Below are 265,814 nucleotides of genomic sequence, written 5' to 3' on the forward strand. Positions count from 1 at the left end.
GCCGGCACATGCTGACATTTGGAACCTCTTTGACACATTTTCAAAATCCTGCTGTCGACTGAAAATCTAAAAACTTCAGTGATTTAAAAAGACTTGTTACTCTAAAAGTACTATGTGTTCCTTTGTCAGACTTATGCTAGTCTCTCCCATCATTGCGTCACTTTTTCATTGGTGCAACAAAGGCAAATATGCCTGTTAACTCCAGGAGGCACGTAGGATTCACTTCCAACTTGGAGCAGATCAAAATCACAGAGGGTGGCATTCTACACATACTCTGTAATACTCGTGCAATCAATCATCTTTCTTTACCTCTCCTTCTCTGTGTCTCTCTTACATGCCCATCATTTGCAACCCAGCTCTGGCTTTGCAGGAACTTCTTCCATGAAAAAGTATGAAAGGGTATTGTTTGAGCTAAGCACGATGAATGAGAGATTGAATGCACCGCGGGGAGCTTTTGCTTACAGTACATGGACTAGAATAGCATCCAGGGCTCAGTAAGGCAGCACTAAACCGTATGTGTGCGGCACAAAGAGGGGAGTGGGAGATTCAAAGTGAGAGGTAATGATTTTTCCTCCTAGTGAGACACTGCCCCATACAGTGCTGACTAATAGAGAAGAGGAGATAAGAGAAGAATAAAAGGAGGGAAAGGGGGGAAATCTTTTTCTCTTCTAATCAGTCCAACTTTTAACCAGTCTTAAAACGTCTTTTGACTGATACAGATTAGTGAATTAGTTTACTTAATTAGTTCAGCGGCTTCATACTGTGCAGCATTCAGTTTCATGATTCTTCAAATAGCTTTAAAAGCTATAAGAAGACGAATAAGTTTCCCATGTGAATGCACTGGGCAAACATCATTTTAAATGTTTTGAAGGGTCATATTTTAACCTTCTGTTTTCCTAAACTAAACTAAGCAGTTAGTAAAGACTTGACTTTTTCTACCAACAACTTCCCAGCTGCCTAAAGAGAGCTTTACCACACGTTAAAAGAATCACTCAACTTCTAATATCATAAGCAAAGATGCCAAAAGCCGTTATTTGCATTTCTCAGTAATGGCAGCAGGATATTTGAATCCAGGTTATCAACAGTTATTATCCATACTTTTACAAATAGGATGCAGGTTTATAACCAAACTAGCATATTACCAGTGGCTCCAGGACTCCTACTCTTACCTTTCAAAACAATATATTGTAGCTGCCAATTGAAAGGGAACTATGATCTTTGCATAATCTCACACATTCAAAAAGAAACTTGAGTTTAAAAAAAAGCATTCATCAGAAGAAATTTCAGAATCTATCTTATGAGCTACAAATTAATTAAAAAAGACTAAGGAATGAAGGCATTCATGCTTTTCTGTGGTAACACATTTCAAGACCAGAATGTTAAAATTTCTGCAATTTGTATGAAACTAAGCAGTCTACATACTGAGGGGTCTGACACACTGACACTGTTGAATTTAAAATGTCTTTTGTAAAGAAGGCACAGGCTTTAATCAAGCTGTGTCATTCTGGAGGGTTTGTATGTTTACCCAGTATCTACCTGGAAGTCCTCTGTGTGCTGTTCCCAATATTGTCAGGTCAGGTTCTTCAGAAACTCAAAATTCTCGTAGGTGAGATGGAATATAAATGGATTATTAGAAAGCCTCAGTAATCAAAGACTTCTGCTTTTACCTTTCATAAATCTCAATGATGTGGTTTAAAAGTCTAATTTCCCTCCAATTGGGGGAACAGCACATAACTGTTTTTTTCTTATTTTCTCTTGCACAATTTTATGTCATCTTGTCAGGTGCCACCCGCTGCAGATATGTATATGATGTCCTCTTCACCCCCATAGATAACTGCCCCATTTTGAAACCTACAAAGTCAACATTAGGAGTTTGGAGTGGTGGCAGAGGGGCATTTATCCATTTCACTTTTTTTCTATTTGCTGATTTGTTTTGGTTTCATTCACACATGAGTTTTACTCACTGGTTAGGTTTCTGTACTGAAAACTATTTGGTTAGGTTTAAAAACAATGTGCAAAGAAACATTCATAATATTAACTCTGCACATTATAAAAGACTGACTTAGGGGTGACAGAGCATTCTCATCTATGATGTAACCATCAAAAATACAGCTTTTGTACAAATGAGCCACTGCGACAAAACAGCAAAGTTACACACTTGTAAAAGAAGCTGTGCTCTTTTATTGAGCTCTCAAAGCATACTGACAACAACACCAATATCACTGGAGAAAGGAGCCTCTTTTAGTAAGCAAATAGCATCTGATAGGACAAAAGTATTGAAATTTGATCTCAGGTGGTAAACTGCATGAAGGAAGCTCAAAACTATGTCTTTACTACCCAAAACTTGTATGACTTTATATTAACCTCCAAGGTGAGGAATGCTTTGGGCTTAGGCAGGATTCACCTCCCAGATGAATGTGCAAGGCCCTGTCTGCCTCAACCAGCCGTGCACATTCGAGATCTCTGAGCTCGAAATCAATCCCACTTTAAATAGTGAGAGCAGCAGCTTGTATGTAGATTGTCTTTGTTGCGATTCATGGACTGCTTAAATTCCAGCACAGCCCCCTTTAACGCAACAATCTGACAACAATACAAAACATCAGTGCCAACATCCCAGCAACCCGTTTCTCAGTGTCACGCTCTGTTTAAACTTGATTTGCAGCAACATCTTCCTCTTGATGTTCACATTTGATGCTGCAATCCAGGGTTATTTCTCCCTAACTATAATCTATAGTCAAACTTTAATGCAACAAATGCACTCACTAAGCACCTGTGGTTGCTCCTCTCTGCTGGCTCTTCTCCATAGTGAAGCGTCAGCTAGTAGAACAAACTTTCCAGTATTAGAACCCACTCTGGCAGCATTAATGACGTCTCAGTTCCTTTAAATAATACTTTCTACAACAGTGGATGTGCATTCCATACAACTGAAATATTCGATGGCAGAGTGGAAAATCCACTGACTTCCCCAATAAGGTCTGAAACTTACACTGTCTTAAGATGAAAACCCACAAACAGAGACTACTACTAGTACTTACTCTCACCACTCTGCTCTTATACAACACCAAACAGAAAAACGTTCCCTCTAAGGAAGAAGAGAAAGAAAAAGGAGCACACACATAAAATCTCTTAAAACATTTTGTTATCTCAGTTGTCCCTTCACCAAATCACTGAAGAACTACGGGAAAGAATATTGGAATCTTATGTTGCAGGTTTGTCAGAGAAAATCAAGCAAGACATTCCCAGTGCACTTCAGACCCAGCAACACCCTTTGACAAAATCTAGTTCATCACAGGGGCAAAACTCCCAAACACAACCCTAACAACACAGTGAATGCTGTGCAGTGAGATGTTTCTACATGGGAGAAACAAAACAGCAACTCCAGAAACTCATGGCATGAGATGTGATGGCTAACCCAAGTGGGTCGCAGATTGGATGTCCATTGTAAGCCCATGGTCACTTGGAACCCCCATAGCCCAAATAAAACCCATTTGGGGGACCACATACACGTGTTTGCTGGGTGAAAACCTACACATTCGTCTGGCACTAATAACCATTATTTGCATCATGCTCTCAGTAGGAGATAAAGTCAGCTTTATACTCATAACAAACACGTCAAAGTTAAACGTGTGAAACAGAAATACGTTTGAATGCTTTCAATGCCGTTGCTTTCTTTTGTTTGTATTTTTATACAGCATGCCAGTGGGGGTTACAGGGAGACTGAAAAGGCTGTAACCTTGGGGAGCCAGAAGTGGCAATGACAAAAGCTCAAAGAAAAACAAAAAAGAATGGCTCCAGTAAAAGAGTGACTGAGGCAGCTCGGGGAACTGGGAGATTTAGAAGCTCTTTGATCACTCATAAAGGTGTAGCTATCTAAGTAACTCAGCAAGACAGCTTTTAAAAAATCTGTGACTTTGACAGACATTTCAAGTGATGTGAACAAAGGCTGTATCTATTTCCATACCGCAAAATAACTCCCTGAATTACACGGTAAACACACCAGACAATAATCCGCACATTGCTTTGGGAGTTCCTTTACACTTGTTCAAAGCTGTTATTATTATTTTTGACCAGTGAGGCTGGCTGCCACTTTCTAAAGTTGCGGCTGCATAATTTTAAATGCATTAAAGGAGAGTTGTGTCAATCGGGAAAAATGTGAAAGTCATTAATATTTAGTCTTAATAAAAAATAGTAAAATAAACTTGTTATACTAAACTTTGGTCCAGAGTGGACCCAGGGACAGATCATATAATAATAGTGGATTGCATTTATATAGCACTTTTCTAGACCCTCAAAGCGCTTTACAATTCCACTATTCATTCACTCACTGGTGGAGGCAGCTACAGTTGTAGCCACAGCTGCCCTGGGGCAGACTGACAGAAGCGAGGCTGCCATTTCACGCCATCGGCCCCTCTGGCCAACACCAGTAGGCGGTAGGTGAAGTGTCTTGCCCAAGGACACAACGACCAAGACTGTCCGAGCCGGGGCTCAAACTGCCAACCTTCTGATTACAAGACAAACTGCCAACTCTTGAGCCACGATCTGCATGAATCCTACTTGACTCCTCTTTTTTATACTGTAAGGCCACAAATTTAGGCTTTTTTGTAGCTGAAATCTGATTTGTAAAATATTGTAAATAACATACTGCACACTCAAGATTATTTTTTTTTGTTCACATGAAAATCCATCATTAGACATTAAAGATGGAAATTGCAGTTCATGTTCTGTGGGCATGACATGTAGAAATAGGGAGTGATTAGTACACACCCAATGGGTGGTTGAAGCAGTAGGTAGTTAGCAGTGTTGGGACTAACGCGTTATTAAGTAACGCGTTACAGTAACTACGTTATTATTGTGGTAACGAGCACGGTAACTAGTTATTATGCCAAAATCAGGAACGCGTTAGTCGTTACTGGGATTTAGATAGGGTCGTTACTCGTTACTTCGTGTGGTGGCTATCGCGGAGCTTCCACAGATTCAGTAACATTAGCAAGTGGTGGAGGCCAGCAGGTGGATGAAGGAAAAGGGACGCAGAAGGAAAAGAGACCCGAGGCGGCCGCCGGTCCAAGTGTGAACTGAACTTCAGGTAAGAAGTTATGACCTGCAGTCTCTCTGGGTCAGATATGAACCAAGCTTAGGTGGAGTTTATTTTCGTTATTCTGACTTTTTCCGTACTGCGTGCTAGCTAGCATGACGGAGTTTCTATACAGCTGGGTGGTGCTATGAAGTTAATGATGTTGAACTTTATTTTGTTCATAAGTTATTAGAGTTGCCAACCGTCCCGTCTGGTATTCAGAGAAAATATTAGGCGTTTCTTATTGAGGTGAAAAGGAACAGTTTGTCCCGTAATTCAGCAACAATGAAAAAGGCACAAAGCTGGAGTTATTCTGTGTTTACGCTGCACAGCTGCCTCTTCTTCTCTCATCCTCTCCCCCTCCCTCTCCCGTTTCTACTTCAATCATGAAAACTGATCAATGATCAGCTGATCGGCTCTCTTGTTTGTTTATCGCTCACTTTGCGCCGAAAGAGGAAACCAGCCGATGTAGCGCTAAACAACAGCAGCACGTTTAAGCTTGATCAGCTATTGTTAGAATTGATTTAATATTAATTTCTAGTATCAGCTGATGTTTGCTGGAGCCACAGCTGTAAAGCTGCTGGTCATGATATCGGTTTGGTTATCTGGTGAGAGGGAAACATGAAGATGAAACCAGGAGATGTCCTTACTGAATCATCAGAGCTGAGCAGGTGATGGAGAAACAGGTTTACCTTTTAGGTGACATGAATGAGTTGAAGGGAAGTTACGAACTGTTTCTGAGAGACAAATAACACCAGGATCCTTTTTTAGGTAGCTGACAGCTGGTAACTGTGCAGGGGCGGGTCTAGCAAAGTGTTGCCAGGGGGGCATGTAGGGCATTAACAGGGAGAGGGGGGCACAAAGAAATACTTTTCTTTCTTATTCTCATTTAAAATATCTAGCTTTTAAAAAATAATTATCTGAATCTTACAACAAACGATTGATAGATTGATGCATATATACTGTGGAGCAGGGAAATTATTTTACTGCTATTGTTAAATAATTATCATCAGTACCATTGCATTAAGAATATAATCTGCAGCATGGATATTGCATTCAGAGGTTTAAACAGTGTCTCTTTCAGAAAGACTGAGTTGCAGGCTGACAGGAAGTTGTATGCAGAAGTGGAAGTTATTTTGAGCCGCAGGCTAAGACGAGGCTTTAACAATGTAACAGATAGCTTTAAGAAGGCCTTAAGCAGTTATGACTATTTCATACACAATGCATATCTGTGCTTATTAAAGAGTTGGAGCTCGGTCAATTAATTGGGGGTCGGAAGCTTTGTTCGGCGCGATGTTCGGACAATCTATTGTGCAAGTGACTTGGAGCCATAGAAGGAATCGCAATACATGCTTACAAAACACTTATATCAGGTCATTTTATATTAAGGTTTAAGTAGAGGTTCTTGATTAAAACATTTATTTAGTAGAAGACATACACATAGTCTCAGTGAGCCTCTGGTCTGGTAAAAGGTCAGAAGTGCAACAGGTGAATTGAGAAAGAGCATTTGAGGACGAGACACAGACAGTAGGTGAAGAGGTGACACAAAGAGCATGTGAGGTCAACACATACACACACATTAGTTAAATTTATTTAGAGGAACCGTCCTTGTTGTCTAGACAAGAAAGAGGAACAATTCACTTTAAGATAAGAACGGAAAGTACCACGCCATGAAAATAGAAGATGATTTTCTAGGTGAAAAGTCATGATGATGTTGATCTGATCTATGTATAAAATGTACCGGTGACGCATGAAGGGGCGTCAGTAAATCAAACCCTGATGCTATAAAATATCTGTTTATGCTTTGATTAAGTCGAGGACTACTGGCTGTCTGCGTACAGAGTGTCTTCCCACACGTGTGTTCATTAAAATCATCGTTTGACTTCACCCGGCCGGATCGGTGTGGTTATTCTTCGATCACCTCTTGTACCCTTCCTCAATATTGAACCTTAACAATACCATCAGAACAGTGTACATCACTGTCACAACAGCGTTTGTTTGCATTCAAAGACTTTATGATTTTTCTTATAATGGCGGCCGGTCTCTAGTCAAAATGCCCGGGCCGATTTTTTGTCCCAGTCCAGCCCTGTATGCAGCTCATCTGCAGTCTGGTGTTACCTACATCTTCCTATTCAGAAGGCAGAATTTTAGAGTTCTGAGTACAATCAAAAGCACCACGACTGCAGTTTTTGTGTTGGATGTAAAAGGCGCACATGACACTGTGACGTAGGCTAGAACCATGGCAGCAGTCAATGACGGTCCAGACGTGGGATTTCTCTTGTGGAAATGTGCACATTATCTTTTCCTTTCTATTGGTAGGTGGCACAGTGCACTTGTGGCAAGTAAGCAAGCTAGAAGACTGGCAAAGTTATGGAAGAAACACATTAACAAGAGAATTCTGAGTAAAACCAAAGTTACTTTCCCTAGTAACTAGTTACTTTGAAAGTAACGAGTAACTTGAAGTAACTGAGTTACTTTTGAGAGAAGTAACTAGTAATGTAACTAAGTTACTATTTTAAAGTAACTTACCCAACACTGGTAGTTAGTAGTAGGACTGACATTTCAGAGGCAGGAGTGGGAAGTTTTGGCAGTGTAAAAGTCTCGGCCAGTCGTCTCGCCTCTGTATTTTGTCCTTGTACTTGTCGTAAAGTCTTCGTTTCTGTTGCATGATTCCCAGTTTGACTTTGTCCTGTTGTATTTTTTGGTCCTCTGTCTCTTGTGCCTTGTCTTACTTCCTTTGTTAATGTCTTGATAAGTTTCAGCTTTGCCCTGTTAACCTGGTGTTTCTGGTCTCTCTGATTAGCTCCTATGTCTATTAAAAGTTTCAGTTTGCATCGGTTCTTTGTTGAGTCATGCTGTGTTCCTGTTGTCCTCCCTACTGTGGCCGATTACTGTCTAGTTTATTTTCTGTTTAAAGAGTTGATCTCTGAAGTCTGGATTTGCAAATCTGCTACCTGCAAGTCATAAAGACAGCAGACAACACCTTTGCAGGTGTTTGTAACACTGATAATCTTTAAACTGTTTTCAATAGTAGAAGTGTTCAAAGCCAGCATTACAAATAAGAATTTACTTGAACTGTTATATAATGTGGAAACAATCTGGATTAACAAGGCTAGAAAGAAAAATGACAAAACTGCATTGAATGTATTGCACTCTTTGTCCCGGGCATAACATGTATGTTATGCTACTCATGATTGGAGGAAAAGATAAGGCAAGGCCTTCAGTCATCCCCTTTCTTTAAAAAATAAAGTCACAATAGAGCCTTTTCTCAAAAGACAAACCTGAACTGTAAATAAGGAAATAAAGATAACAGCATGCATTGGTAGCTACTGACCCATCATTCACACAGCTGTGATAGTCAAAAGATTCTGGACTTTTTTAATGAATCCGCTTTGCAAACACATCAATTTGATATTCAAAATGAAATAACTTAATAAGACTAAAAAAGAATGTGTATTATGAAATGGCCACCCATTAAACCTCCAGGATATTATTATTATTATTATTATTATTAACAACAACAACAACAGCTAGAAAAACTTCTTTGACAAATCAGTCTCCACAACGCTGAGTAAAGTAAGAAAATGTACTGAACAAGAATGTGTCACGTTTTGGTTAACGGACTCAGGCGCAGACCGGGAATCTTTACAGAGTTAACAATCAGTTTATTCACACAACGACACCAGGTGATGCTATTTACAACGTGCTGGAGGGAGGGGAGGGGGGTCCAGGGTTCCGGGGTATGTGAGGGGAAAGACGGGAATCAGACGCACTCCAAAGGCTCTCTCTCTTCACTCCCCACACTGGGGAAACACAAATCCACTCACTCGTCCACGGGATGACAGGCAGGCAGGGAAAGGTCCGGGAAAGATCTGTACACAGAAACTTTAGTTAGAGGCGAACAGACGGAAAGAACTCACAGATTCTGATTCTCAAACTACTGAGCGACTGACGCTGATAGGTCAACGATCCAGCGACAAGTGACACAGTGCTGCTGTCTTAAATCGGCCTTGTGATCATCCCGATAGGCAGCAGGTGCGTGGGCCAGGGGCGGGAGCCCATAATGAGCACCGCCCCGGCAGGTGAGAGAGAGAGAGAAAGAGAGAAAAAACATGTTGCCTAATACAGGATCAGCTGGTGAGGCACAGGGACCATGACAGAATGGGTTTAATGAGTCTCCACATGTCCTGGTACTATATGGGCTGAAGCTGGAAACATGTTGGAACTGATGGCCTTATAAAATAATTGCAAATGTAAGTTTATAAAATATAACACAACAGCACATCTGGATAATTTGAACAGATGTCTGGTGCATGAGAAGAAAAATGACCCGGAAACATTTTCAGTTCTATTCTTCCTGCCCTCCGTCTCCTTCAGTCTCTCTCATTATGTATTTTATATGTGAACTATTATTTGTTTTATTTAATTCCTATTTTATTTTGAAGGTCGGGTTCCTCAGCTGTCTTGTGTTGTTACTTCCTACATTTGTTTATTGTCCCTCGTTACTCCCCACTCTCTTTGGTTCCACCTATCCCCAGTTTATTTTCTGTGTATTTAAAGTCCTGTTTGTTGTTCTTCTTCTTGTCAGTCAGTCTGTGTGTCACCATGTGGTCTCTGTAGTTGTCATTCGTGTTTTCTTCTGCTTTGCTTCTACTGTTTTATTTCTAGGTAAGTATTAGCTTTCATTAAAACTGAGATCTGTATTTAGATCCTCAATATGATCAAATATCAAATGACAGTGGAAAAGACAATTACAGCATGTTTTTGTTCTCAAAGTGTCATTTTGGTGTTTTGTCTATGCCTCTAGCATCTCAGCAATTTGCATACGGTGGCCTTGATACAACAGTCGTGGCAATATGAGACACCAAGAGCACAAAGGCTGTGTCAGAAGGAATAGCTGTGGCATAAACTAGGATGTGGGCTGTGTAGGAGGGTTTCTGTTGTTGTTTTTTGGTGTTTGGTGAGTTTTAGGCACCAAAGCTTCTTCCCTCAGTTTTAGAAAAGGTCATACTTCACTGCATCAGTACTGTTGTCTGGCCATTTGGCTGCAGCAGACACAGATTTTGAACAAACGACTGATGTGAACTTGTTTGGAGACTGAAAAGATTCGGCATGAGCCCCCGCATCCTCAGGACCTTCTATCGCTGTGCCATTGAGAGCATCCTCACTGGATGCATCACCACCTGGTATGGCAACAGCACCGCCTACAACTGCAAAGCTCTCCAGCGAGTAGTGCGGTGCTCTGAACGGATAATTGGAGGTGAGCTTCCCTCCCTCCAAGACATCTACAGGAAGCGGTGCCTGAGGAAAGCGGGGAGGATCATCAAGGACTCCAGTCACCCCAGCCATAAACTGTTCAGACTGCTTCCATCAGGAAGGAGGTTCTGCAGCATCCGGTCCCGTACCAGCAGACTGAGAGACAGCTTTTTCCATCAGGCCATCAGACTGCTGAACACGTCATAGACACCTCAGCTTCACTACTGGAACTTCAACATTATGCACTCCACACTGTATATAAATGCCACTTGTTTTGCACATATTCAACTCTGTATATTTTATATATTTTATTATTATTATTATTATTATTATTTTATTTTATTTTTTTACTATTTAATTTGTAAAAATGTGTATACACACACACACACACACACACACACACACACACACACACACACACACACACACGTAGGAAAATATTTAGTATACACATCCAGAAATGCATACACTATTATATATTGTACATATATTTATTAGTTTCAGGTTGGCCATTCTTGTATTTTGCTCGTTTGTGTTGTTGTGTTTGCACATCTCTGTTGCTTGTGGGGCTCGCACACAAGAATTTCACTCGCATGTGCTGTGCCAGTGTGCCTGCACATGTGATGTGACAATAAAAAGTGATTTGATTTGTGATTTGTGATTTGTTTATCATTTCTAGTGGCATTTCCATCCAGTAAATCCAAATCATACAGTGACTTCTTTTTTGTCTTTGTCATTTGGTGTTACTATGCGCTTTTCTCTTGATTTGTATATATTCCTCCTGTCTGTAATTTATTCCTGCTGTCTTAATATTTATATTTTATTCCCGCACAGTTGGTGAGGAGCACCCGCAATTTTATTATACAAAACTATAAAGTGGTATTCTGTTGTATTCTATTTTATTAAGAACAGATTGTTCCAATGTTTTAATTTTTCTGAGAATTCAGCTGAAACCAGTGAGAGATAAGCTAGTAAGCTGTTGATCAGATGAGTAAATGGTGAGTGAACGACCCCTTTCACAGTATTTTTCCCACCATTCTCTGGTTTTCCTGGGGGCATCAGTTAATTCCTTTTTGTGAAAGCTGGTGTGGGTACAAGGTGCTTTTAGTTCTGCAGTTTGATGCAACGGGCTATGACATCAGTGAGGCAGGTCTGTCACACTCTACTTTATTTCCACCTTGTGAAGAAGAAGTGTATTTGATCCCGAACGTCAGTCTTTTCCTAGCCAAGAAGTTTTTAGTGCCTAGACCTACAGTGGTTAAATAATAGACCTGTTTTGGCATTAAGGCACAAATACCAAAGGGCAAATGGGGAGGTGGAGATGGACAACATCCAACAAAACAATAAATAATGCTGTGGCATGAACTTTAACATTATTTAATAATTCACTTTTTAAAGTTTAGTTAAAAGTTTACGGTTTATGCTACAGTTCGGATACACAATCCACCTTAGTTTTCCGATCACAAGGAGACCATCTGTGGACCTAAGATCCCGGCTTGGAGAGTAGGGGTGGTGTACTTCAACAATATAGTTGGGATCAATGCCTCATGAAGCCAGATTGATGGGAGGGAAGTTTGGATGGATTTTCAGGCAACTAACAGACACTATACACAGACATGAAAACATTTTGCCAACACAAAGCAAACGACACTAAACATCCACTAGAGCTTCAACTACACTGGAAACTTTGCAGTGATTTAGCAACGATAAAAAGTGGAGCAAATTCACCAACTTCAAGGGACAACGGGTGAGATCATCACTATCGATGTGAAGTGGGTAGGACCCAAAATAAACTGTTCTCCATTTCTTCTCCACCGGCAAGCAATTGAAGCAACTACCATGAAGATACTATTGACTGACATATGACCTTTTAGTAAATACATAAGAGTGTTACCCAGGCAACCAGGGCCTGGAATGTCTTCAAGAAACCAGCCGCCAGTTTTGAAGCAATGCATGATGGGAAAATTGCTTCCAATATGGAGACAGCTTTATCCACTCTTATGCTCTTTGCTCAGTGAGTATGACTGATCAGCTGAGCGGTGATACCATGACCATGTGATTCTTTGGCTTGTAAGTGTAATAAAAATCCAAAATGATTTGGACTGAGCCACAAACTTCAGATGACCATCTTTGTGTTATCGGCAGGTAGAGTCTTCACAGCCTTCCTGTTAATCATCCTCTGAAACTGCAAATGGGAACCTCGTCAGACATGGAGGCACATCAACTGCCCTTTTTGTTCTGTCTCCGCTAACCAAGGAGACCTGGGCATCAAAGTTGGTCTCTCTGCAAAGTTCACATTTGCATTTTGTATGGCAGGGGCCACTTTCCTTTCCCAATTCCCACTGCTCTTCTGAGAGTCGGAGGGGAAAAGTGTGCACCAAATAAATGAGCTGTTTGGTAAGAACATTAAATTAAAACACATTATGTTTCACTTACATATGCTTCTCTGCAACAACAAAATGTGACTGAGCTCATTGTTAACATGATGAAGAATGTTGGAAACGAAATAGATCTTCCCTGAAACCCCTGATCACCTTTTAAATTTCAGAGCAAGGACAGAGTCATCAAGAATGGAAATTCATTCATCCTTGTATTTTTCCACCATTAGGGATACAATTCTAGCACACGGGTGAATATAATAATGACATATTATTGAAAAACATAGCAGGCTTCAACTTCACTGCTCCCAGAGAGTGTCTGGAGATTAGAAAAATGGGGCACAGACAATTTGCTCAAAAACAAAAAGAGATAAAACTGTGCAGTTTGCAGGTTAAGCAAGTGAGCCAAGAATCTGCCGCTCCTTTTTGTTCTCTCATACCACACTGAGGATTTTATTCCCATCGCTCTGGCAGATGAAATACTGGGTGAAATATTGCAGGACTCCGGTAAGACAGGTGGCTCATTATCCACATCATCAACAAAGAGGGAGAGAGGAAAAACGACCACCGAGGTTTTAGCAACACCTCTTCCTCCTCAGAGGTTTCTTAATGTATGTAATTAGAAGCAAGGACAGAATAAGGAAATGCTAATGAGGCATCTCTTTTGGTTTTTTGATGTCTTTATGCTTATAGCAATGCTTTTTGCATTGTACAGTTAAAGGTTTGAAAGGTAAGGAAAAGGTCATCCTCGAAGATTTCTGGATACTATAAGCTCAGTTTTTCAAAATGTCAACGTGCTGAACACTCCCTGCTGGTGGACGCCTAGTTTCTTTATTAAGTGGGAGAAAACAAGTGAGGATGAATTGCTTTGGAGAGATATGAAACTGTTGGGAATATTTGTGATGAATGAGCAATGATCCCTATGTAAATGGCAAGGACATTAATAAGGCGAGTGGGGTTTGGTAAAGGAAATGTGGGTTTTCATCTTGGTGATTTGAGTTAACCCAGTTACAGCCTGGTGCTTGAGGAATGATGTAGTTAGTGTTGCCACCGGAAAGTGTTTGATAATGAGGAAACTGCAGAACAGAGACTCATGTAAAAGAAAGGAAAGTAAGGCTCCTCTGACGCGAGGTTAATCAACTACAACTGCCCTCACATTATGAACTCTAAATCACACCCAGCTGTTAAACAGTGTTTAGCAATATACATAAAGTTGTACATTTTGCTGCATAATAGAAATAACCAAACATGTCTCAGACTGTTTTTAAATAACCGAGCCTGTATGTGAGCACTTATGGACACCCCGGTGCTATTACACTGTAGATGACTATAATCCTCCCAGACGTTTCTGGCTGAATTAAAATACTTATGCATGCAGAATCAGCTCTGTCCTAGAATGCTTTGGCTTTTTTCAAAATAGGCTTATTCACTTTCTTGAACAGAGTTAGCTTATCGGCTCAGCCTTTTAAAAATGAAGCTACAGCCAGCAGATGATTAATTTGTTTTAACTTAAAGGCTTCAAACAGAGGAAACAGCTAGCATAGCATCTCTAAAGTTGGAATGTTAGAATGTCATATTTTTCTGATGCTGATGACTTTCCTAAATATTAAAATTTCCTTATATGGTATGTCCTTTGGATTAAAGAGCATATTTTGTTAAACTTGGCATAATTCATCCAACCGGATCCACAATCCTCCTTCTCTTTGTCCGGCTGCTCGTTTAGGAGTCGCCACAATGGATCATCTACCTCAGCGGTCCCCAACCCCATGGCCACGGACCGGGTCGTTTGGTGTGACAGTTGCTCGGATGTGAAATTTATGGTTTTCCGGGTTTTTTATCGTTAACTCGGTTTCCCTGGGTCTTTTCCCGTGCTGTAGCTGTGTGTCTTATTTTGAAAGAAATATTTACGCGTTACCATAGCGACCAGAGAGCATTAAGGGGCAGAGAGGAGGATGTTACTCCCAATGTTGTTGGTGCATTTCAGGAGGACGCTGCTAATAAAGTCACACAATTACACAGTGTTTTGGCGTTTATTATTATATTTACAAAATACCACAGTTTTTGTCAAAGTCATAACATTTTTATTTTGTTGTATTTATCTGTGACACCTTAAAGGCCGGTCCGTGAAGATATTGTCTGACATTAAACGAGACTGTGGTGCAAAAAAGGTTGGGGACCGCTGATCTACAGTGGGGCAAAAAAGTATTTAGTCAGCCACCGATTGTGCAAGTTCCCCCACCTAAAATGATGACAGAGGTCAGTAATTTGCACCAGAGGTACACTTCAACTGTGAGAGACAGAATGTGAAAAAAAAATCCATGAATCCACATGGTAGGATTTGTAAAGAATTTATTCGTAAATCAGGGTGGAAAATAAGTATTTGGTCAATAACAAAAATACAACTCAATACTTTGTAACATAACCTTTGTTGGCAATAACAGAGGTCAAACGTTTACTATAGGTCTTTACCAGGTTTGCACACACAGTAGCTGGTATTTTGGCCCATTCCTCCATGCAGATCTTCTCGAGAGCAGTGATGTTTTGGGGCTGTCGCCGAGCAACACGGACTTTCAACTCCCGCCACAGATTTTCTATGGGGTTGAGGTCTGGAGACTGGCTAGGCCACTCCAGGACTTTCAAATGCTTCTTACGGAGCCACTCCTTTGTTGCCCGGGCGGTGTGTTTTGGATCATTGTCACGTTGGAAGACCCAGCCTCGTTTCATCTTCAAAGTTCTCACTGATGGAAGGAGGTTTTGGCTCAAAATCTCACGATACATGGCCCCATTCATTCTGTCCTTAACACGGATCAGTCGTCCTGTCCCCTTGGCAGAAAAACAGCCCCATAGCATGATGTTTCCACCCCCATGCTTCACAGTAGGTATGGTGTTCTTGGGATGCAACTCAGTATTCTTCTTCCTCCAAACACGACGAGTTGAGTTTATACCAAAAAGTTCTACTTTGGTTTCATCTGACCACATGACATTCTCCCAATCCTCTGCTGTATCATCCATGTGCTCTCTGGCAAACTTCAGACGGGCCTGGACATGCACTGGCTTCAGCAGCGGAACACGTCTGGCACTGCGGGATTTGATTTCCTGCCGTTGTAGTGTGTTACTGATGGTGACCTTTGTTACTTTGGTCCCAGCTCTCTGCAGGTCATTCACCAGGTCCCCCCGTGTGGTTCTGGGATCTTTGCTCACCGTTCTCATGATCATTTTGACCCCACGGGATGAGATCTTGCGTGGAGCCCCAGATCGAGGGAGATTATCAGTGGTCTTGTATGTCTTCCACAGTTGATTTTTTCACACCAAGCTGCTTGCCTATTGTAGATTCACTCTTCCCAGTCTGGTGCAGGTCTACAATACTTTTCCTGCTGTCCTTCGAAAGCTCTTTGGTCTTGGCCATGGCGGAGTTTGGAGTCTGACTGTTTGAGGCTGTGGACAGGTGTCTTTTATACAGATGATGAGTTCAAACAGGTGCCATTCATACAGGTAACGAGTGGGGGACAGAAAAGCTTCTTACAGAAGACGTTACAGGTCTGTGAGAGCCAGAGATTTTCCTTGTTTGAGGTGACCAAATACTTATTTTCCACCCTAATTTACGAATAAATTCTTTACAAATCCTACCATGTGGATTCATGGATTTTTTTTTCACATTCTGTCTCTCACAGTTGAAGTGTACCTTTGGTGCAAATTACTGACCTCTCTCATCATTTTAAGTGGGGGAACTTGCACAATCGGTGGCTGACTAAATACTTTTTTGCCCCACTGTACCTCCATCTCAGTTTGTCACTGATCTCTTCTTCTTCTCCCATCACACCAACCCTCTGCATCTCTTACTCACCTTCTTTCCAATCATCCTCTTTATCTTCTGCCTAGCAGCTAAATCTTCAACATCTCCAAACGAACTCAGCTTTGCCTTTTCTGACTTTGTGCCCAAACCACTCAACCCGAGGCTTCCTTCCAATATACTAATTTCTAATCCAGTCTGTTCTGGTCTGCCTGACCTCATTGGTCCACCTGTCCATTAATTCTTCAAGCAAGAAGTAGCTCACAGCCCCAATGTAATCTCAACCTCACATTAAACCCATCTGTAACTTCTACCACAAACCTAACTATTACCTCACTGTTTTCATGCAGGTCCTTCACCACCCCCACATACTTCTCTGCCACTCCAGACTTCCTCTCTTGGCAGCCAAATGACCTGTTTTATATATCCACAAAGAGACTGCAGCTTCTTCTGACTTTCTCTATACTTCTCCATCAAAACTCTCAAAGCAAACATCACATTTATAGAGCTCTTTCTCAGCATGAAGCCATACTGCTGCTCACTGATAATAATGTAATCGGAAGGTTGCCGGTTCGAGCACCGGCTTGGACAGTCTTGGTTGTTGTGTCCTTGGGCAAGACACTTCACCCGTTGCCTACTGGTGGTGGTCAGAGGGCCCGGTGGCGCCAGTATCCGGCAGCCTCGCCTCTGTCAGTGCGCCCCAGGGCAGCTGTGGCTACAATGTAGCTTGCCATCACCAGTGTGTGAATGTCTGTGTGAATGGGTGGATGACTGGACGTGTAAAGCGCTTTGGGGTCCTTAGGGACTAGTAAAAGCGCTATACAAATACAGGCCATAATCTCCCTTTTCTTGCTTGATTTAGCAACTCTCTCCTATATCCTCATGGTCAGGCTCACCAGCTTTATCTCTCTCTAGTCACTACAGTTCTGCACATCACCCTTACTCTTGAAAATCTGTACCAGCACAATTCTTCAACATTCCTCAAGCATCTTCTTACACTCCAGGATTGTGGTAACCAATCTAGTTAAAGTCTGCTGCCCTCTCTTCTAGATCTCCAAACATCCACAGGTATGTCATCTAGACCAACTTGCTTTTCTGCTGTTTTCACTTCTTCCTTATGAATCCTCTGAACTTCCTGATTCACTAATTTTCCTCATCTGTCCTTCCCTCTATTTCTTCATTCAGTACTCCTTCCATCATCTAAACACACTCTCTTCACTTTTAGTAAATTTATTTTCTTAATCGCTCTAACCGGCTGCAAATTTTTTTCAGCTCAGTCTCTCTGTCTACTGAATTGATACAAGTCCTTCGCTCCTTCCTTAGTGTCCAGCCTCACATTACACCCACTACAACCATTTTCCATTGCCTTCATCACCTTTCTCTTTGCTGTACACCTAGCTTCCCAGTAGCCCATCTACTTTCTTCATCACCCTATCTCTCGTTTTCTTTGCTAACCTCTTCCTTTGAACACTTTACTGTACTTCCTGATTCCACCACCCAGTCTGATGTTCCTTTGTTTTCCATCCAGAAGGTACATCCAACACCTCTTAGCAGTTTCTCTCACCTCTTCAGCTATATCCACAAAGCTAGTGTTGTTAGTAGTATTAGTAGTATTAAATTAGCTAGTACTCTCAGCTATACTGAAAAAAAAATTAGCTTATGGGTTTATAATTCTTCTGGTCTTCTATTCCATACAGTACTAAAAAAGATCCTCATAAGTAGTGCAGTACAGTGCAGTGGTGTTAAATAATATTTTTATTAATCCACTTGTTTGCCCTTTTTAATTAAACCTATCGTGTCTCTGTCATATTTTATATGTCTTGACTGTAGCATAAATACATTTTCAACACATAGGAGAACTGCTTGTTCCTCCGCCGGTGTCAAAAGTGATGTTGATATCATGTACAGTGCAGACAAGGGCAGACTGAGTTGCTGTTCTTGCTCCACTGCTAAATTTATCATTACACGGACAGGCAGACATCTCCAGCAGCACTGATTAAGGATGAGTTGAGCTGGAGGACACTGCCGGCCAATTTCCCTCATTACACAAAATCCTCCAGTACTCTCAGAGAGATGATGTCCATTTTAATAACAAGTCGTGAGACAATTTTTAAAAGACTTTAAAGCACAACATATAATGAATGATGGTGTAGCCCGACTTTCTGAAGGCTTGCAAGTACTGCAAGGACTGAGTATAAACAGGGACAGATGAAAGCATGATTTTAGCAAAACAAACCAAAGAAACGCTGAAGATAATAGAAATATGCAAACGTGTCTTATTTAACCTCATTTTTACCAACTTGTCTTTTGCTGTTGTTGTTGTTGTTATTGTTATTGTTGTTGTTTTAATAAAGTGACACGATACATATGTGCCTGCTAACTACTCTGCTAGTTGAGATGTATTTAAATCTGAATGTATAGCATAGGGAATTGTACAACAGTAAAAGTACACCAGAGTCTGTTCTGCAGATGATGAAACGATGCTGAGATACAGACCACACTGGTCTGCCGACTTCACTTAACAATCCCTAGCTATCTCATTATTTTCTTTGGTTGCAGCTTCTTTTTTCCTTCTTCTTCTTCATTCTCATTAGGTGTTCCTCTGTTTTCCTGCAGTGCCGTATGCGTGTCACCGCTCACTGTGAAACTGTGTCAAAACATGTCTTCCACTAATTTGCAGTGCACTGTACATTACAGCTGAAGCCATCCACCCATTTACTTTTACTTATATGCAAAATGGAATTTTTTCTTCCTAAGATCAAAACAATTAAACTGAACAATTTTATAATGCTGGGTGTTCATATTCAGTTCTTGTTTCAGCTTACATTTGTTTCATTTTGAATTCATTTTACAAGATATTACAATTACAATTTTCTTCTTTTCTTCTTTTCTAAGCTTTAAAATACAATTTTTGTTGCTATTCTACAATCAGTTTTTCCAAAAAAGATGGCATGCTGTGTAATATGTAAGTAATAGGATGTAACAGCCTGCACACAATGTGCTGTACACGCTGACAGACTCTCAAATATCAGATGCTGAAACTAAGAAATTTTACAGTTTTTTGAAAATATAAATGTTCATTTTGAATTTGATGCCTGGAGCATGTTTCATTAAAGCTGTGACAGTGACATGTTTACTACTGTGTTGCATCATGATAAGCTTCCAAACAGTGGTTGGAGACCACAGCACAGCCAAAATGATTGCAACCGCGTGCAATGAACTTGCAGTCTTGTTGCCTTTGAAATTATTGCTTCAGAGTCACAGAAACTTCAGACATCAAGCAAAAAACAACAATAAGGTCAATTTGGTGCCATTTTCTGAATGAAAGTCTATATATCTATCTTTTTATGATGACACAGCAATAAACTGCAATGAAATTGGGAAAATCATGAATCTATCAGTTCACATTAACTGCTTACAGTGAGAGTGCAGCCAGAACCTCACAGAATTTAAAGGCAAAATAAGAAATTCCTCCATACATGGCAATGTAGTTGCTGCAGGACAGCAATTTAGCTGCAAAATGACAAAACTGCTCAGTAACCTCACTTTCATATAAGAATTTAACCAGAATACAAACAGCTGATAGCCACTTGAGATCCATCACAGACAAGTTGCAGTCATTGGCGCAGACTGGCTCAGACTCACTGGAATGTGTTGGCAATTTGTCTGTGTTAAGTCTAATTGTTGAATGTTGCCATTGTGTTTCTTAAATTTGTACAGTCTTAGTTCAAGCAGTAGGACCAAAGCCATTCCTTTGATCCTGACCACCTCTCCAACCACTCTGTGCTGGGGGAGGTAGATACATCCTATCTGAAAGATCTGTTTCTTTTGATGTAAACTTCCTGGGTTTACGACCCTTTGGTCAGCAGGAGGTCTGACACACACAAACACACACACACACACACACACACACACACACACACACACTCTTACAGAAGTTCACACATATACATAAAATGCTTTGTCTTAGAACCAAGGGGGCGTGGCTTTGTTCTGACGTGTTTTGTGTGAACTGTCTCTCAATAAAAGGTAGCAGGAGGAGGTCAGATCTGGGGGTCATTTTCGTGGTGGACACAGACGAGGCCTCCCTTGCGCAAATAATCGATCGATCGACTGTCTTGTTTTCTTCATGATGAATAAGTCTCTAGAATTAGCGGGGCTTGTGGAAACACAGACCCAACAGTCTGTTTTATAAATTAGAAATTATTTTCACGCCTTCACCAGCCTGTCTAAGAGTGATTGCAATCACTCCCTGTCATACCTGTAACGGTCGGAGGCAGGTGACCTGTCCAAACTGTCTTAGGATCAAAACAATCGCACCCAGCTCGTTTTTGTAATCAGCCTCCAACTGCAAAAAAAGATTCAGTGCAGTGAACCAGATTTTTCCCAGTCACAAAGAAGATGCTGTCATATTTTTTTCTCTAAGGTGACTGAGCCATTAGGGGGCCCTGCAAGTCTTTGAGAATGGAGGAGACCACTTGACGTAGTGTTTTCTGGCTTCATGTAAAATTTCAGCTTCTCAACACTTTGGACAATTCTCTGTTATATGCGTTGTTTCAAAATGCTCTGAACGTTTTCAATGGTGCCACCTAAGCAACTGGTCCCTTTTTAACAAGCTGTAATGTTGGTGTCATCTTGCTGAAATAAGCAAGACCTTCACTAGAAACTGCATTGTCTTACCATTACTCTAAAACAGCGGCCCCCAACCTTTTTTGCGCCATGGACCGGTTTACAGTGGGGCAAAAAAGTATTTAGTCAGCCACCGATTGTGCAAGTTCCCCCACTTAAAATGATGAGAGAGGTCAGTAATTTGCACCAAAGGTACACTTCAACTGTGAGAGACAGAATGTGAAAAAAAAATCCATGAATCCACATGGTAGGATTTGTAAAGAATTTATTCGTAAATTAGGGTGGAAAATAAGTATTTGGTCACCTCAAACAAGGAAAATCTCTGGCTCTCACAGACCTGTAACGTCTTCTGTAAGAAGCTTTTCTGTCCCCCACTCGTTACCTGTATGAATGGCACCTGTTTGAACTCATCATCTGTATAAAAGACACCTGTCCACAGCCTCAAACAGTCAGACTCCAAACTCCGCCATGGCCAAGACCAAAGAGCTTTCGAAGGACAGCAGGAAAAGTATTGTAGACCTGCACCAGACTGGGAAGAGTGAATCTACAATAGGCAAGCAGCTTGGTGTGAAAAAATCAACTGTGGAAGCAATCATCAGAAAATGGAAGACATACAAGACCACTGATAATCTCCCTCGATCTGGGGCTCCACGCAAGATCTCATCCCGTGGGGTCAAAATGATCATGAGAACGGTGAGCAAAGATCCCAGAACCACACGGGGGGACCTGGTGAATGACCTGCAGAGAGCTGGGACCAAAGTAACAAAGGTCACCATCAGTAACACACTACAACGGCAGGGAATCAAATCCCGCAGTGCCAGACGTGTTCCGCTGCTGAAGCCAGTGCATGTCCAGGCCCGTCTGAAGTTTGCCAGAGAGCACATGGATGATACAGCAGAGGATTGGGAGAATGTCATGTGGTCAGATGAAACCAAAGTAGAACTTTTTGGTATAAACTCAACTCGTCGTGTTTGGAGGAAGAAGAATACTGAGTTGCATCCCAAGAACACCATACCTACTGTGAAGCATGGGGGTGGAAACATCATGCTATGGGGCTGTTTTTCTGCCAAGGGGACAGGACGACTGATCCGTGTTAAGGACAGAATGAATGGGGCCATGTATCGTGAGATTTTGAGCCAAAACCTCCTTCCATCAGTGAGAACTTTGAAGATGAAACGAGGCTGGGTCTTCCAACGTGACAATGATCCAAAACACACCGCCCGGGCAACAAAGGAGTGGCTCCGTAAGAAGCATTTGAAAGTCCTGGAGTGGCCTAGCCAGTCTCCAGACCTCAACCCCATAGAAAATCTGTGGCGGGAGTTGAAAGTCCGTGTTGCTCGGCGACAGCCCCAAAACATCACTGCTCTCGAGAAGATCTGCATGGAGGAATGGGCCAAAATACCAGCTACTGTGTGTGCAAACCTGGTAAAGACCTATAGTAAACGTTTGACCTCTGTTATTGCCAACAAAGGTTATGTTACAAAGTATTGAGTTGTATTTTTGTTATTGACCAAATACTTATTTTCCACCCTGATTTACGAATAAATTCTTTACAAATCCTACCATGTGGATTCATGGATTATTTTTTCACATTCTGTCTCTCACAGTTGAAGTGTACCTCTGGTGCAAATTACTGACCTCTGTCATCATTTTAGGTGGGGGAACTTGCACAATCGGTGGCTGACTAAATACTTTTTTGCCCCACTGTATGTCCGACAATATTTCCGCGGCCTTTAAGGTGTCGCGGATAAATACAACAAAATAAAACCAGTAGTAGTACCAAAAAAAGAAGATTTATTCATAACACACGGGAAAAGACCCAGGAAACCGAGTTAATGATAAAAACTATTAAAAAAAATAACACTAAAAACCAATAAAAACCCTGAAAACCAAAAGACTCCTGGGGTTTGGGGACCGCTGCTCTAAAACATGTATGAATTATATACAGATGTACGAGTTTCATAAGTTGCCCTTTGAATTCAGCATTGACAAAAAGCCGGATGGTCTGTCAACAGTTTCTACATTTCTAGAACTTGTGGGGGGGGTTTTCTTTGTACGGAAAAGTTATAATAGCATTTGTTAATTTACTGAAAAACTGGTTTACTTCTGTGGATTTAAGAAGTGTTTCTGAGGCCATGCAATGATGATTTGGGCTCAGGTGTTATGTACCTTCTGTGCTAAAATGAAACAGGTGCTGTTTTTAAATTATTCTAATGTTGTATCAAGCCAGTGCACTTTTATTTCTGTCTTTTGTTACCTCTGTCCCAACCTTTTTTTTTTCTTTTAGTGTGTTGCTGGCATGTAATTAAAAATGTAATGGGTTGTTTTGTGCTATTTAATTAAATATAGGCTTTATTGATTTGCCAATCATTGCATTATTTTTTTAATGTACATGTTATACAGCATCACAACTTTTTTGATTACAGGCTTTTAATAAAAGAAAGGAAAATGAACTGCCATAAAGAGACTCGTTTTAAGTTAAAGCACCATTATAAAAAATTACACTCCAATGACTAATGAATATAAATTATGTCTGAAGCTGAAAAACAAGAATGACTGGAGTAGTTTTAATTATTGCAGCAGAAGAGAATCAGAGTAGTGAGTGCATGCACTCAGTGAGATCCTCTATTTACTCCAAACCCAGCTCATTTCTACTTTATTCTCCTAACACAGGAACAAGTCCCAGAGCTGTAGGTAGTAATGCCCTGTCTGTTTTTCCTAGCGGACTTACATTTCAGACAATATTGCGAAATAAAAATTATTTTCAGTCGCTGCATATACATATTCTTTGTGCAACTAAAAACAAATGAATCAATTTGTTTCAATAAAGTCCAAAAAAATCAAACTTAAAAAAAATGCAGTGTGTTTTGTAGTGATGAGTAAACACAGTAAGCAATGTGCGTTCATCTGATGTAAAGAAACACATTTGAAAATCAGCTGACTGCTGTCTTCTGCACTGCTGTCACAGAAATAACAGCTATATTTAATACCGCTGCGTAATAACATTTGTTTTCCTGACATCCCAGTCATTACAGCAAGCTGGGGACCACTCTTTGCTAGCCAGTAACGATCAGGATGCATCTTCAAATGACATTACAGTCATATTGATGTCAGCCATTACCCGCTAATCCAGGCTTTGCTTGTGTGCACTTGTTGTGGCCTCTGAAGAGTAGAGAGGGAAGGCAATAAAGACCACTCGCAAAGATGTATGCTCACAATTTCAATTATTTTATATTCGTCCATTCTAAGTGCTCGAGGCTAAAACTTAATTTTTCTGAAAAGATACTTTAAACAAATTTCCCTTGAGCCCCCAAATTAGTCTGGGAGGTACTTCTGACAGTAAGTGCTGCCATTATTGATTATTCTTGTCTAGATTGAAGTATAAAGGCTGGTAGTTTTTAAAAAAATCTCTTCCTCTGATCTGACTAAAACTAAACCAGAGGTTATGTAATCCCAAAGTTTTAAATGTAGGTTCTACCAGGTACAGATATTTGCTTTATGTTGTCACTAAGACAAATGCCAGAATCTTTGCAATATAAACTTTTTCTTAGGGAAAACTGTGATTGTGTTTGTAAAAGTCATTAGGAAACACTTGCAGAGCTGCTTCTTAGTCAGTAATACAAATACAGCCCAACAAACTCAACAACAAACTTGTTCTAATCAGGAAGTTAGTAAGTGTTGTTTCAAAGTGCGTCTCATAGTCTGAATTGTTTAGTCAACAACAGGTTATGGTGAAATTTGTCACCTTGCTGAGAACGTGTTGGTACTCAGCCCTTTAGCTAAGCTCTTATTCAGGCTGTTGTACTTAACTATGTTGCTAAAATTGTTCTACTGTCAAAAAGAATCCAAAGAGATTTCTAAACCTGCATTATAGGCACATTTTTTGAGATATCAGTGATCAGTGCTATCTGTAGAGCTCATAGACTGTATACAAAACACTTAAGCTGCCATAACTTCCCATTACTTTCTGAAGCCCTGTTATGCAGCCCCATTTTTATAGTGGCCGTGTTGCTTCATTAAACTAGAACTGACCATGTTTGCATTGGAGGCTCAAGCCCTAATTTATTGGGTAATGCTAGGAAGCTGGATTAGCACACTAGCTTCATAAGACTGTCTGGGTACTTAGCACGGACACAGATACTTCCTACTAAAAGCCAATTAACATACAAATAAAAAACAATCTAATTTTACTAACCAAAACTGGTGTTTATTAGATTAATTGTTAGTACAGGCATACCATGTTATTTGCTAGACAACAGCATTAAAAGCATTTCAAAAAGACAACAACACCACAAATGCCTGAAACTGTTCAGTGGCCCAAGCAGAGAAGCCAGCTTAGTACATAGAGACGGGGTGGCAATCATGTGGAAACCACTAGTTGGAAGGTAAATGTGTGCAGTTCATGGGCAATTGCCAGTAGTTGCAGACAAGCTCTGTTAATTTGATTTGCACAGCCTTCCTTAACCTCTGATCCAATAACATTGGGTTCATAGAGAAATGTGTTTTAATCATGCAGTATGGACTAAAAACTGATACGTTCAAAGTGCTAAAGCAGCTTTGAGTATAGGAATAATTATTGTAATGGAGGACTAAATGCTGAACAAAATCAGATTACATCTTTGACTGAAATTAATTATAGTTTTGAAGATGGTGGATAACCATCAGGTAATGATTTGCTTTGTAATAATATCACAAAATTTTTTAATAAAAAGCACAGTGGCTAGTATCTACTAGTTGTGAATCATATATCACATTCTTTTTTCTTCCCTACATCTACGTCCCTGTTATTTTTAATCAAGCATATATTGTTAGAGCCAGAGCCAGACAATTGCATATATTTCATTTATTTACATTCAGCTTTGCGTTTTCATTATCTTTGTCCCTCTCCTGCTGAATCCTATTACTGCTGCTTCTGCAGTGATCTAAATCCCCACAGGGCTTAAATTAGGTTTCATCTTATCTGTCATTTCACACTTCATCACATTCGTTAAACCCATGTGTCACCTCTACAGAGCAATGCTGCAATTTGCAACAAGTAAAGACTACAGCTGGACTTTTTGGCTCCTCTAAAAAGGAGTCTGTTTGCTTCATATGTTCTGAAATAAGGATTGTTTTTATGGGTTATTATGTTAAGGCTTTCCATAGATGATATGCATTAATTGTGAGTCAATCCAAGGGCACAAATATGCCCACCCAAAAATCTACTAGTTCAGATAGAACAATGAGCTTTGACTCCATCTGGATTCATGATTAATCACTATGGCAACCCTATTAATGGTCATATTATTGCTGTCGCCACCTGGGAGGCATCAACACGTAAAGCTGCAAGAGGATGGAGAGAGGGTTTCTGAGGATTGAGGTTGAAGAAAATTAAGTCTCTAGACAGTTGTCTGCAATGCATTATGGGGGCCCCAGCCACACATGGCGAGACAAGGCATTAATCAAAGGCATGCCAGAGACCAGGAGAGCTCTGTTTGTTGCCACATATGCCTACTTTCCCTTCTAGTGATTGATTGGTGTTCATTATCCATTGATTTGTGCTTTTTCTCCATAATCTTTCATCTCCAGTTCCATCATGTCCTCAAAGGAGATCATTGCTGTAAGCCAGTGAGAGGAATGCTAAGAGTATAGTATGACAACCTCAGGAGAGAGTGAATGTGACAAGGATGGAGCTCTCACCAATCAGTTACCTCCTACAGTTAGGTCCATAAGGTTTTGGACAATGACAGAATTGTTGTAGTTTTGCCTCTGTACGCCACAGGCAGGATTTTAAAATGCACAATCGAGATATGATTAAAGTGCCAACTTTCAGCTTCAGTTCAAGGGCTTTAGCAAAGGATTGTATTACATTTTTAGGAATTACTGTCATCGTATGTAGTCCCATATACTCAGAGAATCAAAAATAACAGGACATTTGACTGTTAAGTGTTGGAACTTCCATTTGACATCTTTTCACTTGAACTCAACATGAAGTCCAAAGAGATGTCGATTCCAGTGAAGAAGGCAATTATTAGTCTGAAACCCAAATTAAACCCACGCAGAGATCAGAGACATCATTAAAGCACTGTACACAACATGTTTACACTGCTCTGATATTTAACGTCTTAACATCTACCAGGTCTCTGGTGACCTATGATGGCTGCAGTTACAGCCATACAGTGTAGAGGCTTATACATAGCACTGCATTCACATTTGTCTTTAAATAAGGAATTAATTCACAGGACACTAAAAAACTGGTTTTGGTTTAGAATTAATTCACATAGCCTACTCACCTGACACTGTATTCTAAAATAAGTGCGCACATTTTAGTTTACACTGTTATGTATGATTTAATCTCTTTGTTTTCGGAGTTACCGTAGTTACAGCTGCTCCAGTCCTTTGATTGAGGAGCCAAGAGGTGGAAAAGGGGCGGAGCAAGCTGCAAATTGACACATTCCATAACTTGGGATCATGGGGAGGAGTTGGAGTTTGTTATGTTAGTTTCAGTTAAGTTTTGTGTGTTTTACCCCTTTTTGTGTTTTTTGGGCTGATCAGCCACTATTTAAGTTTCCCCTTTGTCTTGTTTAGTTAGGTCAGTTTGTTTGAGTTACCATAATTGTTTGTTGTTAACTTTGAGTAGAGTTCTGTTATTTTCTTTTATGGGCCCACGCTTTAGATTTTTTTTTTTTTTTTTTTTTTTGTCTGATTTAACCAACTATGTTTTGGGGTTAAATTAAAAAAAAGAAAAGAAAAAAAACTTTGCGGGGGACTTTAACTTGTGCCCGACTTTCTTTCACTGCTCGGTCCATCACATGACCCTTCGAGGAATAGTAACAAAAGGATGCAGACGGAATTTTTCATATAAACACTATCATATGTACGTATCATATACGATGCTACCATCACAATATTTGACAGCATACAACTTTAGCTCTACTGAAAATTTGCAGACTATGCTTATCTTATCTTTCTGTACCAAAAAGCTAACTATCTTTAAGGAACTACAAATTCTGCTAAGGAGAGTGAATATTCCAACAGAATTTTGCCAGAAGCTTGTTGATGGCTACTAAAGGAGGTCAAGATGCAACGTGCTAACAGAAAATTAGTCAAATATTACTGTGAGTGCTTAAAGTAATTAAACATGTGTGCTGTACAGTCATTCAATCTTGGAAAAAGAACAGTTTAAAGAAATCAACATGACATTTATGTTAATGATGAGTGTATGTAAACTACTGACCAAACTATATGTATTTGTAAATGTTTTCACAATTTATATGTGCTACTTATGTAGCAGACTAATGCTTACCAGCTAGGTAAGGACTGATTTGGAACAATGCGTGTTCACATTTAATATACATGATCCTGAGCTGTTCCTGCATCATCTGTTTGTTTTAATACAGTCATTTACATTCATTTAGACGACATCTGAGTCTGGGTGTCTCAAATCTCTAATTGCATGTAAGGAAATTATCCATCTGATACTCTGAAGATTAATTTAATTTTAGGTGGAGCATTACCCGAAAGGTAAGGAGAATCTGTGTGAAGAAAACCAATTAATGTAGGCAGAGGAGTTTCCTCTCTACTCCTGCTTGATCGGGATATTCGGGCACTTTGGGTTTTATATTAGCTTCACATCTGTCAATGTTTTGGTTCCAGTTATGGAAAAATCTTCCTCTAAAAAAACTTTTCTTCAGACACTTCTAGATAAATAAAAATGGTTAGAAATTAGTAGTGCACTTACGCTGTGATTGTGGTTTGAAAAAAGAGGAAATTATGCCTGCTTTTAATTTTGCATTTCCATTAAGCAGAGAAAAATATTGTCTTTTTGTAGCTGTGTTTTGTGAATGAGTTCAGAGGAAGTGTGTGGTGGTGGTGGTGGTGGTGGGGTGGGGGTGGAGAGGTGGCGGTGGGGGGGTGAAAGCTCTGTTTTGTCTTCCAAAATCAATTTAAATCCCTCTTCTGTAAAAAACCAGCACATTCTTACTAATGCACTAAAATCACTCAGGGACTAATAGTTAAATTAAAAAACAAACAATTGTGATTTTTACTTGTCAGACTAAAATGCTTTCAGAAACATTAAAAAATTACCTTTTGATTCTAGGTCTCCTCCTTGTTAGTGCAGACCACTTGCACCAGCCTGTTTTCATTCTATCCATCAGTCTATTTCTCTGCTGCTTATCCAGGTCCACATCACAGGTGGGGAGTCTTGTCCTTGCAACATTGGAATTTCATAAATGCACGAATGGCTTGGCGCGCCAAAGAATAACGTCACAACAATGTGAATGGTCACTTGCAATGTTGATCCTGGAACAACATTTACTATGTTGTCCCAGGAACAACACCAACATGACGATATCAGATCATCCAGTCTAAAAAGTGGCCTCAGCACAAATCGAGGCAGGGTTCTCAAGCCAAGAAACATGATCTCATCAGTGCGTCTTTGGTCTGCCTGGGGCCTGCGCCCTGTGGAACATGCCTGAAGCAGATCATGTCGGATGCATCCCGGAGGCCTCCTAATCTGATGCCCAAACCACCTCTGCTCCGAGCGCCTCCAGAATGACTCACCGAATCTCTAGCCGAGAGCCCAGACACCCTTTGGAGGAACCTATCTTCCATTCCTTAATGTACAGCACAGAGATGTATTTTTAACCTATATGTGTTGTGTGGGTGGTGTTAGCCTGTACATAGCTGAGACATGTGTTTGGTTATTGAGAAGAAGTCTTTTCTACATTGCTTTGCCTACATTCTAACACTCTCTGTGCAATCCACACACCTTAAGGGGTTTGGTACAGTTAATGTAGCTTTCTCTTTGGCAAGATGTCGAGGCATTGTCTGATTTTTCCAAAACAATAGCGTTGCCACTACACTATCCAGCTACACTACATCAAGGTAGCTACTCTATGCTTCCTGGGCAGAGTCGCACAGAAAAAGAAAAAGCATCAGTGAAGAGGTAAGCAAGGTCAACCCCAAAGCTACATTAACACTACCGAATCCCTCTCTGTCAGGGTTCCACAGAGAGCAGTGAAAGTAGGCAAAGCAGCGCTAAGTGACATAGAAACAACTACTTCTCAAAGAGCAAACACACATCTCCGCTACGTAGGGACTACCACCACCCACACAGACCATATAGCCCACGTCAGCGATATGTTGCTGCGCTGTGCTGAATTTAGCACAGATTTACTGTATACATTCCTCTGTAATGCCGACGTCACCACGAGGAAGTTGCCGTTTGGCTTTTATCCCCAGTCTCATTCTTTCAGTCACTACTGCTCACAGATCGTGGCAATAGATTATGACGGGAATGTAGGTCACTTTTGTACTCAGCTCTCTTTTCACTACGATAAACTGGTACAACAGTGTCTGCTCCTTTCCAGTATCTTGACCTACACCTTCCTATGCAGACTGAGGAGTGTGATCCCCTTAATTTAGAGCACACCCCTTATTTGTAAAGTACCTTTATCAAGCAACCAAAGGAGACCACTATTCCACTTTGTAATATTGGGTGAAAGTCAGAGGATTGCTAGGCAGAGCTTCTCCTTCATAGGGTATCAACTAGCTCTGTCTTTTCCTTGTAAGGTAAAGACCCTTAAATAATACAGAGAACATTCCAATAATCTGATGACCCCTATAACAAACACTTGTGACAGTGGGAAGGAAAAACTCCCTTATAACAGGAAGAAACCTCTGACCCAGGACCAGGTCTGGCTGCTGCAACCGGTTGAGGGTGAGGAGAGGAAGATGGGACAAAAAAAAGGCCAGACTTGAATAATAACTCAATGCAGAGTTGTGTATAAAAATGTGTCAGATTTAAACACAAGGTGTCTTTTGGAGTCAGGGCATCACATACTGGGCACTAGTGACATGAGTTTGTCACTTCCAACTCTATAAACTCTGTTTTTAAATCTGCTGTCCAAATAAAACGATAAGTGATTAAACCGGCTATTGAATGGTCAAGTGCTTGACAAGAACGCAACAGTGTTTCTGTGACTTGTGCCACTAACCATCTATTGTATTTGTTGGTCCTTCACACAGAACTGTGTGGCTAATATTGCCACAGCCAGTCTGTCAAGGTCAGTGACAAAACACAACTTGTTCTTAACAGATCTGTTAATCTATTAACTACACATGATATGAAAAAATACATATCATGTATTAAAGTGCTGTAGTGGCTTTGGTTTAATAATGGTTTATATTTATCCAGGTAAAAGTCTCAGGACACTTTTAAGAGTCACCTGGTCAAGACAGCTGCAACGATGCTGAACGTAAGAACACAAATTTGCCCATCACACACTGCAAACAAGTGAACACTAATAAAAGATCATGACAACAATTACAATGACCAAGTGTTTTATGTCTTCTTTTAAAATAACTGTAGAAACAGCTTAAATTCCCCCATAGTATCCATCTGTGGCAGTTTCAGGTTGTCCTGCAAATTATTCCAGGAAATGGGGACAACAAAAAAGCTGCTTTTTTTAACCCAATTCTGTTTTATCTGTGGAGAAAAACATTTGTAAAATATATTGAGATCCATACTGGATTCATTTTTACACATGTATGTATACAGATAACATGAACTAGCCAAAGAAGAAATTTATTTTAAAAACCCAACAAATGGGAAAGTCTCAGAAAGACAGATACGGCCACCCAGCAGCAACACATACATAGAAAACAGTGGTGTGTGTGATTCTGCTGCTTGATAACGATGGCGACTAACAGATCTAACAGATTACGATGACAAAGAAAGGCTACTAGCACTGCCCAGACCTGCTGTGATTACAAGAAAGCATGGCCAGGCCTGATACGAGATTTTAAGGTTTTAACCAAATAGGTTTTTCTCTTTCCAATTTTATAACATCCTTTCATTTAAGATAAGAGCACAACTTCGGGAAAGCTCCACTCTCGAGACTGCTGTTTGGCACTTGACTCATCCCAGCAGCCTTATAGATATTTGCTCAAAGTGGGCTCTGTTTGTCAGTTGATTATCATTTTTATTGCCACAGAACCCCCCCTCCAACTCCATTAGAGTGACAGTGAGTGTCACAGTCTTACCTGGAATGGGGACACACATGGGCATGAATTAAACATTACAGCTGCACACAGAGTTAGCTATGAGATGGCGCCTGCTAAAAACCATGTATTTTCAGTGCATAACTGAATGGATTTCAAGGAGTGCATTGCTATTGTTTTTAAAATGATGGTGAAATGACTGTACACTTAACTCACCTGATACTTCGGGCTTCATGAAAAATGTACAGAGACTTTGTCTTGTTTTTACATACAAACTCTGACTCTGGCAGAAGGTGAATAAGCACATTCTCAGTAGTTATCTAAAATTTAATGTCGATATTCTGGATTATTTGAGTTTACAAATAATCTTTCTGCTACTTTTCAAAACTATTTTCTGTTTGGAAATTATCAAATGGGACATTCTGCACACTCATTTTCTTTTTAATCCACTGCTACATAATCTGTTTACCTTATATACCTCAGATTTTCTGCAACGGACGCTGGAGCAGTTGGAGTACAAGGAACTGGTGAGGAACTTTATGGTGGTGGTGTAAGACAAAAGAGATGGTGGTTGACTTCCAGATGAAAAAGACTGTGACTATGCCCACCAACATCATGGGTCAGGAGGTGGGAACAGGTGACAAATACAGGTACTCGGGGGTTCATCTTAATGACTGACTGGACTTGAGGACCAACAGTGATGCTATGTACAAGAAGAGGATGAGTAGACTGTACTTTCTAAGAGAGCTCAGATCCTTTGATGTGTGCAGTAAGATGTTGGAGATCTTCTACCAGTCTGTGGCAGTGAGAGCATATATTTTGCTGTTGACTTCTGGGGGGTCAGCATCAGTGCCACAGATGCCAGCAGGATCAACAAACTAGTAAGGTTGGAAGGATCACTGGTCAGAAAAGGCCAGTGAAGGCATTTGAGTCTACGAGGAGGTCAATGAACAAACTGCTCTGCATCATGAACAACCCATCACATCCACTCCACACCACACTTCTGAGGCAGCAGAGCTCCTTCTCTCTCAGACTGATTCAACCTCGCTGTCGTTAAAAATGCTTCAGGAAATCATTCTTGCTGTTCTCTATGAAGCTGTATAATACGTCTTCATGCTGTTTCTCATTGGTTTAATGAAGAGGTTTTGGAGCCTTTTTCTTTAGACTTTTGTTATTGCCGTAAACACACTGTGAAACAGATCAGCACTTTCCATAGTGTTAGGAGGGTGTGTCAGAGTTCGTTGTGTTGCAGGATTTCTTCAGGGAAAATTTCAGATTTAATGATCTGCTTCCAGTTTCCTGAAGAAAAGTTTTCTTGTCCACATATTTCACTGCTTACAAAAGTTCAGAAATACCAAACTGGAAGACACCTTTCTTTTAATTATGTATATCTCCATCTCTGGTTTCAGACTGATGTCTGTGCTAAATCACCACCTCAGAGCCAGTTGTTATTATGAATAGTTGCTCTGAATCGCAGTGTGCAATAAAAGCATTCCATGTTGTTAGTCTGGTCTAATCTGTTTCCCTTGTAATTTCATACTTTCATAGATGGCAAACGATGAAATATAGCCAAGACAGGAAGGCAAAGTGCGTTACACAGGCCCTGGGTGGCGATTTGTTGCCTAATGAAGCCATTAACCTCACACTACTAAATTTGATACAGGCAAAATAATGGCTTCATTAGAGGAAAAAATTGCAGCCCTGAAAGGAAGAATTTCAACGCGCATGTGTCGGCAATGCAAATTATCTCACAACCCAAGAGAAGGAAGCTCACAGTAACAAACACAAATCTTCGTTTCTGTTAATAACAAAACATAAATGAGCAAGTAACCGAAAACAGCGTTAAACAGAAGCTGTTTCAAGTCATAATCCATATTCTGTTCAGCGATTCATTTGGAATGATACATCCTTTTGTTGTGCATAGAAGTCATAATCATAATTATTGGGTATTATTAAGTTTATCTGCAGAGACAATTGTGTCAGGGTATTTACTCACATTGCTCATTACACATGCAGCTGTGTGACTGTTGTGTGCTGCGGTTCAAAGAGCAACGATTGACAACTTCAACCGTTATCCATCTTCATCTCTCCTCCTTCTAATATGCACGGCCCATCACTCAGTTCATTATAATTAAGAGGTGTTAATTAGCATGAGACAGATTTGACCTTTGCATTCCTGTGACAGCACTTAAAAGAAATCACACATTAACACCCAACCAAGTCCCTGCTCTGTTGAACCAGCAGTGGCAATGTGTGCAGTGCATCACCTCCTTCCTACCTTGCTTTGCTCACATGGGTCAAGAGTTTCTCAAGTAAATTACAGGCTGTGACTTGTTTGTATCTCCCAGCTCATTCCTTCAGTTCTCCAAGGTTCCCAACTCAGTTTAATGCATCATTCATTAAATTATGGAAAGCCATTAGTGTCAAGATTGGAAACTTGCAAATTCTTTGTGGCGTCTTGCTTAGCATATAAAGCAGAGTGTGCCGGCTTTTATGCCCAACTAAATATCGATGACGGTTCTTGTTACAGTTGATGGATGAGCTTCATAATTAGATGGTGCCACTGCTTGCGACTATTAATGAGGGTTGTGAATCAAGCCCTCCCCCTCTGCACTGCCCTTATTCCAGGCATCTCGTATTTGCCCGTCAGAGCCGACCTGCACACAACAGTCCCTCTGGAGGAGGCATGAATAACCATCAATGTGGTCGACGTAGCTGAAAAGAAAAGCTCCAAAGTCACTGTTGCACATTATTTCTGTTGTTTTTCCTGGCAATCAAAGTAATAAAGACCATTTAACAAACTGACTTGTATAAATAACCTTTTCCACTTAAGACTGAGGAGTTAATGATAAAATTATCCATAATTGTAAAAACACATTAGGTAACTGTACATTGACAGAGGCAGGTGATGAATGATGTTAAATCCAAAATTAAACTTTCAAACTCAAACCCAAAGTAAACAAATGGCACTAAAAATCAATACAAAAATCTCAACCTTAATGTTCGCTCAGAGCTGAAACAGTTCTGTAGTTAACAATAATAAATTAAATAATGCAAAGTACAAATAAGAGCAAACATAAGGCTAACTATAGAAAAAATCAAATAAAAACAACAGAAAGCATGCTTTAACTTTGCATTGCACTACAGCTTAAACAGGGCCAGTTTGTACTTGTTTAGCAGGCAGGTCATTGTAATGCTAGAACCCTGTGTAACAGATTCAATCAACAAGAGTACTCAGAGAGCACATCCAGTGCCCTGCTTTGCATATTTAAAGAAAGTGATACATATTCCACATATCTAGCTTGTCGCATAATCTTGCTGATTGTCCTTGTGGACAGAAATAAGGGCATTTGTTGAGAGCGGTCCACTGCCACTGTCAATGAGCTGGCTTTTTTTTTCCTTTAAATGAATGGCCCTGACAGGTCAAACACACTTGCAACTTAAGAAAAAAACAGCAAATAGAAAAAGCTGCAAAAGCACACAAAACACAACAGAAGTGTTTTTTGGCGAGTGGTTCAGGATGTGCTCCACCTCTTGCCCTGTAACAGTTGAGAGAATCCGGCATTTGATGAAGTCAAAGCACAGATGTCTCAGTCTTTGCTTTGGAGCTTGTTGTGTTCAGTTTAGGCTCATCATCTTTAGGTTAAACTAAAAGCCCTTTTTTTTTATAGATTTTCCTATTCGTTGCTAGAGTTCAGAACACTGTGTACAATTTATTTAGAGCCCCACATTCTAACTCGAGGTTCCCACTTTGGAAACCACTTTGGTTAGCGACCAAAATCAGTTTCTTTAAACATACAGTTGCTCCTGCACTCCTACAAAGCTTGTACACTGATCAAACGTGAAACCCCTCAATCTCTTCCTACAGCTTGGTTTGGCTTCCCGGCTCTGGATCCAGAGAAAGGACACCAGAATAAAATAGGTTTATGTTTATGTGACTTCAGTGCATCTTTGTCTCCTCTTCCTCTCTGTCTCTCTCATCCTGCTTCCTCTATTTTATATGCGGTGGTTGTGGTCTTATTGTTACATTATAAAAGCTAAGAACATTTCGTTCTCGTTTTCACTCTCATTCAGTGGGCTTAGAGTGCTATCTTTTTCTCCTGTTTATATTTAGAAAAAAAAAGCAAAGGACAGATCCAACAGTCAATGCCTGCTAATAGTCTGCCCCATGCTTCAATAATAACAAGACTTCACCCACTTACTTAAACTGATTCAAAATATTCAAAGCTGCTCTCCTTTCATCATTTTCTGATTTGAAGAAGCTGTTTGTGTGTCGTGGGACATGTTTTGTCCTCTGCCCTGCACATGAAACATGTCTCAGTCCCCGCACAGAGATGTGACAACTGGCGCTCGTCCTCTTTCGTTTTTAATCATATTTGAAGCCAGCATTGTCTTTTTGACAGATGAGTGGTAGTTGCATAGCAACATAATTTATTATTCCTACAGCACAGACTCGGCTTGAGTCTGCTCAGCAGTCTCTCTCATATTTGTTGTTATTTCTCGTCATTCATTTCCTCATCATAATTGCCCTTCAGAATCTCAATAATGCAGCTTTAAATCTATCAATCAGTGGCAGTACTTGCAAAGTATATCAATCAGTTCATATTAAACTTCATCATACTGGCATATTTTACAAACATAATGATTTTCTGTCCCTTAACAAGAAAAATTCCCAAACTCTATTACTTTCTATCACAGGCTCTGACAGACAGATGTTACAGTGAACAGGTGCCATGCCTGTCAGAAAACTCTGACTCATGTTGGTTTTACAACCATCAAAGAGGACACGAAGGCACACTGGAACTACAAGAAACTGTGTGGGGGAGCAAAATGCAAATCCTCAGAGTAAAATGTCTAAAGGGAATTTGTTAAAAAATCAACAAAGCTACAATCTAAACAGATTTATCCAACAGGGCTAATTGTTGACCCTCAATTTAACTATGTTCCCCTTTTTTTGAAAGCTCAGTAGATCCAAGCAGTGAAATATACACATTGGAACTGTTTTGTTTTTTTTCTGAATTTAAGTTTCAGTATCAGGAGAAACAAATAAAGAGAAATTAGTCAAATATACCTCTCAGAGGTGGCTCAGCTGCTTCTCCTGCCTGTCAAAAGGAGCCAGTAGACGTAGTTTGGGCATCTGGTTAGGATGCTTCCTGGGCATGCCAAACTGGAAGGAGACCCAGGAGTAGACCTAGAACCCTTCGTATCTCGTCTGGCCTGGGAACATTTTGGGATTCTCAGGGAGGAACTGGAAAGAGTCCCTAGGGGAAAGGACATCGGGAATATCCCGCTTACCCTGCTTTTACTTTTTACTTAAAGTAAAAAAAAAAAACATTGAACTTTAATGGGTGGCTGTAGCCTTTATGTGTGGATTTTGTAGATACTTGCTTCATGTGTCTGTGTGAGGTCTCTCAGGGTACTCCAGCTTTCTCCCACAGTCCAAAAACATGCTTGTTAGGTTAATTAATGATGCCACAACTGCCTTAGTTATGAATGGGATTCTAAATATTTGATTGTAATGTTTGATTCTAAACTGCTCATAGTCACAGTTGTGATATAAATAAGGTCTGAGTGGGCAGTAAGAGTAGAAAAGCACTAACCGCCTATTTCCAAGTCTATCAACGATTAAAAATGGTCCTGGATTCTTTACATTTTTACATTAAAGTACAAAATTCTTGCTAAAAGTTTAAGACTGGCTGCTATAAAACTGAAAGTACAATAAGGTACTTTATTTTCTTGACAAATCTGATGTTAACTGATAGGTTTGTAGCTTGAACCTATTCGCTGGAACGTTAAGACAATATAATTACACTGCAAGCAAGACGCAAGTAGGCAAACTTCTTCATGGTACTCGTGCACGGGAGAGAACCGGACAGGCACCGTTCCTTCGCTTGACCCCAGTAGCTCTCTCCGTTCTCCCGTATCACTGTCCTTTTATTGAGGTTACATGAATATGCATAAGTTCATTAACATATGACGTCTACATACACAAAGAGTACCTTGTGTGTGTGTGTGTGTGTGTGTGTGTGTGTGTGTGTGTGTGTGTGTGTGTGTGTGTGTGTGTGTGTGTGTGTGGGGACTGCTGATCAAAGGGTCAAACATCCTTGGTCAGGAAGAGGGTAGCCTCCCCCTCACCCTAGATGGTTCATCCTAGATAACACGGTGAGGAAGTCCTGCAGTTCATCTAAACAAAGAGCACTTAGACTAGAACAGACGCAACTACGTTAATCCTACCATAAAATAATAAGACACGGTATGACCTCTCATGCTCCCAAAGTGCTGTCTAATACACACAAAGTTTGCAGACTATCAAGGATCAAAACCTCTACCAATCTACAACTAATTACAAAACTCTAAGCATATATAAGTAAATATTTCTAAGCATAAATGACAATCAACAATACAAATCTAACATTAACACTGGGGAAATAAGAAAGGAATCGGTGTGGCTATAAAAGTCCAAAAGACTCAAGCAGATCAAAATTCATTGCATCCACTGAAAATTTCTGTATTGTTCAGAAACCATCCCCCTTTTATGGAAACCTCAACACCTGCTGCCAAGTTCAATGAAGCAATTACAAATCACTCTCCTTTTGAGCCTTTATAACTCATATTAAAGAGTCAGACCTATTAATGTCTGCTGCAGTCAAAATCTTCCTCTAACCCTCAAACTATTAAAGTTGGAACCATTTTCAATCTAGTGGGAACAATTTCATTTATTTGCATGATATTTTTGAATTGCCACTAGTCTATTGTAGGAGTCCAAATTTTAGGTCACAGCATAGGACTGGAGGGATGAAATATTCAACCTACTTGTTCTTGCTTTACTCTGTGTCCCATTACTTATTCATGACTTACAATATAATATGCACAGAGGAAAGTTACCTCCCAATGGGCCAAAACATATTGTGGGTTAGAGAAGGCTTCTCTTTCTGCCTTGCTCTATTCACCAGAGACCCACTGGAGCTATTCTTTGCCAAACTACATTTATACATAATAAATAGAGAATATCTCTGTGAGAAATTTGCATTTATCAAGCTGGAGCCACTTGTTTCATGTTCTGCCACATAAATGAGGGAAGTGGGATGATTATGGAACCTACAGTATATGCACTGGATAACGTAGTTAAAAACTTAATCAATTAGTCATAAGTCACTGAAAAAGTGGTGCAGAACTTCAAGTATCAATTGGCAGAAGAAGTCAGAAGAAGAAGACTTTTCAGAACTTCTCCACCCACAATCCTATTTTATTTTTAGCCATGCTAGGTCCTGGGGTTGAGTCCACTGGCTGGCTGAGGCCTTTCTGTGTGGAGCTAGCATGTTGGCTATATGGGTTCTCTCTGAGCACTCATAGTTCAAAGACACATGTTAGGTTATTCTAAATTAACTGTAGATGTAAATGTGAGCATTTTTCCTCTTTCTCTCAGTTAACCCTGTGATAAATTGGGACCCTGTCCAGGATACCCCACCTCTTCCCACATGTCAGCTGGGACAGGTTCCAGCCCAACTGTAATCCTGGATGGATTGATGGATGGAAGGATGGATGGATTAAAACCCCAAAACAAATGAAACTCCCATCGGTCTCAGTTGTATTTTGCTCCATGCACCGTTAACAAATGTCAGTCAATTAAATGATAAACATTATAGCTATTCTAAAGGGGGTTATATATAGTTTTTACATTTTGAGCTAATCCCAAACGAGAGTTAAAAAAGGAAAACACAGCAACATAAAACAAAAAGATTAAGACATTTATACCTGTTGACCCCTCTGTAGTTCCCAGATATAAGGAATGAATAAAAACCTCAGATGTGTCGATAAATATTTGGCAGATATGATTGCTACAAGTATTTTGCAGCAACACAGGCTTTAACATTAAGGATTCTTTGTATTCTTGATACGCATCCCCCACACATTTTGTCCAAAAATATATTTGTAAATGCAAATTACTTGCATATGACTGTTATTTTTTATCCACAACATTCAATGCCAAAATTCTCTTGGCAGATGAAAATGAAAAAAATAAAAAAACAAAAAGCAATGCAGCTGTTGCACTCTCAGTAAGCAGATTGCCACACTAATTATCTAACGTTAGGTTGGATGGCTTTATAGCTTTTTTTTTTTGTTCTTAACTGCGGTCTGGCTTTATTTCCAACATTACCTTCCTGCTAACAGAAAGTATACACAGTGATAGGTGCTTGTTTGCATCCATCACTTTTTACACAGTCAAGAGTTGCTTTTGATCAAATGTTCACAGGAACAGGTGTGTGTTTCATGCATAGAAGAAGAAATCCAAGACAGACAGACAGCAAGAGCACTAAAAAAAAAATTGTAAATTCAGGCATGCATGAGCTCAGTTTTATTGCTTGAATAAATGCCTTGTGCTGTATGAGCTCTATTCTTTTCTTAATCATTCAGAACTACTTCCAAGAAGGTCACAGAGAACTGTTTCCCATTAAACAATAGCACAATAATTCTGTAACAGTTGTTCTTTTATGGTAGGACCATTGACATGCTTATGGCTGTCACATCTGCACTGGAGGTGTCAAAATTTCACTTTCTAGCTGGAAAAAGTTCTCTGCATTCTCCTGCCAGAGTGTTCAGATAGTAATAAGAGAGATACAGACAGCCGTACAGAGACCCAGACGATCTTAAATATGAGATCCAGACATTTATTGTACTCTCCAAGATAAAAGTAACAAATTACAAAACACATTCCTCATAAATAGACATCTGACCCAGGGACACCTTCATAATAAAATCCTTCACATCATCATCTCCTCCCTTTTCTTGCAAAGCAGCTCTACAGAACGATCAAACAGGTTGCATAACACACTTGGCCATGTCTGCAGAAGATAAAGCAGAGAGATCACGAAGAAACCAGTGGGCACACCAAGCACAAATAAAACGTGTCAGCTACTTTCCTTTATATTGAATGTTTAAATGGCAAGTTGTATTGATGAAGTATAATTGGCCAAGAAATAGCAAGTGTGTGTGTGTGTGTGTGTGTGTGTGTGTGTGTGTGTGTGTGTGTGTGTGTGTGTGTGTGTGTGTGTGTGTGTGTGTGTGTGTGTGTGTGTGTGTGTGTCTGGCAGCTTGACTGCATGCTCGTCTGTACAATATCAGGCGACTGCAGATACTGTACAGCTTAAGCTTAATAGCAAAGCTGCCTGAATTATATAAGAGGTGTACAATAACTGGTAATAATGTTAGAAATTGACTACTTTTATGTGGCATTTTAATCCACATTGTTTGTTTTTCTTCTCCTTTTTATATCAGTAATAGAAAACAGATCTTTAACAATTTAAAGCTATGCTGAATACACATTATAAAATCCTCATTAAGTCCTTTACAACATTAAACTTGTCTTCTAGTAGCAGTAAGAGTCGAAGCATTGTAGGGACACCTTTGATATGTTTTTCTTTTCCAGACTTTAATCCTCATTTTATGCAGAACTGCCAAACACAGAGATACCTTTTCCAGTAATGCACTGCCAGTACACAGTTTAGAATCATTTTCACACATACCAGCCAAAAAAAGGCTGGTGCTGTTTCAAAAATCAGGCATCAGAGTGGCACAATAATATTGAAACCACTGATATTATCACCAAAATTACAACAACCTCTGACAGCAACACTATGAAGTAATCATTAGTCTATTCCACATGCATTTTTCCATCCTGCTACTTTAATTTATTATAGAAGAGGGCCATCCAAGCTGTGAGCAAAGTGGCAGAGAAAGCCACAAGGTGGCTGTGGATTAAGAGGGCTGATCCGTGGGTAGCTACTGGTACACAAGTCGGGGTCTGATCACCCCCGGTTGGGTCGCCTGGGGGAAGGTGTATGATGTTGCGAGAACGGAAACCTGTATCCTGATGACCCCAGGATACATCTCTGAGGATGTGTGCCAGTGCATCCAGGAGATGTTTCTTGCATAGTTCCTACATGCAACCAAGTAATTTTAAGACACTGAACCTGAACAGTGAGTGAAACCAAAAGTAAAAAACAACCGACCACTTAAAGACACATTTACTAACAAAGATGTACAGCACTTTATTCTATGCAAATTAAGCACCTGATTTACCTTGCATCCCCACCTACAGACATTTTAGAATCACCTACTGACTTAACGAGCTTAAGGATCCAGAGTAAATTCTGGGTGTGTCTCAGTAAATATGCAAACAAAAGGCCTCCTGTCTAATAGACCTGTTACTTTGCTGAGTTTTGCTGTTGCTGCATTGATGGACCTGCTGCAGTAGGGTACTATGGCTCTGTTTTATAAACCTACAGTGTGGTATTTGATGTCTCTGGATGAGAATGTGTTGACTGTGTGTTTGCAACATTCTGTTATTACTTGGCTCTGTATAGCTTAGTGTTATATGACGCAAGACGCTCCAGGAAAAGTCACTTTATACTGTACAAGTAACTCATGTATAAGTACTTCTTTTCTTCACTCCCTTTTTCAATTATTTCTGGCACAATCTAGAGTTGGCCGGTCACTCAGTAATTGCATGAGATTCACTTGACCTTTAGAGGAAATAACTCCAAGTTATCTGCCTTCACTTTGTGTTTTAAACTTTTATTAATGAACTCAAACAGAGAGCCCTTTGCCTCCTATCTAAATGTCATCGGACATCATGAAACACTAGGGAAACTATTCCACGCTTGATGACTTTTAAAACAAGTTTTTGTTTTCTTTTTCCTTTTTTTTGGTCTTCCCTAGTGATGAGGCAGACTTTTCTTTGGAGGATACAGTGGCACAGTCTGCCTCAGGCATACGCCAACTAAGCTCCTGCTAGGGGCTAGCATGCAAATTACAATGTGAACTCTCTTTGGCTTGTTCTGCTCATTTTGGATCGAGTTTCTGAAGCAGGGATTAGGCCTTGTGGTAAAAAAAAAAATAAAAAAAAAAGTGCCCTTGAAAGCCAGATTATTAAAAATTTGAATCATTTTAAATTAGTACAGAGTTTAGTGAAATATTGCATAAACTTTACTGGTTTCTTGAATGAGATTAGAACACCAATCAGGACAAAAATGAAGATTTAATCAAAGGGAAATTTGGTGAAAAGATTGAAATGAATGCCATCAAGGTTTAGATGAATACTGTCTGTAGATGTAAATAAACGGTTTATTTGCTCCATAAAGACCAGTGAGTTTCTGTGCCGAGACAAGTGCTCACTAACAAAATCAGGCAGCTCAGCCGTTTTAATTGAAACAGTTTTTAAAAGGAAAATTCAGCCAAGGTCTTTTTTTCTCTGCTGCTGTCTAGACTCTGGGAAAAAAAGTTTGGATTTGCTACTGGCAAATGTTTTTTTCAGAATTAAGTCATTATCATAGATAGACTAATTTACTGGCTGACAACACGATGTCACTTGTCTTAGTTTGGAATCTGATTCAATCTGTGTTTTTTCTCTTTTTTTTATATTTCCTGACGTTTCCATGCAGTTACTGTAAGTCCCTTTTCATCCCATATTCCATTCTTTACCCTATTCTTTTACGTGTTAGAATAGAATGTTGTGTCTCATGAAGTGACCTGTGACACTGAGAAAAGTATTGCCATTTACTTGATCACATAGCTCCAGATAAAAGAGAAAGACACATTCCTCTTGCACTTTTCTTGCGGTTTCCTTAAGACGTGAAGAATTAAGCATGGTCGTCTTATTGAATAACAGCATTGACGCTCGTGGCTAAGCACGCTTGTGATCTTTCAAATTAAACTGATGGATTGTGACAGCACATTGGAAAACGGATTTGGGATGTCAGGGTAGAGGCACGGCACAGCCATCAGAAGAACAGTTTCCATAACAAATGTGACGGAAAACTCGTAAAATTATGGTAATGATTGGGTAGTGTAATAAAATCTGTATATATCAAATCACCTTTTGAATTGCTTTGCAGTGCTTTGGGCTATCTGTAACTATAAAACACTGCAAAAATTGGGCATTAGTAGCAAACTTCTTTTTTTTTTTTAAGAACAAAAGATAAAAAATTCCCATGCAAATGAAATCTAAATGTCAGCCATTTTTTTTATTATGGTATATAAGCTGTGATTAATCCTCCTTGAGATGCCTGGCATACCTGGTAAATATGAAAAGCTGTCTTACTTAAAGCAAACATTTTTACTGAGTTATTTGTGTGTTACTGGTGGCAACATTATTATTATTAAAGTGTTATTTGCGGTGATTATAAGTGGATTTTTGTCTTCTTTTTTGGTCTGTAGACAAGTTGCCGAAGACAGAAAAGGAAAATGACGCAATCAAAGAAGAAGGAATAAAAGACAGATGTGTGGGAATTACACCCAGAATAAATGTTTCATGGGAGTGACAGGTCTCATAAGTTTGTTTTTGTGTTCTCCTAAGAATCCGGGTTTTCACAGGTGTCAAAATGTAGGAGCTGGAGATGAAAAGGGTGAAGTGATTGTGCTGGACTTTAAATAAAAATGTGCCAGGGGTTTAACTAATTAAAACTGAAGACATGTACAAGCACAATGTAGTAATATTACATGTTTCACTGTAGTTGCATGGATTGCAGTGTATCACACCCGTGCCCTTATTAAAATGATTTCCCTTGAAGCTGTAAATATCATGCAAGCAATAAATGTCAAAGAAGATATATTAATTGAATCAAGCAAAGAAATCCTCAGAATGCCTCATGTTGCTGCTCATGCAAAGACCAGGTAATTGCAGTTACTGGTCTGTTTCTTTTATTACATACAATAATTTTCTTGATGTCACATTGGTGCAGTGGTTACCGTTGTTGCCTCCCAGCAAGGCTGCCTCCCATAGACTGACAAGCTGTCCACAGTGTACCCTAACTCCTTCCTTCTGACACCACACAACCGCAGTCTGCAAATTATTGGAATACGTTTTGCCTCTCCAAAGTTCCAGTAAGCTGCAGTAACAGCAGAGGAAGATATTTTATTTCCAATCAACATGAAAATAATCACATGAAAGCGTTTAAATAGACATTATTAACACATTTACACGTATATACATATTAGCCGCCTAATTGTTTCTGGCAATTAAGGACCGTAAATTGTACTTCATAGGTTTTTTGCTTGCTCCTGACTTTGTGGCTTTAATAATATAACGCGCCCCCCGGTAATGCAGGGGGAGAGAACATTTTGGAGAGGCAAAGCATGAGGCAAAGTGTGAAATGGACACGTGGACGTTTTGCCGTGATACTGGGTTGGTGGGTGGTACGTGTTAGAGTAGCATCCCAAATGTCAGGATAAATGATCACCAGTACATAATTCACCTTTTAAAGGTTTTAGTGTTTCGGCTGGTCGGCGTGTTTGAGATTTGGAGCCACCTGGCATCTGGCTGACTCATTTAATTCTAGTACGTAAACAGATTATCTGAGCAGTTCCCTGTCATTTACCACTGCTTGTCAAAACCTCATAAGGTTGGCAATTTCATCAGCTCTAATTTAGATTTACCTCTTGGCTAATAAATGATGCTAGAATGGAGTGAGAAGATGAGTGTGGGGTAAAAATAAAAACATTAGGAGCACTGCAATTAATGACTACACTGCAGCAGACCATCAGAACGTTCCACTTACTTATTACATCATTTTAACAACCATGTAATGTGTGCATTCTACAGAAGTACAAGTACGAATGGCATAAGCAGAGCTCTCTCTTTGCAGATGGCACCGTGTTGTCAGATACTTCCCTTTATCTTTGTCGTGTCATTAAGAGAATTTTTTTTAAAATGAAAAATAAAAATGTTCTTGGATTGGTTCTGGTATGTAGACATGAGATTTTAAATGCCTGTAAAATGATGTTTCTCTGCAGGGAGCCTTTGAACATGCCCAATCCTTCCCTTTAAGATCTCAAGAAGATGAAATATCACAACAGCTGTTATTGACAGGAGGCGCTGCGGCTGAATTTGAGAAAATGTCAGGGCTGTCAGGAATCAAACGCAAGCCTCTGTGCAGGGGAAAAGATGAAACTGACTTGAAAGAATTGTGTTGTGTCACTGTGAACACTTGATCTTGCACAGAAATCAGCTCTTGCAAAGGAGCCTAGAATAACACTTCACGTACAGTATTTTACCCCTGTGGGAACTTGAACACCTGTGTCTCCCGTGTTGTCTTTGCCATAAAAGAAACAGATCTATGTACGTAGAAGTTTCCCTTATTGGAAATGAATGTTAAAGCAGGCACCACTTTAATTCTTAACCAACAAAAGCAACAATTTTTCTCACAAATGAAACCTGCAAGTCATGGCGAACACAAAGACAACAAAATGTAACTTTACAAAGCCTTCATACCACGATCAACAATGAACTACTGTCTCATACTAAGCAAAAAAAGAAACTATGTTGACTATGTTGACCCAGTTTTATACTTTTGTAGCTTAAATCACTACCATTGTTTTTTATGTTCTCATCAGCTCTAATCAAGCTAATAACTCATAACTAATTTCTAACAACTACACATCCCTCAGGAGCTGACACAGACAAAATCAAAGGTATAAACAGTTACAGATATTTGTTACATGAGTGTTAATGTGATTATAATGTGAACCGCAGAAATATAAAAACAAACAAAAAAAAGGATCCATGTTAAACTTTGTGGAGAATGTGGAGAAAAAAATTACAAAATTAAAAACTTACACTAGAAAATCCAAACACATGGGTACCTTTTTCATGAGCCCCTACCTCCACTGAGTACCTGTGTGACTTCTATGTCAGAATTTCTATTGTGACCTGTTAAGATGATGACCAAATCAAGATGTCCGCACCCTTGAAGAGATTCTGAAGCCTTCACCTGCAGCTGTTACTTGCAGAAAAGATGCAATGTTAGGAATCTTGCATTATTCATTAGACAGTATTCTCATTGGCTGAAGGTGTGGCCCCAGGGTCCTCTCAAGCCCACAGGAAGAGTAGGTGGTCATGAATCATGGAAATTTTATGTAAATAGTTCTGAAACAACCTGCTGGAGGACAGTGGGAAAACATGCTTGCAAGGAATGATGGATGTAACACATACAGTATGCTTTAAAATAGATACTCATTTATAAAAATGAGCAAAAACTGGCTGTGGCACCACATCTTTATGAAAACAACATGCATTTTGAGCCATTTCACCTAAAGCAAAAGGTCTCCATCCACCAATTTAGTTGGATCAGAAAACTGTACGCAGCAAATAGACCATGACAAGCAAGCAGACTGATTCCAAGAAGAGATTAAGATGTAAAGCTGAACAAAAAGAAAAGAAACCTGCTGAAAACAATGGCCTCGAGTCTTATTTGAAACTCTCTGCACCTGAAAAAGATTATTTAAATAATAGGCTGGGCTGTTCTGACCCATTTAAAAATGACTTCAAAGGATCTCCTAAAGTGATGTATAAGTCATTCGCAGTGTGAGACATACAGTATGCTGTATGTCTCATTTTTAATTTGTTTCTTTAAAGAGTCTGACTGTGGTTCTTTTAACAATTTTACTGCATCAGATAACAAGAAGAACTGTTCAGCTTGAAGTCACTGGATTGAATGTAACCAAGAATGTCATTCACTTGCTCAAATACCCACGCAAGTCAATATGTCGATAAAAGGAGGTGTGTGTGGGGACTGTGTGTAGTTGTGGGATTCATTTGTCTTCTTACCTGACAAAGAAAGAAGTTTGATCAAAAGATTAAATGAGTAGTCGCCATGATCTTAGAAATAAATAAGTCATTTACAATTGCAATTTACCTTGTTACTGGGCATGTGAACACCTTTGGACCTTTAAGATCAGCTGGTTTAAAAAAAAAATGCTAAAATTGTATTTTCCAAAGAACACACTGGGTGTCTTTGATGGATCCCAATCATGAGACAGGTCTCTGAAGACTAGTACGGTCAAGAAGTCAATCTGCTTCATCAGTGGATATTCATATGGACCAAATGCAGCCTAATGGAGCTTGTTGGACGCTCTTCCCCTGCTCGCATCGATCGACAGCGTGTGAGCTTGTTGGGTGGGGAGCTGTTCGTTGGCTATTGCAGTGGTATGTGTGTGCATTATAGCTTTGGCAAGTACAATAAACCCGAGGGGAAAACAAGCAAGCGCTCTCACCTTTCTTCAACCTCCACCCGATTAAAGGGAATGAAAAATCCATGAGTGCTCATTAGATAGGTTTACAGGTTGCTAATGAACTGATATTTAAAACTTGTCACTTGTCGTGTCTCTCCCTTTCGCTCCAGTTTTCTCTCTTTTTTTTCCTGTCTTTGGCTGCCCTCCAGGACAGAGCTCCAGCAGGTCTGCAGGGGTGCCAGTATTGCTCTGTATCAGCAAAATGTCAGCCAGGAACATGCACACACACACTGGATCCAGGCTACATATCCCCAGTGCCTATTTCCATCAAATGGAAGGACACATTCAAGATGTACGACCTTAATTTGACTCTGGTAATATAGGTTTATAATAGGGTATGCTGTATAACTGGAATGAACTATTTCACTTGTGTCTGTAACTGTGCATAGTAGCTGTTCAACCTCTTATGGCCTCAGTTTGGTGTGAAACGTTATAGTAGTTGTCCTCATTAAAAATCACCTCACCTTTTTAACCACTGTGTGATAAAAAGGGCAATTTCACCACAAGTCAATGCCTCGTCTTTCATACCGGTTGCACCTCTGTGGGCAAAAGCTGCGTCAGGTAGATTGCCTGCAGACCATAACCGCTCTAGTTGCAGTCCAGGAAATATTACCTCAGTAATCTGCAGCAGGAGGCATTTCAGCAGGAAATGGCTCCCTGTGCTGGGTTGTATATATGTTCGGGGCTGAGTTGAGCTCATAATTCAATGCAGTCATTGGCACTTTTCATCCTCTGTCTGCTGGGGCAGGGTACTGGCTAAATGACAGTGAAAGCCACAGTGGCACTTCTGCCATTGCTTTACGACTGGCAGAGACCCCGGGGCACCATGACTGGAGTGCTAAGCGAGAACATGGCTGCCAATCACTTGATATTAATCTCCCTATGATCACGAGAGACAGCCGACATGCGGTGGGAGGGGAGGAGGCAAACCTGGGGTGGGGAGGAGCGGGACGTGGACCCAGCTGGTGTGTGGCCAACAGAAATTAGCTGTGTGCTCCCATCAGAGCGTTCAAATGCCTCACGCTCACCTGCACACGCACACAAACTCAGAGCCACCTACACAAAGGCAGTGAAGGTCAGCTGTGCTCAGCCTCTTCTGTACCGTACCACATAATACGACCAGACAGGAAAGCTCAGTGCATTTCACCTTGATGGATTCCTTGGAGTGCTATGTTTTAAATCTCATTGCCTCAATATACTGTATAAAAAGTCCAGAGTAAATACATCAGCGGCCAAACTGAGAGGTCAGAGGTGAAACTAGCACAAAGCCTCTAAGGTAGTTAGTGTTCATGCCATAAATATACTATTTTTACCCCTAATTTTGTCATACAGTTGTTTTAATAAGACAAATTTAAGATTACATGACAAAAAATAACGATTATTCTAATAACTCACTTTAATGGGCTTTTTCAACAACTTAGTATGTTATAACTGGATCACGCTCAAGGGAGCGTTTACAGACAATTACACTATATTCCCAAAAGGATTCACTCAAGCATCCAAATCATTCAGTTCAGGTGTTCCAATCTGTGCAGTCTTACTCTACAAAATCATAAAATCAAGCACCTAGGCATGCAGGCTGCTCAATCAATTCCAGTGTGCTGCCTTGATAGGATGCCACCTCTGCGCATAAAATCCAGCTGTAAAAATACCTCATAGTCAATGTTAGTGGTCTTATAACAAAGTAGAATCGACTGGAAATGACAGGAAGTCACTTACAAAGTGGTAGACCATGTAAAATCGCAGAGCAGGCTGTGGTTACCGACTTTCTGCATTGTCAGTCGTTACAGACCTCCAAACTTCCTCAAACTTTGTCTTCCGAGAAGAGCTAAAGCTTTTACAACTGCAAAGAGTGAACCAACATTAAGCCGTATGGATTAAGAATGGGATGTCACTCAAGTACATATATATTTGAGTAGGCAGACGAGCAAATACCTTTGGCTTTATAGTTTAACTCCAATGGTTTGAGTAACTTTATTTTTGGGATCATTTTTTACTGCATCACTAAGCTTTCTGCTGAGCTACAGCTGGCAGGCAGCCACACTGAAAGTATTCTGCAAGATATCTTGGTGAAGATGGAAATTAACGACTCCCTCAGTGATTGCTGTTTGTCCAGACCCAGAAGTAGTTCTGTTTTTTTAGATAAATGCTGCTGCGTGATATCCAAGGTCAAGATCCTCTTTTGGCTAAATCAGCTGAGCTTAGTCTTGAAGGTAAGTCTTCAAAGATCTCTTTCTCCTTTTTTGAGGCGCACATCAGGAGACACATTTTCTAATGTAATATAAATATAAACCCTTGTCTAGGTGATTAAAATCCCTGATTCCCAGAGACAGTGCTGAGGACATGACTTCTGTGCCTTCAGCGGTAGCTATGATCCTCTGATGGTCATGTGGCTTCATGTCCCAGTGGTAATCCACACACAGACTTTTGATTAAAAAAAAAAAACCCTGCTCAAGTTGTTTATTGTAAGACAAAAATTGTTTAGTTATGTTCTTAGCAAGCTTCACTCTCGTTTTTGTGTTGTTATTGTTATTATTATTGTATGCTTCCTGTACTTTTATAATACTCTGTTGCTGGAGTACAAGCTGTGTCTTTGTTTAAAGTGAATAAAGAACCTGCACATTAAAAAAAGGAAGATTCAGCTTATTTAAGCTGCTTATTCAGCCTCTGTACATTCCCTGTCTGATGGAGTGCAGAGCTGCTCCCACTTTGTCACGTTTAGTTCAGACTGATGGTTATTTTGTGTGATATATAAAATGAGATTTCTAATAGACCCCCTTGTTTGTGCTTCTGTGTGACTGCTTTGAATGTTTGGTGTGGGCCACTGAGATGTTTGTGTAGCAAGTGAAGACTAAAGTAAAATGGACAGAATGTTAAGACGTAGTTTTCACTTCATAGAAAAGGATGACTGACACAAAACTAGAAACTCCAGTTGAACACTTTGTCATACACTGTTAACGCCCTGTAATCATGGCATGTTTGTTGTCAGAGCAAAGGTGTTGACCTTAATGTGACACAGCCAGTGATCGCGAGTAATGAGGATGTGAGTTAAAATTAGAGGGTGTATTCATCTGATGAAGGCTTTGTTCACTTTCTCAGGTTGTTGCTGGCTGTACAGTTCTCTCAGTTCCCATCTCTTCTTCTGAAACCTCTTATAAAAGGAATTAACTTTTTCGGTTATAGATCTATTAAAAACAATATACATACTGCTCAATTATGTTTTTTTTTTAAATTATATTCACCAAGACACTTTCACTTTGCTAATTATCTGTTGTAGCCTATATAAGTATATATAAGTTATTAAGGAATGTAAAGTATTCTTTTTCAAAATGAGTAAAAAATAATCAAGAAGATTATTCTAGAGTCATGTGGCAGCCCAGACACAGTTTGGCAGAAAGAAACAGCCAATGCAAAGTTCATCTAAATGTCAGAGAAGAAGATGAACTGCCAGACACACATATTTCATGACTTTCAAACAAAGGCCAAACTGTTTCATTATATTCTTACACAAATAAGTAACAGAAACATTGCGATATGCAGTTTATTTAAGACTTGTATTTGTAAATTTAAGTCGTATTGTTGCTTATTGTAACTTATAAACAAATAAATTATTAAGTATGAAATTGCCATTGGTTTCTCCTAATTGCGAATTATAATTCCTTTATGGTTTTCTTGTTTAAAAACAGCCTGGAAAAGAAGAAGAAGAAGAAGAAGAAGAAGAAGAAGAAGAAGAAGAAGAAGAAGAAGAAGAAGAAGGAGCATGATCTCTCTCAGACAGTCATATGACAGTCCAGTCACCCAGTCACAATTTGGTGGTTCCTTTAATGGTCACTTTGGCTCTATTGGTGATTGAAAGTCATTTGACTAGACCAAGAAAATATAACAAAGAGGGTGAAATGCTCCACAAACTTGTTTTCAACTGAAGATGCCATTGCTACAATGCTCCACACCACCATCTCTCACCTGGAAGTGCAGGGCCGTTACACCAGGCTGCTCTTTGTTGACTTTAGCTCTGCTTTCAATACGATACTCCCGGACAGACTAATAGATAAACTGCTGGAAATTGGACTTCCTTCCACCACCTGCCGCTGGATCAGAGACTTCCTCTCAGACCGTGTACAGAGAGTTAGAGTGGGGCCTCATCTTTCCTCAGCCCTCAGCCTCAACACCGGCTCTCCACAAGGCTGTGTACTGAGTCCCCTACTGTACACTCTGTACACACATGACTGTGTTAGTTCCCACCCAGACAACACAGTCATCAAGTTTGCAGATGATACCACTGTGGTGGGGCTCATCTCAGGGGGAGATGAGACTGCATACAGAGCTGAAGTTCAGAGGCTGTCAGATTGGTGTGCAGACAACAACCTGGACCTCAATACCACCAAAACAAAAGAACTGGTAGTTGACTTCAGAAGGAGGAAGTCCGAGCTGCAGCCTGTCAGCATCAACGGGGAGTGCGTGGAAAGGGTCTCCAGTTTCAAGTTTCTGGGTGTGCACATAGACACAGACCTCCAATGGAGCTCTAACACCTCTGCAGTCTTAAAGAAGGCCCAACAGCGTCTCCACTTTCTGAGAATCCTCAGAAAAATGGACCTGAAGAAGGAGCTGCTGACCGTCTTCTACCGCTGCTCCATTGAAAGTGTGCTGACATATTGCATCGGTGTGTGGTTCTCCAGCTGCACCACAGCACACAGAAAGGCACTCCAGAGGGTCATCAACATGGCCCAAAAAATCATTGGACATCCTCTTCCCTCCCTGAAGGACCTGTACAGCACTCGCTGTCTCAAGAGGGCACGCAGCATCCTACGGGACTGCACACACCCAGGACACCGGGTGTTTAAGCTGCTGCCGTCTGGCAGGAGGTTTAGGCTGCTGAGGTCCCGAACAAATAGACTCAAGGACAGCTTTTACAACAGGGCAATAGCCCTGATCAATGTAAATAGCTGACCTGACTGGATACCTCCCTGGACTTTTTAGGGGGAGGTAACAATGTTTAAAACGATAACAATAATATTTATATTTATAACAAGGTGCAATAATAATTAATGTGCAATAATAACAGTGTGCAATACACATACACTTATTCTTCTTTTTTATACTAAGTTAATATACTGTGTTGTGTTGTTTGTTACGTTGTGATGTGTCATATCGTGTCGTGTTGTGTTATATGTAGTGCCGACGTAGGACAGTTTTTCCAATTTCATTGTACTACTGTACTATGTATGACTGTGCAATGACAATAAAGAGTTATCTTATCTTATCTTATCTTTATAAAGTTAGAGCAGAGGTAAAATCAATGAACTGATTATAACCATATAATTTTGACTTGACTTTATTTAAGATACAGTGGTTTAATTTAACTTGATTGCTTTTAAACTCTTTTTGCTATTTAATATTTATTATTATTATTGAAATTGTGCTGTTACTTACTGCGCATATATTTCTTATGAAGTAAGATAATAATAACTATTTATAATTTGCGCCTCGTCTCCCTTAAGTGTAACGTTAATAATTGTAATATGTAATTATTTGCCGTGTTCTTGTTTACAAACAGCTTGAGGGAAAAAAGAACGTGAACTCCTCAGACAGTCATATGACAGACCAGACACCATTTGGCGGAAAGAAACGTCAGCGCTTTCATTGGTGTACTGCGCACTTTACGTAGACTTAAGGACCACCCCCACGAACTCCACGTAAAGTTCTCAGCAGGCGTTGGTGAATGAGCTGGTCTCTCGTACGTTCACGTAAAGCTGGACGACTTTTTTTTTTTTTTTTTTTTTGGTAACGAGCGGAGAGGAGATGCACACGGCACTCGAGTGAGGTAACTATATAAAAAAACCCATTTGTTATCATTCACTCCCACAACATGGACCCGGGCAGCGTTATCCACGGCTCGTGGATTTTGTTCGCCGCTGTTGCGAACATTTGTAACGAAACATAACACCGTTCTTTATATCGTTGGTCTTTCTAGACTGTGAGCTAATTTCCTGTGAGTCGTCTGCTAGCTTATGTTAGCTGGTTGGATTGTTGTCTTCCTTTCCAGGCTAGCGTTAGCCTTCCGAGAACGGGCTGACTGTGAAGTGAGGGGCTTTGAAATAGTACCTCTGTGAGGTATTCCGGTGTTTTGAACATAAGCGACTACTTCAAGTGTTCATTTTTGTGCCTTTTAACGCTGTCGTGTTGAAATCACGTCTCAAGGACGCGGAAGTGTAGCACGCTTAGTCTGATATTCGAACCACGTGCGGATTTCAGCCCTCCCTCTGATCAGTTTATTGATGAGTGATTGGCGATTTTACTGCGATTCCTCAACAGCAGACGGTTCTCCCTAGTCTAACTTGTGTGACTGGTCTGTTTCTGATTTTTATTGAACTTGTAGACATTACACGGCTTTCACCCACCTTGCTGAACACTGCATGCGTGGGGAGCTGCCATTGTGGAGCGACTGCATTTGGTGATATGCAAATATGGCATTCAAACAGTACCCTCCCTCTCTATAAATATTCACTCTATTGTACTAAATTTCTGAGCATCACCACAAAGTCTTTTTATAAGCTCTTAATTGAAATCAGCATCGTCAAAGTGATCCGGGTGAAATGTCCGCGCATTTGTTCATTTTCTCATCGTCTGTCTCGTTGAATCAGTGATCCCCTTTTCAGCGTCCAACATTTATTTTCTTCCTGTTGCCAGCAGAGTTTACTGACCCGCGTAAAACTAATTTAAGTTAATCTGTACTACTATAACGATTGGATATTTGTTTTAAAAAACTAAATGTTCAAAGTAACTAATAGCTAAAGCTTAAAATGGATGCAGTGGAGTAAACGCCCCCCCCCCCCCCTTTACTTTTCTTGCAGTGCTGATTTTATTGCAATTGCAACTGCCATGTTTGACCGTCTTGATTAACAGCCAGCTTGAGTAAAATATTGCGTGCGTGTGTTTCCTCTACATTCGGTCCAGCGGCAGTGCTGTAACCTAGTTCATTCAATATTAAGTTGCAGTTTTAAAGTGTACTAAGTTGGTATAATAATACTTTGGCATTTCATTTCTGCCTATAAGGAATCCTGAAAGGGGAAAAATGTTCATTACTGGGAATCAATTAATTATTTAATTAATTCATTTATTTATTTATTTTTAACACAGCGAGTTCTACCTGGCAAGGATCCGAGTGTGTGGCTGGTGGTGTTTGGAAGGTTGTAATACCTAATCTGAAATCCCTAAATCTTGCACTTGACAAATGCCATCTATGATATAGTAATTAAATAAAATAATTGAAACTAACCTTTATAGAAAATTAAAAAAATTAAGGGGGAAGAAAAACGAATAAACGTAATAAGTTTGAGGCAGACAAATTCAACAAATTTATTAGATTTTCACCTTGGTCATGGTCCTTGTGGCAAAATAGCTTCTAGTCTAACACTTCTAAAAATATTATGTAATGTTGTAATGTAGGCACTATGAAAGTGATGTCATGAAGTTTAATGCAACTCTGAGTTTCACATCTATATGTAACCAGAAAGGCTAAAAATACTTCCTAGCACAGTGCCTTATTTGGTGTATGTAACACAATGAGTCACATTGAAGTATGTAGTTATGTACTGAATCATATTTACTCTCTGCTTAAAATATATGTGTAACATTTGGGTGGAAAATTGATGAAACAGCTACTGCAGGATATACACTCATTTATTTAGGTGTGCTTTGGTCTGACTTAAGGCCGTTGGCTGAATTGCTAAAGCTGGAAAGGTTGGCTTATTACATCCCCACCCCAATGTGGTTCCACTGCATTACATGCCATATCCAAACCAACCACAATTAAGGGAGTAGGTTAAAGATCTCACAAGTGCAGCACCTGTTAGCATCTAGATGTCCACACTTCTGTACATATGCGTTCTGCTTCGTTAGGTAATTAAATTAAATAACTCTTTTTAGTGTGGTTCCTTGTTCAGATATACTCTTTGAGTGAGGAGGACTAGAAGGATCAGAATAAAGAAAGGCTCCTGGGATATACTGACTTTTAATCCCTAAAGTCAGGTACATACTAGATGAGTCTTGGGCAGTCCCAAATGTTGTGGCACCACATTGGTGGCCCTTTATAATCCCAGAAATTATATACGTAGTTATTTTAGCCAATACTGATCATTATTCATAGACTAAATAGTGGAATCATGTCTGTTTATCTACATTTCATTGGACTCTTGATTATGCTCCATTGCCTACAAAGACATCCAGGAAATTTGGATAATGCGTGACCGGTCTGCTAGTAACCAACAGGAAACTGTATGAAATGAAATAAAAAATGTGAAAAAGGAAAACTGATTCTGACGAAGAAGAAACGTGTGTATAATTTGTTCTCCAACTAAAGAGGATGTAGAAAATAGAAAAGAAATAACAGCCGTGGTTCTTGGCCCTGATTCAATAACGGGCGCTATCATCATACAGTGTACTTGCATCAAAGTTGATGTCCATGTTTATTAGATTCGTGTTGCTCAGTGTAACTTGTGATGAACTTATAAGATTGCTGAAATCAGAGTGTGTAGACACCTTAATAAGAGTAGCTTATGTTGGATCCTGTAATTCCCATAATGCAATTGTTTCTTATGTTAGACTTTCTCTAGTTTGCAAATACCACTGATTTTCAAACTTAAGGGCTTGAGTTTATAATACAAGGGTTGTTGTAAACCAGCAGTCTTAAACCAAGGCTGAGATTACTCTACAATACAGGTCTGTTTATCCTGTAATTGTTAAGCTTAGGTACTAAACCTTTTTTTGCCACATGCAGTCATGTGAATACAGTGTGGCCTTTGATTTTAAGGTTTTTACAGCAAAACAAAAAGTCTCGTTAGATAAGAAACCTCATGTGAATAAAACAACATTTTATACTATGCCATTATTTATTTAACAAAATAAGCCGAGGTTTAGAAGCTGTATGTGGGAAAACTAAGTAGAAATTCTTTTGTGGGGGTTAAGAGGGTAAGTAGCAGGCAGGTGCCACCAAGCAAATACAAATGTGATTCTTTGTTAAAAGAAGTTTTGGCAGTTTTGTGGTCTGGATCGTTCAGGTGTGTTAACACGCTGCTGAGGAGGAAAGACATCAGTTTTGAGCTTAGAGAAGCAGTTGATGCTGCCCTTCAATGCGAAAAGGGTTTTAAGGTCATTTCCAAACAATTTGAAGTCTACCATTCCACATGGAAAAAAGTTATTCACAACTGGAAAACATTCAAGTTGTCCATCTTCCCAGAAGTCAACATATCAGCCAATTCACCCCAAGGTCAGTGGTCAGAAAAACTAGGGGAAAAAACAAGCAAGCAACATGCATTTTAGCTTCTATAAGCCCCACTTAGCATGTTGAACATTAAAGTTCATGACATTACAATGAGAAAAAACAAGTATGACTTGTTGGAAAGAGGCTCTCAGGAGAAGGCCTCTTCTTTTTGAATAAGCAGACAGCAATGCAAAGGTTTGGAAAATTGCATCTGAACAAGCCACAAAACGTCTTTTGGTCATATGACAAAGTCAAAGACCCTGGGCTGTTCACTTGCGTGCTCTAGAGTCAAATGTCAGACGATCAGCTGACAATCAAAGTTTGTCTGATACTGAGATAAGAAACAGAAGAATCATTGTACATTTTAAATGCTCAATGGGCTGAATGAAAAAGTGCTGCTTTGTAATGCACTAAAGAACCACTAAAAGTTCTGAAGAATTTTAAGAGGCAGATGTATGATTGAAACAGTTTTTTTTTGTTGTTTATAACTATTTTTTTTCTGTAAGGCTTGTCCTGCAGTGTAATTACTAAAATGGCATTTGGCCATAATGTTCTCTTGTTTCACCATAAGCCACTGATTTAAATCTAACGTTGTCACTTGATTTTTTTTTTTCTACTTTGACCACAAAATTAGTCTTACTAATTACTTACATTACTTCCCTGTTAACTGTAATTAAATCAGGAAATTATGCAGAACATGGTGCGGTGCAATAGAGTGGCTAAGTGTATGTTTCAGTGCAGTTGGTTTGTAAGTGCAAAATTCTGCTTTAGTTTTTTTTCTTCCTTATCCATTTACGTTTTTTTTTTAAACACCTGATTTCAGTTTCTAGTTTAGCTTCAGGTAACAATACCCTTGGAATCTGATTTGGGTGATAAAGTCTTTCCAGTGGCTTTAACTTTCACTGTCTGGAGTTGAACTACCTTTAGTTAAACAACACCTGTGCTGAGGGCAAAGTTTAGATACTTTATTGTGGTAAAGTCAGTACTGCAAAGGCTTCCGCACAGAGTATCACTGCTGCCATGTTGTAACTGAAGAGCGTCCACACAGAGGTCCTGGTATTTGTTCGTTTCACCATCAGCCCAGTGACGAGGATTAGTGTGTTCTTGAGTATCACAAGGTAGTATGTTCAAAAAATTAAGCTAAGTGTCTTTTGTGGTTAGCTGACTAGGTGACTTAAAACTAGCAGTTGTTAAGAAAGTATTTGAACCTTCTGCTTTATTGCAGACTCAGTAAGATTTTAAGTGTCCAAGAAAATTGTGCTGAGAAAAACACAGTGCTGTGGGTCCTGTGTGCTTTGGAAGGTGATAGGTGTGTTACATGTGCGTTGTTGTGCTAAAGTAAAGTTACTGTTTTGGAGCCTGTTGTTGTTGAATGTTTCTAATGTCTTCCAGTTGCCCCAGATACAAAGATGTGTGAAATGATAATAAATATAACTAATCTAATCTCAGTCTTGTGTAAGAAAAACTTGAGTAGACATGACTTGGGTCAGTGGTGCAGACATCAGGAGGTACAGGAGTTTAAATTCTTTTATTTGTTTTTTTTAATTTTTCATGAACAGATATGAGACAACACTGTTAGGGGGCATTTGGTTCATTTCAGGTTTGCAAGTAACTAATTTACATCAAAAGTCAAATGATAAAATGGGCAGAATGTCCTGGTATTACACATCTATGCACACATTCACACATCTATGACCAAGTAGTTGGTCAGGTGGTTGATCCCTGACTGCTCAGACACGCAGACACGCACATTCCCCCTCTGTGCCTCCCCGCCTCTCTGCACAAATTAGTTAAATCACTGGACTCAAAAGCCTCAAAACAGTCAACCTGTTACTTATGTTAGTGCTGCGGTCCACATTCTGCATTTGTCCGGCGTGAATTTGTGCCTTTGTTCAAATGTTTTGGGCATACTTTTAAATCAGAGGTAAGGATCACTCTATATTTCTTTTATTTTGTTGTCTTTTTTGCATTGTGTATTCCTTTGCTGATAGTTGAGTTCACTTGTATGTACACTATCCAGCACTGCAGTCTGAATCTGTTTTTGCACTGTGATGAGCACGCTTCCAGGCCACAGAGCATCAGCCATGCACCTGCGTCTCACCACAGCAACCTCGTGTCATTTAGCTGCTTCTTGAATTTTCCTGCAGAATCCATGGCTGTAAACAGCAAATTCAGCATCAGTGTACGCGTGAGTCAGTGGCATCGTGCAGAAAAGATGTTTATGCTTGTACAGCATTGTCACGCTCTCTGACTGCAAGGAGTTTAAGGGGAGTTGCGGTCTGTTTACATGTGAACCTGAAGGTGTCACAGAAGCCGACAACCTATTTTCAAATCCCAGTGGGATACTGGGGTTTAACCATATGGCATGTGCCAACCTTGTTTTCTCAGATTTGTTTTACATGGACATTTAAGGGCTTTTGGAAGGATTTCTTGGTCATTCATTTACCATGTTTTTCAGTTGCTGACAAAGTACCTTGGGATCAGTTTGTAGTAGTCTTCACCTACCACCTGTGCTGAGTCTGCTGCAATGAAACCTGCACTGCAGCTCATGGTGAGATGGTTCTTATGATGCATATACAGAATAGCTACTTCTGATAAGAGGATTGCTGGTTTCACCTGTTGAGATGACTACCTTTATCATTGTTGTTACCAATAACATTGGTAAATGCTTGTACACGGTTTGACGAAAGTAGTCCCTCTGTAACCGCAAAGTGTAGGCTTGCTTGTGCTTTATGAGGCAGTTAAGCTAGGCTGTAACAGTTTGCTGTTGTGTGTCAGTGCTGTAATGTCTCACCACTGTTGAATGACTGCTTAGGACAGCAGTTATGTGTGAGATAAAAAACAATTCACAACCTATTATGTTCCCTGCTGTTTTTGGTGATTGTCTGCAGAGATGCATGACCTAAACTCAGGTGTGTCATATGTTTCCTCTCCTGCCACGCCAGACTGTGACTGTGGTCCTTCATTTTTTCCTCAGACCATCTGCTGGCAGTTTTGTCCATGTGGCAGCTGACATCTGCCCTCTTATGTGGGCCTGAGGCCTTACTAAGAAAACCCTCTTCTCTGACATGTTGTTTTTTTCCTGTCTCAAGAAAAAAGTTGTTCCCATTCCCCACTTGGCTCAAGGTTTTAGTTATGTAGCTTCCCGGCTTATTGGTGTGGATCAAAAAGTGGAGGCTTAATCCGCTCTGATGTAACCATCACAGGTCTGTAAAACTGCCTGACTTTTGGGGGGATTTATCACATTTCAAGGGCTCAAAATATTGCAATACTTGAGAAACCATGTGTACATTTATTGCTTTTTAAGTAGAATTACATTTCTAAGGAGTTGTAGTCAAATACGCAGTGTGACAAAGTACCCATGTGCATATATCTCCCAGCCTCACAAATCTCTTATTAAATTTTTTCTTTTATTGGTCTTGTTGGCACAAACCAATATACTTGTTTTGTAACAGTGAGCACAAGAGGTTTCACTTACATGTCTTTGGTACCAGAATTTATGTTTTGCTTCATTCCTGTTTCCCTGCAGACACCGACCTCATGCCGAGATGAGAGGTATGTGTATGGTCGTGTGAGAATCATATGAATCAGCTTACGGGTCAAAGTTGGTTTTTCTTTTTTTTTTTCCTGCAGAGAAATAACAGCATTCCTTTAGTTATCAGCAACTTTGAGGAGAAACGAGGACATGTTTTTAAAGATTAATTTATAAGTATTATAATGCTAGCTTTTTCAGCTGTACGGCTTAGTCATTTGGCAATGAGATAACACATTCCTACTCATATGGTAGCTCCAGTTTGCAGAATGAATCAGGAGTCAGTCAGATAAACTATTATTAGACCTTATAGATGTTCTCTAATTTTGTGTGTTGTAGAACAATAGTAGTTATGCTCAGAGTGTCTCTTTTTTAATATAATATAGCACCATTGTCGTTTGGAGTCTCACCTAAACTAATATTACACACAGCTGACTTCTGAACCGAAGTGTGCTTAAGTAAAACCCTTCAGGGTTTGAGTGCTGTTGGTGGACCAGAATAAGAGGTTTGCTCCTCTTATGAAACAAACATGCGTAAGAACCTAACAGTGAATTCAGCTGTGGTGTTTTTGTTTTTTTTTTTAGTTTTCTTCATCTGTTCATCTCTTTGAGAGATTTCTAGATACACTTTAAAGTCAGGGTGAGACTTTAAAGCTGCCAGTGGTCAAAAGCTTTTAAAATGGGGATGGGAGCATCTGGTTTATGTTGCAGATGCACAGTTGGGTTGTAGCTTTCCCCTCCTTGGGGGCGCATAAATGGCACAATTCAGTGTTCCTGAAGTCCTCAGGGAAGGAAGAACAGCCTTAATATTCAACAGTTTTCATTTGGTGTATTGCCTTATACTGGTCATGTAAGCACATTGGGCATTTACCACTTTTATCTCAGAAGGTGCTAAAGAAAAGCCACCCAGCCTGGTGATTAAGCTACAAATATCCAGATGCAGCTAGGGCTGTTCGATATAACGATATGTATCGGCTAACGATATAAAATCGTCTATAGTTTCATTTTACGCTATCGTTTGTTTCGTGGTGTTGTAAAATAAACTGTTTAGGGCAATATTTTTTTCATGGTTTTGATGGTCACTGTAGTGGCTATATTAATTTCCTAAAGTTCTCTCTTTGTCTTATTTTTAATATAACCACACTACAGATGGACAAGCGCCTGTTTTTATGCATTGTCGTTAGCAACAACGACGGCAAAACCATCGCGTGTCCGCTGGTTTAGTTTCCACATTAACCTTTCACAATAAAGTTCAAGATCCTGTTGAGACTTTTCAAAATAAACTGAATCACATGAAAGGGTATGCAGAGCGTTTACGGATGAGAAGCAAAAAAGAGCCGTCAGGTGCTAAAAAATAAACCTTAGATTCAAACGTTAGAACAGGCTTTTCCCCGCAGCACATTGTGTAATAAATACTCACAAAGAAAACGGCGGGCGTTACAACTTACGTCTAAAAATGTATCGTTTCATGCATCGGTTAAAACACTCGACTCCAGGTACGCCGCCCAGCTGGAAACACTTCACTAAGTCGAGCTGCCCGAGAGTCACAGAATTTACAGAAAATATTACATTCTTGTGATTTATATCGTTATCGGGACGATAGATGTCTTAATATCGGGATATGAGATTTTTTTTCATATCGCACAGCCCTAGATGCAGCCATGTTTTTTTGTTTGTTTTTTTAAAGGTCAGGGCACATGGTGGTGTTCTTGGCATGTTCTGATGTCAGATTTATTAACATTTATAGAAAAACAAAAATACATTTCCACCATATAAACGGAGTCAGATTTCAGACCATTTTCTTGGTCAGGTCAAGCCTAATATTGTACAGTGTAGTCAAAATGGGTAATTAATACAGGTGGTGCTAATATGTGCAGTTAGCCACTGAAAGCCATTTAGTGTTTACTAAGTTTTAATTGGTGATTATGGGTACTATAAATTACTGCGCTGATGCGTAATGATTTAATTTTCTTCCCTTGGCTAAGCTAAATTTCTGTCACCTTAGAGTTGATAGCCTTTCCCTTTCGGTCGTTTTGCTTCTGTTTGTGATCCCAGAGCTGAGAACATAAAAAACCCATTTCCTTTTCGCCGCTTCTCTGGTAAATGTCTCAGATTCACATTCGGTGAAACTACACTTCTTTCTTATTCTTTTTATTGCTGTGTCTGGCAATCACAAGAAGGTGCAAACAGCAATGTTAACTAAAAACTATTAAATAAAAGAAGTTAACAGTGCATCCACTCTTTCTTGCACCATGCACGCACACACCATCTGAGAACAAGAATGCAAATGCACATTTCTGTCTTTGTGTGTGCTGTTTTAGTTGTGAGATTTATCCATTTGTCCTCAGGTGTAAAGATTAAATTTGGTCACCATCGTCCTCGGGGAATATGTATCACTCAAGATCTAATTCTGTTGCCTCGATGTGGCCTTGCTCTATTTTTGGACTTATTGTCTCACTATAATGGTTGTAGTTCCTTGGGCAAATTGGCCAGAGGTTGTGCTGGTTATCCACTAGAGGTTTACATTGACAAGGTAATTTCTTTCCCAAATTCTTAATATCTAAAGTATAAATATCTAAAGAAACAAGATCAAGTACAGATTATGCAGTAGTACAACGGTCTGGGTCACCTGCAGAAGGTACTGAGATGTTGCAGGTTACATTAGACTGTATATAAAAGATGGCCATCACTGTGATGTTATCCATTGGTTTGTAAAAGCTGAGTGTTTTTGCCATTGTCATGTTTTCTTTCTGAAACCAGATGTTATGAGCACTGAAACTGTGAGACTACAGGCTCACACTGCAGGCTGGCTTTGTGTCTCCTTCTGAAGACCAAAGTCTACAAAATGAATTTGTCTATGAATATCACTGAAATTTGAAAGCTCCCCCCCATCGAGTCCATGAGCTGTTCTTTTGAAGCTTATATATAACTAATCTCCAGTTACCTTATTCTATGATCTCAGTAAACACATTTCTAGTACGTCGTTTGGCAAGGAAAGTCACTCCCTGCAGGTATTTGGGTTTAAGCCATTTTCAGCTGGGCTTTTGTAACCAGTATGTAACAAAATATATAAACAATGGGCAAATCAGAAGATTTCAGGAACGACAGGAGCCCAGAGGATGGGTAACCACAATGAAAACACAACTGCAAATGATGAAGCAATAGTTCAACTGTATTTGAAATTTGTGCACTGTATTGCATTTACAATAACAACCAAAATTGTGTGTGCGCGCACAGATACCCAAAATAAAAAAGAAAAGAACGTTAGACCCGGGTCTTTTAAAGTGTCAATAGGATCCAGATCAGGCCTGTTTGGTGATCTGGTGAGTTATTGGTGTGAGTTCAGTCCACGATCGATGTATGGTTTGCACTGTTTTGTCCTACCACAGTTCAGGCAACCAGACTTCAAGATTCAATTCCAAATGGGCTGTGGCTCGCCATCCATTGCAATGGAAAATTATTCCTCTTCTGCGGATTTCCACAAAGTCTGTAATCCAAAGTTCTCCGGGGAGTCTCGGCTCCTTTCTCCAACTCAAAAAACCTGACCTAAGAGTGAGGTCAGAATTACTTCAAATGAACATTGTTCACACTTAACTAACAACACTTCTGTTTTAAAGTATAAAGCATGAACAAAATGTGTTTCAATTTCTAATGTTGTACAACTAATCAAATTCTAAACGTTTTCATTATATGGCAATGTAGCTATCGCCAATCATTAAAGCAATTCACACTGCTCATTAAAAGCAGCAAACTCAATATACTCTGCTCACGGTCAAGTAACAACAGTGATGAATAAAAAGTAACACAAAACATTTCAATACAACAGATAGACATACTGTTTTTTCCTTAACCTAACAACAGCTAATAAGTTCTCAACTAACGCTGAACAACGGGAGTGAGCGTTTAGCACACTCGCTAGCTACTAGCACACTTGCTAGCTACTTGCATAGTACCGTCACCATTAGCGTTTGTTTTTTGAAGCGAACAACATTAACATTTCAGGATGCCGATCAGCGGCTATAACAGTTTCGTTACTCACCAGTGCAAAGCACTTCGTATTCATAAAACTAGCTTCGGCTATCCAAATCTGGCGGCTAATCAAGCAGACACCAACAGCTTCGCTGTTTCAACAGCTACCACGTTTTCCCCACAGGTACAGCTATGGCGCGTGTGGTCTAAACAGCCTTAGCAGCGCAACCAAACATGAAAAACAAGGCGGGACAAACAATCCCATTGGTTGGACTGCATTTGTATCCAGGTCAACAAATAACCTTTGAGAAACAAAAATAAACAAATAATGCAATTCCATACAAAATAATTTGGATTTTTTCTTTAGAGTCTCTCTCCAATCATGAGTGTTTTTAACTGAACAGAATAAAACACCTTTAATAATAATTACAATAAACAGTCTCTAATTCCATCTGTTTGCCACTGGGCTACACTTTCCTTTTCAGACCCAGAAGATACGTCCATGAAGTCTGATTTTTCCACCCATCCTTCCATTGTTTACCACTTATCTGAATGATAGAGGCAATTTGCAACAGCAGTCCAAGCAGAGAAGCCTAGACTTCCCTCATCCTGGCCACCTCTTCTTGCCCATCTGCCTAGATGGTGGGCCGTCTGGAAGAGGTGGACAAACTCCACTGGCTCCTTTTCAGGTGGAGGATCAGCAGATCTAGCAACCCTGACCAGCAAACCTTAGAAGGAAACTAATTCTGCAGCTTGTATCTGGAACCTCATTCTCCCAGAGTTCATGATCATGGGTGAGGGTACAAACCCAGATTTACCGGTAAATCAAAAGGTTTTACACTCAGCTTTTTCTCCACCGCAACATATCAATATAGCTGCACCTATTAGTCTGTCACTCTCACACTCCATTCTGTCTTACTCATGAACTAGACCCTGAGATACTTGGGGCATTGACTTGTCCCAGACTATGATTGGACACTCCACTCTTTTCCACCTAAGAAACATAGTAGAGATATGGTCGTGCTGATTTTCATTACCGCTGCTTCACACTGGGCCATGAACCATTTCAGTGCAAGCTGAAGGTCAACAGCTGATGAAGCCAGCAGGACCAGGAAATCCTTAGGTCATCAAAGTGGAGACCCTCCACCATGTAGCTACGCCTAGATGTTGTTGAGCTTGTTACTGCCATAATGCTTCATCACCTTTTCTTTATGCGAAAGACTGATTCTCACTTCTCTGCCTCCCTTTTTTTTTTTTTTTTTTTTTTTTTTTTTTTTCAGGGTGCAAGTTTCAGAAGAGTTGTTACACCCCCATTTAATTACACCAAGACTGGGGGCCAAGCAGGCAAAGAAGTGTTTGGTGAGTGAAAAACTTACTGCAGTGTGCTGTGTAATCAGATTTCCCACAGATTCAGGTTCTGTGTGTGACTGTGTTGGGGATGTGGGGAAATGTGTCAGGGTTTTTCTTGGCTCAAAATTGCCTTGTGAACACGTAGTCTACATTTAGTTTAAGGCAAAGAGTGACTTACCTGTGCTGAAAGGCAGAGATCTGTTTGGTGGGTAACAAGTCTGTTTTTATTTTCCCCTCTGCAAATCATTCATACAACATACTTTCTGTGTTTGAGCTTAAACTGGTGTCGGTTGCTTCAGATTCTGTTAGTGGATCTAGCTCATAGTGGATCTACCGACCAGCTGCAGTACAAGACAGTGTTGGAGTTCATCCCAGCGTGGGACAATGTCCTCTCTGGGAAAGCAGCTGAATGATATCAAGGATTCCCACAACAGTAGCTTGGCTAGCAAGACAGCCTGTAGGGACAACATGACAGCTGGGGCTTTAAACACAAATTTAGAGGATTGTCTGATTGGTTCTGTTCTCTCAGACAGGAATAGATAGATTTCTAATATGAGTTGCCAAACAAGGTACATAGGCACCTGTTTATACACCTCAGCAGCCCACCGAAGTAAAGTGTGTGTGTGGGAAACACTGGTGATAATAGGATTATTTTCTTAACATGTACTGAAACAACTGCGATTAAACAGTTCTCTGACCGCTCAGTGAAATCAATTTTATATTAAACTCATGTATATGTGAACATAAAAATTCCAGAGAGGAAAAAATATCCCTTAAAATTGATTTGTCTTGCTTACGTTTTACATTAGCTTTTGTAACACACAATTAAACTGTAGCACTCGATAGAGATTCTGTTGTTTCCAATAAAGGCCAAGCACAACAAAGACTCCAGTCAGGAGACATTGCAGGCTCTGTTGCTGCTGAGAGGGTGTGCTCTTAAAAATAGGTCTTGCTTTGCCCCAACCTATCTGCTGTTAGGTTCATAGGTCACTGCTGTCTCATGTTTATAAACACCGTCTTGCCGGCAGTGGCGAAGTATGCTTCTAACCACACTTAACTACTGCAACCTTGAGTCAGAACGCCCTCATTCAAATTTCACACACCATTCATTCAAGAGCACACTGTGGTAAGTTGGCTTGATTTTAGTTTCAGAGTGAAGCTGGGATTAAGTAACTGAATTTTTTTTGTGGTTTTGAAATGTTTAACCACCTTTTGAAGGTGTTTGCTTGAATGCGGTTTAAATGTGTTTGTAGAGGTTTGGGTGTGTTTACTGTAATTGGTGCAGAGAGCAACAATTATGGTGTTCATTTAAAACAAAAAATGGCATTATATTGCAAAAGTCTGTAACACACTGATTCTAAACTCCATTATGAGCTAATAGTCTTTGGCTGATAAGCTACTGATGCTGTCTGGACAGTGATCAAGGCACTGATGAATGAATAGGGCTTTGATTTTATGTTGATTGGCTTCTTCTAGAATTTTCCTTTTGTTATAAATTTGAGTGGAAATATATTTGTATCAGAAGGCGTCACTGGTTGGGTGCATAGATTTAAAAGGCTTTTTTTGTTGTGGGTATGACTCCTGTGTTACGCATGTAAGGAGATATTTTTATCTTATAGGAAGGAAAACTATGCATCATCCTAAGATAAAATATTGTCATTGGATAGATTCTCCTTATACTCTTAACCAAGGAAAGTTTTTGTGCACAGATCTGTTTCCTTTCCTTTGAGTTTCTATTTTGATATTTCTTGCTGTTTTGTGGATATCCAGAAAGAAATCAATGCGGTTAAATTGTGATGTTCTTTGTTTGTGGTTCTCACACATGCCTACGGTGTGCAGTCTGTTGTTAGTAGCCTTGACAGCTGTGAGAAGGATCTATCATCTTCTTTGTCTACAACAGTATTTGTGGTCTGCACAACACAGATCTATTCCCTCATGATGTGCATGCTGTAAATCCTCTATAAACTTTACTAACAAGCTGAAGTGTGTGGAGGAGCGATTACACACATTTGTCTGGTCTCTTCTGTGTGCCATCGCACCATTATCCAGCAGTATTCCTCATATGACCTCTCTTTATTTCTCTCCACCCCTCCTCTCTCGCATCACCCACCCACGGGCTTCACGAGAGACCTTATGAGGATCATTTGACTGGAATGATACTGCTGCTTCAGGCATTTTAAAGTAGGGGGAAAACAAGCAATTTGTTACACAAATTTATGCTCCAGAAGGCTTTATGATTTAGTCATTAGATCTGTTATTCTAAGCTGGAGGTAGCAGCTTTGAATCGTCTTTTTATCTGTGGTGTGCCAGCTTTTTAGCTCGCATCTTTTTGTGTGTGTCTAACATTGTATGTGAACTTTTAAACTGGAGGATGTCAGTGTGTTATTGTGTTAGTAGGCCTGATATCGATCACAGATTTTAATGATCTCAGGATTGTGTAATCTGATACTAGTGGCTCGTGTTTGTATTATTTATTTACTTATTTTATATGGTGTTCCCGTATGTAACATAGACCAATAACATTTGGTTGTTTGCTTTTATTCTGGAAGATTTTATTATTCCTTGTTGCATTGCCACATTTTGAAAAAGATTGCAAGAAAGTATAGTTTCATTGTGAAACTGTAACTGTGTCCGTTTTTATTTGTTCTTACCTAAGGACAGACCATAATTAATGTGTGTTGTTTGTTGACTGTAACCAGTCTCATTGAGGTGATTTAATCATCGTTGACTGTTTAATCAAAGCTGCTATCCAAAGAAACAAATCAAGGGAAACAGTAACAGGAAACTAACTAAATAAGTTTTGTTTGCATATAAATACATATTTTGTAAAAGATGAATAAATCAAGATTCGGATCCTCACTGTGATTTGGTGACAATGAGGAAATATATCCTCACTGCAAAAAATAATATTCCAAATGAATAAGTATGATTTTTTTTTTTTTTTTTTTTTTAACTTATGATCAAACATGTTGTGTAACCACATAAATTAATACAAATTAAAACTCATTAGACTCAAAATTATATCAAGTATATTAAAATGGGTTTCAAGAAGTGAAATAACAACATTATTTTTAAAATGATTTTTACTGCACTACAAACTTATCATACGTTTCAAAGAACAAAGGAAAACAAACAGATGCAAAATACATTACACTTTTACAAGCTAAATAAAAGGCCTTTATTTGTTCTCGTAGATTGATTTGCTGATGCACTAATCAGCATAGTCTCAATGGTGCTGATTATCTTAAAAGAAAAGATTAATTGTGAAGTTTTACTTGGGACTAAAAAGGCTAGATTACACTTCCCCTTGTGTCCATGAGTTGATGTCCACATGTCTGCTTAGTTTGTGAGACCACGCAGACCCATCTATGGAGAATTTACATTACAGTGTACCATAGAAGTATGCATTAGCTCCATGGGAGCCTGACGCTGTAACAGGCAAGTACAACAGGAATCCAGGCTTTAGATCAGTTCAGTGCTTTTGTCACGGTCTTATTCTTTTACTTATTTATCCATTTATTTATTTATTTATTGCAGGTGACGAGAATTGAGGGGACAATGAGAGTCCACATGCACACAAAGTTCTGTTTCCTGTGTGTGCTCACGTTCCTCTTTCATCAGTGCAGCCACTGCCATGAAGGAGGACACCACCATCAGCACGATGGGCATCACCACAATGATCATGACAGCGCTCACAGCGACCTGCAGATTTCTGAGGCTCCATACGTGAGAGGGGTCACAGAGTCCCCAGGGTCCAAGAGTGGGCACGCTGGGGATGCTCTTGAGGAGGAACAGCGCTTCTACATCCAGCAGCTTTTCAGGCGCTATGGCCAGGAAGACCGGCTAGATTTCAAGGGCTTTCAGAGTCTGTTGTTTAGCTTGGGATTGGGAGAAGTGAAGGTTGTAGGTTTGGATCATGAGGATCTGGGCCATGACCATGTAGCCCACCTCGAGGTGTTGGATATGCTGCACGGACATTCATCCACTAACGCTGGCCACAGCCACGGCCAGGGCCACCGGCACAGTCACACCACACAGATGCGTCCACACCAAAAACAAGACTCTCAGCATCCACACACAGAAGGAGCTCCCACTCGGTGCAGCCAAACCACTGCTGGACCGACAGATCACGAACATGATCACGAACATGACCATGAACAAGATCACAATCACACTAAGGTAGAGGAGAATGACCATCAACATGACACACACGACTTTGGCGACCACAACAATCACACACATGATGAAGAGCACAAACCCCAGCAGGTCAACCACAGGGACCTGTCTTCTCAGCCTCACCCTGATCACGACCACAGCAACCACAGTGATCATGAACATGACTACAATCATATTCATGAAGTGCACACAGACATAGGCGGCACTCACCTCGACCAGGAAAAGCTGGAGCCATCTCAGGTGCCCCAGAGGCTGCAGCCCACCCCGACAGAAAACCGACCCAAGAAACCCTGGAAACCGGGAAGAGTCAGAGGACAGCGAGGGCGAGACAAAACCACATCTTCTCACACACCTGCATCTGATGACCACGACCATGACAACACTCATGACCATAACCACACACATGGTCACAGCCACTCTCATAAAGATAAGAGAGAGGCACCGGGGGCACTTCCCGTGCCCACTCTGCCAGTCTCCATGCCAGCTGGTCATCCAGGTGGATTAACCCATCAGCATGAGGAGGTAAGATTATTTTTTATTTGTTTTTTTCTTTTTTTATTAAATGCACCTGTTGTGGTTTCCAATTTGCTTTTTTAACTTTTGTGATAGTTTTGTGTCATTCTGAGCTCCTCCGCTGTGTCAAACAAGTAGTTGAAGCTTCCTTTCCCCCATCTTTAACCCACTATTTTCTGATTGGTAGCCTGTGCCATTTTTTTTATTTTTTTATTTTATTGATCTGTTACTCCTGCAAACTCTAAAAATAACATCAAAGTCATACATTAATTGAGCCCATGGATCCAGCAGGATATTTGAATCTGGACTAGATTTTGATCTTCTTGGGAACATCAAAACAATTAACTGGTCAAATTTACATGTGACACTGTCCATAAAGTTTTAAGCAATCCTGTTAAAAAAAACAGACTGACAAACTAAAACTATTACATAAACCCCCTGATGAAGTTAAATATAGTGTTGGGAAATCTGAAAGCCTTGAAAACAGTCCACTTGTTTGTAATAAATGTGTATTTTTTCACAAAAGGACAAAAAACAAGAAGGATTAAATAAACAGACACAAGAAACCAGATTTTTATTTAAATGCTATTGTTCTAATAAGTTATCAGTGCTTATTCGAGTGTTTGTTGTTGCACTACTGCTTAAGTTATTATATCGTGTTGGTTTTCTGTGTGTGGAATCTCTCTCAGCATTTTTAAATGAATGGTTGGCTTTCCTCGTGGATGTTTGGATCAGTCAGTACTGCCAAAGTGAAATTCCCTTAACATAAAATCTGTCTTTTGCTGCAGCTCACATTGTGTTTGAGTGAAATTTGACTTTACAAGAAGTGATTCTGTTATTTGTAATGTTTTTCAGTGGTTCCCTGCGTTTATTTATATTTTCATGTTCTCACCTTCTCACTCCAGTGTTTGAACCTCACTCAGCTCCTCACCTACTACGGCCTCAATCCCGACTCGCTCATCTCCCCCCGCCAGTTTGCGTATCTGTGTCCCGCCTTGCTCTACCAAATAGACAGGCGGGTCTGCATCCTCCATTACGAGCAGATGGATGTGGAGCAGGAAGCCTTTGAGCCTGCCAGTTCTGGTAAGAGCAAACTCATTGATCTGCTCGGAAAAAAAAACCACATAGCAAGGAGAAATATTAATTTCAATGAGTGTCAGCTGCTTAGTTCAGTCCACGGTGCTCATTTTATTTTCATTTCATTCTTTTGGATGACAAAATGCAGCTGAAGCCAGTGTTTTATCCTTGTTTTGGATACTTGGTGTGAGACCAGCAAGCTAAGCAGTCACGGAAGGTGGACTAAAAAGCATCTACTATTATGAAATTGTTGAGACACTGAATATGATGGTAAGAAATTGGAATGGAGGAAAAAGTCACAGTGAAACATTAAAAAATGTGGTTAACAAAGCACACTGTAAGTCAGGGTTTTTGTCTGATGCCATCGGCCATAGGAAACTGCTTTCTTCATAAGTGTAAAACCACAGGGACTCCCATCATAAAACATTAATGTAATGCTGTCTTTACGTAACCTGGAGCTCCTCTCTTAGGGAAGAGTGGAAGATCTGCAAAATATATAATGTTTCTTTAAAATGGTTAAGCCGTATTTTATATTGAGACTTCTATTTCCTGGTACTGCCGCTATCTTTTACTGATTTTATTTTATTTTAATTTTCAGAGCCTGATAGCAAGGGGACAGGGCAATGTGTGCCAAACTGGACCCAAAACAGAGAGTTATAAATAAAAATGTTAAAAAAAATATAAGAAACATTAAATATAAATGTTAAAATATTTAGTATAATATATAAAATACTTTAAAAAAGGAAAAGAACGTTTTTACTTCTAGCTAAACTGCTTTGAGCTGATTTGAATGCAACAGCAATACAAACAACCACTTGTTGCAATGCAGAAGAGTGTCTCTGCTCTGGTTTGACTCACAACACGGCAAACTGTGAAGCAGAAAGGTGACAGCAGCGGCAGAAGACCGTATGAGATGCCACTCCTGTCACATTGACAAGGTGGGACAAATGAAGCAGCCGGTGGGTGTATATAGCGTTTTTCTTAATCAATATTAAGACTAATCTGGAGTAGAGTTGATCACATTTAATTTATAATATACTTAACATTAAACTGGTGACGTCTTGCCTTCTTTACAGTCATTCATTTCATTTTGGCAACTTTGACAATTTGAAAAGTTTTAATTCAAATAAATAAATAAAACAGTTTTGTGTTTGTGCGCTCAAACGTGACTCCAAGATCGAGGTTTTGGAAATGAAAATGTGATTTTTGTGTAACCATACCTCTGCGGCATCCTTCTGCTGTGCAGAGCTGCAGAGGAGACACAGGAGAGCAGTTTGAGCAGCGACATTAACAAAAAAGAAGAACTGAGTATTGGAAGCCAGAGCAGTCGTTGAAGAGTGCTTCTTATGCTCAAATTGCTTCATGTATTTACACAACATGAGTTTTATTTACAGCTGAAGGAAGGCGTAACATCAGTTCTCGCTAATAATGTAGACTTGGAGAAATTTGAGACTCGAGTCACTTAAAGCAGTGAGCGATGTCGTCATTGTCCAGGAGGCTTTTTCCTGCTTACTGCTAAACATGTACTTTGTTCTTTATATCAAACCTGCTGCAAGGTTGTCTCACACTAACCTTTGTTCAAGACGGAAATGTTCCTCTAAAACCACTCAAGACGTTTTTTATGGCGTCTGCTGCTGTAGGCATGACCCTGACCTCATGAGCTTCTGCTCAGTGTGTAGTTTGTGGAACCACTGTGAATCTCATCTGTGGTTCAGGGCTTTTTTTATATAGTTAACTAAAGAAAAAGCAAAAAGTTTGGGAAATGTTTGAGTTAACTGAACTATAGATCAAGCATAGACTCCATGTAAACATGTATCTGTGGACGTCTTTAGTTTAAGTCTTCAACACACAGAGGGTGGCAGCTTTGGTGTGTTTACTGAGACTAGGAAATCTGTGACTTTGAGCGCTAAAAACTGAAATTGTAAACAAAGTGAAACTAAACTGACTTAAAAGTAGTGATTTTGTTTTAAACAGAAAAAAGAAAAATATGTGAAACACAAAACTTTATAAGCAAGTTTACAGTTTTGTCTATATGAAAAGGCTACCATAATTCACCGTGAGCATCAGGAGCTGATTAGGATGGAGGTCATAGTGGAATCACCCCATTAATGTGCTACAGTTGGCCTTCTTGCAGTCATCTTAATACAGGACATTTCTGGGCTATTCACACACCTAACTGCAGCACTCAGTCTGTGTTTGGAGCTTTCCATCTGTCTCTTCTCCTTATTAAATTATTTCAGTTGCCATGGCAGTGAACAAGTGGTCCTTTTTTGTCTTTTCTAAATGGAGCAAAGAAGGACCGTTTGTGTCCCTTTGAGTGCCCAACTACTTCTTTCTTTCAGTGAGCTTTCTTCTCTCAGTTTGTATTCTGATCACATCCTCCAATCAATAATATTCAAAAAAAGAAAATCTGAAAACCGAAAGAGGACAAAAGCGGAGCTATAAAGTCAGAAGGTCAGTATTAAGTCCTGCTCTGAGACCTTACAATGTTTCCAGGTTTATGGGAATGCAAATTATAAAAATATAAAAGTTAATGAGTTACAGGTCGTGAAATAAAACTCGAAGCTATAAAACCTTTCTTACAAATCAAAGGAGGAGCAGTAATCTCAGCTACTGCAAACCAAAAATACAAGACAGACTGCACATCTTTGGGTTTCTTTGAATTTACGCTTTACGGTACATTAATGTGTTTATATTGGTGGGCTCAGCATGTAAATCTCAGAATAGATTGCACAAAGCCATCTGGAATTACAGTATTTTGTAAACTTGTGTAATAATCAGTCTAATCACGTTGTGGCAGTTAAAGGGGACCTTATGCTCGTTTCCAGCTCTGTATTTGTTTTCTTGGTTTCTGCTAGAGTAGCTTTGCATGATTCATGTTTAAAAATAATCTTTCTTTAACTTATAATGGGCCTCGGTGTAGCTCATCCTCTGTAAGTTCAGTGTGAGTTCATCTCCAGCCTCCCTTTAAGTTATTTCAGAGTGTCTGTCCTGTGCAAAGAGAAGGTGTGAAGGGGGATAATAATGAGAAAAAAATCTCTAGATTAAAACACTAAATTTACAAGAAAAACATAAGGAAAAAAAATGTAGGTATTCGATTTAGTCAAGGACTGATATCACGCCACTTTTCAAGGTTAGGCTGGAAAAAAATTCAGAACTTTAACCTCCAAGGATCAGAAACTCCTGAGAAACATCAGCAGCAGCAGCATCTCTTTGTAGTTGTGGTATTAAGTCAAACTATGAACTACAAGCTCAGTCTTAATAAAACTAGTTGTCCTCAGACTTTGGCTAACAACAGGAACACTGTGTGCAGCTAGCTGTGAGTCAAACCAGGGGACAATGAGACTTTTTCCCATGAATTTTCACAGCAAAGCTCAGCGTTTCTATAGAAATCACACCCACCTTCTTCCTTTACAGCGGCGTCCTGAAAGCTCAGACTTACTTGCTGTTTAGTGCAACTCCAGAATTACCATTGGTGAACCTGTGGAAGGATTATTAACTCTGTCTGTCTCCGTGTTGGTCTCTTAAGACATGGTGTTCATCTCGGTCAAGTGTAGCTACTGCTGCATGGTGTTAAATTAAACAGTTGAAGATAGTTATTATTTGTGGAAAATAACTAGTTATGATTTCTGCTGTAATTGAGCAGCCGGAGTCTTTTGGCTTGGTGGGATTAGTCTATAGACTGACCTCATTATGTGAAACTTTGGCCAAGTCTAATATGAACATCCAGCATTATAATGGTTTGTGTATGACAGAAAATTAGGGAAAAGCATAATGAGTTCTGTCTCAGTTTGAGTTCTCATGTTTTGTGTGACCCCCCCCCCCCCCTGCTGTGTAAGTGTGTTTGTTTTTGTGTACATGCTGCAAATTAGACATCACAGTGACTTTGGGTCATAAGATTTACTTTTAATTAGAGGAGTGGCTTTTGTGACTGAAGACAGATTTACACTTGATAGGTTTACAGCGGGGACAGAATTAGACAAAAGGGACTGAAGTTCAGCTGTGAGGTTGGAGAAATTCCCAAAGTGCCTTAATTGTTAAGCACACACTTCCTCCTGGAGAAACCTGTGCCATACGGGCTTCAGGCCAAAGTGTGCCGCCCCTGAAAACATTAATAATAATAATAATTTTTTAAAACCGTAACGATGACGAGGAGGACTGCACAAACAAGTCAAAAGGACAGCAACGGCTCCTCATTAGTGCAAAACTAGAGGCGCTAGATTTTCAGAAATGGTGCACCAAGATTCAACCATAGACGTCACCACAAGCTGCAGAGCTGCCTCTCATTTACCTCCTGCCGGCATCCGCGGGGGAGCTCGGAAAATTTGCAGTTCACTTCTTTCTGGTCCCCACTCCCCTCTTTTTTTTGCGCCGTGCCAATTAGGAGAGCCTAAGCGACACCGGGGGCCATTTTTCTGAGCCGTGGCTCACAGGAGATGCGTAATTGGAGAGAAGTTGGTCTCTTTCGTTCTCTCCTCTGTTCCCTTATCACCGCCTTTAAATTGCCCTGCTGCAACCCCCTGCCCACCTCCATGTCTACGCCTAAGCACACACACATACATACACCTGCCCACACAACCACAGCTGCATAAAGGTAATGAGATAGAGAGGGAGATGAGCTGCGTGAGTGTGAAGGACCTGCGGTGATGTGGCGATGGACTGTCTGGCTGATGTACAGTTGCCTCTCAGGGTTACACGTTGTTCCGCATGATAGCAACAAATAGAAAAGCATTCATCTGTAAAACTTCACTTATATAATGTACATTGAAAATGGTGGTTATAATAAAAACAATAAGGTGAGTGTTAGTGAAGAGATTTGAATACAGATTGACTGTTTTGTCTCACGATGAGCCGCTCTTTGTAATGTGTGGAATCAGTAAAGCGGCTCTGAAGAGACTAATAGCTGTAGTCTGCTGCTTCAAGAGGTAGAGCGCTCTTATAAACATGTTGTCTGAGCTGTGAATAACTCTTATAATTCTACTGTCACGCTTCTAAAACTGCTGGCAACAAACAATCAGGGTTTGGCCATCAATCTCACCGTTGTGATTATAAAGGCAAGGCAAGTTTATTTGTATAGCACAATTCAACAACAAGGTGATTCAAAGTGCTTTACAGAGACTAATAGAGGGTTTCTTGTTTGTAACAATTATACAGTTACTAATACCTAAAATGCCCCAAAATACCAGGATGATGCACAGACTGATTCTTAAATCCCAAAGGTCCATTTTTGGCTAGCATCGTGATGCTAGCATCGTGACTGTTACCACATTGTGGTAACAGTGACATTTCTGCAGATTTTTTTTTATTTTTTTTATTTATTTTTTTTTTTTATCCTTTATTTATCCAGGTAAAAAAATCTCATTTCCAAGAGAGACCTGGCATCATAGCAACAAAAGTCACATACCACATAGGTATATAACATTTACGTAAAAAAAATAAATAAAGTAAAACAGCATTTCAGGGGTTGAAAATACAAGCTGATGTTTGAAGCATCCTCGGGGCAGGAATGAGATGAATTTATATTTTAAAGAAAATTATTTTAATTATTTTATTTAGTGGGCTTCTGCAAAGCTGTGCCCATTTTTAAATAGAAGCATTCTTTCTTTTCACTCCTACGTATGGCTTGGCACAGGTGCAGATGGCACGATCGTCCTGTGATATTAAGAGAGAAGGAAGGAGGGGACGACGAGCTCGACTCGATTCTGTTTGTGACTGCCTTCATCAAACTAAAGTCCACTTCAGCAGGGAAAAGTCCTCCACCTTCAGAAAACTCCAGAGGGTTCGGAGGTGTCTTGATATTCAGCGTCGCTCTCTGGTTTTCTGTCAAATCGCTGAGCAGCTTCTGCCTCAAGGGGCTTTCACGCAGGACGTGGCTTGTGCTGCGCTCGCTGCCGGGTTCAGCATACTGTTTGAGTGAGCTGCAGACGACAGAGCAAAGAGTGCTGACTTTTCAAAGGTTCTCGTGGGAGTAGAGTGCGTAAAATGTTCTGCAGAAACGCAGCGCATCCTTTTCTCTTTAACTGAACGAAGAAGCTCTAATAGATCCATGAAGACGCTGGAAGGGATACACAACAAATATGAGCTGTGCTGACACAACACCGACCTACAACAAGTCACGTGACTCTTAAAACTTGTTTGTATGATTACCTGAAATTAGCGTTTCCTTCCTGTTTTACTAAGCCCGCTGCTGGCTTGATGCTTCACTGCTTCTTTGCAGCAGCGATCTGCACAGGACTGAGGTTGAAGTTTAACATACGAAGGAGAAATAACTTCTTTGTTGTACTCTAATCACTGATAGTTGCTTAAAAACAGGCTTTCCCATCATTCTTACCATAAAGTAGGATTAAAAATACATATGTAGTGACTCATACTAGGACGCAAACACTTTGCTTTGGTCCAAGAGAACCTTTAAAGCTATGAACTAAACATTTTTGACTTTGCTTCCTCCCCAAAAGAAAATATCCTTGAACAACAAAGTAGAAAAGAATGGTAGAAAACATAATTATTTTTTTTTATATATTCATATGCATATATACATGTTATGATTCATGAATAAACCACTGAGGCCTTGGTGAATCTCGGCAGTGCAGATCAGTCAGATGCTCCCTGGCTGGTATCCTTTGGGTGCGCCAGATGCATTTTGTGGTATTTTTGTGCGCTGACTCACGGCCTGCAGTGTGAGGAAACATGGCGAGCCCAGGAGCGATCATATGTTATAAGTGGGCGTGTTAGAAGCCTTCGTCATTCACGCCCTTTTGCCAGTTTGAGAGGAAATATTTTGATGTCAGGATTATTTCGAATTAAAGGCAAGATTTAGTTATTTCTGTTCACTTTTCTGAACACGTTGGAGTCAAAGTTTTTAAAGGGGACCTTTAGTAGCTTGAGTAGCTTTACATGATCACCATCCACAAACAAAATCATCTTTATTTATCTTAAACTGGGTCTTTGTTCAGCTCTTTAGTTTAGTCTGTATCTCAAACAAGGCTTTTTTTTCTTTCTCTCTCTTTTTTTTAAGCCAGCTTTCATCCAATTGGCTGCCTTGTACAAACAGAAGATTTAAATGGAAGGTGGGCGGGCTTTCAGTTCACACCCAGAGCCTTGTGGCCAAGATGAATATATCTGTGAAGACTTTAATAAAATGTCAAAACGAAGCATTTTCCAGTAGTCTGAAGTCCTGCGGGCACGAGTTAATTGAACAAACTAAAAGATGATGCTGCGTGGTGTTACACAAAGTACTGTATGGGAACACAGTGAACAGGGAGAGCCGAGGGAAGGAGCCAGCGAGAGGAGAACCTTTTAATTGATGTTGGTGAACTGTATCCAACATGCCCGTCATTACGGGGTATAAACTGCAGAGAGTAATGTTGGGAGGTTTATGAGGATTTTAGCCCAAGTCGGTCTAATTAATGAGGGAATAAAAAAACATCAGCACAATGTCGTGCACGTTACAGCCTGAATCCAAATGGCTCAAAGAGTCTCAGTGCTCAGCTTCGGCCTGTGCTCTGAATTCACTCCACTGTCAAAGGGGCGTCAGCAAGTAAATCCATCGCACACAGATCCTCAGTCAAATACTGACTTTTTTCATGGCTTCAGAGGAAAAGAGTAGCTTCCCAAAAGCTAATTACAAGCATCAGACACACCACTTGTACACAATACTTTCCCCAGGAGGATCTCCAGCCTCCTGTTTCTGAGTAGTGAGCCTGGCGCTTGGGGAGAGATGTCTTTGGTAGTGTTTTTTTTTTTTTTTTTTTTTTTTTTTTTTTTTTAAATCCCACAGCTGTGTAATGGTACAGTAACAGCTTGATTCAGCCTCTTTAAAGACCACTCCGTCAGGTGTAAGACATGTTTCAGATCATGTCTTCAAAAGCTCCGCCAACTGGGGCCGAATAGAAGAGGAGAGAAGGTCTGCCTGTCGGGTTTTCCTGCTGGCTCTGTGTCACCTGTGATACGGCTGTATGCATGACTGAAGCTCCACCAAAACCTAGAGTTTGTCATATGGAAAACTTGTTTGGCCTCACAAACAGCTGCTACATCGAACTATAGTTAACAAAAAAGTCTCTGAAATGTGTTGGTGAGTGTTGTTTGTGTTTCGTGTCATGGTTCTCAAATAGCCTCCCTGAAGTCAATTGTCTGTAATATGTGCATTACATGCACTAAGTGTTTCAGTCAATAGATGTCCTTTAGGTGAATGTCAGCAGTGAAGGACCAGCATCGCTTTAGAGAGCACGGACCAGCTTTGGTGCGACATGGAATTTCATACCACATTAAACACTTTGTCGTGTTTGACGACAAAACTTTTTCTCGCTTCTGAGACCGTCCTGGGCTGACGGCTCGACTGACAGTTTAAATGATAGTGTACCTTTCTCACTTTTTCTCTGGCGCTTCACGTCTCTTGACTCTGGCCTTGAATGAAAAATGAGGCGAGAAGAATTCTGCTGAAATGTCACCTCGTGTTTTTTGCTTTAGGCATCGTGTGTCATCACAAGGACACATGGATTTAAAACCTCTGGAGGATGCTTTCCTTCATGTGTGAACAATGTGGGGGAAAACACCTGCAGCCATGAGCCATGTGATGATAAAGCTGCAGCTGATGGTGTCGTCTCTCGTTGTTTGACTGGAAATGAAAAAAGCGTTTATTTTGTACCTTTTCTAAAACAAAAAGTCCTTACCAAACAAATGGGGGAAAAAAATAAGCTGTCCGATAAATAATACTCATATTTTATCATTTAATTTATTGTGTTTATTTTTCCTCCTCCAGTGTGGGTCTGGATTTGGGGATTTGTGTCCATCACCATCATCAGCCTGCTGTCTCTGCTGGGGGTCGTACTCGTGCCCATCCTCAAGCAATCGTGCTTCAAGTTCCTGCTCACCTTTCTGGTAGCGTTGGCAGTGGGCACGCTCAGTGGTGACGCTCTCCTTCACCTGCTGCCTCACGTAAGTACAAAAGACAGACGGCAGCTTCTAAACACAGGAATAATGTCTTTGTGGTGCCTTAGCGGCGACTTCATTAAGTCCCCTGTGCAATCGATGGAAGTGGGTAAAGTGGTAACAGAAATGACCTTTTTGTGACAAAGAGCCTAAAACTACAAGCACAACTTGCTCCGTCAGTGGAAATGAATCGAACCAGAACGTGTGGATTCTGTGGGTTAATCAGAAGAACAGTGGCTTCATGTTTCTTCGTTTTTAAATACTGAACCACAAACGACTTCCATTCACATCCATTGTGATATTTGATACCTGAGTTTTTGTGAGTTGTGACACCTCCAGATCATCAGTGTGTTTTTGTTTTGTTTTTTTGGTCCCCCAAAAAACTAAATTGCTTGCTCCATATAAAAAATACTGATATAGTTTGTTCATGGTTCGGGCTTCGTTGAGTTAATTTTAACACGTTGATGTTATCGCTGTGAAATGGTAACAGACATTTAATGAAGTCAAAGAAAAGAGAAATTCTTTATATTAAACGTTATTAGAATAGAATTAAAAACCCTTTGAGTAAAATCAAAATTATCTTGAGAATTTATTGCAAATGTTATGTCACCTCTGACCTGACGCGAGACTTGACAGCCTTAACATCTATGTAGAAAAGGAAATCAGCAACTGTTAACTCTGTGTTAAATGTGTAACTTGTATACTGTGGAGAATTATAGCATCTGTTTTTGTACAACAGTGTCACATTTGTGTTTATTTGTTTATGTTGATGACATGAAAACGTCAGTTCCACTGAACAGTTTTGTAACTGTTTCCTCTTAGTGAGTCCAGGTTACGCTGCTCTGATGAATGTGTGAATGTCATGTGTCGCTCAGTCAACTGTTGCTCCTCTTCCTGTCTTCAGTCTCAAGGGCAGCACGATCACAGCAAACATGGTGCCGACCAGGAAGAAGATATGGTAACAGCTTTTGATGGAGTGTGGAAGGGGCTTACAGCCTTGGCCGGCATCTACCTCCTCTTCATCATTGAACACTGTATTGGCATGTTTAAGCACTACAAAGACCAGAGGGTGAGTTACCTTGATCCAGCTGCAGGTGATGGAGTGGGCCGTTATCAGACGCTAAACCTCTGTTTCTGCCTTAGGTTTTGTCTTTTGTTCAAACTCTTTTGAAGCAACACAGTGTAAGAAATGTGTATAAATATATATATATAATGAGCATTGTTGCTCACAGGGCATGAAGAAGGTGAATGAGGAGGGCAAGATTGGCAGGAAGTTGTCAGATCATAAGTTAAATCGGCGCTCGGATGCAGAGTGGCTCCACCTTAAGCCGCTCAATGAAGGTTAGTGTTTGTTCGTGAATCTTTACAGCAGGTTACGAGCTTTAGCTCCTTTGGTCCTCCCGTTAACATTTCCTCCCTCTGCCAGACCCTGACAGCACAGCTGTCTCCTGCGACAACAGCCACAACGACACGCAGCTCACCGAGCTCCAGACGCCCGACTCTCCCACCAACAAGACGCCGCTGGCACCCGCAAACCTCAGTCAGTCCCCCACCAAGGAGAATGGACGTAAAACCAAGAAGCACTCGCACGGACACGGTCACTCTCATGGAGGAAACTGCCACTCGGATCAGGAGATGAAGGACGCTGGGATAGCCAGCATTGCCTGGATGGTCATCATGGGAGACGGCATGCACAATTTCAGCGATGGCCTCGCCATAGGTACCACGATTTTGTAACTCACCAGTATACAGGATTTAAATCCAGTGGCACTGAAAGCAGAGACTGAAATACCAGCAGTTTTCCAAATGATGCCCATTAGATGAGGAAAGCAGTGAGGACTATGCTGGAATGCAGTCCGGTTGGGCATGACATCACTCCCAGCTCCCATATCTGTCTCTCGAGCTTTTAGTTTTAGAGTTTATAAAAGCTTGAGCTTTTAGATCTGAGATCACTTTTAAATAGATGAAATTCTTCACTTTAGTCATTTAATATTAACATCCAGTCATGTAACGGCACATGTCTGACAGAAAATAAGGCCTAATGGGTCTATGTTAAGTCTGAAGTCTGGAAACACGGTGCTGTTGGTCTCCCGCAAAACAGTTTTTGGTTTTGTTTTTTTTTTTATATACCAAGCTTGAAGCTTGAACCAGCAGTCTTTTGGCAGAAGATTAATATTTAACTGGTAGATGCCCAGCAGTCTGTAGTTTCCTCTAATGGTCTGTTTCTTCCTCTTTTCTCTGACACTTTGAACTCTACAGGCGCTGCGTTCAGTGCAAACCTGACAGGTGGCATCAGCACATCAGTGGCTGTTTTCTGCCACGAATTACCTCATGAACTCGGTACGTGCACTAAGACACTGTGAAGGGGGGATAAAATAAATAAAACTGTCAAAAGCAACTCATTTACTCATTACACACAAGACACTGCACGCTTCATTTATTCAACAAGTGGAACAAAGCTGTTTTGTGGAGGCTTTGGTTCCCGTAATGATAATCAGCGTCTAAATCACCGCCTCGTGCTTTCACACGACGGCACTGAGATGATTCGCCAATATCTGTCAGAGCAGATGATATACTGAGCCTGGCACACGCTGTTCAATACAGCTGCCGGTGCTCTCGTTTGCATTCAGCTATCCTCCTCTGAGGAGCCGTGTGATTCAGCAGCAGTGAACAGCTTTGTTCAGGCATGCTTGTTTTTTTTGTAAATAACGCCGCAGTGCTCTCCTCTGCCGGTTTGTTTATAGAGAGAGGAAGAGGATGGGGCAAAGAAGACAGACAATGGGCCCGTCCACAGCAGATCAGTACTGATGATGTGTCTCATTGTGCTGCAGCGTCATTGCCTCGTTTGTGTTCTTGATGAATAGACTAGTGTCAATTACCGCTGCGTGTGAACTGGTGAATAATAACCTAGGTTTGTCTGGCTGCCCCCTCCCCTTGTGTTGATCAAGAGCACCCTGTTCTCTTATTGTTGTGTTTTAGAGGGGAAATGAGTAAAGGAGAAGAAACAGGCTTTTGAGTCTGTAATATTAAAGCGCTTAGCAGAAAGTACCAGTTAATGACCGTCTGCAAAAATAAAAAAATCAGCATATATATCTATCTCTATATCTAGAGAGATAGATCTATCTATATCTCTATATAGATGTCTAGATAGATCTAGATAGATAGATAGATAGATAGATTAAAAAAAATAAAGAACACATAGAGAAAGGATTTTTAAAAATCCTTTCTCTATTTTAAGTTTCCAGATGGCTAACTGCTGCAGCACCGTCTCGAGCGGTATGTGGAGATATGCGAGCTCGGTCCCTTTGTCCCCGCGTAATTTCACATTTCCTGTTGATTCGGTGCCCGTTTCTTCAGCAGCGCTCGCTGTCGTGCCTTCACCCCCGTCGGGCAGCTTGTCAGACAAACGCAGCAGTTTGACAAGTGCACCTCTCAGCTCCTCCTCAACACAAAGACTGTCCCCCGACTGGCAGCTGGATGGAAAAGATGATGATTATAAGGGTTCTTTAACCACCCAGAGTGAAACTAATTGGCAGTGATGGGTGTGTTAATTGCGGTAGATGAGGTGGCAGCAGGCGTGTCTGAGTGTCTGACGGTTTGGAACAGGAGGGGGAAGTAGGAAAAGTTGAAGAGGGGGGCTGACAAAAAAAATGCCAGTGAAGCGAGGTGTGCGTGGACCGTCTGTTAAGTTCTCTCCTCTTTTCTCCGGGGTTGATTGATGGATGAGAGCAGAGTGGTAATATATTCATTGTGGTAATTAGCGAGGAAAAGAGGCCGCTTGTTACACGGCGCAGGAAATGTAGGCCACCCCCCTTCTCAGTATTCATCTCTCTCTCCAAATCCAGGGCGTTTCCGCTGAGACTCGGGCCTCTTCTCGCATTTGGCCCCGGCGATGATTGAAGAGGGTAGAGAGGCTACTGCATGCATATGTAATCATAAGTATATGAAGTGCGGCTCTGGGTTTTTTTTCCTCCACCTATGTGAAGACAGAAAGTGGTGGTGGTTGGATGCGTGTGGGAAGGTTTGTTTAGAACAAGCTCACCTCATCACTGAAGGCAAAGTGAGTCATGGAATAAACCGGAAAAATAAATAAAACTACATGAAGTGAGCCTCGCTGCTCACCGAGGAGTTCGTACTCCACAAAGAGCATGTCACTCTTCAGACGGTAAACAGAAGTCAGACATACAGCTGTCATTCTGCTTTTACCTCACACACTGTGTGTGTGTGTGTGTGTGTGTGTGTTGGTTGTTTAAACAAGTGTGTCTTCTGGCCAACAGGTGACTTTGCGGTGCTGCTGAAAGCCGGGATGTCGGTGAAGCAGGCTATTGTCTACAATCTGCTGTCCGCCCTCATGGCCTACGTTGGCATGCTGATTGGCACCGCGGTGGGCCAGTACACGCACAGTGTCACCAACTGGATCTTCGCCATCACAGCTGGCATGTTCCTTTATGTGGCTCTGGTGGATATGGTGAGTTGGCTGAGCGCGCTCCACAGCCCCAGAGTGATAATTGTCCCCCGACTCCGTCTCCTCTCCCACACACGGGCAGTCGCTCGTATTCTCGTTGCCTCCTGATCTGCAATGCTAATCCCAGAAAGTCTGAGTCTTATCCCAACTGGTTACTTTGTCTCTTTTATAGCTGCCAGAAATGCTTCACGGGGACAGTGAGGACCACAAGCGGTGCCAGCTGGGACACTTTATCCTGCAGAACCTGGGCATGCTGACTGGGTTCGGCATCATGCTGCTCATCGCCATCTTCGAAGACCGCATTGTTTTCGATTTTGGCTTCTAGTGGAGGACAGAGGAAGCAGAAGGAGGGGAGAGCTGGATGTATCAGTGTTGTTCTTGGCCTTCACTTGCTCTGTTTGCAATGTAACGGCCCGGTCTTGCATGCAACGTGTCTCGTTCATGGCCTGTGCCTCCATTCCAAACATGCTGCGGTAGCTTATGCATATCTCATGACTCTGGTAGTGGTGTTTATACTCTGCTCCTCCATCACTTCTCCTCCGTCAGTTCCAATCTGTCTGCTCCCCGTGAAACATAAAGAGGCAGAGTGACGGAGGAGCAAAGCTATGCCCCAACCAGGATACACCTCCTCTGTTCTGAACGTTTAAAAGAATAAAATAATGTAGATAGTGAGGTGGTGCAGGGCGTGTGTTCATACAGAGAGGCAGCTGTCACGGCTCAGCAGCTCGCCGCCTATCCATCATCACCTGTTGTTAGTGTGTTGTCGTCGTACACCTCCCCGTGTCCTCGTCTCTCATCCCCTCTGTGCTGTGTCCTGTCAGCTGTGCTGCGTACATCTGTGGTGTGTGTTTCACCTGCCATCCATCGTCGCTGTCTTATGTGATCACGTCGTGTATCAAACGCCGTCGTGCCAAGCCCCGGCCACTGGAGCAGCTCCACAGCTGCATCGCACAGTGCCCTAAAAGCGACGCCCGGCCCGGCCCCACCTGTGGAATAAACTATTTTAGCTGGTGTTGCTTCACCTGCAAAACACGCTGGCAGTTTTAAGCTGCAGTATCAAAACAGAAAAGAATTCAGCTGTTTGTGTGTAGGAGATTGTCTTAATTACTCAGTTTTTATTTTATTTTTGCTGCCATTAACTTTAGTTTTGCCCTTAGAATTATGTTTTACCGCCTAATTTTTTTTAAGACTACTAAACCTTTGTAGTTTGTAGTAGCCCTTTTCAGACATGGGATAGGTAACAAGTGAGAGTATTCTGTAATTCAAACATAGGTTTCTTCTTCTTCAGTGCTTTGAATAGTTATGTTATAATTGAGACAAAAACTGTTTTTAGAGATTTTTAATGTTTTTACTGCTGCTGGTGGGATGTAACATGACGCCACCGTCACAACGTGGCCGTTTCCCACCAGCAAGCATCAGACCGCCAACCCAAATGTTTCTTAGTGGGAGTAGATGCAAATACACGCAAAGCCAATGTGACTAAAGTCATCAAAGGAGTGCATCTAAAAACTAAATTGGGAACATTCAGATCCTGTAAATGAAAGTTGTTGTTTTTTTTTTTTTTTAAAGCGTGTCTGAAAAGGGTTACTGACAGCTGCTGCTAACAGCTGCCAAAGCCTTTACACACTAGCATTTACAGTAATCAGTGTTTTCTTTTTGTCTACTTTGGGAACCAAATGCTGCAAACGTCCAGCCAACTTTGTGCTGTAAGGGTCTAACTATCTCCAGCTAAATGAGAACGTTTCTTACTTAGGCCTCTTTGAGAGTCACCGACTTCAAAATGTGAATTAAACTTATTTTTATCTTCATAACAAGTGTTGTAGTTTACTCGATTTTTATTTAGGGTGCCTCTTTGAGTTCATGAAAGGTGCTTTGTCCCATTGGACCAAACTGGTCTGTAGTTATGGTAGGAGGTTCAGTTGTCTCATCTTCACTGATGAGACATACATCTGTAAATACATGAGGTCTGTCTAGCGTCACTTGTTGTGCAGCTAAAAGTTGAAGCTAAAAATTCTTCCTGCTAAAAGTGTTGTTTGAAGAATGAATTCCTGACAATCTGTGACAGATGACGCAAAGAGCAGTACACTCCAGTGCTTCTAAACATCCCAGCACTTCTAGTAATCGATTAACCAGGTTATCGATCCACAGCACAAAGGTTATTTAATGGGAGTATTTTTCCAACCATGTGTAGTCACTGTGCTGGCTGTGCCCAAACCTGCCACAGTGTGGATTTTCAGCGGCTGGTGCTTGATGCCACCAATCATCCCGCCCACCCCGACATTCCATTGGCTGCTCTGTGGCTCACATGCTAAAGCTACCAATCCTGGCTTCAGCTGCTGGAGCACGCAGACTTCAGTTATCCTGTCACTGTGTGACATCCATCGTCTGTCTTAACTGGCTGTAAATCGTCATGAGTCTCACCGATCTGACTGAATCATGAGTGAAGCGGTACAGACGTGTTGGGTGTTTTTATTCTTTGTACTGCAAGAGTAAAAACGGTGAAAACTTTTGTTCCTTTTTAAATGAACTGTGTGAAGATCATGGGAGGTTGTCCAGGGTGTATTGTGACGGTGTTACAAGCCTTTTTTTTTTATTATTTTGAAGCAGATTATGTCGTGACCACAGTCGTCTTATTATCTGCACGGTTATTCTTTGTACAAGTGTTTTATTATTTCATCTTATGTTCACATGGAATTTTAGTGCAATGGGACCTGAATGTATTTTAATTCAGAATCAAATGAAGCTTATTATTTCCCCCTTTTTAAAATATAAGTTTACATCTATTTGATTGTTTTCCTCCAATAGAGACTGTTTTCTTTTTTTAAATAATTTAAACATTTACCTCCCTGTCGAGTGCTCAGTAAGACTTTGTGACACATCGCCCAAAGTTTCCTCACTGTTTCTCAGGCAGAAAGACCATGATCATATTTGCTTTGCTCTGTGTATATTTGTTTAGTGACCTGGATATAAAATGCAAAATGTGATATCCTTGCTTTTTGCCTGTCTGTACATTCTCCCCTACAGAAGGAAAATAAACTCTGGAAACTTCGTGGACTCCTGATCTTTGATGGTTCTGCCATAATCTTGCCCCTCGGTGCCTGTCTCTTATATTTACCACAACAAATTCACCGGTGATTGGCAGATGTAGTCCACAGACCTTCTGTCCACCACAGTTTCCTTCTTACATATATCACCTGAACATCTGCTCGAGCTAATGCGTAATAATTGCTTGTTAAACCCGTCAAACTGCGCTCTGGCTCTCACATTTATCCACACCGGCACAAATTGGCGGAAGAGAGCTGAGAAACCCTGTTGGCAGCACTCCTGCCAATCCTCCCCTCACTTTATCTGCTGAAGCTGGTTTGTAAATGAGTGACCCAGAAGATGGATCTGTGAAGAAACCAAACAGACTGTGCAGCTGAGTCAATGCCCTGTTCATTAGAAAAGCTGTGATTTTATTCCAGGGTTCGCATGTATCTGTCCGATGCTGCTATTGCACAGTGTCAGGTATCTGGATCAGGACTATTGGGGCTAAGAATCCTATAAGGAGTTGAGATCAGGAGGTTTGAGGGGTGACAGTGAAGTAAATTAAGGTTAAACAAGTATGAGTGCAGCTTTTGTCTCTATGGTGGATTTGCTGGTTTTCACTGGTCAAGTTTCGGTGTTAAGAAACGACTTTTTGACGTTCAGTGTTATTACAGTTTTCAATTTTCAATTCAATTTTAGTTACACAGCGGCAAATCACAACGGTCGCCTCAAGACACTTCATATTGTAAAGTAAACCCTAGAATAATACTTGCAGAGAAAACCCAACAGTATCACTCATTATGAGCAAGAACTTTGGCGACTGTGGGAAGAACTTCCTTTTAACAGTAAGAAACCTCCGGCAGAACCATGCTGAGTTTAGTTTTTATTCTGTTAGATCACTGTCAGACTTTGTAATGATTATGATATTGTGTGGAGGGCATATGTCTTCTTGGTCTTGTAGACACTCAAAGCCTGAAGAAATGTGTCCATCAGCCCCTCATCAGCAAGTTTTAATGTTTTAACTGGTACTAAAACCAAATGTATTACCTCCATATTTTAAGTCATTTTAGTTTTCCAAATTCACAACAGTTAACTAATGTTTATTTTTGATATCTGGTTGTAGTTTTATTTAACTATAATAAGCTTGGTTACGTTTAGGAGAAGATTGTGGTTTGTGTTATTATCCAGTGCAGCGTGAAGAGGTCCTTTACAGGAGCTCGACCAGCCTCACTGATGTCGTCCAGCTGATGCATCGTGGCACTGACATTGTGTACGACACGTGCTCTTGTGTGTTTTGTGGATGATTATTGGTGTCATTTTTTGGCGTTGCAGGTTTGTAACATTCTGAAAAAAAGCCCAGAGAGCCTGCGTCGGTTTCTGTTCCCGATTTTTTTTAATTACACGTCAGAGTGTAAAACAAATCCAGACGTAAGCCAAAGCTGAGACTACGAGCTGAGCTGGCAGAGTAGAGCGACCCCTCTTCTGATCCAGTGCTCCGCAGGAACGTTGGAGTTGAGTGTCATGGCGATGACATAATTGGTGGAGTGTCCAGTGGTGGACAGGGTGCCACGTCGCTCGCTCGTCTTGTAGACGGGCGCCAGATAACACATCCTCTCAGGAATGTCGCCTCGCTTCATGGGCTTCAACCACATCTGACAGAGAGAAGCACAGAGTGTTACAGAGGGGACGGGATGGGGTGGTCGCACCTCAGAGTGTTGGGGTGTGATCTGTTTAGAGTTTGGAAAGCAGCCGTGGTTGTGTAGAGGTTGTTTTCCTTTCATAAGATTTGACTGGTGGAATAATTCAGCTGGCTTTGGGGGTTTGCTTCGCCTCCGCTGATGACACACAAAAGGAAACAGCCCTGATTGCAGGATAAATGCACTGTGATGGGCGTGGGTGTCTTCAAAGGGGTTCAGAGGTCAGGATGGAGCGATAAGCATTCGCTGCAGTGGAAACTAACCTGGCTCTCGATTTGTTATCCAAACATTAACTTACAAATTGGAACTTTGGGGACAAACTTATAAAACAATAGCATTAACGAGCAAGAGCTCCCTTGGGCTATTAAGAAGTCTTGGTTATGCAAAAGGGATAAACTGGGCCACTCCAAAAAACATCTTTAAAAACCCAAAAAACAAAAACTGTTTGTAGACTTGCAGCCTGAAAAACTGCTCATCTGGTTCCATAACGGGCGCCTCAGCGAAGATTTGCATTTCAAAGGCAGGCGCGGCAGCCTCTGTTGTGCTGCTTTTTTCTCTCCCCACAAATAATAAACACATTTTTAATTAAGTTCCGCTCTTGTCAAGAACTGATTCTGTTAATAACTTGCCCTGAACTGTCTGAATATTAAAAAAAAGTCAGTCTCGTGCATAATTCATAGGCGCTGACTGCATTGTGAAGAAGAGAGAATGGAAAAGATTCAAACCGTAAGGAAAACCTGATCAGTGGCTGCTCTGAGCCACCGGCTCTTACTTCCATCACTCTGCTTTCATATGCCACAGCATGCCCTGCTAATTAATAAAAGGATGGGAAGGAGACAAGTGTCCTGCAGGCAGAATGTAAAATAGTGCTGAGGCTGCAGCCGAGTCCAGAGAACATCCTCCTGGGTGAAGCAGCAGCTACACCCGCAGCGGCTGCTGCTCGCTTCCTTTGCAGTATTTGTCCCTTCTTAAGTAAGAGCTGTCGCACTGGGGTTTACGAGCAACACAACAATTAAAAACTTTTTCTTTCTGATGGCCAGAGGGATTCACACAAGCACAATCAATAAACCTCCTCCCTGCAAACTTTATGTAAGAATTTGTTATGCAACACGGCTTTTTGGGGCCTTTTTGGACCAGGTGCCTGCAGTGTTTTGCTATCAGCTCCACAAATTCATTTAACAGTGCCCACAATGAGCTTTCAAATCCACAAGCTGTAATATAAAGTATAAACCAACACGCTTCTCTCTACGTGTTTCTGCATGGGGCCTCACCAGGAAGGCATTCATAAGCCAGTTTCACACACGCGCTGCAGCGTTTACCTTCCAACCGAGGCCTTTCAAATCCAGTCATTTCAAAGTTTTGTGGGGGTTTTTTCTACTGAATTATCAGCTGGTTACAAATAATGCCTTTTTCCTCTTATTCTGCCATACACATCATGATTTTTTGCCTTGACACTGGTGCTTAAATCTGGAATAGAAAATAGTGCTGAGTGAAAACTAAATGATGCCTTTAGGCTGTGACATCAGAAAACAGTTTTTAAACAGAGCTTAATCTGTTTATCAGCCCTGAAAAACTCCATAAGGATGCGCTTTATTTGTGAGGGCTCACAACAGCTGCAAAAAATTCAATAAAAAGCACAAAATTATTAGAAATAAAAGGTGAGGACCAACATGAACGCAATGCCGATTGCTCACCACAGGCATGGAGTCGTGCAGCACTTTGGGATAGGACTCAGCAAGACGTTTGGTCTTTCTGTCCCAGCGCGCCCCATCAAGGAACAGACCTCTGATGTACACACCTGACACAAACACACACAATTCATTCTTACTGTGATATTAAAACCTTACCTTCTACAAACTGCAGATTTGGACAAACACATTTCTACATGAATTAAGCTGAACTGACCTCTGCTTGTTTGCAGAGTGCAGCAGGCTCTTCCTCTAATAGGCTGGAAAAGGGGGCATGACTTAGAGATAACTAGATGTTGGCACCCCTACAGTATGACACACCCAAATGCACAAACACACTGTCAGATTTGTAGCTTGGCAGTATAGCTTGTGTTAGCTTGGTGGGGGCCCAGCAGGGAGCTGATTGAGGATGAGACTTTATGTGAGACTTTGACTGAGAATCTCACAGCGGAGCTGGAGGCACAGCGAGGGGCTGATGCAGGCCCGCATGTAAGAGAGAGGCAGGGATGCTTTACTTTAACTTACTTTTTCACTTTATACTTTGCTTCTCTCGTATTCAGTCAGCCTTGTGTCACTTTCATCTGTTTGTTTCTTCTCCTACACCCACCACTTGTGTTCCTCTCATTTCGCTCTCTGCTTTGAAACCTCATTTTGAATTTCCCTCTTTCATCTCTCAGATTCCTTCCTACTAAAAGTGCTCTCCATCTTCCCCGTATCTTTTATTTACCCTCATTTAATGAGAGGGGCCTTTAGAAAACCTGTCCTAATACCCTGCTTACACTATTAACCCAAGGCCACGCTCCCTCATCCTATCTGCTGTTTTCTTTCTCCTAGCAGCATCCTACCATCCGCTGGAGGCTGATTGTACTGTCTGTCATCCAGGACCTCGAAGTCAAAGCCCAGCAAATCGATAGGGATGGTGTGCTTCCTGGCGTAGTTCTGCTGGCTGCCTGTGAGAAAGGCTTGGGTGAAGAAGAATCCTGATATCCAAAATACAGCAGGCACGCCCTTGTCGTACCATTCCTGAACACACACAGAGGAAAAGAAGACATTTAGAGTCAAAACAGTCAGTGAGGAAAAGCAAGTCAAAAAATAAATGCACAGAAGAACAAGAAAGTCCATGTCAACATTACACACTGCAGGTAACTAAAGTACAATATGTTTAATATTATGTTGAGCTGCTAATTTAACCTGTGATAATTCCTGATTTATACAAACAAAAGGAATTACAGCACATATGTTATTTAAATGACAGATTGTAATGTTAAAACTGAATTCTTCACTTGATCCCTGAGATGTTTCAGTCTGGACCACAAATCAAGTGACACACACTGAGGCACAGCACTAGCATGCACTAGCATGCCACATGCTAGTGCTGTGGCATTACAATAAATGTAACCTGCCAATTCAGGAAATCACTACAGGAATAAGAAAACACTTGTAGCCTTCGACCCCCAGCCCCGAAACAAAAGTGATCACAATTTCATCCAATCACAGACCCCTCACGTCCGTCGGGATGGGGGCATTGTCCTCCTGGAAAAGATGATAAATATGATCTTTAGAGCAACTTTGTACTGGTTTGCAGGTGGACCCAACCCACACCAGCAAAATCCTCTCACAGAACAACAAAGCACCAAATCCCTGCACTGTAGGGTCAAAAGTTAAATTTTTCCTCCTTTTTTTTACTGATTTCTGTATTCATAAATGTTAACAGGGATTATTATTTTTACCAACATCTCCTAAACAAACATGCAGTCACAGTTAAGAAACACAGCACTTTCCAGCTCACTTTTAGGGAGTTGCGAGTGGATGCACACACACACAGTATTCTTTTCATTTGAGTGGGTACTAACAGGAGGAGGATATTTCTGCCGTGGGAACTGACAGCACTGTTCGATGAAGCGCTTCACTTTGCAGACTCACATGGTAGGTCATGTGGCTGCAAGTGTTTCCAGTGCCAACTCTGCTCATGATTAAAATGCATAATACAGCAGATCTCCCTGCCTCCTCCGTGTTGATAAGCCACTGTGGAATAAAGCACTCTTGTGTAAGTGTGCCAAGTGTGGCACAGCTTAAGGCAGATCGTTATACAGCAAAAGTATGCAATGACTTAAGTTTTTCATCCATAACACTTATGTGTAAAAAATGCGGTTAATACCTTATTAAAACATTTTTATGTTGTTATTTAATTTTTAATCAGCTTTACAATTTTTATTTTGTGCTGTGATAATACCTGACTTAGGCACGACTTTAGCTCATGTTCTCCACTAATTGGAAGGCTGGTGGTTCAATCCCTGTCTGCTCCAGTCATGCCAAATATCCTTGGGCAAGATACTAACCCCAAGATGCTCTCCGAAAGTTTTAGACCTTCATCCATTAAAACTGTAGGCATAGATTTTTTCCAGTTTAACCTGGTGAGTGATCGACATTAGGGCTGAACAACACGGTCTGCGAGGCCTCGCTCCTGTAACTTGAAGAGCTGATCTGAACCTGTTGGTGATGTTTATCGCCTTGTGCTGCATGTAGGAAAATTTTAATGCATTGATCTGGTAAGTTCATGAGCTTAATTCACAGTAAAGGACTTAGATGGGCTGGAAGTAAAATGTTACTTTCTCTGTTACACCTGTGCACTTTTCAAATGCAGCTTCCTAAACAAACTCACTAGCCACCATCTCATCCAAGTATGCTCACTTTTGGCTCAAAAAAAAAAGCAAAATGGTCAGATCCTTATAACTAAACTCCAGTCAACAGACCAGAATCCAATTTATTTGATGCAGTTCTCTTGTTTTAGTCACCTGCAAGAACGTCAGTCGCTCTAGGAAGTCGTTGACGTAGCTTCCTAATGATTTGAGGCTGGGGTAGGACTTCTTCATCCACATGGCTGGGATGCGACCCTTCAGGATGCTGCTGACCACCTCCTCCAGCTCTGCAGACATCACCACGAGACCCTGCACACAAACACACCCACACATCACACACATGTGATTAACTTTCTTTGAAGCTAGCAGGAGACAGACAGGTGCATAATGGGGAACTCTTACTGTTCTGTGGGGGGCCTTTGATACCACAATGAACTATGATGTGCTTTGTTCTGAAGTCATTGTGTTTGGGCTTCCTAAAGATCCCAACTTCTCTCTTGACTTTTTGGGACCCCTAACCTCCGATTGCACTTCTTCCATTAAGAGTCTTGGTGTTATTTTTGACAATGCTTTTAAACTTGATAAACAAATCAGCTCTGTAGTTAAGGGATCTTTTTATCATCTGCGGATTTTAGCCAAAGTCAAGTCTTACCTTTGCAGGAACGATCTAGAAAGAGTGGTCCATGCTTTTATTACTTCACGGCTAGACTACTGCAATTCCCTCTATGCTGGCCTAGATCGTTCCTGTCTACATCGCCTTCAACTGGTGCAGAACGCTGCCGCTCGCCTGTTGACCGGTTCAAAAAAAAGAGACCACATCACTCCGGTTCTCTGCTCTCTCCACTGGCTCCCAGTTGCCTTTAGGATTGATTTTAAAATCTTACTGCTGGCTTTTAAGGTTTTAAATGGCACTGCACCTTCTTACCTGTCAGAACTCCTTAGTACTTATCGCCCCAGGAGATCTTTGAGGTCAGCCGACCTGATGCTTTTAGATGTTCCCAGGTATAAATTAAAGACAAAGGGAGAGAGGGCGTTTGCTGTGGCTGCACCCAGACTGTGGAACAGTTTACCTCCTCACGTCAGACTCTCCAAAAGCCTAGAAACTTTTAAAACCGCTCTTAAAACTCACCTCTTTTCATTGGCTTTTAGAAAGGTTTAATTTATTTGTTTTATATATTTTTATTTTATTTTTATCAGCGAGGTGTTATTACGAAATTGTGTTCTATTGTATTTTTATCTGTATTTACTGTACAGCACTTTGGTCAGCCTTGGTTGTTTTTAAATGTGCTCTATAAATAAACTTGACTTGACTTGACTTGACTTGTTCCCCTTGTGAGTCTTGGGCTTTCTCTTCAGTCTGGTGACGATGGAACATCTCAGAAAGAGATGTGTTCATTAAACTTACAAAGACAAGCACGCAAGTGTCTAGGCTTATTTTTCTAACCTTTGAACAACAGGACTGCAGTTATATGCAGAGGAACTTTGCTTTATTAATTTCATTTAGTCTAATTACAGTCAATCATCGAATGCTGTTTCCAAGTTTCCAAGTGTGTTTGTCGCAATTTAAGAAAAGAATAAAATAACTAATCAAAATTATATGAAGGTGTTAGAATCTATTTGGGAGTGCAACTGCTCAGACTCCTGTAATACTTGTATAATTTACAGTGGGGCAAAAAAGTATTTAGTCAGCCACCGATTGTGCAAGTTCCCCCACTTAAAATGATGACAGAGGTCAGTAATTTGCACCAGAGGTACACTTCAACTGTGAGAGACAGAATGTGGAAAAAAAATCCATGAATCCACATGGTAGGATTTGTAAAGAATTTATTCGTAAATCAGGGTGGAAAATAAGTATTTGGTCAATAACAAAAATACAACAATACTTTGTAACATAACCTTTGTTGGCAATAACAGAGGTCAAACGTTTACTATAGGTCTTTACCAGGTTTGCACACACAGTAGCTGGTATTTTGGCCCATTCCTCCATGCAGATCTTCTCGAGAGCAGTGATGTTTTGGGGCTGTCGCCGAGCAACACGGACTTTCAACTCCCGCCACAGATTTTCTATGGGGTTGAGGTCTGGAGACTGGCTAGGCCACCCCAGGACTTTCAAATGCTTCTTACGGAGCCACTCCTTTGTTGCCCGGGCGGTGTGTTTTGGATCATTGTCATGTTGGAAGACCCAGCCTCGTTTCATCTTCAAAGTTCTCACTGATGGAAGGAGGTTTTGGCTCAAAATCTCACGATACATGGCCCCATTCATTCTGTCCTTAACACGGATCAGTCGTCCTGTCCCCTTGGCAGAAAAACAGCCCCATAGCATGATGTTTCCACCCCCATGCTTCACAGTAGGTATGGTGTTCTTGGGATGCAACTCAGTATTCTTCTTTCAGACTGTGGCACCACGGTTGTGGAATTCTCTCCCACTGTCTCTTCGCTGCACGGACTCCATTGATTGTTTTAAGAAACAGCTGAAGACATTTTTATTTAGAAAAGCATTTGATTAATTTCTTCTTATGCTGTTTTTATAGTTTTATTGTTTTACATTGTTTTATTTACTGTTATATTGTTTTATATTCCCATTTTCTGTGTTGTAAAGCACTTTGTGATTTTTATCTGTGAAAAGCGCTATATAAATAAATTTTACTTACTTACTTACTTACTTACTTCTTCCTCCAAACACGACGAGTTGAGTTTATACCAAAAAGTTCTACTTTGGTTTCATCTGACCACATGACATTCTCCCAATCCTCTGCTGTATCATCCATGTGCTCTCTGGCAAACTTCAGACGGGCCTGGACATGCACTGGCTTCAGCAGCGGAACACGTCTGGCACTGCGGGATTTGATTCCCTGCCGTTGTAGTGTGTTACTGATGGTGACCTTTGTTACTTTGGTCCCAGCTCTCTGCAGGTCATTCACCAGGTCCCCCCGTGTGGTTCTGGGATCTTTGCTCACCGTTCTCATGATCATTTTGACCCCACGGGATGAGATCTTGCGTGGAGCCCCAGATCGAGGGAGATTATCAGTGGTCTTGTATGTCTTCCATTTTCTGATGATTGCTCCCACAGTTGATTTTTTCACACCAAGCTGCTTGCCTATTGTAGATTCACTCTTCCCAGTCTGGTGCAGGTCTACAATACTTTTCCTGGTGTCCTTCGAAAGCTCTTTGGTCTTGGCCATGGCGGAGTTTGGAGTCTGACTGTTTGAGGCTGTGGACAGGTGTCTTTTATACAGATGATGAGTTCAAACAGGTGCCATTCATACAGGTAACGAGTGGGGGACAGAAAAGCTTCTTACAGAAGACGTTACAGGTCTGTGAGAGCCAGAGATTTTCCTTGTTTGAGGTGACCAAATACTTATTTTCCACCCTAATTTACGAATAAATTCTTTACAAATCCTACCATGTGAATTCATGGATTTTTTTTTCACATTCTGTCTCTCACAGTTGAAGTGTACCTCTGGTGCAAATTACTGACCTCTGTCATCATTTTAAGTGGGGGAACTTGCACAATCGGTGGCTGACTAAATACTTTTTTGCCCCACTGTAGCAACACTGCTTGTATGAATAACAGTAACACAGAGACTTTTACGTAGACAAAAATTATATGCAGGATAATGTCAACACTTTCCCTGGTTTAACAAAGAGAGGATGTATATTAGGTTGTTGCACCCAACTGTATTCTGCTGAATGTTTATAGTATCTGATTTCTGAGGATGCATTACCAGTGTTTCCTCTATAATCATTCAGCAGAGATGTGCGTCCACACATGAATTATTACTTTCACTGAACAGAAATGTAAAATCAATGATGATTCATCATTTGGCGTAACTGTTTTTCTTAAACAAATTTACTGCAATTACACAGCGTTTGGCATTTGGACAATATCCAGACAACAATGATTCCTGAGACCTGGACCAGACTTAAACACTTAATGCTTACTCCCCTCTCTGGTAGGTCAGGTATTACCCAGAGGCGGTATAAAGGAGAGGCGTGGCACTCTCAAAACGATCAATAGAAAGTGATGGGAAAACTCCTGAATGCCAAGTGTCTCACCTGTCTCCCAGAGAGCCACCACAGAGCCCAACTGGGAAACATATGATCCAGTCATCTTGTACATTTGCAAGTACACAGTTGAAGTTCATGACAGTTTCAAGTGTGCGGCTGCTGATATATCTGTTATCATGCTAAAGTTCTAGCCAGGAGTACTTTTTCTCATCTTACAGTCTCCTTAATGTAAACCAGCACATTTTCTGTGCGCTCTGGTGGGGTGAGCCACACACTTTGATCGTGTTGCTTTTTTGAAGTGAGTTATAAGTAATTCATAATAGTGTTTTTATATCCCATGACCACTGAAATAAGACTTATGGTTCTCCTTTCAGTTATTTAGTTAGAGGCTTTTGCTCAGATGGCTGCTAAGTGACAACACTTAATTCTTGATATTTTCATATTTCTCTTGTGAAAAGTGATTAAAAAAAAAAGACACTCTTCAAATTTGCTGGAGATACATTCCAGCCCTTTCTCCACGTACCTTTATGGCCTTCTGAATGTTGATGCAAGAGTCTCGGATCGTGCCGAGCAGGTTGTTGAAGCGACCCATCTCCTGCACCAGCACTGTGTTCATGCTCTGGTTGTAGCTGGTAGGAAAGCGGCTCATTGCTGCCTCCAAGTCAAAGTCTTCAGGCAGCTTACTGAGGATGTCAGCTGTCACTTCAAAGACCATGTCATCTGAGGATTTGGCATCTGCGCCTGAAGAGCGGGACTGATCAGAGACATAGAGCACAACAGAGCGACAGAGGGCTGATGAGAAGGGAAGGCAGGATGTGGGGTTCTCAATCGATTGACAGTTCATATTTTTTAGGGAAAATTACCATTTGCTGTCTTTGACTTGTCAAATTATGTATTCTCTTTTAAAGACTCATTTGCACTAGTGCTATTCTGATCCTGAAAAGACCCTGATGCTAAGAGGGCCTGACTTCTGACTCGACTTTGCTTATATTTCATCATCTTTGTGCCTGAGTGATTCACATTTTATGCATCTAAAAGAACACGGAATGACACAGAATATCAACGTTTTTATATTTTATTTTACCTTCTCTTTCTTAATTTGTACACATTTCTCAGGTTATAGCTGCAACACTGTCCACAGAGGAATCACTGCAAGTATAATCTCAGGATTTCATCATACAGCGCGAGATGAAAGGCTTCACTGCATTTTACCCCCGATTTCTCCCACGCAGTAATTTGACACACTCTTATCAACAATTATAATGATCATTCATGGTGATAATTATTCACTCTAATCTGTGATTCTTACGCTTTTCTTCTTAGTGCAACTTGCACCATTTACCTATATGATGCTTAGTCACTAGCCAGCGGTAATGGATAATCATTGGCTGATGGCAACAGGGTTACAGTAGGAGAATGATAAATAGCTGCTTCATTCCATTTGAAGTGTCTCCCTGTTTATCGGTCATTGAGACTGATGAGATCGTATTAGATGCTAATGAAGTCCACACATGACTGGAGCCATTATTAATCTTGTTGAATGGAATTTATACGAATAAATGCCAGACTGCACGGAGCTCTAATTTTAACTTGAGATCTAGAAGTCACGATGCATGTGGAGATAATTCTGTCTTTATAGCAACGCAGGTCTGATGCTATAAAAATACACTTTCACTATATATGCTGAGCTGAATGTGGAATTCTTCTCTAGTGTTGTGTGTCGATCCACTTTAAAACTTCTAGCATAGAGAAATATTTTTTCAGAAGTCAAAGACACTGTGGTGGTTCTTTAAATAAATGGATACACAGATAAATAAAAACCCCTTTCCACTTTGCAGTAGAAGCCACACTTCTTTTATGTTCGAGTAGGCCTTGATGCAAAATCCCTCACATTTGATTTCCATCAAACATCGACTGGAGCGGGGAAGCGGTAAGATATATAATCCTGAACAAGCTAACCTCGTCTAACAAAGCTGAGCTATAATGATGCTGGATCACACAGCTCCACCAAAGCCACTGTGACTGTGTCTCTGCAGCCTCAAAGCACAATGTTGCTCTTTGAGAAGTCTCTCTAAAAGCAACTGCAATATTTATTTCGATTTTCTTTTGTTTTTAATTAATGCTGCACGGTGCATTTTAATGCAGGCCGATAAAATATTTAGAACAGATCCACAGGAGGCATACCGATGCTGTGTGTGTTTATGGGAGAAATAACTTTGGTGCCTAGGTAAATGTGTTCCCATGCATGTATTCCGGTCTGTTTATTTTGTGTTTGTTTGTGTGTTATGTATTTGCGGGGTCAGAGTGGGTGGGGTCATTCCAGCTGAGCATCTGGGATGTTGGCCAAGAGGGGGCGCTTTGGCCTGGGAAGCAACCAAAGACTGCTGGCTCTTTCTTTTTTTAAATTTGTGCCGAGGTCTGGCCTCAGTGCTGTTTTTTTCCATTTCTGTGGTAGTAAAAAAAGGTCTCTACAAAGTACTCCTGGATATGCCCGTTTATTTTTCCTAAAAGATTACTCATGTGTGTCTGAACTTCCTGTGACAGCTGATCAATACAATACAGACTTATCAAGGGTCAAGGTAGCGTTACCTGTGTAAGCAAGATGCTGTCAAACAGAAGTTGAGTCTCAGCCTGGTCCTTGGTGATATCTGCGTTAGCGTTCATGCCAAAAATTTCTGGTGACGGATTGAGTGGCAGCGACTTGGTATATTCGATGTAGTTGTCGTACTGCGACAGAGATGCAGAAAACAGAGGGAGAGGGGACGAGTGAAGTAAGAGGACGATTTTTTAACGCAACATCAGGAAACATCTCGAGTAATAACACTCGCTGAAAAACAAGTCGGCTCCTTAGATTGCTGACATTTATTTTAATGACTATGTAAATGTGTCTTCATGAATAAAAGATGTGGTTGGAGGGGGGTGCAGTGCTGGAGAACTAAATGCCAAATAAAATGGTGTGCACCATAGATTGTACTAGTGTTAACAAATATATCAGCCCTCACTGATGGTGGCTTCCTGCTGTGCCTTGTTACACACATTTTATCTGTTAATGACTTTTTAAAGGTAGCTCAACAACAATGCAAAGGAGTCCTGCAATATGCTTCCTTGAAAAACTGCCAGGTTTACTTTTATTGAATTTTAAGGCAATGATACTGCAAGCAGCTTTGTGTAACTGATATTTGAATATGAATGAAAACACGAGTGAATAACATACCTATGCTGTACTATATATCAAAAATTCAACAGCATGAACAAACTCAGCATCTGCTAGTTTAGCAGACTGCACTTAAACCTGGTTGACATATTGTGACATCAAGGCAAATACTGAGGAGTAGAACATGTGAAGAGGTTAAAGCTGAAGGAACACTTACAGGTACAGATACACTTACAGTTCTTCTTACAATACAGAAGAACTGTATTATTTCGTCAAAGGTTTGGACAAACCTTTTCATTGCATGGTTTTTCTTTATTTTCATGACTATTTACATTGTTGCTTCAGTGAGAATCTGCAAAACTATGAATGAACACATATGGAATTATGTAGTGAACACAAAAAGTGTGAAATAGCTCAAAACACATTTTATATTTTTCTATAATTACTGCTTTGCACACACTCTTGGCATTTTCTCATTGAGCTTTATGAGGCAGTCATCTGAAATGGTTTTCCAACAATCTTGAAGGAGCTCCCAGATGCTGAGCACTTGTTGGCCATTTTTGCCTTCACTCTGTGGTCCATCTCACCCTAGGTGGGATAGGTCAGGTGAGTGTGGAGGCCAGGCCATCTGGCACAGCACTCCATCACTCTCCTTCTTGGTTACATAGCCCTTACACAGCCTGGAGCTGAGTTTGGGGTCAGTGACCTGTTGAAAAATAAATGACAGTCCAACCAAACACAAACCAGATAGGATGGCACGTCACTGCAGGATGCTGTGGTAGCCATGTTGGTTCAGTGTGCCTTCAAATTTGACTAAATCCCCAACAGTGTCGCCAGCAAAGCAGCAAGAAATTCCACAAATGAACCCTGACACAGCACACCTGTGAAGTGAAACCATTTTAGGAGACCACATCATGAAGCTATCTTCAGTATGAATCTACAATATAAAAAGTAAAAAAAAAGAAAGAATAAAACATTAAATGAGAAGGTGTGTCCAAACTTTTGACCGGTAGTGCATCTACCATAAGTCTGAACTGAGCATATGATCATGAGGTTTGCAGTCAGTTATTGTCCCTGGAAATGGAGTGTGCCTGATAAAAAACATATTATATTTGGGCCATAAACAGGAGTTAGATGGAGTTTTTGTTGTGGCACCAAACACACATTTTGAAGATAATAAAAGTAACGAGAAGTTACTAAATGTGACTAAAGGAGAGAGTTACAACTCAGATCAGTGAGACTGCATCATGAATACTGCAAAAACATTTCCCTGGTATTGACATATTACCATAAATCCTGTGCTTATTTTGTTGCCTACAGCCAGACTTTAACCAAAGAGGTGATTCGTTTAAAAAAAAAATCTTATCTGAGACTCTGTATATCTTACATCTCCCTCAGCTGGTGCATAGTACAGCCCACTGGGGTCAAATGTGTAGCCAGGGTCCTGGATGATCTTTGGGGTGTAAAAGATCGAGAGGATCGTGCGCAGGGTTCGTCTGTCCCAGTCGTCAGTCACTCGCCCGCCGTAGTTACACTCACCGGTCATGTAACAGAGGGCATCAAACGGCACTTCCTGTACAACACAATAAATCATTCATTTCATAAGAGAACATAACAGCAGGTAAGTGAGAGGTAGTTGATTTTCAATGTACACAGATCTGCCAGCTCTGACAGGTGAAGTGATCGTTTTTTTTCGTTGCAAAATGAAACAAAACGATGGGAAACTTATGGCATTCATGCAGACATTACTTTGACTTCTACCTCATGGTAGAAGCTTCTTCAGCAGAGCAATGTGCTCTGTCACAATGCAAAAATTCCTTAACAGCTGTAAAACAAGCCGGATGAACAAAGACCCCACCCCACAATCCACAGAACCCGAGGATCCAACTACAGCCCACTGCCAGAAACCATAAAACATCCAAACTATCCCATTCAAAACCACAACAGGTTAGAAGTATTTCGAAGCACTGAGGGGACATACACAGTATTTGTCAGGGGGTTATAATGCTGTGACCTGACACACCTGTCACTTTAGAATCAGCATTCGCACACAAAAAAGCGTGTGAGGATGCAGAAGGGTGAAGTTGTGGCCAGTTTGGCATTTTCTTGAGGAGGACTTCACTTAAAAATGCACTGAGCAACACTCAGCCACAAGCTGAAAATGTCACTGCGTTCCAAAAAGATCCTCAGTAGTTTATGCCTACTGCTTTTTCCACAGGAAGAGGGGATGGTGGAGGATTGGAGTGCTATCTGTATGTGGAAAAATGTCAAGAGGGGTTTTGAATATGGCTTATGAAAAGGAATACTTGAGCAAAGCAGACGGTAGTTGTAAAAGCCAGAATTTTTAATATGAGCTTAGATGCTGACAGCTATATAGGAGTACATCGTGGATGTGGGTCTGCATGTGAGATAAACTCACTTCATACAGCTCTATGTAAAGTTTATATGAAAGCACTACATCCCAGACCGCATGGAATTTGTAACTGGTTAAACGCTTGCGTTCACTCGATGAAATACAATGTTTTTTGGAGAGAAAAACACAGTAAGCAAAAAAATTGCCCGTGAATGGAAACAATTCAAGAACATCTACCTGGTACTGTTCCAGGAACATGTGTAGTTGCTGTACAGAGATCCGGAGGTCAGTCTCATTGAACTCGTATGGAATGTTCCAGCCTAAAGGTCCAAACTTTCTCCTCTCTTGGGTCAGGGCGTGGAAGAAACACAAGCCATACAATAGCTTCTTGAACACAGCCTGGGAGGTGGAACAGATGAAAGATGTGATCTAAGATAAATAGTGGTGCTCGTATCCCACTGCTAAAACACACACACCCTGAAATCCACCCGCTGATGGAGCCATGGTAGACATGCACAGCAAGCCACCAAGACATGTTTGCATACTGACCGGCTTGCTGCAGCTGCCAAAAAACTCTGGGTCAGAGATGGGATCCATTAAGAAGGAACGTGCAATGTTGGAGCGGAGACCTTTTGGAGCCTCGTTGGTCATCTTAACACCATTCTGGAGCACCGCCACAGGGAATGTGGGAGATGGGTAGCTAGTAAGCCACAGCCTGAAGTCTGGGTGGGTGGTATCTGGGTTCAGCCCCTGCTCACAGAGGCAAAAAGCAAGTAAATACATGCATATATTGGAACAATATAACTTGCTGTGTACTGAAAAAACGCATGTCCTCACCTCACAAACTCTCTCCAGTGTTGACATCCATGAAGTGGCCAAGTGGCAGTTTTGCAGAACCACCCAGGTGCCTTCGTTAATGCCTGTCTGAATCATGCGCATAGCAATAGGACCTTGGCCTTGGCCCAAAGAGAGGGACGTCAGCTTGTTACCAGTAAAGCCCTGAGAGATAAGAAGAGTGGTGCACTTCATTTTTTAGCTGCTTTTTGACTGAGGTCTCTCTCTCTCTCTCTCTCTCTCTCTCTCTCTCTCTCTTTTTTTTTTTAGACCCAGTAAATATTGAGATTGAATTTCTTTCATTGTTAGAGGCAATTTTGATTTCATTTACAGTTTGATGCACACAGCAGGATGACAGCTATAGTTGTAATGTCTCTGTACCTTTTCATCTCCAAACTTGAGCAAAGCCGCCATGGGGTCGGAGCCAGGGGAAAGGATGAAGATAAGGGGGGCACAACAGTGGCTATCTGTAAAGGTGTTACTTAAGTTAAAGGGTGGTGCTTCAATGAAGTGATGGCCCAACTTGTCTGAAACAAACTCCTGAACCACGGGAACAATCTGAGGACAAGTTAAAGGAATGTTTTAGAGGTTTTATGTGAAAAAAAGGTTATAAAAAGAGATCATTCCCCATGTGGACTGACTTTGTCTGGCCTGAGACAGCGAATCACCAGCATCTTCTGAAACTGGCTCAGCTTCTCCTGCCACTCATTAGGAAACTGAGTCTGATGGGGCTCCTGCAAATAGACAAAGCAGAGTCAGTTTTGATTCAGACTAAGTATGCATGGGAAGTACTTTTAGTTTCACACTGCATAACTTTCCAAATATTAATCCTGTCATATGTCATAAATATATATTTTAAGCTGTAGAAAAGCACTAGATATTTTAAATCTGTTGATCAAAATGATCCTAATCAAATACCAGCTGAGGAATAATTATGTCAAGTTTTCGGTGACAGGCAAGGTTAATCAGTGCAATCGTGCAAAAAAATAGAGAAATATTGTACATAACTAGACATGCAAATGAAAAGCATGAAGAAAGGCAACAAATGGAAGCAGACAGAAATGGGGAAGAGAAGAAAAAAAAATGGGAAATGGGTTTTAGGTCACAGCAATATGTTTGATTAATTAGTGGAACAAGTGCACCGGAGGAAGTGAGCAATGGTAGAGGAAACTTTTGGAATTATTTCCCCTAGGCTGTTTGTCGAGAGACTTCTGGCTATGTGTGTTGGCAGGTGCTTTGAGATGGATACACCTATTTAGGATCTCCTGGGGATTCACTGTGTGAACAGGGCGTGTTAGCGTGTGTGAGTGCCCGTGTGCTTGATTGAACAGCTGTTCTTACATCAAAATTGAATAAATGTGAATTCTACAACTGGAACAAACTCGATTTAATTAGACAGAAGTGTTGTGGCTGATTTTGTTGATTATAAATCAAAGATGGTTTGTGTGTACGTATGTGCGACGGCAAAGACACAAGCCTGTACGCCGCACGCATGTTTGAATGCGCCACACATTGATTAAGCAGCTGTTCTTGCATTTAGATTGCATAGATATGAGGAGCACAACAGGAGCTGAATAGATTTGATTAGATTAGATGAAACCTCAGTTTGTGATTCTCTGTGTTTCAAAGATGGACAGTGTCTCTGTGTGCATCATAATCTGACAGGAAAATGTTTCCCTCTTCAACCTCCTTTGTTCTGTATGCCCTTTATATTCACTACATGTATAATAACTGAAAAAAAGACTCTTAAAACAAAGTACAAAGTTAAAGCTTCAATGTGTCAGATAAATCAGATCAACCAGTGGCTTTAAAAATTAATAAAAAAGCTAATTTGAACAGGGCCAATATTTTTGAATCAGACATTTTCTTGTACTATAGGAGGGTACAGTATGAGAAAACAACTAATCCTATGATTTGTTTGGCATATCTATCATTAATTTAAAAAAATACAATATTTGAAGTGATGTTGTATTGACAAAACTAAAAAGAAAAAAGATAACAATGTAACGAATCAAATTATGGCATGTGTGTGGAATCAAAGTGAGAACACATGTTATGATTAATAAAGAAATCTAGCCGAGACAAAAGGTGGTAAAATAGTCAAAGCATACATGCTACACTGAATATATAAACTGAAGTACTCTGCATCCACATTGTTCCCAGGCAGGGAAGGGGGGAGCGCCGCTGCACCCCAGTTGTGAGATTCCACAGAGCCACCCTGCTAAGCTTAAAGTTGGGCGAAGCTGGCCTTGTGTTTAATGCTGCTATTTTATCTCATTCACTGTTTTCCCAAGGTTTGATTGTTTTGCATCTGCACAGCCAATCAAACACTTTTACTCATATTAAGAAGAAATTAAGACTCTGTTTCTTGTTGTGCTTTCACCAGCAAAGCAGCAACTTTTACTCTAGTCTGTGTCTACAAGACAAGCACTTCCAAAACACTCATTGCATCCATCAATCTTCTTCCACTTACACATCCAATTCTGGGGCTGGAGTCTATCCCAGCTGCCACAGGGAAAGAGTCAGGGTGCACACTGGACAGGCTCACAAGCTTGTAACAAGGTGACACAGAGACACAACCATTCATACCTACAGACAATTTAGAATCACCGGTTAACATGCATGTCTTTGGACTGTGGGAGGAAGCCAGAATACTCATAGAGACCCCGCTGAGAACATGCAACCTCCACACAGAAAGGCCTCAAACAGCTGGTGGTCGTTTAAACCAGGAAACCACCACCATGCCACCCGCAGGACACAGATAACACCCACACCGAAAAATAATTATAATATTTTGTCCGCTGTACGTCAAGTAATTAATCTATAAGGTTTGGGTAAGAGGGCGAGATGAAAAACATAGAAACAAACAAAAAATAATAATTGTTAAATCTTTTGATGTACATATTAATTTTCCAAAGTAAACTTTGGGTCAGTGGATCCACTCTGATCTATCAAACCAACAGACTGCAGACAGATGTTTTAATTTCAATACTCTGTTGACACCAAAAGAGGACCAGTTTGATGTAAACTGTAACCAAACTCACTTCCACCTAGAAGTTAACACACTTCCTAAAATATGACACAAGTCACAGAAGCTAAATTAATGTTTAATATTGATTAACTTTACATTTTAGGATGATTTACTGCCCCTATGATAGCAGCTGATCTGTATTTTTGGGTTGGATCTTTCTCATCTTCCTCTTGACAATACCCCATATAGTCTCTTTCAGCTAGCTGGCCAATAAAGGACACTAACAACATGGTCAAAACACCATTTGGTAGCAGTTTTGGGATTGTGGGCAGAAGCAAACTTCTGGTGGAGAAAAGAAAATCGGCATCCACATAAAGCGTTCTGTAGATGGAAACATGAAGTGCTCTGGTAGATGGCTGACTCGATAAAACACAGTGGGCCAACCACCACCAACATAAGCAGATAACATAGCACCCAACACTGGCCAACTTCACTGGATTTGAAACACCTTTTGATTCTCTCCACTCTTCCTCCAGACGGTAGGATGCTTTGATTTCCGAATAAAAAGCAAAATGTACTTTCATCTGAAAAGAAGACTTTGAACCACTGAGCAAAAGTCCAGGTAAAATATTCTGATGTGGTCTCTGGCTCAGACAGTGTAGCTCCATTCCTGTGCATGGAGGCAGATTCTACTTCTTGAATCAGCAGTCTTCCCTATAATTGTTAATATTGCCAATGCAATGGTACCAATAGCACACTGAAATTCTGATTTTCATATGCTATAAACCATAATCATCAAATTTAAAACATAAACCGACTTGAATATTTCATTTCAAGTGACTTAATACAGACTACATCAAAGTTTATTTTTCTGAGTTTAAACTAGAAAAATAAATGAAAAATGTCATCATACTTTTTTACTATATTCAACAAACCCAGCGAGAGGCGACTTACTGGGCTGTCATAGACCTGTTTCCACTCATTTCTGCAGCCTGTCAGGTCCTGACGCAGGCCTTTGAAATGTTCCATCGCATCCAAGCGGCATATCTCATCCCAAGACTTTTTAGGCAGCCAGGTGCAGGGATTGGAGTAGGGGTTGTCCAGGCCCACACCGCCCGTTAGAAGGAAGCGCCACTCCCCCTCTTCCACCTAAAACATTAATTAGTGACATGTCCTGTTAACACAGCAGCAGAATGACCAGAATTTGTAATTAAGTGGATTAATGCTTGACAATTTGGGGGATTATCTTTGGATAAGTAGTTTATGCAAATTGGAAATAGAAGAAACAGATAATCTAAAACAATCCTCGAGAAGACCAGAGCTGAAAACTGACACTAAGGAGCTTGTTTGATTATCTAATCACTTATTTAAAAAAAACAAAACCCAAACAATATGTGTGTGTTCTCCATTATCAAATGTGTGTCTGTGCGTGTGTAAATTCCTACCAGCTTGCTATGCATAAGCAGGCTGACAGTGAGGCAGAGGGAAAAAAGTAGCTTATCCTTCTCAAACAGAGAGCGACACACATTCACATACAGTGTATAGGTAAAGTGGTCTCTCAGGATCTGCAGTCTGAAAAAGAGACGCATGCCATCATTTAATAATCTTTAATCACATTAATGCACCATCACCAGCATTGCATTTAATTTTTTAACAGAGACCTTTAAAACACTGTTTTGGTGACCAGCAGGAACTAGTATTTTGCTAGTACATTAGTCAGGCCTGCCTACCTCTGCTCCAAGTCATCACTCTTGTCTGAGCTCTCAATGGAGCTGATGAAGAGGTTAATAAACCAGGTGAGGGAGTATTGGTACATGGGTTCAATGTTAGCCAGGTCAGCAATAGAGAAGAACAAGATTGCCGAATGCACGGCAATAGGTGTGTAACCCATGCGGGTCTCATCAATCTTCTTCTCTGTCACCTCGGCCACGGCCTGCTTCTCTGAGATTTCGTTGGCAAGCACCTTGGAAGCAGAGAGGATCTCGACGGCAGTCTCATCCTCCAGGATGTTGCCCTGAGAGGAGGACAGGACCTCTAAGATTTTGTCCTCGATCTCCTTCAGTTGTCTGAAAAAAAAAAAAAAAAAAAAAGGGAAGAAACTCTGAATTAATAGTCTACAGTATTTTTCACTCGGGGAAGTAGAGATTTTATTGAATTAGTTGAATGGATTTGACCTTGGTCTAACATATGCCTCTGTACCTTTTGTTCTCTGCTCCCTGCAGAATGAGAGCCTGTTTCTCTTCTTCCAGGTCAGGCCTCTCCCGGGCTACCACAATGCCCAGTAGCTGGTCTTGAATGCCCTCTGGAGTGATCATGAAGTTTAGCAGTGTCACCTACATCACACAGAATATCCACTTCACGTACAACTATGGAGACATAATTGTTGAAGAATAAGTGATGTACGTGTGTATGTTTCAGAGGAAGGTGTCCGCCCTTTTTCTCAGCCATTAAAGTGAAGTGTTGATCGTCTCGGCTTTAGAGCTGTTCTCCTGGCCAAACCTCCTACCCAATAAATTCCAGTAACTGCTTCAGCCTTGGCAAAGTACAGGTAGGATGCATTTACTTTTTTCTCCTTTTCTGTGGAAAGGTGTTGCAGGAGTTGAAGGAGTGTCTTTTACCACAGGCGTAGTCATCCTGCGCTGCACTTACCCGGAGGTTAAAAGCCTATATATGCTATCTACTCTCTGCCCTAATAAACGAGTGCACTTCTTCGGGGCTTAATTCCATTTCTATTGATGCCGTGAGACCCACTCAGCTGGTGGTAAAGACTCAGAGCCTGTATAAATCTCCAGTTTGTCCTTTTCACACATACACCCTCCTTCTTTGCCTCGCCTCGTCCCTTGCGCTCCTAAGGGCTTTTTTTCTAGATGCTTACCCTCTTGTATTTGGAGCTATTGCGTTTCAAATAGGGTTTAATGGGAATAATGGAAACTCATAGTGTACTGTAGAGAAGACAAAAAAAAAAGATTTAAGCAAAATGAGGGGAAAAAAAAGGGAAGAATTGAGCCAGCTGTGAAAAATGAGTTGAATCAATCTAATGGCTGCCCATAAAGAGGAGAGCCCCTGCAAATAGATGCTTGAAATGTGATCTTCTGTAATGCTTTCCAACCCCTTGCCTCTCAGTAATGCAATTTTCCTTTAATGCTCCTTTTCTTGGAATCCTTTTTTCAGAGTGGATGGGGGCTGTGTTCCATTGGGAAGGTGATATAGGTGATATCACTGAACAATGATTCACTGTGTTATTGAGGTAAAAATGTCATTTGGGTGGTATCAATAACTAAGAGCCAAAGAAGAAAAGTAGATCTCATCTGATATCAAATGAAAACTTTAAATAAAAAAACAAAATGAAAATCAAACCTCAGTTCTAAATGATGCTATTTATCACTATTATTATTGATATTTTAGGGCAGAAGCCTGCAGATGACTCTGTTGGTTTATGTGTGTGCTTGTGTTTTATTATTCCCTTCTTTGTTGGCTCTGTTGTGGTAGATACATCTATCCTTAGCTGTGACACAATTAAAGGGTTGTAGCTCCATCTGTGTGAAGAGGTTAGTACAGAATGCATGGAGGACTGCATACGGCTCGTTACAGCAACACTGAAACTTGCTGTAAACAGCACTGTTATGTGTGGTGACTATGAATGCTATCCTCTGCTTTAACTAAAGGTGGTATCAGATTTACGTCTCAGTGATGGAATATGTTGAATAGAAGGTTTCTCTGCGTGTCTCCACAACGTAGAATTAAAACATTAAAACTAATCACCGGGAATTTTATCCATTCAAGTTCTTTCTGGATGCTCAGATACTTGATCCAACAAGCTGGCCAGTGAAACTCCCAGCAAGCCATTATAATGAAACTGCTGCAAACCTGCACTACCAGTCCTGCATCCTACTGCACCTTCCAAATGGACTTCAGTACATGAAAAAAGGTTTCATAGTTATAATTACTGCACATTATCCTATAGTAGGGAGAAGAAAAACAGAACAGTGGTGACAGCAGTATCCCTACAGTACCTTGACAGAAGTCTCAGGCAGGTAGTGAGGGTTGCGTAGCTTGGTAGTGATGTAGAAGCGAAAGTCAGGAACATATTCAATGGTAGAGTCTCCCAGACGGATGCACATTGCACCGCCCTGTTTAAAGGTCTGTCGAAGCAGCAGAGGCTCCAGTATGGGATCCAGCTCCTCACCGACATTCTCCAGCAGCACTGACAGAAAATGTTCAAATCAATGTTTTTTCTAATCAGGAGAGAGACGTCTTTATAAATATAAAAAGCTGTCAAACTGTTGAATCAGAATCAGAATCAGAATCAGAATACTTTATTGATCCCTGGGGGAAATTATTTTTTGTTACAGTGCTCCATTTTAAACCAACATTAAGACAAGACAGACAATACGCTAACTAAGAATAGTACAATATATACATATATATATACATACATACATACATAAGTCACTTATAAATAAATAGTTGGAAAAGAAACATGTGTAGCTGTAGCAGCAAACAGTGTGTTAAGTGGATGCGTTGTACTACTGCCTCAACAGCTGAGCTGCTTCAAAGCTTCAAATATTTCCAAACTCTTCAGCCAAGACAAAGCATTTTACCTACAACACCTTTACCAGTATTTTATAGATCACCAGTTAGCCATTTTGGCAGAACTGGGAGAAACGCGCATTCAAACCCTGCATACGGTCGCCTGCTCTACCTGTGAAAAAGAGACTCTTCATGCCAAATGTTTCACTTTCTGGTTAAAAATACACTATAAATGGTCTTTAATCTGGTCTTTTCCTTTTGATATTTAATTCTTTACCCAATTTAACTATCTAATACAACTTTTTTTCACCATTATCATTTCACTGTTGTCATGTTTCATTTTACATCTCTCTCTAATATTAGTTTTATTCAGTTGTTTTGATTTAAATGCGCTGTACTGCATTGTGTCACAGCTTGTCATTTTACTTATTTCATGGTGCATTTATTTCATGCAGGACTCTCACTTCATGTCATTGTGGCCATGTTCCTGCCTCTGGAAAGTACTCTGCATCTTGCTTGAAAATGTTCTTTCAATTTAAAAATCTTTAAAATCATATTAAGGAGCAGTGGGAGACCCTTCCCAACAACGAAAGTTTATACTCCATACAGAGACTTGTAATAGTTGTGCTGATGCATTCCTGGCTCGCATAAACTATATTTTATAAGTTGTGTGATGAATTAAAGTTAAACTCAAACTGTCTTTCAGCTTTCTGTGATTAGTACTCAACCGTGAACTTCCACTGCAGTTGCATACATGAGTAATATCAAGAAATCAGTGAAGCACATGAAAATGCAATCGCCTTACTCCCATGACATCATTATTAATACGATTTCACATTAAGTATGATAATGCTCTTCTCATGTTACCAACATCAGCCCATCTATAATTGACATTTTGCCTTTAGGTGGTAACTAACTTTTTCTTCAGTTTTCAGATGGAGTGATAGCTGATGAACTTTCTCTTACAAGTTAGTTACCAAAGCAGGTCAACCCTTTATAGGCATAAATATTTAATATATGTTACCAGATTAAAAAGCATGTTTTTAAATTTAATAAACACATGCATATCCTAGGAGATTTGCCATGAAAGCACCAGCCCAACCGTGCTAAAAAAAAGAATAGTAGTGCATCATCAGGATTATAAGTGGTAATACAAACAGCAAGAAACTGTAAAACTGTGAAATAAGAAAACAGGCTGTGAAGGATGAAACTGTACCCTTAGGGGACTCTTTTGCGCCGTAAAAGGACAAGTTACTCTCTGAGCTGTTAGCCTTGCAGTAAGCAAAGACCTAGCGGCTGGTTGGGTCAGCTCATTATTTAGATGTATCTGTAATGGTGGTGCAGCTTTCTGTGTTTCTGAGTCTTAATTCCTTCTTGAAGTTGCCCCCCGTGGCCCCTTCAAAATAATATGAGAAGCAATTATCTACAATATTATACCACAACTTTTAAAAAAACGTTGTATACTTTTCTATGAGACATGGTGGGCTCTTTTCTGAAACCAGTTTGAGGACCAAAAGGTCACATCTACACAGCAGCACTGGGGATTGAATGCTTTTCCACTTCGGGGCTACAGAGATTAATAAAATCAGACACATGGCTGCCTCAACCACACTTGGACACATAAAATCGGTCCAAAAACATCGTCACATCTGCCTACACATCGCAGCTTGAGCCTAACACCGGGCAGGAGAAAAAAATAAATGCAGAACATATAATTGATTTCTCCTGAGCTTTGTGGAGCAGGGAAATTATTTTACTGCTATTGTTAAATAATTGTCATTATTACCATTGCATTAATAATATAATCTGGAGTTTATATTGCATTCAGGGGTTGAACAGTGTGTGTCTTTCAGAAAGACTAAGTTGCAGGCTGACAGGAAGTTGCAGGTTTGCAGAGTGTGCCTTTTGCAGAACTGAAACCGAAAGCAGAGTCTAAGTGCAGGTTATTTTGAGGAGCATTTGAGGACGAGACACAGACAGTAGGTGAAGAGGTGACACAAAGAGCATGTGAGGTCAACACATACACACACATTAGTTAAATTTATTTAGAGGAACCGTCCTTGTTGTCTCGGCAAGAAAGAGGAACAATTCATTTTAAGATAAGAACGGAAAGTACCAAGCCATGAAAATAGAAGATGATTTTCTGGGTGAAAAGTCATGATGATGTTGATCTGATCTATGTATAAAATGTACCGGTGACGCATGAAGGGGCGTCAGTAAACAAACCCTGATGCTATAAAATATCTGTTCATGCTTTGATTAAGTCGAGGACTACTGGCTGTCTGCGTACAGAGTGTCTTCCCACACGTGTGTTCATTAAAATCATTGTTTGACCAAAGACCTTCTGGACCATGGGTGGTGTGTACTCTCCTTCCTCAACTTTGAACCTTAACATTTGGGGGCTTCGTCCGGTGGTTGAGGAGGGAGGATTGGAGGTTTAGATGGAGAAATTTGGTGGTCTCTGAGGTGGTCTGACGGGCAGACATGAATTCCAGTGGTCGAAGTGAGTGGGCATAAGCCGGCTTATCCAAAAGGTAAGGCACTACCTGTTGAATTATTTCCAAAGTGTGCCAAATTGGACATGATAAAATTTAAGTCTACTCACTAAAGTTACTGGTGGATGTCTGTTTTGATTTTGATGAAAATTTCATGAGTTGATGCAGTTAGAGTTCTGCTAAGAAGAAATGAAAGTAGTTAAGAGTCTGATAAGAAAAGTTTAAATACTGGGTTGAAGTCCCAAAGAAATTGAGTTCGAGTCTCAAGTAGTTTGGTAGGGAATTGGTTATTGTGTTGGTTAGAGTCCAAATTTGGTCATAAGAGTGGACCTGAGCGGTCATTTTGTGAGTTGGAGTCTCCATTGACCACTAGGTTGCACCTGCCTCAGTTATACACTTGTTTCGGGTGTTGATTGTTGTTTCAAAGTATTATAAATTATTTTAGAACGGAACCGTGGGGGTTCTAGGAAGCGCAGAGCCCGGAGGTTACGCTCCCTCCTTGTCGTGGACGCGCGACATTGACCTGTCGGCGAACAGGGTTAGTTCAGTTTGGCTTAACTGTGGGGTACAGGGCATCCTGGAATTAAGCTAGGAGTTAGAGTCTCCTTACCGTTTGGAACGGTACCTGCGCTTTTTTGGTCAGAAGAAGTTGGACTTCGGGCGTGTAACTTTAACCTAAAACTTCAAAGTTTGGGTTGGTTGACGCTTTTAAATTGAGTTAGGGATTTTAGAAATGAGGCCAGAAACAGTTAAAGTCTTGATACTGGTTAATTGGTCGCAAAAAACTCAGGGAGTTTATCCGCTGGGCGGTTATTTTAAATTTGTCTAAAATTGTGTAGGCGCTAAAGCTGACAGATCTGACAGTGGTTGTAAATATAAGACGTCGTTGTAATATAGAATAAGAAAATTTGGTGTGAGAGATCTCTGTGTGTCGAGTCAGTAATGCACTGACTGCCTGCTGCCATTTTTAGATGGAGAGTGTGTGTGCATGCAAATGAGGCAGCTGATGCAGAGCGCATGAGAGGACTATGCTTTCGGTTTTGTGTGATTATTCAGCCCTATAACTATTGTTTGCAAATGTGGATAAATGTCTGCGATTAGAATGCTGGCTTAGTAAATAATAACATTGTAAATATATGAATGGTGACAGCGTTTCAAAATAGAATATAAGAATTGTCTGTGTTTAAAACCAACGTTTAGGTAAGAAGATTTAAGGTGGATTTGAAGGCATAAACAAAAAATAAAAGGGTTACAGTCTGCAAGTGTTGTTAATTCATGAGCTGACTGGATGCAGAGTAAGTGGAGTGGTCATCCTGAGAGGATTGAATGATGCTCTAACTCTGTGGTCAAGTCAGACATAGGTTTTAAGTAACCATGAGCCACTAATAAGCGTGACAGATTAATGAGTATGTGTAAATTGAACTTGTTAAATAGCCTTAATAGAAGTAACTCAATGAACACGCAATGAAGTGGACTTTTTAGGGGTAGTTTACCATTGATACCATAAAAAGCAACTTAATTAGTAGTTCAATAACAAATTTTAAAGATAACCTTTGTTATTTGATAAGAGAGAGAAAAATTCAGGTTACATATAGTAAATAAATAAGGGAATGTTAATCTCTGCGTCATTCCACACTGAAATTTCAATTGTAGGGGATCATTTGGAGGTGAATTGTGTAGGACACGGGGAGACAGAAGAATCTCCCCATGAGTTTTCGGTGTGCATAGAAATTGAGGAGGCTGAACTGGAAGCCTGCCTGGGTCGTTGTTTTTGTTTATTTGAGGGTCTGCTGGAAATTTGTGAGAACGACCACCTTGATATGTGGGAGCCTTCTCGGGCAGCGATTTTTTTGTTAAACATGTGGCAGGCTGTGCAAAATGGAGAAAGCTTTGACATGATGAATAAAGGTGTGAGAGGTATTTCTTTGGTGATGTAAAGTAGGAGGTTTTAAAGTTTGAAAGTGTTTTTAATTTGAGAGAGGCATGAGTGATGTTATAAGAGTTTGAGTTTCTTTTTCTTTCAGTTTAAAACACATAAGTACATACACTTGGTACACCTGTTTACTCTTTGACTTTATTAAAACAGACGGTGTATTTGAGTTTGAATTTCAGTAATTGTATGTTGATATGGTAATTTAGTTTTATGTTAGGTGAAGGAGATGTCCATCTCTGCGTCTTGCAGGATTGAAAGTGAAAGTTGAAGGTTGTGATGTGAATGCTGTGAGTACTCGATTTGAATGATTCTGTGTGAGGTGTACAAAATACTAAATAATAATAACACTATGAAAATTGATAGTAGAGTGAGTGCAAGGTGGTGTGTGAACAGAGGAAGTCTGAGAGAGAAGTGTGTGCGTAGGCAAAATGCAGAGTGTGTGCGTGAAATAAGGGAGTATTGTTTTTACGTCAAGGTTTAGTAGAACTAAAGTAGAACGTCACAAACAAACAAAAGAAGGTAAAATGAAGAGAGAAAATAACTGACAATTACATTAATGAATAGAAAACACACATACACAAAGTGCCATATGTGAAATTATTCTAGGAAGGAATCAGAAGTGAGATAGTTTAATATAAGATGCAATGAAGGAAGCAGCTTACACTCCTCTAATTTCCAGAGCCAGTGTGTTCCCTCCCCTGCCCACTTGGGCCCCGTATCAGGCGAGTATGGAAGGCTGGATAGCCCATGACGGGTAAGATCCCACCTCGAAACCCTGGGACAACCTAAGGCAGGCACAGTCACGATTACTCGGCTTCAGTAAGAAGACGGGACCTGACGGGTAAAGCCGCTGGGCTGAGGCAGAGGGGGTAAGTGGCAAGTGGAGCCCTACCTTCTGGCTGAGGACAAGGAATGCTGCTATTTAAGGTAGGAAATCAGAATTTGGGTTAGTAAATTTGGGGAGGAGAAAATTGACTGTTTAAAGGCAAAATTATGAAGGAGTCTGACACACTGCAAAAGCAAGATATGCAAATTGACATACACAAACAGAAAATGCATTAACCTTATAAAGACAAGACAAGCTCATGGAGTTTAATGCATAGACACTGATTAAACCTGGCTAAGAACACAAACATATGCAATGAAGAACAGCTTGCTATTTTGTATGAATGATACAATGGTGTGAATGTTTAATAAAATGCATTTGAGTTTGTAATTGAGGAATATAAGAAGCCATATGACGAAGGAACTTCCTGTGTGTGTGTGTGTGACTGAGGAAGTGACTTTCAGACGAGGAAGCATGGCAGACAAGAGGAGTATAGATTTGGGTAGGAAATAGTTTATAGTTTAGTGATTATACGTTGTCGCAAGGGGGTTTTATGCTGAATTTAAGTATGTTAAAGGGGGTGATTTTTGTTTGCAAATTGTGTGGTTTTAATGAGACTTTCGGTGTATTGAGGAGGTGAAATTATGTGATTGGTGTTTTTGTTTTTAATAGAGGGAGTTTTAGGAAACATGGACATGTCTGGGAGGGGCCCATTATTTTGTAACAGTGCACTTTAAGAAAACCTGTCAGGTGATTTTGTTTTGTTTTTATGAGCTAACAATCAGCTCTATTTTTTCATTTCTGTTTTAAGCAGGCCTGCAACAGTGAATAACAGCGCTGAAAATTATCGGGAAGAGCAAATATAAGGTGGGCTTTCCAGATTATAATTGGCTGAGGAGAAAGCTACCTGGGGACTGATCAAGGTCGTAAGTCCCTGTAAAAAGGATTTTATGCGAGTCAATCCAGTCCAAAAGCATAAAGAAATATTTTCCTATGGAAAATAAAAAATGACTGAGCTCATTTTGCTGAGGGTGGAGTATCTGATCGTGCGGGAAGCTCCACTATCAGCAAATACATGGTGTGACTGCATGGGAGTGAATGTGTGAGTGAATGTGAGGGTGAATAAATGTGGACAAACAATTTGCCTTTACCAGAGAAAATTTCTGTTTTGTTTTGTTGACTGGGGTTAGATTATGGGATTATAGTATATTGTTGGGAGAATGCCAAATGCTAAAGGGGAAATATTTTTGATGAAACTCAGTTACCATTAATTGAAGAAACACATGACTGATAACTGTTCTGTTTTAAGTTTATTTTTATGACATAGATTGGATCATGAGTGGGGAAAACTGAGCATTTTAAGTTTTGTATAGTATCTTGACACATGAAATGTATCAAGATAAAGGGGGGTTTAGGGTTTATTAATTTAATTGTTTAATAATTTAGGATCATTTTAGGACTTTTGGGGTTTTTGATCATTTGGGTATGGTAAAACTGAAACTGTTATTTTTAAGTTAAGGTTAAAGGATTAAAAGTGAACTTGTCACGGTTTGCGAGGCAAGCCGTGTGGAGTTGTAGAAAAGGACCCAAAAGGCGGCAGCTCTGGTGCAGGTGAATATTTATTTACAACGGTGGGCACAAAACAGCACTGGTGGAAAAACAAGAAACCGGAAACCTAAACTGGGTAAGCTAATAACACAAACCAGAAACGAGGATGCAGGGAGGTCCGGGGAAATACACAAGGGACGCAGGGAGACCGAGGGGAAACAACACAGACGAACCAGCAACTACCATAACAGAAGACACAACTTAAATACACCCAGAGAACACAGGGAGATTACACACAGGTGGGGAACACAGGGGATACTGATAAACATAACGAGACAGGGCAGGAGTGAACACAACATTACGCATACTGACGAGAGACTGTCAAAGTAAAACAGGAAGTACACAGAGGTTCAGACAGGAGGAGAGAAAGCACGGGGAGAACACAGACATAACAGGCTGGGGGAAACATGGAATAAACACAAAGAGAGACGAGAGCTCATAAATACACAGAGGGGCACAAGGGGGTAAGAGTCACAAAGGGAAAAAAAACTTAGGGAACACCACAACAGGACACCTCAGAAAACCTGGCCTAAATAAGGAGCGAAAATACAAGGAACCAAGAATACTGGGCCAACATGGCCCAGGACCATGACAGAACTGAATCCTGTTTAGAAGATACAATGCCGGTTTTTCAAAGCTGTGAATAATTCTTAGAGGGAAAATTAGTGAGGGTTGAAGGAGTAGAACAGCTTTGAGTTCTTTTTGATTTCTAGAAGTAGTGGTTATAATGTAGGCTTACACATACAGATATTACATAGGAGGTATTTTTAGGATAAAGGGGGAGCTTCTACGTAGAAATGATTTGTATACATATTGCATTTTGTGCTTTTAAAGGAGTTGTGGCTCAAATTTGTCTCTGGAGGGTCACGAGCCTTTGGCTAGCGCTATGATTAGCCAATCTACTGTGAGGATAATATGAGTTCATGAAGGATTGCACACGCTTACAGACACAGAGTTAAGAAACACACATGACAGTATTGATTCCAGGCAACAGGCCTCAAATTCATTTAGCTTTTAACTGAACTTAAAAGAAGGACCAAAGAGGAAGGAAAGCATATATTTTGGTTAAGTCTGATAAATTAGAATTAGAAGGTATTGTTACATTAAAGGGAGCAAATGAAATAAAAAGGCTATACCAAAATGGGTTATAACATAGGAAATGTGAGGTTAAAATGAAGTTAACACATAGGAATTGTTTCAAGGCAGCATTTAGCTATGATGAAATGTATACAGGAGTAATTGCTTATATGCTTAAACTTAATTGATTAGAATGGGTGTTTTCTTTTGGATCTTTTGGAGTAGAGGAACTTGCAGCAGCGACAATTTGTGCACGGGATGTTGATGATCAGATAAGGGAAAAATAGAGCGAGCAACCGGACGTGAAAGCAGGGCTTAAAGAGTTTAAAGGGATGAGTAACGTTGAAGAATATATATACATATAAGTCAATAAGTTAAGAAGATAATTAGGATCAGGCTTTTGATTAAAGAGTCCCAGATAGGATAGGTTAGGGAGGTGCAGGAAAAGGTGTTTTGTTTCCTTTGCAGAAGATCTCGGCGACCACAGGAGGGACGAGGATCCTGGAGATCTCGAGGTCCGAGACCACCAGAGAGGGTCTGAGCGAGGACACAATGTATTGCGACCTCTGGTGTTCCAGAGGTCGAGAGAGGGAGTGTGGAGCAGGGAAATTATTTTACTGCTATTGTTAAATAATTGTCATTATTACCATTGCATTAATAATATAATCTGGAGTTTATATTGCATTCAGGGGTTGAACAGTGTGTGTCTTTCAGAAAGACTAAGTTGCAGGCTGACAGGAAGTTGCAGGTTTGCAGAGTGTGCCTTTTGCAGAACTGAAACCGAAAGCAGAGTCTAAGTGCAGGTTATTTTGAGGAGCATTTGAGGACGAGACACAGACAGTAGGTGAAGAGGTGACACAAAGAGCATGTGAGGTCAACACATACACACACATTAGTTAAATTTATTTAGAGGAACCGTCCTTGTTGTCTCGGCAAGAAAGAGGAACAATTCATTTTAAGATAAGAACGGAAAGTACCAAGCCATGAAAATAGAAGATGATTTTCTGGGTGAAAAGTCATGATGATGTTGATCTGATCTATGTATAAAATGTACCGGTGACGCATGAAGGGGCGTCAGTAAACAAACCCTGATGCTATAAAATATCTGTTCATGCTTTGATTAAGTCGAGGACTACTGGCTGTCTGCGTACAGAGTGTCTTCCCACACGTGTGTTCATTAAAATCATTGTTTGACCAAAGACCTTCTGGACCATGGGTGGTGTGTACTCTCCTTCCTCAACTTTGAACCTTAACAGCTTTTATGTGATCTATAGTAGTCTGACATATAAACAGTACATTAGGCCGAATAAAGGCTCACTCAGAAATGTCTCACTCAGAAACATCGCTAATTTCAATTTTGCCACTACAGAACAACAGAGAACAAAAGAGAGCTGCAGTCTTGGGGCAGCAGTAATTAGTTTCTGTGGTAAAGAGAGACCTCAGCAGGCAGTAACAGGGAGTGCAACAGTGTGGTTGAGGCAGCCATGGCAGTCGCATTGAACTAGAAGAATTATTATACTTACCTGGTGTGCCAAACTGGATACAATTCTCCAGAGTGCGTACAAAGTCAGCATCGCTCAGTTTAATAACATGCAGGTTATTGGCCTTCTCCATATTTTTCACCCACTTGTTGGCCTGGCCTTGAGGATCGATCATCAATGGCCACCGCCTGGCATTACTACACACACACACACACACACACACACACACACACACACACACACACACACACACACACACACACACAGCAGTGTGTGATCAAATGAGGCCACCTTGTCAGTGAGAAAGATCTTTTTAACTGTGAGACATACGGGGTTGGGGGGAATGCTGAAGAACAACAACTGCGATGCAGAGAGCAGCTGAGAGGTGAAAACGCAGTTAGACAGCTCACAGCTGGATAGAACCCCAGTGGCAATAGTACTGTGACTACAGCACAATTTTGTTCTTCGTTTACACCAGGGGTCGGCAACCCTGGGCATGCATGCCACAGCTGGCACACAAGGGGTTAACTGATGGCACCACCATAGCTGGACTGGCCATGCGCGGTATGCCCAATAGTGATTTTTCATTTTTATGTTGTTGTTTTTTTACGGTATAAACAATGAAAGATGGTGGATTGGCCAGATGCTGGCAGATGTGTAAAAATAACTCAGTTGTTTGGTGGTGGCAATGGAGGAGCTTCCAATGAGGCCAGCAGGTGGATGAGGGAAAGGGGAGGCAGGAGGAGGAGAGACCCGAGGCGGCCACCGGTCTGACTGTCAATGAACTGAACTTCAGGTAAGAAGTTATGACCTGCAGTCTATCTGGGTCAGATATAAACCAAATAGTAGTTTATTTTCGTTGTGCTGACTTTTTACAGTCAGTTACAATAACTCGTACTGCGTACTAGCTAGCATGACGGAGTTTCTATACAGCTGGGTGGGTGCTTTGATGTTGCTGATAGTAAACTTTATTTTATTCATAAGATTACTTAGTAGAGTTGCCAACCATCCCGTAAAAAACTGAATCGTCTCGCATTCAGAGAAAATATTACGCGTTTCGCATTGAGCTGAAAAGGAACACAGTTTGTCCCGGACTTCAGCTAGAATGGAAAAGACACAAAGCTGGAGTTATTCTGTCGTTATGCTGTCAGCTGCCTCTTCTTCTCTCATTCTCTCCCACTCCCTCTCTTTTTGCTATTTCAATGATCAGCTGATCGGCTTTTCTCTCTTGTTTGTTTAGAACCAGAACCTCTCGCCACAAGAACAGTTTCTTCCCCTCTGCTGTTGGACACATGAACAATAACCACATGACTGTCCCCGCCACTAACACATGACCCTACGCTGTGTCACTGCATCATTTCATGTCTGGCACTGATCACCACCTGCACTCATGTATATATCTTTCTACGTAGCACTCTTAATTCTTATTCTCATGTATATATCTCATGTATATCTCATGCACATATCTTTCTTTCTACATAGCACTTTAATTCTTATTGTTTGCACTGAAGCACCGCAGCAAATTCCTAATGTTGTAAACCTCAACATCTGGCAATAAACCCATTCTGATTCTGATTCTGATTCTGATTTATCGCCCACTTTGCACCAGAAAGAGGAAACCAGCGGATGTCGCGTTAAACAACAGCAGCACGTTTAAGCTTGATCAGCTGTTGTTAGAATTTATTTAATATTAATTTCTAGTATCAGCTGATGTTTGCTGGAGCCACAGCTGTAAAGCTGCTGGTCATGATGTCAGTTTGGTTATCTGGTGAGAGGGAAACATGAAGATGAAACCAGGAGATGTCCTTACTAAAGATGGCACGATACCACTTTTTTATGTCCGATACCGATACCGATATCATAAATTTGGATATCTGCCGATACCGATATGAATCCGATATAGTGTTTTTTAACCAACAAAACTGTTTTTAAATATCTTGCTGCATTTTGCAAGTCTGCAAGTTCATACTCAAGTTTAAAACAACAACTACACTAGAGCTATTCTGCTATACCTGTATACAAAAAAAATATTTCATAGTTCAGCAATACTGATCAATCTAATAAACTTAAACCTACACCATCCTCCCTATTCTGGTATTTTAAAGAGTACTTAGTGTAAATATTAAGCAACCTAACTAATAGGGTTCCAACTCCCAGCAACAACAAAAATAAATAAATAAAAAATAGGGAACCACCCCTCACGCTCCACCTCATGATGCTTAATCGACGTAATCAACCTTAATTTGATGCAGTGCGAAAAAAAATGCACAGAAATCAATTATTTTTCAAGAAATATTAAATAGATTCAACATCTTTCTTCAACAAAATTGCAGACTGCACAGATGGTACCTTCCCAAAGTAAAGAGTACTATAGCTTACTAGGGTATATATATTAGACTTAATAGTCACTATATACAGTAATTGACTTCTATTCATTTTACATCAAATTAAAACTTTGGGTGTAAGATTCGGATAATTATTTATTAAAAGCTAGACATTTTAAATGAGAATAAGAAAGAAAAGTATGTCTTTGTGCCCCCTTTTCCCTGTTCATGCCCTATCGGCCCCCCTGGCTAAACTTTGCAAGATCCGCCCCTGCACAGTTACCAGCCGTCAGCTACGTAGAAAAGATCCTCGAGTAGAAAGTAAGATTAAATAAATTCTAACAACAGCTTATCAAGCTTAAACGTTCTGCTGTTGTTCAGCCGCTGGTTTCCTCTTTCTGGTGCAAAGTGGGCCAAAAACAAACAAGAGAGACGGACTCCCGACAGAAAAGCCGATCAGCCGATCATTAAGCAGTTTCATGATTGAAGTAGCAGCCGGAGAGCGAGAGGCAGTCGCTCGTTAAGCTTAACGCAGGAATGCTTTACAAACATTCAGAGATGGACTTACACACTTGCTTTACTTCTCTCGGGGATAACTTTGTCGGAGATGAAATGCCGAGTTGCTAGCGAAGCTCCACATGCTATCCAGACCACCGACAGGTCCCGCATGCCACAGCCGCTCTATCACGTGATGCATACTGCTCCGACGTGCTAACGTTCTGAGGTGAGTTACGGCGTGTTGCAAGTTTTGTGAGGTGCTTTCGTGATATTTAATGGATCGGATTACATTTTTTATTTTTCTCCGATATCCGATCCAGTAATTTAGGTCAGTATCGGACCGATACCGATACGTAATATCGGATTGGTCCATCTCTAGTCCTTACTGAATCATCAGAGCTGAACTGGTGATGGAGAAACAGGTTTACCTTTTAGGTGACATGAATGAGTTGATGGGAAGTCATGAACTGTTTCTGAGAGACAACTAACAGCTGGTAACGGTGCAGGGGCGGGTCTAGCAAAGTTTTGTCAGGGGGCCAGGCAGGGCATTAACAGGGAAAGGGGGGCACAAAGAAATACTTTTCTTTCTTATTCTCATTTAAAATGTCTTGCTTTTAATAAACAATTATCTGAATCTTACAACTAAAGTTTTTATCTGATGTAAAATGTATAGAAATCATACATAAACCAACAAGACAGTGTATATCACTGTCACAACCAGAGATGGGCAGTAACGCGTTACAAGTAACGCGTTACTGTAATCTGATTACTTTTTTCAAGTAACGAGTAAAGTAAGGGATTACTATTGCAAAATCGGTAATTAGATTACCGTTACTTTCCCGTAGGAACGCTGCGTTACTGCGTTACTAAAACCGTGATTTTTTTTGCGAGAATGTCTCATGACAGTGACGTAAGCAAGTGCGACGTTGGTGACAGCAGCTGTGTGCAGATCAACAATGGATAATATATCGAGTGCGGGAGAGAGTATGAGCGTGCAGCGTTTAAAGTGTGGAAGTACTGACCTTACTTTGAGTTTGATTCCATAAAAAGTGACAAAAACATTAGCGTCCATCGTGCGTGGGAAGAAAACTTCTTTTTACAGCGAAAAAAACCCCTAAACTTCCGAGCAAGCACCGAGTAGCTACGACGTGATGGGAAACTCACAGAGACACTCGCGCGGATTCTTCAACTGACCGCAGCACACCTACACCAGGGTAACCCTCCGCCTACCCTGCTCCTGCTTTACAGGTGAAAATAGAGCAAAAGGACCGCTGAGTCTTTGACTTTATTTATTTTCTGCTGTGTTTTACTTGCATCTGTTTGAAAGAGTGAGTGAAAACACAAAAAATATTTTATTTTATGTGCTGGAATGTGTAGAAAATAGGTTTAAATGTTAAACTAATTTATTCAAGTCAGAGAATGTTGCATATAATTAAATGTTTTGCTTGATGCATAAAGTTAAAAGATTAAAACTGATAAAACAAGTTAAAAAAAGAGACTTTTCCATTTGATTACATTTTGTATGATGGATTATGTAGAAAAAGTAGAATTGGGCTGAAAGATCTATCGCTTTATCACCTCTTCAGGTTGTAAATCGTGTTTTTAAAAAGTAACTAAGTAACTAAGTAACTAAGTAATTAATTACTTTGAAAATAAGTAATCAGTAAAGTAACGGGATTACTTTTTGGGGGGAGTAATCAGTAATTAGTTACTGATTACTTTTTTCAAGTAACTTGACCAACACTGGTCACAACAATGTTCATTTTTATTCAAAGGCTTTATGGCTTTAATACCTGGTGGGCCGGTCTCTAGTCAAAATGCCCGGGCCGGTTTTTTGTCCCAGTCCAGCCCTGGGCACGACAGTGACTTAATCTGAGAAGGTGCATTAAAAAAATAAATGGCCGGGCCCGCGGTGCACATCGCAAATTAGCTCGCATAGACACATTAGTTGTGCCGCTTCTTAATGACGGTATCTTAGCTAACACCCCCAACTACCAGATTCAACTTGTAATTGGCTAAATTCCGACACTTCAAATGCTTCAGGAGCTGTCCACTCAGTGCAGCATCAGCCCCACGGAAATACACGGATATATCCGTAGACTCGAGATAGAATTCACTATGTGTTTTCAGGACTTTCAGGTGTATGGACCAATGTTTTCTTTTCTGATCAAACCAGAAAGGTTTAATGAGCAGCTGGGTTTGTCTCGCATTAACTGGCTGGACACAGAGGACATCGAAATGCAGCTGATTGAACTGAAAAGCTTGACTATGTGGGGGTCAAAGTTTGCAGAACTACGAAGGCAGCTGGAATCCATAGCTGTGTGTGTTCATGGAGCTTGCATTTTCAGCTGCTGGACATCACTACCTGTCAAGTTTAACTGTCTTCAGAATATTGCAGAGGCATCATTGACAATATTTGGCTCTACATATCTGTGTGAGCAGATTTTCTCTCAGGTAGCCGTCTGAACGCTGGACACTCGGAGACCTGTGTCTCTGAGTGGGAGACCAGAGATCAGATTAACATGTGTATCCCTGTATTAACAAACATGCCATATCGCTCAGTTTATTTTTCTTATCATTGTTGTGAGGAGGCCATAAATAGCATTTGCATTTTCTGTTGTACAGTTCATTTGCTGTTATGGATCAAAAGTGTCTTTTTTTGTTTCAAAATAGCTGATAACTATTCGCTGATAGCTGCCAACATCTGGGAATAAATATAATTCTATAAAGTTGTTCTATATAGTGTGTAACTGTTAATATAGAGCATTATTACATTTATTGCTAATGCAATTATATGGCACATTGACTAGCACACATCATCAGAAAGGTTGCCTACCCCTGGTTTACACAAACAGTGTTATTTTTTTACCATTCATTTTAGACAAACTGACCTATTTTATCCTGGTTCTTTGTTAATCCACATGTACAGTGACCTCAAACACAGCATCTAAACACATTCCTGCAGAGTAATAAAATACCCTTGTCTCTATTACAGCAACAATCCAAAGGTGCAGTGCACCTCTAAAGTGCTTTGGTGAAAAGTCTATTTCAAGTTCTCTTTTCTCCTTCTATTTTTGCCTTTGAGAGATTCTCAAAATCCTGTCTTTCTCCTTTCAATTTAATTCAGTTTTCTGTAAAGAATTCACATACAAGATCATTTAAGTCAAGTCCATTTAAGTCACAGTGAATACAATGTTAAACATTACGGTAATATTTGGGCCTTTGAAAGTTGGACTTCAGTACTTACGAGATTATGATTGCGTTATCTATGGAGAAGCTGTCCGATGGCAAGCCAGCGATGGTCCACGTGCGAATTTTTACTGCATCACCCAGCGATTTCATTAGAGACATGTTGTGGGAGCATGGGATCTCTCTGCTCTTACAAAGATTCATCCACTCCTGTGTCTGATCCTGGAAAGCAGCAGATTACTAGTAACGACTTTCTTCATTTTCCTAGATGCAGACAAACACACTAACCTGCTACCAAATACATCACCTGCCCATTTTACCTGAAGACACTGGTGTACCCAGTGTTCTTTTTAAATTTCTGATAGCTTAGTTTAGCTAGTGTGTTAGCACTGCTGAAATTCATCTTTTGGGTTAAAATGCTAATTTGCATTTCACTTTCAATAGCAAACAATAAAAATACTGGTGACTGCCAGTGCTTCAGTCTCCAGGCAGATACACCTATAGTATCAATTTCAAAATCCTACATCGTCTTGTTCTTAAGTTATCACATTCACAGGCTTTTCAGAAAACTTACTCTACCCAGAGAAGTGGAAATCACTGAGATTTGAACTCATCTGAGATTTTTAGTAGATGCACTTATGGTACAAAGTTTCTGTTTTATTTATATAGCACCAAATCACAACAAAAGTGGCCTCAAGGCACTTTACATTCTGAGGTATAGACCCTACAATAATACAGAGTGTTCACCGCGTTTTCAAGTTATCACATTCATAAGATTTTCAGAAAACTTGAAACATTTTCGTTCACAAATGTAGGTGTTCTCGCCACCTTCCAGCTACAGTGACAACAACATCAGCTTTTTATGGCAGAGCCATAAAAAAAAGTCATTAAGCTATTTTCAATACAATCTATGGTCTGTACCTGTCTGTAGCTTGACGTGAATGCTCCCAGGTAAGCTACTATGCCTGCTGAGATGAGGATGTCCCCAATCAGGTTATTGTAGAGGTTTCCAAGTTGTAAGGCCATTTCACTCCAGCGAGTCTTCTCCCCACCCAAACCTCCAATGAGCTGCTCTGCTCGCTCCAGCTTCTTACTGCAAAGATCGACCTGGAAGATATCATTACAAAAGGAAACTGAACAACAGTTCAAAAACAGTGTACTTGATTCCTGTCTGTGTCATATTCTTTTCTTTGTTGTTTTTTTGGTGTTGATGAATAACTGCATACATTTGTTTACATTCAGTGGAGAAACTGCTGACTGTTATAACATTAACATTAACATTTACAGAACACGTAATAGATATGATCATTTCCAGTGATCAGATCTGTTTAAAATTTCAAATATGGCAATTATTAAAATCAATTGGATTCTCCATCAGAGATAGCAAACCTGACTCTCTAGGTCAGCTTTCTTGTTTTTATTGGCATCCAAAGTCTTCTGAAGCTTTGCAAGTTTATCTTGGACTTCTTTTAGAGCAGCCTGCTTTTTCCTCAAGCCCTCCATGGCCACCTTTAGCTTCCCTTCAGCCTGTGCCAGCTTCTCTTTCTTTGGAGCCACCACCTTAGCAACTCTGAAAAACATATAATCTTATCTTCATAAATCTAAATGTGCAATACATAAGAGTAATTTACTAGATATGTGTGAAGTACAGGTGAAACAAACCATTATGAGTTAGTTTATTTTTACAAAATTACTCATCTACACTGCATAAATATAAATTAACAGATATCAAAGTTCTGCAACTTCTTGACTGCTTTCAGAACATAAAAGATGAAATACTTCATACTACGTGGCAGCATGAAAATATGAATGAAATAATATCTCATCTTATTGTTTTTAAATTAAGGCTTTTACTGTGTATGGAAAGTGTCACCCGATGCCATCCTTATAATGAAACTGGATACTGTTGTTGAGAAATATTAAGAACTTCACTGCAGACAGGAAAATTTAATTTTATGACAAACTTTGCATCAATAAATAAAAGTAGCATTTAAAAATGTCACAACAATAATGATGCTAACATTTCCTTTTCAATGAGTCATATCTTGGAATTGGCCTTGCAGATGAATCACTTGGGACCTGGCATATTCATGGTATACAGCCAGAAACTTTGAAGCTAACTAAGCCTCATGTTAATCACTAAGACGGATGAAAAGCTTTCCCAGGCTTGGTGCATATACATTAGTTTTCAGAACTAAGAACAGAAGATGAGAATATTACTTACTTGTCATACTTGTCCATGGCACAAACCCACTTACACATACCCTCAGCTGCAGTGGATGCAGTTCTAATCTTTTCTGGCACAAAGTCTGGGTTGGTAATGTACTTGGTGCGGATGATGGCCATAAGATTTGGAGGAATGTTATCTTTGTCATACTCATGGAGGCTCTGGAGAAACCTTAGGTCTCCCAGAAGCTTTTTGGCTGGGCCCCAAAAGTCTTCCACTTTTTTACCAGAGCCTGAGGGGTCCGGCACACGATCTGGTTTGATGCCTTTAAGAATGCAAATTGCCTCCATAACCAGCTTGACTGCTGTGGGTGGGCTTTTCATGGACTTCACCACTGTGATATCCTGTTGCCAGAATCATTAATCACTATTTGCTGTACACTACATTTAGCCTTTGAACCATATTAAAATATTCAGCTTTTACCTGAGGGGTCAGAGTATTCAACGCAGCCAGGGCCGACTCCAGGATGGGCATAGCTTCAGCCAGGTCAGCATCACATTCATCCTTGATAGCTTTGGCAGCCATGGCTTGTTCGTTGGCCACTGCTTCATCTATTTTCACCACCTTCTCTGTCTCAGCCACCTCCACAGATTCATGTTCAATCACCACCATCATCTCATCAACCTCTTTGCTAGCTACAAGCAGCTGTGGCTGTAGAGCCTCTAGCTCAACTTGCATGGTAGCCACTTGTTCTGCAGCTGATTCCAGCTTTTCCAGACCGACCTCATAGCGACTTTTCATCTTCATCACCTCACTGAGCAAAGGACAGAGGGATTAAAGGGAAACGCTTACACCTGCAAACTAGATTTTTGTGCCGCTTGATTCACATCAACTGATGAAGTCAATTTAAACTAAAACCTAAAAGCAGCACTTGAATGAAAAACGTTACAAAGGAATAGAGATACATAAAATATATCTTGATCTTACGCTCTTCTTGTCTTCAGCAAAGCTTTGAAGGTGGAAATGAGCTCCAGATATGAGGTTGGAGTGACATAATTGTGACGCTGCAACTCAGTCAAAAAGCGGTGAGACAAATTAACGGTTGAGGTGTGGAAGCTCTTGCACATAGTGATGCAGCCTTCTCGGGCCTCTTCCGTCATCTCAACATCCTCCAGGAAGCGGCAGGCCACTGCCTGCAGGGCATCTTCAGGCCAAGTCTAACAAGGAAGGAAATAGGTTGTTTTCCTGTTTTTAACAGGTGTGCTTCCAGACATTTCTATTTACCCTCTGCTATGTGGTACTGGTAATGTTATCAGTTACTAATGAAGCATGGAGCATGAAATACACTACATGCTCTGTGTTTACTGGTCAACTATTAGTGCAAACCTCTGATGGGACAAAAAGCACAGCAAAACATGTATGTAACATACATACACTCACCTGAAACCAGTCAATAGTACAGCAGTTAATGAGTGCGGGGAAACGTCTCAAACGGTCCCTGAAAGCATCTCCAATGGGACTCATGGCCAGCACCACATGCAGCTGTGTGCGACAGCGCTCTAAGAACATGTTGAAAAGCGACAAGGGGCTGCCATCTGTTTGTTTTTCTCTATCACGCTGCCTGTCCAGCACACGCATTCGCTCACAAATTTCCTGCTTCTCATCCACCGCAAACAGGTTAGGCACCTGGAAATAAGAAAATATTTACAATTTCGCACCTTTTCTCCATGTGTTACCATCTGTTCACCTGAATGAAGTAGTCAGTCTCTCTCTTCCATCCACTTTACCTCACCAGTGTTGAGCAAGTTGCCAATGTCCTCCAAGAATGACTCCATTTTGATCTGAGCGTCTGTAAACAGGAAAACTCCATGAGCCTCTCCTTCCGTAGCCTTCCTCAGGATTTGTTTCAGGTCATCGTGCCATTCAGTGGTTCCATAGGTCTTGGATATTTCCACCTGGAAAAGCTCTGCCTCTGCCATGTAGGCAGCCAGACGGGTGAGAGACTGACGCCCACTCCCACCAACCCCTACCAGCAGGGCATGGCCACTGGGTTGCTTGAGGATGCGGGAAATCCGGCACACATGCTCGATGGCAAAACGGAAGAGCACCAGATTCATTGGTGCTTTGCTGGTGTTGTTGAACTCCTCCAAGTGTGATTCCACAACCTGTCGTAGCCGATCTAAGTCATGAACTTCGCGGTAGCTGCGGTCCTCACCTTTGGGGTCATGGAAGTCACAAAACATGAGGCTGCGCAGGTCATCTTCAGTCACCTTTCCATCTTGGTCCTGGTCCAGATGCTGGAAAAGCTGATGGAAGTTCTCCTTCATGTGAGTCTGACACACAACCTGTAGATGACTTACAAGCCAGGATCGATCGGTGTCGTGGACCAGTCGATCGTAGTACACCCTCAGGACCTGTGGATTAACAAGAAAAGGAAAGAAACAGACATGTGCAGAGACAGATATGGACAGATCTCAACACCAAATCTTGTTGGCTTGACTGAAGCTATTATATAATGGATTTCCACTTTCCACAGAAATACGTTAGGTTACTTTAGTAATGCTGCTTTCATGTACCTCATACTGTTTGTAATGTACGATATTACCTCATGGACCCAGAGCCGTTTGATGACAGACTGTTCCTCTGCAGTCTCTGGCCGTGACAGGCAGATGCCCTGGATAACCCGGGAGACATCACGTAAATTGAACAAGTAATGGGACTTTGTGGGGGTTGGTAGCAGGTTCTTGGTGGCCTCTTGGTAAACTGACAAAGTGCTATGGACGATCTGAGAGGTCAGAGTAGCAAATGCCTTGGGGAATAAAAAGCTGCAAATCAAATGAATTCATTGGTGAGATCCTGTTCCTGGAGTTTAGTCAGAAAAATTAATCTGTAATTGTTGTTTTAACTAAACACTGAACTCATAAATATATGGTATTATCAAGAATCTATCTTCAAACAAATATAACTGTTTTCAAAATGCAAAAACATCTTTAAAACATATATATTTTTAAAATGCAGCTGCCATATGTGCCTGGATGAGTGCTAGTGGAGATCTGAAATCTGTCCAAAAGATCTGATTGCTTTTGGTCTTATAGTCTCTGAAGTAAACAATGTGGCAGAGCAAAAAGGGGGGAGCAAAAGTACCACCTTTAATCCTCAAATGACTGACACAGACACTGATGTACAGAATAATTGGATCCTAGCTGGTATTTACTATATTTTGCTCAAAAAGATCTTCTGCAGTATTGAGTAACTGATTATCCTGTATATGCAAGGCATGGTTATTTACACAGGTACATTTGGTAAATTTGAATAAAATTACTGTCTCAACATCCTAATTGTTAGTGTTACCATATGGTAAAATGCCAATTTGTGATCCTGGAGAAGATTGTATACATGGTCTTCTCATCAAAGTCATTAATGGTGATCATGTTGAAGTGACGCAGGAACCGAGGAGTGACAGGGTTACGCCCCCCACCTAAAAAAAAGCAGACAACAAAATACAAACTGGAATTACTAACTCACAGTTTGAAGCCTGATAAAGCAAGTATTTTACATCCTTGTCTGTAAAATACTTACACAGTATAGTATATGTAGTAAAAATTTAAGGAATTTGTTCAAAGGTTTTGAGCGCATTTTGTTGCAAAATGCAAGTTATTAATATATTGACATTTTATCAATATAATGAAGGGCATGATTCCAGTGAGAAACATACTGGCTTCCCTTTGAGACAGTTTTTACGGTTGAGTACAGAAGATCAATAGAAGCCACGATCACATGGTGTTACTGCGATCACCTGAAGCTCAGCAAAACCAGTGTGGTTTTGGCAGACTACCAAGCAGCTTCCAGAGGAACAAGAGGCCTGCTGTCATAGTTTAATGCAGGGAAACAAAGTGTAGAAGGTGGGCACCTAGCAGTCAAATCAATGAAAAACTCAACTGAGGCCACAGTACCTCTCCTCTCTCCTTTACCTGAGATTGACAATCCCTCCAACCTTCTTCGATTGGGACAAACAATGGCAAGAAAAAATCTAAACTTAACATAAAAATTATACATTAATAAAATCTATTGGTTTAATTAAACATGTGAAATTTTTTTTTTTTTATTTGAATTCTTGAGATGAGTCATCTTGACCAGCTATCACCGTGGCAGCTGGTAAACACTTGGGACAGCATTTAGTTTCTGTGGCTGCCAGATACGCAGACCTCAGAAAAACTAAAAAACTGTCAGCTCACGCATCACCAAAACTGTGGCCACCTGAGAGTGGCTCCCATCCCCTTCCTTTTGCAGCTGTCACTGCCAGCTGCTTCAGTGGAGGAGGCTGCCTTCATGTTTACACTGGTTGTTGTATTGGAGACAGATGTGGTAAGCATTTTTTCCATTTGTAAAAACCTTAAGGCAATGAGAAGCTCACAAAACGGCAGGAAATGGTTTGTGACACTGACTCAACAGTCGCTCGAGCAACAGAAAAACAAGAATACTCACTCTACAAACATTTTAATCAAGCACTGACATTTCTGTCATTGGCTGACGGCATTTCTAATTAACCTTTAAGTATCAGTGCGGCTACTTACCAGGTGGTCCCATCGCACATATGATCAGGATATCCGTCAGATTAATCATGGCGCAGTCCTTCAAGTCATACCAGTTCCAGTGATCAAGCCACTGGCGAAGCAGCTCCACAGGAGGTTGTGCACCATAAACCTCTCTCGCTGGCATGTTTACATCATCCACAAATACCACCTAATAGAATGTAACATTAGTATTCTTAAACTTAAACTGCATATACTAGAGAAAAACAAATTATCTGGTGTATTTAAAACTGTACGCTGCCACACTGTTTAATGCTCAATCGATCGAGTGCACACCAGCAAAGAAACAAGATGTTCAAAAATAATAAAATGTAGGTGATAAAGAGGCGCTACCATTTTTTTCCCCACTGGAGGGCCAAACACTCCTTTGCGCCGCTTATCTAGCTTGGAAATAATAATGTTTTGTGTCTGGGCAGCTGTAGTCTGGGCTGAGAAGTTGATAAACAATGGGGTGTACACATCCTTCTGTATCTTATTCAACAGGAAGTCCTAGGCAAGAGATTTGAAATATGAACACAAGTTATCATCAGATCTCAAGGTATGGGAGCATACGGTAAACAGTATATTACATTTCTTTCTTTGTTCATTATTTATTATTTGTTTATTTACCAGGAGTAATGCATCTTAATGGACATCAGTGTATCAAAAATATAAACTGTAAACATGGCAGATTACAGCAAACCTGCTAGTTTACATCTGTAGTTTCAGGGCAGGTCACATAATACTTTGTAATAAAAAAGATACACAGATATAAAGCAAGAACAAACACTAATAACACATCACACAGAAATGTGTTACTGATCAGAGATCTGGTGTTCCGTTAGTAGAAAGGGTGATGGTCACACCAACGTATTCCAGCTATTCAGTTTATTTACTTCACCTTCCTCTCCTTTCCTGCTGATCTTCTCTATGTTATAACCAGGTATATATCACAGCCTTAACTGAAACCTTCTGTTAACCTAAAAAGTCGATATCAGAGGCACTAAGTAAAAGTTCCTCTGGATATTTACATCAAATTGGCTTAATATTTTTGACCTCGACAACAAGGTATCACACTCCAAGACATGAGACAAACAGAAATCTTGCTCTTGCACTCAGTGGAGGGTTTATACTCATAAAGGCTTTCTTTCTGGTTTATTCAAATCCTACAAGTGATTTATAAAGAACTAGGTATGTCAGTAGTAGTAATACTTCTAGAAAATTAATAACCTTGTTGATTGCCGCACACAGAAAAAACAAACAAACAAACAAACAAAAAACACTGTGCTCATTTTCACCCCATTTTAAATTAACACACCAAAAGTACCTGTTACAAATACACCTTAAAAGGATCATTTTCAATTTTATCTGGACAAATGATTATGATAAGCTTTTTAATCTAATTAAAATTAAAAGTGGCTGTCAGTATGTATTTCATTAGAAAAAATTCTCAGTTAATCCCTGAAAATGACTCCAAAATAAATTGTGAAAAGAGGTGTCTCCCTGAGGAGAAGCTCTAAAGTAATGGTGCACAGGCTAAAACGGTAAAATCAGTGACTTTTTCAAACTGCATGAGTTTACAGAAAGGACATTTTACTAAAAGCTCAAAATAACGGGCACCCCCTGAACAAATCTCCTTCTGTGTTTATATGAACAGGGAACATAGCATACATAGAGAGCTGATGCATTTTATTAGGATTTTATCTTTAGGTTCAGAGCACATCCTTAGCTTGCTTTCTGCATAAGCATATATTAAGCGGTCATATGGAGGTTGTCAAACTATTTGAATAATGAGCTGCTTAATCAAAGGGAGCATGTGATGTGAATGATCACAAGATGCAGACAAAGTGCATCACCCTCTTCCCTAAATTATAAACCAGCAGCACCACTCGTCTGAGTCTCACCCCAGATTAGTGTGGTGCAGGTGAATTTGCTTTAAGTAGTCGGTCGAGGATACAAGTGCGGGCACGGTGCCATACATATTCACATAGTCTGAGCGTTTATCACTTGTGCCAGATTTGGGATTCTGCCACGGTCTGCTGGTTATGACATGGGACAGAGCCACTTCAGCAGGCAGGCAGACAGACAGACAGTGGAGTACAAGGCAGACTCCCCAGTGAGATGATCTCCACTCACCCCAGAGTCTGAAGTTTGAACTTGCTAATGGATGAACTAATGAAGCAAAGGAACGGAGGACGGATTAGTCCTTGATATAAATAGTCAAAGCACTGCTGAGAGATACTCTGTATTCTTCCAAGGTGGTCATTTCACACCTGGCTTCTGTAGCTGCCTCCAAATGATTGGTGTGCTCGCAGCACTTACTCTAGCCTGGGACTGCAAGTCCTACACATAAGTTTAATCATCTGAGTCAGTGATGCTATCAGTGGCACAGGCAATGTTTGTCTGTATCTGATAACAATTTATGTAAATAAAAAACAGCTTTAAAGTGGACAAGATAATAATAGCAGAACAGGGCAATGTCCCAGTTTTGTCTCAAAGTGAAAAATGTCCTAACAGACCACATCAGAGTGAGCTGATTTTCAGTGAATTTAATCAAAATTTGAATAATCTTTACCTTTTTACAATGCAATTTTTAAAAGTTACAGGCCATCAAAATACATACATATTGCCATTTTGCCAAAGCAATATGTATTACTTGTAGATGACTTATTTAACTGTTTGTACTATGTAAGATGTGGTTCTGACTGGATATTATCATCATTGTTTGTGGACATGTGACCTACTGCATCACTAAGTTAATGTCTTCTGAGCATTCATAGCTTCTTAAGTACAAGAAATAGAAAAATGCAACATTAGAGTTCTGAAAGAAATATTTAAGCTATGTAAAAAAATGCAACCAAATTAATTTTATTTACACTCCAAATGTCACAACTAACCACCTTCAATTGCAAATTAAATAGCTTTTCACAGAACTGTAGTAAAGTAGGAAACACTATTATTGCAATCCTGGATCTTTGATTGGTTTTCTGATCATTCACAAAAGAAAACTAGACAATTTTAAATCAGCTGCCCTAAAGTATATCAGGAAAGACTACTGGACCATCAGGTTGCCAGCTGTCTGTATCAGTGTTTGCAATAAAGTATAATCAAGGCATTCATTTTAAAAATTAGAGTTCAGGATGACATGTAAGAGCAAGGACATGTATGTATTTGCAGGTGAGGAGAAGAACTTGAACAGAGCCAGGTCTTAGTGTGGGTAAGAGACTGGCAGCTACAGTAAGTTCTGAATATACTGTCCAAGGGCTTTGTTAGGCAAACAGTACACTGTTGCAGTAGTCTAGGAGGGAGGTGATGAAGATATGAGTGTGGGTTTCAGTCTGAGAATGAAGGCCATTGTCTGGAGAAGTTCTTTGGGTGGTAAAGGGCAGATTTAAAGATGGATTTGACATGTGATGGAAACAAGAGAGCAGAGTCCAGGTTGACACCCAGTTCGCAGACTTCTAGAAATGTGTGTGAAATGGAACATCCACCCACATTAAGATGAAGATGAGCCACTTTTGCGGGCAAAGTTTTGAAAGCCACAACCAATAGTTCATTTTTATTGTACTTTATTTTGAAAAAGCTGGTTGAAATTCTGATGTCATTCAACCAACCGACAAAACCAGAGGAGGGAGCTAATTGGACAACTTGTAGTTGAGATACAATAGAGCATCAGTGGAAGGTCGCCATATGGTGACACAGTTGTTTTTGTTGTTGTTTGTTTTTTAGAGAAAGAGGCAAAAAGCAGCTGTTACCATATGAGTTCTACAGAGTTGCTGATCACGTCAACCATGATGGGAGACAGGGTAGGTAGGCACGACTTAACAAAGGTTGTATTAAATGACAGCTATTATAATAATGTGGACTATTAACATCTTAGATCAATTTCACATTCAAAAGTGGTTTTATTCTAAATGTAACTACAAATTAGGCACTAAGTAATGATTACATCCTTCTATTGCAGCAATGTAAAAAGACTGTTCTTGTCTGACATCATTTGAACTAACAGCTTTGAGCTTCATAGAGTTTGCTATACTGTGTATATTACCTCAAATCAGTTTGCGTTAACACAAAATACTGTAGTGCTTTCGAAAGGTTCGATCTGTAAAGTAGATTTATTGCATGACTCACTGTAATGTAGACACTCTTGCCAGTGCCAGTGGGACCGATGAAAATAGTGGGTTTCTGGTGAGTGACGAGTAGCTCCATCAGTGCCATGTAGCGTACTGTGTTCTCAGTGGGAACAATGATCTCATTGAACTGCATGTCTTTGCCTATGGGGGGAGCAGCCTTTAACTTATCTGTCCAAAGCTCCCACCTGCCCGGGCCCTGACATGGAAATAATGAAAAGACGAAACTTTCATTTACGATATAAAGCTCAGTGAGTGCTGGACACATACAGTACCAGACTACTAATCACAGATAATACTATTTGATGAAATGGCCACCGGGCTTGTCAACAGTTAAACTGCTGCTTAAAGCAGGAAGGAATTGCTCTCCTCAGATCACAAGCACGAGGAATAAGAGGGTACAAGGATCACAACCTGTGTGTGTGTGTGTGTGTGTGTGTGTGTGTGTGTGTGTGTGTGTGTGTGTGTGTGTGTGTGTGTGTGTGTGTCATCATCTGGTATGTTATCTCTCATGTACATATGTCCTTTTCAAAGCAGATATTAAGAATATCTCAAATGTCCGTGTTGAAAAGGGAACTAACCTTTTTCTAAGAAAACAATCCTTGAATGAAAAATAAAAAATTACTAAAATTTACAGCACATTAAAGCCAGATGGCGGGATGTGAAAGAGACTGCAGTATGCAACCATAAAGGTCACAGACAGACAATAAATTACTGTCCCTTTTCCCCAACAATCTCAGGGGAGGAAAGATTTATTGGTATGTCACTCCATCTAGATAACAAAACTCAGAGTTAAGTTCTTTTTTGTACATATTGTGATTATGGCAAAAACAAAACCACTGCTATCTTCAGTTTTCTTGTTTTTATTCTATTTTATTCAGGGTTAGGATTTATTCTAATCCTAAAACACTTGAAATTTATATACCAGCATCTTATAAATATCATGCACAAAAGTATCTTACCTCTTGCACTCTTACCTCTTTAACGAAGCAGTACTCGTAGAGGGTTCCCTTAGTGGGTAAGGGGAGTGTCAGCTGATTCGGTGGAGCCTCCACAGTGACCAGAATGCCATGGCGGGCTGCTGTCTCCTTACTTAAGGGGCCATTCATCACCTCTCTTACCAGAGCATCAAACTTTACTCGGCCCAAATCGTCACAGCTAGCACCCACTGACCAGATCAGGCAGAACGTAAACATGCCCTTTGTAAAAGAAAAGGAACATCATTACTGGTTTTGACTGCTCAAGCATATCAGTATGTGTAGGGTAATTGCCAATAAACCAAGTCCTGGTTTCCAAAAGAAATGCTTCCAGTTGCATTATCATTTGAAGACTGTTTATTTATCACAAACTGAAGATGTAACAATGAACTCCTTCCTAAATAAGCATGAAAGTTTAAAAAAAAAAAAAGGTTATCCAGAACTACCTGTGCACACGGTCAGAAAACCGTGAGACTCCTAACCGCTCTGTCCATGCTCCTCCCCTTCCCCCTCACACAGGGTTTCATGCTACTATTGCACTTACATACTTAAAGTAAGAGGTACCCCCTTTTAGATTCCAATCCCAAACATTACTTTATGTAAACACAACATATATTTTCATATTTATTAATCCTGAAAAGATGACTTATGTAATGAATCTATGAATTATAAAACAAATACGAACTCAAATGTAAATAAAATTCTAAAGCAGACATCTGGCGCCTACAGTATGGATATATGTTGTGGATATGATTGATGAAATCAATGGCGAAAGCTCAAAGTTAAAAAAATAATAATTACTCCTCTACTCAGGAAACTGGGGTTGTTTATGAGCTAATCACATCCCACTCACCACAAACAACATTAAAATACATTGAAAAGACAACTTTCCAAGACATTTAAAAATGTCTGATGAGAAAAACTGTGCGGAGCCACTGAGTAGTATTAATTCCTTAATCCTCGAGGAATCATCTCACTACCTGAGGCCAGGAGAAGCCCAGGACCCCTCTGCAACAGCATCTGACGATGGGTCCAAGGATTTCATTCAAATACCATGGATATGCCTCCGCAGACTGTCACTGACCCACTACCAAACTGGTCAAACTGAACATGCCTTCTCCAGATCCTGCCTGTCACATGTGCTCATGATGAATCTGCTCTAATCTGTGAAAAGCACAGGATTCCAGTGGTGGACCTGCCACTTCTATGGCAAATGCCAATTGAGCTCCATGCAGTGAGCACAGGGCCCACTAGAGGATGTCAGGCTCTGAGGCCACCTTCATGAAGTGTGTTTTTGATGGTTGGTTAGGTGAAATTCACACCAATCGCCTGCTGGAGGACATGTTTTAGGGCCCGCCTGTCTCCTGGAATGTCCTGGTGAAAGACTTCTACACCGTAGTATATTTACCCAATGAGCAGTCTTAGACGACTAAATAGACTACATATTCTGGTGGGCGTGAGAAGGTAAACTGATACCACCAGTCTAGCATAAAAATAAAAATCCCATGGACATATAGGATCTGTTCTAAAACATTTTACTAAAGAGTCATAGGTTGTGTTTATTATACTAATTTAAAGCATTCAGGCACACCAGCCCAGCTCCAAGTACTGTCCAGGTTATTAAATGAGACAAAAAACAAAATCCAAAAAGAGAGGACCTTTGTTAGAACAAAAACCCAGCAGGGGATACTGTAGGAATTGGAAATGAAGCTTAGCAGCCTCATGATAGCTCCTGCTGTTAAAAAGCTGATTAATTCAACACTTTGATAATGACTAGCTGAGAAACATAGGAGCGAGGGTTGAAAGGCATTCATCAGTGCAGTATGCCACAGGGGGATAATAGCAGTGCTTTCAAAAGACATGATTCAGAGGCAAAAAATCAATTGGAACGGGGGGGGATGAAAGGGCTCATCTGCTAAAATTTTTCCGTTTTTTGTCGGGGCAGACCCTATTAATGCAGTAAATTTAGAAAGACAAAAGGAATATTTTCTTTTCTGTGTTATATCTGTATTGTTAACACTGAGCTACAGATTACAGAAAATAAATGCTTCCACACTTTAATACTTTAAACTACAGTATTAATTTGTATTACTCAAGTATGATTTTAGAAACAAACTGGGGTTTTTTTTTTGTATCAAAGTAACAGCAGTATTTTTTTTTCTCATTTACGTTCATGTAAGCATTTCCTTACACTTCCAAGAGCAACATCCCAAAGAAAAAAAAAAAAAAAAAAAAAAAAAAAAAAAAGAGCAACATCCCAGACTTACAGCGTCAACACAAAACAGAACCTGACAGTGCCAATTTTTTATGAGACATATTCTCAATTTGTATTCTGTGCATATAACAGGACTCAGATTTGCAGTACACCGCATATTTTTTAATGTGATCAAATGAGAACGGACACAATGGGGAGTCTTGGATGTTGGTTCAGTAATTCTAAGCTCTTGCGAGTTTGACTTTTTCTGTTTGTACTGTGTCATATCAACTAATTAGCCAAAATGCTGTATGCCGAATTATGCATATCAAAGAGGTACAGAGCTGCAATGACTGTAGGAAGTGAAAACTGTATATTGTGGACTGCTCTGTAAAGCCATCTTTTAGGGTTGGGCTAAAATGCTAAAAAGGTATAAAGACCTTTACTTATTTCATATGTTACTATGTTTTATATTACTTCAATAGAAAGTAGCAGCATTAGCAGCAGTAGTGTGGAAACAAACCTCCAGCCAGGAGCAAATATTTTTTTCATCCACATTCTTAATCTTTGCTTCATCCTGAAATTCATCCATCATACAGTCCATCAGATTCATGAGGGACTTCACTAGGTTGGTGTCAGACGTTGAAGACAGCTCCTAAAATCAAATTTGGAATAAGAATGATGTTTAAAAAAAAGTCAACCAGCCTCAGAAAAAATTAATTTGTTAGTATAGAAGGCAACTATAAACATCTGAAAGTAACAGAAGCATAAAACTAAAATTACACAAAATTCATTTGCAAAAGAAATCATGCAAATGCCCCAGGCAGTTTCTGTTCAATTCCTGGCTGACTGGACCACTTGCTGCTCTAAAATCGAAGTACTGGCAACTTGAAAGTGTTTTTAAAAAAGTTTCTAAGCACCTTGGTGGCCTTTCGAATGAGCTGTAGGCAGGCTGGCAGTAGGCGGTCAAAGAGGGCAGTGATGAGGTCTTTGTGCGTAGCACTGACTGTAGGAGGCAGGGTACTGAGCCAGGACAGCATGAGAGGCCGCCAGCCAAGCATATGTGGCTCCATGTAGATCATACCACAGCGAGACACCTGCCACAATCATTTATATCACATTAGAAAATAAACATGTAAACAGTTATCCTTCATCACTCACAAGAATATTGTTCGTAAATAACATTAACTATAAACCGTCAGGCAGAATTATGATAGACTCCTTATCAGAAGACAAAGCTATACAATGCTGAAAGTAGATGTGATATAAAAATGGCAGTGGAGCAAAAAACATATACTGATAGTGCAAATTAATGCACAGTGCATTCATCACATCATTTGTAATTATTATCTAATGAAAGAGTTGCTGCCTTAAGACAGAAGTTCTCTGTAACATCCCATTAATAGCTTGGCAAAGAAGTACTAATAAAGCTAGAAGATATTATCAAAAACAGTAAATAAGTTAAGGTTTTAATAAACATACTCTTAAACAGAGAAATAAAAACTGAGGGATCAATAGTGCACAAAAGTGTTGGAAATGCACAAATTGGGAAGAGTTCACTGTGATCACAAAATGTTTGATGCCTCTTCATTCAGCGTAATGAAAGGAACAGATGCCAGGCTACAGAGAATCAAAAATAGAAGTCTGTTTAATAAAAAAAGCAGAGGCAGAAGCTATTCTCTCAAGACATCTATGCATTTGAAGCACATCCTTTGTTTATGCCTCACAACAAATAACCAAAGAATATATACTGCAAGAAAACTACAGGTACACAAGGACTGCAGGTTATTTCAAATGGAAGAGAGAGGTGTGTCACCCCTGTGATCTCTTGTTTTGACGATTGACAGATTACGCACCCTATAGCACACATTTCCTTTAGCACCTTTGAAATTACACAGTGGAGGGTGGAAACGGTGAGGAGGAGGTTGGGGAGGATGCTATCTCAAGTGTTATGCCCTCCTGATAAATGTCACTGTGGCTTCGTAAAGAAATGTGGCTTATGTTAGCGCATGGCTGTCTAGAGTCTCCCAAAGCCAATAGCAGAGGTGGCCGTATAAATAACAACAGTGCAAACAGAAAAGTAGCATTCGAAGACTGAATACCTCTGCAAAGGCTCAAAATACCACAGCATGCATGAACCGAGAGCCTGAACCTCGTTTAGAGTGTGTTTGTCTATCTTGAAAATTACGTCTGAGAACCGTTTTTATTTGTATAAATGTATTCACCAGGACATGGAATGGGTGAATACATATATCTGTTCAGATTTTCAGTAATTCTGCAAACAGAGAAGATCAACCAGTCAAATAACCCCCACTGATGTTGTTAATATGACATTTCAAAATGGCAGAAAAAGGCAGAAAAGGGGGCTGAATTCCCAAGAATAAAATTCTTCACAGTCCCACAACAAAACAGAAACATCTGTCATTCTAATTATTGAAACATTAAAAAAAAGAGAATTTCAATAGAACAAAAAAAAAAATTCCCAATAAACAAACCCAGAGACCGCAGAGGTCGAGTCCTCTAAAACAGGCTTTTGACCAGAGTATTCATGAATGACTGAACTTCAAGGTGGCCTCACTATTTATAGTTCTGTCGTTATTTATCTTGTGCTTGGCTTTGGTTCAGGACCTCGGTTCATCTTCTGCCTGAAATAAGCTGTTTTAGCTTAAGACCACCTTACCGTCAAGGCTTTCTTCAGATTGAAGGCACAGCTGTGTGCCATGATAGAGGTATCTGCACTCATTGACATCATACAGAGCCACAAGTAGAACCTGCCTGATAGCCAGATTAAATTAAAGGAATCTCTCACCGTGGCTGGAGATGCCACCTCCAGGTCCATGGGTTCAAAGATGAGGCTCATTTGTGGTGACATTTGAATGATCTCACCGCTCATCAGACACAACTTCTTGTTGTCATCAAGTACTGTGTTCATGTTCTCGATCCACACAGCATCCACTGGACCATCAAAGATGAGCCATTTTCTGTCAGGGCTCTGAGACACACAAGGAATATGAAATTCATACCATAAGAAATCATTTCAACACAACTGAAGCTAAATTGTTAAGCTGTGAGGTCAAAACATAAAGTAAGGTTACGATTATTAACCACAATCATGAGCTGCTTGCTTGCCAGCAGTATGTTGATATATTCATCAGAAGACCATTTATGAGTGCAGTGACTCTGTATAACACTGAAGTTATGCAGTGTTGTACAGTGAAATATAAAGCCTTTAAAAATGACTGTTTAGTACAACCAACAGAAGTTTAGTGATGTGTAAAATCATTCTGGTGACTCTGTAAGTTTTATATTTTTGTAGTATCTTCATTTTTGCAGTTTATAGATGATCCCTGCACACTCATCTCACAGCCAGCTACAGTCAGAGATCAGTATGAAATGTCCAGCTCATTTTGAAAGTAGCTGTTACTCACTCTGTTGCTGGAAAAAAAAAAAGTCAACAGCTCTCAGCATCCAAAGAGTCGCAGATGTACTCAACCTGCAGTTATTTATTTTAGTCTGTGAGAAGAGTTGAAGTATCAAAATAACAGCTAAGATAGCAAGGTAATTCGGTCTGTCCTGCCTGTGCACAGATTAGCAAGCACATATACACCTTCAGTCCGAATGCATGTTGCCCAGTTGCACCAACAGGTTGTGTGGGCTTTACCTGTATGTCGTGTATGCCGTGCATGAAGCATGGCGATCTGGAAACTTTGGTAATCAACAAATTTAACAACAAAACAAATATTCAAAATAAAGTTTGAGGATCATGCACATTAAGGAATTTTCCCAGAAGAAAATGCAAAGAAGGTGGGCGTGGTCTGAAAATATCAGAGAAACCAGGAAAAACACGAGTGTTGATAATTATGATGTTCAGGGTTAGAAAAAATGTGTTTAAAGGTTTGTGAAAAGAGTGCATGTCTTACAACTTTATGTGCCAGTATTGCCCACATACTGCACACTGAAATCATTGTGCATACGTCCAAGGTCACAACTGAACTCCTGTGAATTACAATGTAAGTGAAGAATGTCTGCTAAATAAATGAAATTAACACCCACATTGTCATAATGGGGGCTGACAACAAGTGTCAATTCTCCAGTTAAATGGGCTGGCAAGAGCTGTACTTTAAATTGATTTGTTATAATATAAACAAATGGAGATGCCTGGGCCTGGGCCATCTGGTGCTTGTGAGGGAAGTGAACATGCAGTAATTTAATGATCTGGGGGGAAAAAAAAAAAAAAAGCATTTTGTATGCAGAAATTTAATACACTACAACGCAGTTTACTCCAGATTAGTGCACATGAAATGAGTTTAGTAAAATGTGTTGCAGGAAAAGAGAGCAAAAACAACGGAAGACCACTGTCTGCAGAAGAAAATGACTTTAAAAAAGCTAGATTTGTTTTCTGTTTTGTTTGCATCAGTATATAATGTTACTCCTTACAATTTGTAATATGACAGCTTTATATACTAACACTTTTTTTAAATGACAACTTAATTTGGAAACACTGAGAATAAAGGGAAGAAATGATTTTCCATTAGGACATGCCTCTAGTGCAGCCTGTAAATTGTCTGCCTGTGTGTGTCTAGTGTGTGTGTGTGTGTGTGTGTGTCACAATGAAAGAGAGTTATTAAAGACCTAATTTTAACAAGACAGCCGAATGTTTCTCTTGTTTACCTGCCACTGAAGCCTTTCTTTCTACTAGCTTGCAATTAATTGGAATGTCATGCCTATTGTATAAAGATCCGTCAAAACTCATTAACTGAGGGTGAGCAGACAATAATGTATCTCGATCTCATCTTATTCCTGCACAGCTACCAACAGTAGGTGGATGCACATAGGACATTTGGTCCAACTGTACCACAATTACCATGTGCTTTAAAGTTTTACCTTGCAGGGGGAGTGCAACAGCAGTTTCCTGCTTTCCTGATTCAGTTCTGAATTACTCATTACGAACAAAGCATATGCTGTATTGCCGCCTGCCTCGCAATAAAGTCAGAATAATCTACACTGGCAAACATTCCCATTCAAAATTTTTATTTATCTGCACGAAGACAAACAAATAATAAATAATTTTTTTATTTTTTTTTTTTACTTTTAACTGATACAAAGTTGTTCCAAAAACATTTTTATGAGCTGACAGATAAGTGCAATAATGTTACAGAAATGCTAAAATTATGCGGCAATAAAGTATAGTCAATTTCTACTCCACAAAGAAAACATCCTTGCAGGATGATGTTGCTTGGATCCAGGGACGAGAAAGAGACAGCTAGTCCAGTAGTTCATGAATTTCAAAAAGCTTACTCGACCTTTAACAGTTTAATCACAGTTCTGCACTATCTGCAGAATATATTTAAACTGCAAGCACTAAAATCACATGCATAAAACTGCTAATTATATTCTCAACAGAAAAGCATTTTGTCCAAAAAGAAAAGCAACAGAAAAAAAGGATTTAGTGTACACTTGTTCTGCCCAGTTCCATTTTCATACTTTTATAGTTGGACCCTGATATAATAGCTGTGCATGACTAACTGTTAAAAATAATTCTTATTTATCTCATATCTGAAACAAGCATCCACCACTGGGAGAGGAAAAATATGATGCAAAATAGAAAAAAGGATTCACTATAACCCTGTTTAGAGCACAGTTAGCATAGCAAACGGTCAGCTGATTTTGATGTTTTGGTGCTCAGATACCTGTAGTAATAGCAGTAGTAGTAAGTACTAGTAGAGTTGCTTTAACTTTTTGACTCATTGACTGTTTCTGACCTGAAATTTCTGATGATCTCCTGCTAGTACTCTGCAGGCTTTTGCAAATCATTCATAGGCAGCAGTCTTACCTGGGAGGCAGCGAAGGATCTGTAGCTGACAGCAAGGATGCCATCAGACCACTCGTGAGAGACAGGGTCAAACTGGCCGTACAGCTGGCCCATGGTAATGGATTTGGGATTGATTACTGTGATCTGTACCTGGTTCTCATCCATCAGACCCTGATATAACAACACAAAAAAGCCATGTGTGCAAAGAGATATTCTTACTGGGAAAAACAAAAGGTGTCCAGACAAATACAAATCAGACAAACGTGAGCCACATGATTATACATAAGATGACTGCACTCCGTAGTTGAGGCAAAAACAGACTAAATGTGTTTCTATGACACTCATTTGACCAACCTGTCTTTGCCTTGACACATAAATTGCTTACAAAATTACTGCCAGTATGACAGGATTCGTGCTAACTGAAGAAGAGAAGCAAAACCTGCTTCAAATGGCACTTCAGATAGGATGTCAGTTTGAGTTAAAAACTGCTGGAGGAAAAAAACAAAAAACAAAAATGGAGCGTGAGGGGAGGGAGGCTGGACATGATCAGTGGATGTGCAGCGACAAGGATGACGATGATAAATGTGGCATTCCCAGGCGCTCCATCAGCAGGCCTTCATCTGTCTCCTTGGTGGGATGCCTCTCAGCCCTCTCAGCCATGTAAATACAACAAGCCAGTTCTGGTCCTTTCTGGGAGATCGATAACTACTAAACAAAGACTACAGCTCTGAAAAAGTGGATGGATGTGTTTACTTGGGACAATCATGTAGCTCAGATAAGCCTTGAATATTGCATGTAAGACATATTTTTACTTGACACAAAGGGCTAGGTTTTGTTTTTTTCTTTCACAGATTAAATTTATGTATTAAGGACTCAGGTAGCACTATTAAAAACTACTAACTCTGCTTTGTCAGCCACTTAAAAATAAGCTTTGTTTTCCGTTTCTTTCAGAACATGATATGTGAACATATTAAATGCCATTCAACCTAAGGCCAAGTGCCACTTTTAACCACTTATGCTGTTGTTGCCATTATCATGACTCTTATTCAACCACTCAAACCACCCCGTTAAGTCCAAGTGTCAATAGAGTGCAAATAGAGCTGGGACTTTCTATTTTACAATCCACTGGTTAGATTTTTAGATTTAAAACAACATCTCACCTTCTTAAAAACGTCATGAAGGGCAGCTGCCAGCACACGGTAAGCACTGGTCTTTCCACCAAACGGTTCACCCACTAACATGAAGCCATGTCTCACTATCATCATCTCAAAGATTTGCAGGATTTTCTCAGCAAAGAATTCTGTGACTTGAAGGTTCATTTGCCGGCAGTTATCCTCAATGGCCTCCAGTAGAACATTGTAGTCACGTTTTGGGAGTTTGACTCCCGGAAAGAGGTCAGAGGTGATACCCTGATATGAAAAATGAGAATTGGTTAGTGATGGGACGTTCTGTATCGAGGCTTCGGAGCGTGTGTCGAGTAATGAGGGGGCGTTTCCGCGAAGCGCGTATCGAGGCTTGCTTCATTTATGGGAGGAGCTGAAAATGATGACGTCCGAAGCCTCGCTGCCCGGCTGTACCACGTGACTGGTTCATGAAGCGGTTCGAATTTTTTCCGCGAGCTATGAGAGCGATATAAACCCCTCAGACTTCATTCAAAATGTGGGTGTTTGATGAAGAGTTGCGGTTAGTGAGAGTTTGGAGACAGTTTGGAGGTTTATGAGAGTGAGGAGAGAAAGTCAGGAGAGAATGGAGCCAGCTAAGAAGAGGAGGATGTCCTCCCCTGTGTGGGAACATTTTGATCTTATTCCTCCCAACAAGGTATGTGAATTTCCACAGAAGATGGATTTTCATAATACTGATGGTGCAATAAAACCTATGTTAGGCTGTCTGTACTTTTGTACAAGGTGAGGTGTTTGCTATGTGCCAGGGAGCTGGGATATAACAACAACACCTCATCCATGCTTAGGCACTACAGAGCTATGCATGAGAATAAGGGGAACACCGATTGTGGAGCAAGACCAGGTGAGCCATCAAATGCCATGATACTATAGCATGCTGTAATGTTACTAAATGATATAACAATATCATACAATGCAATAAGTGACGTGTGTGATATTTAAATTTGTGCTTTGTTTTTATTGTCTTTCCATACTGCCAGCATAAATATACACAGTATACTGCATCACTACAATATAGATGTTTTACACACTCCTTTTGTTGTTGACATTTACAGGCTGTGTGCAAAATGCCACACTCTTCAAATTCATACCAGCTATTATTTTTACGTCCAGTAGGTGTCCTGCTAGAGCAAATGAAGCTTCATGAAGCTTCGCGTTGGGGTGAACCAATTGGATGAAAAGCTTCAGTGCTTCATGGGGCTTCATCTGCCCATCACTAGAATTGGTAGAGAATACTGGAGTGGAATGATGGAACACACTGTATATACAGGGAGTGCAGAATTATTAGGCAAATGAGTATTTTGTCCACATCATCCTCTTCATGCATGTTGTCTTACTCCAAGCTGTATAGGCTCGAAAGCCTACTACCAATTAAGCATATTAGGTGATGTGCATCTCTGTAATGAGAAGGGGTGTGGTCTAATGACATCAACACCCTATAGCAGGTGTGCATAATTATTAGGCAACTTCCTTTCCTTTGGCAAAATGGGTCAAAAGAAGGACTTGACAGGCTCAGAAAAGTCAAAAATAGTGAGATATCTTGCAGAGGGATGCAGCAGTCTCAAAATTGCAAAGCTTCTGAAGCGTGATCATCGACCAATCAAGCGTTTCATTCAAAATAGTCAACAGGGTCGCAAGAAGCGTGTGGAAAAACCAAGGCGCAAAATAACTGCCCATGAACTGAGAAAAGTCAAGCGTGCAGCTGCCAAGATGCCACTTGCCACCAGTTTGGCCATATTTCAGAGCTGCAACATCACTGGAGTGCCCAAAAGCACAAGGTGTGCAATACTCAGAGACATGGCCAAGGTAAGAAAGGCTGAAAGACGACCACCACTGAACAAGACACACAAGCTGAAACGTCAAGACTGGGCCAAGAAATATCTCAAGACTGGTTTTTCTAAGGTTTTATGGACTGATGAAATGAGAGTGAGTCTTGATGGGCCAGATGGATGGGCCCGTGGCTGGATTGGTAAAGGGCAGAGAGCTCCAGTCCGACTCAGACGCCAGCAAGGTGGAGGTGGAGTACTGGTTTGGGCTGGTATCATCAAAGATGAGCTTGTGGGGCCTTTTCGGGTTGAGGATGGAGTCAAGCTCAACTCCCAGTCCTACTGCCAGTTTCTGGAAGACACCTTCTTCAAGCAGTGGTACAGGAAGAAGTCTGCATCCTTCAAGAAAAACATGATTTTCATGCAGGACAAAGCTCCATCACACGCGTCCAAGTACTCCACAGCGTGGCTGGCAAGAAAGGGTATAAAAGAAGAAAAACTAATGACATGGCCTCCTTGTTCACCTGATCTGAACCCCATTGAGAACCTCTGGTCCATCATCAAATGTGAGATTTATAAGGAGGGAAAACAGTACAACTCTCTGAACAGTGTCTGGGAGGCTGTGGTTGCTGCTGCACGCAATGTTGATGGTGAACAGATCAAAACACGGACAGAATCCATGGATGGCAGGCTTTTGAGTGTCCTTGCAAAGAAAGGTGGCTATATTGGTCGCTGATTTGTTTTTGTTTTGTTTTTGAATGTCAGAAATGTATATTTGTGAATGTGGAGATGTTACTGGTAAAAATAAATAATTGAAATGGGTATATATTTGTTTTTTGTTAAGTTGCCTAATAATTATGCACAGTAATAGTCAGCTGCACACACAGATATCCCCCTAAAATAGCTAAAACTAAAAACAAACTAAAAACTACTTCCAAAAACATTCAGCTTTGATATTAATGAGTTTTTTGGGTTCATTGAGAACATGGTTGTTGTTCAATAATAAAATTATTCCTCAAAAATACAATTTGCCTAATAATTCTGCACTCCCTGTACAGATCCTTACATACTAACCACAACATACAACGGCAACACACATTGACTTTGATGTTTGGACTGAGGACAAATGATAGACACATAAATATTCGTTCACTCATGCAAACACACGTATAACCCAGTCAGATGTTCTGACTGGTGCTTAAATTGTCCTTGTGCATCATGGGTTCAAATGAACTGACTGGAATTAACTTGAGCTGACATCAGTTGATGTGAACGACTCCATTTATCAAGTCGAGCAGAGCTCCACACACCTCAAATAGCTGCAGATCGTGGTCCAGGAATTTGGGCAGATTGACATCAATAATGGATCTCAGCAACAGGGTGTCTTCATTCTCCTCTGGAAAGGTGAGCTGTGGTAAAACAAACAACTCTGAGGTGAAGAGAAGAGAATCAGACAAGGCACCATTCTGAGCATAAATGTAAAGAGCTAAACACCACAACAGTGGAAAAGGATGAAGATATGTAATGCATAGAAAAACAATATTTGCCATATTTGCCAAAAATAGAAATCAGCAGCTGTTGCTAGGGAACTCACAAAACACATTTCCATATGAAAAAACAAAACAAAAAAACCTAAATTTTAAAAGACAGGCTTAATTTTTCTGCTATGCTTGTACAGAACCCGATGATAAAATTCTCAGTATGCATAAGGTCACTATGACTCACATCCCTCTCTTTCACAAATTACAGTACTCTGCAAAACAGTTTGTCATGTTGTTTTTCTGAAATGCACCGATATGAGCCAGTCCTCAGACTCTTGTGTTTAAAAGATTGCTCCTGGGGAAAAATAGATTAAAAAATAATACCCCAGAAACACCAACTTATAACCCAACCTGACTTAAAACTTACTTCTGGTGCATTAAAAATGTAAGTAAATCTCTTTTAGGGTGAAGCAATTCCTTACACTCAGCTATGTGAGTGGTTGCCTTTTAAGTTGCTCAGCACCACTTTTATCAGGAAAGACTGAGCAAGAGCTGAGAAATGTTGCACACCCCAATTATGCTTTCCTTACTTTTGGGTCCTTTAGTTCAACCACTGCAGTCTAGCAGTTTAACAGCTGACAGTGAAATCTGGTTATTTTTTGGAGCTCAATTAACAGATTTCCCCTAAACACTGTTGCCTTGAGAATAGGGCAGTTTTGAGGATACACACACTGAACATGTGTGCTGCTCCTAATAAAAAGCACACAGAAGTGAGCTTGAGGAACAGAGCTAACGTTGCCTGCTTACATTCAAACCATTTTGCTCTCTGCTGCTCGAAGCTCGTCCCGGATCGGTGATCCCTCCCCTGCCCCTCTAATTAAGAACACAGTCTCCCTTCATATGAGCGTGAATCTGTTTTCACGTACCTTAAGGTTTCCAGCAGCAGTTAGCACAGACTTGACAGCTCTCATACCATAGTCATAGTGGTGCTGTGAGGAGAGCTGCTCAGAGCAGAGTCGATAAGTAGCCACTATTTTCACTGACAAGGGTCGCGCACTAACAAAACCACATGAGTAGAGGACAATCTCTGCAATCATTGCGTAGTCTGGTACCATCATGGCGACAGTCCTGAACAGAGCCTGGTATGAAACCAAAAAAATTAGTTAAAGATGTACTAAATGAAAACATGATTTAAGGCTCAAAAGATTCTGAGCTGAAGTAGTAGAAGAGAGAAACATAAAACAATCGAATCTAATTTGAGCTAATTTTAGAAGACAGCACCATTTCCTAAATTACCAGAAAAAAAAGAATCAGATTTTGAACAATTAAAACAGGAACAGTGACAAGAACTGATACTGTACCTTAAGGTTGTCTGGTAGCTCAGACCGTCCAGCATAGCCAGGATTCATAGTGATGAACACAGCGCAAGAGGGATCCAGTTTAAGCTCAGTCCCTTCAAACATCAACATCTCGGTGTGGGCAGCAATTCCTGGGGGCACGAGTGCAGTTAGAAACAATATAGTCAGCTACAAATGGATTTTTGATTCAATCCAACTGCTGATTTAGGGAATTTCCTAACAGGACATTTCCATAAGTGGCACATATAAACATGAATTGATATACCGGTACTAACATTTGCGGCAGCAGGCTAAGAAACTCAATAATCTGTCAACTTAGCACGATTCCAGTAATAAAAGTTAACAATACTGACTTCGACTGGCACTAAGGTGCCAGTGGGGGCGACGGGGGAGGACAACTTGGAAACAGATAGGGATAGCAGTATGCTATAACAGTAGCTTTTAGGCACGAACAGAACAGCACAGCTCTGTTGGCCTTAGTTGCATCTCTGCACGTACAGTAGTTGACAAAAAAGAGAGAGAAACCAGTTTATTTAGATAGACTATGCTGTATACTCTAATGTGTAATAAATAAATGGTAAAAGGTAAAACAGGTAAAAGTTATAATTTGGTTCTTTAGAATTTTAGGTTTGTTTAGCTGGTTTTATGTGTGTGAAATGGTTAATGGCAACAGCAGGCTAATAACATTACAGATTATCCAACTTAAAGTTATAGCATCTGTGTAAAAAAAATAAAAAAATAAAAAATACTACCATGGTTTAAAACAAATCCTGCGTAGGCCAGACAAGTTCAAGGGAATTTTATTTGGTCCAAAATCTGACATAATAGGAAACAACGAAAAGCTCTATGTTTATGTACGACTGTTAAAATAAGCATCTTAACATCTGTTAATTAACCAAAACCTACTAACATTTAATTTTTTTCTGGGAGAAATTCTGGGCATCGCCAGTGTTAGTGTGCTTTGTAGAAAAGCCTGCTTTTTCACTGCTGAGATTATGTCAAATTTGTTTCAGGTGTGCTACCAACTTTCTTAAAGATCAAAGGGAGAGAAAGGCACAAACACAAACCTCTCTGTATTGTGAGAATCTGTTGCGCCACCACAGAGAGCACCTCCAAGTCAATGCGGTTAAACTCATCAAAGCAGGCCCAAGCTCCACAGGACAAGAGGCCCTGATCGCGCGCGCGCACACACACACACACACACACACACACACACACACACACACACACACACACACACACACACACACACACACACACACACACACACACACACACACACACACACACACACACACACTTAAATAAATAAGCATTACTTCTTATCCAAACTATTTTTTGGATCAGCGTGGAAAAAAATGTGTGTAAGGAGTTATATTATTCTGATCATTTCTAATTACATGACACTGATCCGCCGCAGAGGCGCTGTGGGTCACTGAGGCGGCCTTGCTGGCCTATTAGTGTGGTGCTATTGTTATAAGGATAAATATTCACAATATTTACATCAGAAAATTATGGCGGGCGCAGTCTTCATATATTTGTATACCACAAACAAATGCACCACTGTGCCACATTTTATTTTTCAGAACAGGCTGTGAAGAGGCTGACATTTAAAGGGCTGTGTGCCATGTGGGGAAGGGGAAACACTGTAAGAATGAAACCTTACCCCTGTGTCTTCTTCTATTATCTACATCTTTGAAGTGCTAATAGTTACACCAGTGGGACATTCCAAGGTAGATGTGTGTGTTCTGCCGCACTTCCATCCAAAGAAGACGGAAACAGCATGTATGAATATGTTCCTTTGATGAGCTATGTGAAGTAAAACATCTTTTCGAGTGCCACGTTTCACTTACGTCTAAAACTCTGTAGCCTATGTCTGCTGGGACTGACTCACATTAACACAATTTACTCACTTTGAAGAATTTGCCCAAAGCAATGTAGTCCAGACCATCAGAGCAGTTGAAGACCACACATTGCTTGGCCACAGCTTTGGCCAAGTCTTTGGTTGTCTCTGTTTTTCCTGTGCCAGCTGGGCCTTCAGGAGCACCTCCCAGATGAAGGTGGAGTGCTCCAAACAGCGTGCTGAAAAAGGAAAAATGACCAGTAAGTAAAATGAATTTATTGTTCTCAGGTAAATGAAAATATAACTTTGAATGTTTGATGGCTTACAAGCTTTTTAATCTGAAATCTAGAGATTAAAGTTTCAGTGAGGTACATCACACTTTCTATATGTGTATGTATATTTATTTTCCAAAATCATTGATTGATCACCATTTATGTTTTGAAGGAGTGTGCACAGCTTTTATGGTATTTTAACATTACTGCAACAATATGAACTCTTTTTCCAACTGTTTTGGACACTGCCACAGACGACAGCAACAAGCTTTCTGAAAAACTTTGCTTCACCTGTGGACTTACAGCACAGAACCTTTAACATTAATGTCAAATACTCTTTAACGTTCTTCCTGTCAGGGAGAATAAGGCTGTAATAATTTGCAAGAAACTTCACTACAAAAAAATTAAACTGCAGCAACTTCTTGGTCCTCTTGGACCCTTTCCTGTTTAAAGTACTTTTTCTTTTACTAGTAAGCATTGAGCTATGTGTAGCGTATCCTAGACAGACAACTCGCTCTTGGCTTTCCAGATGCAAATGTTTACACTATGTAGCCTCTACACTGAATTTCCCTCACCCTTCTCTGCATAGCTGAAGGGTAACAAAAACTGAAAGTGAAAGTGAAAGCCTTGTTTGGTTCTTGTTATACCTGTAACATTATATCACCTTAAGATGATAGGAAAAGTCTAAAAAATGTATCTTTGTGTTAAAAGTAATAAGACAGGAGACTAACTAACAGTGTAGTTAACTGTTGAGTATGTTACTGCAGTAGCTTTACCGGTAGCAGCGGTCTGTGAGTGGTGTAATGACCAGACGTGGAGTGTTGCCCAGGTATTCGTAGCCATATGGCAAACCAGCATTGATCATCTTGGTTTGGAGATGGTTTTCCTGCAAAGCGTGTGATGCAGAGTCTGAAGTAAATGACTGCAATGGTATTATGAGTTGCCATGAATGCCCAGTATCCCCAATCACTCCTTTCACATACCACCCAGTAATAGCGCAGTTGGCTAAGCCACTCAAAGTCGTTCTCATCACTTATCCCCTTTTGCACCAGTGTGGCTAACACATCCCTGGCGTGGACATCCAGCACGACAAGGGCTCCGAGGGTGACCCGGTTCTGCTTGGACAGTTTTCCACGCACAAGACCCACAATGTCATCAATCTGTTTGTTGTTTTGCTCCAGGTAAGCATCAAGAGCCTAAGGGAGAAACGTCATTAAACAGAAAGAAGAGGAAGACAGAGTTCATCACGACAGAAAGATAACAGCATCAAGTTCAATCTTTGAAATTACTAATAAAAAAAAAAAAAGTCCACAATCAAGAGATTGCATTTTTCTTAGTGCTCTAATTGGCTGGCTATGTCCTTAATCCTGTGAAATAAATTGTAAAGAATTTCTGACGGATATTAAAAAAAAAATTTATTCTGTGAGATGTTTCCATCCAGCAGCTGGTTACAACAGCAATCTGGTGATATTGTTAACAATCAACTTTTTAGCCCATATTCAGGATATACTGTATATGACATATATATATAAAAATAGATATATATTGAGCTGATTACCTTCTGTCCTGTTTTGATAGCTTTGTGGATATGCTTCGTCCAGTAGACTTGTGAAACACACAATACAGTCTGGCCTGGCCAAGCACGCACCCAGTTTATCCTCAGCTCATTGGGGTATGCCTTGATAGCCTCCCCTATTACCTGCAATTGACCACAATAGCAGCAAATCACTCAAACAACTGTGTATCATGATGGTTTGGCTGCACCCTTAGGCTTTGGTGCAACCTGGAACATACGCAGTCAACTGTGGCTGGAAACAGAAATAACACATAAGAGCAAATTCTCAATCCTACTACTTTTATAAAGCAATCTAAAAACAGCATCTGAGGTATGAAATATGTTGTTTTCAAACGTTTCTCTATGCTATAAATGAATTAATCTTTAAAAATAGTTCAATAAAAATCCACACAACACCTTATGCAGGGAGGCAGTCATGCCACTCTCCAGTTCTAAAAGCCATTTCTCCACCTGTCCCCTGGCTTTGGAGGTGGAAATAACATCCAGGAGCTGCACCATTTCACCCTCACTGCTCTTCATGTGGGTGATATCCAGCACATCAGTGAACAACACACTAGCAATGCCTTCAAAGCACTTCTTCAGATGGGGCTGCACCCTTGTGGAAAGGAATGCAAGAAAAGCGAATCACTCAAAGTTACAGTTCAAGTTCCACAGGCCTGTAAATCTGATCAAATGGCCAAAATATATGCAAACTTACACTGTCCCTCACTTTAACACACAGTATCAAGCTTGCACACAGCCATATATACAATTGTCTGTTAGCTTTGTGAAGCTTAATTTGGATTGAAATGAATCCACTTTAGACAAAACTACAGCTTTGTCTGCGAGCTGCTGATGCCCCTCTTTTACTGCACTGTCAGTGAGACAAGCAGTAAATTGTCTGTGTGTCTGGATCAATATCACCCAGACAATTTCAATATCGTTATGTGCGAAATTCCCCATGTGGAGAGTTTGAAAACTTCTGATTTTGCTGTATTCAAAAAGACATACGTAATAAATCTTCTCTCCCGCTTTCATCGGAGGAAATTGAGCAAACTGATTCAAAGCAACAAAAAAATAGATTATTATTTGAACAGTGTAATTTTCTACTAATAGAAACTTTTGCAAACAGAATCATTTCAAAGAATATTGAAACAAAATTGTACAAAGGGGGTTTTATTTGATGCTTATGTCCCCAGCAATGAGGGTGATTTATTGGTCTGCATTTATACTGGCTGAGCTCTCATTTGTTGTACTGAATAATAAAACTTGGATTTGTCAATTACAGAAGAGTTTAAAAACGGAAATTCTTAAAAAGAAAAAGAGAGCACACATGAAAAAAGATAAATGCACTCAAGTCTCAATACTTTCAGTGTTCTTCAGTTTGCCACAAGACACCAGCTGCTACATGATTTTCTATCCATAGGTAGGCAAAAAAGCATTTTTTTTTAGGTCTTAATAGTATCAGGTTACTTTCCAAAGGTACACAAGTGTATGATTATGACTTCTTTGAGTATTAAATCACTGAATTTAGTTAGTTGGAGAATTTTCATACACTTGGACCTATAAAACCTCAAAGAGATAACTCTCAGTCAAGCATCCTAATTTAACGCTTCATGTCCTGTGGTTTGCTATGTTGTAAATGCCACATTTGTCTGTGGTATTTGCTAAACAGTCCCTGAATTTAAAGTATGCATTTTTCTCAGGACATTACATTCAGTGACAAGTAATGCAAATTTCCCCCAACATTAATTACCCCTCTGTGGCCTACACAAACCCACCATCCACATCAGTGCTGCAGAAATCCCTTCTTTACAGAAGAGCTGATGACTGTGTATTTGTACAGATGTACTGTTAAGTCCCAGCAGTCAGAGAGCGAATTGAGGGAGAGCAGAATGAAAATGAAATGAGAAAAAGAAATAACAGGAGGAGAGTAAGAGGCTTGAACATCTTGCCTCAAATCACATTTATTATTAACTGAACGCCCAGGGTGAAATGAGACAAGTGTTGGTTATCAGTGAGGATTTCTGGGTAACCACTATGGAGGTAAAGTAGCAGCTGTAAGCACAAGAAAACAAAGGGCTGTTATGATTAATTTATAACTAGCCCCCAATCATAGTCTTCCATTTCCTTTTCTGCATTTCTTCTTTCACTTCATAAATCTCAGTTTCAAATCTTTTTACTGGAAAATGTTCTGAGACCTTTTTATATACTATACATTGTAGTACAAAGTAGAGATGGACCGATCCGATATTACGTATAGGTATCGGTCCGATACGGACCTAAATTACTGGATCGGATATCGGTGAGAAATAAAAAATGTAATCGATCCATTAAATATCAAAAAAGCACCTCACAAAACTTGCGACATGGCGTAACTCTGCTTATAACCGAGCAGTATGTACCACGTGATAGAGCGGCTGTGTGTATTTGTAGGCTCCCAGCATTTCATCTTCGAGGAAGTTATCCCAGAGAGAAGTAAAGCAAGTGTGTAAGTTCATCTCTGAATGTTTGTAAAAAATTCCCATGTTAAGCTTAACAACCGATATATGGAGCGACTGCCTCTTCTCTCTCCCTCCCTCTCCTGCTGCTACTTCAATCGTGAAACTGCTTAATGATCCGCTGATCGGCTTTTCTGTCGCGAGTCCGTCTCTCTTCTTTGTTTTTGGCCCACTTTGCACCAGAAAGAGGAAACCAGCGGCTGAACAACAGCAGCACGTTTAAGCTTGATAAGCTGTTGTTAGAATTTATTTAATATTACTTTCTACTCGAGGATCTTTTTCTACGCAGCTGATGGCTGGTAACTGTGCAGGGGCGGATCTAGCAAAGTTTAGCCAGGGGGACCGATAGGGCATGAACAGGGAAAAGGGGGCACAAAGACATACTTTTCTTTCTTATTCTCATTTAAAATATCTAGCTTTTAATTATTTAATAATTATCTGAATCTTACACCCAAAGTTTTAAAATGTATAGAAGTCCATTACTGTATATAGTAACTATTAAGTCTAATATACCCTAGTAAGCTATAGTACTTTTTCCTTTGGGAAGGTACCATCTGTGCAGTCTGCAATTCTGTTGAAGAAAGATGTTGAATCTATTTAATTATTCTTGAAAAATAATTTATTTCTGTGCATTTTTTTTTCACCCTGCATTAAATTAAAGTTGATTACATCGATTAAGCATCATGACGTGGAGGGTGGGGGGTGGTTCCCTATTTTCTTTTGCTGGGAGTTTGCAACCCTATTAGTTAGGTTGCTTAATATTTCTCCTAAGTACTCTTTAAAATACCAGAATAGGGAGGATGGTGCAGGTTTAAGTTTATTAGATTGATCAGTGTTGCTGAACTATGAAATATTTTGGGTGCAGTTGTGTTTTTTTACATACAGGTATAACAGAATAGCTTTAGTGTTGTTGTTTATTTAAACTTGAGTATGAACTTATACAAAATGCAGCAAGATATTTAAAAAACTGTTTTATTGATTAAAAAACACTATATATCAGATTCATATCGGTATCGGCAGATATCCAAATTTATGATATCGGTATCGGACATAAAAAAGTGGTATCGTGCCATCTCTAGTACAAAGCTAGTTTTGATGGGGGGTTTTCTCTTTAAGGGTTGTCGATAACATCCATAGCTAATTGATTAAAATTATTATTACTGTTGTTATGATAAAAAATAAATCTAACTGTGTGCACACTTATAGTTCTTTACCTTGTAGGATCTTTGGTCTCAGAGAGGATTTCCAGCAGCTCCTCGTTTGAGAGGAAGAAGAACCGTGGAAAGTAGAGACGTTTCTTCTCCAAGTAGTTATTAAGACCTTTGAGGATCATTTCCAGAAACTCATTGGACATTTGCAGTCTTTCCAGGATCTTGTCGATGGCTATCACAGCCAACACGTGCTTGTTCTGCATTGAAGAGAATCACCTTTAATGCTTTGTCCACTGTCAATGCGGGAAATTTGATCTTCATTGTCAACTCACTTCAGCACATTTAAAAAACTAGTTAGTACAAAACGTTTGAAATGGATTATTCTAAGTTCTAAGTTTATGTGCTTTTGGGTGGTAAACAGGCAACTACACACTTCAGTTTCACAGGTGTGTTACCAAAATGTTTTTTTTTATGTTGGCTTATTTGTAACATAAAGCTTTCCACTGGGTTAGCTATTAATACTAGAATACAAACATTATATCACATTAGCTTCCCAGATAGTCACAATCTTGTACAGCACCATGACTTAGTTCAATGAGAAGTAGCACTAGTCTTAGTCATAGTCAGATAAATGTCTGATAAAGCTCTAGTTAAAAGGAAATACCATACAGAGTCCTGTGATAATACTAGTCCTGGATGAATCAGCACTTGTTTCTTTTTCACATCTTTCCTGCATCCAAGTTGGTGAGGCTGCACTGACAATTATACATAAGAGTTTGAAAACATCCTGGATGCAAATTCAGGACTCAGCTCATATCAATACACAGCACTGAGACCCACTGACAGAGAGAGCAAATTCAAATCCATCAGAAGAGCAAAATTCTGAGGGATAATGAGACAAATAACATGCACGGCAGCATTTGGTGAGGAACAATGTGCTATTTTACAACTGGCTCAACAGTGTGGCAGCCTGGAAACAGAAATGTTGAGTATACAGCTATTAACCAAAAATGTCAGAAAATTAGTGTAAAACACAGCCTGAAGTCTAGCCCAGTTGGCTTTGAGTGGCAGGCTGTGCACCCTGGACAGCTTAAAGCACAACATAAATACCAGAATTACAAATGAATGAAGTTACCATGTTGGAAAAGTGAGAAAAATGCAAAAGTGACCACTCCGATGACTAAATAATAGTGATCGGAGTGAGTTGATTTATTTATAAAACATTAACATTCAGGAGAAATTCACATTCCTTTTAGGTTTCTGCTTTGCATAAGTGTTGTCAATGCTGCTCTGAAGGTGACACTAAAACACTGCAATTTCTTCCTTTAACAAAATCCACTTTATGCTCCACACTGAGGTCCACCTGTCACACAGAGTCTAGAGAAAAATCTATGGTGGGAGAGAGCAATAGAGATTTCACCTGAGGCATGTCTAGCACCTTTGAAATATTTCAGCTCTCGTATCATCTCATCTGTACACTAATTCAATATCCTCTGGAGCTGTCACCCCCAGGAAGCGTCTAAATAAAAAGTCTGTCTAATTTCCAAGGTTGGACAGTGAACCTCTAACCCGCTCACATGAAGATTTTGGCAGTTCTGAAATGAAGTCTGATATCATCTTCTAGGAATGAAATAACAGACAGGAAGGAGCAGAGCCAGTGTGGAGTCAACATGAAAAAACATGGATGAACATTTGGTCTAATGGTTACAACACATAATCACAATGCCCGCGGTCTGATTCCTGGTCAGATGACCCGTGTTTGTGTCTCCTTAGATTGTGAATTTTTCAAAATTGTGCAAAATTTCATAAACATGGAGTAAGAGAAGAACAAGGCATTTCTCCCGATTGCTGGTCATGTACAAGAAGAAACAGGCACCAAAAGAAAACAAATCTGGTAAGGGGCTCCATACAGTAATGCACATGAAAAATCTATCAGGTAAAACAAGGAAGCATCAAGGCTATCTAGTATATATACTGGCTGGATAACTTGATCAAAGGTTTGACACAGAGACGTCTGGAAGCCAAACAAATGTTGGATGTAGAAGAAAGAAAAAGCCAAAACGATTACTGATTATACCTTGAAGGTAAAAATGGTGCAGACACGGTATCACCTTATGCTGATTTGCAATGATTTAGTCATCCTTAACACGTGGTTGCTCTTGACTTTGTAAAATGTGCTAAGTATAGGCAGTTTTCCCAAGGTTTTGTTTCCTACAAATATAGTGAAAGTAACATTTAAACAATGAGAGGTTTAAACTGTTCTAGATCGTGTTTTTTCCTTTCTTAAATCAGGCCAAAAGATACAATTTTAAAATACAGTAACCGAGAAATGAAAGCCTAAATCAGACGTTCAAGCTCAATTGCAAAGACAAGGCACATTTGATTGCATTTCTGTCAGCATGTAATTATTCTGACAAAGTGTTCCTGATTGATGAACTATGAATCTTCACATTTGTGATTTTGGTCCATTCTTTAGGAGTACATTGTAATAACAGGTCTATTTTTATATTTTATGTTGACATGCTAATATTGCTTTATGGAGGTACTGTGAGGTAATGTAGATTCCTATGCACCCACAAAGGGTGGGAAGTGTTCCCAGCTGATATAGCAGGTCTTAAAAAAAATAACACACATCCAGGACAAAAATTGTGTTGTCCTTTATTACACAATATGAGTGTGAACTAGTCTTTGGCTAGTTTACTAGCTCATTCTCAGGTTTATTAGAGGTATATCTATATATGTGGTTATATTAATAAACACTATGCCAGTCGTCTTCTCTTTGTGCTCATAGGTAAGCTGTTTCTCTCCTTCTTCACTCACTCAAAGGAACTTGGGTGTGGTGCGCTGCATAGTTAAAAGGAAGCAGGTTCATAGAAATAAATCTTTTAAATTGATTTACCCTGTTTGTACTTTCAACTGAGCATGCAATAGTAAAGTAAGTGACACACTAATACATGCAGCAAATAAAAAAAATAAAAAAAGACCAGGAAAATTAAGTGAAGATGGTGATGCTGTAAGGTGCTAGAAGATGAGTGGATCTTGAGCAACTCCCAGTGGCTGATGTGATGACAACAACCTGGGCAAAGACGTCCTGATGTGGACAGAGGATCTGACTTTGCTCACACTCGTGTCATAGCATGAAGTTGAGATGATTCTAATTTCATGCATCACTGATCAGTCTTATTGACAAAGAGAAGGGATGTACTGTTTGTCAGATTTTGATGCAGTACAAGATCATGCCAAGGAGGTATTTTTCTGTAACTGGCCCTCGTGTGGTGGTGAATTAAAATGAGCTTTAAGCAATGAACAAAATTTGAGAACAAAAAGCAGAAAAACATAATTTTTATGGCCATAATTACAATTTTGTCGGGGAACTCTCTTGTTTGAAATGATTTATGACCCCAGTTACAATGAAGTTGGGACACTGTTAAATTATAAACGAGAACGCAATGACTCGAAATAAATACGTATTTTATACACAAGAGGAGACAGAAACATATCAAATGTTTAGACTGACAAAATTTGTTATGTTTTCAGTCTTGCACTGTGAAAAAAAACGTGTGTTTATGAGATTTGCATTGAATCATTGCATTTTTTTTTTTTATTTACATTACACACAGCATCGCAGCTTGCCTGGATTTGGGGTTGTATTACAGCAGCAGAGGACAGTTACAGATTTTGAGCTCATCACTCATCACTTTTTCCCCTTGTCATTACTGGTAGCGCTATACATTCACATTTATAAAAAGTTAGAGGAATTCCCTATCAAAACCCTATCAAAATTTTTTTTTTAAAAAAATAATTTAATTTTAGGGATCTGTTTAAGATCATTTTCTGGTGCCACGCTGAACTACTTTCTCTTTGGTTCAATGCACTAATATATATACAATATCCCCCATGCAAAATATTATAATACTATGCCATACCAATTTTTTTCCCCAACCTCATACTCTATATATTGGCGATACATCTCTTCCACTGCTTCCAAATAGTTTGATTTTTGTTTGACAAACTTACAATGAACCAAATCTGGCAAGAAGTCAAGTTGTTGAGCGCAGATTGTTTTACTGTGGTGTATGTGTGGCATGATACAACGCAACGATGAACGCTCTCCTTCCAACATAACGCTTCAGGACACTGCAGAAAGGTCAATTTAGAGCATAGGTTTACTTTGGAGTATGATTTCGCGGTGCAGAACTGAATCTGATACACCGCACTCAGGCTCGGTAACTGAAAGCTGTTGAAAACTGCTCGGTGGAAGCTGGAGGCCCAGCTCTAATGATCCTTTAAATAAAATCTGGCTAAATTTGAAACTGAAGTTGATGGCTGCTCTCTGGACGAATTTAAGGTCTACAGCCAAATTCCAGACGCACAGTCCAAGTGGTCAGAACAGGATTTCTAAATATATCTAAAAATATCCACCACACTGAAAGCAATCTGGATGGTCTTGAAAACATGACCTTGAATAGAAAAACACTGAAATCTATTGAGGTAAAATTTCTGATTTTTAATGAACCAATCCCCAAACTTTTTGATCACGCCTTCATAATCTATCCTTTTCTCTCACTCCAACAAATCTTTCTATTTACAGAATTTTCTATTAAATTTTTAATCCTTATATTGATACAACATTTTGGCCATATGTTACTTTAATAAAAGAAAAAAGTACATATAGCCTTTAGAAACTGAGCTCCATTATACAGGAAAAAAATTAAGTTTAAACTGTACTGCTTTAGTATTTATGCTGGCATGCTCAATAACACAGTGTAACATATCAAAGCAGCTTAGAGTGTACACATGAGCGTCTTTGTGTGCAGGCTGCCCATCCCTCGGTGACCTCATTTTCTTTGTGGTTCCATACACCCCTGCCCCTTCCAGACAAAATCCATAATTTCTATTTGATGGTGCAGTCAGGCTGGGCTTTCGGAGGACACTGCCTGAAATTGATGTGTCTCATTTCAGGTCTACTGAGGACGCCAATTACCCTTTGGAAACTCTTTGAGGATGCTCTTGCAACACTCACTTTCTATCCCCGCTCAGTTGTTTTTGCCTCGTTCTCCATCCGCTTCGGACTGATTCACTCTTATCGCATTCCCTCTGTCTGAATGCTCCCTTCTGCTTTGGCTGTATCGGTGTATTTGGCTGACATTGTTCTTTTCCTACATATTCTCACAATCTCTCAGTGTGCGTTTATGTTTATGTGTCTGCACGCTGACCCACCTGCTCAGGTTAATGCGCTGAATTTAATCTGATTACAGTAGAACACTTGAAATTTTAAGGTGTATGCTGTCTAGTAATAAATACATGTCCTGAGTTGGATGCGCTATAGCTATATTTGCATTTCAAACCACAGAACAAGTACAAATACACAGGTCTTTTTTTTTTTTTGCTTTTCAAAGGCAATAGTGTTAGATCAAAAACACTCACCAGTGAAACCTGTTTCATGATGTCTCTCCATGTTTTATCAACAGTTGTGAATCGGCGTCCCTCTTCAGGCATCTGAACCATGATGTCTGGGGAGCTGAATATGGGCTCCAGGTACAGCCAAGTAGACTGCACCTTTAACCACTCGTCCAGAACTTCTTGGAGAAGCAGCAACTTGCCCTCCCATTCCCTAATGATAAAAATTATAATAACATTACTTACTGATGTGTAGTCATTTTGCAGTTAAAATGTTGCAATCAGATGCAGAGGGTCAGATTCAAGCTTTGGAAAAGACAAACTGATTCCTTTACATGCTATTATTCTTTTTTGTTTTGTTTTGCAATCTTTGCTATATAATATTTCATTGTTCACAAAAATAAAAAAGGTTGGTGCATTTAAAAAAAAAATCCCAACTGATTTTTAAAGTTTTTGTTTTCAATGATTACATATAATATTTGTCATCTTCATCCTGATCACAGTTATTTAAAAAAGAAAAAAAAAACCCGACCAGGCCTAAACTAAGACCACACATGTGTGCTTTCCATGTCTTTGATGAAAACTCACACAACATCCATAAGACATTTTCTATAGCTGCTTATTATACTTGTACAATGACATGCAATGTTTCCCTATAAAACTGTTTCAGTTCATCATTTCAGACCTTTTACCTCTCTGTAGAGGTTAAAAAAATGATTCAAGCTCTTCTGATCTCAGCAGGGATTGTTGTGGGTACTTTAATCCACATGTGGCATCTGTTTAAATGTGAAGTCCTTCTGGAGAGAACTCATTAGCTCACTATCACCACAGCATCTATGAATAAGCCGTACATCTCTGGGCTTCTTTGTTGGTGTTTTGGGCAGCACAGATGCTCACAGAAACAGTCAATTTTGGCAGCTAAATTATGCAACAAGTTCACATTAGCAGTAAGGGCGGTGGGGCACAGATGTCTGTTTGCCACACAATCTCAGCCGAGCCCTGCAGCAATCAATACATAGACTGCCAACAGATTGCAGCTAAATAGTGAGTGTATGGAATTTTCCCCTTAATAACATTACACCAAACTTATTTTCCAAGCAAGCAAAGTAAAATTACTCAAAAGCAATTCCTCTTGACTCTCACCGTATTTCCACTTCAAAAGGTTTAATGAAGGGTGAGCCTTTCATGGTTTGTGTCTTCACAATGTGATCATCTAACAGCATCTGCACTTCTTCCACCGATGACAGGATTGAGGTGCCCGTCTCTCGGTAGCTAAGGAGATTAAACTCCATGTGATCCCACTCACTGGCCATTTTCTCCATGGCCTTCTCCAGTGAGTACTCCTTGCTGGCTGCTTCACTGATGCCTTCGAAGCTGCTCAAGTGCTGTTCCAGGTGCATTGATAGGAAGTTAGACACAGACACCTGATCATCAGCTGGCTCCAGGTAGATGCCAGCCAAGTCCGACATGGCATCCCAGTGACGTTTACGCAGGCCGGGATTACACAGTACCTATGAAAAAGTACATCCAGTCCAAATTACTTCCAAAATTTCAAATGATATTGTATTAAAGTCAAATACCAAATCTTACTCTTGATTTCTCACCTGCACCATAGGAATGTGCTCCTTGAAGTCTTCCACCTTAGCCTTTATAGTGTTTGCTATATTAAGGGCATTGGGTACTTCACTTAAGGATTTCTCCAGCTTGTATAGAGCGCGCCAATAGTTGCCAACATCACCTTCTACCTATTTTGGGAATGGGGGTATTTTTTTACATAACAACAGGACATAAATAGAATTTATAAAAATTTCACATCAAGTAATTCAATAAAAATATTTATTATGTCATATTTTTGTACCACCAAATGTTTATTCATCAGAGCTATAATAACTTCTAGCAAAAGTTAAAATAACTTTTGGCAAAAATTTAAATAACTTTTTCTACTTAAGTTACGTCATAATGACTCATTAAACTGAATAATAAAGTTGTCTTCTCATCCTCGCTCCAAAGGTCAATTTCTTTAGACTCCCTTGTTAAAATGCCCAAATTTATAATAGAAATATGCATATGTGTACCACCTAGTCCAAAAAAAAAAAAGGTTTGAGTTTCCTCCATTACTACAGTTACAGGGTGTTTAAAAAATAGACGCCCTCTTTAAAATCATATTATAGTTTAAAATTATGAATGACTGAAGCTGTGGTCAGCTGACTGACCATCTTGGAGGCCTGAACTGCAGTTTTGGATTTTGCTATCTGTGTGTGGACCTTAGGAATCATGTTTGCTAGCATTACATCATAACTTAGCTCTCCACTCTACAGCAGGATTTATAATAACACAAAAAGAAAATTTATTTTTTAATTTTTTTATAAATCAAAGAACACAGACATTAAACAAACGGACATAAAGGCAGAAAGCTAAAGGTTATTCCAAGATTTGTACTGTTGTTGTTGCCAAGATGTATAGAAATTTCTTTTACTTATGTACTAATCACATCATTTCATTGTATGATACCTTGGTGCCACTGGATTCTAACATGTCTCACACTCATACAGTAAGACAAATGGTGGGGGTCTAGTAAGGAAGTTGGGGGAAGCAGACAACTCCACAGGAAGAGTCTTTTGTCTCTTCGAGGACTCTGGGAGGTAGCAAGGGAGTGTGAACCTTAAAGTGTGAAACAGCTGTGTACTGCTTTTTGTTCCTGGAGAAGGTATTTAACTGAGAGCCATGCTAGACTCAGAAGAGACTCTGCTGACCGTCTGCCCCGCAATCATGCAGGCTCTCCACAAGCTTGGGTTTTCTGTTCTTTTGTGTTTTGATTAAAGAATGTTAGCTACTGCTCACCGCTCATCTGCAGGCTTTATTTAATGGAAAACTTCCACAACACAAGATGAAAAGGTAGATGGTTGCTATGAGTATTTAGGGTGTTTGCTTGCAAGTATTAAATGCTAGATTTAACAATGTGTTTTTAATAGTACAATTATTGATTGTAGTAGAGGCAGCAGCAGTGTTAGCAATGCTTACAGAGGTACTTATAGTAATAATAGCTGAGAATGTAGTTAATGAAAGAAGTACTTAAATAAGCATTAAAAGGAAAAAAGGAAAGGAGTTTAAGCAGAAAACGTTGTTTCATGTGGAGCTCTGCTCTGTGGAGCTCAACATCAGTGAAGTGAAAAATGCTGAGTGCTTTGCTGCTTTCATATATATATATATATATATATATAGTATGTGGAAGAATGGCTGTAATATAAAAGGGAAATGGCAGTGCAAATAATACTAATACCATCAGAGTATAATAAAAAGTACCACATGCAGTGATGTCATTATGTAAATAAGAAGGCACAAACAGATAAAAATGCAGTCAAAAAAATCCATCAGCTCCTTCAAGGGCTTTAGTTATACAAAGAAAGTTGACTAAGTTCATTTGATTTTTTTTTTTTTTACATTATATTCATGATTTAATCTTATTGCTTTCTTACTCGGTCTACTCTTACTCTGACCAACCACTTTCTTATTGAACTACCCAAGTTAGCTGTTTTGAATGTTCACAATACTACAAAATAAGCTCTGTGTTATTTATGCATTTATATTTGTTCAGTTTTTTTTTTGTTTTTTTTTCCCAGGGACTTGATAAAATGCACCATTCAACAAAAAAATAGAAATCTGAATCTTTATGACGGTCTGGATGCCCTTATTATACTACTGTTGGACCACTGAGGCTGTAAATAAGACAGAGAATGTCGTTGTTATATGAATGAAAATCAGAAAATTAGAACTGAGCTCAATCTGTCACCTAAACTCCCCAGTCACTCCTGCATTGAATACAAAGTAATTTTTCTACTGCTTTTACCTTGTCTGGGTTCACACTGGTGAGAGGTCCATGCAGCCACTTCTCACGCTGTTTTATGAAATCAGTAGCTGTCTCATAGAGGCGCAGGAATAGTGTCAACTTTTCCTGCGCCTTCTTCCGCTCTGGATATTGGGAAACAGACCAGCCGAAAGCCTCCTCGTCTAGATTTAAATCATTAATCTTTCCACAGAGGTAAGGATCAAAAGGTAAGAGTAGAAGTAAAATACAGAAATAAACAAAGACATGGAAAGAAAAGATAAAATAATGAGTAGATGCATAGTTGATTTATAAATAAGACATCAACACATAATACAGCCTGAGATAATGCCTGTGAACTAATGTACAGATATATATCTCTAGGCTTACAGGTAACAAGTTGTGATATACCTTTTCAGCAGCTAACTCCAGTTTGGTATTGAGGGCCTGAGCTTTTGTCAGGTACTTGCTGAGATTGGCTGTCTCACGAAAGGCCTTAAACTCCTCCACTTGTTTACTGTAGCTGTCCAGTTCTTGCAACAAGTGCTCACGGTACAACTGGAATGAGGGTAAGGAAAGATGTCCTTGTATTTTAGCCACCAGTATGTTTTCTCTACATTAAAATACACTGAAACAGAAAAACACAGACCTTAAGCCCACTCTGATATTGTTCCGTCATTTTGCTAACTATCTGCTGGTGTTCCTCAAAGATGGATGGCATACGTTTAAACCACTGGATTGTCTTTGTATTGAGCTTCATATCCAGTGTTGACAGGGTGGCAAACTCCACCAGGAAACACAACTGCGTGGCAGAGTCTGCTAGTCTTTGTTGCAAAAGAGGCATCTCTGTGGTCTCCACCTTTTTAATATAAGCCTGGATAAGAAAAAAAATTGTCATTTATATCTTAAAAAAAATGTACAGCAACCATACTAAGGTAGTTCATAAGTGTGAAGGAATGCAAGACCTTCCAGGCTTTCTGTAGCCTCAGCTGAGGGCCTACTACCAAAAACACTCAAAACCACAAGAAAAGAAATAAAAGACAAAGCTTACTGACTGGTGTTAAGTGCACACCATAACTGTTTTGTGAACAATCTGTAAAGGACAATTGTGCATGGCATAATGCAACAAGCCTGGTATGTGTGATTTTTTGGTGCAGTCACCTTAAGTTCCATCAGCTTTTGAGTATCTGGCGGTGTGCTCAGTGCCTTCTCTGAAATCTGCTCAAATTCATGACAGAGCCTGTGAGAGGAAGAATGGCATTAATTCAGTGCTGTATACGGAGGATTTCACAGATTTACAATCTTATTATGGCACCGCTTGGCAATAGAGAACACCACAGAGCAGCTAACATGGGGCCGAAAATCACAAAGAGCACTAAACGACATCCCTTATGACTTTCACACAGTGTATTCTTTTAGAGTGACCCGCTCTTAAGCTTCCCTATGCATATTTCAGTAGTATCTGCCAAACAGAAGCTGCTTAATCCCTCTCAGCTTTTTTTTAATGATAACTTCCTTCAGATGTATTGGTGAACTATGCTGATGTAGAGAGAAAACACTCTTGCTGAGTATAAAAAAAGAAAACCAACTAACTTCTTGTTGGCTTTCTGGTGGTCATCTAGCATCCGTGTAACCAGTTTCTGCTGTATGTCCCGTGCACGCTTGACAAGAGACTGGATGAGCTTATAGGACTGGACCTCAAACATGCCAAGTCGTACCACCTAAAATCCATGGTATAAATAAGTGACACAGTTAACACAATTTAAGAAATGACCAGTGATAAATGATGCAAGAGCTTTTAAATAAGCCCAGTCAAAGAAACACAGATTTAAGAATTAGATTATTAGATTATTAGTTTTAAGCTTTCCCACTGTTTAGCTTTTTTGATTTGACACTATTTCAGCAAAATATATATCAGTATAACTGGAAGGAAACATGAAATGTTACAGAGTAAGTTATGGGACCTTGGTTTAAGGATTTTTTTTAATGCATTTACCTTGGAAGGCATATACCGGATCTCATCGATAAGCTTCTGGTAGTATAGCACCTGCACCATAAATTCCTGGAAAGAGTGCTGGTCACGGAGGACCTGCTCCACATCTTTTTCCGCCTGCCTCGATACCAGTGTGGCATATTTATCATACTTGTGGATGTACTCCTTGGGCCTGACACACTCAGCCCAGAATACCCTGCCTACCTCCTCCTGGTGGGCATGAAGGACCTCTGGAAGGATGATGGGCTTCAGGGTACTTCCAAACTGTGAGCTTGGCTGGAGAAAAGCAAAGTAAGGTATAAAAATCAGGGGGAAGCGTGCTATTAAACAGGGCTATATATAGAGTTGTCTCCTTACCCAGTCAGAGTACAGTTTGGTTTCCACACGAGGTATCACACTGACAGATCTGAGCATGAACTCGTACACATTTAGGAAGGCCTCCTCATATATTTTGAGGTTGGGCTCAAACTTGATCTCCCTGTCCTCCAAGATCAGATGCAGAACAAAGCCTGAGTGCTCACTGGCTCGTTCTGAACGCTAGGTGTCCAAATTAAAATGATACCAAAAAAAAAAAAAAAAAAAAAAAAAAGTGTTCACCCTCTCATAAAATATAAGCAAAATATATTTAAATCCCTTTAGCTTACTCAGTTTCTTCTTACCGGATCTTGTGAAATTAAGTGTGTATAGTCGATGATTGAATCTGTTAGAAGATTCTGCAGTTGGGAAGTCATCAGCGCAGCCACACAGTTGAAAAAAGATTCTAGTTTGGTCATGTTGCTTTTGAAAGGCACCAGTTCACGCTTGCACCCTTGGTGGTAAATGTTCTGTACTTCAAGGAGCCAACTAGGGCAAAAAGAAACACAACATCAGCTTCAAGATTACATTACGTTAATGAGAACCACACATGTCAATACCCGACAGTCTAACTGACCACTCAAAGCACTTTAACTACAAGCCACATTGATACAGCACTTTATTCTATTCACTTTAAGCATTTTATCTACCCTGGCCTATTTAGAATGAACTGTTAATCTAACATGTATGTCTTCTGACTGTGAGACGAAGGTGAAGACCCCTACAGGCCATAGGGGGAACATGAAAATTCCACACAGACGGGCCTCAGTCAAGCTTTGAACAGGGAAACCTTTTCCTGTGACCATGCCAACGACTCCACCACCATACCTAAATGCATAGGCAAAGGACTTTTGGGATAGTCTGCTGTGGCCTTTGTGAGTGGAACCTTCTAGCCATTGGTTCAACTGTGACTTATAAAGTCTGCAAAAAATGACTCAAAAATAAGTAATGGAGGGTTTTAAAATACTGAGTCAGCTCAGATTTAAATCCTAATGAAATGAGGTGGGTGGATTTGAAACAGGCAGTACATGAAATAAGTCATTAAACATCTTACAACCAAATGCGTTTCAAACCGAAAACAGTGGAATTTCAAAGCAGACTTACTCTTGGAGGAGGACTCCTCTGGCACTGTCAACATGTCGAGCGACAATCTGCTGAAACTCAGAAAGCTCTATGGACTCGTTTCTGCAGTGGAACTCCTCTACATCTATCAGCCGGAGATTTCTGTAACCAGATAGCCAAGCAGGGCAAACAAGACTCTTCTACATTGATCATTTGTTTTTTGATCATTTGTGACATGGTGCAATGTTTCAATGCCACAAATTTTCAAAAAGCAGAGAGAGATCTATATTTTACACCATCAATTATTACATAACAGCTTCCAAATACCAGTAACAACAGTCTATTTTCAGCATACTGGACTTGTGACTAAATTAAATATTCATTTGTAATTTAAAAGTTTTTAAATTAGAAAATATTTCATTTTAACCAAATTAATTTGAAGCTATCATGTTTCCAACCATACTCACTTGAAGGAGAAATGCCAAAGGTAGAGTATTTTCAGCACAGTGGGGTTGACAGAGTAAAGCTTTTCACCAATCCTCTTGCGTGCATGGACAAAAGACTTGTTCCATGGTTTTGGCACCTTTTCCACTCTGACAGTAAACAATAAAGGGCCAGTAAGGAAAAAAACTATTTTCCACAAGCCTTTACACAATTAGAACATTTTGTTTAGTCTTGTAGTTACTGCTTATGAATATTAGCAGAGGTTTTTAATGCAATAAATATCCTGCAGACTTACTCTAGTCTGTGAGGGGGCAGATGTTTTTCTTTCTCTTTGTCACTTTCCTTTGATTCTCTGAATGTATATTTCACTGCAATTACACACACACACACACACACACACACACACACACACACACACACACACACACACACACACACACACACACAGAAACCACTTTATTCTTATTATTACTAAACTCTTCAGGTTTTGTGTTAACCCAACATATTAACCCAATAAAAAAAGACTATAAATTAGTTTTGGATTTCATAAACAATTCTCAGAATGATTTGCGGATTAAAAGTATATATATATATTAAGTATATATGAATAAATACAGATTGCTGTCTTGATGCTGTGCAAATAGTCTTCCTTGATCTCATCAACCAGCAGTTCCAGTGATGCGCTGTGGCGCCTCAGGTTTGGGGAGACCCTTTTCATAATGCTCTCCACCCAAGATTCCTCCAGAGGTGACACATGGTCCAGGTCTATACCATTCTCAATGTAGTAGTTATATCTCTGACAGGACAAAAAAAAAGCCAAAAAATAGTTGATAAAATTATCCATCTATATCCAGTGAATCACTCTGCACCTATATGCAACTCAAAGATATGATTCAACATGTGAATATCCCATTTTTACTGGGCACGCACATTTTTCTTTGTGCGTGCTTTCTGAATGACCTGCAATATATTCTTAGTATATTACTTGTTTTCATTTATTTAAGGTGCACCACTATGGAAGTTCAAATTAATGTGTTTTTACTTCTTGCATTTACTATACTACCAAATCAAAATGCATGCTTAAGTAAAGGAAATCATTCACAGTAAATAAAAAATCCTGCAGTTACCAACTGCAAGCACTTAACTGAGAAAACATGATTACTATATTATATAAAGATTTTCAAAAAGAACTGCTCAAAACTACAACCGAGATGATATCGAAGTAAACAAGAAAAACTGAAGAAAAAAGTCATCTTTACAAATTCCCTGTAGGATTTGGTTTACCATTTTGTTTCCAGTAAACTTGTTACATAAATGATCTCTAAACCTGAATCCTTTATCTGTGCATTAAAATCTATGCATGGGTGTCAGTGTAGGGGAAGCTGGGACTACATCACCATATTGCAAACATTTGGATGGGGATTTTTGTTTCTGTTACAGAATTTTTACACTTCAGGTCCAACATCTTGTTAATGAGGATATACACAATAAAAAAAAGTGACCGACCATGAAGCACACAGTTCAATTTTACCATTTCACAGTCTCTACTTTCTGGTGTTTTGCCATCCTCCTCCTCCTCCTCCTCCTCTTCCTCTTCCTGCCGGCTAAGTCAGAAAATGCAAATAAGAGTAAAAACAGATGCCACTTTATCATATTAAACAGTATTTCCATATATTAAACACATTAAAGCCGCAATACTTTAATCTCAGTTATGGTTTGTAGTAAAAAATTGCCTTTGAAAAAGTTTTCTGATTATACTTTATAGTAAGAACATAAAATGTATATTCAATATTAATGCAAAAACCATCCATAAATGTGTGGTGAAGTGGTTAGTCACATCCCTTCCATGCTGCCAAAGCATACAGCACATGTCAAACTCAAAGCCCGGTGTCAGCATGCAGAGCATTTTTTCCATGCTGGACAACCAAACCAGTAATATGTTTTTTTTTCAGGCCCACAAAAAAGCAACTTTAATTACTTTACATACTGCTAGAAGCTTAGCATAATTTAGATATCATATTTCAATTAGAAACAAAGCATCTAAGGTTTTAAAATAATGCAGTGGAGTAAAAGCTGTGCTTTCACTTGCAGGCTACCCTCACTGCTGCTAGAAAGAGACAGACTGGCTGCTCTCAGGCTTCTGCAAAAGTTAGAAGAAATCTGACATAAAGATCCGTCCATTTAGCAGTTTATTTAATGTTTATTTTAGCTGCTTTTTAGTTTGAATTAGTGTATTACTGTGAAAGAAATCACCATTCACTGGGAGGAGATAAACATGCTTTACTTTATATTTTAAACAGATTGATATCTGTACTATAACAGACAAATAAGTACTTATAAAGGACCAGAAATAAACAGTGAACTCACCATATAAATTTAACCAGGTTTTTTCTGAGATTCAGGTTTTTTCGATTGATGCTTTTGCGGATTCTGCTGCGACGCTTGGAGGTCCAACGGCTCTGCATCCACATTCTGTCCTCAAACTGACTCTGAGGTCTGCCATGGCTTTGAAAGGCCCTGCTGCCTGCCTCATCATTTAACTCATCTCCTACAGCACAGAAACAGTTCAGGAAGGTAAACTGTAAAGCTACAAAAAACAAAAAAACAAAACTGCTGGCATAAAACCATCCAAAAAAAGAGGCAACAACTCAAAACCTAGAGGAATGAACCCACGTTTTGAAGCTGTTTCAGTCCCATCAGGTTTCTGTGTGATTAGAGGAAACAGCGAAAATGACGGTCTTGCTTCCATCCAGGGCTGCTTTCTGAGGACCTGGGCAGTGGAGAGAGGTTATTGGAGTTATCAAAAACTAAAATAAATTAGAAATTGAGATAATTGCTGAGTTAACAGAAATACAAGACTTCAGAAAAATAAAAACAAACTCTAAAAAAATTAAATACACAGCCATATGAAATAAAGTCTCCTCAGGACTCGAAGCAGTCCCTTTAAAAAAAAAAGCACACCCCAGAAGCACATTTAACAGCAATAATGTGAAGTAACAGTAAGGGTTTTCTGCATGGCTTTCAGTCTCTCACATCATTGTGGAGTAATTATGGTCCACTCAGCTTTTCACAGTTGGTTCTGCTTAGCAAGGTCTGAGACCAGTCATTTATGCACACCTCTTTTTAAAGATCCAACAAAAGCACTTCAGTGGGTTGAGGTTTGAATTTTGAGTGGGCCATTGCAGAGCCTGGATTCTTTTTTTTTCAGCCGCTCTGTTAGAGGTTTACTGGTGTGCATCAGATCACTGTCCTGTTGTAAGACCCAATACCAGCCAAGCTTTAACTGTTAATAATAATAATAATAATAATAATAATAATAATAATAATGACCTCTGACATTTGACTCCAGAATACTGGAATCTATTATGGTACAACAGAGAGGAGTTCAAGGTAAGTCCCCCTCCGCCCTCCCCTGAAAACAAATAAGACTAAGCTAACCTAAATGAAAGCAGGCATACACATACACCTGAAAATAAGTAAGTGAATAAATAAAACAATTAACTTTAATAATTTGCTATAACAACCAGGGTTAAGCTTTCATTTGTCTTCTTTACACACATAGGCTGGACTTCACGTCCGCAGTGCGCTAACACCGGCTTCCTAACTTTTTTGTTGCGGTCAGTTAGCAGCACAGAAACACAGACGATATTCGAGTTCAGGTATTCTGAACTTACCTGTGCTGGACTCAGTGGCAAAAGTGAGCGACTACCTGTGATAGTTCTTCTTTTCTTCGCTGAACTCATATTCGTGCCAAAGCAACCATAAAACCACCGCTAAACTCTTTACCGAAGCTCTGTGCCGTTGCTAGGGCAGTTGCCAAGTGATTAACGGTGACCTCGCGTAAACACCTGTGGACAACAGGAAGACCCGCGCGCATGGACGTTTGGGTAGAACAGCAACAAAAATCTAAAGCTTCATATTTAAAATAATTGACGTTTTATTTGCTTTTCTCTGGAGTTTTTGTGTCTGTCGTGAACACTGTTTCTGTGTTTCGCGTTGTGTCGTGAAAGTCCTCGCGGGTCTGTTAGACTTTAATCTCCCCTGGCAACATCAATGTTTAGGTGAGCGAGTCCTTTCATTGTGTGGCACGTGGTGGTACTGCCCCCTTTCTGATACAGCGCTGAGAAGTGGAAAACAGAGAAACTAAGAGCAATAAGAAAAGCAATAAAAACAAAACCGTGTTTAATAAAGATGCACTTCATATGTTCTATATAATACTGTATACTTTCCCATAAACTTTTTTTTTAGCTTACGCTCCTTGTAATTATACTTCATAGGTTTCATTTCAGCATTCTTTGAGATATTTCTATCTTATAATAACTGAATATAGAAAAAAAAAACATTCCTGCACAGTCACTGTGCCTGCATATACCTATTCTTATTTCCTCAATACATTCAAAGAATGAATGATGTTGTATAAAATAAAGATACACAAAGATAGATCAAGATGAAGAAATCTGTTATGATCATACACTTATTGAAATTATTTCAAATACACCATGTGTTTACTGGACGATGTTTATTTGCCATAAATATTAGTAAAAATAAAAGTCACTTTAAACATCAACTCAAAAACAACAACCTGAAACTGGTTCTGTGCTCAATAATTAATACAAAACATTAAACTTTTAGTCAAGACAACGTCTTTACCATCCCACCATCAATGTTTGACAGTCTAATAATAGAGTCACTCTGATATTCTGATGCCTGTTGAAACCAATTTACCAAATACCAACTGAGCTATGAACTATTCAACTGACAACTGAAGCTATTCATAAAGGCTATGAGTGAGTTTTTAAAATAGATTAATGTAGCTGGTCTGAGGTCTTTAGGTTTAAAATGCATACTGTACTTCTCCCTATATCGGTAACTGACATGTAAAATATTTTAAGTATGAGTTTGTGCATTTCAGTGTTTATCAAAGTGTGTAAACATTTTTTGCCCTGTATTGACTCATCTACACATTTCTTTTATTCCCCTCAGTATATTGCATAAAAACTGTAAAAACTATTTACACAAAATTACAAAGGTAGCTTTGGCTCGGATAAAACATTAAAAATACAGACACTGCCTTGTTTCTGTAGAGAAACGAATATTTTCTAATGCCTAGAAATTATATTATTAACAACCACTGGTTTTTATCCAGAAAACATGTGGAAACAAGAGAATCAGAATGCTCTCAGGTTTATTCTATTCCGAGTAAGATCTTCAGTAGGACTGTCTGGAAACCAGACTGACTTCTTATATCAGATCACAGCACACAGAAGTATTTCTCTGTTCCACTTCCTACATGGAGTTCCTCAGCCCAGGCAGAGTGAGATCATACCTTCAGAGAAAAGAAGCATGAAATGTTCATAAGATCATTAAGCATCAAATAAGCATGCATACTCTGCTTTTTTAGGGTCCATGCCCTACAACCAGATTTGGTCAACCAGTTCTTTACAAAACGTGTATTTGTTGCTGCAAGTTAAATGAGTTTTCCTGTTACTGGGTGGCTCTATTGCACAAAGTAATAAGAATTCATTTCCACTGAGATGTCAAGGAGGCTCGCAGAGTCACAGTCATGAAAAATTGATCTTGTTTCACTGGAATCAGACTTGTGAAATTTGAAAATGGACAAAATGGAGAAGTGCAGATAAAATAACAAATATGCAACTTCACCAGGAGTTCAGGTTGGAACCATTATTACGTAAGAACCATAGCATAACTGTTTCCAAATCATGTTTAACACTCGTCTTTTAAAAGCACACAAACATTTGCCATTTGAAGAGATCATCCTGTTTTAACAGGTGTAGTTTATTATTGTTTTGCTGAAATATGCAAGGCCTTTCCTTGAAAAAGGCATCACCTGGACGAGAGCATAAGTTCCTCTAAAGCAGTGACAGTGACTTTCCAGATGTGTAAGCCCTTAGATTGCAAGTCTTTACTTGTTTTTTTTTTTATATATTTCAATATTTTAATAACCTGTTGCCAAAAAAAATTGTTTCTTTTCAGTTTCACTTACTTTTCTATCCCTTTGTTGCCCTCTCCCAACTTTTCTGGACCATGTTACAGCTATGAAATTTGAAATAAGGTAATACTTTCTTGAAGGTTTCTCAGTTTAAACATTTCATATGTTTAAATTCTATATTCTATTATGGGTTTATATATATTTGCAAATCATTTTGAATTTTTATTTATGTTTTACACAGTTTCCTAACATTTTTGGAATTGTGATTGTTCTCTGTAATCTGACCACAAGTTTATCTGTACTTCAGCTAAATGAACTAAAACACAGAAACACAGAAACATTTGTCTTCTTATGCCTCACAATTGTGTAATTGGTACAAAAACAATGTGAGACTTCCATAAAAGCAGCAAGGAAGTTCCAGGAAGTTATATAGAAAAAAGGAAACCAGTTAAAAAGTGCCCAGCAACAAAGGTGCAGGCAGATTTTATTACTGCTGGACAAAGCCGCTGTAGCTGTTTCCATTATTTGTGCTAAGTCAATGAGCTGCAGGCTTGAGCTTCATTTACCACCAGATAAGACAGAGGAATAGAGAACCATCAATCTTATCTAACTCTCAGCAAGAAAGTCAATATGTGAATTTTCCTCAAACTGTTCCTTTAATTAAGCTGGTCAGGGAGGATTTTCTTTACAAACTGATGACCGCAAGACAATAAAAGAAGGAAGTATTGATACTTAAAGTCAGCACATTCACATTCAGTGTCACATAAATCTAATTGTAATAAGAGAAAACTGGCCCCCTTACCACGCTGTGACGCCTTTGACTAGATCGATTTCTGATAAATCTATTATTACCTGCAGAAAGAAGCAGAACTGCCATCAGTTGTCTGGAACAAGCTGCAAAAGTGTGATAGTGAAAGCAGCTAGGATTTCAATTTATGCCACATATGAAGAAAATAAAATAAATATTTATTTTTTTTTTTTTTTTTTTATTAATATTTTTGGATGGACAGAAACATTAATAAATAAATATACAACTGCAATAATCATACTGTCAGTTCTCTGTCCATTTCTAAACAAACAAACAAACTAAGACAAGCAAACAAACAACACACTAACAAAAAAAAAAAAAAAAAAAAAAAAAAAAAAAAAAAAAAAAAAAAAAAAAATTACATAAATAAATAAATAAATAAAATAAATAAAACCCAGGAGAAACAAAATAATACACCGCCTCCTGGAAAACATCAGCAAAAACAAAAACGAATAAGGGTAAAACCCCCTGGTGCAAAAAAAAAAAAAAAAAAATTACATAAATAAATAAATAAATAAAATAAATAAAACCCAGGAGAAACAAAATAATACACCGCCTCCTGGAAAACATCAGCAAAAACAAAAACGAATAAGGGTAAAACCCCCTGGTGCAAAAAAAAAAAAAAAAAAAAAAAAAAAAAAAAAAAAAGGGCAACAACCAAAATACCAATGACACATGAAATATCCCTCTAAGAGACCATTTATCATAATGTCTAAGAGACATTGTCAATGTACCGCAAAAAGGGACCCCAGACCTGCTCAAAAATATCTTCTCTTCCCTTCATTCTATACATAACCCGTTCATATGATGCCATCCTAGACATTTGTTCGGTCCATTCCTTGAAAGAACAGGGGCTGGATGACTTCCAATGCCTAAGAATTACCCTGCAACCAGTTATAAAAGCCAGACGCATCCACAATCTCTGTTTTTTTGAGAGAATGTTATCGTCAGGTAGTAGGCCCAGGACGCATATAGCTGGAGATTTAGAAAGATTAAGTTTAAAAATATCATTCACCAAGTTGATGATCCCATCCCACAAATAATCATTTTTCCGACATGTATACAACATATGAACTAGAGTCCCGACTTCCTGCTGACATTTCCAACAAATGTCCTTATCTGCGAGCTTCAACCTGACTAATTTACTGGGTGTCCAATAGTTTCTGTGAAGCAACTTGTACTGGATAAGTTGAGACTGTGTTTCAGGTGAGCAAACATACCATGATGAAATCAGCATCTTCCAACTGTCCTCTGAGATCTGGATACCCAGATCTTTCTCCCAACACCGCCTCAGTCCCCCCAAACTGGGAGCATGTGCCTCTCTGAAGCTCCCATAAAATTTAGATGCCCTGATTCTGTTATTGTCAGGGGTTGCAAACATCTTCTGAACACTAGATGGAGGGTCTAGATTATTTTTCAAAATGGCTTTAATACAATGTCTTATTTGAAAAAACCTCCAAATTTCCCTTGGATCCAAATTGAATTCTCGTCTGATTTCTGCAAACGATTTCATGCCAGTCTGCCCAAATAGGTCCCCCATCTGATTAATACCTGTCCTAGCCCAGGCCTCCCACCAGACCGGTTTCTTCCCTATTAATACTTTCTTATTATACCAAATAGAGGCTCTAGCGGTGAGATAAGGGCTGCTGTTGGTATATTGGTGAGCTCTAAGCCAGGTCTCTTGCATGAAAGACAGTACTGGATCTTTAAACGGTACTGGCCTACCCTTCTGAGTAAGGAAGGCCTCTAAAGACGAAGGGGCCACAAGACTTTCCTCAATCCCAACCCATGATGGCTTATCAGTAGAGGAATTATGTATCTTAACTAACTGAGAGAGGGAGAAAGCGTAATGATACCAGACCATCTTAGACAATGCCAACCCACCACTCTCTTTAGCAGCATATAATTTAGACCGATTGAACAATGGCTTTTTACCTGCCCACACAAAACCCTCTACACATGTATTATAAAGCTTTAGCAAATTATGTGGGACTGCTATCGGTAACATGTGAAGAAAGTACTGAAGTTTAGGGGCAATAATCATCTTCACCAAATTAATTCTGCCCAAAAGGGACAGATTTATTTTAACCCAATTCTGCAACAGCGAACGGATGTTTTGAATCACTGGGGAAATATTTACTTTCATTATGTTGTCTAAACCAGGGGTCAATTTAATCCCCAAATAAGTCAGACCCTCGGGCTTCCACTTGAAATGCCATGAACTCCTCATAACAGGCGGACACATTTTAGAAATAGGCATAGCTTCAGACTTAGACCAATTTATAGTGTATCCAGAGATTACAGAGAAAGAATCAATAATTGAGGAAATTGCAGGAACGGCCTGTTCTGGGTTAGTTGAAATCAGTAAAATATCATCTGCATACAAAAAAGTTTTATGTTCTTCTTGACCCAAATCCACCCCTCTAATTTTCTTACATTCACGTAAAGCTATGGCTAAAGGCTCCAAAAACAGAGCAAAAATGAGAGGTGATAAGGGTGAACCTTGTCTAGTACCCTGACTTAACAAAAATGAGGGTGACATTATCCCATTGGTAATAACTGTAGCCATTGGATCTGTGTATACCACCTGAATCCACTGCCTAAAAAAGGGACCGAAACCAAATCTCTTCAAGGTATGAAACAGAAAAGGATACTCAACTTTATCAAAAGCTTTCTCTGCGTCCAAAGAGAAGGCAACGACAGGGTCTAGCTTAGTCCTGCTCTTCCAGAGTATATGCAATAACCTACGTAGATTATCCGCAGAGCTTCTATTTTTCACAAAACCGACCTGATCCCTATGCACCAAATACGGAAGAACTTTTTCAAGCCTAAAAGCTAATATCTTAGAAATAATTTTTTCATCCACATTAATTAATGAAATTGGGCGATAATTCCCACAATGCTGTGGGTCTTTCCCTTTTTTATGTAATAACGTGATCACTGCCGATCGCATACTAAACGGTAGTCTCCCTCTTTGAAACGCATCTTGATATACCGACAGTAGTCTTGGAGCTAGTTCGTCCACAAACACCTTATAAAAATCTGATGGAAATCCATCATTACCTGGAGATTTACCCACTCTAAGGCTGCCGATTGCCTGCTTAACTTCAATTAATGTAATCTTACCTTCTAATATACTTCTTTGATCTTCCGACAGGCTGGGAATTTTAATAGAAGAGAAGAAATCTGACAGCCTCTGTTCCTCCACCAGTCCATTAGAAGTGTACAGCTCCTGATAATATTTAGTAAAAATATCATTTATTTCTTTTTTACTAGTAGTCAACTTATTATTATTACTAGGATCAAAAATAGATGGTATAAGGTTACTAGATTTTATCTGCTTAACCCTGTGTGCCAACATTTTACCTGTTCTCTCCCCTTGTTCAAAGTACTTCTGATTTAGACAAAACATTGCATATTCCACTTTTTTCTCCAATATGCTATTCATCTCAAATTTAAATTTAATTAATTTGTTCCATAAGTCCCTCTCTGGGAGCAACATATGTTGTTTTTCAAGCTCCTTGATATCCTGTTCCAACTTCATCAGCTTATCCCTCTCAGCTTTTTTAATCAAGGAGCAATATTGAATAAGGCGCCCCCTTAAATAGGCCTTAAAAGCATCCCAGGTCATTCCAACGTCGTCAATAGAGCCCTCATTGTACAACCAAAACTCCTTTATCATTTCCCTTATACATTCGCAATGACCCTTATTCTTCAATATTGAGTTATTCAAGCGCCACCTAGGTGACGGTTTAATATTATCAGTGTCAGTAAGAACAAGGTCAATGGGAGCATGATCCGATATAGCAATGTTACCAATAGAGGACCCAATAGTTTGACTTGCCAAAGAACGGGACACCAAAAAGTAATCTATCCTGGAGTAGGTTGAGTGAGGATGCGAAAAAAAGGTATAGTCTCTTTCTTGAGGATGAAGAAGTCTCCATATATCTACTAGACTCAGTTCCTCTGACATCACGTCCACCGCAGCATTTGTTGGGTCCTTGCTTAGTCCAGTACAAGAAGATTTATCCAATAAGACATCCCTGACCCGGTTAAAATCTCCCCCAATTACAATGTGTGTGTTACCTATAGTCCGCACCATGTTACAGACTTCATGAAAAAATTGTGGCTGAGGAGAATTAGGAGCATATATATTGACCAATGTCATTTTCCGCCCCTGTAAACATGCATCCAAAACCACCCATCTACCCTCCTGATCTGTATAATGCTTAAAGACCTGAAAATCCAAGTTTCTTCTAATCAATATGACCACCCCTCTTTTTCTAGCCGAAAATGCACTAAAATAAACTTGCGCCACCCAGTCTCTTTTAAGCTTTAATGATTCGGCCTCATCAAGATGGGTCTCCTGAATCAGGGCTATATCAGTCTTTTTCTGTTTCAGATATGTGAGGATTTTCTTCCTTTTAATAACATTATGACAACCCGCTATATTCCACGACACAATTTTACATAACTCCATCACACCATGTGAGCCGAATTATTATACAAATTTATCCAGAGGAATATCCCATTTACCCATATAACAACTCTTAGAGCCAGTAACATGAGACAACTCAATGATCCAAAAATTAGGTCTATACGGGACAGTTGGTACCATACCATCAAAACCAACAACAAAACCAAACACGAGAAAAGAAAAAAAAAAAAAAAAAAAAAAAAAAAAAAAAAAAACAAACAAAAAAACAGAAGAACATGAAAACATAAAAAAAATCGCAGGTCCGTGGCACTCAAAAAAAAATCCCAGATGGTGTCCCTCCTTACGTCTCCCCCCCCCTCAGAAGTAAACCAACCCATAGCTTATCAAATCCTCTTAATCTACATCACCCGGAATGTTAACCAAATCCAGGCCGCTTAGAAATTGCTTAGCCTCAGCTGGGTTGGAAAACTGATGATACTGGTTATCCACTGAAAAAGTCATAACAGCCGGAAAACGAAGAGAATAGCCAATCTTGTACTGTTGCAACAAGCGGCGCACCTCATCAAACTTCCTGCGTTTTTCTTGTACCTCCTGAGCGTAATCCTGGAAAAAAAGAACTCTCATGCCTTTCCAAACGATCTGCCCCTTTTTTCTGGCAGCCGCCAGCACGGACATCTTGGCTTTATCCCGTAGGAAGCAACAATAATGTGTCTCGGTCTGGAGTCCGCCGTGGGCTTCGGAAAAGCTGGCCCCACTCGATGGATTCTATCTATTTCGTAGTAATCTCCCATCTCAATGTCCAGAGCCTCAGACAGCAAATTCTTCACGTAATCCTCAATATTACTGCCTTCGGATCCTTCTCTAATACCCGATATTCTAATATTCTGGCGCCGTGAGGAACCCTCAAGCGCCGTTACTTTTTCCTGCAGCCGCTGGTTCTGTATCTTCAAGATCTTACATATTGAGCTGGCTTTAGCCTCTTCGTCCTCCAATCGAGAAATTCTTGTCTCTGTTTCATCCACTCTCACACCCAAACTGTTCACAGCTTCCTTGAGAGACTCGATACCACCTTTCACCGCCGTCATGTCTTGTGCTACCTGCTCAAGCAGAGATCTTATAGAAGTCAGCTCGGCCGCCACACCATCTTGGGAAGGACACCTGGCATCGACTCCATCAGGTGTCTCCGCCATAGTAGTTAGTGAAGTAGCCTGAGTGTTGTGTGTTTTTCCTCGCGGCATAATCGAATCGTTGCGTAAAACGTAATGATTCTTCTGACTCCTTCCACTGAATTTACCAGGGCAGATCCCAAATAAGACAAATAACCGGCTCTGACCTATTTTTAACGAGGTTTCGGGGGAAGAGGAGTGCGCGTCTCCAACTTAAGCTGCCATCTTGGGCGGGCGTACCACGTGCATAAAATAAATATTTAAACCACAATGAAGAAAAGTAGGAAAATGAGAGGTCGCATATTTGTCTGAAGAATGAGTAAACACATAAAGCAGTTTAGCTGAGTTAGAGAGATTTAAGCTTTTAAGGCTTTGAAGCTTGTGACAGGAAGAAAAATGCAGAATTTACCAGGAGCAGCATGAGTGTTATTAGCACAAAAAATATTGCTTATTTTTGTTACAATTGTTATGATAGCAGTACTTGTTATTTAAAAATATTTTAAAAATAGTTTTTCAAGTTATATTTTCATAAACCATGCAATATATGTTTAGGATTTTTTTAATAAAAAGCAAATCTCAGCATAAATATGTATAAGAAAAAAAATGTACATGTATAAATATTGTTCCATATATAGTTTTATATTTTTTTTATATATTTTAAGACATCAATACCAAATGAGTAGTTCAGCTTCAAAATGAGCTTAACATACCGAACCTATGTCCTTTCTCTCTTGAGAGACCAAAATGCTGTTGTTTTTCACAGACACATCCAACTTCCTAGCTTGTGCCTCTTGAAGTAACACATCAAACTCAAACCTGTGATGAAAGCAGGTAAAGAAAGTGACACCATCTCAGTGTCTGCTTTAAAGACACACAAACTACAAAGTATAAAAATATAAATTATTCCTTTACAACAAACAAATGGTGAATGAGCGTATTAGACTTACTTTTCATTGAAGACGGGATTGATCATCCTCTTCTTGACATGCGTCTTCTTACGATGCTTCCAGGTTTGGTCGGGGAGGAGATACAGGCGGACATAAGAGTCTGTGCCGTGCTCACTGCAGGGCAACAAGTTCCTGTGTGGGAGAGGCCACGGTATTTAGGAGAACTGTTTCTGTATATTTTAATCTAAGCCTTTTAATAACTTAAATGGTAATGAGGACAGATTTTTGTGACATACCTGCATCTGATTATAAAGACTATAAGCTTATGTTTCAGGGTTGCATAGCGTACATTTAGCTCAATCTCTCCAAATGAACCCTGATGATTCCTAATGGCTCTAAAGAGAAAAAATTGCAAAGGTCAGTTTCATTTTTATACTTTTTTGAAAATGCAGCATCCAGCTCAGTTCAGGATATCTTTGGAAAGGTTAGAAGTTGACATTAAAGGACACGCAGAGAACAAAGTCTCACTCTGGAAATAAGAATTCATCCGAGGGGTCAAAACTGGATGAAGTGATGGAGTTCTGCGACAGCAGGCTGTGAGAGGTCAGCCGGCGCACAATCGCAGATGATTTCCTTTTCTTAGATGCCTGGAAGGAGCCACGGCCTTGAGCTAAATAACCTTGATTTGGTGAAGCTGTCTCTTGGTTCGGAGTTGAGGGACCAGGGGTATTGTTGGAGGAAACTGTGTGAGAGGAAGATGGAGCATCGGAGGGACTGGAGACTGAGGTATTCCCTGCTTTTCTGGCCTGTTGCTGTTTGACTTCTGAAGAAGGATTGATGAAAGTCTTGGGTGGAGGCTCTTCCAAATTAAGAATCTGTGTGAGATAGAAGACATGAGCAATGCTACTTATGACAGAGGTGAATAAGACAATGAGAAAACCAACAGAGAACATTTGCTTTGTACAGGAAGACAGATGGATGTGTGTGTGTGTGCATGCCCACCCTGAGCGTGGCCTTGAGTTTGATCTGGCTGTTTGCTCCAGAGTGCTCTAGCAGGAAGTACTGGTCTAGAGTCAGGTCTGAGGTGTTGAGGAGGCGACTAAGGGGCAGGTTGAGAACACCGAGGTGATTCTTCTTCTCAGGCTCTTTGACCTGAACCACATGAACAAAAAAAATATTTAAAAAAAACACAAATTACATTAACCTCATGAAGAGATCAGATAGACTGAAAGAGGTCTGGGTTCAGAATATGCTTCAGAATCATTTGTGTCAATTGTAGTAAAAGTTTCATTCTGAGTCAAAATTGGACAATTAAATGGGAACATGATAAATATAGCACTATATTTTTTTTTATTAGCAGCAGTGATTATAGTCAAGTTTTTAAAAACAATACTTTCCAAATGGTTGTTTTTGACAGCAATTTGTTCTGGATTAAAAAACAAACCTGAACAAAGAGCTGCTGCGTGTTGACGTCACGCACAAAGAAGGTGAAGCCCTCCTCCCACACCGGGTCTTTGGAAGCATACACAACCTGGAGAAACAGTGCATCAGTAGTAATTCAAGTTATTCACTGCAAAAAGATGACACAGTTACTGTGCTTTGCGTTTGTAACTGCAGTATTTTTTTCGACGGACTTTATAATAGTTTCACTGATCTAGAGTCAAAATGCTTCCAGATAAAATGCAGTCAAAATGTATTTATTTTGGATCACTAAACCTAAAAATGTTGCTTAAAACTGTTGGTAGGTAAGTGACACACATTCTTATTTGAAACCAGAAATGACAAAAATTGAATTTAAGACTTGAATTTTGCCAAAAATGCAGGTAGGTGCTCATTTTCAGATGGGTTCTCATCCCAAACTATTCTTCAGTTTTATTGAATTTAGGCTTTTATCAAATTTCAAATGAATTGATATCTCCATTTGATTTGTAGACCTCTACTCTAACCTCAGTTTTGATCTTCCTGGTAGCAGAAATGGTCTAAAATCTGTAAATATCATAAAAGTGATCTTTTTCATTCATAACAAATTGTAACTTAATGAAAAAAGGTGAAGCACTACCATTTAAAGCAAGTGCCCATACAGCTATAATAACAGCTTTAATGATCATATTTGATATCATAGGGGAAAGTTATGTGTTTTTATGGTAAAGTGAGAGCAATACCTTGCTTTTCTGAACATTGCTGTCAATGGAAAATTCAACAAAGCTGTTGGGAAAGGCTGCTCTCTTTGTGATCTGAAAACAAAGCAAAACAATGACCTGGTCAGAACATCCGTAGAGCTCTATTCCAATTCCAATACGGTCAAGTGGATCTGTTTCTTTCAGTCAGTGTCAATATAAAAAAACATATAACCTGCCTTGTAATTGTAAACCTCTGCAAACCAGGTTAGGTAGCAGTTTACATCTGATCCATATTTTTTTCCTGTTTTTTGTGTGAATTTTGTCATAATTATGTGATGAATTCTGTGTGCTTTGTGAGATCTCCGTGACCTTTTTCCTATAACCGGGTGAATATTTTGGATTTTTATATTGACTTTAAATGTGTTTTGAAGAACTAGTTTATCTGGTTGTTTATACTCATATTTTAAATGTAGTTGATTCTGCAGGAAATCGACGTTCAAATTTTTGGTAAGACCAAGACCAAGTCCCATGTAATTAAATGGAATTTCACAGAATTTTATTTGAAATTACTGTGTAATTATATTTACCCACAAATCCTTAAAGGTAGGCACAAAAGGGAGGTAACAAGTCAGCTTTTTTACAGGAAACAAAGAATAATTATAGTAAATGTGATTGCTGCATAACCAATTGTAAGCAGTGTTTAATTAATACAGTGACCGAGGAATCCTGCGAACACTCAGGATGAAGTCCTCATTAGGAGAATGGTTCACGGTGTCTCTATGGATTTGTAAATGTCATTTATCAAATGTATGTATGAGTTTGAGTGGGATTATATAAACATATAATTGCAACTACTTTACTATTTCATTTTTCACCTGGATTCTCTGGTAGCATTCTTATGACACTCCTTTCATAAAAATATTATTTGGCTTGTACAAAACCAAAATTGGGAGTCTTCCAACAATAAACTGCAACGTTCTTTATTCAACTCTGTAATAAACCACACCACCAACTAAGACGAGGAAGAAGAAAAACATTTATCCTGACAATCATTACTGAAGCAGAAAAAAATACTAATGGCCAACCTGCATCTTTACACTTCCAAATAATGATGCATAAAGATAAGAAATTAAGTTTTCAGTTTATTTTTATCCTGCATTTTCACATTATAACCAGCAGAGGACAGTACTAATGAAATTAGGAAACCTTGAATTGAGAAAAGAGTAAAAGAGTTTTGTTATTTAAAAAAAAAAAATCCTCAATAATTCTACCAGTTGGTTTATAATTATCTAAAATACCAAATGAATGGAATTCATATCAATTATGAAATCTGTGAAAGTAGAACCTTAATTTTTTTTCCCTTTTGTTTCCTCCATGTTCTAAGTTTCCTTCCTGCATGTTTCTTAAGGCTGGGAAATTTAATCTGAACATGTCTTGGTTCAAGGAGTTAGATGAAGAGCAGCTGGCAATAACAGGCATATACAATTACAGGCATGCGCCAGACAAACTGGAAAGACCACCTCTGAACACGCACAGGCACATCTAGAACAGCTACAGAAAGCAGATGACCTGACTGATATGGTGTTTTGGCATCAATACACAAAAGCACTATCAGCTGCAGGACATTGAAATGAATTAAATAAAAGTAAAACAAAGCTTTTGTTTCAATATGCTCATCTATTATTGTAAAAGAAAACATACTCTCACTGGCAAACTCAATAAGCTTTGGGCTCCCAATAACCCCCAAAATCACGGATATTTTTATAAACATGTTTAGGACAGAAAGACATAAGGGTCCTCAATGTGATCAAAACAAGTGATAGTGAAGGACTTGCTTTGCTGTCTCTATTATTAGAGCTAATATTGCACATTTGATCCAAATATCTGTATAAATTTGGCATTAAAACAAATTGCAACAAGAAAAACAAGGACACAGCCTGATGCATTAATGCTAGAAAAGCTGTCGTCTTACCTGCGCTTCTTTTGAGTTCTTCCTGAGCCTCTGGTGGTCTGAGGTCTGAGCAGGACAAAAATACAGCTGAGAACATTTGCATGACAACAACAAGAACAATACTACTTATCAACAGAAGGTGCTTACAGGTAGATCTGTGGCATTGTCCAGATACACCGCAAGTATGGCACAGGCAAAGTTGTCATTGGACTGGGAGAAAATGTTGTGAGAGGAAAGAAATGTGATTTCCACAGCAGTTGGACACTGACACACATACAGCTGCTGCTTTTAGTTCAAAGTGAAATATACAAATTCGAATGTTATGTTGAAGAAATAGTGGGCTGCTGTACCTCCTGCAGTAGGCTGGTGTCAGTCTGAAGGGAAAACCACTGGAGCTTAAGATGAACTTCACCGTGTGGCACATCCTCCAAAGGAAACCACTGCAAGAGTAAGAGGATGTTTGAATGGCTTTAGTGCAAATAGAAAACCAGGAAAAATGGTAGCACATGCATTTTATATGAAACAGTGCACTGTGGTACAGAAATGTTGTGTTATGAAGATTAATCTATTGAATATTGATTTATTGATTAGCATTCAAATATCTCAGTGAATGCAGAAAAAAGATCTACCACAAAGTAAGAAAGCACGAGACAAGGCTAATCAAAAGGTATTGGCTGAAGCATTTGCTTATTACGCCAACCCTTTTAACAGAAGATCTTTTAGCATGCAGCTCATGTACATACGGCTCGAAGCAAAGAGTAAAACAAAACAAAGAAAACAAGAGTTTCAGTATTATTATTATTGCTCTTTTCACTCTTGATTTATATATTTTTCTAATACTCTATTTTTAAACATGTCTTTAAACAAGGAAAATGAACTCCACCGTTTTAAATCACTGTGATAACTATTCCACAGGTTAACTCCTCTAACAGAAGCACATCTCTGCTTTATGTTCGTCCTTATCTTGTTTTTTTTAAGAAATCTGTTCCCCTTAAGTCATATTGACTCTCTCTGACTTTAAGCAGCTTCTGGGTACTGTGGCAAAGCAAGTTGTTTTGTGCTTTATCTGTGCCATTTTATATTCAACTAAATTATAAAATTTCAGGGTATTCAGATTAATAAACAAAATGTTAGTTAGTTCTATATAGTTCGATTGATTTATAATTCTTATAGCTCTTTTTTGTAACTCGGAAATAGGAAGAGTATTTGTTTATATGCATTACCCCATGTCTCAAGACAATAAGTCATATGGAAGCAACAGAGAACAATAAAGTGTGTATAATGATTTCTTGTTCAGGACATGCTTTGTTTTGTAGAGAATAGCAATGGTTTTTGAAATGTTTGCTTTCACGTGGTTTATATGAGACTTCCAGCTAAGCTTATCATCAGTTATCACTCCAAGAAATTTATTTTCGTACACTCTTTCAGTTTCAATTCCATTAACCCTGATTTTAGATACATTTTTCATTTGTCAGCTCTTCAGGGTAAAAGATCTCACCTGATCCATTTGTTTCTCTCTCTTCACTTCTCCCAAATCGAGCTTATAGCTAAAGCAGACAGCCAATGTAAAATACAAATCACATTGTTAATGTCAATATTAGTTAGATTTTTTATAAGCTCTTCATAGGTAAGAATCCACTGATGCCAGGAACTTTGAGAAGGGCTTTTCTTAGAATTTTACTGAGGCATAACTGAGATAAGGAAAAGCCAAGAAAAACATCATCATAACTCAAAACTGTACGACATACCTTCCAAGGAAATCATCTTTATCTACATCTTCATCATACAGCTCCACTTCTAGCTCTTGGCCAGGAGCCTCGTGGACAACAAACTGCACAGATAAAAAAAGCGAGGAAGTTTTTAAAAGCACTAAGACGACAAGGTTACATGCAGAAAATGGAATATTAGATACTGATGCTGTACAACAATACAATGAAACAAGTAAAACCGAAGATGAGTGACACACCCAGCATTACAGGGTATGAAATACAGTCATGTGTTTGAATTTTGTGTGGGGGAGTTCGTGTTAGCCTACCTCATACACTTCATTCCATCTTGGATGTAGATTCTTTTTCACAGTCTTGCTTTTGAAGTGTATGTTGCCCACTCTGAGTGTGGCATAGGGGTCTGATTTGCCTTTCACTAAACCCATCACGTATGTGTCCATAGCCAGCAGGTCCCTGGCTTCCAGCAAGTGGACCCTCACCACCCCCTATGAGATAAAAACACAAGATTCATATGAATGATAGTTTCTTTGTATAAGTAACAAGGTAAAAATAGGTTTAAAGAGCAAATAGTTAACATATTTTTTTAATCTTAAAATTCACTGTGCTTATAAAAAAATCCAAGTAGCTGCTGGTTATAAGGCGAAGCTAAATGTGTGAATTGGAAATGTGATGGTACATACACGAGGAAGTGGAAACCTCATTTGGTCCATTTTGACCTGGTCTATGAGGGGAATACACATGCGGTTGGGCAACACTATAAAAGAAGCAATGATGTTCATGATGGTCTCCTCTGACAGTGAACTGTAAAGTGAAAGATGGAGTGAGACAAGCAAACATCAAAAATTCTGGATGAATCGGTAATAATAGGATTATTTTTTAAAGATTCTCTGACCTAAAGGCGGGGCTGCTCAAAAGGTTTGTCATGCCAGTCCAGTTTATTTTTAATGTCTGAAAAAAAGAGCGCTTTCGATAATATTAAACACACAACTACACTTCTCACAACTCCACACTGAGAAAATCTGTGGCCACTTACAGGGCGGCGAATGAAGAAAAAAGTGACTCCTCCCACCAGCGGTGTTTGACCAATAAGAGGCTCTAAAATAACTCTCATCATCCCCTGGAGCTGGAAGATTCAGTGAAAGTTTTACAAGAATAGTAAACATATGATACAGATGATGGAGAGAAAACAGGAAAATGAGATGCTCACTTTAACGCCTTTCACACCAGCTGTCATTGCTGAGTTCATGTCAGCACGAATGTCCACATCACCGTCATAACTGCAGAGTAAACTGAGCTGGTCAGACATAAATGATGGCAAGAGAAAACATCCTGCACACGACTTAGAATTTAAAGTAAAAAAAAAAATGTATTTGACCGACCTTATGTTCATGTCCAGAATCACTTCCCTATGTTCCACTTCATGTGTGTAGGCTCTTATTCCAGTGATCTTGAGAGGCTGAAAATAAAGAAGCATTTAAAGAAAACCATTCAGCCACAACACATCACCTCCAACGCATTTCCAATGAATAAATGTCACTGGATATTAGGGTGGATTTCCAGGAGAACAAATACAAACTCGATTTAAAATGTAAATAAAAGCAAAATGCAAAATTTGCAAATCCCACAGACCTATAATTTATTCACAGTAGAACTGAGAAAATGGACCATTTTAAGAAAAAAAATACTCATAGTTCATTTTGAACTCCATGTCTTAAAAAGGTTTGGAGCATCTTAGAAAGAGAGAGTTTCTAAGAAGTAATGATGGACTGCAAAAACATGGATTGCCTGCAGTAGAAGAACTTTCACCAACTAAAAACATCAGAAGCAGAAAGAAGAGTGGTAAACGTGACTGCATCCCAACTTTTCTGAGACGTGTTGCTGCTATCACATTCAAAATGAGCTAACATTTTTCTTTAAATTATGTATTTTCTCACTTGAAATATTTGACATATTTTGTGTTCTGTTGTGAATGAAATACAGATTTATGAGATTTGCATTGCGTTCTGTTTTTATTTCCATTACAGTCACCCTGTAATGTGTAGGGAGATGAAGACCCGAGTGCAGACTGAACACGAGTCATTGATTAGATCGTTGACAGATTTCAGAAAAGAAGCAAAGAATAAGGTACCACAGTATAACTGAAAAGTTGCTGAAAAACAACAAACTTGGAAACATACTAGGGCTATGGAACACTGAGAAAGGTGAACAGAAGTGCTGACAAGGGGAGACAGAAACTATATATATATATATATATATATATATATATATATATATACATACACACACACACAGTGGAACGAAGCGCGCAGCAAGCAACCAACTCCCAAAATGAAGCAGGAAAAGCAAACCTTAACAGGGAAAACACACAAATGAAAATGAAGGAGACTCAACGCAACAGGAAGTGACATTGAGGGAAGAACTAAACTCTAAAGCAACTGAGAACTAGGAACAAAAGAAAACACACAGAACACAGAATGAATGAAGTAAATGTAAACACTAAATAAGCCAGGAATTAAATAAATAATTAAACTAAACAAAACTTCAAAGTGCAAAAAGCTCAAAATGCTGGGTAGCAGCCACAGGACCATGACAGACCCAGTTCGTTTTCAGAACTGCACAAATCAAAGACACTCACAATGCGCCCAAAGTGGATTTTGGTAAAAGTAAAAGTTTTCAGTGAAGGACTGGAGAACCTGATGGACTGCTGGATGTTTTCTCTAAGTAGCTTCTCCATGTACGTCCCAAAAAAAGGCCACGCCTGCTTCAACACCTGACAACACATGACCAAAAAAACATGTGAACACTTGATTCAGAATAGCAAACTGAAATGTACTCACAACATTAACTGAGATTAACACTAAAAGGCTTAATGTATCAAATGCTTTGTTTAGCTTTCTAAAATTACAACTTAGTTGTAAAATGTTTTTGTTAGTAATTATTTAATATAGTTTGCACTTCCTGCAGTCTCCGTGTTGCTTTCAGCTAATATATCTCTGACTTTGACCTTCTGTCCTCATGCTTTGCATCAAGGTGTAGGTTTTGTGTACTCTAGATCAGCAGGGCCTTAACCAGTTCGTGTTATAGAGGAATAACCGAATATCTTCTGGATTGTGTTTATTTTCAGCAGAATAGAAATCACAGTAATAGCTACAAAAGGTATATAAAGGCATAAAAGTTATCTGGCAGCACGGTGGCAGGGTGGATACCACTGTTGCCGCACAGCAAGAAGGTCCTGAGTTCAGTTCCTCCATCAGGCTGGGGTCATTCTGTGTGGAGTTGGCATGTTCTCCCCATGTTTGCGTGGGTTCCCTCCGGGTACTCTGGCTTCTTCCCATCGTCCAAAGACATGCAGTTTGTGGGGATAGGTTAATTGATTAATCTATATTGCCCATAGGTGTGAATGCAAATGGTTGTCTCTCTCTGTGTGTTAGTCCTGCGACAGACTGACGACCTGTCCAGGGGCGTACCGCGCCTCCCGCCCTATGACAGCTGGGATAGGCTCCAGTGCTGCCTGCAACCCTGAAAAGGATAAGCGGAAGCGAATGGCTGGACTATAAAAGGTATTATTAATGTCCTGTTGTGTGTATTGCCCAGCTGAATGTCTGACTGTGAGTGACTTTCCTTTGTTACGCTGGAGTTGATTTGCTAGGAATTTGCTTGATTTATTATTTTCTTTGAAATTGTTATTTCTAGGTTGTGTTCTTACATAAAATATTCTGTAATTCTCCCCATGGTTGTTGGCTTGGGTTTGTTATGTGTCTGTCTGTTAGTTTTTTTTAACTTTTCCTTCAATAGCACATTCCAATTTTTGTCCTGTTTTTTCTTCTATAAGGAGCTTGCTTTTTCTGTTTAACAAAGTAAAAAAGGAGTTGTACAAAGAAAATCATTTGTTTCTATGAACTCTTTCTTTTTGTGTCAATTATGTCCATGAATAGGGACCTGGGTACAATTAAAATCTATAACATTTCCTGTATGAGGAGAACTTTTGTTTTGTTTCTGCCTGAAAACAAATACCACATACATTCCAAAAAACAAGTTGCTGCTTGTCTGTGTCACTGCATTCAGAATGCTGTGTTGGGTTGAGCACAGGTAGCTGACTTGGCCATTGAAGAATATCCATTATTGCCCTGCGAAACTCTTACACTATACTTTGGGTAATTGTCCATTTGATTTTTTGCTCTGTGAATGATAGATCTACCTCTTTAAGAGTGTTCTTGGCCTGGTTAGATGCAGTGAAGTTTTTCTTAACCATGGAAACAATTGTGTTATAATGCACTTTAGTTGTCTTCTGTGGTCTTTCTTTGCTTTTGGTGTTGCTGAGCTGGCTAGGGCATTGAATCTTTGTAAGAATATACCAGATTGTTAATTTGGCTGCAGGTTTTTGCTCTTTCTGTCTCTCTCTTTCTCTGAAAGGTTTTTGTTTTGTTTTGTTTTAGTCTCATAAAGTCCTTATTCACATGCATCAGCATGTTTTAGGAACTCCCATAAGTTCATTAGGTGATCATAAACTCTGATCAGTAATCTGGTAGGAATGATTCCTGGGAATTGTGGATGGAAGGACAGATGACAGACACCTCATCACTGCACAAACTCATCTGCAAGGTGAGCTGAAAATACTATACTTTAAAGTAAAGCTGGAAGTCAGCACTTCTATCATATATTGACTGTTTGATTTCAAATCCACTGTTGCGAAATACAGACGAAAAATTATTTTTTAAAAAAGAAGAGAAGAGAAACCTTTATTAGTCCCATACGTAGGAAATTTGTTGTGTCACAGCAGAAAGTGGAGAGTGCAAGTTACAGTAGTAAAACTTATCATTGTCCAAGATTTAATGGACCTAAGTGTAGCTGATTCAATATTTACAGACTAACTGATGTATTGGATACCAGATTTTATGATATTTGATGTGGGCTTATTTGGACATACTTTCAGTGCCAATTAAATCACCAATTAACTGAACATGCATGGAACAGGGTGAGCATGTAAACGCCACATAGAACGACAAAAGGTTCAAACCAGGAGTCATGGTGCTACCACTTCACACCCCCCAAATATGGGACAAGTAAGGTAGTTCTGACTCTCATTACATGCAGCACAGTACATTTTAAAAATAAGTGGTGCCAAGTTCTGGTTAGGTCTAACTAGACTGTTGAATAAACTAATCAACAATGACTCCATTTTTTTTCTTTTTGACTGATTTTTAACATGCCATAATTTTGCATTTATATGAAACTAACAGATTTTTCTTTAAATCTGTTAAAAATCATTATTTGGTGCATGTTGTTAGGTTCCATATGGCATAAGCAGCAGATCCACTGTTGGAATGGCTGCAGTGTGCCTACATGTTCTCTCTCCCACATTTTCCATCTTTCTTCCAATGTTTGTGTCAAAATAAAGATGACAATTGTCATAAATTAGCCTAAAAATGCATCAAAAGAACAAAACATTACAAATATGGGCGGGATTCTACTTGATCTTAATGAGGTCACCTAAAGGTATCCAGTACAGCCCGATCCGGCAGGGAGGTGTGGGACGCCAGATCAGGCGCCCCCTGTTTTTGTCTTACTTCTCTCTATCGCCTTTTCTATCCCTTTCAAGAAGTTAGGCTCCATAAATGCTAAAGAGATAAGTATTATTTCTCAGTTGCAGTGAATAGATAGAAAATAAACTGTGGGAAACTAAACAGAAGAAAGAAGAAGAGAAATAACAAGTTAACATAAACCAGTGACACACTCCAGGGCCTGATCAACCCTGGCAGGGCCTCCTTGGATGAGGGTGTCTAGTGATGATGGCCGAAATACCCGATGAATCCAATTTGTCCTAAATTTTAAAATCATAAGCTAGATCAGATCTCTAATCCTTAAACCTAACCAAGAAAGGAAAATGTCAGATTAGCCTGGGTAAAAGTCACACAACGATGCGTGCTGCTGACAAAGTTTCTGGGCTGCCTTTCCTCATAACAGCCATCCCTCAAGAGTCTCTCCATCTAAAGCAGTGCATTATCAGGGATTGTAGCATCTAGTCCTTCTTACTGAATCACCCTACAGTCCATATTCAAACCTTTTATGGTTGTAAAGCTGAAACAGTTGATTGTTATAGATACTTGAGACTCTGGCTGGATGATAAAGAGACTTTTCTACAAAAAAAAAAAGAAAAAAGATGAAGATCTGGTTTTTATATAGTTTTTTTTTTTAAAATCTCATTCATAAGCTGCAAGATCATTGCACAACCCACAATTTTGTCTTCACTTGATTATGGTGCTATTGTTTTATGAGTGCATCTATATCCACCTTAAGGTCTCTAATGGGAGTTTTTCCTTCACACTGTTTCCAAAGTGCTTGCTCAGTGAGTCATATGTTGTCTGTATGCATTATTGTAGGGTCTAATTAACAATATAAAGCACCTTGAGGTGACTGTTGTTGTGATATGACGCTGTATAAATAAAATTGAATTGAATTAATTTGAATTAAATTCTGTGTATCACAGTGCATAATGTGAAAATTTTAAATTGTTGTATTTGTGCATCTGCAACTACTCTTGCACCTGTTTTTAGTCTTGGTATCTTTCTTGAAAAAGAGATTTCAATCTCACCGAGAGAACCTGTTTTAAAAAAAAGGACTTAATAGATAATATCACTCTTAACATGTGAAAAATGTTTGAATACTGTACCTTGTTAAGCCAGTGAACCTTCTCTACATCAGAGAATTGCACCTTTGGGGGAAAAGCATTAAAGTTAAAATCTTGATGCATGCTCAATCATCCAGGTAAGTCAATCTCCAAAAGTTGATTCTGTTCATCTGGACGAAGCGTTTTGTGGGAGAAACGTTTCGTCACTCATCCAAGTGAAACGTTTCTCCCACAAAACGCTTCGTCCAGATGAACAGAATCAACTTTTGGACATTAAAGTTAAAAGTTGATGTGTCACAGTGTCATGCATGACGGCGTTGGTGGAAGACGAAGAGGTGTGGTGATTAAAAACCTCCCTCAGAAGTTTAGGCTGTAACAGAAAAACAGAACATACCCAGGATGCCATCGGTAAGGCACTTCTCAGCTCGGTTTTGATCGCGCGTTTTTCATTGTCCACTAAGTCGATGGCTGATGTGATCCGGGCGACTTTCCATTGGCGATTTTTCTTCCAGTAGGTGAGCATAAACACGCACAGCAATACCCAGCTGATGTTGATGCCCAGATAGCCTAACAGATACACAGGGTAGCAGATGAACACCGCTCCCCCGCAGTACATCACGAACTCTATTATTACGTGGTTAACAGTCGAGGAGCTCAGCCTGTCCGTGCACTGCATGCTTTCGGACGGTTTCTGTGCCATCGGGTCAGACACGGTCTGAGGACCTGGTTCAGAAAACGCACTTATTGTATGATCAGAGGGCGAACAACTTTCTGTGTATTTCATTTCATTTTCATTTGAAAAGTAGACAAACCAGTCCTCCGCACTTACCTCGCGCTCATAGTAGTCCTAAACCTTCTCCGTGTTTTTTTTTTTAAACAAAAATAAATATGCAGGATAAAATGACGGAAATAAATCCAGACCTGGAACTTAGATTTCCACGCTGTATGCCTATTCTGCACCGGGAGGTGCTGTGTAAGTCAGTGCCAAAACACCCCGAACCATATTGTCGATGTTGTAACTACACAGTAACGTCATCAGGGCACGAGCGCACATTCACACGCACGTTGTTGCACTTTTGATTCCTTACTGGCACCTACTGTGTCAGTAGTGCGCTTCAAGTCAGGACTTTCCACGCACACGGAGATGTGCTTATAAGGTCTCGGTTCTCTTTGGATCTTAAAATTCCTCAGTGATGAAGTTTAACAAATACAGATACAGATCCTCTCTTACTGAACCCGACTTTATTGCGCTCGTTTAAGTCCCAAACAGACCGCATTTCTCTCCATGGACAAGAAAAAAGGAACGGAGAAATAGCAGATGACGTAATTAACAAAAAGGAAACTTATATATTTTTTGTTACCAATTCTCATCTTTCTTTTATCATTATTTCAATTCATGTTTTCATTAATATCTTTATTTAGCTTCATTTGATTTTTTTGTTGTTGTCTTTTTCTTAGTATTATCATTACCATCAGTAGTGGTACAAATAGTACTGGCGGTGGTATTATTACTTATATTGTTATTATTACCAATATTTTTAATATTATTACTGATATTATTATTATTTAATGATGACTCATCTAACCACATAATGTAGATCCCCATATCCACGCATTGGGTTCAACCACATGAAACTCACACCCAGTTTTAATTGAATGCAAACTCTACAAATATGTACAAATGTTTGTTTGTTTGTTTGTTTGTGTTCTACTCTTTTTCAATGTATTCTTTGTCTCTTGTTTGTGTCAGTGCACATTTTCTTCATAGTTGTTTTTGGCAATGCTGATTAATTCTGGCATTTTCACTATGCATGTTTCACATTTTTATTACCCACTTGTAAACATCTACTCTTACCAGTAGCAGTTTATAAGAGAAAATATATTGAGCAGAATCAAATTGCGTGTGGTTTGTGTGGCCCCCCCCCACAACGGTCCCAGTTTCACTTAAGCTAGACATCAAGATTGAGCTGGAAAGGATGTGCAGCAGGTTATGGTGTAAGGGCAGAGATGGTAATGTACTAATATGCGTGCGAGTGTGTTGATAAGATGAAAGGAACTTTAAGGAACAAAAGGAGAGAGAGGGGATGACAGTTAGTGAATCAGGAAATGCAGAGGATTGGTAAGGAGGAAGTGAGGGCAGCTGTGAAGAGGATGGAGAATGGAAAGACAGCTGGTCTGGATGCCGTTATGGGAATGACTGGGAGTGAGGGTTTTCACCCAGCCAGTTGTACAGCATCTCGTTAACATTTCATTACCTTTCTTCAGTAGTAAGGAACTGAGCTTTGTTTGATTAAATAATGTTTATTAATACACCTGTTTTCACAGACAAATAGGCACAAAGTTCTGTGCATTCAAATAAATGAAAATGAGGAAGAATTACAATAAAAATAAATCAGAAGATTAAAAAAACACTGTTAACAATAATACAAAAGCAAGTTCAAAGAGAAAATAAAAGTCGCAATAAATCAGTTAACATAAATAGCAATACCCCCCCCCCCCCCAGTCGCTAACAAGGAACAGTTATTAAATTCAGAGTCTGTGATCGAAGGCTCGAAGGAGTAAAAACAAGCTTAGATAAATAGTCTAGACCTTGTTCACTTAGTGATCTCTGTGCAAGAATGTGAATTTCACACATAAAACACGTAAAACACATCAGCAGTCTGACTGCACCGTTTTGTAAATCTTGGATGTGAAAAATAGATGATTTAACTAAGTCAGTAAAAAAGGAGTTTACGGTTTGCATGAATCAGCCGAGGAGACTATACACCTAAATGAAAGAAACAGAAATGTCAAATAGATTTTATATAAAAGTTAAAGCCTAAAGAAGAAACAAATACTATACCAAAATTATGAATGCTGGACGAGCAAAAGGAAGCAATCACTTGACTGGTTTTTCAGTGTAGTTCAGGAGGAGCTACAATCATGGCCTCAGTCTTGTTGAAATTCAAAACAAATCAATTGCTGGGATAGACATTGAACTAGGTGGATAGCCTCTCGAGCCGGTAAGGCTTAAAAGACAAAAACAGCTGAATGTCAGCATAAATAAATAAGAAATGGAAAGGTTGAACGATGGCAGCTAAAGGAAGGATGTAGCGATATAGTAGTAAGAGACCGGGGACTGAACCTTGTGGAACCTCACAGGTTAGAGAAGAAATGTTGTTTACCCTAAACAGAGAAAGTCCTGTCTGAAAAATCAGAGGAAAACAAGTCTAACACCAAGCCAGAGATACCAGCCGAAACCTCAAGCCTATTAAGTAACATACCATAGTCAATGGTATGAAGGGCTCTATTGAGATCAACTAAAATGAGTACAGAACAATTTCCTGAATCAAATACCATTAGAATCGTATTATAGACTCTCAATCTCAAGGAAGTGCTGCTTTGGAAAATCAAACTGGAACAGGTCAGAAATCTGTTTTTTGTATAAAAAGGATCTCAATTGACTCCCCACAACTGTTTCTAATAATCTCCTGATAGAGTAAATGGCAGTTTTGAAACAGATGGATAATTCCCAACAGAACTGGCATCAAGATTACATTTTTTAAAGTAACAAAACTGGCTCGGAATGCTTAAAACGGGGAATGCCACAACCTTACTTCAAACAGTTGTTAACGGTAGTTAGAAATGAAGAACCATACTTGTAAAAGTCCCAAACAGGAAAGAGGTAAAATCTCAAATAAGTATGAAGAGGGTTTTATCGAGTCCATTACTGTAACTAAGCCATTAACAATAACTGGAAAGAATGACGTAAAGGACTCAGCTCACTAAGAGCCATCTTCACATGCTGAGGAACATAAGGAGAACTTGGATCTTATGGTAACTCGGTCACCTTATTTACAAAATGATTGAGAAATACATTACAGTCATCCTGGGATTATTCTTGTCACAATTAGATTGAGATGGCTGAAATAAAAAGATCCAGTCCCTTTCACTGCTTCATTATAATAGTGGAGAGGATCTTTCAAATAAAGAAGAGGATCAAACGTTCATCTCTGAAATAACAGTCATCAATTGAATGTCAGATCCTAATACAAACACGTTGTTAATACTTAGTTAAAATGAACATTAAAAGAGTGACTTATGGTCACCAAAAGCAACTTCATTTACTGCCAACTTAACACCATAAGCTATGTCCAAGTTGCATTTTTGCGAGGATAGTGGGACCAGATACATGTTGAACAAAGAGCACATGACACTCATTAACTTAGTGGTACTGTCTGATCAACCATCAGCATTAATGGTCAAGTCCTCAACTTACTGCAGTTTGATGGAAACTGTGAAAATATTATTTAGCATTGAAAAACAAGCTGATTTTTGCTTGTATATCTCATCAGTTATAGTTCTGACAAATTGTCTTTTCTTGCATACAAAAAGTGACACAAACTTGTTTTAATCTTACGTTTAAGTGTGTCAGTTTCAAGTAAGACCTCCAGTGTTACTAGATTGGAAGATGAATTTTGTGCCTGGGATCAGAGTGTTCCTTATTTACACGATCAAAGATAGTTTTTCTGCTACTTTCGGAAAAAAAAATCCATAAAGGAGTATGAAACTCTTCAAGCATCATGTCGGCAGTTTCCCCTGCAGTGGCTGATGAGGTGATTTTTAAGTTGCAAAGCTTTTCTCAGATCCACTTGCTAGATGGATTTCTTCAGCCCAAGCAGAGTGAGCTCATACCTTTAGAGAAACAGGTGTGAAATATTCACATGACTATATCTAAAAACAAATAATCACCCACACACGGTTTTACATTAGAGTCCATGACTTGCAATCAACAAAGAAACAAAGAAACCAGCACCAGTTTGTATTTGGTGCTGAAAGTGGTTATTTTAGTGAAAACCCAGAAACAAGTATTGCCCCTTATAAGATGCTTCATACTGACACTCATATGTATGTATAGATAGATAGAAAACAAATAGATTAAACTGCTTTTTAAAGCTTGTATCAGAAAAAATGAGTTGTTTATATTAGATAGTAATTATATTTGTTTCAATTTTAATGACACCAATACTGATTATTTCTTAATATGTTTTTAAAAATTAAGATTATTTTTATCAGAAGCATATATCACTCTAATTACTATAAAAATGTTTATTTACAAATAGGAATATTCCTCAGTGTATAGTTTTATTATTTTTAAGGTATCAATGCCGTTTACCCTGACGTAGCATAACATACCAAGCCAATGCCCTTTTTCTCTCTGGAGACCAACATCTTGTTACTTTTCACAGACACATACAACTTCCTAGTTTGTGCTTCCCTGAGTGTCACATCGAACTGAAACCTGTGACAAAAGATGATTGTCAGAAAAGTAAAAGAAAGTAACACTGTGCACAAACTTTAAAACTCCCAGCTCTTCGTTTTTTAAAAAACAAACGGGATATGTAGAATTAGTTTATTACGCTCACTTTTCTTTGAAAATGGGATTGATCGCCCTCTTCTTGACACCGGTCCTCTTGCGATGCTTCAAGCTTTGGACAGGAAGGAGATACAGGCGGACGTAAGAGTCTGTGCCGTTCTCACTGCAGGGGAATAAATTCCTGCGTGACAGAGGATTTTAAAAGAAAACTGTATATTATATGTGCAATTTACAATCTCTAACTGTTGCCTTTTTCTCATCTGATGTGTTGAGTTCAGATAATTTAAAACAAAAATAATGAATATCTTAATATTCTTAAATTAAGCCTGTTTATGACTTATACCAGCTACTGCAAACATATTATATGACATATTTTCAATATCCTGGACCTAGGTGTATATATATATTATTTCAACATATGGTGCTTATTAGAAAAAGAGTTTAATGTCATCACACTAAAAATGCAAATCATAACTGGTGCTGCTTGATCGCTGTGACATACCTGCAATTGTTAACAAAGACCATGAGTTTGTTCCTCATGGCTGCATATTGTACAGACAACGCAATCTCTCCAAATGAACCCAGATGATTCCTAATGGCCCTTTAGAGGTAAAAATAAATATATGAATGTCACCTTTTCTTTCTTTCAGTTCTTTTGAGAATGCAGCATCTCGCTTAGTTCATTATATCTGTAAAAATATTAAAAGTCAGCATTAGAGGACAGAAATGGACACACAGAGAACAATTCTCACTCTGGATAGGAGGCTCCATCTGACAGGTCGAATCGCGATGAATTGATGACGTTCTCTAACAGCAGGCTGTGGGAGTCGAACCGACGCAAGTTTATTGATGAAGATGATTGCTTCCTGTTTTCAGGCGCCTGGGAGGAGCCACAGCCTTGAGCCAAATAGCCTTTGCTTGGTGATGCTCCCTCCAGGTTCGGAGTAGAGGCAGCAGGGATATTGTTGGAGGAAGCTGTGTGAGAGGAGGGTGGAGCATTGGAGGGATTGGAGACTGAGCTGTACCCTGATTTTCTGGCCTGTTGTTGTTTGCCTTGTGGAGGAGGACTGAAGATAGTCTGGGATGGAGGCTCTTCCAAATTAAGAATCTGTGTGAGATTTACATCAGAGCTGATGAGGAATTGTATTGGCAGTACTAGTGAATAACACAATGGGGGCGGGGGGGAACAAAAACAACAACTAAAATAAATAAAACAGGGAAACCTAAGAGATCTTTAGCCTTGCATGCCCACCCTGAGAGTGGCCCTCAGTTTGATCTGGCTGTTTGCTCCAGAGCGCTCCAGCATGAAGCGCTGGTCTAGAGTCAGGTTGGAGGTTCTGAGCAGGTGACTGAGGGGCAAGCTGAGAACACCGACTAGATTCTTCTTCTCAGGCTCTTTGACCTGAACCACATGAACAAAGAAAATATGAAAAAACAAAGATTAGATTAAACTTATGAAGAGATCAGATGGAATATGGTGTTGCAACATTGGCAACACACTGGAGAAATCAAGGTTTGAATGATTGGTTTACAGGCATACAAAACAAAAACTGTATGAAGAACATATCTGATTAAAAACTGGAAAAAATGTGAGAACATGCTATTACTTTTCTAATTAGGTTATTAAATTAAAGGTTTTAAACTATTTATTTTACATTATTTTACAAACAGTACGGAGTAAATGACAAACCTGAACAATGAGCTCCTGTGCACTGACATTATGCACAAAGAAGGTGAAACCCTTTTCCCAAACTGGATCTTTAGATGCATACGCAACCTGTGGAAAGAGAGCAAGACGGTCACTGTGATGTGTGGATGTAACTGCAATCTCTGAAGCAGATGAACTGACCAGTGTTTTAAATTTTTACAGAAGAAAAATAATCGAAAAAAGGACATATGCACTTAAAGGTGGAAATGGCGTATTAGCAATACCTACCTCGCTTTTCTTAACGTCGTCGTCAATGGACATTTCCACAAAGGAGTTGGGACAGGTGGTTCTCTTTGTGAGCTGAAATAAAAGCAAACCAGTGAGGCAGTGAGAACATCTGTTCTAGTTTACAACTACTGTTAGCTGAGTCTGTGTTTCTGTGAGCCACTGTCAACATTTAAACCAGAAATAAACCCTTGCACATACAGGGAGTGCAGAATTGTTAGGCAAATGAGTATTTTGTCCACATCATCCTCTTCATGCATGTTGCCTTACTCCAAGCTGTATAGGCTCGAAAGCCTACTACCAATTAAGCATATTAGGCGATGTGCATCTCTGTAATGAGAAGGGGTGTGGTCTAATGACATCAACACCCTATATCAGGTGTGCATAATTATTAGGCAACTTCCTTTCCTTTGGCAAAATGGGTCAAAAGAAGGACTTGACAGGCTCAGAAAAGTCAAAAATAGTGAGATATCTTGCAGAGGGATGCAGCAGTCTCAAAATTGCAAAGCTTCTGAAGCGTGATCATCGAACAATCAAGCGTTTCATTCAAAATAGTCAACAGGGTCGCAAGAAGCGTGTGGAAAAACCAAGGCGCAAAATAACTGCCCATGAACTGAGAAAAGTCAAGCGTGCAGCTGCCAAGATGCCACTTGCCACCAGTTTGGCCATATTTCAGAGCTGCAACATCACTGGAGTGCCCAAAAGCACAAGGTGTGCAATACTCAGAGACATGGCCAAGGTAAGAAAGGCTGAAAGACGACCACCACTGAACAAGACACACAAGCTGAAACGTCAAGACTGGGCCAAGAAATATCTCAAGACTGGTTTTTCTAAGGTTTTATGGACTGATGAAATGAGAGTGAGTCTTGATGGGCCAGATGGATGGGCCCGTGGCTGGATTGGTAAAGGGCAGAGAGCTCCAGTCCGACTCAGACGCCAGCAAGGTGGAGGTGGAGTACTGGTTTGGGCTGGTATCATCAAAGATGAGCTTGTGGGGCCTTTTTGGGTTGAGGATGGAGTCAAGCTCAACTCCCAGTCCTACTGCCAGTTTCTGGAAGACACCTTCTTCAAGCAGTGGTACAGGAAGAAGTCTGCATCCTTCAAGAAAAACATGATTTTCATGCAGAACAATGCTCCATCACACTTCACTGTGTTATTGCGTTGTCACACTATGGCCACCAGAGGGCAGTCAGAGGCAATGCTTCTGAAGGCAACAGAACTGAGAAATGCTTAGCTGGTCTCTGTGAAAACATGCTCCTTGCCTGCCAGTGCCTAAATAACAAGATGAATGGATTCACACATAATACCATGTAACTATAAAAAGATCTGTGAGTATAGCAACCTTGGTAATGTGTCAGTGTGTGTCTGATTTAAAAAAAGATTTAATAGTTCTAATTTCCTCAAAAGTTCCCGACTATGTTCACTTTCTGCATTCTTCTTTATGCTAGCAAACGTAACCTGAACATTGCTCAGGAGGAAGACCAGCTGTCAGTAACACAGCTACGTAAAATCAGAGGCATTTGCCAGACAAAAAGGCCAGCTTTCACAGACACAAGAGCACTTGGAGTGATAACACAAAGCTCCTGATCAAACTGAGACATCAACATTCAAAAGCATCATCAACTCTAGGACACAAAAATGAAAGAAAAGCTAAGTACCAATGAAAGATAAGGACTGCCCTTTGTTATGAGCCACAAACTCGAAAGCAAAGTTGAAATATTGTTCAAGAGAGTTACATTTTTGGACAATTTTATAGTAGAAAGAAAATAAATTTAACACCCCCCCCAATATCTAAATTTTTCATTAACGACAAATTTATGTGATTTATTTTTCTTTTTTAGTGCAGCAGAAATTAAATTACAAAATGCATTCTCAGAACTGACGCCAGTTTTATCTGATATCAGATGAAAAAATATCTCCATCATGACCAGTGGGCTGGTTTTAACAACAATATGTGCAATCACACAGAAAGTTAGATGTTTATGTGCTCGCTGCCGAGAAGTAAAATATATCACTCTCTGTTATTTTTAATGAGTAAAACAAAGCTTGAATTTTTTATATACCTATGTCAAATTTTAATTTCAAATAAACACACTTTTACTGTTTTTCAGTGGCGCAACACTCAGTTAAATATAAAGCGCTCTAATACTGTACTTTGGTGCCAAATATTCTTATAAAATTAGAAGATAATAAAGTGAAACTACTTTTCTCGAGACTCACGGCCATCTTTTTGTAGAGCAGTACAAAAATACAGCTGAGCACATTTGCATCACTGACTTACGTCAGTATTTTCTAATACTCCCTATTAGAAGATACTTGCTGGTAGATCTGCGGCACTGTGCAGGTACACTGCAAGCACAGCACAGGCAAAATTGTCCGTGGACTGGAAGGAAGAGTTGGGAGAGAGAATGAACGTGAGTTACATAGCAGCTGGACACTGAGCTACCTACAGCGGCAGTTAAAAGATGAATAATAAAATCCTGATGTTAGTGACATCAAAGAAACACTAAGCTGCTGTACCTCCTTCAGCAGGCTGGTGTCAGTCTGAAGGGAAAACCACTGGAGCTTAAGATGAACTTCACCATGCAGTGCCCTGTCCACAGGAAACCACTGCATGAGTAAAAGGATGTTCAAAAGGATTAAATACAAATCTAGAACTAGAGGAAATTATAACAGAAGCTTGAACACTACATAAATCCTGCAATGTCCTCTAGCACAGAAATACTGCTATTAGTTGTTTATTAGCGTTAAAAAAGCTCACCTGATCCATTTGTTTCTCCCTCTTCACTTCTCCAAAATCAAGGTTATATCTAAATTAGACAAGAAATGTAGAATAACATCAGAACTCAGACAGATCATTATTTTAATCAGTTTCGTGGCTCAGAAATGCATACCAAAGCAATAATCATATCACTACATTTAAAAAGAAAGTAAAACTACACACACTGACATGAGACACGGACTTTCAAATTAACACAGGAAACACGGCAGGCACAGACAAGACACTGAACTAAACCTACCCTAACATGAAGATTACAATAATAATAATAATAATCAGCACAACTAAGGAATCAGAACCTAAATCATAATACAGAATAATACAAAAACACCAGAAACAGAAAATGCTGGGTCAAACGACCCAGAAGCGTGAAAGCTTTGATTGGTCATGTATGGCCAGTAAAACCAGAAAAGTGCTATACAAATACAAGTAAATGACATATTATGGACAAAAATTAAATATGTTGAATATTGAGTGATAAAACTGTCTTTAAGTTGGATCTGTTGACATCAGTGACTACAGGAGGCACTACAACGAGAAATCTACTGATGACTGATTGGCAGATGCTGCCTAAAGATGGGGCAATCGTGGCTCAAAGAGTTGGCAGTTTGTCTTGTAACCGGAAGGTTGCCAGTTCGAGCCCCGGCCGTTGTGTCCTTGGGCAAGACACTTCACCTACCGCCTACTGGTGTTGGCCAGAGGGGCCGATGGCGCGATATGGCAGCCTGGCTTCTGTCAGTCTGCCCCAGGGCAGCTGTGGCTACAACTGTAGCTGCCTCCACCAGTGTGTGAATGTGAGAGTGAATGAATAGTGGTATTGTAAAGCGCTTTGAGGGCCCCGAAAAGCGCTATATAAATGCAATCCATCATTATTATTATCATTAAAGAATTTGGCCAAAATCCATTTAATATTCGATTTACCTTCCAAGACAATCATCTTTGTCTGCGCCCTCATTGCACAGCTCTAATTCTAGCTCCTGCCCCGGGGCCTCATGGACAATAAACTGCACACACAAAAACAACAACAACAATGTTTTAATTGTCTTTCAAGTATTTTGATTAAATTTCACTGAATGGGATTTCAGTGGGTTACATTAAGAAAAAGTGGATATAAGATACTGAGCAAAAATGCAAACAAACTCCACGTAATTGTGTTTTCAAGTTTGTCCATGAGAATTAAGTGACACATTTTTTTGTTAAGGGAAAAAAGAGTGTCAGAATCAAACAGTAATCGATTACTGAATCAAAGTGTGGATAAGTGCAGTGTGTTTGTGTACCTCATACACTTCATTCCATTTTGGGAACAAATTCTCTTTGACAGTCTTGCTTTTGAAATGCGTGCTGCCCACTCTCAGTGTGGCATATCGGTCTGATTTCGCTTTCATTAAATTCATCACGTGTGTGTTCTTAGCCACCAGATCTCTGGCCTCCAACAAGTGGACCCTCACCACCCCCTGAGATGAAAAAGCACAAGTATTCACATTAACAGTCAGGTAAACTGAAAGAGCAAAAAACTAGCAATAGTCAAAACAACATTCAAAATTTTTATACTTTTTTATTTTGATAGGATTCTGTTTTTTAATGTGAACTGCTGCTTACTGTAGCTGCAAGTTATAAGATGAAAATAACTCCAAAAATATTTAACATGAGGAAGTGGGAACCTCATCTGGTCCCCTTTGACCTTGTCTATGAGGGGAATGCACATGCGGTTGGGCAACACCATGATGGAAGCTATAGCATCCAAGATCGTCTCCTCAGACAGTGAACTGTGAGGTGAAAGATGTGATGAGAGAGGACAGCAACCAAACAAGTAAACACCGAGTAATAAAATCATTCATTTCAAATATTTAAAATATTATTTGAGACCTTAAAGAAGGGATGCTCAAAAGGTTTGGCGTACCAGTCCAGTTTATGTGCAGAGTTTTAAACATTACTAACTACAAGGCTCCACTCGTCATAATAAGGCTGTGAGAAAGTCTCTGGCCACTTACAGGGCGGCGAAGGAAGAAAAAAGTCACTCCTCCCACCAGCGGTGCTTGACCAATAAGAGGCTCTAAAATGACCCTCAGCATCCCCTGAAGCTGGAAGATTCAGAGCGAGTTTTACATGAACAGTAAGCATGTGATATAGACGATGGAGAGAACACAGAAAAATGAGATGCTCACTTTAAGTCCTTTCACACGAGTTGTGATTGCCAGGCTCACATCAGTGCTCATGTCCACATCACCATCATAACTGGAGAGTAAACTGAGCTGGTCAGACATAAATGATGACAAGAGAAAACATCACACTACCGTGTGGCTCAGGGGGTTGGGAATCGCATCTGTAACCGGAAGGTCACCGGTTCGATCCCTGGGCTCTCTGTCCTGGTCGTTGTGTCCCTGGGCAAGACACTTTACCCTACTTGCCTACTGGTGTTGGCCAGAGGGGCCGATGGCGCGATATGGCAGCCTCGCTTCTGTCAGTCTGCCCCAGGGCAGCTGTGGCTACAACTGTAGCTGCCTCCACCAGTGTGTGAATGTGAGAGTGAATGAATAGTGGTATTGTAAAGCGCTTTGTGTGCCTTGAAAAGCGCTATATAAATCCAATCCATTATTATTATTATTACTACTTTGTAAACTAAGGTGAAAAAATGTGTTTGACCAACCTTATATTCATGTCTAGAATCACTTCCCTATGTTCCACTTCATGTGTGTACGCTCTTATTCCAGTGATCTTGAGAGGCTGAAAAAAAAAAAATAAAAAAAAAATCACTCGGCCACAATACATCACCTATGATGCACTTCCAATGATGAATGTTACTGAATTTTTGAAGCAGAACAAATAAAAATGGTGCATAAATCAAAACCACACACTTTGTATCCAAAATGAATCTTGGTAAATGTGAACACTTTGAGTGCAGGATTGGAGGACCTGATGGATGGCTGGATCTTTTCTCTAAGTAGCTTCTCCATGTACATCCCAATGAATGGCCACGCCTGCTCCAACACCTGAACACATAAAAAAACACCACACCACTTTAGCACAACTTGATTCAGCACCTATGAGATCACATGGTACATAGAATTTTATTTGCTCTCTTATATGAGGTGAAAACAAAAAGGCTTAATGTATCAAATGGCTTATTTAACTTTTTAAAATGACAACTTATTTTAATATTTTTGTAGCCTAAGCCTGCTTTAAATTTCTCGAGAATCTGTGGCAAGATCTGAAAACTGCTGTTCACAAACGCTGTCCATCTAATCTGACTGAGCTGGAGCTGTTTTGCAAAGAAGAATGGGCAAGGATTTCAGTCTCTAGATGTGCAAAGCTGGTAGAGACAGACCCTAAAAGACTGGCAGCTGTAATTGCAGCAAAAGGTGGTTCTACAAAGTATTGACTCAGGGGGCTGAATAATTACGCACACCCCACTTTGCAGTTATTTATTTGTAAAAAATGTTTGGAATCATGTATGATTTTCGTTCCATTTCTCACGTGTACACCACTTTGTATTGGTCTTTCACGTGGAATTCCAATAAAATTGATTCATGTTTGTGGCTGAAATGTGACAAAATGTGGGGCCGAATACTTTTGCAAGCCACTGTATGCTAAGTGAGCCTACCGCAGACATGAGCGAGACAGATAAATATGAAGGGATGCCGGATCGGATGTCACCCAGATCAACAAGGTCCGCGTCAGGTGTTGAGGAACCAGGGCACCCTGATGAAAAGTGGGCCAGTTTTCAGCCACCTCCTGTACATTGATGACATCAAGCTGTATGCCAAGAGTGAATGAAACATCGATTCCACCAGGATATACAGCAATGAAATCGGAATGTCAGTCGGACTGGAGAAACGTAGTCGGATGATAACAACAACAACAACAAAGAGAGGGAAAGTAGTCAGAACTGAGGGGATCGAACTACCAGAAGGAAACATTGCATACACTGGGGACAGTTACAAGTACTTGGGGATCCCACAGGCAAATGGGAACCATGAAGAGGCCGTTAGGAAAGCTGCAACCACCAAGTACCTGCAGAGGGTCAGGCAATTCCTGAGGAGCCAGCTGAATGGTAAGAACACCTACGCCCTGCCCGTGATCAGGTATCCTGCTGGGATAATAAGCTGGCCAAAGGAGCAGATAGAAGCCACTGACATAAAGACAAGGAAGAAACATTGAAAAAGAAACACTGGCTGCCCTCTCCCCACACTGGAAGTTCTACACAATGCCCACTGTTTTAAAAAGGCCCAAAACATCATAAAAGACACCTCACATCCTGGCCACTCCCTGTTCGAACTGTTGCCCTCAGGCAGACGGTACAGGGCAATCAGAGCAAGGACTAATAGACTCAAACACAGCTGTTATCCAACTGCAATAACACATCTGAATACTACAAAAAAAATGTCCATCACGCCACTCTTGTGTTAATCTATGCACGGCCTGAAGCATGTGTGTGGGAATGTATGTGAATGTTTTACTGTTACATCTTATTAGTATTTTAAGTATTCTATCTATTTTATTTATTGAATTTTATTGTTTTATTTATATTTTGATATTGCTAGGGATGATGCAATGATCGGGGACCATTCTTCATTTCGTTGTTCTCGTGACAATGACAATAAAGTTTCTGATTCTGATTCTGATTGTGGGTCTGCATACAAGGACAATTATAAAATATAATAAATAAATAAGGGTGGAGGTGCTGTGGTCATTTAGGGTGGAGATGGTAATTCTACTGAGACCAAAGTACTGCACAAGACCGGAAAATATTGCACATACCAAAGATACTGCACATGAGCCCAAAAAATATTGCACAGAACATGGAAAGATTGAGATATTGCACATGGATGATCAATAGCAGTGTCAGAGTGGATGTGTTGGACAAGTCTTTACTCACTCTTAGTTTGCATTAAGAGTTCTGACGGCCATCGGGAAGAAGGTGTTCTTTAGTCTGTTGTTTTTGCACCTGATGGATCTGAACCTTTTTCCAGAGGGCGGGATGTTGAAGAGGTGGTGTTAGGATGGAGGTGGTCCTGTATACTTGCCCTGGCTCTGGAGAGACATCTTGAGCTGGCAATTAAGTCCAGGGAGGGGAGTGGACCGCTGATCAACTTCTCTGCATACAAACCTTAATGTCCTTTCAAATAATTTTTCAAGCACTTATATATCAAAGCTTGCATATCATGAATAATATGAAAGAGCTGTGTACAATACTGTTGGAGGGATTGTTTTTAAAGGCACTTCAGTTTCCCTCAGTTTTGGCCTGCTGAGTCATTGTTCAGGTAGTGTTCAACATAAATTGATATGTGAATTGACAGCGATGATGCTGTATCAGAAGACACAGACAGCTGTTGTATTTTGAACGTACCTGTGTTAACCCTGGTTTAACACTTACTTACATGTGTTAAACTATCTGTAAAGGTTCATAGTTATCATAAACTCTTTAGAGAAACTCAGCGCCGTTGCTAGGTAACCAATTAACTCGCCCTAAAGCCTGTGAACAAGAGGACCCACGCGCATGTACGCTTCAACTGCTTTTCCTCTTCGGTGTTATGTTATGTTTAACTAAACAGGATCACAAATCACCTAAACAGGAACGCCTGTTTAGATTAGCAAGCCGACTCTGTATATGTGGTGGTACTGCCCCCTAGCGACTCTTTCCCAGAGTACAGTCAGCCTTGAAAAGTAGTACTGCACTCTATCACTCATATAAGAGCATGTGGAAATTGCAAACAGTGCGAGGAATATAATAAGCAATAAAATAGCAATACAGTGGTCCCTCGCTATAACGCGGTTCACAATTTTGCACGTTTTTTTTTCTTTACTGGAAAAACTAACTACAAAACACTGTATGATACTTGGAACCGGGAAACATGGAGGGACACAATCAGACAAACCAACAACAGATAAAGGAAGACAGAGGGCAAAATACACAAGAGGGTAACGAGGGAAACAGGAACAGGGAACACAGCTGGGACTAATCACACACATGAGACAGGGAGAAAGTGAAACAGAATAGACGAACGCAGGACTGTCAAAGTAAAACAAGAAATTCACGAACATGGAAACTAGGGCGACCAGGCATAACACAAGGAATTCAGGGAGGCACAGTAACAAAATCTAAAGCCTAGAAATGACAAAATACAAAAGCTAACTTAGGGAGCTACAAATACAAAAGACTACGCCACGAGAGCCACAAAATAGAGAATATTCACCAGACCCAAGATCATGACACTTACAATCTTTATTTTTGGATATGCATATTATCTACCATCACACAAAATTTGAAAAGGATATCTTGGAAAGCTGTGGACGCTAAACAGACTAACAAACGTGACTGATTACATACTCCCTGCGTTCAGTGGGGAGAATAGGGACTCTATACCCCCAGCTGGTCATCTGGGAATCTGCCTGAAGAGATTTATTCTTTTCACAATCACACTTTCACACTGAAATGATGTCAAATCAACCATGTATTAGTTTGAAGATATTTATTTGCCATGAATATGAATTGAAAATGAATGTCCCTTTTAGTTTCAGCTCAAAAACAACAACTGGGAACAGCTTCCCTGCTCAATAATTAATGTAAAACAGAAAAACATCAAACTATTAGCCAAGACAAAGTCTTCATCCACTATAGATCTCTGGTAGTCTGAAGACAGTTCTACTAAAAATATTCTGCCACCTGTTGTAACAAATTTACCAACTACAATTGAGATTTTTTTTAAATAATACATAAATACAAAAAAAAATAATCTTTCTTTAAAGTGTTTATGTCAAACCTCTGATTAACTACTTAGCTCAGAACTGTAGTCCCTCATAAAGAGAGTGACGGCGTACTGAGATGTTATTTTGAATGGTCTGAGAAGATTAGCTTTAAAAGGAATGACATCCTATTGAGTCAGTAACTGAGGCCAAAGAACTTGGCTTGTGCCCTTCTTGGATGCAGTTTTACTTCCAATGAGCTGCAGAACAGCTCAGCTGCCTCGATGTAAAATCTGCTTAGTGGGACTTCGTGCATTTCAGTGTTTATCGAAGTCTGTAATCCTTCCTCACCATGCACTCACTCATCTACATTGCTGTAACAAACATTTGGCTTTTACCTGATTTGCCCCAATATATATACACACATAAAAACTGTCAATAAATCTATTTACAATATAACACTAAAGATGAACTTTGGTTCAGATGAAATAACCAAAATATAGGCGTTGCTTTGCTTGCACAAACCTTTTTTTCATTGTTATTAAGGGTCTTTTTGTTACAAAAAAAAAAAAAAAAAAAAGCACACACACACAAATAAATCTTGGTTTGCTGTGTTTCGGATGAGTAAGGAGTATGAACGTCTGTCATTTTCTCTGCAGCGGTTGCAGCAGCAGCTTTTCAAGCTGAAGTTTCTCTCAGTTGTACATGTTACACTCACTTCTTCAGCCCGGGTAGAGTGAGCTCATACCTTCAGAGAAAAGCAATATCACACGTTTATGTGATTATAAGTATAAAATAAAAATTAGCAAAGGTTATCTTCTATTGTTTTAATTCCCTTCTGCCATCAGGCAGATAGGCTCTATGCCCTCCACAATTACACTCATCTGGGAATTTGTACAAAAACTGTTTATGCTACATTGCTATAAAACTTCCATAACGGCAGCAATAGTCCAGGAAGTTATATAAAAAAAAGAAACAGGAAAAAAGTGCCCCACAGCAAAGGGGCAATCAGAGCGACACATCAGGAATTACTAACATTTTGTTTGTAGCTAGTGTCACATAAACCATGCAAAAAGAAAAGTGTCCCCTTACCACGCTGTGATGCCTTTGACTAGATCCATTTCTGATAGATCTATTATTATCTGTGGACAGAAGCAAAAGTGTCATTAATTATCTGGAACAGGCTGCAAAAGAGTGACAGCCAAAGACAGTTTGACATGAAAGGGATCAATAAAAAAGAAAACTGTTATGAGCCCGTTTGGAAAATGAAAGGTTGCATATTTGTTCGACAAATCACCGTGCACCGAGCAGTTTCACTAACAACCTTTTACCCCACAGCTGTAAAAGGCTTTCTGGGGTCTTGTCGTCAGGCAGACACCAGTGGCGATGTAGGAATTTCAAGTTGATACTACATCTCCTCAAAATCTTGTATGAATTTTGAATCTTAGTGACCTCAACCTCAATGTGCATTTCAAAAGTCAAGTTTTTTGAGAATCTTGTTAATGTGATAACTCAAGAAGGAAGTTACCTAGGAATTTCAAATTTATACCATAGGTTCATCTACTAGGTGGCCAAGAGTGGCACTGGACGGCTGCAAGTAGTTTTAAAGCTTAGGTCAGGAACAGAAATATAGAAAGGGAAGTAAGTTTCACACAAAGAAATAAAGTCTGAATTTTTTTTATGGTAGTTTCATTTTAAAGACATAATATTTATCAAAAATCCAGAAAAAAAATCATAAAAGTTATAAACTGATTTGCATGTCATTGACTGAAATAAGTATTTGCCTAAAACCAAGCCATTATTCTGGCTGCTACAAATTTACTGTGATTACAGTTAATCAATCAAGATACTACTGATGTCAATTCATTATATTTATAAAGCACACCTGTCTACAGGATCAGTTTCCTCCATGTTTACAAGGAAGGAAATGCTGAGTATGACGGAGCTGGAGACATAATACTTTGAGACTTTTTTCCCTTGTTTTTGCCAAGGGTACAGGACGATCTCAGCACATTAAGGGGTCGATGAACAGGGCCATAAAAGAACCTCCTTCCTTCAGACAGAACACTGAAGGTGGGTCGTGGATAGGTCTTCCAAAATGACAGTGACCTAAAACATACCACCAACATGTAAATCATTTATCACTTTGATGTAATGCTTTCTTTTCTGGACTTTCGGTTCATATTCTGTGTTTCTGCATCAATATTAGAGTGTGTTCATTTCTTTCTAAGTTAGCAAAATTGCAAATTCAGCAGGGGCTCTAATGCTTTCCTCCCCATTGTACATAGTTACATATTTTATTATTTATATTTTCAGGGAATCACTACCACATGAGTAGCTCATCTGATCTATAAGTATAATTACCCACCGAGCCAATGTCCTTTCTCTCTCTGGAAACCAACATCTTGTTATTTTTCACAGATACATCCAACTTCCTAGTTTGTGCTTGCTCGAGTAAGACGTCAAACTCAACCCTGTGATGAAAGCAGGTTGGGACAAAAAGGAAACCATGTCAATGGCTGAGCTTTAAAGATACACAATCTGCAAACTATAAATTATCAATTCTTCCTATTTGAAAAAATTAGTACAAGATGGTTAATGAATCAGGTAAGCGTACTTTTCATTGAAGACAGGATTAGTTGTCCTCTTCTTGACATGCGTCTTCTTACGATGCTTCCAGGTTTGGTCGGGGAGGAGATACAGGCGGACGTAAGAGTCTGTGCCATTCTCGCTGCAGGGGAATAGGTTCCTGTGTGGTACAGACCACGGTATTTAAGTTTTGAATATTTAATTACATTTTTTACTGCCTTAAATACTATTGAAGACAGATTTTTGGGACATACCTGCAACTGTTAACAACGACAACAAGCTTATGTCTCAGGGTTGCGTAGCGTATAACCAGCTCAATCTCTCCAAACGAACCCTGATGATTCCTAATGGCCCTAAAGAGAAACAAATATGCAAAGGTCACTTTTATTTCTACTCTTTCAAAAATGCAGCAACTGCCTCAGTTCACCATATTTCTAAAAAGGTTAGATGTCGACATTAACAGAACATGCAGAGAACAAAGTCTCACTCGGGATAGGTGGCTCCATCTGACAGGTCGAATCGTGATGAAGCAATAGAGTTCTCCGATAGCAGGCTGTGAGAGTCGAACCGACGCAAGTTTGCTGATGACGATGATTCCTTCCTGTTTTCAGGCGCCTGGAAGGAGCCACGGCGTTGAGCTAAATAACCTTCATTTGGTGAAGTTGGCACTTGTTTCGGAGTAGAGACAACAGGAATTTCTTTGGAGGAAACTGCGTTAGAAGAGGATGGAGCGTTGGAGGGATTGGAGACTGAGGTATTCCCTGCTTGTTTGGTCTGTTGCTGTTTGACTTCTGAAGGAGGATTGACGATAGGCTTGGGTGGAGGCTCTTCCAATTTAAGAATCTGTGTGAGTTGAAGACATGAGCAGTGCTACTGTGGCTAAAACCATCACTTATGAGAGAGGTGGAAAACACAATGGGGAAACCAACAGAGATAATTTGCTTTGGGTGTATGTTTGCATGCCCACCCTCAGAGTGGCCTTCAGTTTGATCTGGCTGGTTGCTCCAGAGCGCTCCAGCAGGAAGCGCTGGTCTAGAGTCAGGTTGGAGGTGTTGAGGAGGCGACTGAGGGGCAAGTTGAGAACACCGAGTGGATTCTTCTTCTCAGGCTCTTTGACCTGAACCACACATGAACAAAGAAAATATGAAAAATACAAATTACATTAACCTCATGAGGAGATCAGACAGATTGAAAGAATCTAGTTTCAGAATATGATTTAGAATTATAAGGTAGTTGTGGAAAAATAATGATTGAAGAATATGGTAAAAACAATTAGAAACCTTTACTTCTGTTAAAAAATGTTTAAAAAAAAAAAGTAAAAAAATAGCTTTGTTGCTTTTTTTGCCAGAGAGAGAAAACAAACCTGAATAGAGAGCTGCTGCGCTTTGACGTTACGCACAAAGAAGGTGAAGCCCTCCTCCCACACCGGGTCTTTGGAAGCATACACAACCTGGGAAACAGTGAATCGAGTAGTAAAAAAAAAAAAGTTTTAAGACAGTTACTGTGCTACTTGTTTGCAATGGAAATATTTTTACAACACAGACTTTATATATATTACTGATCAAAGGTCAAAGTGCTTCTAGAACAAAAATAGTCAAACATTTTTAATTTTAGGCCACTTTAGAGAAAATAATGCTTAGAGTTGCTGGTGGGCTTTAGTTTTTTTCCCCATGCTAAGTCAGTCCTAAAACTAAAAGTTCTGATTTAACTAGAAATGACTAAAGTGTGTTTTAACACCTGAACTTTGGCAAAAAAAAAACAAGCCCAAATGCTGTAGTACTTCATTCAGGTTTAATTATGTTGGGCTTAAAGTGAATTTATTAAATGCCCTCTTACACAACTAATATTTTCTTTTAAAATATGCTGTTGACAGTACTGTGACTCGTAGGATCTGGAGCAGTGAAATACAGATAATCTCTGTTCTCTGTTCTTCTTCTCACGGAAATAACAAATAAGTTTGGTTGTTGAGACATCCACAGACAGACACGTTTCTGTCACAAGTGGGATTTTTGTGTATGTGAGAATTTACTTGAAATATACCTGCTATGCTTTCTAACATGTTTCATAATAAAGCTCCTCAATGTAGACCATTCTCTGGTTTAAAAAAATAATCTGCTACATTATGAACAAAGGGGAAATATTATCACACAAAGTGTTCTCAAACATAACTACTGTATATAAACAAAATTGTAAAGTGGATAAACGGTAGCAAATCAGCAAGTCTAACCATCTGGATTCATCACATATGAACAAGAATATAAAGAACAGAAACATTTAAAGGAGAAAATGACGTATCAGCATGTTTAAGTGAGAGCAATACCTTGCTTTTCTTAACATCCTTGTCAATGGAAAATTCAACAAAGGAGTTGGGGCAGGCGACTCTCTTTGTGAGCTGAAAATAAAGCAAATCAGTGAGACAGTGAGAGTATCAGTTTTCTAATTACTGACTTCTATGTCAACATTAATACCAGAATGACCAACTTGCAGTTGTAAACCTCTAATAAAAGTACATCTTTTCGTGTGAAATTTTGTCATAATTACGGTATGAATTTGAAAAGAAAAGCGTCTGGACTTCTTTAGGTGGCTTGAAGACATTTCACCTCCCATCCAAGAAGCTTCTTCAGTTCTAGGGTAAAATAGTGGAGAGTCCCAGATTTAAACCCAGTGGGACTCTCCACCATTTGACCCTAGAACTGAAGAAGCTTCTCGGATGAGAGGTGAAACGTCTTCAAGCAACCTAAAGAAGTCCAGACACTTTTCTTTTCAAGCTCCTTAGACTACGATGACCTGGATGACTGAGAACCTTCACAGACATACGGTAGGAATTCTTCAGCTGTGGCCAAACCTGTGCTTGTGAGCTTAAGTCAGTGTTTACCTTTGATTTCATCCTTTTTACACATGCCATCCATTTGCAAAACCACAGTGAACAAAAAATGTCTATAAAGGAGCACATATATATATATATATATATATATATATATATATATATATATATATATATTAAGAATAACGAAGTAATTGTGTAAACTGTGAAAAAAGAAAACAAAAAAATCCTGCCCCAAGTGGAGTTTAAGTATCTCAGGGTCTTGTTCCCGGGTGATGGGAGTAGGGAGCGGGAGATCGACAGGCAGATTGGTGTTGCGGCTGCAGTGATGCGGATGCTGTTGTGGTGAAGAGAGAGCTGTCTGTAAAAGCAAAGCTCACAATTTACCGGTCGATCTATGAGGTTGTGGGTAGTGACAGAAAGAACGAGATCGCGGATACAAGCAGCAGAAATGAGCTTCCTATGAAGGGTGGCTGGCCTCTCCCTCAGAGATAGGGTGAGACCTTCAGCCATCTGGGAGGAGCTCAGAGTAGAGTAGCTGCTCCTCCACCTCGAAAGGAGCCACTTGAGGTGGTTTGGGCATCTAACAAGGATGCCTCCCAGAGAGGGAGGTCTGGGCTTCTCTACTTAGACTGCTGTCCCCGCGACTCGGCCCCGGATAAGTGGAAGAAGATGGATGGATGATGAAAAACAAAACAAAAAAATCCACATAAGATCTAGATAATAATAGCTACAAGGTGAACATCACCTTCTGGGATTCCTCTACTGTATTTAACATGAGCAGCTTCTACTGAGACAGAAGCCACAGGAAATCTCACTAAACACAGCGTTTATCTCATGGATCACTGCATACCTGACAGGCAGGCTGCAGTATGTGACACCTGGTGGCAGTCTGCCTTCTGTCATTGAAATTCTATGTGGGTTCTACAAACGTTGGGTGTTTGTCAACAAGCAGACTGGAATCTTATGAATTCAACCCAGTATTAAATGCAAACACACCACAGAAACTGGGACGTGTGGGAAACAGAAGTGTAAGCTGAGATTCATTAGAGGCACGGGGACACACACACGCGCACACACACACAAAACAATGGCCAACCCTCCTTTTTTGCATTTCAGGATAATGAAACCTTAACTTAAGACACTCAGTGTTCTCTCACACTTTACTTTTCACACACTTTTGACTGCTTTTTCATCCTATGACCAGCAGAGGACAGTCAGAGGCAATGAAATTATGCCACCTTGCACAAAGTGGAAGCTTAAACGCTCCGAGTAAAAACGTTTTCTTAAATAATTCCCACACTTTCCTATAATTGCCCAAAATATCAGATGGATGGGATTCATATTTATTCATAAAGTCTAAGAAAAATGTGAATATTGTTACCTTAGAAACATCATTCTACAACTAGTTTAAAATTGTAGTAGTTTTGAGTTTTTCTCAGCACAGTCCTGACGAGTTGTGCGAGTGTGAGAAACTTAACCTGGAAAAGCCTCACGTGATATGAAAACTAGCTGACAATAACACACCCATACAAAATGACAGGCATGCACCAGACAAACTGGAAGAACCAGCTTTCAGACACAACCACACCTAGAACTACAAGAGAAAGCTAATCTGACCGAGACATCAAGATACGAAAGCGCTATCAACTGCACAGTGTTAAAATGAAACAGAAGCCGAGTTTTATTGGACAGTCAAAGAAAACAACCATCTGCGTATGTGAACGACAGACTTTGAGGCAAACATCTTCTCGATTTATCATTAAGAAGGAAAAAAAATATGTAATGTGTTTTGGGTTTTTTTGAACAAGCAAAATGAAATGTTGAAAATGCAGAAATGACGCCAATTTTATTAACTGGCATCAGTTATGCAACGACGCTCTCGTCTTACCCGTTCTTCTTTGGGGTTCTTCCCATGTTTATGACGGTCTGCAGCCTCACGGCCATCTTTCTATACAGACGTGGAAGAATATGGCTGAGCACACTTGAATCAATGCCTTACAACAACAGCAATATTTCCCATTAGAAGATACTTACTGGTAGATCAGTGGCATTGTCCAGATACACTGCAAGCATAGCACAGGCAAGGTTGTCGGTGGACTGGAAGAAAGTGTTGGAGAGGGGAAAATAATGGGATTTATGGAGCAGCTGAGCGCAGTGCACATCCCGCCGCAGCTTTTAGTTCAAAGTAAAATGTATGAACGCGAGACTGAAGAAACACTGGGCTGCTGTACCTCCTTCATCAGGCTGGTGTCAGTCTGAAGGGAAAACCACTGGAGCTTAAGATGAACTTCACCGTGCTGTATATCCTCCAGAGCAAACCACTGGGAGAATAAGAGGATGTTTCAAAAGCTTTAATGTAAATACAAAACTATAGAAAATAGTAACACATACAAGAGCATTTGATAAGACATGTTGTGTTATAGAGATTACTGAGCTTATTCAGGATAAAAGAGCGCACCTGATCCATTTGTTTTCCCTTCTTCACTTCTCCCAAATCGAGGTTATATCTAAATAGATGTAAAATAAAAACATAATGTCAACAATGCGTCAGAACTGCGTGTTTATATCACTTTCATAGCTACAAATCCACTGATGTCAATGACTCTGGGAAGGACTAATACAAGATGATTGATGCTATCCACAGATTCTGTCCAATACGATTTTCTGACCATAAAAAAAGACCTCAACAGTTTCAAACTGTTGCCTGGTTCTTAAAATGCACTGAGGCAGACGTGGCTCTGCACCAGTACAATCTGAGGCAATGTCCCCCTTTGCCCGGCTGGCGGGATGACAACAACAACCTATCAGCCTTTTACTGATATCAGCAGAGGGCTAAGAACCAAAGAAATCATAGGTAACACAAAATGGCAGAAGTATGCTAAATACCTTCCAAGAAAATCATCTTTGTCTGTGTCCTCATCATAGAGCTCTAATTCCAGCTCTTGGCCCGGCGCTTCATGGACAACAAACTGCATAAAAAAAACAAAGATATCTCAAAATGTCTTTCAAGTTTAATGAGTCTGACTTCTTAGAATATTATGGGTAAGGTTTTTAGTAGATTACTTATAGAAAATGGGATATTAGATACTAATAAATTGTAGTCTTCAAATAATGAGTTATTTGTTTTTTACAAGCAAAAACAAGCATCTCTGTCTTCAATAGCATGATGCAGACGAGATTACAGTGTAAGAAAAATGTCTGTGTTAGGATGATCGCATCAAATCTGCGCAGGCCATCTGCTCAACCATCTCCGAGTTACGTACAAATTTTACAAATTTTAACATATACAATGATTCTTGAAAGATTTTAGCTTTGCATATCAGATACTTTTCAATATATATTTTTGGGAAAATGGTCTGTTGAGCCACTGTCAGGCCTTTTTGTGTACAATCTGAGGCAATGTTTGAACATGAATATCTCAAAGACTGTTAAAGATAAAAGCCTAAAATGTTATCTTGTCTGTCCTGCGTAGGTGTGGCAGAGGAGACAGGTGCGTGCTGTGACTGACGACTGTCGCTCTCTCTATATATCTGGGGATGGTGGAGATGGTGGGGATGGTGGGGATGTGAGTGTGCAGTGGAGGAGCTGAGGAAGGAGCGGCCTCCTGATGCAAGCGTGCCTCCATATATAATAAAACATCAGCACAGCAAAGACCTTTGTGTGCGTCGGGTCCTTACCACAAACTGAAGAGAAAATACTTTTGATAAATATCTGCAGTTAAAATATGTTTTAAAATCAATTTTGAAAAAAATACTGTTGAAAATGATTTGATGTGTGAAGCAAAACTTTCACAGCTTTCATTATATAAGTTCAAAATGTTTTAGGCAGATCAGAGACGGTTGTGCAGAAATCGTTCTAAAAACTAGCTGATTCGACCTGAAATCAATTTTGTCTGAGAATTAAAAGAGGGACAAAAACAGCAGAATCAAATAGTAATCCCATTACTGAAATCAAAGTGCGTGTCACTGAAGTGTGTTTGTGTTAGCCTACCTCATACACTTCATTCCATTTTGGGTGCAAATTCTCTTTGATGGTCTTGCTTTTGAAGTGTATGTTGCCCACTCTGAGTGTGGCATAGGGGTCTGATTTGCCTTTCACTAAACCCATCATGTATGTATCCTTAGCCACCAGATCTCTTGCCTCCAGCAAGTGGACCCTCACCACCCCCTAGGAAGAAAAAGCACATGATTCATATTAATGATAGAATCTTTGTATAATTAACAAGTAAAAATAGGTTAAAAGAGCAAAAAGTATACATATACAATGTATGTTGTCTTAAAATTCACTGTGCTTACTCAAAAAAATCCAAGTAGCTGCTGGTTATAAGGTGAAGCTAAATGTGTGAATTGGAAATGTGATGGTACTTACACGAGGAAGTGGAAACCTCATTTGGTCCATTTTGACCTGGTCTATGAGGGGAATACACATGCGGTTGGGCAACACCATGAGAGAAGCGATGATGTCTACGATAGTCTCCTCTGACAGTGAACTGTAAGGCAAAAGATGGAGTGAGACAAATAAATATCAAAAAGTCTGGATGACCCTAAAGAGACAACAAGAGAATGATTCAATTTAAAAGCACCGCTGGGATTTTCTTACCCAAAAGCAGGGCTGTCCAGAACATTTGTCATGCCAGTCCAGTTTATTTCCAGTGTCTGAAAAAAAATCAATTGGAGATCAATTGGAGATTTAAGCAATGTTAATCACATAACGGATTAAAATCTATGGCCACTTACAGGGCGGCGAATGAAGAAAAAAGTGACTCCTCCCACCAGAGGTGCTTGACCAATAAGAGGCTCTAAAACAACTCTCATCATCCCATGGAGCTGGAAGATTTAAAGAAAGTTTTAGAAGAACAGTAAGAACATGACGCAGATAGAAAGAGAGAAGACAGAAAAATGAGATGCTCACTTTAAGTCCTTTCACACCAGCTGTGATTGCTGACTTCACCTGAGCATCGATGTCCACATCACCAGAATAACTGCAGAGTGAACTGAGCTGGTCAGACATAAATGATAGCAAGAGAAAACAACATGCAGACTACTTGGAATTTACATTTTAAAAATGTATTTGACCGACCTTAAGTTCATGTCCAGAATCACTTCCCTATGTTCCACTTCATGTGTGTAGGCTCTTATTCCAGTGATCTTGAGAGGCTGAAAATAAAGAAGCATTTAAAGAAACTCACTCAGTCACAAAACTCATTGCATATTAAAGTGGACTTGAAGCAGTACAAAAAGGAATGGTGCATAAATCACAGCAACTCACTACGTGTCCAAAATGGATCTTGGTAAAAGTAAATGCTTTGAGTGCAGTACTGCAGGTCCTGACAGACTTCTGGATGTTTTCTCTTAATAACTTCTCCATGTAGATCCCAAAGAAGGGCCACGCCTGCTCCAACACCTGAACACATAACAAAAAACACCATGTGGAAACACCTTGATCAAACAGTAAATGGAATCGTACTTACAGTGTACTTTTAAATTAGGTGAACTCGAAAAGGCATATAGTATTAAACTTTTGTTTATCATTTCAAAGTCACAGCCAATTAATACGATTTCTTTTAACAGTAATTAAATGAAAGATCATCACTCATTCAGTCTGCTTTCAGCTAATTTATCAATGAACCCCCCCAGAGTGTTGATGGGACACATACTTGGTGTCATACCTCATAAAGCTCAGATGAGGTGGAGTAAGTGAACTTCAGTACTATACCTTGTTAAGCCACTGAGCCTTCTCCACATCAGTGAAATTCACCTTTAGGAAAAAATAGATTAAAGTTAGAAGTGGTTTTGTAAACATAATCTCCGTTGAAACTGTCTGCACAACATGCTGACATGAAGAGTGCAGAAGATGAATTACTTATTAATTATACAATACAATTATAGAATTAGTCATGCAAATATAATTCATTTAAAATGAACTCATCCAACTGCTTTAAAAGGAGAATTCGGGTGTGCTGTATTTAAAATATGTCTTGCATGAACTGAGACTTTGATTTAATTGTCATCAGGGGCTCTGTCATCAGCAAGTTTCATGGTCATGGACACACGAACAGATAAGCCTGTCAGACACGAACTACAGCCATCAGTAAAATCTGACCTGGTTTCACAGCCACTGTGCGTGCTGAACTCCTGTAACATTAGAAGAAACCTATTTCATTGTCTGTCCTAACCCTTGTTGCGTGCCATGAGTCACTCTTTTGGGTGAGTGTGGTGCAATAAAAAATGGACCAGCCTGAGTGTGTCTTGTTATGCAAAACAGTGCAAGAGAGAACGATACTATTTCCTACAGTTTTAAACAAATAAATGACATGGTAGCTTTTTCTACCATGACTGGAGAGCTGCTGACCTGAAAGGCTTTGCTGCCAGGCTGCTGAAGTGCTCTAAAGCAAAACAGACGCAGAGCGACAGTTTCTTACTGTACACATATTAACACATAACCTACCCAAGATGCCATTTGTAGGGAACCTTTCAGCTCGGTGTTGATCGTGTGCTTTTCATTGTCCACAAAGTCAATAGCCGATCCGATCCGGGCGTCCTTCCACTGGCGATTTTTCTTCCACCAAGTAAGCACAAACATGCACAGCAGCACCCAGCTAATGCTGAGGCCCAGGTAACCCGTCAAGTATACGGGGTAGAAGATGAACACGGCTCTCCCGCAGTAAATCAGAAACTCCATTAACATGCGATTGACAGCCGAGGAGCTCAGTTTCTCAGTGCTCATCGACGGGCTCTCCCCGAGCCCCGCTCCCTGCACCGGGCCGGTGGTACTCCCCGGTCCGGGAGATGCCATTGGGTCGTTGTACGGCTGACGACTCGGGTCGGGAAGTCCAGAAAACCTGTGTAGGCGCAGCGCCCGAACAAGATGCTGTTTTGCGTATTTCGTTTTACAGAGCAGCTAAACCAGTCCGCCGCACTCTCCCTGCAACCATGACAGTCCTACAAACTTCCGCGTTCGAAACTTCCCATGGCAGGTAGACACACCTGCGCCCATGGGTGGGGAATACAGTCAGCTTAATTAAAAAAAATAAAAATAAAACTCCACCCAAACAATAACTGTGGAGCCATATATTCTATTTTTGACTTTACTTGATGGCCACAGCCATTTTCATCCTTTTAGCAAAACCCACTTCCATCTGTTCTGCCAAATTTGACCTCTGTTCCTTTCACCTACATCTCCACTGAAGGCTGTTCCAATCACCACTTTCTCCCCCTGAAGACACACTGACAACATTTAGCATCAACCCTTTGATTTCCAGCCTGAAACCCATGATTCTGTCTGACAATTAAAAAAATAAAAATAAAACTCCACCTTAACAATAAACAAGAAAAAAAAAAAACATAAGCGTGGCTTTTGCGCAAGCGCACACACATAAAGAAAAATCATTTTCAAATGGCGTGCACTCTTTCAGTCTTTGGCGAACAGCGCAGCAGAAATCCAGATATAATAGTGCGGTGACTCACTGTGTGCTGCAGATAGCGCCAGAGTGCAGGCGACACCAGAGACTCTGATTTAAATAAAGCTATGTGATGGCAACTGTGATTTCCCTCAGTGGTTATCAAACCGCGGGACACTAACAGCGGACAGGGGGAGAAAAATGACCATTCTAAAGGCTCATGAGTGACAAGGCCCCTAGAAAACAGCCGAAGAGTCAAACTGTCATTTTTAACACGCGCTGCTACCTAACAGTAGGACGGCTCCTTAAAAGGAAAATCTGGGCTTCAAAAGCAACAGGTAAGAAATTTACCTCATAGCGAAGTCCACATGAAAGAAACTGCTTGACTTTCCCGGTGTTAGTTAGCTTACTTCATTTCTAACAAAAAAATAATGTTTGGCTTGTTTTACCTAACATCAGTGCAGACAGACCATTTGTAAGCTTCTACGTACAAATTATCACTTACATACATTAGAACTGAAGAAGCTTCTCGGATGAGAGGTGAAACGTCTTCAAGCAACTTAAAGAAGTCCAGACGCTTTTCTTTGCAAGCTCCTTTGACTACGATGACCTGGATGACTGAGAACCTTCACAGACATATTAAGTAATGTTCTGGATTTATTTTCCACGCTGCCTGTTACAGGTGGTGAGAACTTTCAGTTAGCTCGTTTAAAACCTATTTGAGTTCCACTCGATCTTAGGACAGAGACGTATTTTAGTTGGCTATCCTTTGTTTGAAAATTGATATTCAAAGAGTGTTTTAAGTTATATTTCAGTACTGCCAATACTTAATATTAGAAATAAAAATGTTTAAGCATTAAAAAAATACCACAAATCTCACTTGTCTCATGTGTCTAATTTCGATATAGAAGTTACACATTAGGTCAAACCTGACAAATTTCTTTCACGGAGGTGGATAGTGGTTACTGACAAACAGGGCTTACATTTTAACTGTTATGAGATGCATTTATTATGATGAGAAATTAATTTCTGAAAATGTTATTTTATTTGTAATTTGGGCTACTGACAACTTGACAAAATTAAAAATCTGTCAACCCAGCATATAAGCAATTCTATACTTAATTCATGTTATACTAAAAGATGTGGGGGGTTTTCATACCTAGAAAATACACAAAATTTGTTATACAATTACCAGAAAATGTTTGTGTTCCTCTAACAGAAAGTGGTATTGATGTTATTTGTTTGAAAAGAATCACAGAATATGATGAACACTGTTATTGTCTTCCACAAGGAGACAGTATAGGGTGAAATTTAACTGAATGAATTTTTAAGTGAAACTACATGTATAAGAGTGTGCTGATGCTGTCATCCCAACCCTTATTTCACTAAAAACAACTTTCATCATGGTAAGGAAATGGGAAATGTATTACACTATCCATAGTTTGCACTAGATTTAATTTTAAAGGTTAGTTTAGTTTTAGCATATAAGGCCTTTCCATCTCCCCTGAGCAGAACAGTTCATCTCCTCTTGTAGGATGGGCAAGCATTCAAATGTTTGTCCAGAAGAAATGTTATGACTGACTGTGATCCTAATAAGCATTTTGGTACAGAGTTAAGGCAAGCAAGACCAAAAAAGTAAGTTTAAAGACAGATTTAGGACAGAGTGATAAACCTTTCCATGGATTCAGATGGATACACAGCTACACTCACAACATGTGACAAGTTAAAGCTGGATTAGTTTAATTCAATTCAGTTTTATTTATATAGCACCACATGGCAGCAGCAGTCACCTCAAGTTGCTTTGGAAGGTAAAGATCCTCCAGTGATACAATACTGAAGAGGTAAAGGCAGAAACAGAAGGTGTAGAGTTTAAAATAGGATTTTATTTCTTTTTAGTCTTTCTTTGATAACCTTAAACTGTATGTTTAATCAACACATACAAACACATAAAAAACACAAATCTTCTGTACTTAAAATAGAAGACAAAAAAAAACCTGTGTAGGGTTTGCCTAGGAGGCGAAAGGAGTAAAATAAAGTTGGACTTTGGGTGGAGTCCTCCATGCTTTTGAGTTTTTGTGTCTCAAGATCAGGGGCATCTATCTCCTCCTGTGACCATCTTATGTTTTATTGTTTTCTCTATTTTTCCTGTATTCCTGTAAAGCACCTCTCTGACAGCCAAACCCATCTGTTCTCTGGCTGGATTGTTAAATTTGTGATTGACATGACATTGACCAATCAGCTGAAAGGAAGAATAATCAGGTCAAAATTCGTAGTTGCAAGTTGAAACACACACAGCCAGGGAACTCAAGTGCAGAGTTTTACATGTAATTTTTTGCTTTGTCTGTAAACAAACCTTAACAAAAAAAAAGTGTAACGTGTAAATATTTTTTTACAAGCACACAAACTATCATCTATAGATGCACAAACACAAGATTTTCAGATATTTTGGTTTACAAGGTTACAAAACTCTGATGACCACAATTTGAGCCAATAAAAGGCTCAAATGATTTTGAACTGTGGACCATGCAGAGCTAGTCTAATAGAGTCAAAGAATAAATACATAGAGTTAAAAAGTAGCATAATGGGCTCACTTTTATGATGTAAGTTGATTATGTCTCATAATCTTGTTCACTGGCTCGCCTCTGTCAGTGCGCCTCAGGGCGGCTGTGGCTACACTGTAGCTTGCCATCACCAATGTGTGTGTGAATGGGTGGATGATTGTGTATAGTGTGAAGCGCTTTGGGGTCCTTAGGACCAAGTAAAGCGCTATACAAATACAGACCATTTACCATTACTTGAATGTAATCAAATACTCAGGACAAGCCTGGGTGTCATGGAAGACAACAAACATGGTGGGATTGGCAATGTTGTCCACAACACTGTCGTACAGGTCAGTGGATCCGAGTTTTTTTGCTGGTGGTGTAACCATGCCTTTCTGTCCAAGAGTGAAGTCACCAGTCAGAACTCGGCAGACGTACATAAACTTTTCCCCCGTTCTGATTTGGCTTGGAGTAGGTGTCACTGGCAGAATAACTAGCATTGACAGCAAAGTATGTGCCATTGCCATATAATGCAGCTGAAAATGAAGAGCAGCAGAAAGTCAACGGAAAAACGCTTTGACACGCTTTCTGTTATTCCTAGTAGTTGCACCAGTCTGAAAATCAAACACTAAATCCTCTCAAACTTCCATAACCTCACATTGTGGTTAACCTCACATTAAACTCACACTAACAGAGAGAGTAGAAAATATTAACATCCAGTCTTTTATGTCTGATACAAAAACAGAGTTTATTTCTGTGTGCTTCTGCTAATAGTAAATCAAATTAACTTGTAGTCAAAGACATAGAAATATGTTGCCAACCAATCATTATACATGATTCTGAATAAGAGAAATGGTATGAAGTGCTGTTGAATACACAACTGAAAGTTCATATGCGGTGTATTTATTGAAAAATTTTGTTAAGTATAATATGGAAAAGAAGAAGATGTAAGGAAATGCTTTCAACGAAATAACCACCGCCTTAGTTAAAAGAGACTGAAAGGTTGAAGATGGAGAGGATGATAGAGTGTGGCTGGATGTATGTAAATGACAGACAGGAGGAGAGAGAGAGGCGCAAATGGACAAAAGAGTATAAAGAAGGTGGCTCGGAAAATGCGGTAGTTTTTTCTCTCTCTGTCTTGTGATGAGCAGAAGACATCATCTGAAGATTCAGTCCTCGGTTTCCACAGATAGAAATTACAGCAAGTACACCGGAGGGGCAGCCACAACCCAAACACTGTGGACCCATATATTCGATTTTTGACTTTACTTGGTGGCCACAGCCATTTTCATCCTTTTAGCAAAACCCACTTCCATCTGTTCTTCCAAATTTGACCTCTGTTCCTTTCACCTAGATCTCCACTGAAGGCTGTTCCAGTCACCACTTTCTCCCCCTGAAGACAATATCAACCCTTTGATTTCCAGCCTGAAACCCATGATTCTGTCTGACACTCTCTTCCCCTCCACAACACTATTCACATTCTCTCCCTTCAAGATTATCCATACTCTGTTTCATTTCCTTTCAATATCATTGTAGCACAGCTTGAATCCACCTCCGGTGCTCCTGACCTTGCTTCCCTTCCGCCTGGTATCCTACACACAATATATATCTACCTTCCTTTTTGCCCATCATATCAGCCAGCTCTTTCCTTTTACCAGCCACAATCCCAGTACTTATAATCCCTATTCTGATCTCCGCATTCCCACCTTTTATTGTCTCTCACTGTCTTCTAAAATATTTATTTTCAGCATTGTTCCTTGTGCAAGTTTTCTCCACATTCTGTGTATTCCATTCTTTCTGTAGTCTAAAGCTGATTTTGAAAAAGTGTGTTTATGGCCAACTCTGTAACTCTCGGTAGCATTAAGATCAAACTGAAAACAATTGGCACACTGACACATCCCCCACCCACAAATATCTCACCATTCTTTCCTGCATAGCTCCTGTTGAACCCACGGTCATTAATATTTGGCACAGCTCTGTTGCAGGTACCATGGAAAAGACGTCTCTCGTTATTCTGATGACCATTTCTCAACTCCATCTCACGCTTCTTAATCTCTAGACTCTTCCACAATCCAGGGTTCTGGATCCGCTCAATCTGAGAGGAAGAAAAGTGCTTTTTTGAGTAGTCTGATGTAGATTTATGTTAACTGCTTTTATTGGCTTTCTTGTGAAACAAACTTTTTAAAAGATTTAAAAAAAAAATGTTTAACACTAACTTCATAATGGTTTGACTGCACAAAGACTTGAACAGATGCATGAAAATACATTTTCAATTTAAATCTAGAAATGATTAGTCAGTATCAATTTGATGATCCATTCACCAAAAACCTTTTGCTCTAATGATCTGAGTGATAAATAACAAATGTTACCTTTGTAACAAATCCACTGCATGAGGCCTGAAAATGTTTCAGGATTTCATCATATTCTGATGTCTTGGCTTGTACTGCAAAAGCCTGACATGTGGCCTCAGCTGGCATGCGTTCCCACTGCTCAGGAATACCCTCTCTTTTCCTGGTTAGCATCATATTGATCTCAGAGGTAGCTTTAAGCACATCATTGCTCAGTCCTTCAATAGTGAGCTTGACTTTACTGTTTTCTATTTTTATGCTTATACCCATGGTCTTCTCCATGTCATCAATTTTCTGGTGGTCTGCATCACAGAGTTTACCAATGGCTTCGTCCTCAATTGTGGTTGTCTCAGGCTCTTGAAACAATAGTTTCTTGGCTATATCTACATCAGCCTGAGTGACACCACAAATATGGAAGCAAGTGGCATCAGCTTCCTGACCTTCAGCTGTGCAGTCTTTCTCTTTCTTTGGTTTTTCAGTATTTCCATCAGTAAACATTCCTGAAAAACCACATTTCAAAACCATTAGAAGTTAAGGTTCAACATTGACTGGAGACAGCAGAACAGTGCTGGATTTTTCTTCTACATATTTTTACCTTGGACTTTGCCAATACCTCCCCAGGTTCCCTGTCCTTTATCCTTAGGATTAGGATCAGTAGCTTCTCTCTGTTCCAGGCTGCTGTGGAAATCTTTTAGCATAGCTTTCTGGAAAATAACTATGCGGATTGTGGTCAGGGGACCGGAAGAGTTTTGGCTCATCACATCAATCACTGCATCCAACATGGCATCTGCTACTAGTCTTGCGTTTACATTACCTTGACCTAAAAATATTATAATACTATTATTATAATTTGAAGAACTGATTTGTACATGCTATTTATGTGTAGTCTCAGGTTTTGTTAGTAAACTTTCCAGAGCATCAGTCTTCTGTAAGTTGATTCAAGTTACACAGAAGGAGGTTTAGTAGTTATGCAGTCTGATAATCATGAGGTGTACAGGGAGTGCAGAATTATTAGGCAACTTCCTTTCCTTTGGCAAAATGGGTCAAAAGAAGGACTTGACAGGCTCAGAAAAGTCAAAAATAGTGAGATATCTTGCAGAGGGATGCAGCAGTCTCAAAATTGCAAAGCTTCTGAAGCGTGATCATCGAACAATCAAGCGTTTCATTCAAAATAGTCAACAGGGTCGCAAGAAGCGTGTGGAAAAACCAAGGCGCAAAATAACTGCCCATGAACTGAGAAAAGTCAAGCGTGCAGCTGCCAAGATGCCACTTGCCACCAGTTTGGCCATATTTCAGAGCTGCAACATCACTGGAGTGCCCAAAAGCACAAGGTGTGCAATACTCAGAGACATGGCCAAGGTAAGAAAGGCTGAAAGACGACCACCACTGAACAAGACACACAAGCTGAAGTGTCAAGACTGGGCCAAGAAATATCTCAAGACTGGTTTTTCTAAGGTTTTATGGACTGATGAAATGAGAGTGAGTCTTGATGGGCCAGATGGATGGGCCCGTGGCTGGATTGGTAATGGGCAGAGAGCTCCACTCCGACTCAGACGCCAGCAAGGTGGAGGTGGAGTACTGGTTTGGGCTGGTATCATCAAAGATGAGCTTGTGGGGCCTTTTCGGGTTGAGGATGGAGTCAAGCTCAACTCCCAGTCCTACTGCCAGTTTCTGGAAGACACCTTCTTCAAGCAGTGGTACAGAAGGAAGTCTGCATCCTTCAAGAAAAACATGATTTTCATGCAGGACAATGCTCCATCACACGCGTCCAAGTACTCCGCAGCGTGGCTGCAAGAAAGGGTATAAAAGAAGAAAAACTAATGACATGGCCTCCTTGTTCACCTGATCTGAACCCCATTGAGAACCTGTGGTCCATCATCAAATGTGAGATTTACAAGGAGGGAAAACAGTACACCTCTCTGAACAGTGTCTGGGAGGCTGTGGTTGCTGCTGCACGCAATGTTGATGGTGAACAGATCAAAACACTGACAGAATCCATGGATGGCAGGCTTTTGAGTGTCCTTGCAAAGAAAGGTGGCTATATTGGTCGCTGATTTGTTTTTGTTTTGTTTTTGAATGTCAGAAATGTCTATTTGTGAATGTGGAGATGTTATATTGGTTTCACTGGTAAAAATAAATAATTGAAATGGGTATATATTTGTTTTTTGTTAAGTTGCCTAATAATTATGCACAGTAATAGTCACCTGCACACACAGATATCCCCCTAAAATAGCTAAAACTAAAAACAAACTAAAAACTACTTCCAAAAACATTCAGCTTTGATATTAATGAGTTTTTTGGGTTCATTGAGAACATGGTTGTTGTTCAATAATAAAATTATTCCTCAAAAATACAACTTGCCTAATAATTCTGCACTCCCTGTATAGGCCAGCAAGTGTCTCTTCTAAGAAGATTAGATGTCAGAATATTATTTTTACAGTAGAAGTTATTAGAGTTTAATTTAGCTAATCGAGTATTTTATTGAAACATTAATTTTATGTACACTGTTTTTGTTTGTTTGTTTTGTTTTTTAATGGAATTTTCCATAAATGGTGATGTTCAACTTATAAATCCCAAAATTCACTATGTGGTTAATAATAATTAAAAAATCTATTTAAAAAAATCAACACAGAAAATTGCCTCATTTCAAAAATGATAAGTTGCACTTTATGTCCATACTTTGTTTGTCATTATGGACCTAAGGCACTTGCGTACATAATGAGTCTCATTGTTTACTGGATGAACCAGAGTGACAAGTTCAGCTCTGTCAGAATGCTTTAGCTATTCTTACGGAAGCGTAAAACCTGCCTTTGGATGTTTTACTTATTTTGCCAATGCCCAGCCTCATGCTCTCTACCTTAAAAGATAAACAATTCAGTTTGTAGTGCATTTTTTGTAAATCTGAGCACACTGCAAAACCTTTTAACTGGCCAAGGGGAGTTTTACACTTTTTTGTTTCATCAGAAAGGTTAAGAGGTGTTATGGGGGGGGGTCATGACCCAGGTCACCCGTCATGGAGGTGCTGTGTTTCAGGCAGAGAGGACCCAAATGCATACACTAAAATAACTAAAATGTACAAAGCTTAAACTTAAAAAATCTTCTTAATGCAGGGGTGGGGAACTCAAGGCCTCAAGGGCTGTTGTCCTGCAAGTTTTAGATATCACCCTGGGCCACCACACCTGAATCAAATGATTAGTTCATAACTAGGCCACTGGACAACTTGACTAATGGACTAATTTAGCCATTTAAATCAGCCGTGTTGGATCAAGGACACATCTAAAACCTGCAGGACACCGGCCCTCGAGGCCTGGAGCTACCCCACCCCTGTCTTAATGCAAAGGAAAGAATAATAATTCCACACAAAACTCAAAACACTGTGACATCACCCAATTAAAGTTTGTATGGTTCTGAAAAAGAAAGTCTAACAAGAATACCCACCACCACGACTACTACTATTGTTATCCATCATGAGCATACATCTGAGAAGGTGTCGAAACCAGAGACTGAGGCTACGTCCATACATACACGGGTATTTTTGAAAATTGAATTTTTCCATTTTTGTTTTTTTTTAAAAACCTGTCCAGATGTAAACGCCAAAAACACAGTCAAACACTGTCAAGAACATGTGAAATCCTAGCCGTGCAGAAATTTTGGCCAATCGGAATTCTAGAAGCCTGGGAAGGAAAGAGTAAACACAGTTTATACAGTACTTAAAGTGTTTGTGTTTTTCTGTGAAGGCAGCTAATTTTCAAGTGCCTTCATCATTTCAAATGTTAATAATTAAAGACAGTATTTTGGCTGTTATGTAGACTCACAACTTAGGAATGAACAAAATGCATACAGCATACATAAATGTAATTAAAAAAATTAATTTATTCAGAACTGACATCATGATTTAGGTTGTGAGAGCCTCTGTGTTGAATGGAGAAGTTCACTCTGATGCCTCCATCTTTCTAAATGGAGGGACATTAACTGTGTGTGTACATGTAAGCGTTTAAAACTACAGTTATTTCCTCTAGTTTCCTACAAGTGAGTAGAGAAACAACAGAATTATAGTAGAGGGCATCAGCAAGAATCCAAAAAGATTAACTGTAACCAAATCCATCCATCCATTCTATCCATTTTCTTCTCCGAGCCAGGTCACAGGGGCAGCAGCCTAAGCAGAGAAGCCCAGACCTCCCTGTGCTCAGCCAACTCCTCCAGCTTGTCTGGGGGAACATCAAAGCGTTCCCAGGCCAGCTGAGAGATATAATCCCTCCAGCGTGTCTTGGGCCTGCCTCAGGCAAACCTCCTGGCGAGACATGCCTGTAACACCTAACCCAGGATGCGCCCAGGAAGAATCCTTTTTTAAATGCCTGAACCACTTCAACTACCTCCTTTCTATGTGAAGGAGAACCAACCCTACTCTGAGCCCCTCCCAGGTGGCTGAACTCCTCACCCCATCTCTAAGGGAGAGAACAGTCACCATTCAAAGAAAGCAAATTTCCACCACCTTTATCCGTGATCTCGTTCTTTTGGTCACTACCCAGTGCTCATGACTGATCCAATGTTCTGCAAACAGGACGAAAAACCACATCCGAGGTTCGACTGATGGACAGCCTCCTTTCCAGCACCCTGTCATAGACTTACCCAGACTGAGAAGCGTGAGTCCCCTATAGTTGGAGCACATACTCCAGTCCCCCTTCTTGAAGATAGCCACTACCCCAATGTGCCAATCCAGAGGTATCGCTTCAGATTTCTATTCAACAATGTAGAGGCAAGTCAACCAAGGAAGCCCTAAAGCATCCTTCAGGAATTTGGGGTTAACCTCGTCGACCCCAGGGGCTGCTAGAAGGAGTTGTTTAACTGACTTGGTGACCTCACCCTCAGTGATGGATGACTCATTCCCTCATCCCCACACTCTGCTGAAAGATGTGTCAGTGGGATCCTGAGTTGCCAGAATTGCCTTGAGGCAGTCTTACAGTCTTTTTCACCTGCCTCACTGAACTCCTCAAACACCAGCGTTTTTCCAGCCACTGCCAAAGCCTCTAAAGTCCTTGTTAAATCCTGCACTTGACAATGACATGTGCAATTGTCTTGAAGTTAGCCTATACTGTTGTTCGCCACATCCCCATCAAACTCCTGATGAAGAGTGTTACGGTCCCATTGATCTTGTATTGTTCTAGGCATTCCAAGAGCCATGTGTGAGGCCATGAGCTGTAGTCTTTCTTTTAGTTAACACAGGCAGTGCACAGACTGGTCAGTCTGGTCTTACAGTTTTGAGTTGCTATCAGTGAAACGTTTGCTTCATGTGTAAACATACTATTTGTCCACAATTATACTTTCTGCTGACAATAGTTTTTCAGTTCAGAAGTTCCTTCAGCTGCATGTATGGTGTTGGTGTTTAAAGCTTTGACAGTAAGTAAAGATCCGGCTTAGACTGTGTGCAAATTTGACATAAAGTTAACTAGTGCAAATTCATGTCCAGTTTTAAGATCACGCATTAATACTTATAGAGTAATTGTTTTAATTGCTATTGTGCAGAGAATTGATTGGTCAGTAGGAGGTGATTTCATGTCTGTTGATCTCTAATCTGAAGCATAACCTCTTTCATAATACAAGTCTCTGGTTTGGGCTTAACGTATCTATGGTATGTAGATTTCCCATATCATGAACTTCTGACATACATGAACAAATCTCACCTGTGCCAATTGCAGGAAATGATACAGAGGTGTAGGAGCTTTTCACACACATCTGAAGTGCATCTTTCACAATCTTGTTGATTTTTACTGGGTCAGAATCTCCAACCACGTGAAGGATCTTCTTACACTTTAGGTTACCTGGCTGAGTCATTATCATGCCTGGATTGGACTTGGCACCTAAATGTGGAGATCGTGGATCTTTATGTCTTTTACCCTTAATGACCATGAGGATGCTTATTTAGGCCATATTTCCTTTATTGGCAATCTTAGAGTATGATTACAAAAATGGGCTTTATATTAAGTCAGCTTCATTTTTATTGTTGAAAAAAACCCAAACTGTTATACTGTAGGTTGAGTCTACTCTGAGTTACAGTGTCATAAAATCTAAAAGTTAAAGTGATTTCTTACCGAAGTTATGGCATTCCACTTCAACAGCCTTACCAGCTGCGTCTAGAATAGCTTTAGAGACTCCTGGATAAAGTGGAAAAATTATACACATAATAAAAATTAAAGATAATGATTACTGTATTCATCTTTTGTGTAATTTAATACTTAATTTAATAAGATGCTTAATTCTTCTGTTGACTGCTATGTCCACTGTGCAGTAGTGAGGAGAGAATTACATATAACTATAAATATTTTTCAGAACTTGAATATTCCACTTTTTTCTATGATTTACCTGACTTAAGTGAAAAGCTTTCATTGGACGAGTTGACAATGATATCAGTTATCTCCTTGGTTATGTCTCTTGTGACTACCTGTATAGTCACATTTCCCATTTTTGTCTCATGCATATCTGAGGTCGAGGTGAGCTTAGAGAAGGGGCCTCCTGGCATCAACAATTGAAAAAAAACAACAACATTTGAAATGTTTGCAAAAGTTGTGATAAAAAAAAATTAAAAACAAACAATATTATGTGCATTCACCTTTTGTTGAACGTGAATCGCCTGAGGCATTTGGAAACTTCTTAAATTCCTGACTGAAATCCTGCAAAAATAAAACCAAATTCTACAACTGAAAAAATTCACTAATATTTAAACCAAGATAGAAGTTAAACGATGCAATATACCAAGCACCAGCCTGCAGAGTTTAAAAACAAAGTTCACACAGAATTCAATTTCGTAAAAGGCCACTTGAGGCCCATCTCTGTGCTGGAGGTCAGAGAACACTTGCAAGACTACTCTGAGGTGGTATGAAGGCAACAATGACTCAACCACTCGTTGCAAACATGTATGCAGAAAAACATCTATGAAAGCACAACACATCTGAAGTAGATGAGGTACAGCAACAGAAGACCACAGTGGGGACCACACCTGCCAGCTAAGAACAGGAAACTGAGACTAAAATTCACACAGGCTCACCAACACTGGACAACAGAAGACTGGAAAAATACTTTGTACCAGTGGCCTCCACAGACCTCAATCCGGCAGAGCACTCTTGGTACGTACTTGAAAGGGAATTTGGGATAAGCAGCTAATAAATCTGCAGCAATGAAAATTAAATTAAATGGTAAATGGTAAATGGCCTGTATTTATATAGCGCTTTACTAGTCCCTAAGGACCCCAAAGCGCTTTACATTTCCAGTCATCCACCCATTCACACACTGGAGGAGTGTGATCCTCCTATAGTTGGAGCACATGCGTTTGGCGCATAGGCACAGACAACAGTCAGGAACCCTTCCCTGACCCGAAGGTGCAGAGAACAAACCCTGTCATCCACTGGGGAAAACTAATGTACAGACAGCAAACTTTGGGATACTAAGATACCCACCCCAGGCTACCGCCTCTCACCTTGGATAACTACAGCCAAACTATATCTAGCCGGTACTTCCTGACCTCACGCACTACCTCGGGCTCCTTTCCCATCAGAGAGGTGATGTTCCATGCCCCAAATGCTAATTTTGGTAGTTAGGGATGGGTTTGCTGGGGTCGCCACCCCTGGCTGCTGCTTAGCACACACTGCACCGCCTCTTGTGGGTGGTAGGCCTACAGCAGGCTAGTTCCATGTCGCATTTTTGGGCTGTGCACGGCTGGGATCCATACGCTAAGGCTCAGTCATCAGGCACTCGCCCTCAGGCACCCTCTCAAGCTCCAGGGTGGGGCTCCTGTAAACCTATCCCAGGCAGAGTAAACTGTTCCCTTGATTTTGTTCTCATTGTAGTTTTTAAATCGCTCTTTGTCTGGTCCCTCACCCAGGATCAGTTTGTCATGGGAGGACCTACTGACAAGATAGCCTCTGGGATACCTGGAACATACAAACTCCTCTACTATGATAAGATAGTGATTCAAGAGGGGGGCATTAAATTATACATCTAAAACACAAGAAACACAAGAAAGAAACAAATATATAATTATATCATTTATATATGTTTATATATGTTATTACATCATTATTACATCTGCTGTTATATCAGTATGGAACAGAATCTCTGAGGAATCTTTCTAGCACCTTGTTGAATCTATGCCCAGAGGAAGATTCCCACCACTTCTTCCTTTCTCGTCCGCTTGTCCAATTTTCTCAGATTTTTTTAAGGACAAACTGCGCCCAATGCAAGTTTTCTGCTTGAATATCATTGTGAAAAATCCTTTTTTTTATGTCTGTCTAACTGTATTATCTGTGATATTTTATGTAGAGTCAGGCAAAGAAATGGGAACAAACATGCCTGACAGGCATGACATACTTAAAGAAAAATAATTGTATTCACATCTTTACTAATACGTGAATACAAAACTGGTTCAACCCATGAGTTTGTTATGCTTGCATGATTCATAGGTCAGTGCAAAGTGCCAAGAGAAACAAAACAAAACAAAAAATCCTCTGAAAATGGTCTGAAAATAAATTAAAAGGCAGCCAATGTCCAAAGAAAAACTTGACTTGCTGTTTATTTAAATATGACATATTAAGGTGCAAGCTTTCCTTACCTGAATACACTGTGTATCAACTGGGTAAAGTACAATCACAACCATCTTCAGGTGCTTGGGGTGTCTCATTTTGCTAAATTCTAAGATTGTATCCAACATCAAAGAAGCTACGACAGCTGTTGGGAAACACAGGTCTCCAGTGCTAATTGCAGGCAAGGATATGGAGGTTAGATTATTATTCTCTGCCATGTCTAAACAATCCAAAAAGAGTCCTTGCAAACACTGTAAGGCAACAAATAAATACTATTTAATAATATTAAAGATAATGACATTTAGTTTCAGGAATATGCATATGTCATCAATTTTAGACTGTGATGATTATTAAAAATGTATTATATATGATGAAATACATTACCTCTTCAGATGTGCCTTGTCCATTATCCCAGTAAGGTGCAATTAAGTGAAAAACTTTTTTGCTGTTTAGTTGGCAGCCCTCAGTAACAATGATCTCACCAACATTTCCAGCAGCACCCTGTGCATTTATTGACTGCTGAAGTTTGGGTCCAGCTGCACGCAAGATGGCTTTTGAAACTTCACCACTGTTCAGGTTGAGGTTTGGAGGCACACTGTTCACAATCACCTCTGTCTAAAAAGTTATGAAAGTGATCAGTCGTCAGTTCAGCAGTGCAAATAACTATTATAAACAAGAAAACAAAAAATAATAATAAAAGAAGACACAGTGAACCCCTTTACTAAAAAGATAATTTATAATAATAATTTATACAATTTAAATAATTATTATATAATAATTTATATAATAATTTAAAGCTTGATAGGGTGAGTAGTCAATGCTACATACATACTCTTGCAGTCTGTCATCTTGTGGTAAGAAAAGTTCTGTCTTAAGAGAACTATCTAATCTGAATTAAGTATAATAAAAATCCAAATTACCATGGCAGCCTCTATATTTCCCTTTGTAAGAACAATGTCCAGGCCTTCATTTGTCTGCACATGATACAAGTACAGGTCCAATCCAGTAGGCTGAAAAACTGGTGGCTTGTGAGCTTTGGGAGGAGGAGTTTGTTGAGAATGAGTGACACCGTGGTTTCCAAACTCCTGCCTGACGGCAGCCACTATATCCTGAACAGCAGTGTCATCATTGTCTTGTCCACCACCTGGCTTATTAACTAGTTGAACCAGGCAACCAGTTTTAGTTTTGATTGAGGAAACATACAGTGTTTCATTTTCCTGGAAGAGCTTCTTCACTCCAGACATGCAGACATTCAGACTGTCAAAGACTACAGCAGAGACGGCACCTTCAACCACAGTCTTGCAATGTGTCACATTCACTCTGGATCCACTCAGACAGATGGCCTCATTTCTGTAGGACACTCTCACCTTGTCTTTCACTTTCTCCATCCAAGATGTGTTAAAACCTTCCAAGTATTCAACGACAGCATTAGCTTTGACCACAACAGTTTCTTCTATGTGAGCGTTCTGTGTTAAGAAGTCACCAAGCTGATGCTGAACCTTTATGGCACTATCCTTGTAGCCTGACACCACGACTTGTTGAGCAGTTGTGTTGATTCGAGTTCTGCATGGCTTACTGTTAGCCTGCTCTAAGTGACTGACCAGCTGCTGCCACTCTGGCTTCTTCAGGACATTACTGTCTTCAACATTAATGTACTGAGTTGTTAACAGCTGTCCTAGATGGTCCTGAGCATGAGACAGATCTGTGTCAGAAACAGCAAGGAGCTGCACCCTGTTTCCACTGATTTCAAACGCTGCGTTTATTCGATGAGATGTGAGGAGAGCATCTGTAAGCTCCTTTTGTTGCTCATCCTTCAACAGTTCAAGCACATCTTTATCTACTTCCAGATTCTGTCGTTTTACTGTAAGTACTGCATCTAATATAACATTGATTGCTGCATTAATCTCTTCCCCTAAACCAGTTATTTTCAGATTAGGACTCTCTGGTGACAACTTGACCTCTGGATACACAAGTAGAAGGTTGTCCAAAAGCCCATTTTGATGCAGGAGATGGAAAACTGATGGTGACACTTCGATCTCTACAGTTTTACTTGTTTTCTCCCTGTGGATTTTGTTTATAATTTCAGAAAGAGATTTCTCCAGTCTGTCGACATCACTAACAGGACCAGCCACTGATAAAGCACCACTGTCTTTATCAGGTACTACAATCACATTTTCATTCAGTAACATCTCTCTGATCTTTTCCTCAGACTCTTTCCATGCATCTGAATCTGGACAGAACTTCACAGATTTGAACTTTGACACAGATTTTTTTAAACACTAACTTCACAGTATCAGTCCATTCTTTGATGATGGCTTTGGCATCCTTTTGCTTTAGTAAAGAAGATACAGGACTCAAGGTCACAGTGGTTTGGCCGAGGTTTACGATGCAGAAGTGTTTGTCCATTTCACTGCAAATGGTCTCTGCTGCTGATTTATTTTGAGCTAGGTATCTGAGGACAGCACTGTCAATGGGCTCTGAGATGGCAGCGGGAAGTTTTATTGACGCCTTGCCCTTAAATGACCTTCTTAAACTTTTTAAAACAGAAAACTGATTAACTCTGGCCTCGTCATTCTTTATGGAATTCTTCGTCTTTATGTTTTTAACAGCTGTAATGAAAAAAATACAAACATGTAAAACAATTTAGATATGTAAGACCTTTTGTTTCTATTTACCCAGCTCAACAGCATGCATCAGCTATCACTAACAATTGCAATGTCAAGACACAATTTCTGTGAAACGATGACAACATACTCTAACCTGATAAAACAGAGGGGTTAGACAAATGAATAGAACTGACAAATTCATATTTTAGACAAAAGTTCGTATTTGAGTTGAGGAGTGATTCCTCGATTCAAAATTACAGCAGGAAAATGTTTCATGTACCCAGACATGCTTAATCAGAGAAAAAACACCTTAAATACCAGTTAGAGATTTGTAGAAGTTTTTGACAAACACATGGTTGTAAAAAAATATTATGTAGAAACTAAATACCTTCATTACATATATAGCATGCATGGCATAAGACTGAGGTGTTGTTTTTATTCAGTACTTACATTTCGTGTTGTCTTTATCCAATGGGAATTCCTGTGTGGAACAAAAAAAAATATAAATGTATTCACCATTTTTTTATTATACTGAAATCTTGTGTGACCAGACTATAAATAGCTGTTGGTCTTTAAAGAAATATAATGGAAAAAATATTTAATTATACTTAATTTGTGTAAAGCAGAATAAAACAAAAGACACAGTAATGGGTTTTTTTGTTTGCAATATTCCTATAGCAGAAAGAGAGAACAGCTTTGAGTTCACGGTAAGTCATGTGACCTTTAGAACCGGATAAACAGCTCAAAACCGAGACACAGATCGTTGTTTACTATAAACTAATCCTAAGTTCGAAGTCTGGGGAGGAGGTTCAACAACTTCCACCCACAAATAGTGTAACATTACTATATTTTACTTTAGCATATTTATATTGGCAAGGGCATACAAAACTATTCTTGGTATGCAGATCTCCCTTGACTACACCGGCCTATCATAAATAATACCTGTGATGATTTCGCTTCAGTGGGTAAACGAACCGTCAGCTTCAAAACGCCCTTTTCCAAGCTGATCTGATGAGACTCTTTCGCCAGAACATTCCTCTGATCTGTGACACGAGAGAGAGAAAAAATCTGCAGTAAAGAACTCCACTGATAATACGGCGTAGAAGCTATTATTAGTAGTAGTATTATTTTCAGTTTACTTCATGGAGCCAAACTTACCCTCCTCTCTCGTGAAGTGCAGTTTCGCTGTCCTGCTGCCATTTTCATACTCAATCTCACAGTCGCCACCGACAGTACGAAAGTACTGCAGTAACTTTGTTTCTAAATTGGGTATGTTGGTTTCTTCGAATCCAACAAGCAGAGGATACGAGTGTGCCTCGGCCATCGTTAGAGGCCGGGAAGACGCACAAAGAAGAATAAAGTCTTTCACTTTCTGCTTCACTTGGTAGACTGCATGTAGGACTGGTTCCTCCCATGGTGGAAACTAAAAAAAAAACAAACTCTGCGAGTATCAGTGTTAGACAGGTTGAAATGCATTTAACAAACAAACAAACAAACAAACAAACAAAACGATTTTAATGTTTAACATACTGTTTATATTGGCGGTATTATTAGAAAAATTAACTTGCCCATTTATGAAAAAAAAAAACAAACAAAACTTTGACTAGACAGACGAGCAAATTTCCCAAAATGTTGGGAAAAAACTGAAAAGAAAAGAAAAAAAAAAAAAACATTTGAGAAAAACACATTGCAGATTCAAGATGCAGCATGTTTACGAGGAAAAACTGAAATCATCAACAACGACTGCAAAAAATATGCAACAAATATGCTTCCACAACCTGAAGACAATGTGATTGGAGTGTTGCTGCTGCCTTCCGTTGTCTAGTATTGACATAATTTTAAAATTGGAAATTTAAAGCTTGTTTGTTTACTGTACATTTTATACATATCTCCGTACAATGTTTTTCAAATTTTCTATACATATATTGTACATTGTTACCTGGATATACCTGTATGTTTATAGGACCACCCACCTTTTATATTTTATTTTCCCTTGCTGTAAGAGCTCTGTAACACCGAAATTTCTCATCCGTGAGATAATAAAGGTTTATTCTATTCTAAATGTGCCCTTTTTATTAGCTATTCCACTAAAAGACAAACGTTTATTTTTTTTCCTTTTTCCAAGAGAAGTTCAAAATATGCACAGTTAACATAATCGGTTTAAATCCATTTGTCACTTCATCAGTCTTTCATACAACAAAGTTCATTAAAACAAAGCTGTCATTATAAAGGGTCGGATTTATTAACGAATGGGCTTCTTCTGGTGTCAAAAAGGAACTGTAGGCACCTGTAATATTTTGGATATTTATAATTAAACTATTTGTATATATTAGAGCTATTTCTTATATTTTTTGACTTTGTAACATATTGTATTATTTAATTTATTAGCAGAGATTAATTTAAATCTGATGATGCTTAGATTAATTCACTGAATTCCACCCTTATACCAGCTGTATACTGTCTGGTATAAACACAGTATATACTGTCAGTGTAGGGCATATGCCAACATCCTGTGGAACTGCTGACATCTTGTGGAATTCACTTGTATAAATAAATAAGTCAGCTGATCATAACCTGTACATTAAGAAAATCTACTGAAGCTCACATTAGAAGTTATTGTGAGCTGTGATTCTTTGTGCTGACACCCAGAAGGCAAATGCAACAGTGAAAATGAATTTACAACCCAATAAAGTTTGTGGCAACATTTTAACTGAATGTGGCCATTGGCAGGTAAGTTCCAATAAGTCAGTGTTTCTGTCTATACCATAATTCATCCAGTTCATCCAGAATCTCAAATATTAACAAAATAAAACAAAGTAAATCAGCTCCTTGGCTGGCAGCTATTAATTAGGTTAAAATAAGCTATAATCTTATAAATATTATCTAGCCAACATTAGCTTTCATTTGTTATTTAGAGAACATAAACACATAACACTTTTTAATTCATGCTTGAAGTCACATTACTGACCATCGATTATCAGAAGAAAATTGCACTTTTGCTTGTTTAAGCCAAATTTCTAATCTGCACCACAGATTCACTTGTGCTGTGGAACCATGCAGATGCTCTTGTGTGAATGATCTGTAACACCATGACATCAAGAACACACAACATTTAAACCTGTTTTTACTCTAAAGTTTACCCTCTCTGATAGAAAAGTTGGCAAAAATTTAACATTAGAAGACAAAGTCAGGAAACAATAATAAACAATAATAAAAATAATAGTTATTTTAGGGGAGCTATGAGGAAATTTAGGGGTGATTGAGCATCCAAAAAATGGTCTAAATTTATCAGTGACTCAAAAGAACAAAATTTAAAATTAAAACCTGAAAACAAAAAAGCAAATGAATTGACAAAATATAATTATTTTATAAATTAGTTTTGTTTTTATTCACTCCGTATTCACTGTTTCCCCTGCCCCCCACCCCCACATGTATTCTCATGTTTCTATCGACTTTCATTTCTCTTATCTCTAAAACATAGCTCGAGCCCTACAGGGTCACTTCCACCTGCTCACTATAGATAACAATGGCATTTGCGATCATCGTGATACATGATGGAGCCATAGTCAACTTTCAGTCTGTCCTTCAGAAATTGCAAACAATAAGGAGCTCAGAGCCTAATGTAATCCCACCCCCACCTTAAACCTGTCACACCTACCACACCTCTCCACTATCTTGCTGTCCTCATGCATATCCTGCCTCATTCTCACATGCAGTACCTCAGTTACTCTCTAGGCACCCTATTGTTTGTTTTTTGTTTGTTTGTTTTTATGCTTTTTTTTCACATCCACATAGAGACAAAGGAACTCTTTCTGACTTTCTCAATATTTCTCCATCCGCACTTTCACAGTAAACATCACATCTGTAGTGCTTTTTGTCAGCATGAAGTCATACTGCTGCTAAAATAAACATAAAATCATTAAATGGCTGTTGACAATATCTCCAGTCACGTCTAAACATAGAATACAGTCTATCAGAGCAAGAAGGATGAGCCACAACCGAGGAGCTGGAGGTATCTGGGAGCTCCAAATTGTTTGCTTAATATATTAATCTCATGCACATCTTTCTGAATTTGGGCACAGAAGCCAAAGGAGAAAAGGGATGTTTCAGGAAGAGGGTGAAAACCAGTAAACCCTCTATTTAATAATGGATTGGATTTATATAGCGCTTTTCAAGGCACCCAAAGCGCTTTACAATGCCACTATTCATTCACTCTCACATTCATACACTGGTGGAGGCAGCTACAGTTGTAGCCACAGCTGCCCTGGGGCAGACTGACAGAAGCGAGGCTGCCATATCGCGCCATCAGCCCCTCTGGCCAACACCAGTAGGCGGTAGGGTAAAGTGTCTTGTCCAAGGACACAACGACCAGGACAGAGAGTCCAGGGATCGAACCGGCGACCTTCCGGTTACAGATGCGCTTCCCAAACTCCTGCGCCACAGTTGCCCCCAAAGGATTTTTTGAACTCTGAATTATGAAAAGCCACTCGAGTACAGTCCAGGAATAAAAATATGGAGCTATACGTAATATCAAGTTATGATTTATAATCTCCCTTGTTGGCTGCATCACTTAAATGTAATCAAATACTCAGGATAAGCCTGAGTGGCATGGAAGACAACAAACATGGTGGGATTGGGGGTTTTGTCCACAACACTGTCGTACAGATCAGTGGAGGTTGCCCAAGTAGGAGTCCCCAGCCAGAACTCGGCAGACGTACATAAACTTCTCTCCATTTGGATTTGGCTTGCAGTAGCTGTCACAAGCAGAGTAGCTAGCATTGACAGCAAAATATGTGCCATTGCCATAAAATTGACAACCATGTCAATAATTTTCTGGTGATCTGCATCAGAGAAACTTTTTTTGCAGTTATATATGTCCCCGCTAAGTTACCTGGTGAAACAGAAGAAAATAGCATATTTGGATGATTTTCAGCAGTGGCAAGAACATAATCATCCTTTATGGAAATATCCAGAATTAGTCTAGAAAAGATTGCAATTGCAAAATCAGAATCAGAATACTTTATTAATCCTGAAGGAAATACAGTTCTCTTAAATTTTAGACATAAACCAACAAATGAATTCTTGAGCCAATCCTTTTTTTTCTCTTTACCTTCTTCCCTTGGGGGTGATTTTTTTTTTTTTAAAACACTTGCTGGTGTCACAATGTGCCTCAGTGGTCAACAACAGCACAACAGAACTCACTCATGGTACAGCACACTCTCTACAAAACAACTGTCAGTGACTCTGCCCCACAGCGTAAACACAACATTCAAGATAACAGTTAAAAGTAACATAACCATAAACAATAAAACAAGAACATCTAAACAGCAGCACATGTCCCAAGGCATGATGGGAGAGAACTAGCTGCTCCCCCAACACGCCACAGTATGAATGGACTTATTAGTATTTTTTTTTTTTTAATTCAATGAAAGCAAGACTGAGGTTATTGTTTTCAGAACTAGTGGTGCGTGTGCTGCTCTTCTCTTGGACCGGGGGACTCTACAGCCCTGCGTTAAACCAACAGTGACTAACCTCCGTGTCAGTTAATCCAAAATGCTGTGGCTAGTCTTTTAACCAGGGCCAGATCCCTCCACTGGTTCCCTGTTTGTTTTAGGATCCATTTTAAGATTTCATTTCTTTTATAAACATTTAATGGATCAAGAAAACCATAAATATCTGAGCTAAGGTCTATTGATCAGCTGCTTCTAGTGGTCCCTAAGCCCCAGCTGAAATCCAGGGGCCAAATGTGGAAAGATCTTCCTGCCCATGGTAGGATGGCCTCCTCACACCCGTTTTTAAACCACATCTTAATACTCATTTTTATTCCTTGGCTTTTAACTCAGAATGAGTGTGATACAATCTGATGTGATGTTATTATTGTTGTTGACATGTTTATATTGTTATCTGTTGTGTGCTGCTGCTTTTTACAGTACTCTGTTAAACTTGTTTAAAAAAAAAAAAAAAAAAAGTATTCAGAAATAAAATTGGATTGGACACTAAAAAAATGACACAATTTAAAAAACAAACAAAAGTCTTCCATGACCTCACTCTATGATAAGAAAGAATTTTGAGAAAATATCTGAATTTTTTTTTTTTTTTTTTTAAAACACAAACTAACTGCAAGGAAATGCAATAAACTACATTATAAATTGTATTTAGGTACACACACACACACACACACACACACACACACTCTTCTAATGTGAGTATGTCAAGAAAGAGCACAACATGTCATAGATTTGAGAAAAACAACTGACCCCAAGATAACAAAATGATTTTATTTGGCTGAAAACTGCCAGGTTAGGGCTGTGTGCAGGCAGGAGTCGTGGTAAGGAGGACCCAAAGTGCAGACGCTCGGAGGCAAAAGTGTATTTCAAAACTCAGCTTTTATTGCTGGCAAATGTGACAAAAACCCAAAAAACACAAATAAATTTACATGCGCAAGCAGGCAGAACACACATCCTAAATGAGGGTAGACCACAACACAGAGAAACACAGGGCTTAAATACACAGAGGGAGCAATCAGGGAATGGGTAACAGGAGGGAAACACAGCTGGGGCAAATCAGGCCTAACGAGACAAAGGAAGCAAAACCAGACGCATATACATGAGACACGGACTTTCAAAGTAAAACAGGAAACATAAGAGACTGAACTAAAGACACAGACTCACATGCAGGCACTGCAACAGAGGGAACAGAGACGTGAGACCAGGGCAGACAGACACTGACTGGACACGGCGATATCCGGTTGTTCAGTCTGACGTCACTAGCCGTGTCTGGGTCTAAACTCCGCTGCAGGTCCATATATCAAATGATCACTATGGCATTACTGAGAGTTGAAAAACTGTCTAAAGTCTTTCATCTTTAATAAAATGATCAGCGTTCTGCTCTACCAGGTGTAACAATTGAGTTTAACATCCAGGCATCCATGAAAACGTAATTTATGACATTTAACGGAGTTAGAAGTTGCAGGGAGTTAGCTCGCTAGCTTCTATCTAAATACAATATAGCATGTCCTGACTGCGGGGTTTTGGAAACAAATTAAAACGTACAGCTCTGTTATCACTTCCAGCATAAATGAAGACAGAAAGCTAAACAGCAGTGACGTTTGTAGGGTTACTGAAGTTTGGCTAGCTGGTATATAATGATGTGCTACGTGACCGCTAGCGATACAGCTATGTTAGCATAATATAAACAAGCTAACTTTTTTTCCACTCGATAAAAGTTAACGTGAGTGTTCTCGGTGGTCAGGAACAAATGTAATCGCATGGCAGGATGCTGTAAAAGGACCAAACTTCAGCCTTATCACTGAGATAATCCATACACAATACGAGGTTAGTCATTCATATACAGCTGCATGGGCTGGGCTGTAGTTACATCCTAAGGTTCTAAAAACTGAGCTTAAATAAATGATTAGTGGTAATAAAAGCTGAGGGAGGTCAACAGTGATCGCTGACTGTTTTAGGAGCTTTTTGAGATCAAATAGAAGAAAATACATAACATTAAACATGTTAACAACACAAAAGCCATATTAAACGCAGACTACTTTAGGCCCGGAAGTAGGATTCGTCACGTCATCACTGAACAACCGGATAGCAACTAAGGATACACAGAGATGCGAACTTGACAAGGGGATACAGCTGACAGGGGAGACAGAGCAACTAGAGAAGACAGAGACAAACCATAAGACAGAACTCAAAGAAACCAAAGACTAGAAATGATAAATATAATAAACTCAAAAACCCTGGGTCAACGACCCAGGCATCCTAACAAAAACATTAGAGGATTATTCATCACAGTGTGTTTAATCAGCTGTTGAAATGCTAAAGTCAGTTATCAGTTAGCACGCTACTTTAGTTAGCTTGGGCCCTTATAATCATCACGTTCCTCATAGCTTCCTGAATGACTGCATTCCAGTAGAGCACAAGTTGCACAACATGGTTCAGCATAACCGTCAAAAATCTGGTGGCCCAAAACTGACATTTGGATATGTGACAAAATGTTGAGGTTGAAATTCACAGATGCCAACAGACTCAGTGACAAAATGTTTTCTCAATCTCACCTGTGCCAACGGCAGAAAATGATAGATGAAAAAGCTTTTCACACAACTGGAGTGCATCTTTCACAGTCTTGTTGATTTTTTACTGGGTCTGTCTGTCCAGCCAGGTGGAGGATCTTTTTACACTTCAGGTTACCGGGGCTCGTCAATATCATGCTAATATCAGCACCCAAAAGTGAAGATAATCGAAGGTAATGAACCTAATGAACCATTAAAATTTTGAGTGTGTACAAGGTCATACTTGCTCTCCTGATAATCTTATGTTAACACTAAAGATTTTGATTAACTGCTAAACTTGTTTCCAATTTATTATTGAGAAGACCTGACTGTTATTGTCATGGATCGCTGTGTGGCAAGCAGGAGGAGGACCCAAATGCAAAACTCACAGACACGGGGATGAACTCAAGAAACACAGCTTTAATGCTGGCACGGCAGAACACAGGAAATACAAAACTAAACTGGGGAAAAGTAAACTAACACTCGCAGGTAGACACAGGAAGATCCACACAACATGAGGGAGAACGCGACACAGAACTGAGGGAGACGCAGACATAAATACACAGAGGGTTAACGAGGGAAGTGGGAGCACACGGGGAACACAGGTGACACTGATAATAATCACGGGACATGGCAGGAGTGAACACAACACTGACGGTAGAGGTGAAACAGGAAGTACAGAGGTTCAGACAGGAGGAGAGAGAGCACGGGGAGAACACCAACATAACGGGCAGGGGAGACACGGAATAAACACGAAAGGGGACGAGGGCTCATGAATACACAGAGGGGCACACAGGGGGTGAGAGTCACAAAGGGAAAGCACTCAGGGAACACCACAACAGGGCAACTCAGGAAACAGAGCCTAAACAGGGAACAAAATACAAACATACAAGAAAACTAAGAACACTGGGCCAACATGGCCCAGGACCATGACAGTACCCCCCCCCCCCCCCCCCCCCCCACAAGGGCTGGCTCCCGACAGCCAAAACCTGAGAACCAAGACAAAAACAGAAAACAACCCACCCAGGGTGGGAGGCGGGGGACCAGGACGGAGGGACCAGAACAGGAAACAAAAACGAACAACAGAAAACACAGGAGCACAAGACCATAGTACAAATAAAGTTCAGGGGGCCGACCCAGAGCCCACCGGCACAAAAGTTCACGGGTCACACGGTCGGGGGGCCGACCAGGCGGGTGGCACAGGTGACAGAGCTGGTCCGGAGGCCGGCCGTGCGCAAGGCAACGGCGGCGACGAGGGAGACGACGGAGCAGTTCAGGGGGCCGACCGCGCGGAATGCAGCGGCGGCTCTCCAGTGTCAGGCGTACTGGCCGAGGCCCGGTGGGCACAGGACCAGTCGAGGCGGGGCCAGGCGAGGACGAAGACTCGGATGCTGCTGAGGCTGGACCAGGCGGAGCTGCAGAGGCTGATGAGGCTGAACAGGCCCCTCGGACCCTCCAGCGGAAACGAGGAGGTGCTGGCCGGGCTGAGCAGAGCCGCCAGCGGAGACGAGGAGCGGCTGGAGAGGTTCCCCTGAACCCCCAGCGGAGACGAGGAGGTGCTGGCCGGGCTGGGCAGAGCCGCCAGCGGAAACGAGGTGCTGCTAGAGGGGTCCTCCTGAACCCCCAGCGGAGACAGATGCAGAGCCAGCAGGTGCAGAGACTTCTGGCTGAGGGGACGCTAACTGTAGCTGCACAGGGCACGCAGTCGGCTTAGGATGCAACGGCTGGGGCTGTGCAGAGCAAACAGTCTGTCCAAAGTTTGTCAGCACCACGCAGTCCTCAGCTGGCGGAGAAAGCTCACAAAGGCTTCCAGCTGAGGTTGGCAGTGTCTGAATGGGTTGCTGAGCGATTAACTCGGCTGGTGACTGAGCTAACTGAACTAGAGACTGAGCTGGTGACCAAACAGGGAACTGGGCTGATAACCAAACAGGCAATGGAGCAAGAAACTGAGGTGGTAACAGAGCGGATGACTGAATGGGTAATGGAGCTGCTAACTGTGCTAAAGTCTGGGCTGGCGACAAAACAAGAAACTGCGCTAATAACTGAGCTACAGACTGCGTTATGGACAGAAATGCCAGTTGTAGTGGTAGTTGCGCTTGTGGTTGAGCAGGTGTCTGACTCTGGGTTGCTCTCCTTCTGGGAACAGGAACAGGTGCTAGGCCTGGCCGAACACCAGCCATCCCCACCCGAGGAACAGATACGGGTGTAGGGACGAGCTGGGCTCTGGCTGCCTTTACCCTGGGGGCCGGTGTAGGTGCAGGAGCTAGCTGGACCTCTGTCGCTCCCACCCGAGGAACTGAGACGGGTGCAGGAGTCGGCAGGGTCACGGCTGACCTCACCCGGGGAACCGGAACAGGAGCAGGCAAAGGCAGGGTGTCCATCAACCCCACCCGAGGAACAGGTACGGGTGCCGGGATGAACGGCGCCTCTGCCAGGCAGGGACCAGCTGGACCTCAGCCACCCTCTCCCGAGGAACTGGTACGGGAGCAAGGGAAAGCTGGGCCCGCGCTGCCCTGGTTACAGGAACTGGAGGCGGAGAGCGAAGCACAGGAACAGAAACAGACACAGGGAAAATCGAGTTAGTGGAGCTAGAAGCAATGATAGCGAACAGAGAGTCATGGCGAGTCACTCCTGGCAACTCTGTAGGCCTTAAGCTGTCCATGTTAGGAGTAGCAGTCTCTAAAACAGTCATAGCACAGGAAGATCCAGGTTTAGCAGAGTCAGAGTCAGTAATACAGAGCACAAAGGGATCCGTTGCGGACACAGGAGCATTCACACAGACCGTTTCTAAATATACAGGTAGGAGAGCAGCATAGTTCAGGACTGAAGAAACACCATCCACAGTCTTATACATAGGAGGTACAGGAGTAGGGGAGTTAACACAGGCGGTGTCCAAGGCAACTTGGTGAGAAACTAACTCAGGAATAGTCAACCTGAGCTCCCCTAGCCGTTTACACATGACGGACGGTAACTTGTTGCACTTAACCTTAACAGTTGTGATTGAATGCACAGTCGTAGTGTTTTCAAAACCTGAGTTAACAGACTTCGCATCAGCTAGTGTTAACACGAGAGGAGCAACATTCTTTATCCCTGGAGAAACAGAGTCAGAGCTAGCAGACAAGGCAGGAAAAGCTAAATGTGGCAGAGGGTCACAAGCAACCTGAGAAACAGAAAGTGTAGCCTTTGGAGGTTGGCAGACACACTGTTCATTTTCCAGGGGGTCCCCTCTGGTTTCAGCAGGAAGAGGAACCTCAGGACAGTTTGTTTTAACACTTAGTTCACAAGTATGCAACTCAAAAATAGTCTTTTTCTTTTCTAAAGTGGGATTATCAGTCTGTGTGTCAATTACTGCTGACCCGGGAGGAGCAAAGGAAAAACAGTCATTCTCAAACATGGGTGTGAGGGTAGGTAATGCAGACTCTGGATTAACTGACCCAGAATTACCAGACACAGAGTTAACGGTCTCTGGGATGACGCACACAGAGTCTACAGTGCCAGAGTTTTTTAAGTCAGCCTGAACAGCAGTTTCTAGGGGGGCAATGAACTCAGTCTCTTGCTTAATAGGTGCAGAGGTGAACTTAGAAATGTTATGAGGCCTGGAAACAGTCATTTTCAAACTTACTGTTCATCTCTGATGAGTTACAGACGTGAAAAACTGCGGACTCAGGAACAGAATATTGTCCGAGTTGGTCCGACTTGGAAGTGGCATGGAAGAAACAGTTAGTGTCACTCACCACCGGAGTTTGCTCAGAAACTTTAGGGCGACGGCGGCGTGAGCGCCGTTTTCGCCGAGAGGGGGGAGGAGATGAGCCGGGCCGCGAATCCTCCAGCGGACCGGGCTGAACGTCCTCCGACCCCTCACACACTGCGGTAAAGTGAGCCGTCATTTGTGAGCCGCGGTCAAGCCAGCCGCCTCCTATCCGCCGCATAAATTTCCTTGCGCTTTTACACCAGTCTTTACGGTAGCGCCTTTTCGCTTTATGTGCCGATTGAAAGCCTAGACTCGCGCACACATGCACGCGCGTGAACAGTCACACGCACGCGCGCACACAAATTACAATGGAACAGCCCAATACAGCCATCGTGACAGTCTGGTTGCATATTCAAAAATTCATTAAAAATCATTCTTAAAAGTTGATGCCAAGCTTTCAACACAATCCTCTTCTCGGACACCTACTTTACCTCTGGGCCAGTTTTTACCCAGATTTACTGTAATATTACTCAGAAATCACAGTAAACTCATATTCAGTGCAATACAGTCAATGCACTACAATTATGTTTATTTCAAAAATTCATTAAAAGTCATCCTGAATAGTTGAGGTCCAACTTTCAACACATCCCCCCTCTGGGACACCTACTGTACCTGTGTGCCAATTTTCATCCAGATTTACTGTAGAATTCCTCAGAAATTAAAGGGTACTTGTATTCAATGCAATACAGTCAATACAATAGAATTATGTCAATTTTCAGAAATTCATTAAAAATCATCCTGAGTAGTTGATGTCCAACTTTCAACACATCCCCCCTCTGGGACACCTACTGTACCTGTGTGCCAAGTTTCATCCAGATTTACTGTAGAATTCCTCAGAAATTAATGGAAACATTTATTCAATCTAATACAGCCAATGCACTACAATTGTGTCAATTTTCAAAAATTCATTAAAAATCATCCTGAGTAGTTGATGTACAACTTTCAACACATCCCCCCTCTGGGACACCTACTGTACCTGTGTGCCAGGTTTCAGCCAGATTTACTGTAGAATTCCTCAGAAATTAAAGGAAACTTATATTCAATTCAATACAGTCAATACAATAGAATTATGTCAATTTTCAAAAATTCATTAAAAATCATCCTGAGTAGTTGATGTACAACTTTCAACACATCCCCCCTCTGGGACACCTACTGTACCTGTGTGCCAAGTTTCATCCCGATTTACTGTAGAATTCCTCAGAAATTAAAGGGTACTTGTATCCAATGCAGTCGGCCAATACAGTAGAATTATGTCAATTTTCAAAAATTCATTAAAAATCATCCTGAGTAGTTGATGTACAACTTTCAACACATCCCCCCTCTGGGACACCTACTGTACCTGTGTGCCAGGTTTCAGCCAGATTTACTGTAGAATTCCTCAGAAATTAATGGAAACATTTATTCAATTCAATACAGTCAATACACTACAATTATGGAAATTTCAAAAATTCATTAAAAATCATCCATAATAGTTGAGGTCCAACTTTCAACACATCCCCCCTCTGGGCGTACTACTGTACCTGTGTGCCAATTTTCATCCAGATTTACTGTAGAATTCCTCAGAAATTAAAGGGTACTTGTATTCAATGCAATACAGTCAATACAATAGAATTATGTCAATTTTCAGAAATTCATTAAAAATCATCCTGAGTAGTTGATGTACAACTTTCAACATATCCCCCCTCTGGGACACCTACTGTACCTGTGTGCCAGGTTTCAGCCAGATTTACTGTAGAATTCCTCAGAAATTAATGGGTACTTGTATCCAATGCAGTCGGCCAATACAATTTAATTATGTCAATTTTCAAAAATTCATTAAAAATCATCCTGAGTAGTTGATGTACAACTTTCAACACATCCCCCCTCTGGGACACCTACTGTACCTGTGTGCCAGGTTTCAGCCAGATTTACTGTAGAATTCCTCAGAAATTAATGGGTACTTGTATCCAATGCAGTCAGCCAATACAATTTAATTATGTCAATTTTCAAAAATTCATTAAAAATCATCCTGAGTAGTTGATGTACAACTTTCAACACATCCCCCCTCTGGGACACCTACTGTACCTGTGTGCCAAGTTTCATCCAGATTTACTGTAGAATTCCTCAGAAATTAAAGGGTACTTGTATCCAATGCAGTCGGCCAATACAGTAGAATTATGTCAATTTTCAAAAATTCATTAAAAATCATCCTGAGTAGTTGATGTACAACTTTCAACACATCCCCCCTCTGGGACACCTACTGTACCTGTGTGCCAGGTTTCAGCCAGATTTACTGTAGAATTCCTCAGAAATTAATGGAAACATTTATTCAATTCAATACAGTCAATACACTACAATTATGGAAATTTCAAAAATTCATTAAAAATCATCCATAATAGTTGAGGTCCAACTTTCAACACATCCCCCCTCTGGGCGTACTACTGTACCTGTGTGCCAATTTTCATCCAGATTTACTGTAGAATTCCTCAGAAATTAAAGGGTACTTGTATTCAATGCAATACAGTCAATACAATAGAATTATGTCAATTTTCAGAAATTCATTAAAAATCATCCTGAGTAGTTGATGTACAACTTTCAACACATCTCCCCTCTGGGACACCTACTGTACCTGTGTGCCAGGTTTCATCCAGATTTACTGTAGAATTCCTCAGAAATTAATGGAAACATTTATTCAATTCAATACAGTCAATACACTACAATTATGGAAATTTCAAAAATTCATTAAAAATCATCCATAATAGTTGAGGTCCAACTTTCAACACTTTCTTACTCTGGGCGTACTACCGTACCTCTGGGCCAAGTTACATCTCAATTCACTGTAATCTTTATCAAAAATTGAAAGAACAATTCTATGTAAATGCTGGATGTGTGTCCTTTCAAAGTGACACTAAATAACAGAACTCAGGCACATCAGGGAATAATCCAAAAGGCGGATTTATTAAACAAAAACAACATACAAAATATCTCTAACCCATACTACATAACCTAAAAAGAAACAAAGGGACACTTAGAAGCACAAGGAAACAATACTGAAAGGGCAAGAGACACAGTCCAAACACAATCCACAACTAAAATGCCAAAAGAACAAGTCATCCCACATAGCAGACGGGTCTTGCCTGGATCTGGTGTCAAGCCGGCACTGCTGGCTGACTTCTGGCATGGTAAGATGGCACTGTTTATGTGATGGCATGCCACATTTGGCCTGATTGGGTGAATGTGACATGTTGTATAGAGCACTTTGAGTAATATGGGTGAGTAAAAAAGTGCTGTATAAGAATCAGTCCATTCACTGTCTGAACAGAGTTTCGTCATGTTACTTTTGCACTATTATGTTCCAGCACATGTTGTTATTACATGGCTTACATGGCTAAGGTACACATTAGGCTGACATCTGGGGCCAGAGCTGAAACTGTTCTGGGCCAGCACAGGGCCAGCAGTGTGTCTGCAACTGGCCTTGTGCTGGCTCATGTGTGGGCCACCTCTGGTAAACCAGATCTGGGCCACCATAGGGCCGTCATTCTTTGCGGTACGCAGGCCATGTGTAAGCACATTGTGTGGGACAGATCCAGGCCATACCAATTTTGCTATGTGGGAGGAATTATGTAAAAATAGAAACATCATAAAAATGAAAATGAACATAAAGTAAAATGTACTGAAAAGAACATCAGTATGGCCATCATTATTTGCTTGGAAAGTCTAAAGTTCCATGGCTTTGAACAGCCAGAGAACGCAATGCCCAGCTTAGAATGACTAAAAGTAACTTCTTTTAACATTCTGTCATTCTGCTTCTATATCAAAAATCCACTAAAAATAGTCATTTGAAAAAAAATATTCGCCACTTTTCATCAGTTTGGGTTCCTCTGTTTATAGCAATTTTTAGAAAAGAACCCAATACCTTTGTCACTATACAGTTGTACAGTGAGATACAGAGCATCTCCTACTCATTGCAAACATGCTGGGAGGGTGGCTCTATCCACCTTAGTGCAGCTGCTGTACCATACTGTGATGCAGTAAGTTAGTAGGCTCTCAATGGGCGAGTGGTGGAAGGGTGAGCTGTAGTCCACAAAGAGCATTCTGGCGTAGCTCTGCCGCTGTTCTAGGTGACTCAGCACCGAGTGGAGGGTGATGGCATCTTCTGTGAATCTGTTTGCACGGTATGCAAACTGGTGGGGGTCGAATTCTGAGGGGAGGTAATCCTTGGTGTGCTGAAGGACTAGTTTCATGATTACCGGTGTGAGGGCCACAGGGCAATAATAGTTCAGGCTGGTGATGGGAGACTTCTTTGGTACTGGGATGATTGTGGCTGATTTTAGACAGGATGGGATGGCTGCTTCATCCAGTGAGAGGTTGAAGATTCTGGTGGAGATGAGGGTGAGCTGGTGGGCACATGGTCTTAGCACTTTACCACGTATTCCGTCTGGACGCCTTCCTGGGGTTCACTGCTAGGAACACTCATCTGACATCGTGCTCCGTTACAGTGAATGGAGCGGTGCAGGAACCAGGTGAGGATGAGGATGGGAGCAGGGCTGAGGCAGATGAATGCTGCTGTTGTGGTGTTTCAAAGCGGGCAAAGAAGCTGTTTATGTCCTCTGCTAGCTGCACACTCAGGTTTTCTGTTTTCACAGTTCTGCCTCTGTGGTTTATGATGTCTATTATTCCATGCCATGTGTTGTTGCTGGACAGGTGGGACCCCTTTTCAGGTCAGCTCGAGCAGACCTGTACAGAGCTCTGTCAACAGACCTACAGGGAGTGCAGAATTATTAGGCAAGTTGTATTTTTGAGGAATAATTTTATTATTGAAAAACAACCATGTTCTCAATGAACCCAAAAGACTCATTAATATCAAAGCTGAATGTTTTTGGAAGTAGTTTTTTTTTTTTTTTTTTTTTAGTTATTTTAGGGGGATATCTGTGTGTGCAGGTGACTATTACTGTGCATAATTATTAGGCAACTTCACAAAAAACAAATATATACCCATTTCAATTATTTATTTTTACCAGTGAAACCAATATAACATCTCCACATTCACAAATATACATCTCAGAATCAGAATCGTGTTTATTGGCCAAGTACAGTGGGGCAAAAAAGTATTTAGTCAGCCACCGATTGTGCAAGTTCCCCCACCTAAAATGATGACAGAGGTCAGTAATTTGCACCAGAGGTACACTTCAACTGTGAGAGACAGAATGTGAAAAAAAATCCATGAATCCACATGGTAGGATTTGTAAAGAATTTATTCGTAAATCAGGGCGGAAAATAAGTATTTGGTCAATAACAAAAATACAACTCAATACTTTGTAACATAACCTTTGTTGGCAATAACAGAGGTCAAACGTTTACTATAGGTCTTTACCAGGTTTGCACACACAGTAGCTGGTATTTTGGCCCATTCCTCCATGCAGATCTTCTCGAGAGCAGTGATGTTTTGGGGCTGTCGCCGAGCAACACGGACTTTCAACTCCCGCCACAGATTTTCTATGGGGTTGAGGTCTGGAGACTGGCTAGGCCACTCCAGGACTTTCAAATGCTTCTTACGGAGCCACTCCTTTGTTGCCCGGGCGGTGTGTTTTGGATCATTGTCATGTTGGAAGACCCAGCCTTGTTTCATCTTCAAAGTTCTCACTGATGGAAGGAGGTTTTGGCTCAAAATCTCACGATACATGGCCCCATTCATTCTGTCCTTAACACGGATCAGTCGTCCTGTCCCCTTGGCAGAAAAACAGCCCCATAGCATGATGTTTCCACCCCCATGCTTCACAGTAGGTATGGTGTTCTTGGGATGCAACTCAGTATTCTTCTTCCTCCAAACACGACGAGTTGAGTTTATACCAAAAAGTTCTACTTTGGTTTCATCTGACCACATGACATTCTCCCAATCCTCTGCTGTATCATCCATGTGCTCTCTGGCAAACTTCAGACGGGCCTGGACATGCACTGGCTTCAGCAGCGGAACACGTCTGGCACTGCGGGATTTGATTCCCTGCCGTTGTAGTGTGTTACTGATGGTGACCTTTGTTACTTTGGTCCCAGCTCTCTGCAGGTCATTCACCAGGTCCCCCCGTGTGGTTCTGGGATCTTTGCTCACCGTTCTCATGATCATTTTGACCCCACGGGATGAGATCTTGCGTGGAGCCCCAGATCGAGGGAGATTATCAGTGGTCTTGTATGTCTTCCATTTTCTGATGATTGCTCCCACAGTTGATTTTTTCACACCAAGCTGCTTGCCTATTGTAGATTCACGCTTCCCAGTCTGGTGCAGGTCTACAATACTTTTCCTGGTGTCCTTCGAAAGCTCTTTGGTCTTGGCCATGGCGGAGTTTGGAGTCTGACTGTTTGAGGCTGTGGACAGGTGTCTTTTATACAGATGATGAGTTCAAACAGGTGCCATTCATACAGGTAACGAGTGGGGGACAGAAAAGCTTCTTACAGAAGACGTTACAGGTCTGTGAGAGCCAGAGATTTTCCATGTTTGAGGTGACCAAATACTTATTTTCCACCCTAATTTACAAATAAATTCTTTACAAATCCTACCATGTGAATTCATGGATTTTTTTTTTTCACATTCTGTCTCTCACAGTTGAAGTGTACCTCTGGTGCAAATTACTGACCTCTGTCATCATTTTAAGTGGGGGAACTTGCACAATCGGTGGCTGACTAAATACTTTTTTGCCCCACTGTATATGTGCAGACACATACAGGGAATTTGGTTCCGGTAGATGGTGGCTCTCAAGCACAGCAATGTAAATCTCTCTCACACACACACACACACACACACACACACACACACACACACACACACACACACACACACAAGTGTCTATATATACACATTACACATACATACACAAAGCTATGTAAACCAACTATAAATAACGAATCTAACCTTATATACATAAAATACAGAAATGAATGAGGTGGAATGAATACTACAAAATGTACATAAGGTGCAGTTGCAGTCTGGCAGTGGGAGCAGTGTGACAGGTCAACTGTTAAGAAGGGAGATGGCGAGGGGAAAGAAACTGTTCCTGTGTCGGGTGGTCCTGGTCTGCAGGCTTCTGTACCGTCTGCCAGAGGGCAGCAGATCAAAAAGTCTGTGTGCAGGGTGTGAGGGGTCTGCGATGATTTTCCCTGCCCGTTTCCTGGTTCTTGAGAGGTACAGATCCTGGATGGAGGGCAGGGGGGGTGCTGATGATCCTTTCTGCTGCCCGTACAGTCCGCTGCAGTCTGCTCCTGTCCTGTTTTGTGGCTGCTCCATACCAGACTGTGATGGAGGAGCACAGGACAGACTCAATGACCGCAGTGTAGAACTGGATCAGCAGCTCCTGTGGAAGACTGTACTTCCCCAGTTGTCTCAGGAAGTACATCCTCTGCTGGGTCTTTTTGAGGATGGAGTTGATGTTGGTCTCCCACTTCAGGTCCTGGGAGATGGTTGTACCCAGGAACTTGAAGATCTTCACAGTCGACACAGGGCTGTCTGATATGGTGAGGGGGAGCAGAGTTGAGGGATGTCTCCTGAAGTCCACTGTCATCTCTACAGTCTTAAGAGTGTTCAGCTCCAGATTGTGCTGACTGCACCAGAGTACCAGCCGCTCAACTTCCTGCCGGTATGCAGACTCATCACCATCTTGAATGAGGCCAATGACAGTGGTGTCATCTGCAAACTTTAGGAGTTTGACAGCAGAGTTATTGGAGGTGCAGTCGTTAGTGTAGAGGGAGAACAGTAGTGGTGAGAGGACACATCCTTGAGGGCACCAATACTGAGGGACCGGGTTTCAGAGGTGATCTCCCCCAGCCTCACTTGTTGCTTTCTGTCTGTCAGGAAGCTGGTGATCCACTGACAGGTAGCTGGTGACACGCTGAGCTGGGAGAGTTTGGAGGAAAGAAGTTCAGGCACAATGGTGTTAAAAGCCGAACTAAAGTCCACAAACAGGACCCTGGCATAAGTTCCCGGGCAGTCAAGGTGTTGCAGGATGTAATGCAGTCCCGTGTTCACTGCATCATCCACTGACCTGTTTGCCCGGTAGGCAAACTGCAGAGGGTCCAGCTGGTGGCCTGTAATGTCTTTCAGATGGGCTAACACCAGTCGTTCGAAGGATTTCATGACCACAGACGTCAAGGCGACAGGTCTGTAGTCATCCAGTCCTGTGATGGTGGGTTTCTTGGGAACAGGGATGATGGTGTGAAAGTGTGGATGTGTTGAAAGTTGGACATCAACTACTCAGGATGATTTTTCATGAATTTTTGAAAATTGACATAATTAAATTGTATTGGCTGACTGCATTGGATACAAGTACCCTTTAATTTCTGAGGAATTCTACAGTAAATCTGGCTGAAACCTGGCACACAGGTACAGTAGGTGTTCCAGAGGAGGGATGTGTTGAAAGTTGTACATCAACTACTCAGGATGATTTTTAATGAATTTTTGAAAATTGACATAATTGTAGTTTATTGGCCGACTGCATTGAATACAAGTACCCTTTAATTTCTGAGGAATTCTACAGTAAATCGGGCTGAAACCTGGCACACAGGTACAGTAGGTGTCCCAGAGGGGGGATGTGTTGAAAGTTGTACATCAACTACTCAGGATGATTTTTAATGAATTTTTGAAAATTGACATAATTGTAGTGTATTGGCTGTATTAGATTGAATAAATGTTTCCATTAATTTCTGAGGAATTCTACAGTAAATTTGGATGAAACTTGGCACACAGGTACAGTAGGTGTCCCAGAGGGGGGATGTGTTGAAAGTTGGACATCAACTACTCAGGATGATTTTTAATGAATTTTTGAAAATTGACATAATTCTACTGTATTGGCCGACTGCATTGGATACAAGTACCCTTTAATTTCTGAGGAATTCTACAGTAAATCGGGCTGAAACCTGGCATA

The 265,814-nt window shown here is 40.0% G+C and overlaps 6 protein-coding genes across 13 annotated transcripts; 1 reads left to right on the plus strand and 5 right to left on the minus strand.

The window, feature by feature from the left end:
* Positions 1-53,932: 53,932 nt before the first annotated feature.
* slc39a10 (solute carrier family 39 member 10) lies at positions 53,933-88,494 on the plus strand. 3 transcript variants are annotated; one of them, XM_085383609.1, is made up of 11 exons: positions 53,952-53,999; positions 66,218-66,296; positions 69,825-70,985; positions 71,882-72,059; positions 80,812-80,987; positions 81,886-82,050; positions 82,214-82,322; positions 82,408-82,701; positions 83,241-83,321; positions 85,259-85,449; positions 85,619-88,494. In XM_085383609.1, exons 3-11 carry the CDS (start codon positions 69,846-69,848, stop codon positions 85,769-85,771), a joined length of 2,487 nt encoding a protein of 828 aa, XP_085239735.1. In that variant the 5' UTR covers positions 53,952-53,999; positions 66,218-66,296; positions 69,825-69,845; the 3' UTR covers positions 85,772-88,494. The 3 variants fall into 3 exon arrangements, with proteins under 3 accessions (XP_085239737.1, XP_085239735.1, XP_085239736.1); XM_085383611.1 differs by lacking the exon at positions 66,218-66,296 and having other exon boundaries at positions 53,933-53,999; XM_085383610.1 differs by lacking the exons at positions 53,952-53,999; positions 66,218-66,296 and adding an exon at positions 67,274-67,413.
* Positions 88,495-89,849: 1,355 nt separating this feature from the next.
* On the minus strand, positions 89,850-177,812 carry dnah7 (dynein, axonemal, heavy chain 7). Its single transcript, XM_085384010.1, has 66 exons — positions 177,485-177,812; positions 176,484-176,580; positions 176,178-176,358; positions 175,342-175,414; positions 174,426-174,606; positions 174,106-174,178; positions 173,834-173,959; positions 173,409-173,528; positions 172,610-172,793; positions 172,308-172,487; positions 171,954-172,226; positions 171,551-171,678; positions 171,119-171,197; positions 170,607-170,831; positions 170,369-170,515; positions 169,982-170,161; positions 167,739-167,879; positions 167,278-167,645; positions 166,162-166,348; positions 160,798-160,991; positions 157,500-157,698; positions 157,086-157,226; positions 156,511-156,723; positions 156,304-156,413; positions 155,326-155,494; positions 154,480-154,582; positions 153,416-153,543; positions 152,981-153,193; positions 151,884-151,982; positions 148,790-149,038; positions 147,651-147,800; positions 144,627-144,809; positions 142,738-142,914; positions 142,341-142,472; positions 139,624-139,845; positions 138,648-138,845; positions 134,871-135,026; positions 134,520-134,688; positions 133,297-133,423; positions 132,551-132,770; positions 131,733-132,359; positions 131,386-131,631; positions 130,933-131,162; positions 130,429-130,759; positions 130,003-130,349; positions 129,168-129,348; positions 128,700-128,885; positions 127,837-128,000; positions 121,810-121,964; positions 111,831-112,021; positions 110,017-110,150; positions 109,548-109,883; positions 109,263-109,389; positions 108,772-108,966; positions 105,488-105,580; positions 105,228-105,404; positions 104,850-105,011; positions 104,562-104,762; positions 104,250-104,411; positions 103,047-103,232; positions 101,095-101,232; positions 99,029-99,259; positions 94,654-94,806; positions 92,704-92,881; positions 91,865-91,968; positions 89,850-90,125 (listed from the first exon to the last, which is right to left on the minus strand). The coding sequence occupies exons 1-66, from the start codon at positions 177,551-177,553 to the stop codon at positions 89,919-89,921; spliced, it is 12,006 nt and encodes a 4,001-aa protein (XP_085240136.1). The 5' UTR covers positions 177,554-177,812; the 3' UTR covers positions 89,850-89,918.
* A 514-nt stretch (positions 177,813-178,326) lies between these two features.
* On the minus strand, positions 178,327-200,549 carry LOC146651585 (extended synaptotagmin-3-like). Its single transcript, XM_085384012.1, has 24 exons — positions 200,315-200,549; positions 199,880-200,208; positions 199,528-199,569; positions 195,493-195,627; positions 194,237-194,313; positions 194,065-194,134; positions 193,891-193,980; positions 193,750-193,805; positions 193,538-193,658; positions 193,166-193,342; positions 192,879-192,961; positions 192,629-192,677; positions 191,481-191,570; positions 191,278-191,340; positions 191,152-191,196; positions 189,222-189,293; positions 188,504-188,590; positions 188,062-188,211; positions 187,588-187,934; positions 187,356-187,454; positions 187,120-187,251; positions 186,883-186,988; positions 180,563-180,612; positions 178,327-179,136 (listed from the first exon to the last, which is right to left on the minus strand). Exons 2-24 carry the CDS (start codon positions 200,183-200,185, stop codon positions 179,097-179,099), a joined length of 2,487 nt encoding a protein of 828 aa, XP_085240138.1. The 5' UTR covers positions 200,186-200,208; positions 200,315-200,549; the 3' UTR covers positions 178,327-179,096.
* A 1,414-nt stretch (positions 200,550-201,963) lies between these two features.
* On the minus strand, positions 201,964-214,820 carry LOC146651586 (extended synaptotagmin-2-like). 6 transcript variants are annotated; one of them, XM_085384018.1, is made up of 17 exons: positions 213,155-214,820; positions 212,409-212,543; positions 212,201-212,277; positions 211,719-211,788; positions 211,545-211,634; positions 211,215-211,319; positions 210,831-211,007; positions 210,475-210,557; positions 209,536-209,584; positions 209,295-209,384; positions 206,778-206,849; positions 206,532-206,618; positions 206,094-206,243; positions 205,594-205,949; positions 205,344-205,442; positions 204,891-205,022; positions 201,964-204,766 (listed from the first exon to the last, which is right to left on the minus strand). In XM_085384018.1, exons 7-17 carry the CDS (start codon positions 210,945-210,947, stop codon positions 204,637-204,639), a joined length of 1,365 nt encoding a protein of 454 aa, XP_085240144.1. In that variant the 5' UTR covers positions 210,948-211,007; positions 211,215-211,319; positions 211,545-211,634; positions 211,719-211,788; positions 212,201-212,277; positions 212,409-212,543; positions 213,155-214,820; the 3' UTR covers positions 201,964-204,636. The 6 variants fall into 6 exon arrangements, with proteins under 6 accessions (XP_085240144.1, XP_085240142.1, XP_085240141.1 ...); XM_085384016.1 differs by having other exon boundaries at positions 211,153-211,319; XM_085384015.1 differs by having other exon boundaries at positions 201,964-204,159; positions 204,661-204,766; positions 211,235-211,634.
* Positions 214,821-215,770: 950 nt separating this feature from the next.
* LOC146651587 (extended synaptotagmin-3-like) lies at positions 215,771-228,847 on the minus strand. Its single transcript, XM_085384011.1, has 23 exons — positions 228,101-228,847; positions 227,369-227,410; positions 226,922-227,056; positions 226,733-226,809; positions 226,565-226,634; positions 226,390-226,479; positions 226,253-226,308; positions 226,022-226,142; positions 225,644-225,820; positions 224,540-224,622; positions 224,112-224,160; positions 223,885-223,974; positions 223,688-223,750; positions 223,542-223,601; positions 221,147-221,218; positions 220,190-220,276; positions 219,794-219,943; positions 219,314-219,669; positions 219,081-219,179; positions 218,855-218,986; positions 218,606-218,711; positions 217,330-217,379; positions 215,771-216,985 (listed from the first exon to the last, which is right to left on the minus strand). Exons 1-23 carry the CDS (start codon positions 228,446-228,448, stop codon positions 216,952-216,954), a joined length of 2,547 nt encoding a protein of 848 aa, XP_085240137.1. The 5' UTR covers positions 228,449-228,847; the 3' UTR covers positions 215,771-216,951.
* A 1,800-nt stretch (positions 228,848-230,647) lies between these two features.
* LOC146651588 (protein mono-ADP-ribosyltransferase PARP15-like) lies at positions 230,648-244,913 on the minus strand. The gene is given in 12 exon segments (XM_085385059.1): positions 230,648-232,044; positions 232,046-232,128; positions 233,513-233,687; positions 233,962-234,440; positions 234,536-234,760; positions 239,622-239,798; positions 240,030-240,092; positions 240,301-240,450; positions 240,548-240,608; positions 242,543-242,764; positions 242,898-243,128; positions 243,434-244,913. Coding segments are annotated over 12 exon segments (3,336 nt in total). The 5' UTR covers positions 244,703-244,913; the 3' UTR covers positions 230,648-231,843.
* Between the last annotated feature and the right edge of the window lie 20,901 nt (positions 244,914-265,814).

The sequence above is a fragment of the Rhamphochromis longiceps genome, linkage group LG16, assembly GCF_057381845.1.
Source record: "Rhamphochromis longiceps isolate RC_006_pf linkage group LG16, R_longiceps_female_GT1.1, whole genome shotgun sequence".
In the NCBI taxonomy this organism is placed as follows: Eukaryota; Metazoa; Chordata; class Actinopteri; order Cichliformes; family Cichlidae; genus Rhamphochromis; species Rhamphochromis longiceps.

What these genes read in the sequence shown, in the direction of transcription:
- LOC146651587 (XM_085384011.1), bottom strand. Translation starts at nt 228,448, where the DNA reads ATGGCATCTCCCGGACCGGGGAGTACCACCGGCCCGGTGCAGGGAGCG. An exon ending in AATCCTGTCTTCAATGAAAA is followed by an intron (nt 218,712 to 218,854) that starts GTACGCTTACCT and finishes CTTTCATCACAG; the next exon opens with GGTTGAGTTTGACGTCTTAC. An exon ending in AGAGAAAGGACATTGGCTCG is followed by an intron (nt 217,380 to 218,605) that starts GTGGGTAATTAT and finishes TTCTGTCCACAG; the next exon opens with ATAATAATAGATCTATCAGA.
- LOC146651586 (XM_085384014.1), bottom strand. Translation starts at nt 211,387, where the DNA reads ATGATTTTATTACTCGGTGTTTACTTGTTTGGTTGCTGTCCTCTCTCA. An exon ending in GCATTCCCCTCATAGACAAG is followed by an intron (nt 211,008 to 211,234) that starts GTCAAAGGGGAC and finishes TTTTCATCTCAG; the next exon opens with GGGGTGGTGAGGGTCCACTT. An exon ending in GTCTTTGTTAACAATTGCAG is followed by an intron (nt 205,023 to 205,343) that starts GTATGTCACAGC and finishes TCTGTCACGCAG; the next exon opens with GAATTTATTCCCCTGCAGTG.
- dnah7 (XM_085384010.1), bottom strand. Translation starts at nt 177,553, where the DNA reads ATGAGTTCAGCGAAGAAAAGAAGAACTATCACAGGTAGTCGCTCACTT. An exon ending in CCAAACTGTACTCTGACTGG is followed by an intron (nt 172,227 to 172,307) that starts GTAAGGAGACAA and finishes GCTTTTCTCCAG; the next exon opens with CCAAGCTCACAGTTTGGAAG. An exon ending in TGCACGACTCCATGCCTGTG is followed by an intron (nt 90,126 to 91,864) that starts GTGAGCAATCGG and finishes TCTCTCTGTCAG; the next exon opens with ATGTGGTTGAAGCCCATGAA.
- LOC146651585 (XM_085384012.1), bottom strand. Translation starts at nt 200,185, where the DNA reads ATGGCACAGAAACCGTCCGAAAGCATGCAGTGCACGGACAGGCTGAGC. An exon ending in GATGGAATGAAGTGTATGAG is followed by an intron (nt 192,962 to 193,165) that starts GTAGGCTAACAC and finishes TTATCTGTGCAG; the next exon opens with TTTGTTGTCCACGAGGCTCC. An exon ending in AGAACTCAAAAGAAGCGCAG is followed by an intron (nt 189,294 to 191,151) that starts GTAAGACGACAG and finishes CTTTGTTTTCAG; the next exon opens with ATCACAAAGAGAGCAGCCTT.
- slc39a10 (XM_085383611.1), top strand. Translation starts at nt 69,846, where the DNA reads ATGAGAGTCCACATGCACACAAAGTTCTGTTTCCTGTGTGTGCTCACG. An exon ending in CAGCGATGGCCTCGCCATAG is followed by an intron (nt 82,702 to 83,240) that starts GTACCACGATTT and finishes TGAACTCTACAG; the next exon opens with GCGCTGCGTTCAGTGCAAAC. An exon ending in ATGTGGCTCTGGTGGATATG is followed by an intron (nt 85,450 to 85,618) that starts GTGAGTTGGCTG and finishes TCTCTTTTATAG; the next exon opens with CTGCCAGAAATGCTTCACGG.